The following is a 288358-nucleotide window of genomic DNA, read 5'->3' on the forward strand; positions in this document are numbered from 1 at the left end:
TAAAAATACAAACGATAACATTAGCAGGGTGTGGTAGCTCACGCTTCTAGTCCTAACTAGTTGGGAGGCTGAGGCAGGAACATTGCTTGAGCCCAGGAATTCGAGGCTGCAGTGGGCTATTATCATGCCACTGCACTCCAGCCTGGGTCACACAGCAAGACAGTTTCTAAATAAAAATATTTTCTAAATAAATAAAATATTTTTAAGTAAGTATTTTTATGTAAAATTTCTAAATTGACAGAAGGGAAAACTAAAAACCAATGATAACAAGAAAGTGACTGAGACAGGTCTCAGTTAGTAGAGGTTTATTTAGCCAGGGGAGAGAAGAAAAACACAAGTCACAAGGTCATCTGTGACCTGCGCATTTTTCAAAGGGGCTTTTGGGAACTTTGTTATTTAAAAGGGAAAGAGCAAGCAGGAGGGGAAAAAAAAAGGGAGGGAGTGTAGGTAGTGAGGAAAGTGGTTGCATTGTTGTGAGGTTCTGATTAGCCTCAGTAAATTTATGTTTCACATGTGAAAAAAGGGAGTAGAGGAAAAAATCTAGTATGCATTCATCTCAGGGTAATTTCTGGTCTTGACTTTACCCTGTACCTGGGAAAATAAGCTGATAACTGACATTGTCAGGGTGAGATTCAACGGAACTCACTAGTTTATGGAGGGTGGGATATGTATCCTGAAAGATTTAAGGGCTATGCCACAGGGTTGTGAAATTACAACTTTCTGTTGGGGAACAAAAGGGAGGCAGCATTGTGTTACTCAGTTCCCAAGTTTAATTTTCCCTTTAGCATAGTGAGTTTGGGTTCTCAAGATTCTATTTTCTTTTACACAAACTAGACCTTTTAACTGAGAAATAAATAAAGATTTATAGGTACTAAGATTCTTGAGAAAAATTATTTTTAAAATGTGAACAAAAATAGCCTCTTGTGATACTACATTTTGGGATTACCACAGGTGAAATACAATGAAGATTTTTACAGCTCTGGAATAATCTTATAAGAAAATAACAAAGAATGTGGCGATTAAACTGAAAGCCAAAGTAAATTGAGTCAAAATCTTATTTCCAGATGTGACAGTGTCTTTTCTTGTTGAGCAAAAAACCTTAGGTCCCATGTTGGCATTATTAGTCATTTAAGAACACACAAACAAATCATGTAAAAGTGATGTTAGTCAGTGAAAATTTGCTAATAGTGAAGCAGGATATTTCCCTGACCCCTACATGGGATGACAGGGGTGCCTTGTTTACTCATCCCACAGCTCTCAACTCCTTGTGAGAGAGAGCATGCAAGTGGACAAGTATGGGAACGGGGGTGAAGGAGTGCTGGAACCAGCTGGCCACTTTGGTGAGGTGGGGTCAAACTCCACTGACTTGGACCTGCTGCTTTCTACCCCTCATGGGAGGGAGAATGCAGGTGAGTGGGTGCAGGACTGACCAGATGCATTAGCACTGGCAGGAGTGAACGCCATGCAAGCCCTGTGGCAGTGTCCAGGCAGGGGTGCCTGGGACTCCCGAAGCCCCAGAGGGTGTGTTACAGTGCTCTTTTAGCTCTGTCATCTGAGGATGGCTTAAGTGTTACCAGCTCAGTGGACCCTTTGCCTTTTGCGTGGGCAGCTGCCCTCCACTAGTGAGGGCAAAGGGCCAGTGTGATAGCTTTTTGTATCTGCACTCTTGGTAGCCAAGCTCTTAGCAAACATCCAGGAAAAATGAGGTCACATGAGTGAACTGAAGGATGGTAAATGCAGGAGATTTTATTGCCAATGAAAGTGACTCTCAGCAGCAAGGAGAGCTGAAAAGGTGATGGGGCAGGTAGGTAACCTTCCCCTGAAGTATAGTCATCTCTGGTTGGATTCTACTCTGAAGCTATGCCCTCGAGCTGTCCTTCAGAGCTGTCAAGCCACCTCTCTCTGATGTCCAGCCCTAGTCCCGTCTACTGGCTGAGTCTGGGGTTTTTATAGGCACAGTATGGGGTAGGGCAGGGCCATGGGTGCTTTATGAGAAGGCAACATTCGAGCAGGTAAGCAGGGATGTTAGTTCTCACTTTGGGCTGCAGTTTCAGGCTTTTTGGCTTGAGGGTGGAGTTTCACCAGGGACCTGCCCTCTTCTGCCTAAAATTTCTCTGCCCCCTGTTCCTATCAATAAGGCAGGACTCTGAGGCGATGGTCTGTACTGTGAGGTTCTAGGCTATTTTGGAATCTAGATTTCTAAAGGCTCTTGGCTTCGCTGACTCATACCTTTCCTTTCTCTGAAAACTGATTTGTTAGCTCACTCTTAACCTATTGTGATGTTTCTCAGCGGTGAAGAATTGAGATTAAACAAAGTAGATAGTTAAAAAGCAAAAAGCAAAGTCAGTAGCAAAGTAGAAAAAAAACCCCAAAGGCATCTTAAGAGAAAAAGAAATTGGTGTGAGCAGAGATAACGTTGTAATTTGAAAGCTATCTGTAATTAAGCACCAATGATCAATTCACCATGTTTATGTGTCCCTTTCTATCTGTTCCAAATGCTTTAGAAATTTTCTTATTAAAAGTAAGTGGAAATAGAAAATGTAGAAATAAGTCCTTACATGTACTGATTTTTTTGCACAAGGGTACATAGACAATTCCATATCAAAAGAGTAGTCTTTTAACTAAAGAGTGCTGGGACTACTGAATATTCATATATATAAAAAAGTTACCTAGTCCCTTACCCTACACTGTACACAGATATTAATTCAAAAAGGACTATAAACCTAAATGTAAGGGCTAAAATTGTAAAACTTCCTGGAAGAAAACATAAAAGAAAGTATTGTAACCATACATTGGGCAAAGACATTTTAGTTATAACACCCCAAACAAATTACTTAAAAGAAAACAATTGCTCAATTAGACTTTATCTAAATTAAAACTTTTGCTCCTCCAAAAATGTAATTAAAAATTAAAAGGCAAAACATACACTTGGATATCATATTTATAAATCATATATTTGATTGAGGACTTATATTCAGAATATAAACAAACTTTTATAATTCAATAACAAGAAAATAATTTAAAAAGATAAAAATATTTTCATAGGCATTTTACTAAAAAGATATAGAAAAGGCCACCAAGGAGCTGAGAAGATGTTTAATATTATTAGTCACTTAAAAATGCAAATTAAAATGACAAGATACCACTTCACACATCCACTAGAATGGTTATCATCCAAAATACTGAAAACATCAAATGTTGGTGAGAATATGGAAAAATTTGAACCCTCACACATTTGCTCTGTTGGGAATGGAAAACACTCTAATCGCTTTGGAAAATACTTCTGACAATTTCTTAAAAATTAAGCATGTACTTAATCATACAATGCAGCCTGCCTACCCAAGAGAATTGAAAATATAGGACCACACAAAGACATGTATGTGGATGTTCCTAGCAACATAATTGATAATAGCACTAATCTGGAACCAATCCTGATGTCTATTAACTAGTGAATAAATACACAAAATATTATGTATCCATAAAATGCCATATTATTTAGCAATGAAGAGAAATGAACTACTGACTCATGCAACAACATGGATGAACCTCAAGAACACTATGCTGAGTGAAAGAAGCCAGATCTAAAAGGAAACTTATTGTGTGTATTTGTTTACATAAAATTTTTAGGAAAGGTAAATTTATAAAGACAGCAGATCAACAGTTACCTGAGGACGGCAGGGGGAGCAGGATTGACTACCAGTGGGCATGAGAGAACCCTTGGGGATGCTACAAATGTTCTAAAATTATATTGTGGTAGTGGTTGCACATTTGTATACATTTCATAAAAATCACCAACTGTTATACTTACAATTGGTGAATGTTATGGTGCATAAATTATACCTTAATAAAAATATTAAATTTGCTTAAAGTATGTGGAAGGCAAGTCTCTAATAACAGATTTTTTAATAGTCTTAAGAATAAGCAAACATTGATGCCTGTTAGGAACATAATGTTTATAGAGAAGGGTGAGTGATTTGCTTCTGCCTGTAAAAATGATTTCAGTCTAATGTTGTCACTGTTTCCTAACAGACAGCAAGTGAACCTCAGGGAACTATTTTCACACAATTTAATTCAAGGAACATTGTCCATACTTTGGTTTTTTTGTAAATTTCCACAGTAAATCAAGCAATTTATATGGTCAATGAGGGTTTTTTTTCTTCTTAGTGTCCTGTACCAATAATTATTTTTATCTTTCAAAAACTGTTATTGAAGTGCTATATGCAAATAACATAAATTGCTGAACAATCTTGAATGAAGACTAGAAAGGATCAGTCTAAATCCCAGTTTTATAAAAAAGTATAAAGATCAAGCTCAGAAATAAATAATGCTTTTCCTTATCAGATTCCACATTATCTATTTGACTCATTCTAGTAGAGGATATATCAAAGCAGATGTCAGGAAGGGAAGAAGAGAGAGAAGGATAGTTTGCATAATAGTCAACAATAAGGAATGCAACTTATTTTGTTTTAGGATGTTTCATTATTGACTTATTGCCCTGTTGCTTTATTAAGCTATCTTAATTCAGTAAAACAAACTAGATCCATTTTCAAATATCAGGTTCTCAATATGTCAGATCTTTTATCAAATGATCCTTTCACTTTCTTTATTTGATTTTAATTAATCAAAGTTTCTTGAAATTCAGTTCAACTTAGTGTTCATGGAAACTCAAAGACAGCGTAGCATAGGTTACTCTATGTTTAATTGTATCATACTCTGGTTGAGAAAAAGTGTACTAGTTTCAAGAAAGCTTTTGTCAGCAAAGAATCCATAGAAAATGAAATAATTGTCTTATGAAAATGTTTCAGTTTGGGGATATAACCTGGTGGAACTGCCAGGGATGGGAATATTGAGTTGAGGGAGCATGAGTTCCAAAGTCTGTGACTGAAGCTCACAGTAGGGAATGCTCACCTCTGAACACTGTATTTTAAGGGAGCAGGGATGACTGCAAAATAGGGGCCTTGCAACAGATTCAGTCTTCTGGAAGAAACTGGGTATTGTTTCATTGGGAATGTCTGTAAATTGGGGATGGTGTCTAGCGAATACAATTTCATGGAGTCTTAATGTTACTTATGGTGTTTCCATAATCATATTTCAAAATGTGCAAAATTCCGTTTGCAAAATGACTCTGTATTGCTTGAGAGAAACCTATTGAGGCTAAATGATGAGTACATTTATGTAAATCATTTTGCTTTTGATTACCTTTTCAATGAAATTTAAGACTTACATTGGGACATAACTTGTTGAAGTTGCCTATTGGGAACAGGCCCCAAATATGTCCATAAACTGGCCCCAAAACTGGCCATAAACAAAATCTCTGCAGCATTGTGACATGTTTGTTGGCCATGATGCCCACGCTGAAGGTTGTGTGTTTACCGGAATGAGGGCAAGGAACACCTGGCCCACCCAGGGCAGAAAAATGTTTAAGGCATTCTTAAATCACAAGCAATAGCATGAGCGATCTGTGCCTTAAAGACATGTTCCTGCTCCAGATAACTAGCCAGACCCATCCCTTTATTTCAGCCCATCCCTTTGTTTCCTGTAAAGAATATTTTTAATTCATAATCTATAGAAACAATGCTTATCACTGGCTTGCTGTCAACAAATATGTGGATAAATCTCTGAGGCTCTCAGCTCTGAAAGCTGTGAGACCCCTGATTTCCCACTCCACACCTTATATTTCTGTGTGTGTGTCTTTAACTCCTCTAGCGCTGCTGGGTTAGGGTCTCCACGACCAAGGTGATCTTGGCAAGCAGTGCCCAATTTAGAAGCTTGAACCCAGGTCGAAGGGCTGCCAGAGCAACTGTTGGAGAACATGGAACTAAGCTGGAGGACACCCGAGTACTCTTAAGCAGTCCCCATGGGGAGTAAGAAGGGGAGCTCAGAAGCATCAGAGTAACAATGTGACAAGTGTGGGCTGTGGTTCCTTCCACCTTGGAACCTTTTCACACTAATGATGAGGAGGAAGGAAAGTATAACGAAGTAACAGAAGAGGTGAGAGAGCAGTTTTGTTTGCCAGCGAAAGCTAAAGCAGCATAGGAGGAAGAGGTTCATCTCTACCCTTCTGCACCCACTCCTTTTTTTGAAGAAAAAGAGTGACCTGACCCTCCAGATCTTTCTTTTCCAGAGGACACTGGGTGAAAAGTAGTTGCCCCAGTGACTGTTCGAGCAGCGCCTCGAACGACTGCTCTCAGTTCTATTCAGGCAGGAATTCAGCAAGCTAGATGAGAGGGTGATTTTGAAGCACGGCAGTTCCCTGTTAGAATACACCCCCCAGATCAAAAGGGAAATAGTATAGCTACATTTGAGCCTTTTCCTTTCAAATTACTTAAAGAGTTTAAGGAGGCTATTAATCAATATGTACCAGGTTCTCCTTTTGTAATGGGACTGTTAAAGAATGCTGCTGTTTCCAGTCGGATGATTCCTACTGACTGGGATGCTCTTACTCAAGCTTGTCTAACTCCTGCTCAGTTCTTACAATTTAAAACTTCGTGGGCAGATGCAGCTTCCATTCAGGCTGCTCACAATCCCCAGGCCCAACCTCAAATTAATATAACTGCAGACCAACTTTTGGGGGTCGGCGGCTGGACTGGTTTAGATGCACAGGTGATCATGCAGGATGCTATCATAGGGCAGCTTAGAGGAGTGTGCATTAGAGTATGGGAAAAAAATCACTTTGGGAGGAGAGCAATACCCTTCCTTTAGTGCTGTAAAGCAGGAAACAAAAGAACTGTACGCAGATTGTATAGCTTGGTTATAAGAGTCTCTTAATAAGGTGACTGCAGATTCGGCTGCTCAGGATATAGTGTTGCGGTTATTAGCTTTCTACAATGCTAATCCCTAATGCCAGGCTGTTTTGTGACCTATCAGAGGGAAGCACATTTAGTTGATTATACCAAGGCTTGTGATGGTATTGGAGGTAATCTGCATATAAAGCCACTTCGTTGGCACAGGATATTGCAGGACTGAAAGTGGGTAAAGGAAATGCTCCGTTTCCTGGAGCTTGTTTTAGCTATGGGAAGCATGGTCATACTAAAAAAGAATGTAGAAAAAAATCAGTGAGTCAGGCTGCCAGATAGGGGAAAAAAGAAAACTGCTAAGCCTGAAATATGTCTGAAATGTAAAAAAAGAAAAACGTTGGGTTAATCAGTGTCACTCTAAGTTTGATAAAGATGGGAACACGAATTCAGGAAATGCCATGAGGGGCCCATCCTGGGCCCCGTTCTAAACCAGGGCATTTCCAGCTCAGGCCATTCTCTCAACTCTGTACAATGTCTGTCCCCCGCCACAGCTGGTAGTGCCACAGTAGATTTAGGCTGCACAAAAGCTGTGAGCCTTCTGTCTGGGGAACCCCCGCTAAAAGTTCCAATAGGAGCCTGTGGATCCTTGCCAGCGAGGACGATAGGATTACTTCTAGACAGGTCTAGTTTAAATTTAGAAGGGGTGCAAGTACAAACAGGAGTCATTGATTCAGATTACAATGGGGAAATTCAAATTGTTATATCTACTTCTTCTCCCTAGAAAGCAGAACCAGGAGGGTGTATAGCACAGCTCCTGATTGTGCCATATGTGGAAATGGGGAAAAGTGAAATTAAGTGAATAGGAGGATTTGGAAGCACAAAGAAACAAGGCAAAGTAGCTTATCGAGTGAATCAAATTGAGAGGTGACAACATGCTGGCAGCGCTTGAGGGGCCCTTTGGCCCACCGCCCCACGGTGGGGGACCCTCTCTGGGCTGGCCAGGCCGTTGCTGCCTCCCTCTGCTTGAGGGGAGGTGTGGAGGGAGAGGCGCGGGCAGGAGCTGGGGCTGTGCCTAGTGCTTGAGGGTGAGCACAAGTTCCAGCGGGCATGGGTGCCGGCACAACAGGCCCCACACATGGAGCAGCCGGCCAACACAGGTGGCCCCGGGCGTTGGGGGGCTTGGCACCCAGGCCAGCGGTTGTGGAGGTTGCGCCAGGTCCTCAGCACTGCCGGCCCGCATGCACCACACTGGGATTCTTGCTGGGCCTCAGCTGCCTCCCTCAGGGCAGGGTTTGGGACCTGCAGCCCGCCATGTCCAGGTCGCCTGCTCCGCGGTGGGCTCCTGGGCTGCCGGAACCTCCCCAACGGGTGCCACTCCCTGCTCCCTGGCGTCTGGTCCCATGGACCGCTGTGGGGCTGGGGGGTGCAGGTGCAGCTTGGGACTCGGGGGCAGCTCCACCCACAGTCCTGGTGCCTGATCCACTGCGAAAGCCAGCTGGGCTCCTGAGTCTATGGGGACTTGGAGAACTTTTATGTCTAGGGGATTATAAATGCACCAATCAGCACTGTGTGTCTAGCTCAGGGATTATAAATGCACCAATCAGCACCCAGTCAAAATGGTCCAATCAGCTCTCTGTAAAACGGACCAATTAGTTCTCTGTAAAATGGACCAATCAGCTCTCTGTAAAATGGACCAATCAGCAGAATGTGGGTGGGGCCAGATAAGGGAATAAAAGTAGGCTGCCTGAGCCAGCCAATGGCAACCCACTCAGGTCTGCTTCCATGTTGTAGAAGGTTTGTTCTTTTGCTCTTTGCAATAAATCTAGCTGTTGCTCACTCTTTCGGTCTACACCGCCTTTACGAGCCATAACACACACCATGAAGGTCTGCAGCTTCACTCCTGAAGCCAGCAAGACCACGAACTCACCAGGAAGAACAAACAACTCTAGACGCGCCATCTTTAAGACCTGTAACGCTTACCGCAAAGGTCTGCAGCTTCACTCCTGTCAGCGAGACTATGAACCCACCAGAAGGAAGAAGCTCCAGACACATCTGAATGTCTGAAGGAACAAACTCCAGACACACCATCTGTAAGAACTGTAACACTCACTGCATGTGTCCGCGACTTCATTCTTGAAGTCAGCGAGACCAAGAACCCACCAATTCCGCACACAAAATTACTGATAAATGTCCTACGGGTAACATAACTATTCAGGAAAAGAAAGTTAAAGGTTTGGTAGATACAGGAGCGGACATTTCAATCATTTCTCTACAGCACTGGCTGTCCATGTGGCCAATTTAGTCCACTCAATTTAACATAGTTGGAGTTGGTACAGCCCCTGAAGTATATCAAAGTAGTTATATTTTGCATAGTGAAGGGCCTGATGGGCAAGCTGAGACTATTCAACCAATTATAACTTCTGCACCTATAAATTTATGAGGAAGAGATTTATTACAACAACGGGGAGCACAAGTTCTAATTCCAGAGCAGTTATGTAGCCCTCAAAGTCAACATATGATGCATGAAATAGAGTATGTCCCTAGTATGGGACCAGGAAAAAATTTGCAAGGTTTGGAGGAACTGCTTCAAGTGGAAAGACAACGTTCTCACCAAGGTTTAGTGTATTATTTTTGATGGTAACCATTGTTAAGCCTCCAGAACCTATACCTTTAAAATGCTTAAAAGATAAGCCAATTGGATAGAACAATGGTCCCTGAATAAACAGAAACTGGAGGCTTTAGAGGAATTCGTTACTGAACAATTAGAAAATGGACACAGAGCTCCAACATTTTTTCCTTTGGAATTCTCCAGTTTTCATAATTAAGAAAAACTCATGTAAATGGAGAATGTTGACTGATTTAAGAGCCATTAATTCAGTTATACAACCTATGGGAGCATTACAACCAGGATTGCCTTCTCCTGCTATGGTTCTAAAAAATTGCCCTTTAATAGTAGTAGATTTAAAACGGTTTTTTTTTTTTTTTTTTTAACTACCCCCTTAGCTGAGCAAGACTGTGAACAGTTTGCATTTATAATTCCTGCAGTAAACAACCTGCATCCTGCTAAGCACTTTCAGTGGTAAGTGTTGCCACAAGGCATGTTACACAGTCCAAGAATTTGCCAGACATATTTAGGGCAAGCAATTGAACCTACTCAAAAAAAATTTTCAGTGTTACATTATTCATTATATGCACGATATAGTTTGTGCTGACCCCACTGGAGAAATACTACTTCAATGTTGTGATCACTTGCAAAATTCAATTTCTCGTGCTGTTTTAGTTATAGCTTCTGACAAAATTCAGACTACTACTCCTTACTCTTACTTGGGGACCTTAGTAAATGACATTACCATTGTGCCACAGAAAGTAGCCATACTTAGGGATCAATTGAAAACATTAAGTGACTTTCAAAAATGACTAGGGGATATTAATTAGATACAGCCTGCTCTAGGCATTTCTACCTATGCCATGAGTAATCTACTTTCTATCCTTAGAGGAGATCCTAGTCTCACTAGCCCTTGACAATTAACAAAAGAAGCTGAGGCAAAGCTGCAGCTAATCGGAAAGCAAGTCCATAAAGCTCAAATAAATAGAATAGATCCAGAGAAGACTCTAGATTTGCTAATTTTTCCAAGTCAGCATTCACCTCCTGGTGTTACTGTTCAAGAGCAAGATCTTGTAGAGTGGCTTTTTATTCCACATACTAATTCATGGACTCTAACTCCTTATTTGGATCCAATCGCTACTATGATAGGTAATGGGAGAACTCAGATTGTTAAACATAGCTTCCATGGATATGATCCTGGAAAAATTATTGCGCCTCTCACAAAGGCACAAATATAGCAACCTTTTATAAATAGTCTTACTTAGCAAACCCATTTAGCTGACTTTGTGGGTATTCTCGATAATTGTTTTCCTAAAAAGAAACTGTTTCAATTTTTGAAATTAACTAATTGGATCCTCCCTAGAATAATAAATTTAAAACAATTGAAGGTGCTGATAATGTTTTTACAGATAGGTCTAGTAATGGTAAAGTTTCTTATTCTGACTGAAAAAGTAAAGTTTTCCAGATGCCCTGTACTTCAGCTCAAAAAGCAGAGCTTGTAGCTGTAATTGAGGTATTGACTGCTTTTAATATGCCTATTAATGTGATTTCTGATTCTTCATATGTGGTTCATTCCACACAATTAATTGAAAATGCTCAGTTCATCACTCACATTAGGGCTCATACACCTCTTCCAGGACCTTTGACTGCAGGGAATCGAATGGCTGATCACCTAGTTGCTAATGAAATATCTAATGTTACACACTTTCACAATTTAATCCATGTTAATGCCTCTGGTCTCAAATGCAGATACAGCATTACCTGGAAAGAAGCTAAAGCTATTATCCAGCAATGCCCAACTTGCCAAATGGTACATTCCTCATCTTTTACTGGAGGAGTTAATCTTCGAGGATTGGAACCTAATTCCCTTTGGCAAATAGATGTCACACATGTTCCCTCATTTGGGAGACTAATTATGTACATGTATGTGTGGACATCTTTTCTCACTTTGTCTGGGCTACATGCCAATCAGGAGAGTCTTCTGCCTGTGCTAAATATCACCTTTTGCAGTGTTTTGTCATGATGGGCATTCCAGTTTCCATCAAAATGGACAATGTTCCAGGCTATACTAGCCAAGCTCTAGCTACATTTTTCTCTATATAGAATATTAAACACATTACTCATATCCCATATAATTCTCAAGAACAACTATAGTGGAAAGGATGAATCTCTCCCTGAAACAGCAGTTGCAAAAACAAAGAAAGGGGAGAAAGAGGGACTATGGGACACCCCATATGCAACTGAATCTAGCATTATTAACTTTACATTTTTTGAGCCTGCCTAAAGGCCAGATGTTATCAGCAGCTGAACAGCAGCTACAGAAACCAGCCACAAAGACAGAAGCAGAGAAACTGGTTTGGTGGAGAGATCTGATAACAAAAAGTTGAGAAATAGGTAAAATAATAACTTGGGGTAGAGGTTATGCTTGTGTTTCTCCAGGACAATCAACAGTTGATTTGGATACTATCAAGACACCTGAAACCTTATCATGAGCCAGATGCTGAGGAAGAGATTCTGGGAGGAGTCTGAGGACCCCCCCGTTGCAGCCATGTCAAGACTGATGCTGAGGAGGACCCCAACTGTCACAAGCAACACTCGTCGAACACAGCCATCCACCCGGGGATAGATCAAGAAGCTGTCACAGATGGCAGAAGAAAACCTGAGGAAAACAGGACAACCAGCCACAATGAGTAATGTGATGGTAGCTATGGTAGCGGTGATCATCATTGTCATGAGTATTCTTTCAACAAGGGCTGACACAGAGAACAATTATACTTATTGGGCATATTTATCAATCTTGGCTGGCAATAATGCCTGGACGTAATCACTCTATGACACAGTTACACATACTTTCTGATCTCAGTATTTACCATAACGAATCTACTCGTATAATTGAGGCATACCACCCTCAAAAATCTATTTGTAAACAAAATTGAACCTGGCTAGAAAAAATGAGCATACATTTTTGGGAAGCTTGCATTGCAGAACAGGCAGAGGTGCTGCACAACGATTCCTATGGAATCATTATTAATTGATCCCCTGAGGGGATGTTTAGCTGGAATTGCACCTCTCAGTCTGTGTGCCACGGCCACACTATGTTCAGCTGGTCTGAACAAAATGGTCATATGGTAGAAATTGTAAGAAGTACGGCAAGAGTTCCTATTATATGGAACCATGGTGGTATAGTGGCACCTCAACCTCAAATGATATGGCCGACTCTGGGAGCTAAATATATGGAGGTTATTAATAGCTCTTAATAAGACCAAAATTTAGGAAAGAATAAAAAAGCATCTAGAAGGACACTCTACAAACTTGTCTTTGGACATTGCAAAATTAAAAGAACAAATATTTAAAGTATCCCAAGCAGACTTGACTTGAATACCAGGAACTGGAGTGCTTGAAGGAACTGCAGACAGATTAGCAGCTAGTAACCCATTAAAACGGACAAAAACACTTGGAGGCTCTGTGATTTCAATGATGATTGTGCTTTTAATCTGTGTTGTTTGTCTTTGTATAGTCTGCAGATGCGGATCCTGACTCCTGTGAGAAGTAGCTCACCATGACAAAGCTGCCTTTGCTTCTATCACTTCGCAAAACAAAGAAGAGGGACATGTTGGGAACAGGCCCCAAATCTGGCCATAAACTGGCTCCAAAACTGGCCATAAACAAAATCTCTGCAGCACTGTGACATGTTCATAATGGCCATGAGGCCCATGCTGAAGGTTGTGGGTTTATCGGAATGAGGGTAAGGAACACCTGGCCCACCCAAGGCGGAAAACCACTTAAGGCATTCTTAAACCTCAAACAATAGCATGAGTGATCTGTGCCATAAGGACATGTTCCTGCTGCAGGTAACTAGCCAGACCCATCCCTTTTTTTCAGCCCATCCCTTTGTTTCCCGTAAGAAATACTTTTAGTTAATCTATAATCTATAGAAACAATGTTTGTCACTGGCTTGCTGTCAATAAATATGTGGATAAATCTCTGTTTGAGGCTCTCAACTCTGAAGACGGTGAGACCCCTGATTTCCCACTCCACACTCTATATTTCTGTGTGTGTCTTTAATTGCTCTAGTGCTGCCGGGTTAGGGTCTCCACGACCAAGCTGGTCTCAGCAGTTGCCATCAAATTATGTTTTTATCATGTAGTTAGAAATCTACATGCCTTACACAGACTTTTGAGTAATTAGATCCATTAACGGTTAATAACAACTTGAACATATCAGTTCCATCTTTCTTACGGGCCTTTGTCGATTTCTCAGATGACCTTCCTGTGACCTTAATTTCTCATGTAGGTAAAAAGCGGAGATCAGGAACCTAATGTTTTCGAAGTTTTCCAGGACTCACATACGCCTCCCCTCTTCACTTTTTAGCAAGTCAAATAAATAGACTTTTACCCTCTTAACATACAAGGAATTATATTAAGCACACAAGTTGAGAAAAACTTTGCCTGGCATTCATAATCTTAATTAATTAATCTGTTTTGGATTTTTTCTATTGCATTATTCTATTTGATTTTATAAATCAGGCTGCAAGAAGAACATACTACAGTATTTACTTACTTGAACAATAAGAAACTCAAAATTGCAAGTAGGGAAGTCCATGTTGCCCAGAAACAAGTTTTAATACAGTTAAAGAAAAATATTTTAATTCCTGCCAACACTGCTCCCAGTCATCCAATCATTGGATTCAAATGTGTCTTCTAGTCTTAGAAATGAATCTATCAGTGGTTAGGTTTCAAAATGTCAAAAGAAGGTAAGAGAAGACTTGAGGAAACATGAATACAACTTCAGGAAATTTATTTCTAGGGAAATATTGTTTCTTATATTTTCAAATTACATAGTGTGTGTTGTATTTTCAAATCATGTAGCGTGTAGAGGATTCTGTGACTTACTAGGTGAAGATGCAGTCATTAGGATCAAAGCATACATTTTTATTGGAATTAATTAAATTCCTAAAGGGGGCTTATGAATAATAAACATTTTCATACATGAAACACTGAAAGGATTCAGAAAAGTTCAAAACTTAATTTTACTTCACAGTATTTGGGAAGTCATTTGGTGAAAGACAAATTGTGAGGTAACATAGGATATTATACAGGTTTTTGGCTCCATCTAAGCTTTTTCTTAGGTCTTTAAAATGTTAACTAACAGAGTAGACTATGGCTATGTTGGGTATTTTCCTACAATGTTTTATTACTTTCTCTAAGCTTACAGCAAAATATTTTGGCAAGTTTAATCAACATTAGACTCTAGCTGTCTTAAGTCTAGGGGAAGTTAGTAATTGCTTTGCAAATACTGAAGATATAAATGACATTTTTAAAATCTAGGATTTATTCTTCTGGTTTGTTATATGTTTTGCCCAGAGGTAAACTTTTTAAGAATTACAAGAGTTGAATTTTTCCAGGAATGTATTCATGCACATAAATTGAATGAGATAGGATGATAGGACATTGTTTGTAAAGTATTTTAGAAGAGAATGAAATGAAAGTATATTGTATCTATTTTCTTCAGGGTACAATACTTCATCTAGTGAAGAGTTTTTAAATATGTTTTGTGCTCTGTCATTCTCATTCTCCTAGAAGATAATACTGGAGTTGGCTGTATCCTGATGATTCTTTAAATTCATAAATTCACAAAGGATATTATGTCTTCATGGATGTGACCTAGCAGATGTTATTAATGAAAAGTAATTAGAATAAAAGAAAAGGAGAAATAGGTGCTAGAATTGAAAGGAGGATGCTCTATCTAGGTGTTGTGTTAGAAAGGATTAGACTAAGCTGTTGTAAGAAAAACAAAACAAATTTTAGTGGATTAACACAACAAAAAGTTTGGTTCTCATGCACATTACCCATCCAACGTAGGTCAGTGAGGGATTCCACTCATCTTGGTTACTCAGTGACCCAGGATGACAAAGGCTTCATCCTGATATAGCTGTACTGCAAGAGTGGGGAGGAGGGTGTGGCAAATCTCAACCGGGCTCTTAACTTGTGCTTAGATTTCATTGGCCAAAGCAATTCTCTTGGCCATGCCTAACCTCAAAGAACGTGGGGAAGTATGGATTACCCTGTGCCCAAAGTGAGAGAACCAGAAATAAATGGTAAAAGAGCCAGAAAAGAGTGAAGATAAACAACACCAATGACTTAAACAGCATTATAAATTACAGTCAAGGAGTGATTTGTTGGAGAGCTAATTGATCACCTTTTAAAGAGACAGTTTTACTTTCCATGATTTACTTCACTTTCTTCAATGAGGCCATTTATTAGAAAAGAAACACTGTTATGAATTGCAGTGTCCTCTGTGGTATATATCATTTGTAGCTAGTCTTGTCATCAGGAGTTACTATTATTTCTAATTGAAAAGAAGAAAGTGGTTCTCAAAGTGATTGGCATTGCCCTAACAAATATTTTTATAAAATTTTCTGAAATTGGTTTGAGGTATGTATTTCAGTAGAGAGGAGAAGGCCGTTAGACATTTTGTCTTGCACAAATCACTCTTATGGAATATAAATTATTCTCATTGTGTTAGGAGTGGTCATTGTAGCCAGGTCTAGATGATTAAAACTAAACTAAATTACAACTAACGTAACAACTATATAGTCACTTTCATTATCTGCAGGGGATTGGTTCCAGGACTCCCTTAGATCCTGAAATCCACAGATGCTCAAAATTGTTACATAAAATGAAAATTATATATATCACAGTGGCTGTACCATTTTACATTCTCACTGGCAGTGTGTGAGAGTTCCAGTTTCTCCACATCTTCATCAACACCCACAGGCATCCATCAGTATCCACAGGGGGTTGGTTCCAGGAGCCCTGCAGATACCAACATTCATGGATGCTCAGGTTCCATATATAAAATGATGTAGTATTTGCATATAACCTACACACATCCTCCTTTATACTTTAAATCATCTCTAGGTTTCTTATAGTACTTAACACAATGTAAATGCTATGTAAATAGTTACTGTATTGTAATGTTTAGGGAATAATGACGAGGAAAAAAAAGTTCTGTGCAAGTTTAGTGCAGACATAGCCACCCACTTTTTACCCAATATTTTTCTACCAAGATTGGTTAAATTCACAGAGGTGAAGCCCACAGATAAAGAGGGCCAACAGCACTCTATTGGTTGAGTCTGCTTATTAAGTATCACATCATATTATCCCCATCATATAGCCATTGAACATTGCCTATAGGAAATATTGCCCCACAGCCACACACTTACACACTTTGGGCAACACAATTAGTATTGCCCAAAACTAGGGTTACAACAGGACCAGATAGTAACAGAATGGATATTTAATATTAACTAAAGTTACCACATTTTTCACCCCAATAGCTAAAATTCTTTGTATGACAGATGATTTTGTGCCACTACTATGCAAAAGAGGTGGTCTGCAATACATAATGTGGATGCTAAAAACACAATAGGTCCTCAGTGGAGATTTGAGAATGAATGAAAGAAGAGTCAATTTTCTGAAACATTTTCTTTTCTAGGGCAATGCAGTGCTCAAAAGTATTATCCTTGAAAGTACATAACCAATACATGTTATATAACATTAACCTGTTAACATTACTAGCAAAGTAAAATGTAAAGAGCACATTCTCTTACTAATATGTAATCACTGGAAGAACATTTGAGGTCATTCCTTCCATACCCTCTCATAACAGTGTGGTATCCTTAAGGTAGAAGAACACGCCAATTTACTACTCTTACTTGTATGTAGCAAAATAGTTCTAAAAATCCAAAGAAATTGAAGAGAAAAAATGCATTCAAGTTTTTTAAAAAACCATAGATCTGAACAAGAATGAATAAAACATCATCTAGTGATGTGGGATGGCAGGGTAAGTCAATGGTTTTATAGGAGGTTTGTTATTTTTAATCACAAGGCCTCATATATTGAAATGGAAACTGAACAGGAAACATATTTTCATTTGATTTGGGTCAAATGGGTCCTGAGGCAGAGATTTAAAACTCCCCAATAGATGTTGAGTTTTACAGTGGTTATTTGCAAACAACCATTTAATTAATGGGTGTTTGACTTGAAAAATAGAGAAAAACAAACATAATAAAAAGTATAAATCACTCATAGCCCTTTAAAATTTATGTGGACTCTGAAGTAAAAGTCTCTTTGTCCGCTTTGTTTTTCTCTGTGCTTATGCAAACATACACACGCAAATGTATATATCTTTTAAAAAAGGGAAGAGGCATGCAAAACACATTGATGTGCAAGTTTTTTTAATGTAATATATTATGTACAGCTTTTAAGTCCACACATCTAAAGTTATATCACTGAGGTAACTACTTAGTATATTACTGTATTGGTGTTCTCCAATTTACCTAGTAAATGTCCCCTATTGACAGATTTCTTTTGTTTCTAATTTTATATCATTATAAATAAAGCTGGAGCTTTATTTATAAAGCTGTAATCTTTTAAATGTTGTGAATACTTTAAAACTGTCTTAATCATAAGAATCAAAACATCTCGAGTGTAATAAAAAGTAGTAATTTAAAAATGTATGGGATCAACAGGAAGAAAACAGAGAGACAAGAGATACACAACAAGAAGACACTTTGTTGGTCGATAATCAGCAGAGAACTTGGTACATATTGCTTCTCTATGGAGCTGTCAAAGCATTCTACATGAGCTATTATAGAGGAATAGGGTGAGACATTTAAGCCTCATGCCATGGACCCTCTAAGATCCTAAACATGACTTCTCATTCAGGTCTCAGGTCTCAGTGTACACTTTCAAGTATACTTGGCTTGGGAATGTTTATAACAGTGAGAGATGTTCATTAGGTAGGCTATACCTAACGCCAGATAGTTAAGGCTACAAGTTCCCAAGACAAGATTTCTGTTTGGTTTTGAAAGCAATGAAGAAAAAGTTCTCGTATCTCCTCTGCTACTCAGGTAAACATAAGCTTTAAATGTTAATTTCCAAAATATAAAAATAAATACACTTTATTATTAATGGACCAAGGTTTATCTTGAAGATTCCATTAACACGGTATAATGGTTTTTTTCATATTTTTTTCTGTTTTATTGCTATCATTCCAACCTAGAATATTTTGCATATTTTCTATCACGTTTTTCTCCAATAATTTGTGAAGCAAAACAAAAGACCAAAATTCCAAATAGAACCTTACTGCAGAATAGAAATAACTCTTTATAAATTTAGATGAATTTCAGAAAAAAGTCTGGAAAAGACAAATTTATTTTTTAAAAACTGCATGTGGAGTTAGGTGTTGCCAAAATTTATTTTAAATGAATTCTGGAACATTTTAAATCTACGTAAACTTCACCTAACCTTATTCATGGTGACTGTGATAAGTATGAGCCCTCTAACTTTTCAGTTGATTTTTTTAGTTTTGCATGTTTCTTCTACCATTGATTTTATTGTTTATGTTGGATTTCAGATGGTTGTGATTTTTCTTAAACTACTTAGTAAATTTATGTTATGGAATTGAGGCATTTGTTTATTATTAGCCTGCTTTCAAGTTCATAGTTGAATTATCTGTATATTATCATCAGATAGAGACCATAGGATATAGCAAGGATTTATCAGCTTCTTATCCATTGGCTTCATAGACAAGGAAACACAGAAGAGCTGCACTTGAGAATATCAAATATTAGATTATGGAAATATCTGCATTATATTGATCTTTTAATTTTTATAATTTTGGTTTCAATTTTATGGCTAGAGAATACGGTATGCAAACTCATAGCCAACTTAATAGATTTTCAATAAGTCTACATTCTAGTTATATTTTTATTTCTTCCTGAGATAATCCAGGTCCATAGGGGTCCATTCAGTGTAGGTCTTCCTAGTTCAGGGGCATAAATGAATGAATGCAAACAATCACAATAAGTCATGTTGGCTGATGTTTATAATCCTTCTATTTAATAGTGTATTAGTGTAGACATATTAATAAAAATTCAAATTCATAAGCTTCCACAAATTATGTGATTTAGTTATTACACATTATAGACTTACACTTCGAATTCTGTGTTTCAAAGACTTGATTCTCTCAGAAGAAATTACATAGCAATATTGTACAAAATAATTTATACACTGGGGAAAGATCATCCTTTTCAATAAATGGTGCTGGGAAAACTGAATTGCCACATGCAAGGAATAAAAACTGGACCCCTATCTCTCACCATACACAAAAATCAACTCAAGATCGATTACTTAAATGTAACACCTGAAATTACAACAATACTAGAAGAACACCTAGGGGAAACTCTTCCAGACATTGTTCTAAGCAAGGAATTTATGACTAAGACCTCAAAAGCACAAGTGAAATAAAAAAAAATAGACAAATGGGAATTAATTAAGCCAAAAAGCTTCTGTACATGAAAAGAAATAATCAACAGAGTGAACAGGCAACCTACAGAATGGGATAAAATACTTACAAACTTTGAATCTGACAAAGGACTGATATTCAGATACAAGGAACTCAAAAAACTCAACAACAAACACTCTCATTAAAAAGTGGGCAAAGAACATGGATAGATGAATAAACATTTTTTCAAAAGAAGAAATACAAATGGCCAATAAGCATATAAAAATGCTTATTATCACTAATCATCAGAGAGATGCAAGTTAAAATAACAATGAGATATCATCTTACACCAGTCAGAATGGCTATTATTAAAAGATGAAAAAATAACGGATATTGGTGAGGATGTGGAGAAAAAGAATGCTTTCACATTGTTGGTGGGGGTTTAAATTAGTACAGCCTCTATGGAAAACATTATGGAGATTACTCAAATAACTAAAAATAGAGCTACCACTTGATCCAACAATCCCACTACTGAGTGTATACATGAAAGAAAAGAAATCAGCATATAAAAAGGATACCTGCACCTGTATATTTATCACAACTCTATTCACAATGACAAAGATATAGAATCAATCTAATTGTCCTTTGACAGATGACTGGATAAAGAAAATGTGGTTTATATACAAAAAAGTGGAATATTATTCAACCATAAAAAGGGATGAAATCATATCTTGCAGCAACATGGATGTAACTGGAGGCTTTTAAGTGAAACAACTCAGAAAGAGACAGACAAATACTGCATGTTCTCACTCATAAGTGGGAGCTACATAATGTGTACATGTGGACATTGAGTATGAACTGATATATATTGGAGACTCAGAAGGGTGGAAGGGTGGAAGTGGGGTGGATGATGAGAAATTACTTAATGGATACAACATACATTATTTGAGTGATGGATACCACTAAAAGCCCAGACCTCACCTCTGCAAAATACATCCATGTAGCAAAAATTGCACGTGTAGCCTTTACATTTATATACGTTTAAAAAAAACAATAATTGCCACTAGTTGTCCTTAATCTGGTCTTATGGTCTCCTGTTTGCCAGTGTCACCAGCACTCTCAATTTTAATTTTTAACCTATTCTATCTCATTACGCTATTTTACCTGTCTGGCTCTTCTAAATCTTTTGAGTCGTTACTCATTTTTAAAATAATTCTAATTTGTTTTATGTAACACCATTCAATGATAAATGTTTACTAATGGACTCAATGCTATAGTATTTCCAGTTGGTTTCAAGTGAGTATTATAGTTAAAGTTGTCAGTTTATGCCATCTAATATTTGAATTCCCTCTTTGTGGAATGCCCCATCTTACTATCTGCATGGAAGGCAGGAGTGGAAAGTGCTAGATACTATTGCTCAGGGAGTCCCTGCAGCTGATGTACAAGCAAATGAACTAAATTTCCTCAGTCCTGCCTCAGAGACTCACTGACAACAGCAATAGTCATGGATGGACTGAATCCTGGGACAGAAGGAGTGATATTAAGGGTGGGGTCCAGCAACCAGTGTTAATGGTATTGGAGGTACAAGCCACAGCATTTAATGTTTAGTAGTGGTATTCTCACTGGGCCAGTTCCACAACCTAACTTTACACATTGTTCCTGGTGTGAGTAGTTCATATCAGTTCTCTAACCCTCCTGATGGGTCTGTAAGCTACTCAGTAGCTGTTAATAAACTTCTTTTCTGCTTAGTAATGTTAGAAACTTGGTTAATTGGTCTCAGTCTTTATAAAACATTTGGAGTGACTATTCTCTACTCCAGGGCTCAGCAAACATTTCCTGTAAAGGGCCAGATAGTAAATATGTTTGCTTTTTCGGGTAATATGACCTTTATTGCAACTACTCAACTCTGCCATTGCACTGCAGAAACAGTTTACAATAATAAACAAATGAGCACAGTATGTTCTAATAAAACTTTATGTATAAAAACAGGTAATGAACTAGATTTGGCTTGCAGGTTGTAGCTTGTGAATGTCTGCTTTACTACGTTTATAAGAGATCTTATAGTGGACTGGACTCATTGGTTGAATCTGTTGGTTGAAATTATGCCATCCAACTGTATCCATTCCTGCCTTCTCTTTGATCACCATTTGCTAACCCTAAAAATGTTGTAACCTTTCTAAGACTTAGTCCCATGTTAATATTATTAATTATGCTACTCTACTTCTAACTCTTAAAATAAGTGTTTAGCTTATGAGTTTATAAAAGACAGTCTCTCTTTTATAACAGAAATATAATTTCTAAAATTCTTTTAAAAATATGATTTATCTTTGAATGGGGAAATATAGATGCCAGTACATTCTTATATAAAAAGACTATTTTGAATTTTTAAAATAATGACATGATAATTAGATGACAATTTCAATTTTATGAGTATGCTGTCTCTATAAGTAAACTGGGAGCATGCTATACAAATGAGGATTATGAGAACCATTGATGATATGGTACTGTAAGTTTAAGGAACAAGATTGCTATGTAATTTTAAAATAATCAACTTTTTGAAACATAGGTTGGGATTTCTATTACAAGTCTGTAATGCTTAATTAAGTCATATGATTGTAGTATCTTAAGACTGATCTTAATATGATTTAATAATTAAATTGAATATTAATGTGTCTGCACTAACATGCTAATTGCTATGAATAAAAAGAAGCATCATTCCTACCTTCAGATAAATGAAAGTTTAGTGGAGAGATAGACATTTAAGTGAGCATATAAATATGAATTCCTTAGTATTATAATAAGGGTATATAACAAGAGCTATTGGACATTTGAACATCTAATACTGCCTAGAAGAAAGAGCTTTTACAGAGGATTCCTCTTAGATATGGAGTATGGAAATACTTTTCTAGAAAGGTAAGAGCAAGAAGAGATTTCAGGCATTGAAAACAGCACGTTGACAGAATTTATTTAATATAGCTCAAACTATGCCACCCAGGGAAGAAGCTGAATAGGTCTTCTCATGTTGTATGCCAAGGAAAGAAGATTTAATTTTTTCTGGAAAGCAACGAGGAGTAATTAAAGGATTTTGAGAAGCAGACTCACCTGCTATGTATCCTTCTATTGCAGACTGAAGTTCATCCCCCTAAAATTTACATTTTGATTTGACTTCATTTGGGGACAGAACCTTTATTTAAAGAAGCAATTAAGTTTAAATGAGGTCACAGGAGTGACCCTCTAATCGATTAGGACTTGTGTCCTTTTCAGAAGAGAGACACCAGGAAGGGGATGTGTGCAGAAAAAGGGCCTGTGGGAACGCAGCAAGAAGGCAGTTATCTGCAGGCCAAGGAGAAAGGCCTTAGCAAGAACTAGCCTTGCTGGCATCCTGATCTTAGAGGGTCCAGAACTGTGAGAAAATAACTTTCTATTGTTTAAGCCAAATAGTCTGTGGTACAAATTACTACACTCTCTTTAATATTTTTCACAGGACTTATCAGAATGTGACATATTCCTTATGTATTTTATTGTCTACCATCTTAAAATACACATTTCATCAGAGAAGGGGCTTTTTGTTGTTATTACTCATGGAGGCATCCACAATGACTAAAATATTGCCCAGCACATAGCTGGTGTTCTTTTAGTATTTCTTGAGTAAATGAAGAGAAGCCACATGGAATATGAATTACAGTCAAAACAGTTCAAGATGGGAAGCAGGATACTCACTAGTGGCAATCATAATTCTCAAATGTGAGATTATGATGCCTGATTAGACATTCTTTGAGACAGGAATACAGAAATAGATTTGGAGAAGATAGGGAATTCATTTCAGAGCATTTCAAGTTTGACATGCCAGTAAGATATCCACATGAAGCTGTCTAGTTAGCAGTTGGATATGTGGCTCTGGTGTTCTGATGGGATAACTTGGCTGGATGTAAATATTAGAGTCATGAGCAAATAAGTATTAGATAAAGCCATGGCCAAAATTGAGATTTCCCACAGCGAAGTTAACTGCAAAGGCTGAGAATGCATCCTTTTAAAATTCCATCTACAGGGAAGGCAGAAAAAGGACCTAAGATCAAGGAACCAGAGAGGTAGAGAACAATGAGGAAGAATAACCAGGATTTTAATGAGTGATCATTTCTTTTTCAGGAAAATGTATGTATAGTTAATATAAAGTAGAGGATATCTAATTAGTCAATCTTTCAATTGTAAGGAAACCTGAGAAAATTTCCGTAACAAGTTTTAGTCTGACTTGAAAGTAAAAAATAAGAAATTACTTTTTATTACATCTGGAGAGATTATGTGACCTCATTATGTTGGGTTAGCTATAAAGGAAGTGCATTTAGAAGGGTCAACTACAGTCCAAACGACCAAATCCTCACTTCAGAAAACTTGAATTCCTTTAAGCCAAATGGACAGTGGATAAATCACTTCATGTATCTATTTAAAATCAAAATTATTCTTTCAATGTGTTTATAAAATTCTATCATAGGACTAACTATGAAATTCTTAAGTACCAAACCTCATAAAAGCCACTTTCTTGGATTGATGTTCACGGCATATAATCTGGAGAAGGCCAGCTGTCTCAGATAGAAGGACAAAGCAAATGAAAATAGACTCAGTGAAGAAAGAGAATAAATGCTTTGAGTAAGTCAGTCAAGCTTGGAGACACGAAAATCAAAGGAGTTTCATGAAGAGTATCTCATGAGGTCTGTCTATGTCAGGAACTCTAGACAAGATCCTTCTTTGAAGACCCAACAAGAATTCACTCCACCTGAGATGGATATTTGGATACTGTCCTTTTGGAACTCCTATACAAGTTGTCTTGTGAAGGCACGAAATGTCTTCATTGTAAGATCCTTTCTTTCCAAAGTTGACCCATCTGTTTTCCTGCCAGCTTTGCGTTGCATTTTCCCATTTTATTAATACGCTATATTTTGCTGATGACATTTGGCCAGAATTTTGTTAAAATTCAATTACTTTTGTTTTCCTGGTCCTTTTCTGCCCCTGACGTCAAACCTGTCATTTCTACAGAATTTTACTATTTTTACATTCCATGAACCCATAATCTCGACTTCGTCCCTAATTCTTACCCCATATTAAATTATCTTAGTATTTTTAGTCTTTCTACCTCTTTCACATTTTGTTCACAATATCTGTTCATTGTTAGTCATCTAAAATTAGACTTCCATTGAGGTTATTTTGGTAAGTGTTTTTCAAAGCCACCACTACATAAAATGTGGTAGACAAGTAAAATTATTGTTGGCTCTTTGCCATGAGAAAAATATACAGAGTTTTCCACAAATACCAACTCAGACCTCATAATGTTTCTGTCAAATGAGGTGTGAAACAATCACAGATATACATCAACCAACAGAGTGAGTATGGGTGTTTTATTTTACCGGAAACATGATAATACCTATGATTTAAATCATGAAACTCTGAATGTTTGAGTCCATGGATTAATCAAGTATTTTTTTTATAAATTCCAGGCAGTTTCAAGGGTATTAGTGGACCTATGTTACTAATAAAATATTAGTAACACCGTAATATTTTTATAATTGGAATATAATGCTTATAATTTTAGTGTTTCTGAAGACAGGGCTATTGAAACTTGTCCCAATAAATACCCCAACAAAATAGGCTATTTTGAATTGGAAAATATTGTGTAATCTCTGAAGTGTATCATCAGGTTTTTTAGATTGCTGCAGTACTCCTGTTTTCTCTTCCAAATGTCTCCACACTTAACTATAAAGGATTCTTTGTTAGTATTTTTTATAGGAATTTGTATTGAAATGTTTGCCCTTTTTAAAATCAGAGATTCTTCAATAGAAAAATTTGAGTTTACTCTGTGTTATCACATCACACCTGGCCCTTTATCGCAGGTGTAATTCATTTGTAGACACTATATCAACTTCTGGTATTTATAAAATATGGGACTGCAAAGTAATACTTCTTAAATTGCTTATTTTTATCATCTGATGACACTAATTTTTAATGATACTCTGGGATGTCTACTCTGGATCAAGATGTTTTTCTTGGATTAATTTAAGAAAAAATTGAGCATGAGGCCGTGTTTGGTGGCTCACGCCTGTAATCCCAGCACTTTGGAAGGTAGAGGCAGGCAGATCATCTGAGGCCAGGAGTTCGAAAACAGCCTGGCCAACATGGTGAGACCCTGACTCTACTAAAAATGCAAAAATTAGCTGGGCGTGGTGCCGCATGCCTGTAGTCCCAGCTACTCAGGTGACTGAGGCAGGAGAATCACCTGAATCCAAGAGGCAGAGGTTGCAGCTAGCTGAGATTGTGCCACTGCACTCCAGCCTGGGCGACAGAGCAAGACTCCATCTGAAAAAAAAAAAGAAAGAACTGGGCATGAGGATTCTTAGAAGGGTCTTAGAGACTGGGCCAGTTATTGAAGGTTTTTTAACAGCCTCTACATAAAAGTCAGGTAGGTGGGACAAAGCACACAGTCTCTAAGAAGCCAATGTAGTTCTTTCAGTTCTGAAGGAAGCCCATATAGTGTTATGCCAAACCAGGGAGTGAAGACTTTGAGGCCCCGCTAGGAGTGCCCCGATGAGTCATGGTGATGGCTAGATAACCAAAAACTCAGACAGCGTGGTTTGCTCTATCTAGACTGCCCAGAAAACTATGATTCCTCGTCTCAAATCTCTCAACTGTCTTCCTCTTTTTTGCAGAATTCTACTTTCAGATGATTTTAAAAGCCATTTTAAATGTCATTTTCCTAAGGAACATGAATAAAAGGGATTTATCCATATTGTCAAAGTTTTAGTTAATTTATACTTGAAGTTTACTACCCACAGTTTCAGAAGATCTTATGTAGTGTTCTAATGAAATGGAATTAAATTAGAGAGCTCTATTTGAGATAAACAGGTGCAATGATACAAGTTTCCTTTGTAGCTTCTGATCCTACTTGATATATTTCACAATATCTGTCACATGTTGGCTTCTGTTTATATTTGTTGAATGAATAAAATGTTGATCACTTACCTAAATAAAGTAATGCACAGGTTATTCAAATGTGATAGTAGGCAAAACTGACTTTTTTTTAATTTTAAAATTTTAAGTTGATTTATTTTTTTCAGCTTTATTAAGGTATAATTGAAAATTTTTTAAGTCTATATATTTATGACATACGTGTTGCTTTGATACTTTTATACACTGTGAAATGATTAAATCAAACTAATTATAGTATCTATTACCTCACATACTAATCTTTCTGTGTAGAGAACATTTAAGATCTACTTGAAAATTGCTATGGGAACAGAACTTTATTTTCTAAATGCAATTAATTTTATGCTATATATAGGCAGCTGAAATTTTGAGCAATATATTTAAGACTTCATTGTTTCTGACATGTCACTGAGTCAGTGGCAAGAGTGACAATACCCATCCAGTCTTATGCGCTAATGAAAAGGAGAGAAATTTTAAAGTATTTTATTTTTTATCTAAGGATTGCTTCTTTCCAAAGGCAATATACCTTAAGATATTGAGGAACTCTTGAACCTAATATATCATACTGATTTTTTTTTCATTCAAAATGCCCAATAACAATAGTTTTAATTTTTACTGCTTATTATTTATTAAAGGATAGAGTTTATGTTATCAAAATTAAATCTGAACTCTGAGGACCAATCCCAGGCAAATGTGAATTAGCAGGCAGCATCCCACCTAATGGAAATGTCAGCTGAATGTGAATAATTTCAGGTTCCTATGAGTGCTACAAATGAGAAGCTATTTTAGGGACAACATTCAACTAAGGTGTTATACCTATACTTCTGTTATGCTCTGAAAGAAGAAATGCATGGAACATAAATATCCAATTACAGAATCTACAGGGCAAATCTACTGAGCCCTGAGACTGCTAAAGTTGAATTCCGGCTACCGGCCTTGGGTAAATCAAAATTTAGCAAAGAGACTTAAAGTCTTTCTGGATATGAAACAAATGACCCTAAAAGTTCACACATGAGCTAAGTTAAGTAAAGGTTTGTTTGTTTTGTGTTTAGAAGCAGGAATCTGAGAAGAGAGGAAATTTCAGGTCAAATGGTGGCAACACTTGGGAGTTTTGAAACTCCAGGATATTGACAAATACACAATGCTTCTCTGAGAGCTCTATTTGGAGCTCAGGAAGTGTAGGTGACCATTGATGTGGTAATGATAACAAATGCGCAAAACAATTTGCTTTATGTTTTGAACTTGAGATGTTTAGTTAGGAAGAAATGCAAGCTACATGTTGAACTCTAAATTTTACCCATTGGGTGTGATTGTTGAATGACATCTAAAGGTGTTTGAAGAATTATCATTATTTTTCTTGAGTGAAATACATTTTTGCAATGACTTTTAGTTTGGGGATAGACTAATACTATTTCCTAGTAGAAATGTTGGATACAAACATTAAATTTATTTGCAAATGAAGTTAAACACAATCTGCAGTGTTGTATACTTATGTGCAGTGAGGCAGACGAGGATATACTTTAACAGGTGGTAAAACAGAAGTGCATTTGGTCTGAGGTTTTGAGAATTCCTGAAACTTATAGCTCTGAGTTCTCCACCTCTCTGCCATACTGAGAGTTGAGGTTGAGTTGAGGTTGAGTATGGTGGACTGAGTGTCCTGACTGCCCACACTTGAACCACTTCAGTAATTTCTGCAGAACTCAAAAGCTTCTACTGCTAGCGTTTGGAAGAGAAAGACCAAAACTACTTTTAATCCTGAAAATGGAGTCCTTGGCTTTCTTCTTGTTCCTCTTATCAACTCATTTAAAGCTAAGAAAATAATTGTCTTAAATATATTATGTGATGGAAGGTAAAGACGACACCCCTAAAAAATCAGAAGAAAGGAATAAATGCTGTGTAAGAAAGAAATCACCAATAGTCACCCAACTTAGAGAAAACAGTCTTACTTCAGCTTCAAAAGCTGTAATGGTACCCTGGAACTTAATGCATAGGCAATAGGAAAATGAAGAAAACCAAGTAGAAAGTGATGTTTTATGCGTTTGTTATCTTTAGTATATAATTCACTTTATATGATGAATATATAATTCATTTTACTTTTAGTAAATAATGTATACTATATAATTCATGTACTTTTTAGTGTATGATTCATTTACTTTTATGTTTTTATAATTCAAATTTTGAAATGGCTGTCTTTAAGAGCCAGTTTGCAAAAATTCTGTAAGTTGAGCAATTAGCTCTCTCTTCAGTAATCTGGAGTAGACCATTTACACATATACCACCTTCAGCCCCGGTCCCCACCCAACCCCAAGTGCAGATAAGGAAGGACACAGAGCTGGAGAGATAGAGCTCCCAGATTTTTTTTTTTTTTTTTTTTTTTTTTTCCAGGCGAAGTCTCGCTCTGTCACCCAGGCTGGAGTGCACTGGCCAGATCTCAGCTCACTGCAAGCTCCGCCTCCCGGGTTCACACCATTCTCCTGCCTCAGCCTCCCGAGTAGCTGGGACTACAGGTGCCTGCCACCTCACACGGCTAGTTTTTTGTAATTTTTAGTAGAGACGGGGTTTCACCGTGTTAGCCAGGATGGTCTCGATCTCCTGACCTCGTGATCCGCCCGTCTCGGCCTCCCAAAATGCTGGGATTACAGGCTTGAGCCACGGCGCCCCGCCGAGCTCCCAGATTTTATGGAAAGAACCAATATGCTGTCTGGAGAAAAAGAAAATCTCCAAAGTGAGAAGTAAGGTGTTTAGCCACGTGAGCCTCAACTTTGAGATGGAACAAAACACCTTCTTTGCTTCTGATTATTATGACTTCTCTCAGAACCACAAGTGAGAGGCCATTCATGAACCACATTGAAGGAGTCATGTTTTATAAGGTTATGTGGATTGTGGAAACAATACCCATGGCTCTCTAAGTTGATTTGAATTCACTAGAACAAATTTTGAAATGGATAAAAAGGGCTTTTATTTGTGGTAGAAATTATGTTTTAAAATGACAAGTCCCTGACTGCTACCAGATCCCACTCTTCAGCCTGAAAATGAGCTCCTATAAATAACTGAAATCTGAGAGAATAGAATCAATTTCAGAGTGTTTGTGTATCTGCCATACTTATCTTTGTATGTTTCCTTAAAATCTTTCAGTGTCTAGACATATTTATTTCAGTAAATTAGAATATGAGTTGACTTCTATTTGTGAAACATATGAAATGATGTGAATTGGATGAAAAATGTGTTATCAATTAAAATTTCATTCATGAAATTCTATACAACATGTTCATAACATAAATAGCTGCTTGTTTTAATTTTCTCAAGTTAACCTAAATTAAAATGAATCCCAGTAAAACTGAGGCTGTAAAATATTTTATCATGTATTTTATGCTGATAGTAAATGCAGCAAAATATGTGTAGAATAGCACACCAGGTTCGGACTCTAAATATTTCTTAAGCAGCATCTGTTACACAGACATTTATAAAGATTCTGCATCAATATTGTATACAATCTAACTTAGGAGGAAGTTCTCTGATGTTGTCATTGTTGATTATTGTAATCCCAATTATCCTTCTCTGGCCTTGTTTATTTCTAGTTAATAGTGTTCCCTCTCATTTTTTTGTTTAGTTTACTTGCTGAATTTTTCATAACATCCCGTACATTTAGAGTTAAAAAAAAAATAGCAAAAATGTCAGATTTCTTTTTTAGTATTACATATGACTTGTTTTCTTTTTTTGCAATAAACTTAAAATGTGTTGACTTTTAGAAATAATTGTGGTTAATAATGGGTGATTCTTTGGCACAAATTGATAGAAGTGTAAAGACTCTTTGTCTGTACAGGAAGTGCTAGCTTTATGAGGCAGGTTATGTTTGCCTTTGAGCTAATATCCCACTTCAAGCTGAGAGTTCCCAGAAGTCATTCACATATAAAGGGGGAGACTACTTCTAAGATGAATACATCTTGAAGCTCCAAAAGAATCAGCTTTAATGGTGGCATGATAGGCTATGGGGCTGCTATTTTGATAATGGGGCCCTAGTGATAGCCACTTAATTGAACAACATTGATAGTTCCCTATGACAAATGAGTCCTCACTTGTCTGAGACCCAATTCTCTGACCACTGAGTTGAACTGGCTAGAATCCAGTGAGGAGTGAGGTAGGGGAAAGGTATAAGAGCACATTAACAGAGGTTAGCCTGTTTGTCCTTCTGCATAATCATGCTAAATTGCACTTTCCAGGCCATAAAATGAGTTATTTCCTAGTTATTTTTTTAGTTATCAATATACTTTTTAAATGATCTATGTTGCAGTGACTATGGCTACAGCTGATTGCTATTAGGTTCCCATGGCTAGCATCGAAATACAGCTCTGGTTTCAAGACCAGCCTGGCCAACATAGTGAGACCCTGTCTCTACTAAAGTGGAAAAAAAAAAAAAAAGCCCTAGCCACTCAGGAGGCTGAGACAGGAGTACTGCTTGAGCCCTGGAGTTCAAGGCTTCAGTAAGCTACCATGGTCTGATGGCACTGCATTCCAGCCTGGGTGATAGAGCAAGAGCTTGCCTCCTAAAAAAAAAATACAACTCTGGGAGGCTAACTGAAGAAAGCGATGGCTGATTTGTTGAATGCGTATGTGGTTCCCTTTTTCTAGACAATGACAGCAATACTCATGCACAAGAATGTAGTTTGTGATGACTGCTCTTACAATAAAGTATTTTGTGTGTATATATAAAGTATTTCACATAGCACATAAACATTTATTTGTTCTAGGCAACTATCTGAGGCTGTCAAGTTCAAAGAATTGTGCAGATGTATCCCAAAATAGCATCTTCCCACAAAAGACCAAATGGTGATGACGAAGGATCCTCTTAGTGTGCAACAGTTAACTATTCCTTATTCTCCCATGTAGCCAGGGAGGGTTTTTACAGACATTGATGCATAAATGAAAGACAGTTATCATGCCATGTGGTGCAAAATTAATTGCTCTTCTGAAATAAATGAAGTTGAGATGTGTGATCCAATCCTAGAGCAGAGGTTCTCAAAGTGTCATCCCTTAACCAGGGGCATCATAATTACCTAATAACTTGTTAGAAATACAAATTCCCTGGGCCCCACTCCAGACCTACTAAATCAAAGGCTCTGGGGCCAAGGCCCTGCCACCTGTATTTTATTAATAACAAGACTTACATAGTAAGATTTGAGAGCCACTGCTCTAGAGCACTCCTTGCTATCAGGAAAAGGATAGAAGTTAGTTAATTGGCAGCCAAAGTATGTTAGGTATGAAAATGATCAGAGAGCATTGACCTAAGACAGGCTTAGATATTTAGCTTTTCAGGCCACCTTATCTTGGATAGCTCGGACCTGGTGTTCTTTCTCTTTCCCCATGGTTGTCTCCTACTTGAGAATTCACTCTGGCTTAAGCCTCATCCTGGCCTTGAGGAGTCCAAACCTTGATTTGATCCCCAATTCCTGCCATCTTATCCATCTCTGATTCTGATTTACAGACATTCTGGCCTTATACCAGTTCTGCCCAAATCCCAGAGAGCAAAACTTTAGACTCAATCTCTCTGTAGTTTCTTCCTGCTCTATTGCCACAAATTCGCCACTGTTTCTGAATACACTCTTTGCAAAGTTAAAGAGGCAACACCTGGCCGTAGGACGGAAGAAGAGAGAAACCTTTCTCACTCGCCTCTCTACCCAGTGAGATGCTAATAAATGTTTAACAACTGATTATTTTAAAAAGCCCTGATTTGTAGTCGTTGATTTCTGTAGTGTAAATACTCCCAACATAGCTGATTCAAGTCACCAATCGATGACACTGGTAGCTGCGATGGCACCGAACACAGCTAGAGTCGGGAAGAGTTGTGAACAATTGGCTTTGCAAGCCTGTGGGAGCCGGCTCCAGGACAGCACAGCCTCCGTCTCCACCCTCTACTCAAATCCCTGGAAAAAGAAGGTGCCAGCAAATAAATATTTACTAAATGAATAAAAATGGGGAGATCAGTGCAAACCTTTAACCACCACTGGAAAAGCAACTCAAGGTGTATGGTGTATGTGTCATTGGTGAGGAAACGTGGAATCTACATATGCAGGTAGCACATTTTGCTTCACATTCTTTTCTAGGTTTGAAGAATAAACAGTTGACATCAGATTGCATAAACATTCGTCACATAATAGAAAACAGCTATGCTCTTGTAAATAGGTATTCTAACTCATCCCAAAATGATTCAGTGCACGTCATTGAATAGTTGTGTATCATTTTAAAGTAGACATGGTCTATATTTTAACTTGTATAAGTGTTTGAACTTGTGATTGAAGTGAGATAATTAAGTTGCTGAGGCTGGCATGTGTAGACGTAACTTTTTCCCGCTTTTTGGCTCTTCCTAAGGACATGCAATGGGATACGGAACTCACTATTTAATAGAGGCCTAGTCCATTTCATTTAAAATTATCAAATGCTTATGAGCAAAGAAGTCATATTTAAATTTTTAAAAATATTTATCAGTAAAGACTGCCCCCTGAACCGCAAAGGAAATTGTATTTATTGGCCAAATGTTTTCAGAATAAATGCTTATTCTTTAACACAATTTTAAAACATGATTTGAGAAGAAAGTTATACTTTTTTTTTCCCCCCTCTAAGAGTAGGAGCTGATTTTTTATGACTTCAACACATGTATTTTGACTAGGAAACTTTTTGTTAACTTCTCTGCAATTAGATAATAGAAATCGCCGCTGTTCCTCATTCCCCTGCTCGGTGCTTCCACTTTTTAAACGCTCCCCGTAGGTGTTCATGTTCACTGGTATTTTCTTTCAACAATTCCTGTAAGTTACCCTTTCTTTGTGGACAAGTAAGAGTTTGCAAAACTTTACACCCTTATTCTTCAATTAAATACCGACATGGAATGGTGGTGTCGAGCATGCTAATCAGCAGGACCTCCCTGTGGGAATCTGTGCTAGAAGACTGGTTCACATTGAAGGCAGACAGTGCTGTTGACACTGGCTGTCAAAAAGGTTTCACGTCTTTGAAAGGAAATCTTAATCTTCTTTATTCATGTGTGAACAGGTCCAGGCCCCCATCCCGGGACTCATATGCATTGGCTGTTTAAACTACAGGTTGCTAGGCTTTGGGCTAGAGTCTGTTTGCCTGTGTCTAGTTCCCCCAAATGGATGAGGACTGAAAATTAAAATCCGTCTGACACAGACCACGGCTTTTCTGTCTCTGTTTGAAGAGACATGGCAACCTAGGGCGAAATGAAAAGGAATTTTATTGAGCGCAAAACCACTCGATGTTTAAATGTTGGAGGCAGGAACTGAATGGTGATTTGGGGTAACTCGTAGATTGTTTATAGACAGTGGGATGGCTGTCAATCAAGGCACAAAGGCAAAATTTGTGTCAGAAAAAAAAAAGTGCTTTTCTAGTAGCTGAACTCTTGTTTCCTGTTAACAGTCTCAACCCCAGAAATAAAAAGCTTTTTTTTTCTTGAAGTTTCCAAGCACACAAATTTCAGAATAACAGAGATGCCTTACTGATCTGGGTGGCACAGTTTAAGTCTAAGTTATGCCCAAAAGACCTCCTATGGAGTTTCTCTGTTGCATTTGAAATTTCTTTGTCTTGGTTATAACTCGTTTCTGCATTTTTCACAAATAGAAACAGAAGAAGCAAAGATGTAATCACCGATTGGAAATCATCAAAGATTTTTGGGACAATATATACTGTGCCACTTTAATAACCTAATTCAAAAAGATCTTAGGCATACATTTATTTTTAGAACCCATTTCTTCCTAAAAATTAGGCATTTTCTTGAGTGCTCTTTTATAGCATTAAATAAACATTTTCCTTGTTAACACTGGTAGTGTTAACAAAATATACATCTTTTGAAAAATTAGCAATGCAAATTAGAATTTTCAAAATAAATTTTTACTTTATGCTCCTAGAGAAATTTTAAGGCATGCAAGTAATATATATTACATTAACCTGGTGGGTAGTTAAATGTGTTTCTTCACTTAATGTAAAAAAAATCTAGATTTGAGATTTTATTCAATAGTAATAGATTTCAATGGAATCTTGAATTCTCTCCATATTTCTTAGACTTCTGTGTATTGATAGCAAGCTTTTCCTACATATATAAAGATAATAAGGCTGGCTTGCCAGTACAGAAAGGCACGTCTGTTGGTGCTGTTTTAAGGTGATGGTAGATTTGCTCTGTTGGGTAGATGCTTCAAACCAACTCCGTTTTCGATTGACGCCATGCATTTGCCAAAGGACTGTTCATGGGTTTCATCCTTGGCAAGAGGAGCACAACAAGAGGAAAGAACATTAGCAAAAATTTTCTCTTGTTATTTTTGGTTTTAAGGAGTACTCATTAATCATACTTGTTATTTCCTACCAACTCTGACCAGTTTGAGAAATAGTCAAAGGATGAGGTTGGAATAAAAAGTTAGGCAAAGCCAGATTGGAGAACAGTTTATTTCCCAGAAAGCTGAATCAAGTTTATGACTACTTCCCTTGACAGAAGTTTCTTCTCTAGTACTTCCCTGAGTAGATCAAAGTGTTGGTGAAAGTTCTTGCTGAGTAAGTTTGCCAGATGGGTAAAATAGGAGGTCTCTGATAACTGGAGAAATTTCATAGAAAGAGGCCTGTCATGAGGCAGGAGTGAGGGGGCAGAGGAGATATATCAAATATCCTAGAGGTACTTTAGTTGGCTTGAGCAGCCATCAGAATCACTGGAAAATTGAATGGATATTTAATCCATCCCATCCTTTTTATCCAATTTGGTCATTTTCACCCATAATAAGAATGATAGGGGAAGAATTGGAATCATATGGCTGGGAGTCTTCTCCTAGCCCCCACATGGAGAGGACTAACATCCAGATTCCCTGACTCCTGTCTGTTTTATTCCCACAGGCAAAGTCTTTCTCCTTAATCAAACTTCAGTCAGCTCCTCTGAGCCTTCTTCTCAACTAGGCCTGGACCGTGGGCTTCAGTGTCAATCCTATTGGGCCTGTTGGGCCTACATCACTCAGTTTTAGCAAGAATCCTGCTAAGTCAGTTTAGAGTATCTCCTACCCTTGATATCTGCTATCCCCTCAATATCAAATTCTTCATTTCTCACCATCCCCCAATGATATCTGATCACTCTGATCTTCCTTTAGCAAAAATTCTGTTAACTAAGTTTAGCAAGAATTCCCTTTGCCCTTGATGTCACCTCTTAATAATTTTATTATCCACTGAACATCCTCCCCTCACAACCTGTTCTTTGGTTTTAAATCTCCAGTGGTCCTTGTTATCTTTGTAATATTGAGCTGAGTTTTTACTGAGGTCTATTTTCCTCTATTGCAGTTGTTCCTGAATAAAATCTATTTTTACCATTTTAACTACTGACCAGCTCTAGTTTTCTGTAACACCAGTACCTCAAGCATCTCTATCAGCTATCCAGTGGGAAGAGATAAGAACATTCCTCATCTATCTATGAAGTAGATAATTACTGGCTTCACTCCTCTGAGGAGGTCTGTAAGAATCTGGAAGTGAAGAAGTGAAGATAGGTTTCTATGCAAAGTCTCAATGTTGATTAAAAAAAAAAAACTGCAAGATTGGGACTACAGATATTGTTAGAACCAGAACTGTAAAGAATTGCAAAACCTTGCAATTTTCCATAGCCCCTTCAAACCTCAAGAGTAAAGGAAATTTAATGGCCCAGGGATATATATTTCCTCAGGAACTTGGAACAGCAGAGTTACCATGTCTTCATGTTGGCATTTTGGATTATTAGTTTTGGCTAATTTAAGGTTATTAAATCCCCTTGAGCTTCAAGGAGGGCAAAAAAAAAAATCATGAATGTAAACGATGTTAATACAGTAATAATAATGTGGACTCCCTGGGGATCAGGAGGAAATATTTCAAATTCCAGAAACAAAAAGGTTCTTGAAACAGATTCTTCTTTATGGTGTGTGTGGTAGGGGGAGTGCTGTAACAAAACTGTCTGCTGCCATTCAATTTTCTTGTTCCAATGCTATTACTACATCCTTCAGGAGTTTTCTCTGCTACCACTCATTCATTGCTCTCTAAAAACCATAATTTACTATGTTATTACAAAAGACTGGGAGAGGTTTGCATCCTTGGACAGGAAAACCACTCTTGTCTCATTACATTTGCTGTCTCTGGACCCACACATATCATCTTTCCCCATTCTTAAGAAAATGGAAAGTGTTTGAGTGAGGTAAAGACCCTGATTTCCTGGGTTTCTCTAGATTTTTTTTTTTCTGGTTATAAATCAATCTTAAAAAATTAATCCAGCATTTGATATTATCTATGACATTACTATTGATTCCATCCCATTTTATAAAGGTTACTTTTTCTCCAGCCTAGACATCCTAAAGACCTTCTGAGTAGCTACAATGGGGACAGAAATGAAAATCAAAATAAACTATCCTAAACTACAAATGTTAGAAAAGAAAAATTATATTAGTTTTTTCATGCTTCAAATCAAAGGCAAGTTATTTTTCTTAAAAACAAAACTGAATATGAACTTATGTATATTTCAAATTTATAGACTGTAATAGATAATTTTTGAACCAAAATGACAATATCACTGAATATACATCTATGGAAAATGACCCTGACCCCTCCCCACACATTTCCCCACATCCCCATCCCCAGCCAGAATCCTCTAAACAACAGGAAAGAGGACCAGAGCACAAGCATCTTGTCTTTGGTCAACCATCACATTTATTCCCTTAGTTGGTTAAATTTTTAGAGTTTTTTGACCCTCGGTATCTGTTTCTTATCACGGCTTCCATCGGTACTTTCCCCAGTGCCTAAGGCTTCTTTTGGTTTCCACTGTCTCTACTCTCATTCAGGAATTTCCTTAAAGTTTTGTTAAATGATACACTGGGCTAAACATCAGGACCTAAATGGTTGGGTTTTCCTTGCTTTGTGAGACAATAGCATCATTTCTCAGATTCTACAGCTATCTAGTTGATCCTTACAGAAGTCCTGTTGAATACTGAAATGAGAACAAACATTCTTCCTCTATGTGTAATGGAAAAAGGCATGAATAAATAAGTCTGGTCTAAGACCTCACAACCTAATGATCCAACTCTTTCCTAGATGAAACTTCAGACAGGGCCTTGACCTTTCTGGCTCCTTTCAGTCACAAGAACAGACTCATTTAAATGATTAAGTAGTCTCATCTTAATATTATCATTTCGGTTTTTGTCCAATGGAATACTCCTTCATTCCCCCAGCTTGGGGTCACTTTAGGGTTAAAAGCTTTGCCCACTCTACTCCCTGAAGCTGGTATTGGTTTGGAGTTTGTGTGGATAGGTGGGTGAGGGGTTAGTTGAAATTTGGGGTGTTGACTCTTACTTCATGTGCCAGTTCATAGGTGCACTGGAGATCCAAGTGAGAAACTCGGACTGCAGTTCCCTTAGTCTGGCAGCACTTCTTCAGACTGGCCATCCCAAGTCCTTTAGTATCTGGACTTCCAGATGTTCACACCTATCCGACCCAAGGGTTCAGAACCTCCAGAGGTGCTGCATGGGCTTGGATGTATTTTATAAGCTCCCAAGTGATTCTAATTGAGACAGAACAGGAACCCCTCTTAGGGGCCTGTGGGACCCCCAAGCATGGAAATAAAGAAAAATCTTGGGTTCCTCTAAGTGAAATTCCAGGCACCTAGCTGGACCTGAGAAGTAAATGAGCAACTTAATAAGCTAAAAGGTAACAATAGCTTAAAACAATAGCCAAGGAAGTTAAGGTCACAAGATGTTTGGTTCTCCTGTAGAAACTAAAGGTAACATCTTAACACATGTCCCTGAATTGTCTTTGAAAACCTGGATTCCCCACTGAAGAGATCCACTGGTACACAGATCTCAGATGAGGGGGAAACTGAGGACAGAACTCTGACCACCGTTCTTTGTTCTAAATTTCTTTCTAAGGGGCCTGGACGAGGTCATGCCCACCAGTCAGAGCTAACATTTTTTTCTGTTAACCCCCAATTTTTAGACAAAGCTTCACTTCCTTATCCAATTGCACATCAGAAAATGTTTGAGTCTACTTCTGGCCTGCAGGCTCCCACTTCAAGAGGTCAAACCAACATACAGCCTCCATGTGTTGATGTATGACTTTGCCTGTAACCTCTACCTCCACTCCCTTAAAAAACCCTTACCTGTAAGCCATTGAGATCAGCTCTTAAGAATAAACTGCCTAATTCTTGCTTGGTGCCCTGCGATAAATGCCTCGCCTTCTGTCATGGCAGTCCTGATATCAGGATTTAGTTTTGCTGTGCCAGGCAGGCTGACCCCAGTTCACTTTGGTAACACAGTCTGCAGTCATACCTGAGATCTATGGGTTTAAACCCAACTCAGGAAACATTTTTTATTCCCATCCTTTACACTCTACCCTTGTACTTCAAAAAGCAAAATCACTCTATGTTCTATGATATGGTCATCTCTAAACTATCTACTATATATGTATATATTTTCTGAGACACGATCTTGCTCTGTCTCCTGGGCTGGAATGCAGTGGTGCAATTGTAGCTCAATACAGCTTTGAAATCCTGGGCTCAAGGGAGCGTCCTCCCTCAGTCTCCTGAGTAGCTGGGACTGTGGGTGCATGCCACCATGCCCAGGTAATTTCTTCTTTTTTTCTCGTTTTCTGGTTTTTTTTTTTTTTTCAGTAGAAACCAGGTCTCGCTGTGTTTCCCAAGCTTACCAACAAAAATTTTTATTACTAAAGAGAGCACCAGACATCTCATTCTAAAATATCTGCATTCAGAATAATAATGATCTCTCCACCTTCCCATAAAAAGGTGCATGTTTGAAGTCTGTATTTGAATATTTAAAGTGCTGGTTTGGGTAGCTTTTTCTAAAACAGATGAACAGTCACATTTAGAGAAAGTAAATTGCTTGCAACTTTGAACCCCCCGCCTTACTCTGACTTTCATTGCTTCAATTTGCTTTAACTTAGTAATATTTTTTTGAAGTTATGAGACCTGGCATCAGTGAAGGTACTCCAAAACCAATAAATTTATCTCTGGGTGCAGCAAAAATAGCATAGTCTTCTATCCATTAAGGAGAAGTGAAGCTGCATTATTTTGGCTCCTATAAAGCAAAGGAAGACAAAGAGAAATCATCAGTTTAATTGTAAGACACCGGGACACCATATTTGACCAAGAAGCAATATCTACATGTTTTACCCAATAAAAATGAACACCAGAGGAACTGTGACTCCTTTAAATCAAATGTCCTTACAGATGATCTTCTTAACTGGTAAAAGTAATTAAGATTAATTGTCTAGGAATACCAAGGGAACTTCACATGCTATAATAGCCTTTCTGCAAATGTCAAAAGAGTGTAAGCCTTGTTTTGTTTAATAGAGTGTCCTCTAAAAGGTATTTTGAATGTGGGAGTAAGTGCTCTGTTAAAGGCAGCATCTATGCTGTTTTTTTCCCAAATGTGGGTTTACAAAGAGCATTTAAAATACCTCAAATAAAGGCAAAGGATTAAATATTCTCATATACAGACAGACATGGTTCTTTCCATATGGTACTAGGTTACATATGATTTCAAAAAGCGTATAAATCACTGGCAAGTTTGAAAATTGATTGATCATAACTTCGTAGACAGATGAACTGAACTGTTCAAACACTCTTTTTGGTAAAAACCTCAAATGAGAATTCATGATTTGTCAAACTGGGATAGTCCTAGAAAAGAAAATACAATCAGAGATCCACTGAGTTCAAAAACAAAATGGAAACTGTGGTTCCTGGCAGAAACAACTCAAGCCGGATATATTTTATAGAGCAAATCAAGATCTGGCTTCTGGTTAAGATGACATCAACATAAAAAGAATGAATCTAGGTCATGGGATGTCTGAGCAGGCCTTGTCAAAGGAATGCAGGTCACAGAACACCCGGCCATTTATTGCATTAAGGCAGCTCATAATATGACATCTCTTTCCCAAGCTTTCCTTCCTCTCTGTCTTCTTATTATAACCCCTCTTTTGCCGACAGACATTTGCTTTTTTGCAAGAATAAAATTTGACGTTTTCAGAGATGGTTGGGTTTAAGGCTAAAGTCATGCCAAACCCAACCCAGAATGCACTTCCTCATCACAAAGTGATGCTTTTTTTCTGTGTGAGCCAGACTACTCATTGATCCACAAAGAAACCAGCCAAGTATTTCATAACATTTTTGAAAAATGCTGTACATTACCAGGTGCTTTTATGACAACAAGAGACCTAAACAATGAACTAATCTTTCTGAATCCATGAGCCTGTAGAGCCAGCTCAATCTGCAGTGGCAACCTGTAGATTTCGGACAAAGGCTAATTGTTCTTCTTTTGTGATCATTGTGCATCTTGTTATTTGATATGGAGATATTATTTGACAGTTGTCTTTTATTTCTCTAACTGTGTACAATGGAACAGCTTATTTCTGAAAATGAAGAGAGCTGAATGGTCTCAGATGGTCCACCTTAATTTCAAGAATGAGGAAGGATTGGATGAATTCCTCCGTAAAGGCTCAAGGTGACCATGCTTTCCAGGCCCTGCTTTTCAGGTTGTTGTATGGTTGAGCATAATTCTTTTTGTTTTTCCTGATCTGTTCAATGCTGAGAGCATAATTCTTTGTGGTTTTTCACAAGTATGGTATCCAGCCCTTCCAGCCACACACAAGGCATTGATGAGTAAGGAATCCTCTCCTGGCTAAGTAATCAAAAAGGGGAAAAAACTAACATAAGGCAAAATGGAAAGTTGTTTTCAGTTCGGAAAATGTGGATATGAAATGGAGAGTAATTCCACATACTGGCATTTACCTTGTGCCCGTGCCAGGCACAGGCTTTTAAGTGTTTTATATGCATTATTTATTTTAGTTCATAAAACACTGATGAGGTAGGCACTTTCTTTCCATATTTTATAGATGAGAAAAATGAAGTATAGGGGATTATGCTCTCTAGCATGATATTCGAGGTCATGCTAGTGAGGAATGGAGCCAACAATTTTTTTTTTTTAGAGACAAGGTCTCGCTTTGTCACCCAGGCCGGAGTGTAGTGGCATGTCCATAGCTCACTGCAGCCTTGGACTCTTAGGCTCAAGCGATCTTCCCAGCTCAGCCTTTTGAGTAGCTAGGACTATAGGTGCATGCCGTCACGGCTGGCTAACATTTTACTTTTTGTAGAGATGGGGTCTCTCTGTGTTGCCCAGGCTGGTCTCAAACTCACCGCCTCAAGTAATCCTGCCACAGTCTCCCAAAGCACAGGAATACAGGAATGATCCACTGAACCTGGCCAATTATTACTTGAATCCAAAATTGAAGAGTTTAAAAATGATGCCCAATTTGATTATTATAGAATATCTAATACAGAGAGTTCTATAATTGGTAACTTTGGTTTATTAGTAAAATTTTCAAAATATTACATCTGTCACATAGGTTGGTCATGAGGACAAAATAAGATAAAGCAAAATTTAAACTTCTGTCTTAATAAATAGTAGCTATCAGCATTTTAGAAGCAATAACACAATTGTCTCTGAAAGGGAAAGAGTGACAGTATCATTGTTGAGACTATTGTTACTGAAAGCTTAGATTTTTCATTCGTTCCTTTAAACACACATGACTCTGGCTGGGCACAGTGGCTCACGCCTGTAATCCCGGCACTTTGGGAGGCCAAGGCGGATGGAGCACAAGGTCAAGAGATCAAGACCATCCTGGCCAACATGGTGAAACCCCGTCTCTACTAAAAATACAAAAATTAGCTGGGCATGGTGGCGGGCGCCTGTAGTCCCAGCTACTCAGGAAGCTGAGGCAGGAGAACCACTTGAAACTGGGAGGTGGAGGTTGCGGTGAGCCGAGATTGGACAACTGCACTCCAGCCTGGTGACAGAGTGAGACTTTGTCTCAAAAAAAAAGAAAGAAACAAACAAACAACAGACAAATGACTCCATGGAGAGTATTACCTTTGCAAAGATGAATGAAACACCCTCTGTCAGCAGAGGGACAGAGAAGAAAAAACTAACAAAAGTTTCCATTTAATTACAAATTACAAAGTGCTAGGAAAGACAAGAATTGAACCATGCAAGCATCCTAGTGCTTTTGTGAAAGACAGCGTAGGGCACCTTCCACAGGCCCAGCGAATGTAACCCAGTACTGTTTATCTTCATGGACCCTACTTGTGTACTTGCTCTGTAGAAGTGATTGGATCTGTTTGCCTTCACAACAAAAGACCAATCATATTATATTTTACTTGTTGCTTAGAATGGCTAGGGGCCTCGTCATTTGATCTTTCTGTGCAAACTAGAGTAAACTTATGAACCTGAGTTAATCTTCTCCTTTTGACAGTCATACACTTCAGCTTCTTTTTCTCCCTCTAATTGCCATTGACAGCTTAGAGATCTTAATCTCTATCAGAAGTTGGAAATTGGTATTTTGAAGCAAGGGTGTGTTCCTGCTGTCCATTAAAATGTAAAGGTTTTGAAGCCATTTATTCTCCTGATGATTTGCACAGGGTTGTTTTTAGGTTTTCTGATGAGTCCTGCATGAACTGGAAAATTAACTATGTGTAGTAATATATACACTGATACACTAGGCTTTTATATTATTCTTATCATGAAACAAAGAAATGAAATGCAATAATAGATGATTCACAGATTATAATAAATACAATGAATGCATATTAGTCCCTGCATCAGACTTCCTATTGAAAGAAAAAGGAACGGTGCATCTATGGTTTGAATATAGTCGCTTCAAAATTCAGGTGTTGCCAATATAATAGTATTAGGAGGTGAAGCCTTTCAGAGATGTTTAAGCCAAGAAGTCTGCTCCCTCATTTGGGGATTAAGGCCCTTTTAAAAGAGGCTTCACACAACATTTGGCTAGATTGCCCTTCTGCCTTCTTCCATGTGAGGAGGTAGCAAGAAGGCCCTCACTAAACCAAATTCTGGTGCCTTGATTTTGAACTTTCCAAATTCCAGAATGGTGAGAAATAAATTTCTGTTCTTTATAAATTACCCAGTCTCAGGTATTTTTGTTGGAGTAGCATAAAACAGACTAAGACAGATGTCTTCTGAAAAATTATTTCTGTTATTTTTTTCTAAACACCCATCCTTGAGTATGAACAAGAAGTTGATCTGATGCTATATTAATAAGTTTTAAAATAGCCAATATCAGTATTCACTAGAAGATCCAATTTTATCTTGTAGCAGAATGCCTTACACCCTAAATATAGGCTCAGTACCAAATCAAGGACCAACGGTTGTTCAGAAATTCTATGATGGGCTGAAAGGGGCCGCTTAGGAACTACAATTGGATGGCAGGGGATCTTGAGACTTTTCTTGAAGCTGTGTTCATAATCACACCATTTTTATTTAACTATATGTTTGTTGGGATAGATAGGGTGGCACAGACTAAGATTACTGAATTTACTGTCCAGCCTAAATTACTTCATAATAACGTAACTCTCAGGGGTTCAATGTGTGGCAGAAGTTACAAATGAGAGGTTGCAGAGAATGTTATCACACCACTCTGACACTGATATTCTCAGGTAATGTGTGCTTTCATGTGGAATGGCACCAGGGTTATATGAAAAAGAATGCTGTAAACTGTAATAAGTTTGTGCAGACAGAATAAGGAAATTGGGACAGAGTTGAAGTCTTGCCAGAAGCATAGAATCTGATTTTCCTTGGCTTTGCTAGACCCTGCCAAGTGTAATGTATCAAGAATGTTCAGTAATATATTTTTATTTCTTTTTTGAGATAAGTTATTGTGAGTTCTTCTTTTCTTTTCTTTTCTTTTCTTTTCTTTTCTTTTCTTTTCTTTTCTTTTCTTCTTCTTCTTCTTCTTCTTCTTCTTCTTCTTCTTCTTCTTCTTCTTCTTCTTCTTCTTCTTCTTCTCCTCGTCCTCCCCCTCCTCCCCCTCCTCCCCCTCCTCCCCCTCCTCCCCCTCCTCCCCCTCCTCCCCCTCCTCCTCCTCCTCCTCCTTCTCCTTCTCCTCCCCCTCCTCCTCCTCCTCCTCCTTCTCCTCCTTCTTCTTCTTCTTCTTCTTCTTCTTCTTCTTCTCCTTCTTCTTCTTCTTCTTCTTCTTCTTCTTCTTCTTCTTCTTCTTCTTCTTCTTCTTGAGATGGAGTCTCACTCTGTCACCCAGGCTGCAGTGTAATGGCATGATCGTGACTCACTGAAACCTCTGCCTCCCAGGTTCAAGTGATTCTCCTAGCCTTCTGAGTAGCTGGGATTACAAGCAGCCACCACCATGCCCGGCTAAGTTTTGTATTTTTAGTAGAGACGCATTTCACCCATGTTGGTCAAGCTGGTCTCAAACTCCTGACCTCATCATCCACCTGCCTCAGCTTCCCAAAGTGCTGAGTTTACAGGCATGAGCCACTGTGCCCGGCCAAAATAAGTTATTGTGACTTTTTCTATATATTTATTAGATAGAAAAGCAAAACGTATTGTGCCCATGATGATACATCTGTGTTTGTGGTGAAAATGATGCTGCTGACAATAAGACTGCACAGATACCCTGCACAAACTTTCATGGTTGTCACAGGCTCTGGGTAAATCTGGGATCTCGCAGTATCTCTATGGTCAGTTGTTTTAGTGTTTCACTGGGCTGTCACCTTTGACACTGATGCTCTTGGGCAAGTTATTTAATCATGACGAATTTAGTTTACTTATCAATTAAATAGAGAGTTAATACTATCCTGTGGTATGATGGAGCCAGTTTGCACTGACCAATGAGAATAAGTATTAAATTTGTGGGGAATTTTATGAGCTACTGGATATCACTAAGGCCGTGCTCAACGTGTCATGTTGGGAACAGTTACACCACAGAAACTAGCAAATGCTCAACTAGGGATCCTCCTGAGCCCACCAAAGTGTCCATTGTTAAAGTTTACCTGCACAGCCATTGTAATATCAGTCCACTGAACTGTTGGGCAAATTGAAGGCTATAATGTATGAAAGCAGTTCCTGATCATAAAATGACAACTGGAGTGTCCTCCAACAATGAAAGTTATTTTATTGCCAAGCGCGGTGGCTCACGCCTGTAATCCCAGCACTTTGGGAGGCTGAGGCAGGTGGATCACAAGGTAAGGAGTTCAAGATCAACCTGGTCAGCATGGTGAATCGAGATCAGCCTGGTCACCATAGTGAACCCTGTCTCTACTAAAACTGCAAAAAAAATTAGCCAGGCAAGGTCGTGCACACCTGTAATCGCAGCTACTCAGGAGGCTGAGGCAAGCGAATTGCTTGAACCTGGGAGGTGGAAGTTGCAGTGAACTGAGATCATGCCACTGCACTCCGGCCTGGGTGACAAGAGTGTGACTCTATCTTAAAAAAAAAAAAAGAGAGAGAGAGAAAGTTATTTTATTGGTATTAACATTGTTATTAAATATAAGACTGGGTGTGGTGGCTGATGACTATAATCCCCGCACTTTGGGAGGCTGAGGCGGACAGACCACTTGAGGCCAGGAGTTTGAGACCATCCTGGCCAACATGGTGAAATCTGGTCTCTACTAAAAATATAAAAATTAGCCAGGTGTGATGGTGTGTGCCTGTAGTCCCAGCTACTCAGGAGGCTGAGGCGGGAGAATGACTCGAACCCAGGAGGCAGAGGTTGCAGTGAGCTGAGATCGCACCACTGTGCTCCAGCCTGGGTGACAGAGTGCAAGACTCCATCTCAAAAATAAATACATAAAGTAAAAAATAAAAAAATTATATATATACATACACACACACACACACACACACACACACACATATATATATAATCTGTATTACAGACTGTTTTTGTTTTTCTACTTTCTTTTGTTTTCCTAATAACCCATCCCTCCTGGATGAGTTTCCTGGGGCTGCCATAACAAAGTACCACAAACTGAGTGGCCCCAAATACCCAAAATGTATTGTTTCATATTGTGGAGACGAGAAGTACAAAATGAAGGTATTGGCAGAGCTAGGCTCCTTAGGTTTCTTCCTTGCCTCTTCCTAGCTTCTAGTGGTTTGCTGGGAATTTTCAACATTCCCATACTTGCAGCTGTATAACCCCCACCTGTGCCTTTGTCATCACATGGCATTCTCCTTCCATGTCTCTGTCTTCACATGGCCATCTTCTCATAGGGATGCCAGTCACACTGGATAAAGGACATGCCCTACACCCATCAGACCTCATCTGAACTATATCTATAATAAACCTGTTTCCAAATAAGGTCACATTCTGAGGTATTGGAGACTGGAACTTCAACATATCTCTCCTGAGGGGAGACAATTCAAAACCTATAACACGCACCTAGTATCTTTTGAAATTGTCCTTCAGTCTGCCTTTGTAGCATTGCTCAGCTCATCTCTGCTTACAGTCAGTCTGTTTCAATTTCCTTTGAGTGTTTATCTATAACCTGATAAGATTAACTTGTTATAAGACATTTTCTAATGCTGAAAAAATAACATTGTTTTCAGGTCAGTACTGGGTTGGTTGACACTGAAGAAAAGAACAACACACTTATAGAGCTAAATGTTAGGCATTGTCCTATAAGTACAAACCATAGAGATGCGTAAAAGATGGATTTACCTTCAAGGAGCTGAGATGGAAATGGATGTGAAAACGAACAGGTCTACCTGATATGCTACATGAGGGTTCAAGAAGTGGCCTTAGGAGAGTATTAGGATACAGAGCCTATGAATCTCTGTGGCAGGCAGAAAGGCCAGAAAATCTTCAGGCATATGATTTGATCTAGGTGGGAAGAGGAAAAAGCAAAGGTTAGACATTCGTGTTCCTAACTTTCAGAAAATCAGCTGATATTTTAAAAGCCATTTTCTACTGTTTGATTATAAAACCTTTGGAGGTCATGCTGCCCAAGTAGTTATGATGCAGGACTTTTTGCTCCTTAGTTCAGCTAAAATCCATATTCTTGTCCCATGTCCAAGAAAAATTAGACATGCAGACAGAGTGAAAGATGAGGAATGTGGGATATATTAATAGAAAGATCTCAGCAAAGAGAAAAAGGGGTCCTGCCAACGGGCTTCCACTTCATAGATTGAATACCAGGCCACCACACACATGAGCTGAGGAGGCCAGACTCCTCCCCCTCTGCATAAGCTGCAAATCCCCAGTGGCCCCACCTCGGTCTCCCAGTGTGCAGGTGGGCCCCCAGTCTGTTGAGGGCATGTCCAGACAAGGACCTGGGCAGATTCCCTCATCTGCACAAAAGCATCTGATATAAACACTTGTGGGGCAGGTCAGAGACTCTCTGGGGATCCTCCCTTATCTGCCTCCTGCATCTATGATTTACATATAGGTGGCAGTTTCTATCTTTGAGAATCACCTAAAATCTTAGATGATCAGGCTTCTTCAGTGCAGGCTGGTCATTTGAGTCATGGGCTCATGGATTTGTGCTCTAAGTATGCTTTAGGATTTTCTTTATATTTATCAAATGTATAACCTGCAATTATTGATTCCTTTATATCACCTGGAGATCTTTAATCATTTTATTAATATATTAAGCTAAATTGCCAAGAATGTCCTAAGCACTGTTAACAACAAGCTGGTAGGAAACCTGTATTCACGTCTATGAGTAGGAAAGAACAAATTGAATAAGCACATACTTAATAGATAATCATGAAAGAGACAGTAATAACATAATGAAAGACGAGGCTTTGGAGTCAGATAGATCAGAAACTGAATTCTGGCTCTGTCTTTTACGAGCTGTGTGACCTTTTAATAATGTTATCTCTTATGGTTGATGTGAAAATCAAATTAAGTGACATGTAGAGACAGATTGGGCACTGAAATCAGTGTAAGACTCAGATGTTATTTGCTAAGTTCAAGTTCTATAGCAACAAAATTAGGATAAAGGACCACACGTTATGAGGAAATAGGTAATGAGTTGATATAATCCATTTATACATGACAGCCCAGTCTAGTTCACAGGATTTCTGTTACACCTAGCCAATGCTGCTGTTAGAGCAAGAAAGCAGCCATAGAAAATATGTAAATAGAACTTGTCTGTGTTCTACAAAAACTTTTTGTGCACTGAGATTTGAATATAATTTTATGTATCATGAAATATTATTTGTCTTTTTTTCAATTATTTAAAAATGAGAAAATTTTCTTACCCATCATTTGCCAAGCAATGACCTATATCATCATGGAACTACCCCAGGATCTACAGATGCCATGTTTGTATGATCAGGCATGATCACGGTTGCTTACTCTGGGGTCTGTGTATCATATTCCTGGAGTATTCCCCATGTTCTTGATCCTGTGATAATACCTAATACCCACATTATGTCATTTAGCTTTCCCAAGAACGCTAGGAAGTAGACATTCCTTCCTCTCAACTAACGAATAAACTAAGGTTGTAATGACGAAGTAAGTATTTCTTCTATGCTTATTATATTCCAGGAAATTCTCTCTAGGGTGGAAGAGTTGGCCGTATAAACAAGATTGCATTCCTCAAAGAGCTTCCATTCTGGGGAGGAGAGATATATAATAAACAAAAGAAAAATCAAACCCATAGGACTTTTACAAGTTGTGACAAATGCTAAGAAGAAAATAGGAAAGTAGATATAAGAGAGAAAAAGAAACCATCCAGATAAATAATTTGAATAGAGTGTTCAAGGAAGGCCTGGAGCAGAGATTCAGAGACTAAAATGAACCAGCTAAGGTTAGAGTCAGGGCTTGCCTGTTGTGAGCTTACAAACAAAACAGGTTGGGCGTGGTGACTCACACCTGTAATCCCAGCACTTTGGGAGGCAGAGGTGGGTGGATCACCTGAGGTCAGGAGTTTGAGACCAACCTGGCCAACATGGCGAAACCCCATCTCTACTAAAAAAATACAAAAATTAGCTGCGCATGGTGGCAGGCACCTGTAATCCCAGCTACTTGGTAGGCTGAGGCAGGATGATTGCTTGAACCCGGCGGAGGTTGCAGTGAGCCGAGATTGCGCCTTTGCACTCCAACCTGGGAGAGAGAGCAAGACTCTGTGTCAAACAAAACAAAACAGAACAAAACAAAACCAGGTCAATATGCCTAGAATGGGATACAGAAAGTGAATGGGGGGACATAAAGGGGGAGAGCTATACAGGACAATTTATGTGGAACCAATGAGTCAAACCAATTGATTTACTTTGTATTATAAATGCAACGGGAAGCCATTGAAGCGATTTTAGAAAGGGAGTGGCCACTGAGTGGTGAATCATTTGCACATGGTCAAATTCTGGAACCAGGAGTCCAGTGAGAAGGCTATTGTAGTAGTTCAGGAGGGAAAAATGACAGTTGGGACAAAGTGGTAATGGTGAAAAGTATAAGGAGCAGAAGGATTTAAGACAGAACTTGGACAAAGAACTGATAGAATTTGCTGACAGTGAATTTTGGGAAATGAGGAAAGGAAGGAATCAAGAATGAGCTGCTGGCTTCTGGTTTACAGGGGTTGTATATAGTATGATATACTGATGTGTTGAGAGGGTGTAAATTTGGGATGGAAAATTATGACTTTTATTTTGATAGTGGCATAAAACTGAGAATTATATATTCATGTGGATATTCCAAGACAGCAGTTGATTATATGATTCTAGAATTAACAGTGAGGTTAAAATTAGAGATATAAATTTGGAATTCTTCAGCTGATGAATGATAGGCAAAGCCTTGGAATTTAGATTTTCCCTAAGTGATATCATGTTGTAAAAGCCTCTTGACATTTCAAACTAAGTGTTTGAGTTGGGCGACAAGAACTGAGGATTAGCCAATGTGGTAAAAGCACCTGGTGTCCCAGAGTCCACATACAGAAAGAGGTTCAAAGAGAAACAACATGTGAGTGAGTGAGTGAGTTCTGAAGAGAAATACACCCATTCTATGTAGTTGTGAGTGGAATAAGTAGGGCTTAAAATCATGCCCTCTCCTCTACATCTCAAAAACCTTTCCACAATGTCGTGTTTCTGGAGTCCCTCACAGATTTCCCAGCTCACTTTGTGTTCGGTTTCTTTAATTCAAATTCTGATGCTTCTCTTAATGTCCACAGAAGTGTCTCAATGGATATTGACGATGTTGTATTTTAACTAAAGATTCTAAGCTAATCATGGGGATGTTAGCTTTAGGTCATTTTTTTGCATTTTCATTTGGAGCTGATTTATTCATGCTAAAATATTAATGGATTATCTAAAATCTTTTACACTCAACTATTCCTCTTTTTAAAAAATATTTCAAGATACAACAAAAATATTTTATGTGCCCTTTTCAACTTAATAGTTTTATTCTACTTGGATGCTTAAAACAAGAAATGTGGAATTATTTATTTTTTGTTCCTTTGCTACAAAGGAATAAAATCAAAAGTAATTATAATTACTCTAAGAGCATGAGAAGAACAAAAAACTATGACATTGTATTGAAGAATAAAATGTACATTTTACAGTACTTGCCCGTAATTAAGAATTGTGTATCATGATTTTTTATGAATTTAATTGGCACTATAAAATATTACTTGTTATTATGTGAGTTAAATACCACAATATAAAGGTTATACACTCATGAAATAGATTCACAGTTGGAAAGTAAGAGTAATTGTATATAAGATGACTGGGAGAGAAGAAAATTATGAGACAGTGTAATAATGACTTCGTAGGCTCCTGTAAATTTAGAAGGATAACAATGTACCACCATGCTGCAGACTTCAGTGACATTAAAGGATTCCAGTGATCTAATATGTGAGCAACATAGATTTAAATGATCAGTAAATTACTATTTAGTTTAAAATTAACTAGAATATATATTGCAATATTAACAGTTAGGAATTTAGAAACTTCACAATAAATGCATGATACAACTCAATTGGGTTAAAAATATAGTTTTTTTTAAAAGGATATGTAAAAATTATTCATACATGCATACGTGCACATTTATACAAGTATATGCACTTCACACTCCAAAGTCCTCTAATACAAGTTTATTTTTTGTTTAAATCACTGAAACTGACCAATTAGGGAAAAAAATATGAACTCTTCACTACCACAGTGTGTGCATGTGTATGTGTGTGTGTGTATATGTTGTGTATCTTTTCATGTCATTTATGAAAATGTTTATTTCATTATACATTTAATTTGTCCTTCAAAAAAGCTTTCCAGTTAATTATTTATACCTTTATTATTTGTACCTCAGTTGTTTGTGCCTCTATTTTTTATTTCTGTATTTGATCTTTTATATAAGGCTTACCTTTTAAATATTTATCAAGCTGTTAAAGCTTTATGTCTTCCAAAAACATTTTTTTCCAAAGTATGATTTTTCTTTCAGCCTTTCAAAATAATCTGAGAGACTAGTAGGGTTTTATAGCACTAAATTCCAGTAGTAAATAGAATTCACATCAGTTAATTTCTGAACTTTAAATACATTTGCAAAAAAAGGTAAACTTAAGCCTGTCAAAATTTATTTAAGGTTAGTCAACATTTATTGACTCTTAGCTGTGCATGTAGATGTCTCATCCTTGGCATCAAGTTTACACAATCCTGACGTATCTCCGAGACCCGTGAAACAGCCGAAGGACATATATTCTAAGCATTAAATTGATAATGTAAGCTAATACTGTAGCTGAGAAACTGAGCCCGTATGTGTTGAGGAGCATACAGCAGAAAAATGATGAGACCGCTAATGAAGTCACCTTTGAAATGTTTGATGAAGGTAATGAAGGCACCTTTGAAATTTTTTGGATCATATTTCTCTATCCATGAAATTAATAAACAGTGGGAATTTTCTCTTTATAAAGCACATTTAACATCAGGATAATATGTCCTTGCTGTTAAGGGCAGATTTACTATAAAATTTGTTACATCTTAATTTATATAAAATAGAGATTTATTATTAATCTGTTTATCTTTTCCCCTAAATGTTGGTGGAAAGTTTAAAAAGTTTCATCAAAAAGTTTGTTTTTAAGGTGAATTTTGAATATGTTTTAAGTACTTTTTATTTTGAAATTGTTTTGTTTTTTTTTTTTTTTTTTTGAGACAGTTTTGCTCTGTCAAGGAGGCAGCGTGCAGTGGTGCAATCTTGGTTCACTGCAACCTCCATCTCCCATGCTCAAGCGATCCTCCCACCTCAGCCTCCTGAGTAACTGGGACTACGAGCATGCACCACCACACCTGGCTCATTTTTGTATTTTTTTTGGACACAGAGGTCTCACCATGTTGCACAGGATGGTCTTGAACTCCTGGACGCAAGTGAATCTCCCACCTCGGCCTCCCAAAGTGTTGGGATTACATGTGTGAGCCACCATGCCCACCAAGCAGTTTTTATTTTTTAAAAAATTAAGAGATATTGTTAGGGGTTTAACATGTAGTATTTGTGGATGAATTCTTGATAGATGTAAAGTAATACCTAAGGAATATACTGCAGTAAGGAGTCCTAGAAAAGAGCTGAGCAGATGTTGATATTTTAAGGTAGTACAGAATCACAGGGTTCAGGAGAATCTTAGAGATTATAAAGTGTGACTTTTTTTACTTGAAAAGTAAAACAACAACAACAAAAGACAAAACAAAACAAAAAACACCCCGAGGCACTCAGAAGTAAGTTGTGTTTCAGAACAGTGGTAAAACTGAGACCTCCTGACTTCCAGTTGGAAGTTATGTTTTAGTTACCTTTTTTTCACCCCATTATGTGATCAACAATAAATCTCTGGTGAACGTTTTTAACCAAAATAACGAATGCTTATATAGCTTTTCGTTCCCCTAAAGGTTGTAACTGAAAGAAGAATGGCAGAGTATGCTATCCCAAAATACGTCACTTGGCATAAGGATTATTTTGAGTGAAAAGCATTTGAAGAACAGCAAGTGCAAGAAAAAGACAGGAGAAACACTCGTGGGAAAGAATTCCTCCTCATTCCAGGAGAAAAGAAACATTCTTAACATCAGAGATGGGGAGTGGAGGCCAAGAGAAATCCACACAGACTTTGGTAAAAAACAAACCACCACCACAGAAAACCACAACAACCTCTTATTTTCCTGCAGACTCCGATAGATGTAATTATTATTATTTTATACAATTGCCTCTCTCTGCTCAACCTAGTATATTAACACTGTATTTTGCCACTTCTTTGGGTCTTTATTTTCCTATGGGAGCTCCCATGTACATGTAAAAATCTGCATTCTTTTCTCCTGTTAATCAGTCTTACGTCAATTGAATTCTCAGGCCCAGCTGGAGACTCTTCAGGGGTAGAGGTAAAATTTTTCTTTTCATTTCATATTATTTTATCAAGTATACAAAGTACACTTCTATTCTAAAATGTACATTGATGTTCCCTTAAATTCTCTATATATGAGACAAAATTTTGTGACTCTTAATCATTTAACTTGCTGTTCTATTTTATGAAGAGCCTCATCAGCTGGGATAAATAGGGCATAATCACAAAGTTTGAAGTCATTTTCTCAAAATATTTCACTACGTTTGTAAAAAACACTTTTCAGAGTTCTGATATAATTTGCTGTCATAATTTTGTACTTTTGGTTTCCTTATGCTTGCCAGAGAGATTTAGAAGCGTACATCCAAAGTAATTCTGCAATGCCAACAAATTACCATATTTCACTGAAAACCCTGCACTCTTCACTTTTTAACGTCTATGGACACGACACTTCTGGAGCTGAAGGTGCATTCTCCTTTAAAAAAATGACAAAATATCAAGAAGTAAATTCACTCTTGTATGTCCACAAGGAAGAATTGATAATGATTTCTTATCTTATTTCCACTGAGGTATTTTTAGATTGATACACTTTCTTCATGTTTAAAAGAAAAGACCAAAAATAATTAAAGGGATTCTATTCAGAAAAATGATTTACATCTAACGTTTTCTTGGAGGAGAGGGCTCCAAAACCACAATAGTATCTCTGTTTCTCCAGCCACATTCTGAAACTTCTGGTGCCGAGCTTGCCATCATTTTGTTATCTAAAGACTTAAGTTCTCTTGACAAGGGCACTTTGAGGTATCTCAGAGCTGCTCTGCAGTATCATGGCCTTTATTTTAAGTATTTCTTAGATAACATTTTGCAACATTTGTGTAGGGGAGACTAGTTTTACATTTCGGTTGGAAAAAAAGGAGACATTTTTAAAAGACAAGAAATTATCATAGGAAATAAGACTGCATTTGTAAACATTTTAGAATTTTCAAGAAGCAGTTGCTAATATAAATGCGGTCTATAATATGCAAGTACTAGTCCATAGAGTTGGTAGGACATATCCTAGGCATTCACTTAATTAGACACTAGGGAAGTAGTAAGATGCAGTGCTTAGAACTTAGGCTCTGGGCTAGACAGTCAATAGCAATACAATCTCAAGTTGTATCTCCAACTCTTTAAGCTTCTATTTATTCAGTTGTAGAATGGGAATATTACTCATTACTTAAAGTATTGTGAGGTTTAGAATATATTTTTTTAAATTGGTTAGCACAATGCCTGAAACTACTCAATAAAAGTTTGTGTTTTATTATTATTAATTTGTAGATACAAATTATATATATCCAGATTCAAGAATGGTTATTACAGATTAAGCAGGAAAAAATTATTTAAAAAAGAATTTTAAAAAATACGAGTTTTAAGGTGATTTTATCATTTAGCATGAAGTAATCTAGTTTACTGCTATAAATTCCAGACTTGCATAGTGTCCAGAAAACTCAGGACAAGTTACGTATTTTTGGAATATTGCATTCTAGGCAAAGAGAACTTAAAGAAAGTTTGAAATACAAGAGAGTTTTAAATATATTGTGTAAGGATTATTACGTAACACTAATCAGCAAATATGCCTCTGATAATTTCTCAAGTGTGGAGGCCATGATACATTCTTCCAGATTATAAGGAGAATTTAGTTCATGCTGCCTCATCCCAGTGTTAACTGGCCAGACACTCATGCATGTCAATAAACTTCCTAAGTGACTGCTGGAAGGAAGCATCTCTAAAATTGCATTTTCTGGTTAGTTTTCTGATGCACAAAGCAGGGAAGGTCATATTCTATCTGGGACACATCTACTGCCTGAGTTTTCTCCAGCATTTAATGTGGTAGTTTGGAGACATAATACCCACCACTACCTGGGTCTCAGGTTAAGAGAACTCAGCTGTGGTTAGAGGGAGAAAAGAGACAGATACAGCACAGGAGGTAAATGTCAGCAAGAGAAAGATTTGCTGTGCTTCATTCTGATGAGGGACCTGGAGGGTCAGCATATTTTCATCCCACCCACATGAGATCAAAAGCCACACTTGCCTCCCTCATCCTGTTGCTTTCCTAAGGTCTACTCTCCCATGAGTTGCCTCAGGCAAAAGCTGGTTGGACTTATTAACTGACAGCCTGAGCAGGAGACCTAAAGAAGGAGGAAGCAAAGAGGACTCCTAGAGAAGGTTAAGCAATAGAAAGATAGGCAGAACTTTTGGGGAAGGAAAAGAAAATGGCAGATGGCGGGTGTCAGGTTCACAACTAAGCCAATTGCCATGTTGAGGTCTTAAGGGAGTGGGTGGATGAGCAGAAAGAACGCTCGGGGGGCCATAGGCAGGTGAAAGATGATTTTATTCAGCAGTAGCTCTCACCAACAGCTTTCTCACACTGCCCCGTCTCAGCTGCTTAATCCTCTGGCTCCCACAAACAGCTGCATGGCCAACTCTCCCTTGTTTTCAGGGTCAGCAGCTTAACTCTTTCCCTCTCTGGGCATGAGTAGGCTGAGCTATGTCCTGGCTCTTACCTTATCTGCAAAGATGGACAGCTCTGATTCTCTCTCTTTCTCTGGGTGCAAGCCTGTCTGCACAGTGTCAACAGGGCGATTATACCTTTTACAGTCAATAGTGGCTTAGGGACAAGGGATGGCCTTCCCATGTTATGGTTACATAGCTGTGTTTACATCAGACATGGAATTGTGCACCTGTGATCCAAACTCGCTGAGTCACTCTGGCCTGGATGTCCACCTCAGCCTATTCCTTGACCAAAGCACAGCCATGTTCCTTACAGCAGGAGAGCAGAGGGGAAGGACTTTTTGGTATCAGCCTGAGATAGATATAATATGGGCTGAGAGGTAAGTTGAGGGAAAACATGTAATTTTTTTTTTTTTTTTACCTTATTGGGATCACTTGCATATACTTAGTTTTTTGGGTTTGTGTGTGTGTGTGTTTAATGGACGTAAGTTGTACTTTCTTGTTGAATGATTAAGAACATAATTAAGTCAATTAGCTTAATTCAAACATTTCACATTTTATACATATGCTGTAACATCACTTTATGCCCCATAAATATATGTAATTATAATTTGTCAATATTTAAAAATACTCAATAAGCAATTTTAAAAAAACATAACTAATGATTTTACCTCCATGACTGACCCAGAAAACTGACAGCTGAAGGGAGGAGGCCTAGTTTGACAGCAGGGTGCTGTAGATCAATGTTCGGAGGGTTGACTTTTTTACTCCCCATCTTTGGTTTCAAGCTATTTTACTGTTTTTCTATAGTGATGTTATGTAGTGCATAGAGAGGACTGCTTTATGAATGTCTCATCTTTTTTCCCTGTTTTTCATATGCAACATACTAATTGTATTGTCACATTTTCAAAGATCATTGGTATACCTTTTCTTTCTTTCCATTTCAGAAACAGAGTCACCTCAGAAGCATTGCGTAGGCTGGGTGATGGAGTTTTCAAGAGTGTAGACACACCCAGGTTTAAATCACAGGTCTGTCTCTTACTAGGTGATTTGACCTCAGGCAGGTTAAATAAATTTTCTCTGGATCATTTTTTTCTCATTTGTAAAATTAGGGTAATTACAGAAGTAAAAATATTAGGAGAACTTAGCACAGAGTTTGGTGCATATGTGTGAATTAAATAGCAGACAATAAATTCTTACTGATAGTTATGTTAGTACTTTTTATTTCCTTATATCTGAAAACATCTGGTAAATAAAGATTATCTCATTGTAATAACAGCCCAAACCATGTTATTTGCTGCACTGAGATTAAAGTAGCTTAAGTTGAAAAAATTTATGACCTCATATACTTTGAAACCTTCTCTTAAATCTTCATTATGTATTTATAAACAATAGATGTTTCCACACAGACACTATAATGATGATTTTGCGGAAAAAAGAAGTAAGCTTAAAAAGCACACAAATTCATATCAAAACATGGGAACACAGCAACCATGACCTCTAAGTGTAAAGCCTACTTCGGCACAGTTGAGATGCTTTTGATCCATTCTGTGAAGTCCACTTCCGAATTCTTTCTTATCTTGTTGAATGTTGCTGTATTTTCTGGAATCATCTCCTCTTCCTCTCTTTCCCTCACCCTTTCACAATGAGTCATCAAGATCTTTTAATTCTATCCTCCAATTACGTTGGAAACCTATGCTCCTTTCTCTATACCCACTGCCATTATTTCATTTCTTGTCTGGGTTTCTGCAATAGCCTCTTAACCAGTTTTTCTCCCTACTTGCCATGCTCTAATCCATCCTTTGCACCTCAATAAATCTGATGGTTCTACTCCTGTCATGCCCACCCCTCCACCCCCACTTTTTTTAGACAGAGTCTCGCTTTGTTATCCAAGCTGGAGTGCAGTGGCACAATCTCGGCTCACTGCAACCTCTGCTTCCTGAGTTTAAGCGATTCTCCCTGCCTCAGCCTCCTGAGTAGCTGGGATTACAGGTGCCCACCACCACACTTGGCTAATTTTTGTATCCTTAGTAGAGATGGGGTTTCGCCATGTTGACCAGGTTACCCCCTCTTAAAGCCTGCAGTGGTTCTCTATGCCTTATGAGATTTATTATAAGATTCCTAGGATGACCTGCCAGGGACTGCTAGTTGACCTCTAATATCCATTTTCCCTTTTTCTTTCATAATAGGACCACTTGCTTGCTGCCATCTTTAGAAGACATAGCTGATCACACTGAAGGTTGAATTCCCAGCTTGCCTTTAGCTCATTGTGAATATATTCCTCAGTTCTGGTCAATAGCATGTAAGCAAGAGTGCCATGTAGCACTTCTGCTAAGTGTCCTTAAAGACAATGCTATAGATTAAATGTCTGCATCCCCCTAAAGTTCTTATGTTAAAATCCTAAGCCCCAATATGAGGGTATTCTGAGGTTGGGCTGTTGGTAAGTGATTTGGTAGGCAGAGCCCTCATGAATGGGATTAAGGACCTGTAAAAGAGACCTCAGAGAGCTTCTTTACCCTTTTCTACCCCGTGAAGACACACACAGCAAGAAGATCGCTGTCTATAAACAAGGAAGCAGGCCTCACCAGATACTGGCATCTATGGATACCTTGATTTTGGACTTCCCAGCCTCCAGAACTAAGAGAAATAAATTTTCATTATTTACAAGCTACCCAGTCTATGATATTTTATATAGCAGCCAGAACAGACTGACAGAGAGGTAGCATGTCTTTCTTCATCCGTTTCTCTTTCCTAATAACTGAATTGTAGATATGAGGGTTAGGGCTAGAATAGCTCTTTGAACTTGTGAGGTGAGATACAAAAAATGGTGGAGTAGCAAGCCAAAGAGAACCTGAATTTATTAGCATCACCAAGCTTCCAAACTTGTCAGAGACCGGCTTCCTCAAACAATAACATGGGTGGGAAAAATAAACTGCTGTCTTCTATGAGCCAATATTATTTTGAATTTCTGATACCTTTAGTCAAGCTAAATCCTAATATGTATGCAATCCATTATCTTCCAAAGTCTTGTCCTTCTGTTAAATTTCATATTACATTTCTTTTCCATTGGACTTTTCTCTACAACACTCCTGAACTACATGTTGGCCCAAGACCATAGAATGATGTCAAATCTTATTGCTCTGGTTCAGGTTGATCCCTTTGCCTAACATCACATACCCCACAGCTCTAGTAGCCTTCATTTGAATGTTAGAATTATTACTTATTTTTCAATACTCTGCTCAAACATCATCTCCCATAAGAAGCAATAACTGACAATTCACTTCATGCCTCCAAAAGGTGATTTCGCCTCCCTCTCACAACCTCTGGAGCTGTACAGATTTAAAATTTCACCACTCAAGTACACTGACTGTTACTTATTTGTAAGTGTTCTTTTCCCATTAATCTTTGAGGGTAGTGATTCTGTCCTGTATATTTGCCACATCTAGCTGTCTGCGGAAATTTGTAAGTGATCAATCAAAATACAGTTTTGATTTCATAGGACATAATCATATTTCTGGAGTTTTTCCAATAAAAGTAATATATATACTATTTCTCAATTCAGAGGAAGAAAATGACATTCACTCATTGCATTTCAGACTGATCAAAAACTTAAAGTTAAGTTGCGTGTTATTCAAAAGATTGAGTGATTTTATTTGAGAGACTACATTCTATTCTGAAATACTTCACAGTAAAAGTTGTTGCCTCAGATAAATGTTAGAACATTAAAGTGACATTTAGTTTAAATGTAATACAATTTACGAAAAATCGTAAAAGCATACTTTTGGATATCTCTATTATCTTTTAAAAATATGACTTCCTTTCTAATACCAGTTTTACCTTCCAAAAAAGATACACCCTATTTTTTTCTCCCTAAATGTTTTCTGAGCATTTTCCTATGTCTTTAAGTTGTCCTCAAAGCAACTATTTTTTTTTAATTTTTTAGACAGATCTCACTTTGTCACCCAGGCCAGAGTGCAGTGACGCCAACATATGGATCACTGCAGCCTCTATCTACCAGGCTCAGGTGATTCTCTCACCTCAGCCTCCCAAATAGCTGGGATTACAGGTGCATGTCATCATACCCAGATAATTTTTTATAGAGACAGGGTCTTTCCATATTGCCCAGGCTGGTTTTGAACTTCTGGGTTCAAGTGATCCACCTGCCTAAGCCTCCCAAAGTGCTGAGATTACTGCATAATATTCAACTTTAGTTACTATATTAAACTAATCTACTTTCTGTTCTTACGTATTTGCCTTTGTTGGATGCTTTATATAAATGGAATCATACAATATGTGGTCTTTTGTGACTGGCTTCTTTCACTAAGCATAATGTTTTTAAGATTGTTGTAGCATGTATCAGTATCTCATTCCTTTTTATGGCCTAATGATATTTTGTATGGCTATGTCTCACTGTGCTTGTCAATTTATCAGTTGATGGATATTTGGATTATTTCTACTTACTTTTTGGCTATTAATAATAATAATGGTATAAACATTAATGTACAGGTTTTTGTGTAGACATATGCTTTCATTTCTCTTAAGACTATACATAGCTTAGCTCCCACATATCAGTGAGAACATACGATGTTTGGTTTCCCATTCCTCAGTTATTTCACTTAGAATAATAGTCTCCAATCTCATCCAGGTCGTTGCAAATGCTGTTAATTCATTCCTTTTTATGACTAGGTAGTATTCCATCCTATATCTATATACCAGTTTCTTTATTCACTCGTTGATTGATGGGCATTTGGGTTGGTTCCACAATTTTGCAATTGCAAATTGCACAGCACAGTTTTGATAAGTTTAAAACTTATCACTAGAGCAAAAACATCTAGTTCATCCCTTTCTGGATTAGGATCAGGATATTAAATTCTTGGGTTCCTGATTCACTGGACTGGTCATCTTTGAGCTAAACTCTCATGCTCCACTCTCTACTTGGGCCTTCCCAGGGAACAGAGCTGTCTGCAGTCCCTGATGCAGTTACTTTTGGGAGTTGCTCATTTCTAGAAAAATCATACTCAGGAAATGTTAAAAGAATAAAAATTTGGCAGGCTTCATATAGTATGCTGTCTGCATAAAGTTGTACAGGCTATACAGAATCTTGAGATACAAATCTTTAGAGTTTTTCCCTGTCTTTTCATTTCCCAAATGTTATTATTCATTAATTTCTAAACATAAGACACTTCCGAGGTGCACTGATGAACAATGGGACATATGGTATTGGGTTTATCAAAGCCATTTTACAGCAAAGAGACATGCAGTCAGATGGTGAAGTAATACAACAAAAATATAAATAGTTTTTTTAATTACAAAAATTGAATATAAGTTACATTTATTGAAGGGGGCTAGATTTTACTTTAATGGCTGAAAAAAATAACTGTAAAGATGGAAACACATTTCATGTTTGATTCTTCATTAATGTTGCCATTCAAATACAGAAGTTGTGTAATAAAAAAAATCAATTAGTTAAAATAAGTAATTTTTGTTCAGAGGAACTGAAGCTAATGTGGTTAAAAATGCATTTTTTTTTCCCAATAAAACACTTTTTGTTCCTTTTGGTGCTGCAGAGTTGCAGAATAAACACATAAACACTTGTTTCTTTCCTCCTCTTGCCCACCACAAAATGAAAGCACATGGTTATTGCTACCGTACATTCAGTCTTGCTTCTTATGCTAGAAGAAAAATTAAATGTAGGGGTCCAGTTATCATTCAAAAGAGTAAGTCTAAAAATTGGAAATATGACACTTATTTTTGAAATATCAGTGAAAATGTGCCTAGCTGAAATAGTGTCCAAAATGAATTCATTCAGACAGTATCTGTGAAAGCTTCTATTCCTCTCAGAAATTCCCTATCAAGCTTTGCAAAAGGATGTTGTATTTCACTGTCTCCTAAAAATGTGTACAAACAGGGCAGGACCATGCCTTCATGAGGCAGACGTTTCCCCCACTAAACACAAAGCTGAGTTTGGGACGCTATAAACAATTTTGTGGACTTTTACAATAAGATCAGATTGGAGCATGGATTACATTATTTTATATGCTTGCCTTTCATAGTCTTAATGGATTTTCAAAAATGTGCAGTGATGCTTTGTGTAGTACAAGGCTGGAGAAACAACACAACACTTCAGCACAGCCTGTGATCTGTCCAGCTACACAAGCAAACGATGACTCCTATGTCCAGTGCTGGAATTATTTGTCCGACAGATAGAACATGCAGGATAAAAACTTTGAAATATAATTTTGCAACAGTGAACTCTCGACAGCTAAAGATGCAGGCTAATTGCTTCTATTCTACACCACGGGCAGTTTCATGTCTTTCATAGAAGTCTTATGCTTCCCTCTGTCATTCTGTTTCCTGCTCAGTAAATTACAAATTACGCTTTTAGTTTTCTATGTAGAGATTTATACTAAAAAACTTGAGAAGTGATGATAGAGAAGAAAAGAGTAGAGAAAAAAAGAGGTCCCTGTCCTTTCTCAAATACATGCAAACATGTTTTTAGAAATCTACTTTATAGTTTTAACCTAAGCTTTATTTCAAATCAGTCACACAGAGCAGTAATAATCATGTTTCCTCTTAGATCTGATGACCATTCTATGAATTATTTTCCTACATAAATTCACTTAACAGTAATTAAAATATTTTAAATGCAACTAAATGAGACAATCCAATTTCTCAAACGTACACATATTGTACTGTGTAAATTTGTAACACATATTTGATAATATTACATATGGCATTAGTGGGGAAATATTAACTCTTTGAATATACTACTGTCTGTTTCCTCTGAGCACTTTGAAGAAAACTCTGGTGCCCTTAGAAGATGTATTCGTGGAAAATTTCTAGTCTGTTACATTTGCACCATTACATAGAGAAGAGAAAACAAAAACAATTGATGTGACTTCAGAGAGATTATTCTCAGTACTTTAACTTTCTTATTTCTAAAATGAGGGGCTTCGACAGACGAACATTTGGATTCTTGTGGCTTTAATATCTCTTGGTTCAGTGAGTGAAACTGGCTTGAGATTCTTGTCATTATTCATCAGAAGAGCACTTAGGAGCTACATGCTTTAATAAGTAAAGTAACCAGGGATTTTTGTCTTTGATTCATGATAGCTAGTAATGGAGAAAATGTCTCAGAAATTATACTTGATGTTAGAAAACTACAACATTTTCAATATTTGCATTTGTTCTATATTCTAGAGATCGAGCATAAAATATTAGATCACAGTGAATATCAATTTTTTTAGGGAAGTAAAGTTCATGTTTTAATTATATTATTACACACTTTTCTTGGGAGGTATTATTTTCTGCATTTTTAAATTATTAATAGTTTATCTTTTTATTTTTCTCAACAGAATCATTTGAATATCAAAGCATAGGACTCTAATTGTCACAGACATTTGAACAATTTTATTTTTCTTTGAAATTTTTAAACTATTATCTTATTTGTGGATGTTTCATATTATTCAAATTAAACTAGTCATACCAGAAATTCTTCTAAATAAACACCTTTTAAAATCTCTCTTAACTTGGTTCTGCTTGCAGGCCTGCTTTCTCTTTTGTGTGTGGTGAAAATGTATAAAGGATCTCTACTCCATACTCTGTGCTTTGCCTTATGAAAATTTTAAATCTTAAAATCCTTGAAATTCAGAAATTAAGAGTTTTTAATTTTTTTAATATTCTGACTCTAACACTAATAAGTAGAAAAAAGTCCCAAGCTTACATCTACTATTCAAAGTAACGAGTGAAATACAGTTCCCAATATTATTATCCATGAAATCTGTTATAATCGAAGGCCACTCTTAAGATTTTACCTTAGGTAGTAACTGACAGCCTCTTATAGGTCTTGCAAAATCCAGCTTTTCTTTCTCAAGGAAAAATTCTATTACAAATTTCTTTATACCTGAAACTAAATTATAAACATTTTTAAATACTTGAGGGTTTATATCTCATAATTTTTCCGACTCTTATCTTGTTTGTTTCTATACTTAATTTTGCTTATGTATATTGAGAGACTATACCAGTGTAGGCTTTTTTGTTTGTTCAGTTTTTATTCTTCCATCTATTCAGCAAGTATTTATTGGCCATTTACAATAAACAATGTGTGAAAGACAGAATTAAATAACAAATTGATCCTGCTTAAAATCTAGTACAGTAACTAACTCACATATCAGCTGAGTAAAAGGAAAAGAAATGATTGTCTTTTTCTTTTCTTTTCTTTTCTTTTCTTTTTCTTTTCTTTTTTTTTTTTTTTTTGAGACAGAGTCTTGCTCTGTCAGCCAGGCTGGAGTGCAGTGGCATGATCTTGGCTCACTGTAACCTCTGCCTCCCAGGATCAAGCAATTCTCCTGCCTCAGCCACCCGAGTAGCTGGGATTACAGGGGTACGCCACCACGCCTTGCTAATTTTTGTATTTTTAGTAGAGACGAGGTGTCACCATGTTGGCCAGGCTGGTCTTGAACTCCTGACCTCAGGTAATCCACCCGCTTTGGCCTCCCCAAGTGCTGGGATTACAGGCGTGAGCCACCATGCCTGGCCGATTTTATTTTTCTTTTACCCGTCATCTGTGGGCCTTTAAATAGGCAAATTATAAATGAGAAAGATATTGTTGTTGGCTAAAATTAGAACTAAAATTTAAACTATTTTCATGATAAATTCTATATTATGTCTTGAGACAGACTCTCATTCTGTCGCCCAGGCTGGAGTGCAGAGGCGTGATCTCGGCTCACTACAACCTCCACCTCCCAAGTTCAAGTGATTCTCCTGCCTCAGCCTCTGAGTAGCTGGGATTACAGGCACATGCCACCATGCCCAGCTATTTTTTGTATTTTTAGGAGAGACGAGGTTTCACCATGTTCACCAGGTTGGTCTCAAACTCCTGACCTCAGGTGATCCTCCCGCCTCGGTCTCCCAAAGTTCTGGGATTACAGGTGTGGGCCACCGCGCCCAGCCAGTTCTTCTTTTAGGTGTTTACAGTCCTGTTGAGGAGTCAAGTCAATAAACAGCTGTTTGCTACACAATTTGACAAGTGTAATAATAGTGAAAAATCCAGAGTAATCAAAGAACAAACAGGAGGATCACTGTAGTGGCTTGGAAGTGTGGAGCAGAGGAAAGGCTGATAAGAGTGGTTCTGAGGTTCAACAGGGCTCTCCAGTGGACAGACAATAGGCTGAGGGTAGGAAGAACAAGTGACAGGAACAGTCATGGTAGGTTTACATCCCTATTTGGATTGAGTTGACTCTAAAACTCACAAAAAACATAAAATCACTCATTTTTGTTGTTTCTAGAAATAGCGTAACAGACGTATACTTTTTTCTTTTTCTTCTTACTTTATTTTATTTCATTTTATTTTATTTTTTGGGGAAAAGGGTCTCAGTCTGTCACCTAGGCTAGAGTGCAGTGGTGCAATCTCGGCTTACTGCAGTCTCTACCTCCCCAGACTCGGGTGATCCTCTCACCTCAGCCTCCTGAGTAGCTGGGACTACAGGCTCTCAACATCATGCACAGCTAATTTTTGTATTTTTTGTATTTTTTTTTTTTTTTTTTGTAGAAATGGGGTTTCACCAGGTTGCCCAGGCTGGTCTCAAACTCATCAGCTCAAGTGATCCTCTCACCTAAGGCTCCCAAAGTGCTAGGATTGCAGGCATGTGCCGCTCCGCCCAGCTGGCATCCTAGCCTCAGCCCTTGTAGTAGTATTCTTTTATTTGTATATTGTATAAAGTTTTATATGTATTTTTTCTTTATATTAAGGTAACAGTTTTGTTTTTCCCTCCCCTAATTTGTTAGGACTTTGTTACCTCTAAAGCAAGGGTGTCCAATCTTTTGGCTTCCCTGGGCCATGTTGGAAGAATTGTCTTGGGCCACACTTGAAATACACTACCACTAATGATAGCTGATGAGCTTTAAAAATTGCAAAAGAGTCTCACAATGTTTTAAGAAAGTTTGCAAACTTGTGTTGGGCCTCATTCAAAGTTTTTCTGTGAGCTGTGTGCTGGACAAATTTGCTCTAAAGGAATATCATTTCTTAACAGAGGAGTTCTACTATTAAACTAAACAAATGCATACTTCCGGGACAACTGTAGAAAACTGAGGATTGTCATAGCTCTAGATTAAGAAGAAAGGAACATATGGTGATAAAAATACTTTATCTGATACATGCCTAATCAAATAAAGTTGCAAAATAAAGAGGCCGGCAAATAGTAGGAGTGTTTATAAAGCACCCATCCTCATTTATTAAGTAAAAATAAATGACCATAAAATTATAAGAGTGAGCCTTCTTCTTTCAACTGAAATAGCTGGTATAGAATTTGTCCACAAACTATAAATAGCAAAAGAACCTGAACATACATATTTTACAATTGTTTTCAGGAATTGGAGAATAGACAGATTAGAATTATGATCCCTGAAAGAATGGTGGCCAAGGAGGTAGGTCATAAAATTGTCAAGTTTTCGTTTTGGAGGCAATTTTTAGACTATGATTCAGGGAGAGAACCCCAAATAGAGCAGGATGGTATACATTGATGAAAGGAGAATGAAATTTGGGGAGGCTGAGGCTGCTAGAATTTTCAGGGCAGAGTACTGGGAGGTGTGACCTACACAGAGAAAGAATTTCGGAATCTTTAATTCATTGGTTAAATACTAATTTAGGCATGCTTAGGGTCAAATTTCATAAGGCCAGAAAAAGAACAACTGCCAGAGAGCTTTAAGCTGAAAAAAAAAAAAAAAGAAAAAAAAAAAATCCCAGAGGTCAACAGTGCTGGGAGGTGTTTGAATTCTAACCAGGCAGTAAAAAGTATCATTGAACATTTAGGGCATTCAGTAGAGATCACAGAAAGTCTCGTCTTAGTAGTAAGGCTAAACTAGGATTACAGAAAGACTACTCTAGACCCATCTTAACAATATTTCAAAACAATCATGAAAAATATGCAAAGGTAGAAGTAATGTATCTGCTTGCCAAAATAAACTTCAACACTAAAGGAAGAAAACAAAATGCAAGTGCTCAACAATGTAACACACCCTGTGTCTAGCATCCACTCACAAATTGCTAACTATGCAAAAACGCATCAATTTATGACCCACACCCAGGAGAAAATGTATCAATAAGAAAATTGTTTATCAATAACATGAAATTAGAAAAAAGAGCCTTAAAGTAGCTATTTAAAAATCAAAAATAGGGCAAAGGATTTAAAAGAAAATATGAACATCTTGAGAACAGAAACAGAAGACAGAAAAGTAAACAAATGAAACTACTAGGGCTAAAATATACAATAAAATGAAAAAAATCACTGTCAGACTTAAAGCAGATTAGTAGCTGTGGAAGAAAAGAACTATGAACTTGAAAACAAACCAGTAAGTGGCTCACACCTGTAATCTCAGCACTTTGGGAGGCCAAGGTGGGCAAATCACTTGAGGCCAGGAGTTCTAGACCAGCTTGGACAACATGGTGAAACCCCATCTCTACTAGAAATACAAAAATTAGCCAGGCGTGGTGATGCATGCCTGTGGTCCCAGCTACTTGGGAGGTTGAGGTGGGAGGATCACCTGAGCCTCAGGAGACTGAGGCTGCAATGAGCCAAGATCACACTACCGCACTCCTGCCTGGGCAACAGAGAGAGGGCCTGTCTCAAAAAAAAATAAAAATAAAAAAAAAAAGAAAGAGAAAAAAAGAAAACAAAATAAAAACTATTCAAACTCTATTCAAACTGAAGGTTAGGTAAAAGAAAACCTAAAGAAACAAAAATGAACAGAGTGTCTGTGATCTATGAAAAGATAACAAGCATTGTAATAGATGTATAACTGGAGTCTCAGAAAGATAAAAAAGAGATAGGGATGGGAAAAAAAGCATTTTGGAAAAGAATATACTCCATATCATTCATGAAAATTAACTCAAAATTAAGTATAGACTTGTATGTATGTGCAAATCTGTACAACTTTTGGAAGCAAACACAGGAAAAACTGTTTTTGTCTATTGCACAACCAAATATTTTGACAGAAGAAGCACAAGCCATGAAAAAAAAATGTATACATCAAATTAGACTTTGGAAACAACTAAAAATATATGCCCTTTAAAGAAACTGTTAAAGAAAAGTCAAACCACTTAAGTAAAAGAAATACTTTTGATATATATAAATCTGTTAAAAGGCCTTTGTTCAGGAAAGACAGACACTTCACAAAAGAAAATATAAAATGGCCAATAATGACATAAAAGATGTTCAACATCTGTAGCCATCAAGGAAATTTAAATTAAAACTACAATGATATCTTACTACGCACCAGGGGTGTCTAATTTTTTGGCTTTCTTGGGCCACATTGGAAGAAGAAGAATTGTCTTGGGCCACACATAACATACACTAACACTAATGATAGCTGATGAGCTAAAAAAAATTGCAAAGAAATCTCATAATATTTTAAGAAAGTTTATTAATTTGTGTTGGGCCGCATTCAAATGCACCCTAGGTGGTGGGTTGGACAAGCTTGCTATAAACTGTCAGAATGGCTAAAATTAAGAAGTCTAATGATTCCAAAAGTTGGTTAAGATATGGAGGAACTGGAATGCCCTCATATTGGCAGTGGGAACAAAATGCTACAACCATTTTGGAAAACAATGTGCTGTTTTTGTTATATTTTGTTTTACAGTTAAACACACACTTACCATGTGATCCAACAATTTCCCTCCTAGGTATTTACCCAAGATAAACTGAAACACACACTCAGACAATAATTTGTATATGAATGTTCATAGCAGCTTTATTCATAATTGCCAAAAACTGGGAACAATCAAAATGTCCATCAATAGGTGAATTAATAAAGAAATGATGGTTTATTCATATAATGGGATCCTGTTCAGTTAAAAGGAACAAACCACTGATACAGGTAACAATGTGGATGAATCTCAAAATCCTACTAAAAGGAAAAAAGACAAAGACACAGAAGAGTGTCTGTCTGATCTCCTTTAAGGTCAATGGTTGCCTGGGACAAGACTGCAAAGAAGCAGGAGAAAACATTTTGGCATGATGGAGATATTTTATTTCATGATTGAGGGGGCGGTTACATGAGTCCATACATATGTAAAAACTCATTGAACTGCACACTTAGAATGGGTGTATTTGTTGTACAGTTATGTGTTGTTTAATGAAAGGTGTGGATTCTGAGAAATGCATCAGTATGCAATTTAGTGACTGTGCCGACATAGAGTGTACTTACACAAGCCTAGATGGTCAGCCTACTACACACACACCTCGGCTAGATGGCATAGCTTATTGCTCTTAGGCTACAAACCTGCAAAGCATGTTACTGTACTGAATACTGCAGGCAATAGTAACATAGTAGTGTTTGCGAACCAAAACACCGAAGAAATAGCTAAACAGCAGGAAAGGTATAGTAAAACTGCAGTATAATCTTATGGGACTACCTTCGAATATGCGGTCCATCTTTGACTGAAAAGTCACTACGAGGCACGTGACCGTACATAAAATAAGCCTCAGTAAAGTTGTTTTAAAATAAGATTAAAAAGTTCATAAGAGAGGAAACCTATAACTGAGATCAGGAACTTTCATAGTAGAATATAAATTCTCATTAAATGAGCAGACACTGTTTTGAAGAATTGATGCTCAACAATCCACAAGCAAGCATGGTATTTAACTCACGGTTATATGTATGATTTGTCGGTCTGATGATGTTAAATCTTACCTCACTCTTCAATGCAAACCTTATCTTTATTTCCCTGTCTTAGATTGCCCAGTACACTAGGGAAAGACAGCATCAATATTAGGCATACAGATGGTTTGTTAACGGCTGTGTGAAACTAAGAAACATTATAATGTTCTTCATTATGCAGATTATTATAAAGAGATAATTTGCATATTGATGTAAGTATATTTTGTTCCTAGGGATGTTAGACTCATAATTATTCCTACATTTTTTAATACTCAGCTTGTAAGGCTTTATTTCAAAACATTTAGCGTTTATATCCCACTCAAATATAAAATTAGAATTCTAGCCAAGTTCTGGGAAACAGCATAAAAAGGGTAATAGAATATATTTTAAGTGATTCAGGTGGAGTGTATTGATTATAGAAGATATTATACATAAATAAAAGCTTTTAAAGGTTAATGCTTTCTGTGTCTGTTTGGTAATTCCAAACACCCTCTCTACTCCCACTATTAACCTAGCACATTTAAACGTGGCATTTAAAAATGGCTTACCATAGTGCCTTTAGTAGATAAAAGGAACCCTGAATAATGAAATTGAGACAGCTAAGTGTAAAGGGGTCCCCAGAAAAACTCCAACTGACCTGTGCATTGGGAGGAGTGCGCACTGGGTTGGGGCCTCAAGAAGTTTGTGCCGTTTGCATGGGAGGAGAGAAGCCTGGCCTCTCCTGTTCCAGGGTTGAACCTGGAATTCAATCTGCTAGGTGGGATGTCTAGCCTAGCAGCACTCTCGCTCTGCTGAGAGTCCTGTTTCCCGTTTTTTTCCTTTTTGCCCAAGAAATTCCATTTTTCTCACCCTTCGAAGTGTCTGTGAGCCTGATCTCTCATCGCCATGTGACAAGAACCTGGTTTTCAGCTGAACTAAGGAGAAAGTCCTACAACAAAATGTTGATAATAAATAAGGGATGGATACCTAAATTCCTCCTTTTAGTTGTATGGTTACCACTCTTATCACTAACCAGGACTATCCAATTATATAAAAAATATTCAATAATGATGATGGTAATAAACAATTGCACAGATTATTAGGAGATTAAATATGGTGGACAAAGCAGTTTTTATTGATACTAGTATTTGTACACATTTATGGAGTACATGTATATTTTGTTATATGCATACACTGTATAATGATCAAGTTTGGGTACTTGGGGTGTGTTGGGCACATTTCAAGTCCTCTCTTCTAGCAACTTTGAAATATATAACTTTGAATATACAATATGCTAACTATGACCATGCTGCTCTGCCATTGAACATTAGAACGTATTCCTTCTCACTAACTGTACGTTTGTACCCATTAACCAACGCCTCCCACCCACAGGCACGCCCTTCCCAGCCTCCAGTATCTATTATTATTCTACTCTCTATCTCCATGAGATTAACTTTTTTAGTTCCTATGTATGAGTAAGAACATGCCACATTTGTCTTTCTGTATCTGCCTTCACTTAGCACTTTCATTTAACATAATGGCCTCCAGTTCCATTCGTGTTGCTGTAAATGACACTCTCAGTTTAAAAAAATGTTAAAATTAGAGGAAACATGAGTTAATTGAAAAATCAAGGCCGGGAAAGGTGGCTCAAGCCTGTAATCTCAGCACTTTGGGAGGCCGAGGTGGGCGGATCACGAGGTCAGGAGATCAAGACCATCCTGGCTAACACTGTGAAACCCTGTCTTTACTAAAAATACAAAAAATTAGCTGGGCGTGGTGGCAGGCGCCTGTAGTCCCAGCTACTCGGGAGGCTGAGGCAGGAGAATGGCATGAAGTCACGAGGTGGAGCTTGCAGTGAGCCGAGATCGTGCCACTGCACTCCAGCCTGGGTGACAGAGCAAGACTCCATCTCAAGAAAGAAAAAAAAAGAAAAAAGAAAAATCAACCGATATGTATTTCCAGAAACGAGAAGAAAACCACTATTATACAGATAAATATTCAGAATGTATTTAGTTTGTAAACCTACCTCCTGTCTACTTTAATAATTATGACAGTGTAGGATAAAGGCCCTTATCTCCATTTTGTAGTATCTATTAATTTCTCCAAGGAAGCACTAAACAAAGTGCACTTAATTAAAACCACGTATGGGCTGGGCGCGGTGGTTCATACCTGTAATCCCAGTACTTTGGGAGGCCAAGGCAGGCGAATCACCTGAGGTCAGAAGTTCAAGACCAGCATGACCAACATGGAAAAACCCTGTCTCTACTAAAAATACAAAAATTGGCTGGGCGTGGAGGCACACACCTGTAGTTCCAGCTACTCAGGAGGCTGAGGCAGGAGAATCACTTGAATCTGGGAAGTTTGGGCAACAGAGACTCCGTCTTAACAAAATAAAACAAAACAAAACACATATGTACATAATTTTGATACTTCATTAACCTGGGCTTTCATAACTAAGTAATGAATCAGATATGATAATTCAGATGTTTTAGGTTCAATAAGCCCCATATTAGAATTGAATTTCAATGGAAATATTTATAAGACGCTTTTGGTTATAGAATGGAATATGTGACTATGTGACTGGGTTACCACTGGGCTCTTCTTTTCTTTAAGCAAGAACATTCATCCACACTCTCATAGTAAACACTAGTTGTTGGCATTAAAATTGCTTATACCATACTGGAGCAAATATACAACCTTAGAACACATGAAAACCATCCAAAGATGTTTATATTAAGAAACCATGGCTTATAAAGAAGAGTATAACTGTAATATTAAAAAGCATTCTTCAGAAGTAAAAAGCCTTCCCAGAAGCAATGCACGAAGTGTATGAAGGAGAAGCTCTTTATGCTTCTGAGTCACTCAAACACTATTTTATTCATCAAAAAAAAGAGTTTCACTGGGAAACAAGCTATTTTTTCTTATTTTTTTTTTTTTTTTGACATGGATTCTCATTCTGTTGCCCAGGCTGGAGTGCAGTGACATGATCTTGGCTCACTGCAACTTCCGCCTCCCAGGTTCAAGCGATTCTCCTGCCTTGGTCTCCCAATCTCAAGTAGCTGGGATTATAGGTGTGTGCCACCACACCCGGCTAATTTTTTGTATTTTTAGAAAAGATGGGGTTTAACCATGTTGCCCAGGCTGGTCTCAAATTCCTGACCTCAGGTGGTTCACCTGCCTCGGCCTCCCAAAGACTGGGATTAGAGGCGTTGGTTTTTTATTTTTTATTTTTATTTTTGGAGACAGAGTCTCATTCTATCGCCCACGTTGGAGTGCAGTGGCACGATCTCAGCTCACTGCAACCTCCGCCTCCCAGGTTCAAACAATTCTCTGCCTTAGCCTCCTGAGTACCTAGGATTACAGGCGCCCACCACCATACCTGGCTAATTTTTTTGTATTTTTAGTGGAGATGATTTTCACCATCTTGGCCAGGCTGGTCTTGAACTCCTGACCTCGCGATCCACCTGTACAAGCGTTGTTTTACATATTGTCTCATTACCCAGGTATTAAACCCAGTACCCAATAGTTACGTTTTCTGCTCCCCTCTCTCCTCTCACCCTCCATCCTCAAGCAGGCCCCAGCATCTCTTGTTCCTCCTCTGTGTGTCCGTGTATTCTTATCATTTAGCTCCCACTTATAAGTGAGAACATGTGGTATTTGGTTTTCTGTTCCTGCATTAGTTTGCTAAGGATAATAGCCTCCAGTTCCATCCATGTTCCTACAAAAGACATGATCATGGTTTTTTTTTTATGACTGCATAGTATTCTACAGTGTATATGTACCACATTTTCTTCATCTGACCTGTCATTGATAGGCATTTAGGTTGATTCCATGTCTTTGCTATTGTGAATAGTGCTCCAATGAACATTTGCATCATATGTCTTTATCGTAGAAAAGATTTATATTCCTCTGGGTATATACCAAGTGATGGAATTGCTGGGTCAAATAATAGTTCTGCTTTTAGCTGTCTGAGGAATTGCCATAGTGCTTTCCATATGGTTAAGCTAAATTACACTCCCACCAACAGTGTATAAGTGTTTTTTTCCTCTGCAACCTCACCAGCGTCTGTTATTTTTTGGCTTTTTAATAATCATTCTGACTGGTATGAGATGGTATCTCATTGTAGTTTTTATTTACATTTCTCTAAGATCAGTGATATTGAACTCTTTTTTCATATTCTAGTTAGCTGCATGTGTGTCTTCTTTTGAGAAGTGTCCCTGTTCTTTGCCTACTTTTTAATGGGGTTGTTTTTCTCTTCTAAATTTATTTAAGTTCCTCAAAGATACTTTGTCAGGTGCATAGTTTGCAAAAATTTTCTCCTATTCTAAATGTTGTCTGTTTACTCTATTGATAGTTTCATTTGCTGTGCAGAAGCTCATAGGTTTAATTAGGTCTCACATGTCAATTTTGGTTTTTGTTGTGATTGCTTTTGGCATCTTTGTCATGAAAATTCATTTGCTCCCATGTCCAGGACGGTATTGCCTAGGTTGTCTTCCAAGGTTTTTATAATTTTGGGTTTCACATTTAAATCTTTAATCCATCTTGAGTTGATTTTTGTGTATGGTTTAAGAAAGGAGTCTAGCTTCAATCTTCTGCATATGGCTAGCTAGTTATCTCGGCATTGTTTGTTGAATTGGGAGTTATTTACCCATTGCTCATTTTTGTCAGCTTTGTTGAAGATCAGGTGGTCGTAGATGTGTGGCCTTATTTATTGGCTTTCTATTTTTTTCCATTGATCTCCAACTGACAAACAACTTCAGCAAAGTTGTGGGATACAAAATCAATGAACAAAAATCACTAGCATTCCTATACACCAACAACAGCCAAACCAAGAGCCAGATCTACAAAGGCAATCCCATTCGCAATTGTCACAAAAAGAATAAAAAACCTAAGAAAACAGCTAACCAGGGGAGAGGTGAAAGATCTCTACAATGAGAATTACAAAACACTGCTCAAAGAAATCAGAGAATGGACAAACAAATGAAAAAAGATTCCATGTTCATGGATAGGAAGAATCAATATCAATAAAATGGCCATACTGCTCAAAGCAATTTATAGATTCAATGCTATCTCTATCAAACTACCAATGACATTTTTCACAGAACTAGAAAAAACTATGTTAAAATTAATATGAAACAAATTTTAAAAAAGCCCAAATAGCCAAGGAAATCCTAAGCAAAAAGAACAAAACTGGAGGCATCACTTTTCCTGATTTCAAACTGTAGTACAAGGCTACCGTAACCAAAAGAGCATGGTGCTGGTACAAACACAGGCACAGAAATGGACCATTTTTAAGAGACTTTGACAATATCTACAAACAGTAAACTTCAGCTAATAATCATAATTTGTACTTTTGTCATTAAGGAATGCACTGAATCAATTGTATTAGTTTTGCGAAAGAAGGAGCTCAGAGCTAAGCTGCTTAGAATTGGTATCAGGGACTCTGTAATACCATCAGTGATGCAGACAGACTCCTTCCAGCTTTCTGTTCAGAGGTCTATGGTGCAGCACTCATATGCATGGCTGTTGCCTTATGGTCACAAGTTGGATTGTCTAAAACCAGCATATTAAGTAGGAAGAAGTAGAAGAACAAAAGTTGTTTACCAATGCAACTGAGTCTCTTTTAAAGAGTTTTTCTTGAAGTCTCTCCCAGGACCTTCCACTTTTGTTTCTTTTGTTTCATTGGCCAGAATGATCACGTGGCTGCTTCTACCTGCAAAGGAGGTTGGGAAATGCAATTTGTAGCTGGCTACATGCAGCCTCAGTGAAAATCAGGTTATATTACAAAAATTGAATGGGAAATAGACATTGAGTAGGTAAGCAGAAATGTCTGCCATGGTGATCAGCAATTTGCGTGAACAATAGAAATGCTGCATCTGTAGAGCATGATGGGATTATTTTAACTTTCTCTAAGAAACAAAAGTCTTTTATACTAATCTGAATTATTTGCTGTGAGGGCCAATGCTGTGCTTCACTGTTTAGCTTTATTAATCAAATGAGTGTGTTTGGAAACAGTTTGTAATACTAGATTTTAAATAAAAATGCTTTCTTTTGGCAACAAGTACACCTGGACAAATCCTGTTTGTAATATAGATTAGCACTTTTGCCAAATTATCTCACAGCATGTTATGTACTTAGTGGGTATTTTTTCAAAAATTAGATTTGTATATCATATTCCAAACAGTTTGTGTTCATTTAAAAAAAAAAAAAAAAAAAAAAGAAGTGTAAGTGGCTCTGGTGCCCTGCTATGATGAGGTATTTCCAAAAGTCCTACAACTAAAATATGGCACTTATAACTAATCCATTTAAAATGAATTGTACATACGTGAGCATTTGCATTAAACATAATTAGCTAACCACAGCCTCTGCTTATGTCTGTATGGTATGTGTAATCTGTTTATAGAACAGGGCAGATGACATAATGTAGATTTTGGCAAATAATCACATTCTCCTTCCACAAATAACATTTGAAATGATAAAAACAACATACAGATGAATAGCTCCCAATAGGTAAAATCATTATAACCCCCATTTGCCAACACAGTTTTAATCCCATTTCTTGGCCATATATTTTGAGACGGAGATGTACAATTCCAGTTTATGGCTCAATATTTCACTTTGACAGAAAGCCACTCTCAGGCATCAAGGATTTGAGACCAGGAAATACTGCAGTTGGAAAGGATGAGGGGTGCGTGAAAAAGCTGAAGTCTGGGCTGAGCCACATGCTTCAGGTTAGCCTTGCTAAAAATGCCAACACCAGGATCCAACGCACAGTCTCAACCTCATTGTGCCCACCTCCAAATCCTTTGAAACAGATTCCAATGATAGATGCTCTCTCCTTTCCCCCCAAAAAAGAACGTCATCTTCCTCCCTTCTCTGCTTCCTGCCACATGACAGTGTGGAAGCTCCTATCACATCCCCAAAGTGGAAGGACATATCTCCTCCCTAGTTTTATTTGAATTGATGGATTGCCATGATCACTAATTGGTGTTGCCATTTATCACTAATTTTCATCAATATATCCTCCTAGGATCCCAATTACTGCTAATTGAATTCCCAGTTACTTTCTTATGAGTAAAGTTTCCCATTCCTTGAAGAGAGTCTTTAAATGAACACACGTGTCTTCCTGATTATGAAATATTTCCTATTCATTGTAAGTAATTGTGAATGTTTAGAAAGGTAAAGGGAAAGATTTTAAATTATCTAAAATTTAGAGATAACAGTTGTTAGCATTTTTAATGTATTTCTTTTTTCTATGTATAGACATTTAAAAATTCGTGACAATTGACAATTGAGATACAGATAATAATATAACTTGTTTTCCAATATCACTAAATATTCTTTGTAACATTCTAGGTATCTTTAGGGTCCTTGTCATGCCAGAATTGTGCTAATTGGATTGCTATTGTTTTCATTGTTGATATTATAATTAATAGCAATCTTTATACAAAAATAGTATCTGTGTTTTTGACGATTTCCTTAAGCTTGATATATCATTTGTCATGTTTTCAATGCCTAGTAAAAGATGAGCAAACTCTGTATGTTGTTTAAAAAGGTATTTACTAATTCACTTAACAAAAACTCTCACTATTACAGGGTAGTATATAAAAAATTGATTTAAATTCTCACTTCAGGCAATTTCTCTTTCCAAAAAGAATGTACAATGACATACACTCTCAACTTTGGCCAGCGGATCAGATTCTAGTTCTCTTCAATCGTTTCTTGCAACCACTCCAGAGAATGGTTGTAATGCAAGGAAGTCCACTTCTTGCAGGAGTCCGCAGATTTCCATGCTCTAGCACTTCTATTTCCTGTCAAAAAGACGTTGAGATCCTGCTGTTAACGAGATTTGGGTAGAAGGGGAACATGAGGTCAACAGTTTGCTTGTACAACCTATTTGATTGGATGAAATTGCCCTTTTATTTAAAAAGGAGAGTGTGTCAAACTACCTTATAGAATTGTTGAGGTTTTAGCTAGATAATTGTCTGGTACACAGTGAAAATTCAAATCACATTAAATGTTTTAACCTTAAAGATCCTGAAAGATGGCCTGAGAGACATAGATGATAATTCCTTTATATTCAAGAGGCCATGGGATGCTCGGGAAACAAATTAATTAGAATTGGGAATACAATATAATTAACTAACTGCAAAATGTACTTTCATGAGAGGATTAAATAATCAGAGACTATAGTGAGGATACTAACAACATATTCTCCAACAAATTCTTTTCCAGAACATACACTCCAGCATATTCTCCACTGTTGTCCAGGGTGGTTAAGCCACTTGCCCAGGTGTCATATTTAGTTTGTGGTGAAAACAGGATAAGAATTCACTTTTCCCCATGCTGTATGTGGTGTTCTTCTCCTACATCATGTTGCCATTGCAATGTCACCGTGTGCTAACATTTTGTGCTTTTATTTTCATGGGGATTCAGCAGATTTGGCGTGGTGGCCCAGAAATATGTAGTTTTAACAACCTCTTAAATGATTCCTTCCTGTGGACCCCCCCTTTAAGAAACACTATTTTGAATGATGTGGCTAATTTATTTCTGGCAGTTTTTATTTCCATGTGCTGGCAAAATAGACATAAATGGAGCAAAATCTTTTTAAAAGCATGTTGATGTCTTCAGTTTACAAATTGGTCTATTCCTAATTCCAGAGCTACAGAGAGAATTAATGTTTCTTCTTTGGTTCGGATCAGGTCTGTTTCTTATCTTGCATGAAATTGTTTGTGAGAATTAAGTTATTATCAATATGGAGGAAAGGTGAAAAACACAAATTGACATGTATGCCCAACTGGAAAATATATTTAAAGACTTTCCTTTGTATGTATCACCTGTATCGATTTCTACTTAACACAACACCAGTGGAGATGCTACTTCCCAGAATACAGTTCACCACCAGACTCCTCCGTGGTTCCTCCTACCTGGAACATTTTCTGGGGTTGGAGTCTCTGAATTGATGCTGAGAGAGAAAAGCTTAAGGAAGTAATCACCAGCACTCTGGCGACCTCCAAAATCAACTCTGGTGCAAAAGCAAAATTACTGCCTGATTTTCTACAAAGTCTGAGGCCTTGAGGTGGAGGAAAGATGAGGGAAAGAAGAGAAGTTTTCAGGATCAAGACAGTTTTCTGGACCCATGGCTGTGCTGGGCCTTTGAACAATGTCAAAAAACAAGTTAAGAGGCTTCCTGTGCACTAAAAATACAGAATTAATTAAATGTTTTCTTTGTCTCTAAGGACTGACAGGCAACCAAATGAACAATGACAGTCCAGAGTAATGAGGACTGTCATGGATAATGCATTGTACTAAAGGAGACACAGAAGAGAAGTAAATAACCCCATTGCTTAGACAGTATATGCTTTGGGGGAGATAAAAAAAAAAAAAAAAAAAAAAAAAAGCAAAACACGGGTCACTAGGAGGTGACTGGCATGAGAACATGGCATTCAATGCAAGATGTAAGCCACATCCATAGGCATGGATATGATCCAAAGGAAAAAGACACTATGATACCCGAGCATAAAATCCTTTGTAGACAGCTAAAGAAGAATGACCTTGGGCAATTCATGCAGAAGGGAAATGGGAAAGTAAATTTTAATGGAAGCACATAAAAATGTGAACATACAGTTTTGAGGAAAATGATTTGAAATTGTGTCCTGGTTCTCTCACTACTGAGCTGTGTATGTCAAGCTATATTCCATCTCTGGATCTCATTCCTCAGGCATAAGGCAAGATGGGTAGACAGGATGGATTCTGAAGTCCACTCCAGCTCTAATATTCTCTGGTTCTGTCTTAGTCATGGGAAGCAGAAACAATACACAGCTTCAGTTAGTCACCATCAAAGAAAGTGGAACAGCTCTCACCTCTATAGTGAGGGAAGAAAGGAAGCAGCCACCGAACAATGGCAGGTCCCCAAGGGAAGCATAGTTGGTGGGTAATATTACAGATGTTGGAAATTTAAAAATAATATTTGTCATGTATATTGAGATGTGAAGTTTCAGGCTAATATAATAGCAAAAATGAATAAAGTTAATTTTTCCTGACTTAAAAAACAGTAATAATAAGGAAAAATTCTTTTCCAGAAAGGAAAAGAATGCATTTACAAGTAAAATGAAGCTAAAAAGAATAAAACGAATGGGGCTGATGGTTCTTAGCAGTCATATATTTGCAAGTCAGCTGTTTATAATAAGCTTAGACTTTAAATTGATTAATTATTTTATTGAGCTGGCTTTTCTTTTGAAAACAGTTACATCAAATAGTGTGAAAATGGATCCAGATGTAGTTGCTTCTTTGAGATTATTGGGACTATATGAGCAAATGGAAGATAGGTCATTTGATTATAAAAATAATTAAGGATTCATTTTATGTTTGGAAATATCTGAAACAGTTTTAGCATTAAAGGCACAATACGTAAATTTAAAAAGACAATTAACTTATTTGTAATATTGAATTGGTATTATCACTAACATTGGTATTATCATTATTATTGAAGATTCATGTATTCATGTGGTAATTCAGTTTGCAGAGTTAATTACTTATTTCTTCCCTCTAAAATGTAGTAAAAAATGTGTGGCACTATCATCAGTAGCTAAACTTCATAAGGATGTTACAATAGGCCTTTGTTTACAGAGGCAAAAAGATTATGAGACTTTACAGTAACTGAAGAGAGCATTTATTTAATTACAGATATTTTCACTATAATTTTAGAGGAAATACACAATTACATAAACACTGAATATAATATCTTTTTAATTTGCATACTGTGGGCTTAAACGTGTACTCTAAAGTAAACCAGAGCCATAATTATACAGACTTTTGAAGTTAATGCCTAATCTTTTCACCAAATATAATAATCTATTATTTTGTTTGTAAATATGTTAGTATATCAACACTTTTAGCCACTAATATATGTTGAATTCTTGAGAATAACTATTTATACTTTCCTATCCTTTTGAAATATCTACATAATTTCACCTGGTTAATATTTTGGAAGAACATAATTGGCAACTTTAAAAAAAATCCTTATTATTAAATTGTATTTGAAGTTCTATGTAGAATACACTGCTTAGTTTGGAATTTATAAAGCTGTATTTCAAGAATCTGTCCTTCTACTTTGAACTATAATTGATATACTTACGCTATTTAACAATTCTATGCACACTGAAGTGGCTTGTTCAGTACATATTGCTAACATATTTTGTACAGTATTTTCTATAATCCATACTTTATAACTACTGAATAAAATAATTGATTTACTTATTTGAATTTTCTGTAATATACAGTGGATCGTCAAGCATATGAGGATTTTAAAATCTTAAAAGAGTTTCTGGGGATTCCTGTGCATTTCATTTTTTAAAGACTTGATTCTCTTAATAAGTCTTCATCGTCTACTATGATTAAGGCATGAGAATTCACACCCGAACGTGTATGAACTCTGCCTTCAGAGAACTTACAAAGTAAGGGGAAATAGGACACATGCACCATCAAATAAGATGGAAAGACAATAGAAAGTCATATGTTTTATAACAGGGGAATAAACAAATTCAGAAAACATGAAACTGTAAAAATGATGAGAGCCAGATAAGAAATAAAGGGGCTTGAGTCTCTTCTACTTCCTCCTTAATCCTCACTCTCAGCAAAGAGTTACCTTGCTTCCTGCTTCACTGGGAAAACAAAAGTGATCAAAACAGAACTTCTGTTAAATACCACCACTGCTTCTACTCACCTCCTTGTTCCTGTACCATCAACCTCGCATCATCACCAGTTACTGTGAATGACCTCTCCATATTCAAGGTCAGTCCCTTCATTTGCTCTCAAAGTTCCATTCCCTGCAGGGACATTTCTCCAGCAACCATCCCCTCTGTGTCCTGTATCATTAAGTTTTCTCTCCCTTTGAATTATACAGAGCAGCATAGAAACATTGTTATTTCTCCCATATATTTTATTTAAAAATTGCCTTTTAACCTCATTTTCATCTCCAGCTGACAATATTCCTTGTCTTCACTTTATAAAATCCCTTGTAAGGATTTTCTCAACTCGCTATTTCCAAGAGAATTTTGAACATGTTCTGGGTGAGGATCCCCCACTCATCTACCAAAAATTCTTTTGTCAAAATCGCTATGGATATCTTCTTTGACAGATCCCTTCTTAGTTTTCATCTTCATTATCTGTCACTTATTTTCAGCATTGGGCACCATCGATGGCTTCCACTTGAAACCCTTTTACCACTTGGCTTTCAGGATGGCACACACACATGGTTTTCCTCTAACTTCCCATCCTTTCCTTCTTAGTATCTGTTACTGTTTCTCCTCATTATCTGACCTCTTCATTGAATCCCAGGACTCAGTCATTAGATCACTTTATACTGCTGTCCATTCTCACTCCCGTGATGCTCTCACCCAGTCTCCTTGCTTTAGAGATCATCTTTACGTTGATGGCTCCAGCCTGCAACCCCATCCCATTATCCTATAACCTAGCTGATAAAGTTGCAGAATTAACAAATAAAAATACAAGATACATAGTGAAATGGGAATTTTGGACCACCAATGAATAATTTTTAGTATAAGTATGTGCCATTATTTATCTAGGATATACTTATATTAAACAATTTTTAAATATGAAATTTTAACTTCACTGATAATCCTGTATTTTATCTGATCAGACTACTACCTGACATCTCCAATTTGATGTCAAAAGAATGTCTCAAATGTAAAATATCCTAAACTGTGCTCCACACATTCCAACAAACACCATTTTATCTTGTAGTCTTCCTTGTCTCCGTTAAAGGCAACTCCTTTCTCCCAACTTCTCAGACCCAAATCAGTTATCTTGACTTTTGTCTTACACTCACATACACAGTGAATCCATCATCACATCTCATTATGTCTAACCTCAGATACCACATGTTCAGAATTTGGCCTTTTCTCATGGCCCCTCTGCAGCTACCTTGGCTCCAGCTGCCACAATCTCATCTCCTAATTGTCTCTCTGCTTCAGCCTCTGGCTCCTTTCATTGTGTGTTTTCAAAACAACAACTAAAATACATAAATGGATGGGTAAGGATAGGTGCCAATATAAAGGATGCAACTGCTTCAAAAGGTAGCGCCAACCTTAGATACAAAACTTTAGAAATGAAAACATGTGGATTTGAATCTTGTCCAGGTTGTTTTCAACAACTTTTTTAACAAGCAAAACTTTGCCACCCATTAAAGGTTTCTCTTTCAAGGTTGATGCTAGGAAGATAAGCCATCGTTACACAGCCCTTGTTTGCATCCCAGAAGTCAAGTCACGCTGCAGGAAACGTTCCCAAAAATCCTGGCTGCATAACCAAAGCTGAACTCTTTCAAAGTTTGAGAAATTTAAAAAGGTCAACAATTAAAGTAGCTATTAAATAGCTACTTTTCTACTGTTTTCCTATGTAATAACAATAGATAACACTTATTTAGAATATATGGTGTGCCGGACTCTGCTCTAAGAATTGTATGTAGATTTTGTACTACTGTATCACTATTTGCCAGTGAGGAATAGAAAGATAAAGTGACTTGTCCAGGTAACACAGCTAGGGCCAGGGATCCAGATCTGCAGTATAACCTTGGAGGCCACACTCCTAACCATCACACCATACACATGTAGCTCCAGCAGGTAAGGGGCTCCTTCACCTCACTTGTTTAGAGTCTTCTGTTTGTTTGTTTTTTTCTTTTAGTTATTTGCAGTTCTTATTTTCCTTGACATTCCCATGGCAATAGTTTTCTCTGTCATCAGAAAAAAGAAAAAAAGATGTAAATAAAGTTGAAAATATAAATTGGCTATTGAAATTCATACACCCAAGCGCACACACATACACATTCCCAGAATATGAAAAGGCTATAATGTTGACATCTACAGCCCAACCTGCAGAGATATGTTTGGAAGATTACAACTTAGTAATTATGCTGAGACTCCTTGAAATCATGTTGGTTAAACAATGTAAGTGTATTCTGAAGCCCAACGGTTATCACTGATGAGTTAAATATCATGGCTTAGTATTATAACGGAGTCTCTCCTCTGATGCTTAAGAGGATTATGCAGCTGTTCTGTGGCTCTTTCCGAATCCCACAACCCCAAGAAGGCTGACAAAGCCCCCTGTTGGAAGCCATCCACAGAAGAACATTGCATTCCTCACCGCCTTTATTAGTCACACAGGAGAGACTTTTCCAACATGAACAGGCAAAGTGAAAACTCTCATCAGCAAAGATGAGTCAGAAATTCTGGAGTTTAATTCTGACTGTGCTCATCATCTGGCCATAGGAAAGTTAATCATCACTTAAGACCCCAAGATTTCTCAGCAAGATTAGCTTACAGCATTATTCATAGATCTGTTACACAGTGACAACACAGTACTGTGGAAGTGGCCATGTGGCTATGTGGCCTCACTTTCAGATAGGCTTAGTGAAATCAAATTAGAGCTCAGGATTAAGAAACTCACTCAAAACTGCACAACTACATGGAAACTGAACAACCTGCTCCTAAATAACTACTGGGTAAATAACAAAATTAAGGTAGAAATAAAGAAGTTCTTCAAAATCAATGAGAACAAAGACACAACGTACCAGAATCTCTGAGACACATTTAAAGCAGTGTTTAAAGGGAAATTTATATCACTAAATGCCCACAGGAGAAAGTGGGAAAGATCTAAAATTGAAACCCTAACATCACAATGAAAAGAACTAGAGAAGCAAGAACAAACAAATACAAAAGCTAGCAGAAGACAAGAAATAACTAAGATCAGAGCAGAACTGAAGGAGATAGAGACAAGAAAAACCCTTCAAAAAAGAGCTGGATTTTTGAAAAGATCAACAAAATAGATAGACTGCAAGCCTGAATAATACAGAAGACAAGAGAGAAGAATCAAACAGACACACAAAAAAATGATAAAGGGGTTATCACCACTGATGCCACAGAAATACAAATTATCATCAGAGAATACCATAAGCACCTCTACACAAGTAAACTAGAAAATCTAGAAGAAATGGATACATTCCTGGAGACATACACCCTTTCAAGTCTAAACCAGGAAGAACTCGAATTACTGAATAAACCAATAACAAGTTCTGAAATTGAGGCAGTAATTAATACCAACCAAAAAACAAAGCCCAGGACCAGATGGATTCACAGCCGAATTCTACCAGAGGTACAAAGAGGAGCTGGTACCATTCCTTCTGAAACTATTCCAAACAATAGAAAAAGAGGGAATCCTCCCTAACTCATTTTATGAGGCCAGCATAACCCTGTTACCAAAACCTGGCAGAGACACAACAAAAAAAGAAAATTTCAGGCCAATATCCCTAATGAACATCGATGTGAAAATCCTCAATAAAATACTAACAAACCGAATCCAGCAGCACATCAAAAAGCATACCCACCACGATCAAGTCGGCTTCATCCTAGGATGCAAGGCTGGTTCAACATATGCAAATCAATAAATGTAATCGAACACATAAACAGAACCAATGACAAAAACCACGTGATTATCTCAATAGATGCAGAAAAGGCCTTTGATACAATTCCACACTCCTTCATGCTAAAAACTCTCAATAAACTAGGTATTGATGGAATGTGTCTCAAAATAATAAGAGCTATTTATGACAAACCCACAGCCAATATAATACTGAATGGGCAAAAGCTGGAAGCATTCCCTTTGAAAACCAGCACAAAACAAAGATGCCCTCTCTCACCACTCCTATTCAACATAGTATTGGAAGTTCTGGCCAGGGCAATCAGGCAAGAGAAAGAAAGGGTATTCAAATAGGGAGAGAAGAAGTCAAATTGTCTCTGTTTGCAGATGACATCATTGAATATTTAGAAAACCCCATTGTCTCAGCCCAAAATCTTCGTAAGTTGATAAGCAACCTCAGCAAAGTCTCAGGATACAAAATCAATGTGCAAAAATCACAAGCATTCCTGTACACCAACGATAGAACTAGATTTGAAAAATCCAGTTCTTTTAGATGTAATTTCATCCCAGAGGGCTAAGAGAGAAAACATTTTATATTTCATATAAAAACATCAAATTAATTCACTTAAAAAACAGAAATAGTCAAATTAATATTTTGGGGGCTTAATAATAGCAAAACAACTAATTAGTAGACTGGTTTTTATTCACTTTTCAATTCATTTAGTAATATATATTATTCTGGAAAATAAAGGGATGATGATTATCACATTGGATAGACTAAAATGGTTGTCTTTGATTTTTTAACTAAACTAAAAACATACCCTAATTTTTTTTACCTTAAAGCAAAATCAGTAGTTGATAAATAAAATCATTAAACAATTGTGAAGTTGTCCCGAACATTTGTTTCCAACACAAGAAGCTTTGTCAACATCCAAGAGAAGACTAAAAATCAAAACAAATACTGAACAAATAAGCAAAATTAGAAAAATATCATTGCCACATACAACATGACCTATGGCTACTGGACTAGACATCTGCTTATCACTCAACATTGTTGGTATTTAGTGAGAAATGTTTGCTGCCCTGACAAAACTCTCTAAAGAATTCGTAAGGCAACGTCTTTGCAAAGAGTCTATGCAGTATTTATTGAATGTCACCTACAGCAAAATGAACCCCACTTTCGACCAAAGCAAATTATCTATTCAATTCAGTATTTACATTGATAGCTATTGCTATAAGAGTTTATACTCAACTGTAAAAAAAAAAAATGTTTCTATGTAATGAGATGAAAAATGCATCTTAGCATGAGAATTTATTTTAAGTGTGATTGTATTAAAATACATCTACAAATTCTTTGATGCTTCTTTCTTTAAGCAGTGGAAGTCAATTTCCTTCCTTTTGAGATTGGGCTATGTAGAGACTTGCTTTTAGTAAGTAGAATACAGCAGAAGTAATGGTATGAAGCATCCAAGAATAAGACCTAGAGGGCACTGTGGCTTCCTCCTTATTTTTTCTGTATTACACACCAGGGAGGAATCAGTTGCCATGCTGTGAGAACACTCACCCAACCCTATGTAGATATTTCTGTTGGAAGAACTGAAATCTCATTCCAAAGCCAACGAAGAAGTGAGGGCTTCTGAAAACACCTACATGAGGGCACCATCTTGAAAGTGGATAGTTCAGCCCCCACCAAGTTGTTGGATGAGCATAACCTTAAATACCATCTGCGGGCAGCCTCATGACCTATCGGAACCAGACTACCCTGCTACACTACACCTGAATTCCTGTCCACAGAAATTGTCACTTAATAAGTGCTTATTGTTTTAAGCTGCTAGTTTGGGGGATACTAGATAGCTAATATAAGTAGCACTGTCTTTTAAAAAATCCTGAAAAGCTACTTACAATGGACGATGAAATCCTGAAGGCATGAATGTTAGTCAGGGCCCAGGAACCCAATAGTGACTGCTTGCTAATTTATTCTGCATGAAAAAAGGAAAGGAATTTGTTTTTGCTTTCAAGACAACCATGAGAGAGGAGAAAGGAAGAAATAAAAAGGTGATAGCCAGTAAAATAACTACAAACTATTCAATCTGTGTAGAAGGAATGGGAAATCTCAGGAGTTAGAAGGTTGAAAGCAATATTTAAAGAACAAGAATGTATGCTGTGATTGTAAGTTTTGGGGTGTGTGTGTGTGTGTGTGTGTGTGGGGGGGGGAACATCAAGAAAAATCAAGATTGGGAGTAAAGATGAGCAAAGATAAACATGAAAATATATGTCTCTCATTTTTCTATTGAAATTTCAAGGAACTATTTGGGCTTCCACAGCATATCCTGTTTAAATCTGAAAGCTCACAGTGGCCCAGGTTATATAAAAATCCAAAACAATATTAATAGCTCTGCCTTAGCCTGAGACATACCAACTGAAAACATAAAAAATGTGGCATGTCATAATATTTTAAAATTTGATATTCTACTTATTGATGTCTTTCTACAATGCCACAAGAGTAAATTCTAGATTGACAAGTCATTTGACTGGACTAAGTCTGATATATTTCTACTATTTAGCTCCCCTTTCATTTACTCTCTCTCTAACCTTTGTTATCTTCAAATAACTTCTTCCCAAACTGTCTATTCTGTGGTGCATTGAAGTAGAACAGTGTGGTATCATTCTAGAAATGCCATGGACTTTGAAGGGAGACAAACCTGGGTTCAAATATTAATTTAAAATTGTACTGGAAAGCTGCTATGACTATAAAGAAATACCTGAGATCGGGTAATTTAGAAAGAAAAGAAGCTTAATTGGCTCATGGTTCCACAGATTGTACAGAAAGCATGGTTGAAGAGGCCTCAGGAAACTTTCAAACATGACAGAATGTGAACACACGTCTTACATGGCCAGAGAAGGAGGAAGAGAGTGAAAGGGAAGCTAGGCACACTTTTAAACAACCAGATCTCATGAGAATTCACTCATTATCACTAGAACAGCAAGGGGGAAGTCCACCCCATGATAATTGCCTCCTATTAGGCCCCTCCTCCAACACTAGGGATTACAATTCGACATGAGATTTGGGTGGGGACACAGATCCAAATCATATCAGTGTTTTTAATGTCTTTCAGCCTCAGTTTTCTTTCATGTAGTATGAGGTTAATAATATTTATCTCCTATCATTTCTATAAGATTAAGTGAATAATATGCCTAAAACCTTAGCTCAGGGCTTAGTCACATTGGCAACATATATTGGTGAAAATAGTTATACTTGTTATTATAATTTAAATCTTCCTCTTGACCATCTGCCCCTCCTAAAATGTGAGCTGAAAAAAGTGTAAGGTATTAACTTTTTACATTACACTTGAGGAGAGATAAGTAGGATTGCCTGCTGAATTACCCTAAGAATCTCAGGTTTTCTGGAAATAAACCCTGCAGAATTTGGGACTTTGTCTCCCTAAGTGAAGGCAGAGTGGTTTCCATTCTACTCCCTTAGTGGGAGAGGCTGCCCCTGAAATCAACCAGTGAACTCAACTTTCCATAGGAAATGCAGAATAACGCTTCCCTCCCCCTTCAGCCTGAAGGCCTCTTCCCATGAGACTGCCTGGTGCTATCAGACAGTTCCCTATACTGAGGCTGCTGGTGCCATAGTCCTGACTGTTGACTAATATACACACACAAGACTGTTTCTGGGCTTGCACTTAAAGGACAATGTCAAATGATTTGATCAAAAGTCTCACCATAGAGGATATTCAGATAAAAACATGTTCAACATCATTAGTTACTTCTAAAAATGCAAATGAAAACCATGAGATGTGACTAACCACTAGATACCTATTAGAATGTCTAAAATTAAAATGACTAACCATAACAAGTAATGGCAAGAATATGGAGCAACTGGAACTCTCATACAAGGCAAAATGGTACAGCCACTTTAAGAAAAAGAAGCAGTATGACAAGGAACCAAGGTCAGTCCTCTGGAGCGCAGTGCCACGGTATGTAGAGCAGGGTCTTGAATGCCTTTCTGTGAAGGGATGAGAGAATTGTGGGTTATATGCTTCCTTGTGCTGATGCTGGGCTTTTACATTTTATATTTTCCCAGTACAATTTGTCTTTTCTATCCAGGTTTCATGATGCTGTCATATTTGTCCTCGCCCATCATGCTATGCATTGAACAAAATAGACACAAAGTCCTTGCCCACATTGCATTGAGGAAAAAAAAATAAGATAAATATGTAAAGTATTATATATGCAAAATATGAGCATGTAAAAGAGATATGAATGTGTGAAAAATGTGAGATGAAGATCAATGTTGTGAAAAAAAATTAAGCAGACAAGAGGGAGTGCCAGGAAGATGTACATATTTTATGAGTCAATAATTTACTTATAGGTGTGTATACCCTGGATAAAACTCTCAGCATGTGCTCAAAACGACATACACAGCATACTTGTTCAGTAATATTTGAAGTAGCAAAAATAAAAATAAAATGGAAAGATTTAAATGTCCATCAGAGAGGTCACCTGGCCATTATCCATCTATAGAAAGATTACCATAGTCAATTACAGGTGATGGATGGATAATGGATAAGACTAGCACCAGGGAGACTTAATACAAGATCATTGAGGTAGCTTAGACAAAAACATGACAGCTAACATTTCTGGGTGCTTACCGTGCGCTGGATGATGTTCTAAAAAGTTAACATAACTCATTTAATCCCCTCAACAACTCTATTAGTAGATATTATTGTCGCCTTTACAGATGAAACAACAGAGAAAGAAAGAGGGTAAGGGATGTCCCCAAGATCACACCTCAGTAGCAAGGACAGGCACCAAACCAGAAACTCAAGAGTTCAGAATCACTGTTTTAACTATGATTAGCTATGTTCTAAGAACATCCATGTATTCTAAGTAACTATAAGAATGGAGAAAGCATGAAGAATTTCTGGGAAAAATTCTACTTCCTTCTACCTGGTTACCATCATCTTTGTTCTATGATTCCTGTGGAGAATGATTTACATAAAAGAAATTTCAATAATTATGTCTCAGAAATCAGGATTTTACTCCCACACATTCAGTTGACAGAACAAAGTCCCATCTTCATCAATAACTGCCTAGAGCAATTTGTCTCATCTTCTAATTAGAATCAGAACAATTTGATGAAAGGGAACAGGAGTTTTATATATTTTATACAAATCTAATTGTCTTTCATTTGTTCTATGAGAGAAGTTTCATCAAGTGCTAAATTACAAAGCCTAAAGTTATACAGTGATATTTTTTCTTTTGTGTTTTCTCATGCATGTTTTTTCACGTTACTGTTATTTGCTTTTGATTTAATGTCAAATTATACTACTGTTTTAGTTAATCCATTATCATTTCAGTTGTGCATCACAAATTTAACATTTTAATGAGATGGCAATGACTTAAAATCAAGCACTAAATGTTACAACTGGATTTTTTAATTGCAATCATCCTTTCCTCCTCAATCATAAAATTAAGTGTGTGCTAGCTAGCAAGGTTATCAGTTCCAAGACTTAAAAAATTTCCACCCTTACACCAAAAATGACAAATTATTTTGTAAATGTCTACAGAAAGACCATTGAGACTTATGAACATGATGAACCTTTTTTAGTTTCTTTTTTAAAATGCTGTTTATCTACTTTTAATATATTTATTTTTATATAGAGATTATTTTATTGCTTAGGTGTAAGAGGAAAATTAAAGAGACTTTTAGACAGGTTGTTGGATTTATTAGGCTAAGCAAATCCACTTTGGAATAATAAAAACCTTATTAGATCATTAAAGACTGAAATATGGTAGATTTGTTTTTACACTCTTACCTCGTGTGCTTTTGTGCTACACTGAAATTTTTAGAACTTCACAAACTTTTTTTAACCTGGTAATAACTAAGCTATTAGGCTATAAAATGTTTTTATTCTTTCCAGAGTGTCTCAAGCATGTCCATAACCTTAAAATCCTGTGACTTTGCTCTTTTTTGTAAGCAGGAAATAATCATAATCAAATGTATTCACCATCAAACCTAGTCATTGGGAACATTGAGAAACTTACTCTTTCTATATAAAATCAATGTCAAATTCCTCAGAAACTGTGGGAAACTATTATGATTCATTTCTTTTGCTTCAGTGTAATCACTTGGAAGGAAGGACAGACCTTGGTGACAGAAAGACCTGGGTTCAAGGCTTACCTCTGCCCCTTATTCTGTGAACTTGGAAAAGTTTTGTTTTTCTCCTTAAAACTTTTTAAACTCTTCTTTCTAAACTTTTTTTAGGCTCAATTTTCTGGTCTGCATTTGTAAATGTGGTATAAAAGTTGTATCACCTCAGAGAATCATACTGAGGATTAAATATTTAGTGTGCTGCCTATATACTGAAAGCTCCATCAGTGGCAGACATTATCATTATTTCCACTTTATTATTTCATCTCATTCTTCATGATATCCTGGGGTTCAGTCTTTCATGCATGTGTGATGAGATGAAGAGAAATATTGTTTTGCTCCATGTAAACACTTTACTTAAATGTACCAGGAAACCAGAGGCTAAGCAAAAAATGTGTAAGCTCTTGATTACCAGGCACTCCCATTCTGAGGTTGCATTTCCAACATATCAATATAACATATCATTCTATATGAGGTCATTGCACACAGTGGATTTCAGTATAATTCACTTCATAAATTAAGCCTGCTTGCAGAAATAAAGAATATTTTAAGGGTATATGAGTAAAATTTGTGTGACAATCAGATAACCTAAATGAAGTGGGAAAATTTCTAGAAGAACAAAATTACCAAAACTGACTCAAGAAGAAATAGAAAATCTAAAGGTAACAAGTAATAAGATCAAATCAGTAATTAAAAAAAACAAAAAACCATCCTACCAAAAAAACAATCCAGAGACAAATTGTTTCAGTGGTGAATTATACCAAACATTTAAAGAATTAACACCAACCTGTCTCAAGCCCTTCTGAAAAAAAGAGAATGGAATCATTCTTAACTTATTCTACGAGGCCAGATTCAGTAATATAATCAGTCATATATTCAGTAATACAATAATTCTATTCAGTATTACCCTCATACCAAAGTCAGACAAAGAACAAGAAAAAAACCCCAGAACTACAGGCCAATATCTCTTATAAATATAGATGAAAAATTCTTAAGGAAATAATAGTAAATCAAATTCAACAGCATGTTAAAAGGATTATGCAACATGACCAAGCGAGATTTATTCTGTAAATTCAAGATGGGGTTCAAAAATATCAAAATTAGTCAATGTAATATACCATATTATAATACATCAATAGAATAAGGGGGAAAAGTACATGCTTATCTCCATTGATGCAGAATTGCATTTGATAAAATTCAACAATAAAATCACTCAGCAAACCTGAGAATGGAAAGGAACTTTGTCAACATGATAAAAGACATTAATAAACATCCCACAGCTAATATTATGCTTGTTATAGACTAAATTGTGTCCCTCCAAAATTCATAGATGGAAGCCCTAAACCCCAGTTTTCTAGAATGTTACCCTATTGGAAATAGGGCCTTTAATGAGGCAATTAAGGTAAAATAAGGCTGTAAGAGTGGGGCCCTGATCTCACAGAACTGGTGTCTGTGTAGGAAGAGGAAGAGACAGCAGAGATGCAGACCCACAGGGAAAATGCCATGTGAGGACAGTCAGAAGGTGCCATCTCTGAGCCAAGAACAGAACCTCAAGAGATACCTAACCTGCTGATACCTTGATCTTGGATTTTCAACCTCCAGAATTGTGAGAAAATAAGTTTTGGTTATGTAAGCCACCTGGTCTGTGGTATTTTATTATGACAGCCCTAATGAACTAATACAATACTCAGTTATGAAAGGCAGCACACTTTCTTTCTAATATTATGAAAAAGAGAAGTAGGCCTACTTTCAGCACTGCTATTCAACATTGTACTTAAAGTTCTAGCCAAAGATATTAGGCAAGAAAATAATTTGAAAAGAAGAAGTAAAACTATTTGAAGATAACATGATCATATATATAACAAATCCAAAAAATTCACCAAAAAGCTGCTAGAGCTAAGAAGACAATTCATCAAAGTCGCAGTCAAGATCAACACAAAATTCAGTTGTATTTCTACACACCAGCAATGAACAATTTGAAAAAAAAAATTAAGAAAATAATTTCATTTATAATACCATCTGTATTAGTTTGTTTTCACACTACTATAAGGAATGACTTGAAACCAGGTAATTTATAAAGAAAGGAGGTTTAATTGACTCACAGTTCCACCAGTTATACAGGAGGCATGGCTAAAGAGGCCTCAGAAAACTGACAATCATGGCAGAAGGGCGAAGGAGAAGCAAGGATGTCTTCACATGGCAGTAGGAGAGAGAAGGCGGAAGCTCTACACGCTTTTAAACAACCAGATCACGTGAGATCTAATTCACTATCCCAAGAACAGCAAAGGGGAAGTCCACCCCCATGATTCAATCACCTCCCACCAGGCTCCTCCTCCAACACTGGGGGATTAAAATTCAGCACAAGATTTGAGTGGGGACACAAAGCCAAACTATATCACTATTCAAAAGAATAAAATACCTAGGAATAAATTTAACCAGGGAGGGAAAATGTTTGTTATAAACTACAAGACATTGCAGAAAGAAATTGAAGAGGACCAAAATAATGGAAAGATATTCCACATTATGAATTGTAAGATTTAATATTGTTAAGATGGCAATACTGCCCAAAGCTATTTACACATTTAATGCAATCCCTATGAAAATTCCAAGAACCTTATTTGCAGAATTGGAAAGACTGATTCTTAAATTCATACAGAATTGCAAGGGACTCCAAACAGCCAATATATATACAAATGGAAGAAGGGGAATGAAGTCGGAAGACTCATGCTTCCCAATTTCAAAACTTACTACCAAGCTTCAGTAATCACATCTTTGTGGTACTAGACCAAACAAAAACTTATACACAAATGTTTCACAGCAGCACTATTCACAATAGCTAAAACATGGAAACCATCCAAATATCCACCTGTGGAAAAATGGATAAGCAAATTATTATATACACATACAATGAAATATGAGTAATAGTCACAAAAAGAACAAAGTACTGATATATACTATATATGCATGAATCTTGAAAACATCATGTTAAATGAAAGAAGCCAGACTCAAAAGGTCACATATTATATGATTCTATTTATATCAAATATTCAGAATTGGCAGATTCATAGAGATAGGAAACAGATTGGTGATTGCCAGGGAGAGGGGTATGTTGAATCCAGAGAGTCTGCTTAAAGGGTGTGGAATTTTCTTTGGTGGTAATAAAAATGTTTTGGGATTAGATGGAAGTAGTGACTGTAGAACATTGTGAATGCACTATGTGTCACCAAACTGTACCCTTTAAAATGTTTAATTTTATATTATATAAATTTTGCCTCAATTTTTTTTAAATTAGAACAATTTTACCCTTGCCCCTGGAATAGCACATTATGTGATGGCAGTTTCTATAAGCAAAAAACCTGTAAGAATCAGTACCCTCTCTATATTCAAAGGCAAACTCTAGTCACTACAGCCAGGTACAGGATTACTTCTAGACTTGTCCTTGAGGTTTCTGGGCTCTTGAATGAGACAGAATAGCCCTAAACTATCTTGAGATAACTCTCCCAGACTCCCAGTTTTGTTCCCTTGCACAAGTTTTCCTAATCCTGAGCCACCAATAGTCTCTACCACAAAAATGTACAGTGATCTATCTAACTACATCATTCTGGCTTCTCAATCTCAGGCTCCTGTCTCAAAACAGAAATCCAGATGAAAATCTGCCTTTCTAGGTCACCTTCACAAACATCCATTACACGTCCCCTGCTGCCCAGGATTCCTCCACTGTCTCGCCAGGACAAGATTAGGTATCCTTTTATTCCTAAAGCCAAACTTATTCAACTAGATTATGTGGTTTTCCAGCTCTTCTCCTGAACGTTAATTCTTTTTGGGACTAAATACATTTATTAGTATTATTTAAAGTCTGCTTGGCTTAAGTTAATTTCTGATACTTTTCTATGTGTTTCTATGTCTTGGAATTTCATTAATCTATGCGGAGAATATTTAACCCCATCCTTGCTGTTCTTTCTTTCATGGCAGTTTTTAATAAGCTTAAAACTGCTAAGACACATTCAGTCAGTTCAAACCATAGCATTATGTCTGTCTAAATATTTGGTTTGTAAAAAGGATAGGAGAAAGCAAGGGAATCAGTTTTGAATTTCATTAAGGAAATCACTCAGCTATAACACTGGAAGTTGTTCTGAAGATGTCATTTTTTTGGTCCAGGAATATTGGACCAATTATTTTGCAAAATGAGTGAGCAGAAAGGTCTAAGCATCCTTCAGTCACCAATTAGTAAACATCGCCACCCTTTCAGAGGTCTTTCATTTGAAGACATTTGGTAGGAATGAAAAATAGGCAGCGTTTAACCATTTAATAGATCCTTTTTACCTTTCCATTTTTAATTTTAAGGACTTTGCTTACTATAAAGGCCCATTAAATGTTCAACTTTAGGATTCATAAACTTCCAAAAATCACTTACTTTTATAGTGATTACTAGCATTTGTGAGATTGCACAGCAATTTTATATGCATTGTCACATTTTTTGTCATATAATTTTAAATATATACACAATGGATATTCAATATATGATAATTTTGAATTCGAGCAGACTTTTTTGTTATCTACTGCATGAAAAGCATTGCTCATGACATGTTGGAAAATTAAAACCCAAATAAATGAATGAGATGGAAATGATTTTTTTTTTTTTTTTTTTTTTTTTTTTTTTGAGATGGAGTTTTGCTCTTTTGCCTAGGCTGGAGTGAAGTGGTGTGATCTCGGCTCACTGCAACCTCTGCCCTCTGGGTTCAAGAGATTCTCCGACCTCAGCCTCCCGAGTAGCTGGAGTTACAGGCACCTGCCACAACACCTGGCTAATTTTTATGTTTTTAGTAGAGACAGGGTTTTGCCATGTTGGCCAGGCTGGTCTCAAACCACTGAGCTCAGGTGATCAACCTGCCTCGGCCTCCTAAAGTACTAGGATTACAGGTGTGAACCACCATGTATGGCCGAGATTGAAATGATTCTGAGCGATAAGCTTTACGAAAATGGCTACATTATGTATTCGCAGTGTTTTTCAAATGTTCCCTACCATAAAACTCACCTGGGAACATCTCAAAGAGTTCATCTCCAGTTGCGGAAACCAAGACAGACTACATGGAAGAAGTGATATTTTATTTAAGTCTTTCAGGAATTCTGTCAAAAGCAAAGACAAAATATCCTCAGTACATATATAGTATATTTCAGAACAGAACTTATTTTAGCATAATACCTATAATATGTGGAAGAAAAAAACAGGTCATGGCCGGGCGCCGTGGCTTGTGCCTGTAATCCTAGCACTTTGGGAGGCTGAGGTGGGCAGATGGCCTGAGGTCAGGAGTTTGAGACCAGCCTGGGCAACATAGTGAGACCCTGTCTCTACTGAAAATACACAAAAATTACCCAGGTGTGGTGACACATGCCTGTAATCCCAGCTGCTCAGGAGACTGAGGCGTAAGAATCACTAGAACCCAGGAGGCAGAGGTTGCTGTGAGCCGAAATTGCACCATTGCACTCCAGTCAGTCTGGGTGACACAGTGAGACTTTCTCCGAAAAATAAAATAAAAATAAAAATAATTTTTAAAACTAGGCCATATGGAGGTTGTCTTTGGAGACTCACGCTAGAGAATTTAGAGTTAATTCAACGTGTAATGGGGAAAAATGATAAGCCTTTATTTTTTTCAGAAGCTGAATCAATTAAGTTTAGTTTTCCTTTGTACTGATTCCCAGTTGAGCTAAAAGTGATTATTAATTTTTATCACCTTTAAAGCCAAAACAATGAATTTTTTTAAAGAAAAAAAGAACAGTTTATGTCCTTTTGTTATGCATGTGAACAAGCCATTTGTATAAGTGCAAGGTTTGTGTATAGATATAAAATAGATAATTATGATGCATTATATATGTATACTTATATAAATTTACAGATATCTATAAGTCTTCCCTGGCCAACTTAGGCTAAATTTATCACATTCGTCTTTGTATACCACTTTATTTATTAGGTATCTATTTTATTGCACTTTAGTGTTCTAGTGCAGTTATTTCTTTAGCATCCAGCTGAAAAGTCTTATTAAAATATTTTAATTAAGTCAAATATTTAGGATTTCATGTTTATTTTTCCCATATGGTTGGTTCTAAAACCTAGTAGTGCAGAAAGAAATCCTAACATGCAAATTATTTTAGTGATCCAAATACATCTGTTGATTGCCCGTTCTAGAGTACATACTAAGTTTAGCAAGGCACAGATCCTACCAATCAGGAACTTGCCTTTCAGTAGAGGGAGACATAAATACTAGTAAAAGAAACCGATGACTTGCTTCAGTGCTATTACAGAGGAAGGAATAGTAAAGAGATAAAGAAGATGTGTTCAGTTTTACATGATGTGGGAGTTTGGAACTGAAAATAAATGGGTAGAGTGAACAGATCAGAAACAAGAACAGCTTCATGAAGCAAAGTGATACTTGAGCTGACTCAACCTTAACTGAAACTTCAACTTTTGTTTTCCTCTGTCATGGAGAGTCTGTGGCCCCAAGTCTCCTGCCAGTAAACAATATCTGAAACATCGAAAGTAATGGTAGGTTGGTGTCAACACAGATCATACTGAGGAAGATAAATTCTATGTTAAAAACTCTTAGAACTGCTTCTTCCTTCCATGTTTCATTCTTTCATTAATTTATTTATCTGAAATTATTTTTGAACCTATAGTATGCAAATCACCAAGGGCATAAAACAACAGGACAGACCCTACCTGTGTCCTCACAGAGCTTTCTGTTGAGTCAGGGAGGAAGACAAGAAAAGAGAAAATCTTACTCAGGTGTTTATGAGATTTATCTGTGTCAAAATATATAACACTAACTTTATTCATTTTATATGGTGTATTTCTTTAAAAAAAGAGACAAATAGGCCGGGCGTGGTGGCTCACGCCTGTAATCCCAGCACTTTGGGAGGCCGAGGCGGGCGGATCACGAGGTCAGGAGATCGAGACCATCCTGGCTAACACGGTGAAACCCCGTCTGTACTAAAAAATACAAAAAATTAGCCGGGCGCGGTGGTGGGGGCCTGTAGTCCCAGCTACTCGGGAGGCTGAGGCAGGAGAATGGCGCGAACCCGGGAGGCGGAGCTTGCAGTGAGCCGAGATCGCGCCACTGCACTCCAGCCTGGGCGACAGAGTGAAGACTCCGCTTCAAAAAAAAAAAAAAAATTAAAAAAATTAAAAAAGAGACAAATAAATAAGAGGTGAAAACAGCTAATGGGTGTTATTTTGTGTAGGTTTCAGTATATTTGGAATATTTCATGATTTCAATAAAAAGGCAACTATAATATTACAGCCTGATAAATACAACAACAAGGAAAGTGGAAGACATCATAAAATAACCAAATACCCAGAAGTTTTACTTGAGACTTGAAAGATCAGGAAAAAGTTGAGTAGATGAAAGCTGATGTTGAAATGGGAGCGGTGGTGGGGACGATTTCTTAAGCAGAGAGACTGGAAAGAATTCAGTATGCTAAAGTGGCCAGTAGCCACAGATAATGCTGGAGAGATAAGATGGGCTCAGACCCCAGACCCCATGGCTTCAGGTAATATCTTCTAAGAAGGCTGGACCTTGACCTCAGAGCAATGTTCATCGAAGGCATAGAAGCTGGAGATTATTAATAGGATGATAAAAGTCATCTGGCAACTTGGGCTTTTCAACTTCCCGGAGAAGAAAAATCAGCTATAGAGAACCGTCGGAGCCAAGTCTTTTCCTAGCCTTTCACTTTACTCTCCAGGTAGATGCCAGGTAGAGGAGTGTAGAAATTAACTTTGTACTGGCAGAGGTTCTCTTGAAGAAGCTGCTACCAGTAACCTGTGCTCTGTCTCCAAACAGTTCTGCCACCGACTCTGATGCAGGGTCTGAGGAGGGCTCCGCTCAGCTAAGTGACACAATCAGATATGCTGTTTAGAAAGGCCATTATGGCTGCAGTGTAGAGAAGGAGATGGAATGGGACAAAACTGAAAGAAGGAAGTCAGAAGGTTCAGAAAAGCTTACCTGAATGGGGTAACAAAGTGTCAATAAGCTTCGAGAAAAGCTAGGACATTAAATAGTATTTGGAAGATAAAAGTACTAGGAGTGAAACCCAGTTTTCTGTCCCAGGAAAATGTTGAGAGAGATATATATATTTTTATATATATATAAATAATATAAATATATAAATTTTATATTATAAATATAAAATATATAATATAATATATAATATATTATATAATAATTATATATTATATATAATTATATGCATATAAATTATATGCAGCCTCTCTCGAAATCCCTATAATATATATTATATATTTATTATATTATATATTATATATAAAATTATATGTAATTATATATTAAAATATATATTATATAATATATATTTTATTTTATATAATAAAAAATAATATATAATATAATATAAATAATATAAATTTATAAATAATATAAATATATAAATATATATACACACCAAATATATATATATTTCGACGAAATACTAATGCTGACAAGGCAAATAGGAAGAGCAAGGTCTCGGGGGAAATAACGTGCTGTGACGCAGACACAAAGGACATTAAGACATCAATGGAACTTCCAAATTGGGGAGTTAGTCAGTGACTGGAGTGGCAGCCATGGGAGTGGGTAAAGGCAAAAAAGAACCTGCTGGAGGCATGCAAGTGGCTGAGAGGCACACTTGCTGCCCCCTCATGATTCACCTCTGCATTCATGTTACGGGTACACTATTGAGGGCTGTTGGCGTCCCACAACTGACCAGGGTGGTGTACTGGAACCAGGCCCTTTCTGCCTAAGCAGGACACTCAGAGAGGCAGTCTTTGCCCTGCAGCCCTCCACTGGCCCAGCCAACACCCTCTCAGGGCTTAGACATCTGCTTCTCAGAGCACTTAAACTGACAGGGGGTATCCAGTATATTTGATTCTGAAGCTGGAAAGACCCAGCTGGCCATACACATTTGGGAATCATTGACAGATGGCAGCTGAGATCTGAGAGTGGTTGACCTCACTTCACAAGATTGAGTGGAATTAAGAGAGACAAACTTCTGCGACAGGAGCTTGAGGAGCACCAAACAGTAAGTGGAGGAAGAAGAACTCCATGTGGAAATTGATGTGTGGGTGGAGAGGTCGAAAGAAAACTTGGAGACTCAGCCTTAAGTAAGCCAATGGGAAAGTGTATTTTAAGAGCTGTCTGTTGAATTCAGCAGGAAGGAGATCACATATGTATTTGGCAAGAGCAGATTTATTGGCATAGTGACCGGGGAAGCTAAATTTCAAGGAGTTGAGGGAGTAAACTGGAAGATAAAATGGAGACAATAAGTGAGGAAAACGATTTCCATTTGGCTGTGAATGGAAGAAGAAAGAGATCCAGGGAAGTAGTTGAAGGATGATTTTAGTTGAGGAAGAGGGAGAGAGAGTGGTATGTGCGTGTAAGATGAGAAATCTGAACATGTCATATCACCATATCCATTTGCCTAAGTTATTAGAATATCCTATTTAATAGTGTTTTGCTCTGATTCTTTCCCCTCATTTAACTTTATTTCAGACAATTCTTCCTGAAGCACAGGCAGCCTCTCTCTCTTGAAATCCCTCAGATGCTTCCCTTTATTAATAGAACCAACTCTAAGCTTCTTAGCATGGCATTTGAGACCCTCCTTCTTTGCTTTCAAATGAGCTTACTTTTTTTCATTAATCATGAAACCTCTGTTTGCATCAAATCAGCTGCCTCCCAAGCTTTTCACAGGCCTCGAATGTTTCCTGCCCCAGCTGTGCAATCTACCTGAAATCCCATTTTCTGACTGCCGCCTCTTTCAGGAGTTGCATCTCAAGTAAATCTGAAATGACACCTCTCCTCAATGACCCCATCTGGAAGCGTCCCTCTCTCCACTCTGTTCCCCCTCACACACTGAGTCTCTATTACAAGTCCAAATGATCATTCTTTATTCTGCATTTGTTCTGTAGATGTCTTCCCTCTCTTATTAGATTCTAAGCTCTGGGGGAAAAGAACAATCTCTTAACCTTTTAAGGATCCACCACACTCTGTATCGTGTCTCATCTATAGCAAGTGTTTAATAAGTGTTCATTGAATGGAATTGAATTAAAACTAAAAGTCAATAAATATTTAGTGAATTTGCTTATGATCTAAAAGGCATTAGGATAGACTCGTATGAATAAACATACTTGAAATGGCCCTAAGATGTACTGTGGACAAAAGAAAAAAAGAAAAAATACCAATCATAGGCATTATAAAGCAAGTGATTTCCTTCTATTATGAATTTATTTCCAACAGGTCCAAGCCCTAAATATTTAAGCATCCAAAGACTGACTTAATAATATTACAGAAACAGACAAAGCAATCACTGGGAAAATTACATAAAAGCATCATAATTTTACGTAGCGCAATAACTAGTGAATTTAATTTTTCATTTTTTTAATCTATAACTTAATATGTTTTAGGTCTATTTAACAGATGTTTAAGGATTGTTTTAAAGGTCTAATCTGGGAAAAGATATATTTGAAGAATCCCTTAAATCTGCTATTTTTTGGAGCAAGTCTATACATATATTAAAATAAGGAATTCATTGCAAGACTCAGTTTTTTTCTTTTGTCATGACATTATGCTTTTGAAAATCCATGTTTTCCTATTTGCTCCATTCATAAGGATGATTTATAGCTCATTCACAGGAATGTTGGAATATTAAAGGGCTTAAAATGAAAGGCATGCAATGTTGAAAAGCCCTTTTAGTCATTGCCTGTGCTGCCTCTGTCAACACTGTTAAGCATGTCTAGAATGTTTGTGTGTGTGGCCTAGACTCTCTGACTCTGTTGTGATGTTTCTGTAGAAAACAAAGCATCACCAAAATGCCATAATCCACAACAAGAACTAAAGAATGCAAGGCATGTTCCAGGTATTACCCTTCGAAGAGTTAATTCTCAAATGGATCATCACATTTGCACTTAGCACAAAACATGTGGGTACAAAATGCTTGGAAGAAATGCTATAGCTTTTTCTGGTTGCTTCATGGATGTTGCTCCTGTGCTAATGAGGTCTGAAAGCAATGGTCTTATATTTTAGATTATCAAAACTATAAACCCTTTTGGGGTCACACTAAGCTGATGTTTAATCTGTTGGGGATAGGTCCAGGAAACCATCAGATTGTTTCACGAAAAATTAGAAAACAATTTAAATATTGAAATAGTTAAAATTAAGGACTCTACAAAAGGAACTCTTAGAGTAAGTAAAAATAAAATACACTTCTTCACACTAATGCAAATCCATTCTGTAGAAATGCTATAAAGACTAAGAGTTGATGCTTATTTAAAAAGAAGTGATAGCATTTTCAACAAAGGATAGTCCAAACCATGGAAATAAATGAGAGTATATATTTTTGTAGGGTGAGGAAGTAGCTCATAGATATTCTAATCCTATGACTTGTCTCTGACACTCAGAATAGCAGCTTCTTGGTCAGCCACATTGCATTTATATGGGTATAAAAATGTGTTGTCTTCATATTCCAAGTTTCCAAACAGTGGACTGAATCACACATTGAAATGTTTCCCTTCTCACCAAACATACTGAAGAAATCTTAATAGGTTCCCAATGAAGAAGTCAAAGAGAAGGCTTTTGTGGTAAGAGAACAAGGTAGTTATTTTAAAGAATTACAAAATAGGGCACAAAAAGTTCTCAGTGATTTTTGGATGCGAAATTCTGTTCCACCCATTCTGTCACATAAAAATATCTTCACCACAGTATTATAATACACTAAGGAGGGGAAAATCATGCATATCCCTTTAGAATACATTCATGTGCTCTCAGGATATAATTTTCCACTTTTCTTGAAGTCAAATAAGGGAAAACAGACTACTACTAACTTCTTTATTTTTTAACCTTGGCCAAATAATGAGCGTGACAAGAACTGGGATTATCAACATAATCTTTCTTTGTTACTCTGAATTGGATCTTACATGTTAAAATGAAACTTTTCCTGATAATGTCTTTCTTTTTCCCTTTAAAGCCCAGGATGTTTTTTCCCCCTGATTTTTACATGTCTTATTTCTACATAAGCAAATGTCTATTAAATTTGTTTTTGGGATCCATATTCTGAAATGGTATTCACAGGACCATGTTATCCAGACAATATTTTTAATTTCACAGGTCATCTTTGCATTTACCTTTAAAATAAAACGAAAATGATGACCATTGTTGAGATATAATAGGACGAGAAGTTTGGCACTTTATAAACTGAAGACAGAAGGCAGAAAACAGCCTAGATTACAAGATTTTCTTTAAATGAATGCATAAGGGAAATCAAAAGTACTTTATAAACCAAAGACAAAGTTTACTTTTTGGTTCTCATATTTTGTTTTAGTAATGGGATAAAGATGGAATGTCATTACCAACAGTGCAAAATATTTGTTCTTGTTCCATTGGAATTAAAAAAAGAGAGAAATATTTCTCCAAGTTACAAAGCTCTCTTCTAAAGTCTAGAATTCCTCATGGGCAGACTTTATTTTTGTATGATAAAAACATGGAGGAGAAAGTGGGGATGTCAAGAATGAATTATTAATATTAAACACTTTTTTAAAAAATCGGTGGGAATTTTAGAAGAATATGGTAAAAGAAATGTCCTAGAAATTCACCTTCATGAGAAATTGAACATACGTGTTGAAATTTTTCTGAAAGGTCAGTTTTTAAATGATATAAAGGAGTAATAACTGGAAAATTTTGTTTATGTAATATGGACTGTTTCTTATTTTGAGAACAACCGTGTTGTTTCTGTCTCTGGAGTTCTACTGTGAAATGTTGCTTACCCTTCTCAGCATTAGCAACTTAAAAGCTCTTTTTGTAGTTAATTCCAAGAATTTCCAATCAGATTCCAGAAAGACTTACTGCTCTTTCACAAAATGAAATTGTATGGATCAGTAGGAATCCACAAAATTGAAAGCATTTTAAAAGTTATCCAATGTTAACTAATAATCAGTCATCACCTAACTCTGAAAATAAAACTTTTTTTTTCTTTAAGAGAAACAAGAAATGAAGATGCAGGGATAATAAACAGTTATGATTTATCGACCCACTACACAGTTGCATTCCCAGGTTTGAACTGTGGTCCTTCCTTTCCCAATCCTTTCTTTCTTCCCCCTTTCTTTTTTTTCTCTTTCCTTTAAAAATTGTGTTACCAATGGACTGATTTTTTTCTTAAAAGCATTCCAGTATGGAAGATGCAAAACAATAATTAGTTTGGAATGAGGTCCAGGTACAGGCCCAGAGTCCAGGCTTCCATCTTCCCTTCTGCATCCCTACAAACAACTGCCAGTTGAAAAATCTCTCAAGTTCCCAGCCCTCAGAGCCATACACTTTAGTGGAAGTAAAACTCATATGAAGCAATTAAATTTAACCAACATACAAAGCGCTACATTAGATTATGCAGGCTGTGCCATTTGTAAAATACTGTGTTGCTGCCTCTCACCTGTGTTTGTATTTTGTCTCATTCTCTGTGATAAATTCGTTTAATGTGTTGCCTTCTATTGAGACAAGAAACATATTTTTAAAAAGTTAAGGGGTCAAGTTGATAGTAGCTTTTGAAATATTAGAGAACTAAGGTAAGATAGAAATAAGACCTTCCTGGTGATCAAAGAGACAAACCATTAATTTCACGGGGCAGGTAAATTATCAACTGAACATTCTAGCCAAAGAGAAATCTCTGCAGCCTGCAGTGCCTAGGGATAAACTGGGGTGAAAGATATTTTATATTTTGAAAATTATTTGGTGCACATTAATTTATCTTTTGCTTTATTTCTAAGAATGTTCAATTCAAGAGGACTTGTTCAACAAAAGAAAATGCATTTCACTTACATGATTACTTAAATCATTCTTAGATTTCTGGGCACCAATAGAAGACATCTATCAATTCATTAGGACTTTTTAATCTACTATGAGCGTAAATGTTTATATGTTTTTAGAGAGCCAAAGAATAAAAATTATTTCTGTTTTGCATTATTTCACTTTATAAGACTTTACTCTTTTTAATATATACGTATTTGCCATCACTGACTTTGACCACATGACTAGAAAAACAGAAACAGAAGTAGAAATTTCATGAAGCTAATAGAAACAGTTCTTCATATACCTTTATTTTGAGTTTGATTATATTCCAGTAATGTGATAAATAATCCATGTATTCAGTAATTTGTTCTCAGGTTGAACATGAAATTATTTAGGGGAGCTGCATAGCACCCCTAGGTACTATGCGTAGGCATCGGTACTATAGATACAGATAGTTATTTTTCCCCAATCATTAATTGCAATAAAAAATAATGAAGGCACTTCTTCCCCTTCTACTGCCAAGAGAGCAAACATAAACTTAAAAAATTTTAGTACTAACTTGAAACTAATTGGCAGCATTTTGGAGTTTGGTATTCTAGTATAGTTTAAAAAATATCCCAGCACGGCACAGTGACTCATGCCTGTAATCCTAGCACTTTGGGATGCCGAGGTGGGTGGATTACAAGGTCAGGAGTTCGAGACCAGCTTGGCCAATATGGTGAAAACCTGTCTACTAAAAATGCAAAACTTAGCTTGGCGTGGTGGGGGGCACCTGCAGTCCCAGCTACTCAGGAGGCTGATGCAGAGAATTGCTTGAACTCGGGAGGCAGAGGTTACAGTGAGCCAAGATTGCACCACTGCATTACAGCCTGGGCGACAGAGAAAGACTCTGTCTCAAAAAATACAAAATAAAGTAAAAATTAATTAATTAATTAATTAATTAAAATCCCAGATTTCTGGATTGACCAGTCCTGTGAGAACACTTAACTCAGCGATGTTAACTAGCTATCTCACTGCAGCATTGAAAACATTCTACCTACAAGGAGGAACCTTATATCAACACAAAGTTTTCTTCTGTTCTAAACAGATTACCATAGTACAGAAACAAATGAAATATCTTTGAATCCTATAAAATGGCTATTCAAATGGCCAACCCCCCTCCAAAAAAGAAAAACTGCTAAGGTAATCTTATCCAAAGTAATCAAACCAAAACACTTACAATATCCCAGAGATGCCGTATTCTTTTCTATCTTAGTACTTTGTAATTCTTTTCATTCTCTCATACTCTTTTATACTTTACTATATTTACAATTCTTTTCCCTCTACTCTTCTACTTCTTTGTCAGGATGTCTACTACTCAATTTTAAAGATAGTGACAATGCAAAAACATTCCTAAGGAGACTTCTCTTGCTCCAACCCCATCATCTGCATTTCAATTTAAATCTGCATTTCATTTCATAAAACTTTGATTTACTTCCATGGAAACCCTTACCAATTTGCTCTGCAATTCTATGTGTATTTTTCTGTATTCCTAACATGATATGAGGTTCTAGAAGGCAGAACCATACTTTCTTCTGTGTCTAATCAGTATTTAATACAGTGGCTGCAGTATTACACAGTATCTACAAATGGAATTCCAAACAAAAGTCATTAAATGAGACAGTGAGTATCACATACTTTTTAAGGATAATGAAAATATAATAAGCATGATTTTTTGTTGAATAACATTATTCAAGCATACAGAGTAAACCTATTAGAAACATACAGGAGATTTCCAGAAATATAAATGTAGGGGAGGCTTTGAAATGTCACTCTTAGTCTTTGAAAGATTGATGACAATGAAGATGTATCAATAATATCTGACATTAATTGCCCAACACAGTGCTAAGTTCTTTCCACTATTATCCTATTTAAGCCTTAAAACAACCTGGGAGGAGATGTGATTATTAACCTCATTTTTCAGATGAGAGATCTGAGATTTAGGGAGGTTAAATAAGGTGCCCAAACAGCTAATAAATGATGGAGCTGGAATTCAAGCACCTGCAAAATAACTCCATAACTAGCACATAATTCAAGCCTTCTAAATCCATGGGAATGGGTCATTTTTGTAAACTGGTTTTGTTCTTCTGACTTCTTGTGTCAGATTGAGAAATTGTATGTTTTAGAAATATATTTTACCTACATTTTCAAAATCACTATCATGAAATTACTCGTAATCTCCATTTAGATCCTTTAAAGGTCTATAGCATTTCTGGTCATATTTTCTTTGCCCTTCTGATATTTGTTAATTGTGCTTTCTCTTTTGTTCAATTGTTTCACCATGGATTTGTCACTTTTGTTTGTCTTTTGAAGGAAACCACTGTGGCTTTGTTCATTCTCTTCGTTCTTTACTTCATGAATGTCTTTTCTACCCTTTATTATTTTCTTCCGTCTATATTCTTTGAGTATATTTTACCATTCTTTATTAGCTTCTTAAGGTGGATGCATACCTTACTGAGTTTGACTCTTTCATGTTTTCTAATATGTACATTTAAGGCTAGCCTTTTTTTCTCCCTGACTGCTTTAGTTGTTCCTATAAATTTCAATCTGTCTTTGTTAAATATGATTTTGTTAAAAATATTTTACCTTTTCATTGTGATTTCTTAATGGGTGATATGTTCTTAAAAAGTATTTCTGGCCAGATGTGATGGCTCAGGCCTGTAATCCCAGCCATGGTGCATGGATTGCATTAGCCAAGGAGTTTGAGACCAGCCTGGGCAACATGGTGACACCCCACCTTTACAAAAAGAGACAAAGAATTAGCTGGGTGTGGTGGCACATGCCTGTAGCCCCAGCTACCTGGGAGGCTGAGTTGGGAGGATTGCTTGAGTCAAGGAGGATCACTCGAGCCCAGGAGGATGAGGCTGTAGTGAGCCAAGATTATACCACTGTACTCCAGCCTGGGTAATAGAGTGAAAGCCTGTCTCCAAAAAGTGTTGACAAGTTTAAAAATATTTTTTCTAATTATGTAGTTCATAATTCCTGGCTTAATTGCATTATAATTTGAGGATATGCTCTATTGTTTTCATTCCTTTAACATTTGTTGTAGCTTATTTTTGAGACAAAGTATGTAATTTTTTAGCAATATCTTGATTTGCTTAGAAAGTTAATTAGTATAACAACCTATGTACATCAGATCTAGGTTGCTGATCACATTGTTCAAATCTTTCTTGCTGATGCTAAGCCTTTTTTTAAAAAGGGTACTGAGAGATACATTAATTCCCCAGTTTGATGATAGGTTTGCCTATTCCCCCAAGTAGTTCTGTCATTTTTTTCCATGATATACTTGGAAACTATGTTACCAAAGCCATAAAATATAAAATAATTTTTACTTGTGTATATAAACCTTATGAAGTGATTTTTTCTTTAGTAATGATTTCACCTTAATGCTTTCTCAGTCTAATACTAATATTGCTGCACTAATACCCTTCCAATTTGTATTTATGTGGTACATTCTTCCAACATTTTTTAGCCTCTGCATATGACTCTGAATAAGATGCGTCTCCTATTAACAGGATATGGTTAGACTTTAAAAAAATATTTAATCTTTACATTCTTTTATATTTATTAACTATACCATTTATATGTACTTTATAATAATCTTCGGTTAAATCTAACTGTTGCATTAAATTTTACATATTTTTTACCACTGAGGCAGTCATCTATTAAAGTTTCCCAGGAATCAAAATTAATGCAGTTTTCAGAAGTAAAAAGTGTTTTACTTGTTTAGACTTATATGATGATGAGTAAATATGGTTTCTTCCCTGCTCTTGGGCTAATGATAAAGTGGTTAACACAGAAATGATTAAATTCAATGTAATAATGCAACAGAGCAATGTAACCATTTCACAGTTGCTTAGAGTAAAGGGATAGTCTTTCTGTTTTCGATTTCACTGACTTCTGTTTTCTTATTATTTGTTTTATTTTATTATTTTTTTTTTCTTTTTGAGACAGAGTCTCACTCTTTCACCCAGGCTGGAGTGCAGTGTTTTTCCTATAACCAACCCTATAAGCGATCTCGGCTCACTGCAACCTCCGCCTTCCTGGTTTCAAGCCATTGTCCTGCCTCAGCCTCCCAAGTAGCTGGGATTACAGGTGCCCACCACCAGGCCTGGCTAATTTTTGCATTTGTTGTAGAGATGGGGTTTCACCCTGTTGGCCCAGCTAGTCTTGAACCCATGACCTCAAGTGATCTGCTTGCCTTGACCCCCCAAAGTGCTAGGATGACAGGTGTGAACCAGCACACCCAGCCTGCTTTATTGTTATTATTTCATTCATTCTGCTTATTTTGGGTTTGTTATGCTCTTTATTTGCAAAGTTTTTGAGGTGGCAGCTTTGCTTATTGATTTTGACTTTTTTCTAGTATATATATTTAGTGCTATAAATCTGCGTGTTAGCACTGCCCTGTCTGCACCCTATACGTTTTGAAATGTCTGTTCATTTCTTTCAGTACAATGCATTTTCTAATTTTTCTTGATACTTTATTTTTGATCATGCTCTTTTTTAGAATCTTTTTCTTGGTGTGCATTTTTTGGTATTTAAGGGTTGCCCGTTTCATCAGCATAAAGTCTGAGATATATCAGGCACAAAGAAAACCCAGGCCAGGTGTGGTGGCTCATGCCTGTAATTCCAACATTTTGGGAGCTCTTGAAGCCAGGAGTTCAAGACCAACCTTGGCAACAAAGTGAGACCCTCTCTCTACAAAAAAATCAAAAAAGAGGCCAGGAGTGGTGCATGAACCTGATCTCAGCTACTTGGGCTGCTGAGGAATGATGATCAACCTCAGCCTGGGGGCTCAAGGCTACAGTGAATGGCATTCATGCCACTGCCCTCCAACCTGGAAGACAGAACAAGACAGTGCCACTGTCTCCAAAAAAAAAAAAAAAAAAAAAAAAAAAAATCCAGGAAACTGATCAGCATGTCATTTCTTGGGTCCTAGGGCTGTTAGCTGGACTGCCTTCCTCTCTCTGCCTTTCAGTTTTCTTATCTTTGGTTTATGTACAATGTGCATAGTTTTTTATTTTTTATTTTATTTTTATTTATTTATTTATTTTTTGAGACAGAGTCTCACTCTCTCACCCAGGCTGGAGTGCAGTGGTGAGATCTCGGCTCACTGCAAGCTCTGACTCCCGGGTTCACGCCATTCTCCTGCCTCAGCCTCCCGAGTAGCTGGGACTACAGGTGCCTGCCACCACGCCTGGCTAATTTTTGTATTTTCAGTAGAGACGGGGTTTCACTGTGTTAGCTAGGATTGTTTCGATCTCCTCACCTTGTGATCCGCCCACTTCGACCTCCCAAAGTGCTGGGATTACAGGCATGAGCCACCGCGCCCTGCCAATGTGCATAGTTTTTAGTTGTATTTTGTCAGAAAAATGAGAAAAATGCAGCTACCCTATCTTTTCAGAAGCACAAGTCCCTAATGTTAGGTATTAATATTTTAATTTTAAAAATTCTTCTTCATTCGTATTTATATCTACTAACTTAATTTCTCTCTCTCTCCCTCTCCCTTCTTCTTTCCTTATGTCTTTCCTTTCTTAATTTCTTTTCTCTCTCTTTTTTTCTTTTGGTATAATATCCTGCGCTATATGTTCTAGTTTTTCTTTTCTCTCTTAAACATAGCAGTCATCATTGTTTTATATTCTATATTTGACATATTCATCATTAGAACTTTTGTGTGTTTATAATTATAATTTCTCAATTAAAGTTTATTGCTCCCTTTTATTGTTATTTATCATTCAATATAAGCAAATCAGTTTTGAGGGGGAACTTACCTAGGCCTGAGATAAAGATGCCATCCTTTCAGAGAATTTGCATTTGTTTTTGCTAAGTATCTTGGGAACATTACCAAACTAGATTGATTTTAAAGGACATTCACAGCTTGAGGCTTATTGAGTCATTCTGTAATGTGACTTTAATACACAAATCCATTCAAGAACTGACTTGAGGTGGCCCCATCTCTTCTCCCTCACTTTCCCCTGCTTTGTGCCAAGACGATTTGCCTTGCAGTCCTCTAGGAGAGGGAGTCGGGGGATTGACTTCTGAGTTACTTTATACTAAAGCTGTCATGCTTTGGATTCTAATTTTGTAAGCAAGATGGTAGGTTGTATCCCATGTCCTAGGAGTGCATGAAAACAGCAGCTTTGTTTTTCATAGGCAGCAATGCTCTGGGGACAAAAGCAACGTAGCTACTCACATTAGTTCTCTGGGTCCAGGATTTCTTTAGATTTTGGACTGATAATTCTTACAATTTTGCAAAGGCTTTCATGATTTTAAAAAGAGATGAAATACATGTTTTGCTAGTTTTTAGGAAGAAGTCTGAATAACTTACTCTAAAGTTTTCTCAGAAATGGAAATCCTAAATAAAAGATTAGCACATTTATTCCTGCACTATTTAAAATAGTAATAAACTCATCTAGATAAAATATACATCAGGATTGCAAGACTCATTTGATATTTAAAAATCTAATGATATGCTTAAGCCATTAGTGGCTCAATATAGAAAATATTGAATTACCTGCATAAATAACAAAATAACATTCAATAAACCTCAGTGATAATTTCTGTTAAAATAAAATATAATAAATTCTTTTAAATAAACTAGGAATAGAAGAATGATTTCCTAATAACAGGATATACATATTTCTAAAATCTATAGTTAAAAATCACAACCTATTTTTTTTTTTTTAATGTAGTCTCACCTTCTTGCCCAGGCTAGAATGCAGAGGTGCAGTCTTGGCTCACTGCAACCTCCTCCTCTCATGTTCAAGCTATTCTTGGGTCTCAGCTTCCTGAGTAGCTGGGACTAAAGGCACACGCCACCACACTGGGCTAATTTTTGTATTTTAGTAGAGACAAGTTTTCACCATGTTGGCCAGAATGGCCTCGAACTCCTGACCTCAAGTGATCCACCTGCCTCAGCCTCCTGAAATGCTGGGATTACAGGCATGAGCCACCACACTCTGCCAAAAATCATAACTTAGTGGGTATAACACTAAAGGCAACTCTCTTAATTTCGAAAGCCAAATAAAAATTCCACTAGTGCTATTATTTTAGTTTTTTCTAGCAGTTTTAAGCAAAGCAACAGTACTAGAACATTAGTTATTAAAATGAGGAAGCAAACTTTTATTAATTACGTGATAAGTTTTTTGAAAAGACAAAAAGAAACCTTACAACTTTGGATATGATAAAATAAAAAATGCCTACTTATAATAAGTACACAAACATCAGTTTTACCACATACCACCAAAACCCAGCTAGAAAACATGCTAGAAAAAACATACCAATCAGAATTACACACACACACACACACACACACACACACATGCACCCACACACTCTTAGGAATACATATAACAAGAACTATATGAGACCTCTGTAATAGACACAGTAAAATTTGTCTGGGCGTGGTGGCTCACACCTGTAATCCCAGCACTTTGGGAGGCTGAGGCAAGGGGATCACAAGGTAAAGAGATTGAGACCATCCTGGTCAACATGGTGAAACCCTGGCTTTACTAAAAATACAAAAATTAGCTGTTGTGGTGGTACGTGCCTGTAGCCCCTACTACTCGGAAGGCTGAGGCAGGAGAATGGCTTGACCCCGGGAGGCAGAAGTCGCAGTGAGCCAAGATTGCAGCCACTGCACTCCAGCCTGTCTGGACAGAGTGAGACTCCGTCTCCAAAAACAGTACAATTTTACTAAAGAATGTGAAGAAGGTATGAGTAATATGGAAGACATACCATGTTTCTAAACAGGAAGACTTAAAATCGTGAAGGTAACATTACTCTTCTAAAGACATACCTATTTAGTTCAATCCCAAATAAAATCCCATGGTAGTTACTGTAAGATCATGACCATACAATTAAATTTTCATCCGAAAAAAATTTAATTGTAAAAATAGAACATCTTGTTTGTAAAAATAGAACATCTTGTTTGGAAAAACAAGATGTGTGAGTATGGCAGTGGCCACTGGAAAAGACTCCGTTCCCTCCCTTGGTGTCATAATATTCTATGATATTTCAAGGAACAGAAGAATATGGTTGTGATGCTGACATCACTACAGGTCAATGGACACAAAGTCACCAAAGTATGAAAAATATAATATGCATGAAATTAGCACTTTGCATCAGTAACAAGATGAATCATTTAACTAACCATGCTGGAATAATTGATGAACTTTTAGCAAAAAAATACAATCTGTTTTTACCTTATATCATACAGCAAAATAAATTATACATGCAGAAAGATTTAAGTCTAACTTAAATTTAAATGTTCGAGATAAAATCACAATAGCACTAGAAAACAATGAATATTGATACTATCTTGGAACTTGAGAAAACTTTCTAAGCATAAATGCAAAGGTAAAGACCTTGAAGAAAAACATTAATAGATTTGATTACTTTAAAAGTTTGAAGAAATTATCATAACAAAGTTGAAATAGCATGAGTAAGCTAGAATAAAATGGATTGCAGTACAGTAATGGATAATATATTAGTTACTCTATTAGTCTCTTAGAGCTAGACACATAACACTGCAGTCTATATGTCTTAAACAATAGAGTAAAAGAATAGAAACGTATTTTCTCACAGTTCTGGAGGCTGGATGTCCAAGATCATAGTGCCAATAGGGCTGGGTTCTTCTGAGGCCTGTCTTTCGGGCTTGCAGATGGCCACTTTCTTGCTGTGTCCTCACATGGCCTTTTCTTTATTCACTCACATCTCTAGTGTCTCTTCCTCTTCTTAAAAGGACATGAGTACTATTGGATTAGGGACTCACCATTATGACCTCACTTAACCCTAACAAACTCTTTACAGGCTTTATCCCAAATACAGTCACATTAGGGGTTAAGGCTTCCATATAGGAATCTGGGGGGAACATATGCAATCCATAACAGTTGTATCTGTATAAATGAAAAGATTCTTCCCATCAATAAAGAAAATATGAACACCACAATTAATAAGTGGACAAAGGGAAAAATCAAAAAATTCACTGAGAGATGTATAGATGCTCAGTTAAATGAGGAAAATGATTCTGCTCATCTGCAGCCAAACCATGGCCTACTCAACTGGCAGAGATATAACATGTTTTTGCTTATCAGACAGGTAAAAATCAAAATTAACATATTAATAATTAGTAAAATTAGAGAAAAATTATTTCTTGCATTTCATGACTGACCTTAACTCTGTTTTATTAACTTGGAGGTAAAACTCTATTTACATTTTGGAAAAAAAGAAGTCTAAATGTTTTGTCTGAGGCATTTGAACCAGAGGGACTCCATCTTGAATTGGGGCTGGGTAAAATGAGACTGAGACCTACTGGGCTGCATTCCCAAGAGGTTAGGCATTCTAAGTCACAGGGTAAGATAGGAGGTTGGCACAAGGTCACAAACAGCATGTGGTAAAGAAGCCAGCTAAATCCCACCAAAACCAACATGGCAATGAAAGTGACCTCTGGTCATCCTCACTGCTCATGATATGCTAAGTATAGTGCATTAGCATGCTAAAACACACTCCCACCAGTGCTATAACAGTTTACAAATGCCATGACAACATCAGGAAGTTAACCTATATGATTTAGAAAGGGGAGGAACTTTCAGTGCTGGGAATTGCCCACCCCTTTTCCAGAAAACTCATGAATAATCCATCCCTTGTTTAGCATAAAATTAAGAAGTAACAGTAAGTATAAGCAGCTGAGCAGCCCATGTTCTTGCTCTGCCTATGGAGTAACCATTCTTTATTCCTTTACTTTCTTAATAAACTTGCTTTCACTTTATGGATTCATCTCAAATTCTTTCTTGTGCAAGATCCAAGAACCCTCTCATGGGGCCTGGATCAGGACCACTTTCGGGTAATAGTTTGACAGAAATTTTTACTTTGCAGCTAATCATTAAGTGTTAAATAGATTAGTACATTATATAGGTAATAAGCAAATTTTGAATTTAAAATATCAAGGTTTGTATTAGAGCTTAGAAAAATCTATAAATTGAATATTAAAATTCTGACTAAAAAGAAAGCCAAGAAAATTGCTTTTTAAAAGAATCTGCTTAGAAGGTTATGATTGCCTCTTGCACTAATAGGGACAATATATTTAGTTAAAGAGTAGGACACAGAAATTTAGAAGTGCCATCATAACATGGTATCCTGGAATTTTATTAGGCATATCTGTAGTGGAAAAAACAAAATATTACAACAAACAAGCTTATAATTTTGACAGTGGTAAAATGATGGAACATTTAAAATAGCATATTTTAAGATGTGGAAACACTTAAAGTGTACACTTGACAGACCTTTTCTCAGAAAGCTACCTAAGGATGTGCAACAGTCAATGGAAAAGTGAATCAACATAGAGGAACAAAGAAGACAGACAACATATAACAAATAGTGGTGATCACATAAACCTGTAAAATAAATAGCAAGTTTAAAACCCATAATGAAAGAGCCTATTACACTTCTAATTTAAAGACCATAGTGAAGCATGAAATACTATGCTGAGTCAAAAGCTGTTTAGTTGAGTGTCAGTGGAACTGCAAAAGACATGTGGCTCTATGGGAGACCGAAACATCCATGAGAAGGAAGATTCCCTGGAGATGAGGTTGTTCAATGAGATTAGAGACCTACATTCTCTTGGGAAGTTGCTGATCTAACCCCAGATAATGTTTGATCTACTCTGATATTTAATTGCTAGAAAACCATGTAATCGTTTCCAATTGTAAATATTTACATAGAAAACATCATGAAGTGATCATTCTAGTTCTTACCATATTTTGAGATTAGTTTATTCAAAATCCGCACTGTGAATGATACATTCATAGTTTTGTCATAAGAACCATAGCAATTGCAAACTTAAGATAAATTTACTTTAAAAGATAGGCTATTGAGGTTAAAAACTTGATTTATAATTTTGTCATCATTGTGTCTTAAAAAATCGTAAACCAGGTAATTTAGATTCATGTTTAAGAAATGCTCACCCAAAGTGAAATGGTATATAGCAACTGGCAGAATTTTTTTAAAAAAACTAATTGGAAATATTGAGATTAGAATAGAATAAGTTAGGCTATCAACTGACTGCACCCAAGAAAACTTCCTGGGATTCTCAAAGACTAACATCCACATTTTAAAGATTTTATCTGGAATAATATTTCTTTTGATATCAACATTTGTTACATGGTTAATTTATTCAGAAGTACACTTGTGATATTTCATATGAGCCTATTACATATTCAAATACTTAAACTCTCAACATGGATTAATGTCCATGAAAGTAATTGTCCTTAATCAATTCCTTAATGGAGATAATACCACTTGTCAGTATAAATAATGTTTTAAGCTCAAGAAGTAGGCTCCTTAGTTTATGATAATCATTTTTGCAGGAGACAATTACCCAGAATTTCACAAACATGTTCAAAATTGACATACTTTTATTCTCCAGCAGGAACCTGCATTCGTTAATAGTTTTAGGGAAACAGAATCCTGAAGCAGACAGAATATTTAATTTGAGGTAATAAGTGATAAATTTCACAATAGAACTACAACCAGAACCCAATCGATGAATTTGATCATGACTGGCTCTTTGCTATTGAGGACATGAGCAGCCACATTTATAAAATAGCTGATTAACAGAGAGCTACCAGTTAAGGACAGAGGAGAGCCACTAACATACATTCATCAGGATGTCATTTACAGTCTTTATACAGGTAAGTTAGTGGTTGGCTTTAGATCGTCTGTTTTAATTCAAACTGTCATTATGTAAATCAGTCTGTGAAGCCGGGTCTCTGCCAAAAAATATATCATGTGAAATCTGCACATCCTTAGAGAAATTTAAGTGAATGTGCCTAACTTACAAAAGTGTCTAAGTGGGTAAACTAAAGTTTACTAGTTTATAGGAAAACAAAATATTTATAGTTGACACTAGACTTATTATATAAATTAGTTATTTTTCTCAAAGTGCTTTAAGTATATATATTTATATTATACCCACTATTGGGTTTGTCTTACAGACTTTACTAGTGTCTGCATAAGTGGCCTGAATAGAGATGATGATCAAGCCCTCAGCCCAAAGAACATTCCTTTCACCCTCACCATTAGGTATTCATTACTTTGAATTGAATTTGTAGTCCCTATTGAAATGCAAACATGTCTGAAGGGGTTTACATATATATGATGCAAATCTCAGTCAGTAACATTTCATTATTCATCCTTTATTAGAGTGCATCAAGTTCACTGAAAATAGGTTTTGGTGTGTCTGAAAGGGGAAGAAAAGGTCTGGAATCTGAGACAGTCTAAGATGAGTCTTGGTTGGAGAGGCTTATATAGCAGGAAAACTTCAAAAGATCAAAAAAGGGAAGAGAAAAAGAACGTCAAGGCAGAACAAAATAGGATGATATTGAATTCCAGTAACAAACCATGTCTAATTCATATTCTTAGCTTTTCTCACGGTGAGCTCTACCTGCCAGAATCAAGTATTCAGTAAGTCCTGGGCAAATTTTGATATAGATTGTGCCAAACCTACAAATAAATTATCCGAAACTGATTTATATACTGGTTATTTAATGAGTCTATAAAACATATTCACAGGGAAACAATGCTTTATCACAGAGATAGGATTCTGATCTACCCCTGAAATTTTGTGTAAATGATAGACATATAATATTGATTGACTAGTTGTCTATTCCCACATAACAAGCCACCACAAAATTTAAAGAGTTAGAACAATCTTTTTATTATTTCTCACTCACGATTCTATGAGCAAATGGTTTTTCAGCTTCATGTGACGCTGTCTTGGGTTGCAGTGATCTGGAAGCTGGATGGCCGAGAATGTCCAAAATGGCACACTCACATGGTTGGCAGTTGAAGCCTGCTCTTGGCTGGGAGCTCAGCTGGCTAACAACCAAAGCGTTTACACATGGCTTCTCATTAGAATTGGCTTCTTAGAGCATGGCTGTTGGTTCCAAGAGAGAGCATCCCAAAAGCAGGAGTGCCAAGAGGCAGAAAAAAGAAGCTGTTTAGCTGTTAAGAGTTACACTCAGAACTGGCAAGGCATCACTTCAGCCATATTCTGTCAGTCAAAGCAGTCACAGAGCCCACCAAGATTTAAGGGAATGGAGAAATAAACTCTATCTCTGGATAGTAGAATAGCGAAGTCACATTTCATAAGAAGATGTGAGATTGGAGGCATGTGTCTGACTATCTTTGGAAAATACAATCTGTAACTGTTACCATCTACTACTACAATGTAAATGAGTTTACCATTATGTAAGGATAGTTGGGATGCACTGTACTAAGATTGAGAAATTTTAGGCTTCACAGTCAGGTCTACTTAACCTCTGAATTTTAGTAACCTCCTCTAAAACATGGAATATTATAAAAGTAATGAGTTAAACCTCTTATTCAGTGCCTATACAATATGCCAGATTATTTTTAAATGTTTTATGCATATTTAATCCTAATAAGACCTCTATGAAGTAAATTATATCATCATTCCTATTTTAGAGACAGGAAACTGAAATAAAAAGGAGTAAAAACTCTCCCAAGGTTACATAACCAACAAATGACACAGCTCAGATTTTTTTTCTGTGTTCTCATAAGGATTAGATCAGGTAATATATCTAAATGTAAAATGAATGGCCATATCATCATTATGATATTTAACTATCTAATTCATAATGTTTTAAAATTAAATGCAGTTTAATTGTAGATATTTCAAACATGCAGAAGAGTTTAGAGAATAATATAGGAAAGATACATAAAGAACTAATACATATTATTCCGTAATTATCTGACAAATATCAGGCAGGCTCTCAGGCTCTGTCATTGTTATTATTATAACCAGTATCCTGTTTATATAAAAAGTATAGTCCTTAATACACTATGCAGCCTGAAGTAATCACGGTGGAATTACAGATGAAAATTCCCTCACAATGTTAGTACCCTTCCCTAACTCATTCCCTGCCGATTCATAGCCCAGGAGCATGTAGAGTGCAGTGAACTGTCCAATTTTAACCTTAACTGAGAGCTGTACTTTTCCCATAATTATACAGATGTCTACCTTGTAAATGTTCGGTGTTAGGGCTAATTTGAGGACTAAGGTAAAGAAAACAATTCTTTGGTAGCCCCAAGAAACAAGGAACTACAGAGAAATCCAGACGTAAGTAGGATATGTGGGGCAGAGAAGGAAATTAAGCTGAAGAAATAAAATATCCTCAATTCAAGCACACCAGGTGTTTTTAAATGTGCTGCCTTGCCAGGTGAAAGTAAGCAGACTTTTGTACAATAATAAGGCTTGTTCTAGTATCTCTTATATTTAGAAGAAGCCAGAACATGCATTCCACTTTAACAGGAATAGTCCTTAAACAACAGAAATCCTTTAAAAATTTTAATAGTTTTTGACTCAAAAGTTGCCCAATTCGGACAGTAAATTATATGGTCATCCTACCTAGCTTCAGTCAATAAAATTACTATTCCTCTGATCACCCAACAGAAACTTGAGTTTCATCTTATGTTTTCTTAGCTTTTTTTCTTACTGACTTAATTGTTTAGTTATTTACTTATTCAGCAAGCATCTACTCACCATCTAGGATGTGCCATTTATTGTGTGTGAGAGTAAGGATTCAAAGACAAATAGAAGGTAGTTTGTGTTCCCAAGGAGTTTATAGACTTGCAGAAGAGACAGTCATATAAATATTACTAAAAAATGTATCACTAGTGAAATGATAAAATACACATATTGTGGGACAAGAGGTGGGAATACAACAAGGATATTTTGGAGGAAGTGGATCTAAAGTCTTAATGGAACACTGAGATAGGTGAGTAGAGGAGGTGGCAGGGATATCAGTGGAGGTGATATGCATTTTCTATTGTTTCCTAACAAACTACCACACACCTAGTGGCTTTAAACAACACATCAATTGTCTCTCAGTGTCTGTAAGTCAGAAGCCTGGGCATAGCACCGTTAATTCTCTTCTCAGGGACTGAAATCAAGGTGTTGGCAGGGTCCCAGTTCTATGTGAGGTTTGGGGGTCTTCCTCCAAGCGTGCTGGTTGTTAGCAGAGTTCATGTCTTTGCAGTTAGAAAACTGAGGTCTCCATTTTCCTTCTAGCTGTTGGCCAGAAATCGCTCTCAGCAACTAGAGGCTACCCTCAGTTTTTTGCCAAATGGAGGTTCACAGCACAGATGGTTGCTTTCTTCCAGGCTAGACAAGTGAGTCTTTGTGATAATTATTCTTTGTGATTTCTCCTACAAACATGTCATGCTGCTTATCACCTCTGTGGTAGCCGAATTTCTAACTCCCCTGCTCCCCACCTGACTCCTGGCCTCTGATGTACACAAACCTTCTTCTAGGTGTTCAATCAAACACTGATCTAGCTCCTGCTATGAAGGCATTTTGTGGATGTAATTAAGTTTCCCACATTTTTTGGCCTTAAAATAGAGAGCTTATCTAGGGAGTCTGACCAAATCCACACCCAAAGAGCTCAGCGTCATGGGGCCTAGCATTTCAGACTTCATCCTATAGTTCAGTGTTCGCCAAAGGGTGGCCTACAGCCCTCTTGTTTATGAATCATGTGTTGTGCTTACTAAAAACACGGATTAAAGGTTTTAATGTAGTTATGTACATAATAAAGATCTCAAGTTTCACAGAAATAAGTTGATTATAGTCCTCAGTCCATGGCATGCAATCATCATTCATCACTTACAAGGTCTTTCTTCTGTTTTACATTAGTTTTTCCTCCTCATCCCCATTTTCATTTCTACTCCCAATTCTTACATACACAGCCATTCTAGTATACTTAACATTGTCCTGCTAATCCACCTTCTATGTGTTAATGAAATATATGCACATCTTTGAATAATATACGCTATTTTGTTTGTATGTATTTTATTAGTTTTTCCATATATGACATTGTGCTATAACACTAATGTGGTTTTGCTTGTTTGTTTCTTACTTTCTTTTTAATCCACTGGTCACTTTTACTTAGTGACTGCCGTAAAGTGTTTTTTCCTACACAGAATCACATTTTGGTCATTGACTCCTCTGGGGATCGAAATCTGAATTGTTTCCAACTTCTTGTAATCACCTCTTTTGTTCCCTTATGTGTGAGAGTTTCTCAGGGCTACATGTCCCAGGAATGGAACTGCTGTGATGTAGAGTATATACATACTTAATTTCACTAAGTGTTTAATTTCATTAATTTCATCATGTTTGTCTCCAGAAATCTTGCATTAGTGTTTTTTTTTTTTTTTTTTTTTTTTTTTTTTTTTAAATTAACATTTAAGTTCAGGGGTACATGTGCAGGTTTGTTATACAGGTAAACTTGCGACTCAGAGGTGTGGTGTACAGATTATTTTGTCACCTAGGTATTCAGCATAATATCAAATAGTTTCTTTTTTTCTTTTCTTCTTTTTCTTCTGAAACTCTCTCTCCTCCAACCTCTATCCTCAAGTAAGCCCCAGTGTCTTTTATTCCACTCTATCTGTCCATGTATTTTCATTATTTAACTCCCACTTATAAGTGAGAACATGTAGTATTTGATTTTCTGTTCCTGCACTAGTTTGCTAAGGATAATGGCTTCCAGTTCCATCCATGTTCCTGCAAAGGACATGATTTCATTCTTTTTTATGGCTGCATAGTATTCCATGGTGTATATGTACCACATTTTCTTTATCCAGTCTACCATTGACGGCCATCTGAGTCTTTGCTATTGTAAATAGTGCTGCCATACACATACATGTGCACGTGTCTTTATGGTAGAACAAACTATATTGCTTGGATATATATCCAGTAGTGGGACTGCTGGATCACATAGTAGTTCTGTTTTTATTTATTTGAGGAATCACCACACTGCTTTCCACAATGTTTGAACTAATTTATAACATACTCCCACCAGAAGTGTATAAGCATTCCATTTTCTCTGCAACTTTGCCAACATCTGTAATTTTTTGACTTTTTATAATAGCCATTCTGACTAGTGTGAGATGATATCTCATTGTGATTTTGATTTGCATTTCTCCAGTGATTAATGATAACGAGAATTTTTTCATATCCTTGTTGGCCGCATATATGTCTTCTTTTGAAAAGTGCCTGTTCGTGTCTTTGTCCACATTTAAATGTGGTTTTTTGTTTTTTGCTTACACATGTGTTTAAGTCCCTCATACATTCTGGATATTAGACTTTTGTCAGATGTATAGTTTACAAATATTTTCTCCCATTTTGTAGGTTGCCTATGTACTCGGTGGATAGTATCTTTTTCTGTGCAGAAGCTCTTTAGTTTAATTAGGTCCCATCTGTCAACTCCTGCTTTTGTTGCAATTGCTTTTGGCATTTTCATCAAAAAATATTTTCCAGTTCCTATGTTCAAAATGGTATTTTCTAGATTACCATTCAGTGTTTTTATGGTTTCAGGTTTTACATTTAGGTCTTAATCCACCTTGAGTTAATTTTTGTATATGGTATAGGGAAGGGGTCCAATTTCAGTCTTTTGCACATAGCTGGCCAGTTATCCCAGCACCATTTATTGAATAGGGATTCTTTTTCCCATTGCTTGTTCTTGTCACCTTTGTTAAAGATCAGATGGTTGTAGGTTATTTCTGTGCTCTCTGTTGTGTTCCGTTGGTCTATGTTTCTATTTTTGTCCCGGTACCATGCCGTTTTGGTTACAGCAGTCTTGTAGTACAGTTTGAAGTTAGGTGATGTGACTCCCTCAGCTTTGTTCTTTTTGCTTAGGATTGCCTTGACTCTTCAAATGGGCTAACTGCCCCATTTAAAAGGCACAGAGTGACATGCTGGATAATGAAGTGAGACCCAATAATATGCTGTCTTCAAAAGACCCATCTTATATGCAGGGACACCCATGGGCTCAAAATAAAGGGATAGAGAAAAATCTACCACGCAAATGGAAAACATAAAAAATCAGGGGTTGCACTCCTAATTTCAGATAAAACAGACTTTAAACCAACAAAGATCAAGAAAGACAAAGAAGGGCGTTATATAATGGTAAAGAGTTCAACAAGAAGACCTAAATATCCTAAATCTATATGCACCCAACAAAGGTGCGCCCAGATTCATGAAGCAAGTTCTTAGAGACCTACAATGAGACTCAGATTCACATACAATAATTGTGGGAGACTTCAACACCCCTGGCAGTATTAGACAAATCATCAAGGCAGAAAATTAATAAATGCATTCAGGGTCTGAAGTCAACAGTTGACCAAATGGACCTAACAGACATCTACAGAACTCTCTACCTAAAGAGAACACAATGTACATTTTTTTGATCACCACTTGGACCATACTCTAAAATTGGCCATGCAATTGGACATAAGACAACCCTCAGCAAACTCAAAAAATAAAAATAAAGAACCTGAAATCAAACCAACCACAATCTCAGACCACAGCACAATAAAAATAGAAATCAAGACCAAGAATTGCTCAAAACTATATAATCACGTGGAAATTAAACAAACTGCTCCTGAATGACTCGGGTAAATAATAAAATTAAAGCAGAAATTAACAAGCTCTTTGAAACTTGTGAGAACAAAGCCACAACATACCAGAATCTCTGGGACACAGCTAAGGGAAAATACAGCACTAAACATCCAAATTGAAAAGCTAAAAAGATCTCAAATTAACAACGTAACATTACAACTGGAAGAACTAGAGAAGCAAGAGCAATCTAACCCCAAAGCTAGCAGAAAACAAGAAATAATAGAAATCAGAGCTGAACTGAAGAAGATGGGCGCACACACACACACACACAAAAACACACATAAAAGATCGACAAATCCAGAAGGTGGTTCTTTTGAAAAATGAATAAGATAGATAGACAACTAGCTAGACTAATAAAGAAGAAAAGAGAAAAGATTCAAACAAACAATTGAAATGACAAAGGGGACATTACCACTGAGTTCACAGAAATACAAATAACCATCAGAAACTACTATGAACACCTCTATGCACACAAACTGAAAAATCTAGAAGAAATGAATACATTCCTGGGCACACAAATCCTCCCAAGCATGAACCAGAAAGAAATTGAATCTCTGAACAGACCAATAACAAGCTCTGAAATTGAATCAATAATAGCCTACCAACCAAAAAAAAGCCCAGGACCAGATGGATTCACAGTTGAATACTACCAAATGTACAAAGAAGAGCTGTGCCATTCCTACTGAAACTATTCCAAAAAATCAAGCAGGAGAAACATCTCCCTAACTCATTCTGTGAGGCCAGCATCATCCTGATACCAAAACCTGGCAGAGATAACAACAAACGAAAAAAACCTTCAGGCCAATATCCTTGATGAACACCAGTGTAAAAATCCTCAACAAAATACTAGCAAACAGAACGCAGCAACACATCAAAAATTAATTCACTAAGATCAAATAGGCTTTATCCTTGGGATGCAAGGTTGGTTCAACATACAGAAATCAATAAATGTGATTCATCTCGTAAACAGAACTAAAGACAAAAACCACATGATCATCTCAATAGATGCAGAAAAGATTTTCAATAAAATTCAACATCCTTTCATGTTAAAAACCCACAATAGGCCGGGCGCAGTGGCTTACACCTGTAATCCCAGCACTTTGGGAGGCCGAGGCAGGCAGACTGCCTGAGCTCAGGAGTTTGAAATCAGCCTGAGCAACATGGTGAAACCCCGTCTCTACTAAAAATACATAAAATTAGCTGGGCGTGGTGATGGGCACCTGTATTCCCAGATACTCAGGAAGCTGAGGGAGGAGAATCACTTGAACCCAGGAGGCAGAGGCTGCAGTAAGCTGAGATCGTGCCATTGCACTCCAGCCTGGGCGACAGAGGGAGACTCCATCTAAAAAAAGAAAAAAAGAAACACACACACAATAAACTGGGCATTGAAGGAGCATTCTTAAGAGCCATCTATAATGAACTGACAGCCAAAAGCATACTGAGTGGGCAAAAACTGGAAACACACCCGTTGAAAACTGAAACAAGACAAAGATGTCTACTCTCACTACTCTTATTCAACACAGTATTGGAAGTCTGTTCAGAGCAATCAGGTAAGAAAAAGAAAGAAAAGGCACCCAAATACAAAGAGAGGAAGTCAAACTATCCCTGTTTACAGATGACATAATTCTATATCTAGGAAACCCTGGGTCTCTGCCCAAAAGCTCCTTGAGCTAATAAGCAACTTCAGCAAAGTTTCAGGATACAAAATCAATGTACAAAAATCAGTAGCATTCCTATACACTAACAGAACCCAACCCGAGAGCCAAAACAGGAACGCAAATCCATTCATAACTGCCACAAAGAGAATAAAATACCTAGGAATACAGCTAACCAGGAAGGCAAAAAATCTCTACAATGAGAATTACAAAACACTCCTCAAAGAAATCAGAGATGACACAAACAAATGGAAGAACATTCCATGATCTTGGATAGGAACAATCAATATTGTTAAAATGGCATACTGTCCAGCAATTTGCAGATTCAAAGCTGTTCCTATGAAACTACCAACTATTCTGAAGTTCATATGGAATTGTAGTTTTTAACCTACCATCAGAAGTGTTTGAAGACTTTTATTTCCCTATATGTTTTCCTATAGTGGGTGTTTTAAAAACTTTCTAGCATCCTTCTGCCTCTGATGCATTTAAATAGGTATCTTGTTAGTTGAAGTTCATTTCTGACTTCTAGTGAGGTTGACTAGTTCATGCTTTTTGCACCATAGTCCTTTGGATACTTCGCCCTTTTCTTGCTGATTTATAGGAAGTTGTTGCATATTCTAGTTTTTGAATCATCACCAGTTTTAGAGATGGCAAATATCTTTTTCTGACACTTATTCATTAATTTTGCCTTTGGTATCCTTAGCTGAATAGAATCCACAGTTGCGATATTATCAAATTCCTAAATGTTTACATCATGTTTATGTATGGTCACAAAGGTTTTGCACATTTTATTTCCTGCTCTTAGCTTTACAGATGCATCTCTCACATTGAAATCTACAATTTATATGAAGTTAGATCTGGACTGCGATAGGGAACTAACTTTAGATTTTCTCCTTATGGTGAGCTAATAATCCCACATCCTTTACTGAATCGTTTCTTATTCCCAGTACTTGTATAAGGTCCTCTGTATTAAGTTATCATATATTTTTTAAAAGGTCTAATTCTGAGTTCTCTATTCCGTTCAATGGGCCTATTTGACAGTCCTGACCCTGCTGGGCCAGGACTATAGTATTTTAATTACTATGGCTTTGTATCATGTTAGTATCTAAAAAGGAAAGCCCCCACTTCTTTGCCTTTTTTTCCCCAAATTGCCTCGGAAATTTATTTATATACAATTTAAAATTAGTTTGCAAATTTCAAAAAAAAAACCCTGCTGGGATTTAATTGTGTTGTACATGTGCAGTAATTTCAGGAAAACTGTCTTTGTTAATCCTTTATTAGAGATTTCAAATATTTTTAATAGAAGTCTTATGAAATTTTTATACTTATCTCTAGACATTTTTTGTTGTTAAGTTTTAATTTCTTGCTCTTGTGACTTGCATCTTGTTTTCTACTATGCCTTCTACTGCTTGTTTCTGATGTCAATAAATGCCATTGCTTTTTCTTTGGGTAATCTAGTAACATTGTTGATGTCCCATATTTTTATTCTAACAATTCATGGGTTCAGCAGGGCAATTTGGGACAATTCCAGAAAATAAACATGTAAGGAAAGTCGTTACACAATGACCCAACGCAAATAAGATATGCCTTTGATAGGAACAGTTCTGGTCAAACTTGCTACACAAATATCATTTTTTCAATATAATCATTTTAGATACCATGATAAAATAAATAAAATGCATTGCTATAACACAAGATTCTATAACTTTTTAACAATTACTTTTTACAAATTGGGTAATATCATATATATTGCTCCTTTTTCAATTATGAACATTTTCACTTTATTGACTTTTTAATAAAAATATGATTTATACATATTTAAACATTTTCTTTTTACTTTTGCACTTTATAGCATATAATATACAGGTAGAACAGTGAACAAGTAATTGTTCCACAGTTTGATAAATGTTCATTAAGCAAAAACATTGATATTACCAGCAGCCAGACCAAGAAACACAAAAAGAAGCATAATTTTGAATGTGAAGTTGTTTCCAATTTCCCAATGCATAAAACTTTATTTACAATTCTGATTTTATTTGCCTTGGAAAGAGTCCTAGAAATTGAGTTACTAGTTAAATAACATAAGAATTTAAAAAATACTTCACATATATATTGGCAAATACCTTTTGGGAAAGATTGAATCATTTCATAGATTCAATAAAAGAGCCCATGGGAGAGCATTTGCACCATTCATTGTAGAGTACTAGTGCTCTGTTAATATTTTCTAATTTGCTAGGCAAAAAAATACCTCATTATAGTTTCAATTTTTATTACTAAAGAAGATTGTGCTTTTTGACATCTGTTACCCTGTAAATTATCTCTCCTCTGGTCATTTTTTTTTCCCCCTACTGGAGTGTTAGTGATTTTAAAAATTAATTTTAAAAATAGTTTATATATTAAAGAGATTAGCCTTGAGTAATACTTGTTACAGGTTGTTATCCACTTCCATTGCTTTATAATTTCTAGACATTTTAATTTTTTCAAATATATTGACACAAATTATACGCGATTAAATAATTCTAGAAAGTTTATTCTATTTTTATATATATATATCATCTATCTGTATCTATCACTTTATCTCAGTCTCTCATGACAAACGTCTCCTTTATGAGAAACATTTTTATTAGCTCTTTCTTTTAGCATTTATATTCATATCTCTAAATAGTATATTTATGCTATTTCTTGATTTTTTAAATATCTTTATTAGAAAAATCTTTATCAAATCTCAATTTAAAATACATCAAAAGGTATCTATGTTTCTGGCTCCCTATGTCGAAGATTGAGCTCTTTTTTGCTGCCCCACCACCCTCCACTCCCATCCTCATACTACTCAGCCACCCATATGAATACAATAATAATATTGCTCAGGTAAATATTCAGTGCCTATATTATCAAGACCAATGGTATTCATAGCTGAACCGTATACAAAGTCTACAGTTACTTTTATCCTTCATTACAACTTTTTGTATCTCCTGGAGAAACGAATCTCTTGCTTTTTGTTGCTTACCTTTCTATATTCTTATGTCTTTCCCTGAATTTTGTAAATTGCTTCCTAATATCTTTAAAAATAATAGATATTCTATTAATTTAATCTGCCAAAAGATCTCTCTCCCAGAGCCTCTGAGCAGCTGTAGTCTGTGCATCTGCTCCCTAGGTCTGCTGTAAAGATATTGTCCTCATGGACCTTTCTTTTACCATCTTCTGGGGGAGTTCCCCACCTCCAGTATATATCTGAACCATGATTTTCTGGAATCTGTGCTTTATCTTTTCTTTGTTTAATCCCTTGCTTTGATTCTAAACTACCTTAAAGTGATGCATATCTGAGATGATCCTTATTATTCCCTCACACTTAATCAATAGTCTGGCTATATGAAGGTATTTCAGGACTGAATGGTGAGATATCTCTTGCACACTCATTTCCTGGATTCAGCTCACAGAATTCGGGCTACCAGGAAATACCTTCCAGGTAGGAGATCAGAAAATTATTTTCTGTGGAATCTTGACCAGCCCAAGAGTAAAACTAAAGATGATACTAACATCCTGAGGTCCCTAATGAGATGAAATAGGCTGCCCAGACCATTATTCTGCAGGTGACAAATTCCACTTATGATTTTCCTCAGAACTTTGAAGGCATTGTTTTATTTTCTTCTGGCTACAATGGTTACTGTTGATAGCTTCTCTCCATTACACTTATTTTATACTTTGAATATAATCTGAATTTTCCCCCTTTTTTGGAAGCCTGTAGGATTTTCTTTTAGTCCACAGTGCTTGAAATTCAATAATGTTGTACTTTGGTGTGTTTTCATATTTATCCATTTGTAATAAACATTCAATGTGCTTTTTCAATATGGAAACTCTTGTCCTAGAAAAAAATACTGAAATATTTCGTTTAGTTTTCACCCCTTCTTTTTCCTTGTTCTGTCTTTTTTCTCTCTTTAATATCTATTTTTTTTTTTTCTGGTATCAAGCATCCCAGAATAATACTCTGATTTTCTTATATTTTCCCTCTTATGTTTCATCTCCTTATCTTTCTTGTCTACATTCTGGAAGATTTTCTCATCTTTATTGTTCTTTTTTTTTTTTTTTTGCTATTATACTCACAATTTTTTTCTTGGTGTGGTCCTGTTTTCCAAGTAGAATTTTAAAATACAGTCCCATTGACGTTTCTTGGAGACCATACTTCTTTTATTCCTCTGAGAACTATATAATTGTTCAAGTTTACATGTCCTTGTATCCTCTCTGTTGTCTGTGAGTAGCTTTTTTCTTTTTCTGTTTCATGTCGGAGTTTTCCCTGGATATCTAGTTTTCTTTGGTTACCTGTTAAAATGTTAGAGGGAGATGCAAAAGCACTGATGGAAGTTTTTCTGTGAATATGGCGGTCGGTTGTAGTCTTCTCGGTAGGGTAACGGACTGAGCTAATTTTGTTGCTGCTGATGGTGTTGCTCTATTGAGGAGCCCACGATGTAAGTACTTTTAGCTTTTCTCTTCAGTTGTTCAATGTTCCACTGAAAAGAATCTTCTACCGTCCCGCCTGCTAAAATTCTGTGAGTTGATTCCAAGCAAGAGGTGAAGGAGAAGTTTCTTAGCATTCAAGGTGTATACTTTCCTTAATCTGCCTCTTTTCGGCACGATAATTGTGCCTACAATTGTGCCTGGTGTCCTCCAATCTAGAAAACACTTTTTTTTTTTTTTTTTTTTTCCTCTCCAGAGAATATACTCCCAGCTTTCTGCCAGATAGAAAAGGAATAGTTTCTCAGCTCTTTCCATAGTGGCAGTGGTTGGGGGTAAAGACAACTGCTTGTTAAGCACAGTTTCAACCCATCCCTTTCTTTTTAGCTTTAACCTCACTCCTACTTTCAGGAGTAACTGGTACCATCAATTACTGAACTTTGGGGGTCTGCAGTACAAATCAAGTTGTCTCTTGGCTTTCTCTACTGCTGAGAGAATTCTGTTTTCTCAGTTTACTAAAGCAGTTATTCATAATGCTTTTGCATCCAAAATTTGCATCCAAATTTTGTTACTGTCATCTTCATTTCTCTTCTCTTTGTCCTTGTGGGTTTGCTGCTTCTTTACATTTAACAATCTGTCATTTAGTGGATCTTGGCAAGAACCAGAGGCAAACATTTCCATTCAATCTCTCATTCTTACAATTTAATGTTAGCTTTTGATATAGAAAAATTGCACTTTGATAAAGTTGCATTTACTAATATTTTCCTAGAAAATTATTTTCTTTGTTTTTAATACTTCTTATGTCTGTGCTCTGAAATCAATTACATATTCACTCCCACTTTCTTCTACATTTTATGATTTCATTTATAGTCAATTTTTTAAATCCACCTGGACTTTTTGTATGTATATATTCTTTAAATATTTACTCAATGTTCCTGCATTGTTTGTTGAATGGTTCATTATTCTCCTATTATTTCATAATGCTCTGTTTATTATCATTCAATTTTTATAAATTCTGGAATCTGTGTTAGGAATGCTTTTTCCAGTTTACAGATACATGGATACATTTTCTAGCTTATGAATACATTGATTTATGATCATGACTGTGTCATAATACCACATCATACAGTGATTTGAGGGTTCTCATTAATAAGGAACAAAAACAAAACCTCCTGATTATTTTTCCTTGGAGATGAGTAAGACAATCAGGTGCCAAGTATGCGTAGATTCTGTGTTTAGAACACAAAAGAAACCTTTTAGTTTATAATCTAGCTAATCTGGAACTAGCTAAATTTGAAAGTACAATTTTTAAATTGAAATTCAGTGAATACATTTGCAGATATTTTACTGAGCGGAAGAACAATGAATTCAAGATAATCAAAAGTAACCTTGGTGTTTAATTATCTTAAAATTGTATTAAATCTGCAATTGTTACATTTTATTTAGTTAACTCAAGTTCATTGGTTTTAATTCAATTCATGGTTTTTGTTTAATTTCTTCCTATACTAACCCAGAGACAAACGTGTTTCTGTTCTGTGGCAGAGACACTTGGAATGCTGGCATTTACTCTAAAAGCCGTGTGTGTGTGTGTGTGTGTGTGTGTGTGTGTGTCTGTGTGTGTTAGGGGGCTGGGTGTTAGGTAAGAACAGGTAGGGTGGTATGATGGACTCAATTGTGTCCCCCTCCCCAAATTCACATGTTGAAGCCCTAATCCACAATGTAACTGTCTTTGGAGATAAGACTCTTAAAGAGGTAGTTAAGGTGAAAATAGTTTGTACGTGTGAGGCTCTTATCCAACATAACTGGTATCTTCCTAAGAAGAGCAAGAGACATCGGGGATGCCCACACACAGAGGAAAGGCCGTGTGAGCACATGGTTAGAAGGTGGACAGCTACATGCTAAGGAGACATGCCTCATGAGGAACCAAACCTCTTGACATCACGAACTTAAACCTCCAGCCTCCAGAACCGTAAGAAAAGAAATCTGTGTTGTTTAAGCCACCCAGTCGGTGAGATTTTGTTATGGCAGCTGTAGGTAATACAGATAAATAGATTTAGAGGATCTGCTTGTTTGTCCCTTCCCATTCACTGGGCACAATTAGGAAAATTGACATCATTATATTTTTCTTCTTAAAAAAAAATCCTTACTACAATTTACTAAACTGACATCATGACCCACTAATGGATCATAACACAGAGTGTTTGGTTTGGTTTGGTTTAGTTGGGTTTGAGACACGGTCTTGCTCTGTAGCCCAGGCTAGAGTGAAATGGTGCAATCATAGCTCACTGCAACCTTAACCTCCTGGGCTTGAACAATCCTCCCCGTCAGCCTCCCCAGTACCTGGGACTATGAGTGTGCACCTAATTTTTAGATTTTTTGTGGAGGCAGGGTCTTGTTATGTTGCCTAGGCTGGCCTCAAACTCCTGGCCTCAAGCATCCTCCCACTTCAGACTCCCTAAGTGCTGGGATTATAGGCATGAGCCACCATCCCTGGCACAACACACAGTTTTTAAAATTCAGATTTATTCTACCATATCAACACGAGGGGTCCACGGGGCAGGCAGAAGTAATGAAAAGCCACTCATGTGGGCCCATGGAGCACACTTCTAGAGACTACAGGGTCCTTAGCTAGGTCACCAGCCCAGACAGAAGAGGCTGCTTGGGCAGAACTTCCTACTGCTCAGGACACCAGCCACTACAGCACTCGGCCAACACTTGTGTCTGGTCATACTACTAAATGAAATAAGTCACTCAGTTGTTACCTATCTCAGCTGTAAAAGAGAAAACAGCCCTCAGCTTAATATCAGATGTTGTTTGAATACAGTGACTTATGTGTAACAGTTCCCTGAAAAATAAAATTAAAAATATGCACCAAATTATAATATTTAATTGCTTATAATGTATCTTCCTTTACTATTTTCTCTTGTCAAAATCTCTACAAGGAAGAGATCATAAATAAGATCATAATGGTTGTAAAATAAAACAAACGAATGAGTGGGTAAATTTGGGAAATTCTTACCAATTGAGCATTGCCCTCTTTGATATTAAGTCTTTTAACAAACAGAGATCAGTTGGCTGCATCATGTGATTTTTGAAAAACAGAACCTCATTTGGTTATGGCCTATGAAGTCAGTTGAATCCAATTGGTTTCATTTTTTTGAGTTGGATGCCTTGCTGTTTTGATTTTTTATTATAAAATAATATGCACAGTATAAAGATTTAAAGACCATATTAAATTATTCTTTAGAAAGTTTTGGAAATCTTTACAATGTCACCTCTCAGGATAAAGACTACGAAAATTAGTTTTTGTCCTGAGAGGGAGAGAAAAAGAAAGATGAAGGAAAGAAAGAGATGGGAGAGGCTTTCAATTCTGTGCCTTGGCCCCTAAACTACAACTCTTCAGATCTATAGTAAGACTCCTGAACAGTTGTCCTAGCAGCAATGCATGGATGTTTGTGGACACTAGTGGATGGGTTGTGTTTCTCACAGGCACTGGGATAGGAGATGGAGAGCATAGGGGTTGATGGGCTAAGAGGCTGTGTCTCTCATTTATGCTATGAGTATTGTCCCGTTTTTTCACTGGACTCACATCATATCTATATATCTATATCTATCAATCTATCTATTTTTTTGAGACGAATTCTTACTCTGTTGCCCAGGCTGGAGTGCAGTGGCATGATCTCGGCTCACTGCAACCTCCGCTTCCCAGGTTCAGGTGATTCTCCTGCCTTAGCGTCCCGAGTAGCTGGGATTACAGGCACCTGCCACCACGCCTGGCTAATCTTTGTATTTTTAGTAGAGACAAGGTTTCACCATGTTGGCCAGACTGGTCTCGAACTCCTGACCTCAGGTGATCCACCCACCTCGGCCTCCCAAACTGCTGGGATTACAGGTGTCAGCCACTGAGCCCAGCCCATCTTATGTATTTTTAAAATCTAAATCAGTTGATTTGCATTTTTCCCTGATGTGACTTCACTTGCCCCTTGTGTCTCTTTCTCTGGAGGCCAGGGTGACCATCAGTCTTTCCATTGTGGCCAGATCTAGGCAAGTCATCTCCCCTTGGGCATATGCTTTCTCAATTGTGAAATGAAGAGTTTGGACAAGAGAATCTCTAAGAGTACCCTTTCTAGAAACCTCTGATTTCTGTGTGTAGTATCTCTAAACATAGGTTTAATTCCTTGAAGGTAGGGTTTTACTTAATTTTTTCATTGTCCCCATAGTGTTTAATACTTCAGTTCGGTTCCATAGACATTTACCAATCTTAAGTGTCTGCTGTGAGCTCAACACAAAGTATCAGCTGAATAATGTGTGCTGAAAAATGAAAGAATCTGATTCTTCTGATCAAGTAATAACTTTAACTTTTAGAGTCTACATGATGTAGTTGATTTAGCTAGGTTTCTGCTTGTGTGTGCATTCATTTTGTTTGCATAACAAAAATGTTACAAGTTTAAATCCTCCCAGGGATAGAATGAATTGTATCATAAATAACTTATTAATTGTTATTTTATTAGAATATAGTTGATTTGGTTATTGTAGCAAATAATCTTAGCCAAAAAGCTTTATACAAAGCTATTTCTACACATATTTAATCTATTTTTCAGCAAAATCAGTATCATTGCTTAAAATAACATAATGTCATACATAATGACCAATGCAAACTCAGTACACCTGTGCTTGGGGCCTATATAACGGGCAAACTTAACTAACACTTAAGCATGTGTTAAACTTTGACTATATTTTTTCAGAATTAATGAAAATGCAAACTTCACATGGAGCCAAATCTCTGGGTGTGACTTTGCCAAGAAAAATAGGTCTTTGAAGGGTAAAAGCAGGTGGGAAACAAATGTCTTTCTGAAAGTCATTCAATCATAACCTACTCATTGAAAGTAGTAGTGAAATTCGCTTGCTCCAACTCAGCAATCACGTTTTTATACTAAGCATACGACCTATTCTAACAAGTGAAATTTTATCTCTGATATCCCCATAATATTCCACCTTACTTTATTGACCTGCATTTCAGTCATCTAGCAAATGTTTATATGATAAATGCTTTGTTGTAAGTGTTAAGTCAGCGGTAGCTTCAAAGAAGGGTTGATTTTTCACTTGGGTGTTGAAGGTTATATAGAAGTTTGCTGATCAAGGCATCATAAGAAGGTCATTCTAGCCAGAGAATAGGGTCTATATTGACGGGCTCTCCCCATAGAGTCAGATTTTTTGTGATCTGGCTTTACTTTCTTGTCTATCTTGAGCTGCCTCTTCCTTTTCTCAATTTGTATCATATAATGTGATCATACTCGTCTATTAGTTCTTTATCTCCATGATTTGCACATACAACTTACTTTGCTGTTTGCTTGAAAACCACATTCAACTTTTAAAAATGAATTCAAGCAGCACTGCTTCGTTGATTCTTTTCTTGTTTCTTTCTCTCAACTCCAGTATAAGACCTTTCTCTTCTTGGTGTCTTTAAATACTGTATGGCATCTACATATGTACATGTGAGTCCTCCCTTCCAGACCCTCTTACACAGGGCTTCTCTCTTCAATTGTCATTGATCCGTGAAGCATAAAACAGTGACTGGCACAGCAGAAAATCAATAAATATGTATCTAATGAATAGAATTATTTATTTATGGAAAAACTATGGAAAGTGCTGCAAAGATCCTAATCCTTCCCTATATTTGAAAAATTTTTAAATAATTAAATATTAAATAACTTCTTTCAAGCTGGACTAGGAGAAAGAGATTTTAGTGGCCAATAATATGGTTCCAGGGCCTCTTCTTTGCATAATCAACTGAAATAAATGTTCAAGTCTATCCTTTCAGATTCAAAAAAGAATGGAACTCTGATTTTAAGTGACACTGGGGAGCCCACTGTCTATTCTTTGTCCCAAACTAAAACTAAAGGCAGTATCTATTAAAGTGAGTGAAGATGATGTGATTTTGTCTTTTACTGCCTTGGGAATGTTTGAAAGACTTTGGACAGTAAGACAGTTATATAATGCCAGATACCTCCATCGTATCATATCGTCTCACATCATATTATATTTGGTAGTCCGGAATATTTCGACTTAACCTCCAAGTCTGTATCTAAAGTTATATAATTCCTGTTTGAAAGATTCTTAAAGAATTACTCCTTTTTCTAAGAAGATTTTATTAAATTAAGAATTACATTTTCTGTAAAATCAAACTCAAGTAATATCCAGAAAAGTACAAAGAAGAAAGTGACAATTTTTCAAAATACCTCCTGATACATATCAGAAATAATCTATCAATGTGTCAGGGGACATCCTCTCTGATCTCTCTATTCATTCTCTCATTTTCTTTATCTGTGTATATATATACACATGCATATAAAAGTACACACACATGGTTTAACAATATAGTAGAAAATAAGATAATATTTAAAATGGTAATTATAAAGGCATATCTTTTGGGTTACTATGTTAAACACCATCTTCTTCCTGTCTACATTGTTTACCACTGCCAATGTAATCAGTGTGGGTTTCTAGTTTTATCCCTGTCTTTAGCAGGAATGCAGCTAATGTTTCCACATAGTATAAATGCTAGCTTGGGGACGGAGGTATAAATACTATAATATTAAAAATGGAGTATCCTAGAATGCTTTCTCATTTGATATGTCATTTTTCCTCATACAACTATTAATATGATGAATCAAAGTGATAGATTTATTAATATGGAACCATACTTGCAATTTTATTTATTTATTTATTTTTTACTTATTTATTTACTTTTTTAACACAGAGTGTTATTATGTCACTCAGGCTGGAGTGCAGTGGCAAGGTCATAGCTCACTGCAGCCTTGAACTCCTGGGCTCAAATGATCCCACTGCCTGAGTCTCCCAAGTAGCTGCAACTACAGGCATGTACCATCATGCCTGGGTAATTGTTTTGTTTAGGCCTTTTTTTTTTTTTTTTTTTTTTTTTGTAGAGACAGGGTTTCCCTAATTTGCCCAGACTGGTCTCAAACTCCTGGCCTCAAGAGATCTTCCCGCCTCCATCTCCCAAAGTGCTGGGATTATAAGATTGAATCACCACACCCCACCCGGCCCATACTTGCAGTCTTGAAATAAACACAACTTGTCATGATGTGCTCCTTTCCAGTGTGCTATTGGATTCCATTTGCTACTTTTCTTACCTTAGAATTTTTGCATTGCTATTCAGAAGTAAGGCTATTATGTAGTAATTCATTGTGTGTACTTCTAAACCAATTTTAGTGCCAATAAATAAAAAATTAGTGGTTTAAATGGAAAATTGCCTGATTTATTGAAATAAATCAGAATGGCCAAGAATAATAATATTCAATACTTGCAGAGATGACTGAATGAAATTGAGAGTACTTCTCTGAGGTTTCTTCAAAAATAAGATATTCATCTGTCAAAAATAACATATATAGTCTGCTTCACAAAGATTGAACTCTCATTGAGAATTCTTTTCATGAGTTTCTTTATTTTATGTAAACTTCAACCTTTTGCATATGACGTGTTTTATTTCCATCATCTCTTAAGTTGTGTCCTTGATTACTTAACGTAAGAAAATAAAGCTAAATCCAGTAAAGGTATAAGCGCATTCAGAGGCCACAGAATTAGTAACACAACCAAACAATTAAACACCTTATGATTCCGTTTGTTACTCATAAAGCTCAACATAAAAGTTGAGTTCTCATTTTACTTCGTTCTAATATTAACACTACCATTGTATTGAATTCCATTGTGTGTTGCAAAGCTGAACCTCAAGATGTAGGATTATATGGCCATAAATTAGAATTATTTGACATGTGTCAATAAAATAACATTGCCAAGTCCTAAAACACTTTGGCTGCATGTCAAGTCTGAGGTCGGGATTTGTAAGAATGACATAGTCCTTTTTCTTGCCTGCTTATTGCTGTGGCCCTGAGGCCCATAGCAACCAGATGTCTGGCACTCCACATTTAAAGGTCTCACAGTTTCAGCAGAAAAAACCCCAATTTTTCCTTCTTTAGCTCAAAGTTATATTGTTTCTAGTAAATTATTTACTCCTTTTTATTAATTTGATTTTTTTTTCTTTTTCCATCATCTACAATCACCAAGTGAAAAAATTTAAAATTGTAGCTTATTGTTCATTTGAATTACTCTTCTTGAAGGGTCAAAATAATAAATATACTTAATTTTCCTTCAGTTGCTTAGACTGTGTTGTGTAAATCTTGGATACTGTTTGACACTTAATTTCCCCATGTAGCATAAGCAGTGTGAGGGTAGGCTCCTTATCTTATTCATCTCAGAATCTCCAGTGTCCTATACATACAAGAAGTATGCAGTAATTATGCTAAAATAATAAATAAATGAAAGACTCTAGAACTAACATCATTTGAAACCAAGGTTTTCTTAAAAGTACCTAGATATTGTGATTAAAAACAAACAAACAAAATTGGCCTATTCTAGTGTGTTGAAAGATTGTTGGCTGACTCCCTGTGAGGGAGTTTACAGTTGGACCTACTGTCATAGCTTTAAAAAAGCTGAAATTCCTAGGTTTTCAGCTGTACTTTTAGTGGTGTGTATGGAGAAATGAGGATCTAATCTACTGTCACAGGGAGCATAGCAACTTTATGATTCAGTTCTCTTTATTATATTTTAGAATTAAATTTTACTGTGGTTCTTGTGACCAACTTTCTGGGTTTTATCTGATCAACTCAAAGACAACAAGTGCTCTGCCACATCTATAGTAATGTCATTTCAAGAGAAAACAATGCCCTTCATGAAATACGGGAGAGGTTGAAAACACTATCTAATGGGCAGTTGAGTCCCAGCACAGTCCTGTAAAAATACAGTCAAAACACAGGCGCCATAAAGGGACAAGGGCTTCTTAGAGATGTGGCTGATTCCAAGCCCAGCACAACAGATACCCGGGATGAACCTGGGGCATTTTGAAGGCCAGAAGTCAAGAAATCTATTAAAGATTACTTGTGGGTCTATCAAAAAGATTCAGGAATCAAGTTAAAGAGGCATTTTATGGATGCTCAGATTGTCCCATCTTTGGGGCAAAAAAAATATTGTCCCATCTTCGGGAGAATCTGAGCATCCATAAGATGTTAAGTCTGTTGAAACAACTAATATGATTAAATGTATGAGCTCATCGCAGAAATACCCCCTCACTGCCTTCACTGGTCACCTTTTAAGAAATTAGGTTATCTCAGTATGTGAAAACTAGTAAAAAAGATAAATAAATATTATCTTGACTTTCATATACTAACTGTACCTCAAAGTCATACAATAGTTGACGAAAAGTAGTTGCTCATTGTGGAATCATTCCCAGTTAATGGGTAAAGAAGAAATGACAAAATTAGACTTTCATTATTTTCCATCACGTATAAATGAATAAATCTAAGAAATAATAACCGAATGGCAGCTAACACCACAAAAAGTGAGATAAACAGACATCCATGCCTACTGGTGGAAGTCTACATCACCTAGAAAGTCATCTTGCCAAAAAATTAATTCCGAGTCTGATCAAGGAATTGGATGGCCTACCAGTATAGAGGAAATACAGGACACAAAGACTGTGATAAATAACATTCTGGGGCCACGGTAAGCAGCACCCAGACAGTGCTTTTCAAAGTAGGGTCCCTGGAGCAGAAGGTTTGGAAACCACTATTCCATCATGAAATCACAGTTCATGATGAGCTTGTGTCAGAAGGTAAGTTCAACTACATCACTAAGCATACGCTTTAGTTCAGCTGTGTGTAAATGTTATTCTGGGGCAGCCTCCTTCTCTCACACAGACTAGCATATTCACGGCTAGCACAGTGACATCTATATGAGAGGAAATGAAACCTACAGTCAAAAGAGATCTTAGCACTATTAACTAATTATGTTATATTAACTAATTTTTATGAGGATTTCAACCAATGAACTGTGATAAAAATGCATAAGAAAATCAGGGAAATTTGAACACTAGACATTTAATGATACTAATGGATTGTTAGATTTGTAGGTGGAATAAGGGGGTTGTGGCTCTATTTAATACTACAGCTCAATAATAGTAAGTATTTAGAGGTACATTTTGAAATACTATGAGTAAAATGATATAATGCCTAGGACTTGCTTCAAAATAACAGGAAGGGGTGGAGGAAGAGTGGTTAAAGGCTATAAAAGTAGCAAGATGAGACCTGCGTTGTTCTTACTCAAATTGAGTGATAAATAACACATGCACCTTTGTTATTTTACTTTCTATACTTTTGTGTATATTCAAATCTTTCAAAATAAAAATGTAAAGATAAAAATACAAGAAGAAAAAACACAATAAATGAATGTCGCCTCTGTAAAAAAAGAAAAAAAATGAGGAAGGCATTCATCAAAAGTGGAAATTAGAATTAGAACTGAAATACCACTGGATACTTTTAAAACAGGCAGAAATAGTTTGTAGGCACATAACATATATGTTGCATGCATCTGTACTTCGTTTGCTTTGCCAGAAAATAAGTTTCTCCAACAATGAAATTTAACTGTTGTGTAAGGACATATACAAAATGTTCCTGTAACCTACTGTTACTGGTTGAATTGTGTCTCCCACAAAACATACGCTACAGCTCTAATCTGGTACCTGTGAATATGACCTAATTTGAAAATAGTCTTCACAAATGTATTCAAGTTAAGATGAGGTCAGCCAGGCGCAGTGGCTCACACCTGTAATCCCAGCACTTTGGAAGGTTAAGGCGGGCAAATCACCTGAGGTCAGGAGTTTGAGACCAGCCTGGCCAACATGGAAAAACCCTGTCTCTATTAAAAATACAAAATTAGCCGGGAGTGGTGGTGGATGCCTGTAATTCTAGCTACTCGGGAGGCTGAGGCAGGAGAATCGCTTGAACCCGGGAGGCAGAGGTTGCAGTGAGCCGAGATTGTGCCGTTGCACTCCAGCCTGGGTGAAAAAAAAAAAAAAGGTAATTAGGGTGGACTGTAATTTAATCTGGCTGGAGTCCTTATAAGAAGAGGGGAATTTGTATACAGAAACACACGGGGAGCATCCCTGGAGACTGGAGTGCTGCCAAGGAGCACCAAGTATGCTTGCAGTCACCATGAAGTAGGAAAGAGTCATGGAACAGACTCTCAGAGCCTCTGAAGGAACCAACCCTACTGTCACCTGGATTTCAGACTTCTCACCCCCGACACTGTGAGACACTACATTTCTGTTGTTTTTTGTTTCTTGTTTTTCAGACGGAGTTGTTTCGCTCTTGTTGCCCAGGCTGCTGGAGTGCAATGGCGCGATCTTGGCCCACCGCAACCTCCGCCTCCTGGGCTCAAGCGATTCTCCTGCCTCAGCCTCCCGAGTAGCTGGGATTACAGGCAGACGCCACCATGCATGGCTAATTTTGTATTTTTAGTAGAGACAGGATTTCTCCACATTTGGTCAGGCTGCTCTCGAACTCCCGACCTCAGGTAATCGACCTGCCTCGGCTTCCCAAAGTGCTGGGATTACAGGTGTGAGCCACGGAACCAGGCCATTTCTGTTGTGTTAAGCCATCCAGTTTGTGGTTCTTTGTTATAGCAGCCCCAGGAAGCTAACACACTCACTGAGCTTAGTACAATGAGTGCCTCTGTGTCTGCATGCTGGGGGGAGCCAAGCAGAAAGAGGGTGAGCCATTGTGTTTTTACATAGTGCTTTTGAGCAAAAACAGTGTCTTCATTTAAGAGTTGCCTGACTGAGTTGTTGATTTTTTCCCATTTTCAGACTTGCAACTTATGTTTCCTTTTAATCATAAAGCTGAAGAATAGACAACTATACTACCTATCAGGAAGCAGGAAGAAAAAAATCATCCAACATTTTCGAGCATGCAAATGAGCATTTTTTTTTTTTTTTTCTGCAGAATAAACTAAGGCTATCCAAAAACACAAAAACAACTGATCATTTGTATGAAAACCTATTTGATGAATTTTTAGAAAGGTGGTCAGCTAATTATGTGGTATCATCTGGACCAATGTTTTCTAGTTCTATCTTCTTCTAGGCACGTCTAGATGGTCAACTTTTGAGAGAGTTTATAATAAAATTTGATTTGTGTGTGCATACAAATTCATTCAGTGAACAGGAGGCTTTTTTAAAAAAAAGTTATATTCTTTATTACAAATGTGAAAAGAAAAAAGAAAAAGAGGAAAAAGTGAAAAAGGGGACCCCAAAACAGGACAAATTAAAAGACAACGATTTAAAATGGGTAACCCTTTTCTTCTGCTTGGCCACATATACGATTAATACTATTTTTCTTTTTGGTGAATAGATTTGACATCTTACATCTTTTGTGCTTCTCTGGAGTGAGTTAATCCTATGATCCAGCTAGGACCTACGTAAAACAGATACTGTTTCTTTAAAAAATGATAGAATGAGAAGAGGAGAATGAGATATCATTGGTCCTAAGGAAATTAGACTCAAGTTTTCCAAGAAGAAGATTCCAGGAAATTAAACTCAACTCAAAATAAGTTTATCTTCTGTTCACAGTCACAAGTTTTGTTGGCAGTTCTTAACTCTTGGCACCATTCACAGTTTTGTCAATGGTGAGACAACTCATGGTTAACCTCTCAGCGCCTTCTCCAAGTGCAACGTATGGTAGTGTCCTGTTGCCTTCTAGCAGCTGCTGCCATGCTCCCAGGAAGTCTTCCAAGTTCCTCAGAGTTACACTGGGGAAATAAACCTAGGATTAGAAAACCACTGTGACCCTCCAGATGCCTCTGAGCTCTTTAATGCCGGAGGCCTGATATTTAATATAATAGTATCCTGAAATATTCTAGGGATATAGGGAGTGAGAATGGGGAGTAAGAGGTGTGTATATTTAAGAAAGCATGTGAAAAAGCATCTTAATTTAGAAAATGGAGTGTCTTGAAGAAATGTAAATTATTTCAGCTCTAATTTCCAAAATAAGATCAGATATGATATAATTTGACTCAAAAATATGATAGATGTGTATAATTTCAGTTTCATATTTCCAAGTTAGGGTCAGAAAATAGATTTGTTTTGCTTTTTTTTTCATAGTGATCAATATAATATTTTAATGCCATTTTTGAAAAAATAAAAATTTACACACCCTCAAAACACGATTAATAAAATATCAAAATTTGAGATAAAGACAGGCTATCGGTTAAGCTATGTTAGAGCCAGAGAATAGATTTGATGGCATGGAAAGGAAAAAAAAAAAGAATTGAGTGACCAAGAAAGACAAAGTGGAATAGAGAGAAAGAAAGAAGGAGGGGATATATTAAAAGAGAGAAATGGAGAACAAAGGAGAGAAGTATCAGCTCAGTATGTTTTGAGGTGAAGATTTGTTGACTTATTTGGGTTGCATTGAGTTATCTGATCTTGCCTATGTTAATTAGTTGATTAGTCGTTGCCCACAACTTTTACTTCTTAAACTTAAACCTATGGCTCTCAGCCCTAAGTACACATTGCAACCACATGCAAGTATAAAAACTACCAATGTTTGAATCTCACCCCAGAGATTCTCTTTTATTTGATCTGGGTACAGTCTGCAATTGTGGTTTTTAAAAGCTTCCCAGATGAATCTAATGTGTAGCCAAGGCTGAAGTCCCTGCTGTGAGGCTCCCATGATTAACAAAACCAGGACAGTTTCCTGCACTATAAGGAAGGGACATCACCTCTGGAACTATGATACCCACAAGTATATTAGACCTGTGGTTCTCAAAACAAGATGTGCATTGGTATCACCTATGGACCTTCTCAAAAATACCAATTTCGGATCCCCATATCAGTGATTCTGATTCAGTAGGTTTTAAGGTTTTGCCTGAGTATTTGTGTTTTGAAAACTCTTCATAGATGACTCTGATGTAAAACAAAGGTATAAAATGATCGAGTTAGATGTTTAATCTTCAATTCACTCATGAATTGGGAGTCAGGAAACTATCAGAAAAAAAAAAAAAAGACTCAGAAAAGCATCCAAAAATATATATATTAGCTTGCTAAGGCAGCCATAACAAAATAAGGATACCACAGCATACATGACCAAGATGTATTGTCAAACAGTTTTGGAGGAGAGAAGTTCAAGAGCAAGGTGTTAGCATGATTGGATTTTTTGAGGATGATGAGGGACCATCTGTTCCATTCCTATCCCTAGTTTCCAGTGGTTTTCTAGCAATCTTTCGCATTCCTTGGTTTGTAGATCTCTGCCTTCATATTCTCATGGTGGTCTCCCTATGTGCATGTGTGTGTCCAAATTCCCCTTTTTATAAGAAAAACCTAACTGGGTTAGAACTTCAGCATACATTTTGGGAGGACGCAATTCAATAAAGCGTCAGATGTCTTCTTTTTTTTCAAAAAATATATTGATATTGGTAGTACCTGCACTGTAAATTTCCAAGAAATTAGAATTCAATATAATGTAAGTAATGCATTGACCTGAATTGTCCTGAATCTAATATAATTCTTATTTGGAGTCTTAAATACTTTGACAGCAGAAATTGGATTGTATAGTTCATCTATTGACCATTCCGATCAGATAAAATGACATTTATGACACTTTGCAATTGCTTCTCTGTTTGCAAAACATCAATGAGGATTTCATAACACTGGCTTTGAGATACTTTAAAATGAAGATGGATGATGATAGAACAGTGTTATGCTAAAAAAAAAAAAAAATCAATTTTTTGCCAATAAAAAGTTTCTACTCCCCTTGAGTTCTTTTCCAGACTTGTGATAAATTTTGTAGAAAAATCCCTAACTCTGAGAGTAACAAGTATTCTTTGTGATTTCTTCATTTATCAAGCTCATTTTGGCTCATATTTTCTTTATGGACCCAATTATTTTTAACAGCTAAGAGTAGGTCTCAGGTCATACACCGTCATCTGAGATAGTGAGACTTGGCCTTAATAGTCTGCAAACCACCTAGCTAATTAAAATAAAATATGGAACATTCTTTTTTCTACCTTACAATTTCTGATTACAAATGTATTTTTTTTTCTTTTCAAAAGTTGAGAGCCCATCAACTTGTCTAGCTAGCATAAAGTGTGAAAAAAGTCATTCAAAACAATTGCAGGGTATCAACATTTCACGACTTTTCTGGTGTAAAACAGGAAAATAACATCACCTATTCAGCACAGAAGAGAATCTAATTCTAGCGTGTTCAAATGTAAACAAATCAATTAAATTTGAAACAAATGAGGAAGTACTGAAAGTGCTTATTTCTTTGGGGTCTGGGAGACAGGGAAAGAAGGTAAGGGAGAAATCATAGATGAAACTGAGCTATTTTCATGATGGTTTCACTAAAAGCTGTCATCATTTGCTCACATGAACAAAAATATTATAACAAGAGGTCTTAGAAATTGAAGAAATAAAGAGGCTTGAGCTAAAACACTAAACAGTGGGATTTGAATTTGTTCTGTTTTTACACAATTTCTCTTTGGGGACCTTGCTTTAATGTGCAATTCTTTCTTAAATTCTAAGCATTCTAGCTCCCTGAAGTGATTCCATATTTTGTAAGATAGAGAACAAGGGCTATGTGTGTATGAGAGGATGTGTGTATGTATGTCCAGAATTTTTGGATTGTGCGAACATTGCCTTTCCTCTCTCTGATATACAAAAGCAGCATAGTTTATATTCAATTTTTTTCCATCTAGAGAGAAATAAACCCAAAATTGAGGGGACGTTTTGGCTGAGAGCCTCAGTTGGGATGTGGAAAGCAAACAGAATAAGGTTAGTTGAAGGTTAAGCTGTGTTGTATTGATGTAGTAATGTTGTCTTTAGAACAAATTAGCTCACTGGGACTTGGTGACACAGTGCAGTATTAAACCCTTCGTTACAAAAAGAACATGTGCAGATTTTTTTTCTAGCTTGAAAAATGCCAGTGAAAAATTGCACAAAGATCAAGCTTTAAAAATGTTTACTTTGCAGAAAATCATTTAAAAATGGAATCTCAATTTCGTTGGCAGCTCAGTTTTTCAAAAGGGCTATTTATTCTAGACTCCTGCAGCATATGGTTTATTGCAGTTTATATGGTGTATTGGAACTGCATGAACTTGGGCACCTTAGGGAATGTTTGTTTTTATTTTTTTTAAAGGTGGTTGGACTGAAATCCAGTATGAATCATATAAGAGAGATTTAGAAGCACGTGAAGATAAATGTTTCCCATGTGACACAGAGCAGCACATCTGGAAGGTGATCCTATATAAATAAATAACCTGAAAAGACCATAGTTTTCAAAGATATCAATAAAGAATAGCATTGTGGGTTTCTTTCTTAATTTGGGAGGGAAATGCAGTTCTTTATTAAAAAAGATAGTATCTTTTCTCTTGCAAATTTCTGCAAGCTCCTTGGTTGTTTGAAATGGGCACTGCTATTTTGCTAGGTGCTTTAGGTTTAAAAAATGATTAAGACGTACTTCTTGCCCTAAATATTTCTTAGGTTAATCCTTGATAAGTTTGTTTTTTAAGCATATGATTTTCATACATGTCAACTGATGACTTCAACATAATTGTATCTATTAAGATAGTACTGATAGAAAGATTTCTTCTGAATCTCTACCCAGTTTGTAAAGCATTTATCATTTTAATCTTTTTGTATAGTTTAAAAAATTTTACATTCCCTTTTCCTCCCTTTTACCAAGAACATTTCTGTGTCACTTGGTAATCTTTAAAATATAGTTTTAACTTTTACTAAAAATAGCATTAAATGAATACAATAGTTCAGCTAAGGTTTGAAAAAAACAAAACAACTCTCGGTTCCCTTCTTAATTTTTACAGAATATGCATACATATCATTGTCCTTTTAGTTCAGACAGACACCCAGTGTTGTTGTTATTGTTGTTGTCATTGCTGTTTTATTTTAAACATCAACTAAATTTGGGGCTTTCAGTCCAGTGAAAAATCACATCTGTATTTTTAAAAGGATGAAATTTGATGATTCCCAATGCACAATTTTCCCAATCTGGCAAAGAATTTTTGAAGCATGTAGCACCTTCAGAATATGTGCGAACAGGGAACTGACATTGTTTCCCTGGAACAAAATGATATTGGATACATTTTCTATATTGCCAGATAATCGAGCTACAGTTATATTTGCAATCTTCGAATACTAATAGTCTCTCTCTCAGCACCTCCTTGACCCCTTATTTCACAATACCTAATACATAGCAGTACGTGTTAGATAATACTTTTTGAATAGATGAATGAATAGATAATGGATGAATAAATGATTAACAGATATGCTTGGGTTTTGCAATTGTCAATTCTTCAATATTTATTACTGACATACTTTATGAAAATGAAAACTTACTCTTTTTAAAGTGTTTAACATAATACATTTATTGATCCAGGGCTGACAAAAGATAAATATTTATTACAAATGTGTAAAGATAATGAATTACAAGAGTTTCCATGAAAGCTTCATTTTTTTTTTTTTTTTTCATAGCATATTGGCTAGCAATTTCATTTTCTCATTTATCTGGAACTCTATCAAAGTTATTTAAGAAGCTTCCAGAATTCAACGCAGTGATCTATCTCCTCCCCATGGGCTCTTTTCTATTTCCTTACTTTTTCATTAAATAATTGCAGGAAAGGAAAAGGAAAAAAACCTCTTTAACCATCCTCCAAGAATATCAATATAATTAATTAATACAAAATATTTCTTTTAAATAAGCAAAATCTACCTGAGAGCCTATTATAGGTTCTTTGCCAATGGTCCTATGTTTGAGAATATTGTAGTATGAAAGCTTTCATGGTAGATTATTGTTTTCTATTACTTTGTTTTGAAATGTTAAAGTTAGTAGATTTGGGTCGACTATTCTAGACACTTGATAAACGAGCTTGTTAAAGGGAAGTTTCTTCTCTTATAAGCAGTGTAATTCCTTAAATCATAGTGCCTCATAGTTCTAAGAAATTTCTTGTGGCAAATAACTCAAATTTTACAACCATATTAGTTAGCAGAATCTAGGATGACCCCTATAGAGTATATTTTGCTGATTTCAAAATGGACTTTCTACTAAAAAAATCTCTCCCAGGAGTTGGAATATAATCTAATCACTTAACATACAGAATTTAACTTTATACATTTCTATTTTATTTATTTGCATTTGTTGGCATGATACTTTGTAATTTTACCAAAAGTTTTTTAATGAAATGATTTATTTTTACTATAATTGTATATGAAAAGCTGATTTTTTATAACTTTTAGGTACAAAGACTGAATTTAGTTGAATACTTTCCACAAAGTATTTGTTTAGTTAATTGGGGCAATTTATACTTTTCTAGTAAGCTATAGCTATTCTTGATTTGTCTGTGAAGGTCTTTGATTTAATGACTATTGCACCTATTATTACTTATCTTATATATTCCAGTTTCTTCATCAGTAAGGAGACAATATAATTATCTTTTTTTTTTTTTTTTTTTGATAGAGTCTTCCTCTGTCACCCAGGCTCAAGTGCCTTGGCACGATCTCAGCTCACTGCAACCTCTATCTCCTGGGTTCAAACAATTTTAGTGCCTCAGCCTCCAGAGTAGCTGGGAATATGGGCGTTTGCCACCACACCTGGCTAATTTTGGTATTTTTTCAGTAGAGATGGAGTTTTGTCATGTTGGCTGGGCTGGTCTCGAACTCCTGACTTCAAGTGATCCGCCTGCCTCAGCCTCCCAAAGTGCTGGGATTACAGGCGTGAGTCACTGAGTCCAGCCCAATTAAAATTTCAGAGTGTGAGTGCAACAAACACAATTCATTCATGCTTGGCGCAGTGTCTGGGTACATTGTTTACATAAAGTAAATAATGCTATTTAATATTTAAAACAAAAGTTGCACAATATGCTTCAACTTGAGAGGCATTTTCATTAAGACACGTAAAGGTAAAAGGGAGTTTTAAAAATATAGTATTTAGGCCAGACATGGTGGCTCACGCCTGTAATGCCAGTACTTTTGGAAGTCAAAGCAGGAAGATCACCTGAGGTCAGGAGTTCAAGACCAGCCTGGCCAACACAGTGAAACCCCATCTCTACCAAAAATAGAAAAAAATTATCCAGGCGTGGTGGTGGTTGCCTGTAATCCCAGCTACTTGGGAGGCTGAGGCGGGAGAATTGCTTGAACCCGGAAGGCGGAGGTTGCAATGAGCCGAGATCCTACCACTGCACTCCAGCCTGGGCAACAAGAGTGAAACTCCATCTCAAAATAAATAAATAAATAAATATAAAACTATAGTACTGATAGTATATGAGCCTCTAGGCTGGTGCATTAAATATTACCTTTATTTAATCTTAACCTCAACTCTTTGAGGTAGTTGTATTAGCCAGGATAGGCTAGAAGAAGTATCTAGCTCATCCTGGTGTCTCAGTGATTCAACATAATGCATGTTTCCTTCTCATTAACCTCACAGTCCGATGCAGATCAACAGGGAGATCATTTCACTTAGGGGACCAGGCTCTTGCTGTACAGTGACTTTGTCATCTTCTAGAGCTTCACAGTCCTCAAATCCTACACCATACACAGTGGTGTATTATTTTCTATTTTGTGCTTTTCTAATATTGCAAGCAAGAAAAAGCTAGACTTCACTGAAATTAATGCCTTTAAAACAAATCATTTCTGCTCAAATTTCTCTTTTGCTACCTAGAAAAGATTTAAATGATAAGATTTCCGAAGCTTAATGGTAGTTATTAAATCCAAAAATGTTTTTTCTTAAAATGAGTGGACCTACTAGAGTATTGGACAGAAAGTACAGAAGAAAAATTGATTGGACTAGAGATGTACATTTGGGATTGTAAATTTGCAGATTATTTATAAAACCAAGAAATCAGGTTCTCTCAGCCTACAAGAAGGTTTCAAAGAAGAAGAGTGATCAGAACTCCAGAGAATATAAAAATTTATGGTGCAGATAAATAGCTTCTTAATGAACACTACCTTAAGCGAACGTCAATGTTTTATGAATATTTAGATTCCCCAGTTCTCTGCTCCATAGAGCCTAATGCCTTTAATTTTCTATTGCAAAATGTTTACTTAGATCCTAATTCTTTGCCTTTTTTTGTTGTTGTTGTTGTTTTATGAGACAGGGTCTTGCTGTGTTGCCCAGGCTGGTCTTGAACTCCTGGGCTCAAGCAGTTGTCCTGCTTTGGCCTCCCAGAGTGCTGGGATTACAAGTGTGAGCCACCACTCTTGGCCTGTTTGACATTTTTTAATTATCAAAGTAAAGTTGTGTGATTATCAAAGTTTCACTCTTACCTTTCATTTATATCATTTGTTAGAAAACAACAAGTAATTTTGTTATCCCATTAGTAATAATGTTATTTTTGAACTATTGATAGTTTATTAATTTTTAATTGTAGGTCCAACTCTGCATTTGAGAGTGCATCCCCACACAGAATGTGTTTCACTCATTCAAATAACAAAGCAGAAGATTATAAAACTAATAGATGAGAGAGTTTAATTATTAAATTTAACATAAAAACTCTAAAATCACTGAGATGAAGCAGAGAACACCATACAAGATAGCAAGTTTTGTATAAACAGTCTCTTTTGTATAGACATTTGGTTTTTGGTTACAGTTGGTCATATACATTTCAAATTATATGTTCAAATATATGTATTTATTGGACATTTATTTTTAATTTTTATTTATTTATTTTTTTTGAGATAGAGTCTCACTCTGTCTCCCCTAGACTGGGTTGCCATGGCACGATCTTGGCTCACTGCAGCCCCCACCTCCCAGATTCAAGTGATTCTCCTGTCTCAGTCTCTGAGTAGCTGGGACTAAGGGCATGCGCCACCACATCCAGCTAATTTTGTATTTTTAGTAGAGACAGGGTTTCACCATGTTGGCCAGGCTGGTCTCAAACTCCTGGCCTCCGGTAATCCACCCACCTCGGTCTCCCAAAGTGCTGAGATTACAGGTGTGGGCCACCATGACTGGCCTGGACATTTAATATCTCTATTTTTATATAATTTTTGCAAAACATAAAGGACATTCACAAAGGACTAGGCAGAATATTTGGGATGGAAGAAGAGCAGATAAATAGCCTGTGAGCAGATGCTACTGTTGCTGCTATTTTACAGAGGGTGAAATGAAAGATAAGAAAAGATTCACAGTCTTCTCTTGTTCATACAGCTTTTACTCGTTGTGCTGGGAATTCTTTTCAAGTCTTGTGACTCAAGGTGACCCTTCTTTAGCCTATCTCTAACGACCATCATCTTTCAAGCGACTCTGTCTTTTCATACATAGACATGGTCCATTTGGGAGTAAAATTTATTCTTGGACAAAAAATAGAAGTTAAAGAACAGTTATGACTGTTTATAGGCCATAGTTTGTATGTGTTTCAGATGTGATTTTGTCTTCATAGGAAATTAGAAAATGTCCGAGTAATGTTGAAAATAATCAAAGCATAAGGTTTACTTAGCATCCAATAAACAAAAGGTTTAAACTGCAAATAGGGGTTGCATGGATTCTAATAAACAATTTTTTTAGAAATAATATGTCACAGGTTTTAATGATCTTTCAGATTAAATTTAGACCTTCTTATAATCTTATTTTAACTAATGATTTATGAGATCACTTCCTGTTACAGCAGTCATTTCCATAAATGGCAATATTTATGTTTCCAGTATTAAAATCACAACTCTCTTAGTCTAAAGGTACTCAAATTTAACACCAGTTTGCCAGATGAACCCCTGAAATAGCACCTGGCCACCTACCTTCATTTGTAGACCAATAAAATATAGAGCCTTAAAAATGCCATCACCTTGTGTGACTGCACTGAACTGTGAAACCTGGAAGAATATAGAAACCAGAATAGGCTGCTAAAGTGAAGTCATCTTGCTAAAGGGACAATTTGTAATAGAGCATTGTACTGAAAGGTCTGCAAGCCTATAGTCTAAAGTCAGTGGGTGTATTTGGGCCCAAAGTGGATCCTGTGTGTGACAAAAACAACATTATTCTCAACAGTTCAGGGAACCTGATGGATGTTGCTTCTCCCAACTCTGGAAAATTAAAATTGAGGCCCTATGGAAAGGTCTATTCATGCAGCATGTTATGTTTTTTTTAAGGAATATTATGTATATAGAAAGAATAACCAACACGTGCTTGCTGAGCATGAAGAGCTATCTCTGATTTTATTTTCCAAATTAAAACAAAAAAAAGTAGTTTAACAGTTTATGTTTCCCTGATCATTGAAAAAACGTTATCTCAGTTTAAACTCCAAACCGTATTTGACAATATGTTGCTTTTGGTGCAAAGATTACAATTAGATTAAATAGTATTACCCAGAAAATCTGGGTGGAATTGTTTATCTAGAACTGGATGCTATGTTGACAGATATAATAGTACATCAAGCATTTTCAGGAGGTATAAAGGTTTCTTCTTTTTGAATGTGTACTTTATGTTCTTATATGTAATCTATATGATCAAAGTACAGTGGATTTTCACATTTAATTTTTTAATTGTCATGCAGAAAGATGCATGTGCAAAAAAAAATCTCATTCTCAAACATTTGTCTATTCTAGATTTCCAGATGCCTAAAAATCAGACATGTGTTACATTAATTTTTAGATTAAATAATTCTTCCTTTTTGGTAACAAAGAATTCATTTTCCTGAATGGGAAGTATTTGCTCCGATAGTCTTCAGCTGCCATCTTAGATAAACTAAGAATAGAAAAATGAGAACTGCGGTCCCAGCTCTTCCAAATTGGGTTATTCCTCTGTATCGGCCTCTCAGGCTGCAGGAGGAAGGGCCTGAACTGCGTAGTAGTAGTTAATACTTACTGAGTACTTGCTAGGTGTCAGGCAGCACAGCTCCACAAACGTACTCCTTAGAGTCTCATTTTGTTTTATTTTTTCCACAAAATGGATATCCCATTCCAAAAATCTCATTTTATTGATGAGGAAACTTGAGATGCAAAAAGATTAAATAACTTGTCTAAAACTCTCACAGATAATGAGAAGTGAAGCCTGAACTGGAACCAAGGCAACTAGTCCCACAGCCCGTGCAAACCCACAACTTATTCTGCCTGCCCCAGATGCTTTCTAGTTATGAAAAAAATATGATTTTACATTTTGTGTTTACTATAGTTTATTGTTTAAATCTTTGTGCTTAAATTAAGATTATGTCTTCCCACATCCTCCTATAGTAAAGTATCTAATTAAAAATGAGCTTGTAAAGTAAGATCACATTAAACCATTAAGCGCTTGTGGCGTTAAGTTAAATGCAGTTTCCTTTTCTTTTCTTTAGCTCTTCTGGAAACAAGAACTGACCTGCTTCCTAAACTTACAACTAAGCAAAGAGAAAGGATCTAATGGTTTTAAGAAAAAAAATACATAGTTTCTGGAAAAAATTTATAGGAATAAAATGGTCTATTTCAGCATCTAAGCAGCAGGCTAATCAGTGAATTAATTCCTTTCTTGCAAATTGCCTAGTCCAGCATGAGGAGCTACAGAAGTCAAACATTCTGATCATTTTCAAAGCTATATCTCATAGTGAAAATTCTAGCCAAATATATGAGTGTTTGCTTGTGTAATTAATTTTGTAGAATAAATTCATGCGAGGCAGATTAATAGTAATTTAGATGGCTCTAAGAGGTTTAAGTACCCCAAATCACATACTCAATTAAAAGTATAAGTTCAGTTGAAATTGAGATACTGGCTGGACCTGGTTTTACTCTTAAAAAAAAAAAAAAGAAATGATTATCCTGAACTCTGGTCCTCAAAGGCAACATCATCAGCTATTATCTGCTGTAAAGAAAAGTTTCAAATTTCACCAAACTAACATATATGTCATATTTTTCTGCCACTTGCCACTTCTTAAGGGAGAACTCAGCCCATTTCATAGGATGTTTAATGTGTGCTCACAAATAGATTCCATCAGTTCTCCTATAGCACCCAGGTATGTCTTCCCATTCTGCTTTACATCCTCTGATTATAGTACTTTGCAAACATGCTTATGACTTCCACTTGTCACTGCTGCCTCTGCCAGGAAACTCCCTATGCTATACAGGGTACAAAGCATACTGCCTTCAGTGCCAGTGTGAGGAGCAATGCCTACCTACCATTGTTTTATGATAGCATGTTGACTCAGGTATTCTCATTTGAGGGTACAAATCCCTTTTTCTTCATTTTCAGATGCAAGACATGAAATGTTAAACCAGTATCCTTGAATAGCATAGTCCCTATTCCTTTCCAAAATAGCCTCTCTTCCGATTTTCAGTCTACATTTCCTTGACTGTCTTTTTTTTTTTCAGTCTATTGACTTTTTCCCAAGAATTCTCCTCAGTTCTTTAGCTAAATAGATGACTTCTGGGTACATTAGCACACCAGAAATACACAGGCAAAGACAAATGTTAGCGGTTGACACTTAATGCTTCACATATATTTGCAAAAGTGAAATTAAATCAGCAGAGAAGGCTCTGGTTTAGTTTGTTAAAACTGCCCTTGGCTCATGCCTGTAATTCCAGTACTTTGGGAGGCCAAGGAGTGTGGGCCACGAGGTCAAGAGTTCGAGACCACCCTGGCCAACACCATAAAATCCCGTCTCTACTAAAAATACAAAAATTAGCTGGGTGTGGTGGCACATGCGCCTGTCGTCCCAGCTACTCAGGAGGCTAAGGCAGGAGAATCACTTGAACCCAGAAGGCAGAGGTTACAGTGATCCAAGATCACGCCACTGCACTCCAGCCTGGGGACAGAGCGGGACTCTGTCGAAAAACAAAACAAAACAAAACTGCCCTTAATTCTGCAACATTTCTGATTATACCAAGTAGCATGGAATTTAAGAATGAGAGATCTGGAGTTGGCATCTGGCAGACTTTGGATTTGCATGCGAGTCCTCCCAGGTACAAGTTATACAACTCTACATTAGAGAGTTCACCTCTTGGGGCCCTAGTTTGCTTTTCTGCAAAATGGTATTTAAAATAGTGCCTAGTTCATGCACAGAGATGCTATAAAAATATTGAAAAAAAAATCACAATCTATCTGGCATATAGTAATTACTCAACAAATGATATGGATTTAAAACATTATTGCATATTCCAAATTTTAATTTTTCAGAAAAGACATCAAAAGACAACTTGATAATTATTAATCACTCAGTATGTGGCAAGGTTACATGACTGATATATTCACCTAAATGGTCATTTTTAAAATTAATTCTTCATAACAAAACTATGAAGTAAGCATTATTATTCCAATATATCCCTTTGGACATGCAACTTCCACATGGCAAATACCAGTTAGCTTCAATATCAGAATTGTTTTATTCCAAAGACAATTAGTCTTCAGTGAAATAATTGAAAGTTTATTGTTACTGTATTTAATATCAAATTTAGTTCAAAGACAAGTAAAATGAAATAAGATTTCAGAATTCATATCTTGATGAATTGGAAAGGACTCTTCTTAACTCCCTTCTGTTTCAGAACTCATATTCCTTCTACTATTTTATCTTCTGTATTCTCCACCATGGGTACAATATACATCTCCAGAACAATGGTCAATGCCATTTTTAATGCCATTCTTAAAGGAAAAAAATAAATAGTTGTCTTTCCTTTTTTATCCCCAGGAGGTCAGCTGCCCCATGGAGGAAGCAAGATTTGTGTGCATTAGAAATAAATAAACTGTTGGAGATAGGATCTTCTTTGTTGACAAAACAAGTCTTGAAGATAAGACATCAAGGGTTCTAGTTAAATGGAGCAGTGACCTTATCAGAAATCCCAAAGCAGAAAAGTCTGTCAGCAAAATAGCATCAGATCATGGAAACCAAGTACATGGAGCTAATTTTTGACTCTAAAGAAAGCCAAGATTATTTAATAATAATAATAATAATAATGGCACAGTTTGTGAACTATATGAAGAAAATAAAATATTGAGTTATAACTTTATCTCCATTATACAACCAAATATATTCTACATGGATTAAGGAATTAAATGTAAAAGTTAAATCAAACCAATAAGTCAAAAAAGAAAAAAATAGAAAAGATATCCATAAAATTTGTTAATTTACAAAATGGTCATAAAATATATTAGCTCAAAACAATGGGAGAATTCATAAAGGATAACTATTATAGAGATTTTCCCATAGAGAGTTCTAAAATTTATGTGACTCAAAAAATACCATAAATAATAGTCAAATAAAAATTTTCAGAAAATATTTGCTCACATAGGGCAAAAGAGCTAATAACCTTAATGTATAAAAGTTCCTTCAAACTAAGTACCGTCTCAGAAGAAAAAAAAATATCAAAGCGGTAATCAAATAATAAAAATTGTAATATCAGGTCTCAATGACTTCTGCATCAGGGAAGATAAAGAAGAACTTTCCCTCTTCCAACAGCTAAGTTCAACTAAAATTCTGGACACCTCCCCAACCTAAAATAAAAGACAAAAAAATGGAAGACTTCGAAGTATGGAGAAAAGGTAGACAAGCCAGGGACCTTGGTCTCAAAGAACAACATGGCGGTGGATTTCCTGGGTTTTCTTTCCCATCATATATCTCAGACTTGGAAATGAAAAATCAGAAACAACATAGGATGGAGAAAAAGCTTCATTGAAAGACTGCCATCTCCAGCAAAGGAACAGAAAAAGGGCAGACTATCAAGGCAGAAAACTTTCAGACTGTAACTACTCTACTCCAACCACATCCAGAAAACAAAACTAAACAAACAAAAAAAAAAACTTGTGGCCACACTTGACCAATAGGAGAAAAGCAATTAAAATGAGAGCAGATTTCTCATCAGAAACTACAGAGGAGAGATGGAAGCAGCACGATATTTTTCAGGTGTCTAAAGAAAAGAACCCTCAACCTAGGCTGACAATCTTGTACCCAGAATGAAATCCTAGTTTCACAATCACATTAGTCCATTCTCACATTGCTATAAAGACCTACTTGGGACTCGGTAATTTATGAAGAAAAGAGCTTTAATTGACTCGTAGTTCTGCAGGCTGTACAGGAGGTGTGGCTCGGGAGGCTTCAGTAAACTTAGGATCATGGCGGAAGGCGACAGGGAAGCAGACACATCTTCACATGGCAGAACAGGAGAGAAAGAGAGTGAAGGGGAAGGTGCCACACACTCTTAAACAACCAGATCTTGTTAGAACTCTATCACAAGACAGCACTAGGGGGATGGTGCGAAACCATTAGAAACCACCCCCATGATTCAATCACCTCCCATCAGGGGCCTCCTCCAACGCTGGGTATTACAATTCAACATGCGATTTGGGTGGGGAAACAGAACCAAACCATATCAACAATCCTATACTCAGAATATTCAATCCTATATCCACAATGAAAGGGAAATCATAATATTCTAAAGCTGAAGAAAAATTAAGATAATTTGTTATCCTACCCAAAAAGTATAGCTAAAGAAAATTCTCTAAACAGAAGGAAAACAAAAGAAAGACACCAGGAAAGGAAGAAAATAGAAAAAAATAAATAAAATGGGATTTCCTTCTCCTTTGGGGTTTTCTAAATTATGTTTGATTGTTAAATCAAAACTATAACACTGACTTTATTCTAAATTTATGAGGAGATAATATTTAGGACTATTATATAAACACGGGACAGTAAAAGGACATAAAAAAAAGAGGTAAGGACTGTATATTTCACTTAAACTGAAAAAAATAATGACATCAGCACCTTGTAATAAGTTTAAGTATAAACAATTGTATATTCAGGCATACCCATTTGACCTCACTTCACTTTATGGTGCTTTGCAGATACAGTGTTTTTTACAAATTGGAGGTTTGTGGCAACTCTGCATTAAGCACATCTACGGGTGCTGTTTTCTTAACAGTGTGTGCCCACTTAGTGTCTTTGTATCAGCATTTTGTAGCAATAAAGTGTTTTTTAACTGAGGTATGTACATATTTTTACATATAGACATATGCTATTGCACACTTCATAGACTACAGTGTGGTATAAATATAACTTTTACATGTGCTAGGAAACCAGAAATTTGTGTAACTCACTTTATTGCCATATTTGCTTTATTGTGGTGGTCTGGAACTCAACCTGCAATATCTCTGAGATATGTCTGTACAATGTAATACCTATAGTGAAACAAGTTATATGAAAGATACATTCAAAACATCATAGGTAAATCAAAATGAAGTTATAGTGACCAGCTTGGGCAGCATGGTGAAACCCTGTCTCTACTAAAAATACAAAAATTAGCTGCGCATGGTGGCACATGCCTGTAATCCCAGCTACTCAGGAGACTGAGGCAGAAATGCTTGTATCCGGGAGACAGAGGTTGCAATGAGCTGCGATTGCACCACTGCACTCTAACTTGGGCAACAGAGCAAGAGACTATTCCCCTCCCAAATACACACACACACACACACACACACACACACATATATATATATAAAATGTTCAGTTAGCCCACAGCAAGATAGGAAAAAAGAAGATATTGAAAGGAAAAGCAGGGAGAAGAAATAAAGCCTAAAATAAAATGGCAGACTTAAATACTAGCACATCAATAACTAATTAAATGCAGATATTCTAAAAGCACTAATTAAAAGAGAGTGGCAAATGGATTTTAAAAACATGACAATTATAGAATATTAACAACTCTCTTCAAATATAATGATACAGGCAGGCTGAAATTAAAAGAATAGTATTAAAATATAAAATTCAGTGATGAATCAGACAAAAATAGAAATGACTAAATTAATTCCAGTAAAGTAGATTTTGTAGCAAAGAAATTACCAGAGAGAGAGAGAGGAATAGGGTACAATGACAAAAGTGTCAGTCCACTACAAAGACAGCAATGGTAGATGGAGCATGTACCAAGTAATGTAATTGAAAATATGTGACGCAAAAACTGAGATAAAGAAAAGGAGACACAGACACATCCACTGAAGGGGTGGCCTGCCCCTCCACACCTGTGGGTGTTTCTCATTAGGTGGAACGAGAGACTTAAAAAAAGAAATGAGACACACAGACAAAATATAGAGAAAGAAAATGGGCCCAGGGGACCGGCGCTCAGCTTACAGAGGACCCACACCGGCCCGGTCTCTGAGTTCCCTTAGTATTTATTGATAATTATCTTTACCATCTTAAAGATAAGGGAGTGGCAGGACAATAGGATCATTGTAGGGAGGAAATCGGCAGTAAGACATGTGAACAAAAACCTCTGTGACATGAATAAGTTTAAAGGAAAATGCTGTGCCTTGAGATGCATATGCAAACATCTCCATAAACCTTTTAGCAGCATGTTTTCAGTCTATCACATGGGGAGAAACCTTGGACAATACCTAGCTTTCCTAGGCAGAGGTCCCTGCGGCCTTTGGCCGTGTAAGTGTCCCTGGGTAGTTGAAATTAAGAGAATGGCGATGACTTTTAACCAGCAAGCTGCCTTCAGGCACTTGTTTAACAAAGACACATCCTGCACAGCCCAAAATCCATTAAACCCTGAGTCACCACAGCACATGTCTCTTGCAAGGACAAGGTTGGGGGTAGGGTCACAGATTAACAGCATCTCAAAATACAGGACAAAATGGAGTCTCTTATGTCTGCTTCTTTCTATATAGACACAGTAACAGGCTGATCTCTCTTTCTTTTCTCCACATCCACAATGATGGATAAAGACTTCATACTTCTCTCAACAACTGATAGAAAAACTAGACATAAAATCAACATGGAGATGAGAACCCAACAATACCATCAACCAACAGAATCAAATTAACATTTATAAAACATTCCACCCAACATCATCAGAATAAACATTATTTTCAAATGACAATGGAACATGTAACAAAATTAGCCATATTCTGGGCCATAAGACAGACCTCAACAAATAGAAAAGATTTGATATCATACATAGAATGTTTTCCAAACATAATGGTATCAAACTCGAAATCACTAACAGAAATAAAGCAAAAATATCTCTTCACACTTGGCAACCAGGCAACCTATTACTAAATAATCCATGAGTCAAAAAGCAATTATCAAGAGAAAGAAAAAAATACATTAAATTGAATGAAAGTTAAAACATGTCAAAATGTGTAGAACACAGTGAAAGCAGTGCTGAGAGGAAAAATTATAGCACTAAGTGCATACATTAGAAAGGAGTTTGAAAAGGCTCAAAACAATAATGTGAGCTTTCTCCTCAAAAACCTAGTAAGTGAATAAAAAATAAACCCAAAACATAAGTCATTAGGGAATTGCAAATTAAAACAACAATGAAATACCTTTATGCAAGCATTAGAATGAATGAAAATCCAAAAACTGACAATACTAAATGCTGTTAAGGATGTGGAACAATAGGAACTCTCATTCATTGCTAGCAATAATGCAAAAATTGTACAGCTAGTTAAGGAGATCATTTGGTGGTTTCATATGAAACTAAACATAGTCTTACCACACAATCCAGCAACTGCCTACTTAGGTATTTATCCTGATGAGTTGAAAATTTATGTTCACACAAAAACTTGCATATGAATGTTTACATCAGTTTTATTCTTAATCACCAGAACCTGAAAGCTAACCAAAATATTTTTTAGTAGATGAATAAACTCTGGTATATCCATACAACGGAATATAATATAACTGTAGATAATATTAATGAACTATATAATAAAAATTATGTAAGAACTAATGAATTATAAAGCCATGAAAAGACATGAAGGAATATTATGTACATATTGCTAAGTTTAAAAAGCCAGTATGAAATGAAAAGGCTCCATATTATATAATTCCAACTGCATGACAATCTTTTAAAAAGCAAAACTATGGAGACCTTAAAAAGATCTGTGGTTTCCAGAAGTTGAGGTGGGGTGGCAGGGAGGACAGGAGGGATAAATAGATGGAACATACGAGATTTATAGGATGATGAAACTGTGCTGTGTGGTGGATATAAGGCATGCATTAGTCAAAACCTATGGAAGTGTCCCACACAAAAAGGAAACCCTAATGTAAACTACTGACTTCACTTAACAATAATGTAATAATATTGGCTCATTATGTTATGCCCAGACCGTTTATTCCCCGAAGAAGACCACCAGAGTCCAGAGTCAAAGCTAAGCAGCAAGGATCTTTATTACAGGTTCGAACCTGGAACTCTCCCTCGCTCGCGAAACGAGCCGGGCAGGAGAGCTCCCCCACTGAGCTCCGAGCAGTGTTATATAGTCTAAGAAAAGTGGGCATAGAATTATTATACAAATCAGATATATGATTGGCTAGTGTTTGAACAAGGCGATTTGGCTAACTATGATTGGTTCCCGCCATTCCTGATATTTCAGTTCAACCTTTGAGGCGGGAGAGCAGGTTTATGGCAGCAAGAGTTTATCTTAAACACATCTTGTGACCTTGCCTCAGAACTTACAAAATTTCTGGTACGTGCAGAAAAACAGGTACTCACAGAACTTACGAAATCTCTGGTATGTGCAAAACGAAATCTCTGGTATGTGCAAAACAAAATCTCTGGTATGTGCAAAACAAAATCTCTGGTATGTGCAGAAAAACAGGTACTCACAGAACTTACGAAATCTCTGGTATGTGCAAAGATTAGAGAGCAGAACAAAGGGTGTAGCGGGGGGCAGGGGGGCGGGTACACATCTATCTTTGTGTCCTTTCAATTAATTGTAACCAATGCATCATACTATACTATGCAAATTGTTAATAGAGGAAATAATGTGGGAGTGGGGGAGTATTATCTGCACAATATTTTTGCTCTAAAATTTTGAGGTAGATTTGTACCTAATTTGTTAAGAGGTTTTATCATAAAGGGATGCCACATTTTGTCAAATGCTTTTTCTGGCTTATTGAGATGGTCATATGATTTTTATTCTTTATTGTATTAATATGTTACATTTATGATTTGCATATATTAAACCATTCTTGCATCTTTGGGATAGATCTTGCTTGACCATGGTGAATAATCTTTTTAATGTGCTATTGACTTTTGTTTGTTAGTATTTTGTTGAGTATTTTTGCATCTATGTTCATTAGCAATATTAGCCTGTTTCTTTCTTTTTTATTGAAAGCTTTCCCTTTAAGATTTGGAACAAGACAAGGATGCCCATTTTCACAACTCCTTGACATAGTAGTGAAAGTCCTTTGTAGAGCAATTAGGCAAAAGAAAGAAATAAAAGACATCCAAATAGGAAAGGAGGAAGTCAAATTGTCCCTGTTTGCAGATGACATAATCTCACACATAGAAAACTCTAAAGACTCCACCAAACAACGGTTAGAACTAATAAACAAATACAGTAAAGATGCAGGATATAAGATTAATATAAAAAAGCAGTGTTTTTATACACCAATAGTGAACTATCTGAGAAAGAAATGAAGAAAGTAAATCCATTTACAGATGCTACAAATAAATAAATACCTACGAATAAATCTAACCAGGGAGGTAAAATACCTCCACAATGAAAACTATAAAACAGATTAAATCCGTTGAAGGGAATAAAAATTAATGGAAAGATATTTCATGCTCATTTGGAAGGATTAATATTATTAAATGTTCATACTACTTAAGACAATCTACAGATTCAATACAGTCCTTATCAAAAATTCCCATGTCATTCTTCACAGAAATAAAAAAGAATGATCCTAAAATTTGCATGAAATAACAAAAGACCCCAAATAGCCAAATCAATCTTGAGCAAAAAGAACAAAGCTGTAGATATCACACTACCCAATTTCAAAATCAAATCTGTAGTAACCAAAATAGCATGGTATTGGCATAAAAATACATACACAGATCAATGATACAAAATAGAAAGCTCAGAAACAAATCCATGTATTTACAATGAATTGATTTTCAATAAAGTTGTCAAGAACACACAATGGGACAATAAATGGTGCTGGGAAAACTGGATATCCACATGCAAAAGAATGAAACTTAACCCTATCTCTCATCATATACAAAAATCTACTCGAAATAAAGACTTAAATATAAGACTCAAACTATACAATTAATAGAAAAAAAGGAGGGGAATACTACAGGGTATCAGTCTGGACATGGATTTTTTAAACAAGACCTGAAACAAGAAAAACAAAAATAAACAAACAAGACAACATCAAACTAAAAAAGTTCTGCACGGCAAAGGAAAAAATCAACAGCATGAAGAAGCAACCATAGAATGAGAGAAAGTATTTCCGTGTTATATACCTTACAAAGGGTTCATACCCAGAATTTATACTCAATGGCAAAAACAAGTAATTCAATTTAAAAGTAGACAAAAGACTTGTTTAGACATTTCTTCAAAGAAGACATACAAATGGCCAACAAATTTATGAAAAAATGCTCAACATCAGTAACCATCAAGAAAATGCAAATCAAAACCACAATATGATATCACCTCACCCCAGTTAAAATGGCTATTATGAAAAAACAAAAAATAACAATGCTGTTGAGGATGTGGAAAAATGGGAACGTTTATAGATTGCTAGTGGGAATGTAAATTAATACAGCCCTTATGGAAAACAGTAGGACATTCCTCAAAAAATTAAAAACAGATCTACCATATCACCCAGCAATCCCATTACTGGATATATATCCAAAAGAAATATAATCAGTAGGTCAAAAAGAGATCTCATGTTTATTGCAGGACCATTCACAATATCCAAGATGCAGAATCAAGCTAAACACCTACCAGTTAATAAATGGATAAGGAAAATGTGGTATATATACACAATGGAACATTATTCAGCCATACAAAAGAATAAAATTGGGTCATTTTGCAACATGGATAAGCTTGAAGTACATTATGTTAAGTAAATTAAGTCAGGCACAGAAAGACAAATACCCCGTGATCCCACTCGTATGTAATACCTAAAAAAATTGATCTCAAAAAAGTTCAGAGTAGAATAGTTGTTACTAGGGAGTTGGGAGAACACAGGGAAAGGGGAGATGGGGAGAGGTTGGTCATTGGGTACAATGTTACAGCTGGATAAGAAGAATAAGTTCCATTACTTTATAGCACAACAGGGTGACTATAGTTAACAATAACACATTGTATATTTCAACTAGTGAGAAGAGAGGTTTTTGAATGTTCTTATAATGAAATGGGCCAGGTGCACTATGAGAGACTTGAGGGTTGCTTAAGGCAGAGTTCAAGATCAGTCTGGGCAACATAGCAAGCCACCATCTTGGGTCTGTTGGTATGCACCTGTAGTCCCAGCCACTCAGGAAGCTGAGGTGGGAGGATCCCTTAAGCCAGGAAGGTTGAGGCTGCAGTGAGCTATGATCGTGCTGCTGCACCCTCGCCTGGGCAACAGAGCTAGACCCTATCTCACAAACAAACAAAGATACAATATATGTTTAAAGTGATGGATATGCTAATTATCACCATCTGATCATCACACTGTATATATATATGGCAACATTACATTGTACTACATGTAAATATGTGCAATTATTTTTTGTCAGAAAAGAATAAAGATGTGTTGTCAAAACATGTGAAAATAAATAAAAATATAATCTACTAAGTAAAAAGACTGAAATTAATTAAAATTCACATACATTCATAATTAAAAGCTCAAACAATGAAATAGAGGATAATTTTCTCATCTTAACACAAAGCAACAACTGAAAAGCTACAACTAACATTATACTCAGTGGGGAGAACTGATACTTTCTCCCAAAGATCACCTACAGAAAGAGGATGTTAACTCTCACCACTCTTAGTCAAAGTGCTGGAAGTTCTGGTAAGTACAATAAGGCAAGATAAAGAAAGTTAAAAGACTACAGATCAGGATGTAATGTATAAAATAATCCCATTTGCAAATGGCACAATATCTTCTACACAGAAAATTCCAATGAATCTACGAAAATCTTGTACAAACTGCCAACTAATAACTAATCAGCAAGGTCACAGGACAACAAATATGCAAAAATTAATTTTAATTCTACATATTTGCAATAAACACATGGACCCCAAAACTTAAAATACAATTGTAATCCCTCAAAAATAAATAAGAATGTAGGTACAAATCTAACAAAGCATTTACAGAAATTATATATTAAAATTATATAATGCTAATGTATTAATTTCCTTTTGCTGGTTTAAACAATATAGTGGCTTAAACAATACAAGCTTATTAGAGCTCTAGAGGACATATGTCTTCAATATGTTTCATGAGACCAAAATCAATGCATTGGCAGGCACGGATTCCTCCTGGAAGCTCTTTGGAAGACTGCATTTCTTTGCCTCTTCCAGCTTCTAGGGGCTGCTTCCATTCCTTGGCACCTGGTCCCCAGCTAGCAGTTTCATCACTCTGATCTCTGCTTCCATAGTGACATCTAATTCTCTATATCCTCTGCCTCCCTCTTTCACTTAAAGAACGTTTATAAGTACATTGGACCTACAAGAATAATCTAGGATAATCTCACCATTTCAACATCCTGACTTAATCAGATCTGCAACGTCCTTTTTGCAACGTAGTTAATTATTGTTCACAGGTTGCAGGGATCAGGACATGAACATCTCAGAGTGGCCATTATTCTGTCTACCAGAGCTAATGAAAAGTAAGAGCAGTTTTACGTAAATAAAGAGCTATACCATGTGTTCATGGTTTGACAGGCTGGGCATGGTAAAAATGTCAGTCTCTTCCAAATTTGATACATAGGTTTAACACAATTTCCATCAAAATCCCAGGAAGAATTTTTACATATACAGACAAGATTCTTCTAAAATTTATATGGAAAGACAAAGAAACAAGTATAGTTAAAACAATGTTGGAAAATAAGAATTTATCTACCTAATTTCAAGGTTTATTATATAACTACACTAATCAAGACAACATGGTTTTGGAAGAAGAACACACACATAGATAAATTTAACAGAATAGAGAAATCAAAGCTAAATCCATCCAAATTTGCCCACCTGTGAAACTTTCAGAAAGGAGAAAATCTTTAGAACCAAGTGACAAAAAGAGTTCTTACACTGCCATAAAAATATGATCCTTAAAAATTAATAAATTGGACCTCAAGATCATTAAAAACTTTTGCTCTGTGAAAATGGCTACGAGATTATGAGGGTAAAAATATAAGTATAGGCGGGGAGAAAATATTTGCAAACCACAAAGAGAGTAAATTTTTGTTATTTTAAGCCACTAAATTTGTGGCAGTTTGTTATGGCAGCAATAATATACTGATACAGTCTCCTTGAGAAACAGTGCCATATCAGGGGCTTAATTTTGTTCTCTCCTGACTCCTTGGACATTCAGAGGCAGCAGTAGCCAGATTGGCCTTCGAGAATGCTAGCTAGAGGGAAACTAGTTCTTACAGGGAAAGAGTAATTCACTTCCTCAGTCTGTGATTATTCAGAGGTCTCTGCAGAGCCATCATCTTCAGGGGCATCCATTCAGATGCCCCTCTTACATTTTAGGACTCCAGGTTTTTCCATTGAGGATCCTGATGATGGCAGAACAGACCTGTCTTGGCTGAGTATTTCTTAAAAAATCTCTCTGTAGATTTATGAATCTATCAGATCAACAATATGGTGCTATAAATAATGGTCCATTTATCAGCTACTAAAGAGGACCTGTGGCTCTAAATACTTAGCCTTTAATGATTGTTAATTTTTTCCATATCTGAGTATTCCCCTGCAGAGCATCAACACTACTTAGCAATAGTCAGTCAACTCTGCTGTGTTTGTAGTTGTTGCTCCCTCCTCCCTCTCTCTTTCACATTCCTGGTTCCTTACACCTGCCACAGTATTCTCTTCCATAGAAGCATTTTTCCTGGTCACCATTGATGCGATATTTAGCACTTTGTGCCAGGGACTCTGCGCGCCACACCCACTACTTAGGGTGGTATCTTTACTCAGCAGGCTGTGATGGGCCAGTCCCAAATCCCCATTTTACTACTTGTTTTCTCAGACCTCTCCTGGTACCACTTGTGCTACTCGAGGTCTGCTGAGAAGTGCAAGATATTTATTAGGCGAGGGAGAAGGAGAAAAATGGAAGAGTCTTCAGACCATGAAGTAGATCTGATAACCGAGGAAGAAGGAAGGGAAAGAAAGATTAAAGAGGAGGAGCTTGGACTGAAGCACCAATCTAAGCAAGGGTTGGCCTGGCTAGTGAGGGATCCCCAGACAAATGCCTGCAGGCGTCCTCCATCTCATTGGAGTGAATCTGACTTAGTAGCCATCCAGTCATTAGCAGCCAGCAGGCTCCCAGACGAAACATAGCCTTGGTGCAAATGCAGTGGTTGATCCAGAGGGACTGCAGCTGGGGGCATCTGTCATTTATGGTCCCAGCAGGAGATGTGAGAGGTGCGTTTTCAGTGTCCCCATAGGCAACTGTCCTGGGAAGTTTTTCTCCAAGTGCTAATTCAGAGATCTAGATTCCTTCTACCAAATCCCCACCTCTTCAGAGTCTCCCCTTCAGAGACATGGCTCATTCAACTGATCCATCAGGTGTTCTGTGTTAGGACATCAAACAGCAAAGGGAAAAGTAGATTTTATGGGAGACTTTTTAGGGACCAGGACTGAAAGTGGTAAACAAATTCTACACACATTTTATGACCCAAACTTGCTAAATATCCCCTTCTAAGCACTTTTGCTGAAGACATAATGGTGTCTCTGCCACATGGGAGAACCTAAATGTTACTCATATGTATGATAGCTCGGCTATGTTGTTGCTGTTCATGCTGTGTTGTCTAGCCTATATTTGTTCTTATACGTGGAACTGGGTGAATCCTGTATTTGAGTCTCAAGACTAATACTACAGAACAGAGAATTTTAGTCTTCTTTATCTCAATCCTAATCCATCCTCTCTATCTTTCATGAGGGCCATCTTCCAACATTAAGACAGCAAGTGTGTTCTTTCCCTAGGAGCAATTCTGTTTCCAGTCATTAAACTAGCATTTTTGATTTCTCTCCAGCATATGTACATATTTTTAATGGAAATATTCTGGAGAAGTATACCAAAATATGTTAACATAAGACTTTTGTGGGTGTCAAGAGTCTCTTAACTCTTTTTATTTTCATATTTATATTTTATACAATATTATACATCTTTCTATAATAAATTTTAATTATATATTTATAAGGAAAAATAATTATAATAATTGAAGCCTAAATGATGCTGTCTCTTCTGAAAATCTGAAATTAAAAATTTCAGGCATTTATAAATGCTTGAATTTTCAAATATATGTTACATATACCATCCTTGAGGAGTCTACCTGAGATAATCATTTTTCTAAAATTTATAATCTCTTCTCTACTTTAAATCAAATCAGTAAAAAACTACAAAATTCAGTTCTCCAGCAACTTTTTTTTTTATTTCAGCGATTAATTCATTTATTTGTTTAACCAGTACTTATTGATCTCTTGACTATGTATTTGAAACCCTTTTAGACCCTGGTCATAAACACAGTAATGACTATTGTACTCATGGTCACATACAGTAGTCATGGGCCACCATGGAATGGTGTAGATACACAATAGTTATCAGATAGTGATAAGAGCTATAAAAATAAGGGATGCAGCCAGGCGCAGTGGCTCATGCCTGAAATCCCAGCACTTTGGGAGGCCAAGGTGGGTGGATCACAAAGTCAGGAGTTTGAGACCAGCCTGGCCAACATGGTTAGACCCTGTCTCTACTAAAGATACAAAAAGTTAGCTGGGCGTGGTGGTGTGCGCCTGTAATGGCAGCTGCTTGGGAGGCTGAGGCAGGAGAATCGCTTGAACCTGGGAGGTGGAGGTTGCAGTGAGCCAAGATCGTGCCACTGCACTGTAATCTGGGCAACAGGGCAAGACTCCATCTCAAAAATAAATAAATAAATAAATGAATAATGTATCAATATTTTAATACTATGTTTATTACTGTCCTTTTTTAAATAATAATTTCAATTTTTATTTTAGATTCAGGGGATACGTGTGCAAGTTTGTTCCATGGGTATATCGTGTGATACTGAGGCTTGGGGCACAAAAGATCCCATCACCCAAGTAGTGAGCATAATACCTAACAGGTAGTTTTTCAGTTGTTGCCCTTCTCCGTCATTCCTCTCTCTATTAGTCCCCAGTGTCTATTTTCCCCATCTTTATATCCATGTATACCCAATACTTAGCTCCCACTTATATGTGAGATGTGGTATCTGGTTTTCTGCTCCTGCAAACTTGCTCAGGATAATGCCTCCAGCTACATCCATGTTGCTGCAAAGGGCATGATTTCATTCTTGTTATGGTTGCATAGTATTCCATGGTGTATATGACCACATTTTCTTTAAAATGGTGGTATTTCTTCAACTTCTGGTTAAATTACTTAACATTCAAGAGGACACAAATTTGTAGCAATTTAGGTATGGAAGCAAAGCTATGCTTGGCCAGATTCTAAAAGCAGTCAATTTATTTTACCATCAATTACAATAAAGAAATAACTTTGTGATCTGAAATAATAAAAATCACCCAGTTACATAAAAATCAGTAAGAAATATTGAAGCATCTGAGTATCTGCTTATAGTGCTCTGAAAATCAGGAAGTACACCAAATATAAAAACCATTCAATTCAAGCTTCTCTTTGCCTCCCTGCACATACACTTCAAGAAACTTTTCAAGATGGCAACAAACGTACTGTCTCCATCCACTTTTCCAGATTAGCACCTTTCTGTCTTTCATCCATTTTAAAACTAAAATGGAGAACTAAGACTTGAGGTATACTGAAACAGGTAGTAGATCATGGTATTCTGGAAGACAAGGCTCCCAGTGAGATGTGTTAAAAACAAGAAAGCATTGTCTGCTGAGGAATAGTTTATAACGAACCACATAGTTTTACCGAGTATCTAATATTGCACCCCTAGATTCTCTGGCAAAGGAAAGGTGAATTCTTGCAGCGCTCCCAAGTATAATGAAGGAAGCTAGTGGCCATTCATATCTATGTGTCTTCAAACATTATATCTGGCTAGTTATGTTTACTTTTTTGTGTGCTAGTATCAGTCAGAGTTCAACTGGAGAATCAGGACTAGGAGATAACGATAGGTAGAGAGAGACAGATAGATAGTTGATAGGTAGGTGGATACATAACAGACAAATTGCAAGGATTTACATGATTGTGGGAAATGATCAAACAATCTGTGAGAAAGTTTTCTGCACAACTATTGCTGGAGCTTGATGTCCACAGGGCAGGTAGAACAGAAGGGAAGATGAACACAAAGTGGAGCAGACCAAGCACAACCTGGACCCACATCAGTATGGACTGAGGCCCATGTTAGTTCTTTCTGCCACTGACCAGGGTGATGTGAGATAATGCAGAAGCCAAAACCCTTTGTCATGGGGCTAACTAAGCACACACACCTGCCCAGACATTGCCTCACACCAATGAAGTGAGTTAGCAAGCAAGGATCATTGGTGAGCTCTTACCTTTTCCTAGTTACTCATTTATTATATTAAATTTTCCCTGTTGAAGTTACCAGCGTGGTCTCTGTCTCCTAACTGGACCCTGACTGATTTATGTAGCTTCTTTATTTCAAGGTTAGATACAAATAAAAAATTCTTTCTGCAGATAAATGGATAAATAAGTGTGTGTATGAATTTCTACAACATAAGCCAAAGTTCTGCAACATAAAAGAACAGAAATTCACTGAATGATAGAGAAGGGGGGGTGCTCATTTGTATTATTGATGTAATCTAGTAAACAGAAAAATAAATTTAAAAATACGAGAACAGAGAAACACATTATTCATACGAAAAAAGATCATGGCATAAAAATGAACAAAAAAGAAGGTAGGTCCCAAAATAAGTAGGTATAGATAAAAAGGCTGTAGGTTTAAAAGAAAATGTAGCAAACTGAATATGAGTAGAAACAAGCGGAAAAATAAGAGGAATTTGGGCAATTTTTTTTTTAAAAAAATGCCAAGGTTTATAAATGAAAGGAGTAGAATTAAAATGTGTTATACACAGGCTAAACTGATTCTGAAAAAAACTTGTTCATTGATATAATTGAGAAGTTCTTGCTAAATGCAGGTAAAAGAACAATAACGTGTTTAATAATAAAGATCACAGAAGATCAAAGATTAAATATAAAGAAACTGCTATTTTTAATGAAAACAAAATAATCAGAGAGATGTTAAAATTTTTTTGAGCTAAAAACTATAAAGTCTATACTGTCCTAGCAAAGAACAATTATGAGAGAGTAAAAAATAGACTTGTCCTGGAACTAGGTGCCAAATGAATACAAAATGTTGTAAGAGATTTGAAGAGAAACATTTTACAACCCAAGAATCCTGAATTCAGAGGAGTTATTACTCATGTGGAAAAATCTTAGCAACACAAGTGCTTAGAAATATAAAACACATTTACCCTTTCTTATTAAAAAGACACTCAAAGATATACTCTAGCTAACTGAAAGATTAATTATAATTAAAACTCAGAAATAGGGGAAGGATAATATGAAATGACTGATTATTACAATTGAGAACAAAAAACATAGTTTTTGGAGTATTTAAAAGTTTCAATATAAATTTGAAAATAAACTGCCCACAAGAACTTAATTTAGGAAAATGTTATTCTTATCACTTTCTTCCTCCTCATCAGTGTTAAATGAGCATATTTAGGAAAATGGAAATATGAGGGGATAAAGAAAGTAAAGCGAGCTAAGTTCAATGACTTCTCATACGTAGAGCAGATTTAAAACACAGGTATTTTCACTTTGGTAATTAGACAAATATAAGTACAAGTGTGTTTTTGAAAATGTAGTGGTAAAAATCTAAAAGTTAAAAATAAGATGTCTTATATTCAAATCATCACCAACGGTTAAAGCAAACTAAACACAGTCATCATAGCAAGAGAGAAAACAAAATAAATTAGCGAAGAACACGGTAAAATATCAGAAATAAAAAAGCAAGTACATCTGCTACGACATTAAGTGTCATCTGATGTTATGACATTAAATTGTTAAAATGCCTCCATAAAAGGGAAAGTTAGATTTGCTTTTTAAAATTCTAGTGTATGAATCTTAGAAAAGATATAAAGTAAAATAACAAAAATAGTTAAAAGAAAAATATAGAGTACTACATAACTTACAAGTTTTTAAAAATTGGTAATATCTCACAATAAAATAATTTGAGAAGAATGAAATCAATAAATAGACATCATTCTTAATGCTTTTGAAAAAATTAGACAGTGGAGTAAAATTAAGAAAAAAGCAAAATTAAAAATAAGTAAATTTAAAATGTTTAATACTTCTAAGTAAAAATGCTTAAAGTTAAAAGGATGCTAATAATTTTAAAGATACAAATCATGTGAAAAGCGTCAAAAATATAATTTGTTTAAATAGAATAAAAAGCAAAGGGAAAATCTGAATTATTGGAAATACAATTTTTAAAAATTTAAAATAACATGTATTGTAAAGATCAAAGATATTTAATCGGTATTTCTTTTTAAATCTCACATTAGAAATATATGCTATTTTTAAAAATTCATAGTATAAAAACGTTTTAAAATGTCCCTTAAGAGAAAATCATAAGCCCTTCTCATGTGTAAATTTGAATTGAAAAAAAGTTTGGTAATGTGTTTTAAAATTTATATAAAAGAGTAAATCATGTAAAATAACCAGTTTTTCTTAACAAATACAGTGTCAATGTGATATTAGAAGACCATTATTATACTAAATCATTTCAATAGAAATTTCAATAAGAGCTAAGTTTAAATATTGATCTGCCAAATTTAATTGCTGTATACTTTAGCAATTACTTTAGCCACTGTGATTTTCTTATTGACATTTGTAAAATGGGAATGCTATTTTATATCTTTCTTTTGACGGTAAAATTAGGATGTATTATAGCACACAAAATATGTATTAAATACTCAGTACAGGGTAAGAGCTCAACAACGAGTTGCTGTTGTTATATATTAGACAAAAATCATCTCAATGTGTTATAAGAATTAGCCAACAAAATGAAAAAATGCCCTCCAACCAACTTAAGAAACTCAAGATTTTTATCAAAAGGATATTTTATTAATATAAAAATATGTAATTTACACTAACCGTTATCATCAGCAAATTTAGGGCACTAGACTCCAGTCTTTGAAATTCAGATAAAAATTTAGATAGATACAGAACGATTGCTACTAACTTTATTTTAAAGATAGACACACTTTTCAGAGTTGCATTTACTGGTTTTTATGAACTAAATCTATATATATTTATATTTAATTTTATTCATTTTTCTCACTGTTTGGGATAGATGTATATTACAATTACTAAGACTGCAGGCAGTACCAGAAAATCACTGAGGTCAGAGAATAGGGTTGTCTTGTGTTTATTTCTACATAAAAAAAAATAGAATACATATTTATTTAGATATTCAAGTAATATCTAATATGCAAATAATAATGATAATGTAAATGTTAAATAAATTGAATGTTTATATACATAATGCATAAATACTATTAAAATTAAAACTATGTATGAGTATTGAGAGTAAGAAAATGGAAATATCTCTTGACTTACGCACTCTATATAGAAAGAAGAATTTCAGCACAAAATACAAGCAGTTGAAAACAATCACATGAATATCTTAACTTGAAAAATATAATAACTGAATTTAGAATTCACTGAAATTGATTAGCAGTTGTTTAGACATAGCTAAAAAGAGTATGAATAAACTGAAAAAAAATGATTAAATAAATAATCCAGACTAGCTTGTAATGGAAAATTTTAAAAGGATAGTAGACAAAAGTGCATAAGAAACAAAGAGGGTATTATAAAAGGCCTAAAAATATGTGCAGTTGTAGTCCTAGAAGGAGGACAAGAATGGAATAGAAGAAATATTTAGTGATGAGGAAATCAAATTCCAGATTCAAAAAGCACTACATATTCCAATAAGGATTTTTCTAACATAGTTGGGTGGGGGGGGGGGGGGGGGTTGGGGAAGCACTCCAAAACATAATGAAATAAACAAAACTGAAAACAAAAGACAAAGAAAAATCCTAAAAGCTGCCAGAGAAATACAGTGTAATCTCTTCAAAGGAGGAAATAGTGTAGTCCCTTCAAAGGAGGAGCAAAGACAGCTGATAATAGAAAAAAATAGAAATCAAAAGGTAACAGTATAATCAAAATCCTAAAAGAAAATAACTTCTGAGAATTTTACGGCCAATGAAACTGTATTTCATAAATGAAGTTAAAACAAAAATATTTTTAGACAAATCAAAACAGAAAATTCATTACCATAAACTTACTCTAAAGGAAATATTGAAGCATGTTCTTTAGTCAAAAGAAGTGATTCCATCTGGATTTATCAGGAATGCAGGAGTCATTAGAGTTATATTATAAACCACTTTATTGGTGGTATTATGAATTTCTTCTTACATTTAAGAGTTTTTGCTTTATATACTTTGATGCCATATTATTCAGAGCATAAAGACACATGGTTGTTTTATGCTTTTGCTAAATTTCATCTTCAAACACTGAGTTAGATGCTCAATCCAATTAAATGCTTTTTCACTTAGAATTGTATTTGATCAGTTATTGCCATAACCACTCCTAATATTTATATAATTTATTTTTGTTCAGTCTTTTAGGGGTGGTTTGTGATGTCTCTCCAGTTAAAAAAAAAAAGTTTCTGACTTTTTAAATTACATCTTAAAAATTATGCCTTTTAATGTATTTAACCCATTCAATTTATTGTGCTTTCTGATACGTTTGACTTGTCTGTCATCGGACTGCATGTTTTCTAGTTAGTATATACATTTTTCATTTTTCTATTGGTAGTTGATTGGTCAATTTATTTGATTACTTTTATAATCTTATGGGTTGGAAACTATATATACTTCTTTTAAGATTCTACCCAAACTTTTTTACAAATACATTTATTTTTTCATATCAAGGATTAAACTATATCTACATTCTTCTCTATCGAAACAAGACATTCAGCATCCTATTTCCTACCTTCCCTAACATACTTCATTGAAATCATGTTGACATTTAGCACCAAGTTGGTTTCATTTGTTTGTATTTTCATAATGTTTCTACCTTTTGGAGAATCTTTTTTTTTTTTTTTTTTTTTTTTTTTTTTTACACTGTATTAAAATTCAGAGTTACAATGGCAGGAAGTATTTTTCTATCTCTAATTTTTTTTTACTCTCCCCTTTTTTTTATATTACATATCCTTCTGTCTTTTGTTCAGAGACAGTGAATATGTATTTTTTTAAATGCCAGTACATTTGAAATAGCATTTTATATTTTACGCATATGTATTGCTTTCCTTTAGAACTTCGGGACATATTTTCTTTCTCTCTCTGTATTGTGAGTTTCCTATAAGAAGTCTGATGAGACTAGCAAGGGGCTGGCTGTTTGGTTATTCCCTTAATTCTCATAGCTCAGAAATTTCTGGAGGTCTGCCTAGCATTCTATGTGAAGGTGTGAGTTTTCATAATATCAATGCAATGTTTTATATCTTGCCTTAATTATTTCTTTCCTCTAATCTCTTTCTAACCTTGTTCTGAAGTCCCTACTAGGTGGATAATAGATATGGCTTTCCCGTTACCAGTATGTAGTAATCTTGCTTTTTTCTGATACTTTGCCTCTGATGTTTTGCTCTACCTTCTGGGATACATCCTTTTCCATCAATTTCTAACTCAGTCTTCAACCATAGCCTATTATTTTTCAGCCTTCTTATTACATTTTTAATTCTGATCATCATATTTTAATTTCTAATACATATTCTATAGTCACTGATTATTCTTTTTAATAGCAGTCAGGTCATATTTTGTGAATGTAAAATCCTTCAGTTTTTCCTTGAAGTGTAAATCAGTTGTTTTCATTCTTTATTTTCTATTTTTGTTTTTTTCTCTTACTATTATCTCTATTTCTTCTTGGGTCATTGCTCCAATTTCAACTTTATTCTTGTTCATATTTTGGCCAGAAGCATTTCTGGCTGTTTCACTTCTCTGCTTTCCAGAGTAGTCTCTCTTTTCTTGGACCTTCTGACAATTACCCCATACTTAATTTTTCTGCTAGAGACCTCTGTGAAATTGTTGTCTCCAAGGTCAGCATTTTTCTGGAGCTCTGACTGAAAGCACTGATCTCACCTCTGTAATGGGTCCCTCCTCTCTCTCTCTGTCTCTCTCCTCTCAAAGTTTGTTCATTGCCTTCTATCTCCCAGGAATATCTCAATGTTTCTGACCCATTGATGATATAATTTTCCCACTCTGCCACTATTATGAATAAATTTCTTAATAACTAATTTCTATCTTGACTTTTAAATGGGATTTTGGTAGTGAGTCATGAGAAGTAAAAACACAAGAATTTCGTTAGCCAAACTGAACCAAATATTTTGATTGCTTCTTTATCTAGAAAAGTCTTATTTACATATCACCTTCAGAATAATATATGTAAAACCGAAGTACAGTTGCTGCATTTTCTGAAAGAGAAAGCATTTTTTCTTCTGGTTAGTCTTGAGGGCATAAGAAAGAAATCTAGGAATATAGGATGTACATATTTAAGTTTATCTTCAGGGTAGAGACGATTTTTACAAGAAAACTTGGAAGCTTAGATAACTGGATATCTTTGAGTTTGGGGGAGTCGAAAGTTATTTTTATTTGCTTATTTTTCCTTTGTGTGGCCAGAACTCAGTTGAATATAAATTGATGTAGTTTTTTTTTGTTAAAAATATTGACAATCAATATACTTTACTTTAGAAAATAATCTAGAACATGAATAGAAAAATATTCCTACTAGAAATAAATCAAACTATGTAGTTGTTAAGGTTTTCTCTTTGATTTTACTCTATTTCCCACTATTTTTGGTGCAATAAGCTCCACTGTAAAAGGTTCAGCTTTCTGAAATACAAAGTGAAATTAATAGTGATATACATCGCTGGTGGAGACCCTGAGTATCAGCACCACAAATTTCATTGTCATTCACGGGGTAATCTTATGCACTGAGGATCATCAATACAGGTACAATGATTTGGAAGCCTGGGCAAATTATTTAGCGTGCGAGATTTTGTGCAGTCAATCAATGAGTGACAAGAAACCTAGACCTAATAGAAAGTACCAGCAAGGAATCACTATTACCGATATTCATCTCGTGACTACATCATGCACGCCCTTGTTAAATCACTTAATAGGCATTACCTCTGTGAGAAGAATTAAGTGACAGAATGATGCTGCCACAAGCCCAGGCTGGTCTAGCAGGCAACGTTGTTCACATTTTCAATTTGCAGCCTTAGTTGAAGGAAGCACTGGGACAGAGTTTCAAGCACCAGCACAACGAAACCAGTTACCAACTATACCTCAGTTTTTTCTCATTGGAGTCTGCAGTATTTCAGTTCTTTGCTGTTTGCTCCTTGTTATAATTTTCACCTAAAAGATATAAAATCATTATTTTTCTTAAGGAAATATGATGCTGTATTGCTTGTTAAAAACCCTATAAGATTATTAGTTATACACTAGTGTTTTAAAATCAGAATTCAGTAGTCTCCATGCCCCTGCTGTCATAGCTAACTGTATGTGCCACTTCCACCTGAGTGTTAGCCATTTGTTCTGAGATATCCCACAACATTCTCTACAAACTTCCATTTATCTTATGCCCTTCTAGTTGTTTAATTTCTTGTCTTTTCCCCTAGTATTTTGTAAAAGGAAATTTCTCCCAATAGAAAATAAGAACCGTAGCTTTGCAAAGTATCTGTACCTAGTACATGTGTGCTAAATACCTAAATGGTTATTCGCAGAGATTTTTTGGTCCCAACAAAGTGAGAACATGCTTTAAGGATTTATATTTGGGAAGTGCAACTAGAAATTTGCATTAAACCAGCAACTATCAAAAATCTAGAAAATTCGTCTTCACTATTTCAGTGTTTCAAAATATTTCAGTGTTTCACTGTATTTCACTGTTTCTGTATTTAAAGAGAACAAATAAAATATCTGCCACTGCATTATTTGCTTTTAGCATCTCTTTGAGCTTTGCCAAGAAGCATAAGGTTTATTATATTCACCACTGGCCTTTTTATGCTGGCAAACATACAAACTACATTAGAAGAACAAATTTAGGTTGAGTGAAAAAATAGCCATAGCCATAAAAGGCTCTAATAATTATTCAGTGTCAATGTTGGAAGTGATTCAAAAGAGAGAAAGAGAGATTTATTGATTCATGGCCTTCATCTTTCTTTTTCCCAAGAGTCCACAAAACTTCATCATCTTCGTCCAAATATTGTTCTCAGGATTTATATCCCTGTGTTTAATGCTTTTTTTCTTTGTGGTGTCTGAAAAGGTTTTGTAGGTTATGTTCTTTTACTTTGGAAACTCTTTTTTCTGCAAGTTTCTTGTGCTCTTCACTTCCATTTGCTCAAAAGAACTCTCCAAGGAAATAACAGTGAAAAACAAACACAAAACAGCACTTGTGTGCTACAAAAACCAAAAAGTGCATCAAATTTCATACCGATCTAACGCTAAAGAGCTCATCTTGGTCTATTGTGTCTCCAGTTGAATGAATGAATATTTGGATTCAAAACAGATAAATACATATGATCTGCTTTCAGTTTTCCTGCCCTACAAATGACTTTTAAAACTGTTGACAATGATGCTTTATTCACTGCAACAATCAAGAGAGTTTGGCTCTGAACAGGGAAAACTTTGTAAAAATTAGTGCTTTACAATAATGAGATGGACTGCCTCCATGATTCATAAATTCTATATCTCCAGGGGAGTTCAACAGCCTCTTACTGGGAAAATTGTAGAGTTAAAAGAAGATGATCATTAAGTGGCCTCTAAATCATTTGCAGTATACATTAACCATGTGTTCAGTGGGAGATGGAGAAAATAAGGACGTGAAAGTTACATTTAACAGTCTCACTTCGTGAATTCAGGGAATTTACCTCTAGCCCAGGAAAGACAAGTAGAAGAATAAGTTCAATGCTAATATCACTGGTACTGACCAATGTTCTAAGGATCTGAGAGGCAGGCAATATTAATAAGAAGTAAAGCAATCGGGTTAGGCTTTAAATAGAAGCTATAACATTTACAGGTGCAATGAAAAATAGTATGGATTAGTTGGGCAGAATAGATGAAACCATATTCCAGGTAGACCAACACCAAGGACCAGGAAAAGAGAAAGAAGTGAGCATTGTGTTCAAAAAACCTGTTGGGGTGCATGGGAAGACAGATTCCATGACTTATATTTACTCTTATTATATCATTCTGTTATTCTGGCTTTATATTTGTTTTTGTTTTTGTTTTGAGACAGGGTCACATTATCTTACCCAGGCTGGTCTCAAACTCCTGGGCTCAATTAAGTGATCCTCGTGACTTGGGCACCCAAAACAGGTGTGAACAGTTACTCCTGACCTCATATGATTCTAATATTAGCAAACATAAAATTGACACCATTTTGAAACATTCAAATTTGGCGGCTTTCCCAAAGCATTATATTTAGAGCGAACATCCTTCTGTATTCTCCTCTTTAAGTCCCACCTCCCAGGTCTCATTTTGTAAAGGATGGAACTATTGCTGTTCATGAAAGTTAATTAATGTCTAAGCAGAAGTTGCTAAGAAGATTCCTATGTTGGTTTGCCTGTCATTTTTATTGCATAGTTATGTACAAAAAAGTTGACAACATGATTGAGCACAGACCAGGCAAAAACAAAAATATCTGTTGAATGGGTGAATAAATGATATGATTTTACAGTGTTTACATAAGGAAATGTTTGCTCTTAAAGCTTCAAATCCCCCTAAATAAATATGATCAAAACACAATAGCAATTATCTACTATCATTCCTTGTTATTTGAAGGATTAATTAGCTACAAAATGCTACATTGATATTTCAAATACAGGAAAAATACTGCACATCCTATTATGGTTTGCAGTGCTCTTTTCCAGCTTAAAAAATAGTATTTTTAACTGGTTTTTGAAATCATATTTTGCAGGCCACAAATTGGTATTAGTTTACATATAAGCCAGACATCCAATGCTGACTTCAGAGGTTAACTATTGAAGGGTGAGTCAATAGAAGCCTGCATGTAAGAACATTACAATAAACAGCAAGTCACAGAGATCATATTCTCATTAGGAAAACTTCCATCTCTTTAAAATTTCTGTGAAAGATTATTTGGAGTAACCTGTGAAATCATAACGGGGAAAAACAAACCAGGATTTGGCTGACATTTACAGCAAAATAGAATTCTTCATCACAACTGGAGGGTGTATAATGAGTGGGTGTTTTAGAGTAGACAATGGAGGGAGTTCTTCAAGTCTGTTTTACATGAGTTAATGTTGGCAAGTAATGTCCTTATTGCTGCCACTGTTTTGTTAAGAAGGAAGAATGTGGTGTAAATCCCCTTAAAATTAAAAATAAGGCACCAACCCTCCCACTGCCCAACATGAGTTCATTCCACTAAAATGACTTCTTTTAGAATAGTTAAAAAAGGTCTGAGACCCACACCTTTCTCCACCCAATTACTGGAAGTCTTTCATTTTTTTTCCTCTGCGGGCTTCATGGTGACAGCCGTAGAGTGGAATGTGGATGCCTTTGCTATAACCTAAGTAATGAATCATACCAACTTTGTGAATAATGCCCACACTTAATATGAGGCAGAGGCAAACAAGTCAAGAAAACCAGTGTAAAGGTAATTTTGGCTACATCAGACAAGATTATTTACCGTCAATATTTGAAATCAAATGCATCCCAGAATCCGTGATGAAAAGTGTATGCTGTCCTAAGAACTGCAGTTAGACTTGGAATCCAAAACAAGTCCTTGTATTTCTAAATCAAAGCAGTTGTTACGTCATGTACTTCATTTTAGCAAGTGTCATGTTAGTTCCAATTAGGAGATCATAAGCTGATACTGAAAACATGAGAGACAGTGATCAATGGTTTTTGGAGTGAAAAACAAAATCTTTATACCACAAGCTGCTATTTGAAAGCCACCCCTGAAGAAGCAGCCAAAGGACACAGTAAAGAAAAGCAACTTGCCTTTCAAAACAAATGCAATAAATCTCATCCAGTGCATTTTAAAGAGCTAAAAAATCTTAATAATGATCTCTGCAGTAATTCAAATTTTACCAATTTTAGGCAAAAATATTTTGATGCTAAAGTGAATAGTGTACTACTTTTACAAAACATATATAACAAAAGCAGCGATATGTGCATCCTGGCTTTCATTTGAAATGTAGTCTCAAGGGGCAACTCTGGTTTTAAATACTTAGCCCACTCTACTTTCAGTAATGATTATAAAAATACAAAGTAAATGTCTGGAGAGGAACAGTAATTTATTTCTGGTTTCTAGTTTTCATCTTTTTCAGACTTGGATGGGTTGATCGATTCTTGAGCTCTTATAATTCTAGGAACTATAAAGAACACGAAAAAGTGGTCAAGAAGCCAAAGGAGAGAATGTAAGCTATTCCCTCTGTGCCATATTCTCTGTTTCACTCTGTCCTTGTGGGCATTTTTATCAACCTGAAGAGGGTATTTGCATGTTAGTTTGTCTTAGGGAGCCTTAGACCATCTCATTTAATGAGTTCAGAAGTCCTCTAAAACAGCAGTCCCGACCTTTTAGGCACCAGGGACTGTTTTTGTGGAAGACGATTTTTTCATGGATGCTGGGTTGGGGGTGGTTTCAGAATGAAACTGTTCCACCTCCAATGACCAGGAATTAGATTTGCATAAAGAGTGTGCAACCAAGATCTCTCACATGCACAGTTCACAACAGGGTTTGCCCTCTTGTGAGAACCTAATACCACTGCTGATCTGACCAGTGGCTGAGCTCAGGCGGTAATGCTTCGCTGTCACTCACCTCCTGCTGTGTGTCCTGGTTCCTAATAGGCTACCTAATCAGTACCAGTCTGTGGCCTGGGATTTGGGGACCCCTGCTCTAGAACAACCATCACTAATAATGATTATCATTTATTGGGCCCTTAATCTGTTCCAAGAAACATCTAAGCAGTATATATGCATTGTTGCATTTATTTTCATAAGAACTCTAAGAAGTAGATCTTATTATTATCCTCAGTTGATGATAAGAAAATAGTATTAGAATTCTTGGCCAGGCACGGTGGCTCACGCCTGTAATCCCAGCACTTTGGGAGGCCAAGGCATGCGGATCACGAGGTCAGGAGATTGAGACCATCCTGGCTAACACGGTGAAACCCCGTCGCTACTGAAAATACAAAAAAAATTTAGCCAGGCGTGGTGGAAAGCACCTGTAGTCCCAGCTACTCGGAGTCTGAGGCAGGAGACTGGCATGAACCCGGGAGGCGGAGCTTGCAATGAGCCAAGACTCAAACCCAGGTCCATCTGATTTGAGAGTCCACAGCTTTAACTACTACAAGATATTGTCTATATGCTGCTACAGTATTTGATTGCTAAAGGTAAACACAAAAATGACACATGAGAAAAGTTTACTTTAAAACCAAGGCTGTATTTGAGAAGATAAAGATAGTCAAACTTGACTAGGGTGAAAGTGGTATGTAGTAATATCTAGAAGAAAGAGCAAAAGGAAAAAAAAAGTGTTGGTATCTAAGACAGAAAATGATTAATTTAACATGTAGGACTGTAAAAACTGGTCATAATGTGCACTGGAAGTCACCACAAGGGACCTAATGAGGAATCTAACAAAGTAACTCGCTGATCCACTAGCCCCAGGCTCCAGAGGATAATGAGCTAATACCTTTGGAGGCTGATACCCCAGTACCCCCGGGGATAAACCACTTCTAAATGTGAAGTGGGATGCAGGTAGCCTCCACCAAAAGGATATTAGATTAGAAAAAAGAGACTAAAAGCAAAGATAATCAGTACATATAGGACTAGATGAATTCAAGTGTGAATGGAATTGAAAACCAGACCAAGTTGCTGGAGAGAGAGCAGCTTAAAGTGGAAATCACTGTGAAATAGTCAAATCCCGGGACTCTGAGAAATGATAGAAAAATGAGTTACAGATTGTCATTTAGCCACTTGTATTAAAGCTGAAGAGTAGCTCTAGGGATTAGAACAGAGTCATTTCTATGCTGTTTAAACTAATTTATTCTTTATAAGAACCAGAATAAGTAAGAAAGTGGGTTGGAAAGAATTGGTTCAAGAAACTCTTCTTGAGCACATTTCTGAGCACTGTGGGCTATGATAAAATGAATGAGTCATAGTCTATCTTCAAGAGGTTCCCACTCCAGTAAGAAAGGTATGGCCAGATACACAAATCACTCTTCAGGACATAATGGAGAAAGGCACAGAGAGGTAGAAAGTGTAATAGGTGCTCAGATTTCCTTGCCAAGGGGACAGGAAGGTGACATTAAAGGACTGATATTTTAGGTGTGCTTGAAAGAGAGTGACTGATTCAGGGGATGGAGATAACAAGATAACTTCCAGGAAGAAGAAATCAATAAAGGCTGGAACACTAGAAAGTGCAGGTATCTTGAGGGAATTGGAGATTGTGTGTGCGTGTTGGGGGTGGCAGCGGAGGGGTGGGGGAGGTTAGACATGGTCTCATTCTATCACCCAGGCTGCAGTGCGGTAGCATGATCTAACTCACTGCAGCTTCAACCAGCCTGTAGCTGGGACTACAGGCACGCACCACCACACCTGGCTAATTTTTGTATTTTTTTGTAGAGACAGGATTTTGCCACGTTACCCAGGCTGGTCTGCAACTCCTGGCCTCAAATGATCCGCCTGCCTTGGCCTCCCAAAGTGCTGGGATTACAGGCGTAAGCCACTGGGCCCAGTCAGGAATGGAGATTCTAAGAACATAAAATACATGTGGGAAAAAGCAATTAGGATTGAAAGAGCAAAATATGAATTATCTGAAAGGGTCTTAAATGCTAACTTAAGGAATTTGGACTTCCTCTGGCAAATAATAGTCTAATCTTTCCATAGAAGAAACAAGTTTTACAGAGAACAGCAGAATACAAATCATACTTGCAGCTAATTAAAGTAACCAAGACTTGTGCTTTTCAAATAAAAAACACAATGTTGGGTATTTTGATCTGCATGAGTGTAAGAAATCTAAACAGATCTCAGTGTATGAAAAGTAGGGAATACTGAGCAGTAAGGTTAAGATTTTAAGAAATTTAAGTTGAAAAATACATCAATGAAACCTGAAGTGCATTACATAATATATAAAATTCAATGTCATGTAAAGTGTAGGTTTAGAGAATGATGAAAAATATTTGGTATTAAATGGAACCCACCTCCCAAAAAGGTGAAGGAAATTGTTTTTCATCTAGTTACAGGAAACTATGATATATTATTGAGTAGCAAGAATGTCAAAGCAAACACAAGTAAAGTTGTAGCCCAAATTGGATCTTCACTGTGTATGTGAAGAAAAGACCAGCAGCTCTATTTTAGAAGTGTCTATGAGTGTATGGGGGTGTTCATATGTGTATGTAAATATACACACCCACAAAGCACATTTCTCCATATGCCGGGATTGCTTTATTATGTAACAATCATCTTTCTGCAGACAAACAGCATGCAGGAAATGGAAACCAGATGTTTAAATTAAGTTCAGCCAAGGAAAGACTTCCATAAGCAATTATTTTGACCATTTATGCATAAGACAATATTGTCACCTACAAGATAAGACTTGAAGTTCATTGGTTTAAAAAATTGTATACTCATACAAGTCAAGAAACTAACTTGAGAGTTTTCTTCATCATTGCCCTAAGGAAACTATCATCAGTATTGTCATTTAAAATTTTATGCAGTAACAACTGTAAATAAACATTTTTTATGTATATTCCAGATGTAATGTGAGCTTTGCAATAACCACTTCATAGTTTAAAACCAGGGACCTATAATTAAATTTAAACCTTAACTAACATTCTTCAAATTGAAGTTCAAATCTTGCAAATGCTTAATTCAGAAATAGCTCAATTTCCTTCTTCAGATTTGTTAGGAATGCAAAAGATGAGCGTACGTATAAATTCTCATCAGTAGTACCTTATTTTTCTGTAGCAATATTATACTGTCTTCATGTATCCTTAAGAACTGTAACTTAAGCTAATGCAACTCTGTCTTTATGCAAGTAACTTGATATGTGAAAGGTATACTAGTTTCTTGTACAACTCATTGTCTCCATATGTTAGGGGACACTATTCTGTCCTAGTCCATATAGAGAGAAAGTAGACAGACCAAAGCCTAGGCATGGTAAACCACTAGAAAGTGTCAAGATCAACTAGCAAGAAAAGCTGTGGTTGAGCAGTCAAGGGACCTATCTTATGAGAAAAAAAAAAAAAAAAAAAAATGGTGAGTTCTTGGTCTTGCTGACTTCAAGAATGAAGCTGTGGACCCTGGCGGTGAGTGTTACAGTTCTTAAAGATGGTGTGTCCAGAGTTTGTTCCTTCAGATGTTCAGATAAGTCTGGAGTTTCTTCCTTCTGGTGGGTTCGTGGTTTCGCTGGTCTCAGGAGTGAAGCTGCAGACCTTCCCGGTCAGTGTTACAGCTCATAAAAGCAGCGTGGACCCAAAGAGTGAGCAGCAGCAAGATTTATTGCACAGAGCAAAAGAACAAAACTTCCACAGTGTGGAAGGAGACCCGCCAGTTGCCACCGCTGGCTCCCGCAGCCTGCTTTTATTCCCTTATCTGACCTCACCCACATCCTGCTGATTGGTCCGTTTTGACAGAGTGCTGATTGGTGCATCTACAATCCCTGAGCTAGACAGAGTGCTGACTGGTGCATTTACAATCCTTTAGTTAGACATAAAAGTTATCCAAGCCCCCACCCCAATCAGGATCCCGGCTGGCTTTGCCTAGTGGATCCCCCCCACCCCCACTGGAGCTGTCTGCCAGTCCTGTGCCAGGCGCCCGCACTCCTCAGCCCTTGGGCGGTGGATGGGACCAGGCACCACCGAGCAGAAGGCGGCGTTTGGGGAGGCTCAGGCCTCACAGGAGCCTATGGCTGAGGGGGGTCTCGGGCATGGCGGGCTGCAGGTCCAGAGCCCTGCCCCGCGGGGAGGCAGCTGAGGCCCAGAGAGAATTCGAGGGTGGTGCGGGTGGACCGGCACTGCTGTGGGACCTGGCCCACCTTCCAAGCAACTGCTGGCCAGGGTGCTAAGCCCTTTACTGCCCGGGGCCTGCAGCACCGGCTGGCCGCTCTTAGTGCAGGGCCCACCGAGCCCCCACCAACCTGGAACTCCTGTCAGCAGCCTCGGTTCCCGCCTGCCCCTCTCCCTCCACACCTCCCCGCAAGCAGAGGGAGCCAGCTCCAGCCTCGGTCAGCCCAGAGAGGGGCTCCCACAGTGCAGCAGGGGGCTGAAGGGCTCCTCAAGTGCTGCCAGAGTGGGCGCCGAGGCCGAGCAGGCACCGAGAGCAAGGGAGGGCTTCCAGCACACTGTCACCTCTCAATACAGTGAAAGACAATGTGACTTGGATCTAGGCTTAGGGTGAGTACCTGTTCTGGTTTGCTCAAGACAGTCTCAGTTTTAACCTGAAGTACCCATGCTCCCGAAAAAAACCCTCCCTGGATTTCAGCAACAGGTGTGGAAGTTTGGGAGAAACACATAATACCTATATACAAAGGTACAAATGATAGGGGCTGCAGCATAACAGTTTATAGTATCAATAGGACAAAAACATACGCAGAAAAGAATCTGGGCATAAGCATAGTGAAAAAGGAATGTGAAAGCACACATGGAGACTGAATTTTGAAAGCTTAAAATGAGATTGGCAAATACTTCTAAATTAACGGTTTTTGTCTCCCCCAAAGATACAATACTAAGTCAAAAATGGCTTGGGCATAACACCCCAATGAACAGAGATTGTCATAGCATTCCCTTGATTGCTCTATGAAACTGAGTAATGTTATGTTTACTGATTCAGAGATTGCAATTAAAATATTAGCAAAGTTGGGTGCAATGGCTCATGCCTGTAATCCCAGTGCTTTGGGATGTCAAGGCAGGAGGATCGTTTGTGTCCAGAAGTTCAAAACCAGCCTAGTCGACATAGCAAGACCCCCATCTCTACAAAAATTTAAAAATTAGCTAAGCGTGGTGGCACATACCTACAGTCTTAGCTACTGGGGGAGTTGCAGCAGGAGGATGACTTGAGCCCAGGGTTTCGAGGCTGCAGTGAGCTATACTCACACCACTGCACTCCAACCTGGATGACAGAGCAAAACCTTGTTGCAAAATAAACACATAAATAAAACAAAAATCTTATGAGCAAACCGAAGGGAATATTTTAACAATGGATGTGATGGCCCCTTAGAGCACAGCTCAGATTGTGTCATATATCTTACCAACAATCAGGTTTTCTTCAGTACACCAAGTGATATGTTAGATCACAGCAACAAGCAACAAAAAAAAATGTTTCTTTTAGTTATTTCACTTTGATTTGAACAGTGGAGTTTCAAATCATCTTGATTTCTGTAAAGATTTTAGTAAAGTAGCAGAAAAGCTAAAACAACAGATAGATCATCCAAATACAAACTAAACTTTGCTCATCTATCTGCATATTTGACAGATACTGCAAACATAAATTTTGGCAGTTTCCATGTAGTTTATAAAGTTTTCTTGTCAAAGAAAATTAATCTAATTTAATTTTTATCAAAATTTAATCTAAGTGTTGTATGCAAGATACACAGAATGTTGCAGGTAAGATCTGCAGTGTTAATATAACACTTTAAAAGGGTTGTGATTTGCTTACCTGTGATATTAAAGTTTGCATAATGAAAGTTTTCAGTCGTTTCTTTAAACTGCATAGAAACAATTAATACAATTTTGACTCAATAGAAACGGAAGGAGATAGCTTTGCTGTTCATGGCCCTACAGGAAGGCTTGTGGCTAGACATAGAAAAGATGTTAAAATGTGGATATGTTGTAAAATTATATTTTCAAAATATGAGCAAGAATAATGTCCTTCTCTAATTTAGAAACACATTGAGAGCAAGAATGCAGAAAAAGAGTGTAGTGAAACGTAAATGTATATGCTGTATCTCCAAAACTGTGTGTTGATATCTGAAGACAGCATAAGGAGCTTAAAACAGACTTGACCTGTGTTATTCAGTATTGCCTGTAGGCTGCTAAAGTCATGCAGCAAAGCATTGCTTGTTTTGTGGAAGAACAGGCTGCTTCAGAAGACACACAAAAAATATCTGTCACTAGCAAAGGGCAGCCAAAATAAATAGAACTCTCTTAATTTCTTTACTAAAACTCCAACTTCAATTTTACAAGTTCAAATTACCAATATACTTTTAAATCATTTTCCCTGAGAAAGAAAAGTCTAAATTAGGATGACATTCGGTGTGGCTCCTGGTGTTTAAAAATAACAAACGGTTTAGGAAAAGAGAGCCTCTGTGATGAATTTGTGGATGCAAAGGACCAACAAAAACTGATCCCAAAACACGATGGAGATACAAAGTAGAAGGACATTTTTGGAGATCTGGAAACTAATTTTAGGCAAGTCTAAATACCTGCTGATGCTATTAGGTCAGCTGCTAAGTATTTCATGCTCAAATACTTTTTTTGAGAGGCTATTTAACTTGATGTCATCACTTTGGAAGCACATCAGGAATCAGTGTAATCAGGGCTTGATAAGAACAGAACTGCAAGTCAAAGGGCGTTTTATTTTTGACTGGATTCAATTTTACCATTACAGGAAAGATAATAAAAATGTCCTGGGCTACAAGCAGTTCAGAGAGGAAATATTAAGAGAGAAAACTGAAATAGAAATATCCTATTGTATCATGAGTATAAAAAGCTCTTAAATATTATTATACTTTTCTCGTGCATATTATTTATTGGTAAATCCTACTACTAATTACTACTCATTGCCACTGTTAACTACTATAATTGTTGATTTGTTTAAATCATAGCATTAATGTAATAGGAAAGAAAATAATAAGACATGTAATTTCAAATAAATACCCATTTTAATAACACACATGGGCATAATTCCCAATTATATTATATTATATTGTTATGTTCTTTTTGTTTGGTATGGCCAGGTCTCAGACCAGCTCTCCAACAAGTTAGTCACCCTGTACCTAAGTCTGAATTCTGGTTCTGCCAAGCACTGTAGCCTTGGATACATCACTTAACATTCTTCAGCCCAATATGCCTCAATCTTTCAAAATAATTATAAACAGTAATAAGCTTTGAGACATTGTCATGATGGAAATGATCAGTGCATGTCAGCTCTTTCACTATGCTTGCCCCACCTGAAACTGTCAATCCATGGTCAGGTCTTCGAAGGGATTTTATTTTCCTTTATAAGGTCTTATCTTTTGTTAGTTCTGTGGCCTCAGGATCCTGTTACTTGGACCTATTCAAGCCCTTCTTTCTCAAGGCCTTATAAGGCCCTGGGTGCAGAATGTAAAGCTGAGTCATTTCTGATCCCTTCTCTGTCAATTCTTGAGTCCATTTGCACAGTTAAATTGCCTAATTCAAGTGATTCTTTATTTTTTTAAAAAAGCATTTCAGAGTACTTTTCGTTCATATCAGTTGCTTTCAGGAAAATCCCTATAATTTACTTCTGATTCCACCACTTTGGTTAGAGGAGGTTTGCTCACTGCTGTAAACCAAAGCCAGGTACAAGGCTACCTACACATCACAAGAGAGAGAGCACTGAGGCCTGGGAATTGCTGAATGGCTTCTCTTCAGGAAAAGCAGTGATTTGAAGGAAGGCTATTTGAAATATGGCCTTTTGTTTCTTGCCCTAAGTCAGCTAGCAAGAAATATTTCTAAGAGGAGAAACAGGAAAATACCAAATAGAGAGCTTGTCAGTTTTTTTCCTAAAGGGATAATTTTCTAGTGGCATTGTGCCAGGAAGCTGGTTGTTCCCATAGTCCTTTCCCACCCCCCTAAACATAGTTACAGACTATGAGTAGGGTCAGTACAAACTGTGATCAGACACAGAAGCCAAACTGGAGAGAATGTGATGTTCGGTTTGTGGTCAGTGTGACCATGAGGCCAGACTGATTGGTGGTGCCAGGAGGTTCAGTGTGGTGTAATCAGAGGCAGACAAGGATGTGACCAATGTAATCATCTGCTTTATGACTCTCAGGCCAACGTGGGGTCTGTAGAGGATGAGGTGGCCTGAACCCTCTCTGCAGGGGAAAAAAAGCAACCAAACTTTGGACATCAGAGTGCACTGCACAATAACAGAATCCACAGAAAAAATAACTGGAACAAAAAAATATATAATGCAAAAAAAATGGCTAGAAAGAAAAGAGTACCTTATAAATTACCAACCCATGCATTCCTCCAAATTTAGACATGAACACGTAAATGGAAAATCCTGGGATGCAGGGATATAGGGAAATCCTTAGAATGTAAGTCACTATTCAGTAAGAAAAGGCACTTTCCTCCAGAAGCCTTGGCACAAGGTTTTATGGGAACAATGGCTGCAAGTCTCACTGGCCAGGAAATGAACATATGTTAAATTATGTATTTTTGATGACTTAAACCCTCAGGCCTTAGAATGCGAAGTTTTGAGATGGGAAATAAAGATGTAGAGTCTCAGTCTATGAGAGACCAGATGATTACGCTTGGCTCCTGACGCAAGCTGCTGCCTTGCGTATTCTGTTGGTGGTGGGGAGGGTGGGGGACAACGATGGGGAGGTATGTATGGGATTGAAAAGAGTTAAACATCAGGAGTTGGGGGTTAAGTAATCCAAGCATGGAACACCTTTGTTTGAATTTAGTCATGCGAAAGAAGAACTATGTTTGAATAAAATCTTGTAATGGAGTTTCAAACTCTAGAGGACTAATATTGTCAGATAGTGTAGGGTCAGAGATATGGTTTGGCTCTGTGTCCCCAACCAAATCTAATCTTGTAGCTCCCATAATTCCTACATGTTGTGGGAGGGACCTGGTGGGAGATGATTGAATCATGGGGTTGGATGTTTCCTGTGCTGTTCTCATGATAGTGAATGGGTCTCATGACATCTTATGGTTTTAAACATGGGGGTTTCCCTGCACAAACTCTCTCTTTGCCTGCTGTTATCTATGTAAGATGTGACTTGCTATTCCTTGCCTTCCACCATGATTGTGAGGCCTCCCTAGCCATGTGGGACTGTAAGCCCAATAAACCTTTTTCCTGCATAAATCACCCAGTCTTGGGTATGTCTTTATCAGCAGCATGAAAATGGACTAATACAGTGAGTTTCACTTTGTGGCAGCAGCAAGAGGCAGGTACAGTAATAGACTAATAAATAACCACAACACTAGCCTGAACTGAGTGTGGAAGGCAGTTGAATACTTCATTTTCCAATTTGGGACTGTATAAGACTTTAGGCTTCATGAAAACTCCAGGGAGACAGGGAGAGACTGGAATTCTTGCCATCAAGGTTAGGTATTAAATCAATGAATTAAACTGAAAATTAGTAGAGGCAAGACTATACTTTCACCCCATGTTATAGAGTATACATTCAGCCTGCAACAAGTAAGAATTATTTATAGAGGAATGTACATTTCTTACAAACCAGGTTTTAGATATTCCTAAAACCTCCTAGTACTATTCCACTAGAATATAACTTCCATGAGGGTGAAGAATTCAGTGGCATGTTCTCAAAACTTGGGAATACAGCAGGCTGTTAATGAGTATTTATTGTATAAGTGAATAAAAGGTATATTGATTATAATATTTTGAGCTTCTTAAATACTAATTAGATAGATGGATCATTACAAGTTATGGAGAAAAATACAAACACATGATTTGTTTTCATAGCAGAAATAATAAAATATTTTAGATTAATCTAAGTGTAAGTTAGAAAATTAAACATAACTTAATTGAATTTACATAAACATTCCTTGGGTGCTTATATTATGTGAGATACTGTGCTAAATATTTAATTGAATGAGCAAGTTCCTGTTCTTAAGCCATCTAGTGAAGAAATACAATTGAAGGAAACATTACTGTTCACTCTAACAGAGAGATATCTGGGAGTGTTCTGGAAGACGGCAGGGACTGATGTAAAGCAAACGTAAATGAAGGAGCCTAGGACAGGATCCATGGAAATATGACTTAGCTGACTTTTAAACCATGTGACAAAAACATAGCAAAGAACAGAAAAATATTTAAACAAAGACAAAATAAATTCAAACCATGAATAGACCGAGCATCTAGTGTTTTAGTTTGATGTGGCTAGAGAAAAGTGTGCAAGAAGGGCATCAGTCAGAAGAGAACCCTTGGAGATTCCATGTCTATATAATCTATATATATGATTACATATAAGTTGCATATCATATAGATGTTGTTCATCATATATATTATACATCATTATGTCATTTATATATATATATATATGTTGTACACCATTATGTCATATATATATCAGGTGTTCCTCAGTTTCTGCGGGGGATCTGTTTTAGAACCACCACCACCATCCCACCTTGGCTATCAAAATTCTCAGATGCTCAAGTCCCTTATATAAAAGGGTGTGGTGTTTGCAAATAACCTACACACATCCTTCTGTATACTTCATTATCTCTACATTACCTATAATAGCTAATACAATGTAAATTCTATGTAAATAGTTGTTATACTGTATTGTTTAGGGAATAATGACAAGGAAAAAGAGGTATACATGTGTTTAGTACAGACACAACCATCCATTTTTTTCCTCAGTTTTTTCAATTCATGGTTGTTTGAACTCACGGATGTAGAGGACTGGTGTGTGTGAGCACAATTTATTGTAGAGATTTGACCTTATGCATGTGTGGAAAATAATGAAGTCATGTCTGCAGTGCTGCTGTCTTTACTGGCAGAGCGTTTTTTATCTTTTCTGTCACTGGAGCCCCACTGTTCCATCCCGCGTGCTGGCCTTAGTCTGCAGCTGGATTCCGCCTCATTCAGTCACCCCATCTTTTTCCTCTCTCTTAGTTGCTCATGGATTTGCCCCAGTTTTATTCTCTCCAATCCCTGCTCCTGTTCCTCCACTTTTCCAGCCCATAATGCCACTTCTTTGAGTCTGCTGCTATTGGGAGGGGTTCTCATCATTCTCAGTTCTTTATGAACAGCCACAGTTGTTCCTAAGAAACTTGGAATATATTTTGCCCAGAACAAAATTTGAAGGAAGACATCTGAGTCACTCAAACACATTTATTCCCACTAGTAATCATTCGCGTATTCAGATAGGTATATGTGTTTCAGGTTTGTGATATAGTAGGAAGAAGAATACCCTGCTTTGTTAAGGTGCTTGTCTCTATACCCAGCAGCAAATCCCTTCCAGTCTCCCGCCAGCCCCGCTGAGTCTTAGTTCCAATACTAATGGGCTATTATTTACCCCCAAACTCCCTTATATCTATTCAGTCAGTCCTTCAGGGAGCCCTTGGTTCCCAAAGCAAGCAGATGCGCAGCTTAATCCAGGTCCCAGAATGACTCACCATCTACCAAACTATTAGACCTTCAATACACATGTGTTTCCATTTCCATTGCCCCCCTAAGCCTTTATTCCACTAACCAGAGTCCCACTATGAAAGTAAAAAGCATACTATATTTTATATACGAACACTAAATTTCAAAACGTGTGGACTTTTAGAGTTCCCTTCTTGAACTTTGGTAAAACAGCTTTATTTACCTCCTTCTTCCATTTACTTTTGAAATGCCAGCCATTCAAGATTAACTTTAAGCAAATTAATTTCCCTGTTATTACTTTTGTTGCTGTTTTTCCTTCTTTTTATATTTCTATATTGTGTTCTTTTAATTAATATTGTCTTCCAGTATTTTTGTGGCAAATGTAATCTAGCTAGGAAACATAGGTAGCGGAAATCTGGAAAAATGTGTCTCATATTCTCGCAAGCTTTTGTACCAACTTTCTCATAATGCCATTCATTCTTGTAATCTTTTTGAAGATATATAAACCAATAGGTGAAAAAACTAAAACGCTAATGCAGATTTGTATTTTGTTACTAACAGATGGGAATGGTGGTATTTTGAGAATGGAGCCAAAATCTGAGGACAGATTAAAACAAACATAAGTTTCATAACAAAAAAAGAGTGATGTCATGAAATTTTGGAATTGAAGGAAATTTCAATTTAGTGCAGCCATTCACTGTATGAAGAATTCTCTCTTCAGCATATGGGAGACTTAATGACAAATCAATATTTTACATGAAAAAACTGTATTGAAGATAGCCTGAATTAATTGATTTATTAACCCCAGTTATTTTGCCCATGAAGTCCATTTTATATATTTTCTGAATAATTTTTCTGGACCTTACGATGAGATGTCAGTATGACAAAATATGTGCACACACATATATATACCCACACCCTCTCTTCAGTAGACTTACCTGTAGTCAATAAAATGTGCTTTTTAAAACCAAAAAGTAATCTGTTTAAAGATAAAATTCTTAACTTTCTCTGACTAAGGTTAAGTATAGCCTAAACTGATTTTTCATAAAGGTAAATAGAAGCCCTGATTGTATAAATAGTTTAGATGATAGGAATAAAAGATTCAAAATTTTAAAAACTAGAGCCTTTTAGTCTGTTTGAACATAGTATTTCAACTGTATAAGATCCAGGATTTTACTACTAAGAAAAGGTATCCAATGTCTAAAATGAATATTTTTCAATAAACTCACAGCCATTTTAACAATTTTTTCTTCAACTTTTTAATATGCCAATCTTCTGAAGTATGTAGTCAGAAACTTCAAGCCATTTTGATGTAGCTCTAGGAGGTATTGTATATTCAAGATTAAAATACAGCCAAAACTCTTTAATATATGGTCAAAGTATTTCAGAATCTTATATCTCTTCTGAACTTTTATTTCAAACTTAAAACTGTGAAAATAGCCCTCTTTTTCTCCGCATAACCTGAAAGTCAACTGCTAACAGACATGTACAGTAAAAGAATTTTGAAAAATAATTTCAGGTTTTGTATTTGAATTTACATCATTTCTATTTCACTTTCCTAAGTGTAGTTCTCATATTTCTACCAGACATCAGTTTCAGCTAATTGTTTTATAAGAGCCGTGAGAAACTTGAGAAATTAATGTCAACGACTTATCATTCTCGATAATTAATAGGATCTTAGGTATGCCAGTTTCTCAGAAATATCTTAAATTACGGGCTTAATTTACCTATTTCCTATTTTTTTGACAGCCAGAGTCAAAAATGTTGGATGGTTTTCTTCAACTGCATTTTAAATTGTATAAGCAGAAAAAAGGAAAATGAGGGAGGCTGAGTCCCATCAGCAGTTTCCATTCTGACCTGCTCTTTTCCATTTGCTTGGTGAATGCATACAGAGCGTTCAAACCAGCTGGCCTTCAAGATTGTGTAATTTAGTTTATAAATGCCGGCTTATTTTTTGGACATTTTAACTTCTGGTCCTGGCACGACATATCATGCCAATTGTTTACAAAAGGAAGTTTGGATTCTAGTACATTGCCAAACAACATTTTTGGACAATTTAGTTTATTTTTTTTTCTTTGGAGCAAATATTTATTATAGTCAGTAGGCAAGTGATGTTTGATTATTTATTGGATTGTAATATGACCTAGATCTAAACTTTTCTTAATTTTACTCACCTGCATGGAGCAAAGTAAATAAAACATTATGTTCTTTAAAATGTTCTTATTTGACACAATAATTTCACTTCTAATAATTTATCTTAAGAAAAAGAAGAATATGAATAAGGACTTTTTAGGCTAGGTTTAGAATAACATTATTAAATACAAAGAATATTCTTAGTAATCTAAACATCTAGCAAGAGAGAAATAGCTAAATAATTTGTAGTAATTTCTAAAGATGAAATAGAATGCATCTATTAAAAATATTGTTTTGAAACATATTTGGTGTTATTAAAATTACATAATTTTAACTGCAGTAATTGAGCTATGAAAGTATTCTATGCACATAGTCCCTGAAAGTTACCTGGAATTTGATCAATAGTGTTTTGAATAATTCAAACATTTTTATCTCAAATAACCTCTCCCCTGCACACAGACAGACATAATGAAATATTACAACACAATCAACAGAAACAGTATGAGCTCTATGAGATGGAACAGTGATTGGTAAATGTGAGAAGTTGCAAATGTTGGGGTTGAACATTTTGGGGGTGGGTGGAATCATGTTTTTGTTTTTCTCTGTAAGAACTGTTTCATTTTTCAATTGGGTTGTTATGGTTTCCCTTAAAACTTGAAAAACTTTATGAGGAGAATATGCCTTTTGGCATATTTATTGTAGATCATTCCTCAATTTAGAATAAATTTACTGACATAATCAACATGTAATTTTTCCATGCCTGAAGTTTAACTTTGATGCAGTCAATTTTATCAATAATTTTCTGGATGGTTTTGGTTTAGAGTGATTCTTAGAGCACGTTCTCCATTTAGTAGTAACAGCTCACATTACCGACCTTGACTATAGGCCAGGAGGAACTGTGCAAAGGGCTTTACCTGTGTGTGGGAGTGCACAGGTGACCTTGTACCTGCCCACCCAGGCCACATGCACTGAGGCTTGCACCACAGCTTATGTGAGGCTCTGCAGGAATCCCTGTATCCTGAACACAAGAGGATAAGAGGCTTGTGAGGAGCTATTCTCTGGCCCTCTCCCCATCACTGCCCTTTCTTCCCTGGGAGGCTGCCATGAAATGCTTTCTCATCACCTCTGGTGGCCTGAAGGTAGGCACCTTTCTTTTTCACCTTCTCAGGGTATAGCTGCACACCACACAACTGCTCAGCTGTAGCCAAGAATTGGCTCCTCCATGAGGAAATATGCCACACCTTTGTGTGGCACTCATCAGCTCTTTTTGTTTTGGTGTCATCCTTTTAGGTATGTAGGATGAGGACCAGGGAGCTGGCACCTTTGGCTACTCTTCTTTTTGCTGTATATGTAAGTAGTAAACACTCTAAATCTGAAAGTGCCTTGTTGTATCTTTACTAGCCGAATCAATCAGCTCATATTAACTCATTTAATCCTAAAAATTAAATAGTGCTTTTTATACAGGTGAGTAAATTGAGATACAAATGCTGCATAGGTCATCCTGCTAAGTGGTAGAACTCCAATTTAAACCAAGATAGTCTTACCATGGAGCCTGCACTCAACCCCTGCTCTAAGCTGCCTTTTATGGTTATGCAAATATTATAAAAAAGAAAGGAAATCCACGAGGCTATAGTTGAAGACACAGATAATAACAAGCATCAACAAGGAGGTGGAGAAGCTGGAATCTTCATACACTGTTGGGAGGAAGCTAAAATGGTGCAGCCACTTTATAAAACAGCTAGGCGATGCCTTAAAAAAACTTGGCAATTCCACTCCTATGTATGTACCCAAAGGAAATGAAAATGCATGTTCACATGAAAATTTGTATGTGAGTATTTGTAGCAGCATTATTCATAACAGCCTAAAAAATGGACAACCTAAATGTCCATCAGCTGATAAATGGATAAATAAAATATGGTATATCCATGTAACAAAATATTATTCAGCCATAAAAAGAATGAAGTACTGACACGTGCTGCAACAAGGATGGACGTTGAAAACACTATCCTTAAGTGAAAAAAGCCAGTGAAGAAAGACCCCATATTGTGTAATGCCATTAATATAAAATGTTCAAAACAGGCAAATTTACAGAAACAGAAAATAGGTAAGAGTTTGTCTAGGGCTTGGGAGAAGAGTTGTTAGGGGAAATGGAGTTTGACTGCTACAGGGTGTGGGAGTTTTTCTTAGAAAGATGAAAATATAAGTGTGAAGTTGATTGTGGTGATGGTTGTATACTCTGTGAATCTCCTAAAAATAAATTGTACATTTTCAATGAATGAATTATATCTCATAAAGTTGTTACAAAAAAAGAAGTCTACATTATATTTAATACCTTAACATTTTTACTTTTTACATTTAAATATTATATCCATTTGGAATTTATTTTGATGTGAAAGGTGACATAAGGAGTTTGCCTTTGTCTAGCCAGTTTTTCTTACATCATTTATTGAATAATGCAGTTTTATCTTACAGATTTGAAATTCCACTTTTATTATTTTGTAAACTACCAGACCTGTTTATTGACTCCATGTTGTAGCTTGAAGTGTTTGTCTGTTCTTGTGTCAGCACCATATGTTTCAATAACTACCATTTTCTGATATATTTAAACTTCTCTCTTTCCTGTTTTTTTCAGATTTATTGACTTTTAAAATATTTTCTTTTTAATATTTTCAAATTTTAAAAAACAATATTTAGTTTGCATCAAAAATACAGTTAGCATTTATATTAGGTTCACACTGAATTGAGAGAATTAATAAACTGTATAAAATTTGCATTTATGCTCATTTTATTTATCCCAGTCTTCATTTACATCCCTTAGTAGAATCTTTTAGTACTAAGTAAACTATCTTTGTTATTTCTGAGGTTTTGATGTATGACGTCTTTTCTTCCATTAGTCTGATTCCATTTTTGTACAAAACAATGCTCCCTAATTTGGGTATTTTAATTTTATAAACAGCCACTCTACTGAGTTATCTTATTTCTTTCTGTTTCTAGTTGTTTGTTTTTAATTGTAGTCAAACCATCGGCAAAAAATGGTATTTTGATTATTCCTTTCCAATATTTGTGCTCTTATTTCTTTTCATTTATTTCCATTGGCCAGCAGTTTTATTTTTTTAATGTGGTATCTTTGTCTTATCCCTCCCATTAATAGAAGTCTTTGTAGTATCATTGTATTCTCACTTCAGTATGAGATCTACAAGTTTTTAGTTACATCAAGGAAACATTTTTTTTTTTTCCTATTTTTCTCTATCACTATTGTGGGTGTAGAGAGTGGCAAAGGTACTTTTAACATATTGTTGAATTGTATCTGTATTTCTTTATTTGTGTTGATACTTACAGTGATATTTGCCTATAATTTTCCACTTTTGTGGAATCTTTTTTAATGTCTTTGTATTTCATATTGTCCAACCCTTAGAAAATGATTTGAACTTACTTATTCCTTTATTCTTTCAGCAGAAATGATTTTAGCATTTGGCATAAAGTATGCTAAACTTTATTGTAAGTGCTAAGGATATGGATGGGGTTAACAAAACAGTCATGCCGTCTCTTGTGGTTGAAATAGACAATCAACAATTAAATGTGTGCAGATATATTTACATATATATAGTCATATGTCTCTTAACGACAGGGATATGTTCAGAGAAATGCATCATTAAGTGATTTTGTCGTTATGCAAACATCATAGAGTGTACTTACACGCAAACCTAGATGGTCTGGGCTACTACTGTACACACCGAGGCTAGATGGCATGGCCTACTGCTCCTAGGCCACAAACCTGCACAGCATGACACTGTACTGAATACCGTAGGCAATTGTAACACAATGGTAAGTACTTGTGTATCTAAATTTACTGAAACATAGAAAAGAAGCAGTAAAAATACAGTATAAAATATTAAAAGGTACACCTGTATAGGACACTTACCATGAATGGAGCTTGCAGGACTGGAAGTTGCTCTGGGTGAGTGAGTGGTAAGCAACTGTGAAGACCTAGGACATGACTGTGCACTGTTGTAGTCTTCACAAACACTTAGGCTACGCTACATTTGTAAAGTATTTTTCTTTCTTTCATAGGAAATTAACCTTAGCTTATTGCAACTTTTTAACTTTATAAACTTATTAATTTTTTTCAGCTTTTGACTCTTGTAATAACTTAAAACACAAACACGTTCTACAGCTACACAAAAATATCTAGTTTCTTTATATCCTTATTCCATAAGCAGTTTATTTTTTAATTATTATTATTATTTTTTTACTTTTTAAACATTGTTCTTAAAAACTAAGATGCAAACACACCCATTAGCCTAGGCGTACCCAGGGCCAAGATCTTCAATGTCACTGTCTTCCACTTCCACATCCTGTTCCAGTGGAAGGTCTCCAGGAGCAAGAACACCGATGGAGCTGCCATCTCCCAGGCTAACAATGCCTTCTTCTGGAACACCTTCTGAAGGACCTACCTGAGGCCGTTTTTCAGTTAATTTTTTTTTAAAGAAAGTTTTTTGAGATTTTGTGATTTTGCCCACAAAGCTCCCTCTGTGATTTCCCCACACTATCAGGCCTCCTTGAGACCCTTTTACCTGGCCTTCTGCTAAAAAGTGGAGGTTCTGACTTCTCCATGCTTTTGGAGTCTGCCAAACTGGGTCTACCTTGGGAGTGAGAGGCTAGAGAACGGGGAGTGAGAAAAATAACGAGGATTGTTTTCTTCACTCTTTGGAACATAGGGTCCTCTGGTCAGAGGAAAGGGGTTTTTCTCAGAGTTTTAGGTGACTGTATGGTGGCAATGGTGTAAGAGTGCCTCTGATCATGATTGGGATTTGCCTGGAGCCAGACAAGAGAGTTTATATTAAAAAATTTTTAAAGCTTCACTACACACCCCCTGCCATCTCTGTCCCACAGAGGTCCTTCTTTCTGATGTGTGGCCAAAACAAGGAGGGTGGGGTTCTCTTGAATTTTGTCTGCTCATTACTACTGTGCAGTCAGAGATTTGAGCTGCCCTAGAGTCTCAGCCAGAAGACCACAGTGAAAATAAATAACTGAAACAGGAAATTCACCACTGTATAAGTCATTCTTCTGGTGTTTATTTTGGTCCCCAATTTGTCTATTATTATTTATTTTCAGGGCCCTCAGATAGTTGCTCTGTGTATTCTACCTTGGGTTTTTATTTGTAATTAGTGGCATAGGTAGAAGCAGTGTGCTTAGTCCATTTTGGCCAGAACTAGAGCTGTACTGAGATGGAGCCCATACTCATCCCCAGCCAATAACTTTTTATTGAAGAAGGTTTATTATTATTATTATACTTTAAGTTCTGGGGTACATATGCACAATGTGTAGGTTTGTTACGTAGGTATACATGTGCCATGTTGGTTTGCTATACGCATCAACTTGTCATTTACATTAGGCATTTCTCTTAATGCTATCCCTCCCCCAGGCCCCCATGCATGACATGCTCCAGTGTGTGATATTCCCTTCCCTATGTCCATGTGTTCTCATTCTTCAGCTCCCACTTATGAGTGAAAACATGCGGTGTTTGGTTTTCTGTTCCTGTGTTACTTTGCTGAGAATGATGGTTTCCAGTTTCATCCATGTCCCTGCAAAGGACATGAACTCATCCTTTTTTATGGCTGCATAGTATTCCATGGTATATATGTGCCACATTTTCTTTATCCAGTCTATCATTGATGGGCATTCGGGTTGGTTCCAAGACTTTGTTATTGTGAACAGTGCTGCAACAAACATATGTGTGCATGTGTCTTTATAGTAGAATGATTTATAATCCTTTGGGTATATACCCAGTAATGGGATTGCTGGGTCAAATGATATATCTAGTTCTAGACCCTTGAGGAATTGCCACACTATCTTTCACAATGGTTGAAATAATTTACACTCCCACCAACAGTGTAAAAGCGTTCCTATTTCTCCACATCCTCTCCAGCATCTGCTGTTTCCTGACTTTTTAATGATCAACATTCTAACTGGTGTGCGATGGTATCTCATTGTGGTTTTGATTTGCATTTCTAAAGAGGTAATTTTATAACAAGAGGGCAGAATCATAGTATCTTTTCAGGTCTGCTTCTGTTATACCTCCTAGAGGGTGTTGCATGCTGGGCTATATCTTCTAGCAAGCGAGTAGTCGTAGAGTGCCACACACAAAAATGCCATTTGGTAACTGCATTTTAATAAGAACCCCTAATGGTCCTCTGTCAAAAGAGACATATCACTAGTTTGAGCCTCCTTCCATTTTTGTGTGGCTGTGCATAAACTGCTTTCTAGTGTTCTGTTTTCTCTATAGGTAACAAAGAAATGGTCATGTGGAAGAAGATGAGTAATTTCAAATGAAAAAGAAAAAATACCGTTAACCCAATTTTTTACACTATTTTTATTCAATATGCTAATATGTTACCTGTAGATAAGTTGGAAATTTTTAATGGTAACCAAACTTTCATAGGCAAAACTAAAATATGTAGCACCGTAGAAAATAGTAAGAAATTACTTCCATTATAAGTAATCCATGAAACCTTTGTAAACAGAATATCATTTTTGTATATGTCTATTTGGAATGGATGTGTGCATATACTCATTAATGCGAGGGTTGCAGCTTGTGAACCTGAAGGCAGAAAAAAATCTCAGATAAACAATAGAAATGAGCCATAACTTTGGTGTAGAAAGTAGAGAATAAGAAATGAATTAGAGAGGAGACAGAGAGTGAGGAAGAGAAATCATTTTTCTTTAGGAGCTGAAAAAATATGAAGGCCTTGGGAAAATTAGGTAAGAATAGCAGTGTATGAGAATCAGAGATGGGAAATGAAAAATCAGCCTTAGCAACAACTTTCTTGAGATCAAGAGGAACTCAATCAAAACTTGCCATTATACCTGTGGTGGAATAAGAGTGGCGTCAGGGGACAAATCTTTCCTAGAGATCTTTGGAGAGAAGGACCAATGGTAGGGAAAACAGACTCATGAAAGTATACTGGCAATCTGAACCAAAGAAGTACTTCAGCGTTCCTCTAAGCTCTGACTATGTAGAGTACAATAGTATTTTCTGCATGAGGCAAGTGGTCTAAGATGATGTTTCAATTCCAGACATATTACATATGGTATAGGGGTAGTGGGATGGAAAGGATGGAGGAGGGGGCTGGGCTATAATCTCCAGCAAGTGAGTACTCAAAGGGTGGTGGCTGCAGAGGGACAGGAAAAACAGGGGCCCTGGATTCCTTGTACCTGCCCATCTTCCTTCAAAATGTTTATGAATAATGGAACAGTAGTGGGAGATTATAAACACGTTCTACTTTCGTCTTGCTTTTAAGTGTTACTTCTTGTTTTAAACTTAAAACTGTAGCATTAACTGGGAGAGGATGATCAGAGAACTGTGTAATTTTGGTTATATCTATAACACTATGTTTTTCAAATTATACACATTTTACAGGAAGACAAATGACTGCAAATAGGCTATAGGTAGTCTTCCACATATAACACTTTATTGACCGTTACAGAAATGCTTTCCACTTTGATAATGCAATATTAAACAATGTAATTATTGGTAATTGTGTAATTATTAGTAATAATGGCTGTTAGTATTTATAATTTGAGGTCTTATTACAAGATTTTCTAAAAATGGAGGCTCTAAGATATGAATCTGTCGCCATAAGCTAAAGCAAAAAGAGTATGATGGGATGGCCATATATTGAGTAATTCACGGTGAATTACTACAACGCAAAATAGTGCGACTAGGAAGATGCATTTTTTTTTTCTATCAAAAATAAGCTTTTTTCCGCATTGCAACATGGAATATCTCATTGTCAAAAAAACAAAGGCCACTGGGTTTGTCTCAGCTGAGTTAACAAAGCCCCACAGCTGCTTTTTTTAAAAGATCATTTGTGGTAAACCATTTAAGAGAAGGGAGGGAGAGGGAGAGAGAAAAAGAGAGAGAGATTTTTACAAAACATTCTGATTCATGTTCTCCCCAATCCTTCCTCCACCTCAGACAATCTTATTCCATTATCAGAAGGTAAAGAAATCAAAGTTTCGCAACTAGAATTTTAATAAAGATGGTGGACTTTTAAGTCCATCAGTAGGGCAAAGATAGAGCCAGAAGGGAGGGAACAGAAGTGAAGCACCTGAGCAGTTCTTCTCCTGGACTTCCTCCACATCGCTCCTCCCCCAAGTCAGAAACTCGGCTTGGCAGCACTGATAACTGTTAAAGTGGCCACTGTGACTCAACCTGGAGGGGGGTGAGGTGGGGCCAAAAGAGCCTGCTCATGCGTCAGTGGGAATTGACACAGTGACCCTTGCCTCATTCCTATGATCTTGGCTACCACAGATATTCCTGAATTTCTTGGCTATTCAAGATAGTTGACCACACAACATCCAAAGATTAATAAAACAAAAAAAAACATAAATACCCTAAGAGTTTCAAAATATTGATGAGAAGATCCATAGAAATGTTAGACAATTACCTTGTCACTAACATTGGCACCATCGCTATATAGCTTTTAATATAAACCAAAAGCAAATAATATTCCAGAATATTCCAAATGGCTCTGACAGCTTGGTCCCCCAACCCCATCCCCCAAGAGGAACCATTGAAGCAGGTTTTCTGTTACTGCTCCCTTTCACTCCTTGACTAAACTGTGAAATACGAGTTTAGTGACTTCTGGTCCATGCTGTTTATTTCATGCTTTCACATTGAAAATGAGAATTTCCTGACCCCCTCCTCTTTCATTCTTATGTGAGGGTGAATAAAATAAAGACTTTGGCAATCTTGGATCTCAGTCTACCTCCGGAAGACCTAGAGTACTAGATTTTATAAAATATGCAGGAGCTTTACCTCTGCTTTTTGCAAACAGCTTTGCAATGATTTTCTGTTTGTCAATCTATCCTATTGAAAAATGTGGCTGACATCATCTTTTGCCTCACGTTTATGCTAGACAGTACTTTCTTTGAAGGACCTAGAAAATCAAACAGTCAGAACATGGGGATTTCAAATAAACCTGATTGTTTCCCCCACATGCTGGTAGCTCCTTCTGGCCTGTATAGCATGCTACTGCACCTCCAGTAGAAGGTGGTCAAAATCTTGAAGACAGGTGCAACAAATCACACAGCCTCTCTCTTTTTACTATGTAGGCAACTCTGTTTGGCAAATGGTAATGGCAGAGGAGTCCAAGTGGGAGAAAAATGAAAGTAAAAGCTGAAGTACGTCAAAAAGAATTGTTTGTGTCCTTTTCTCCTCACTTTCTTTAACAATCAAAATTTGGGCTCATGTAACTTCTTTTTATCTCAATAGCAATTGTATAATGTCTCAAAACAGAGTTTAAAACTCCTTTTTACATGAAGCAACAGAAATTAACAGATATCCTACTCTCAGAGGAATAAAAAATATTAATACTATTCCAAATATTTCGTATGTTTATATAAGGACCTTATCCATAAAGTAATATGATAGCAAAATTTACGGAAAAATTACTTAAAAATGTGTGACTGAATTTATTAGAAAATGAGGCTTGTAAAAAATAGAATATTACTTATTTTCCAAGTTAGTTTGATTTCTTTCTAGATACCTGTTTTTATGGGGAAAGTTGGAATGTGTTGCTTGCTTATATTTAAAATTGTGGAAGCTAAATAGGCTTTTCTAAATTACTTACCAGTGTGAATTATCCATTTTTTATCATCCAAAACATTTGTGTTTTGCACAGTTTTTGTCTTGCATGATATAACTACCTAAGCTTTACATAGACTTTAAATTGGAAAGGTGACAACAATGACTTATAAGATTGATTGAGCCATTATTTTACTCACAATTTATGTAACATTATGTTGCCAGAATTTCAGGAAACTGCAGACGAATCAGGCATACATTCTTTCTTCAACAAACTAAGAGACTAGTAAAGGAGAAGACATTTAGGTAAATAACTTTGGGACAAAATTGAAAGAATAAATGACTAGAAAAACGATACATGCACTGTTACATTTGTGGAGGACTCATCAGCAAATGGCTTTTTAAAAATGATTTTCACATGTGATTTATTGAGAAAAGGCCACTTTAAAATAGAATTATATAATTGGAAAAGGAGAGTGAGTCATGTTCATTCTGTAGGAGGTAATTTGAAAGACTAAATCTTTTAAACTATATAGAACCTCAATAACATATGTGCCCATCTAAAGTTTTATATGAAACTCATATCTATATTTTATAAACAACTCTAAAACTTACAAATAAAATTCCTCAAAGGAGAATTTCAACAAGATATATCTTTTAGATATCCATAAGAAAAAAATCATATTAATTTAAATAGATATATATATTATAGGAGAGAAGGTTTTTTTATTGCAAAACACTTAGGATAAAGAAAGACTTCATATGGGAGCAATACTTTCAGTGAGTGGTAAAAATGTCTACAATCTAAGCATAAAAAGATAGAGAAACGTAGTCCCAAAGAACGTAAACAGCAAAGACATGGCGCAAGGAACTATGGGCATGTGTGGAAATGCTGTATACGTGTGTTTATACATGAAGGGGAATATGACATATTCAGTATGAAGGTTGAGGTCACATTGTAGAAGGGGTTGACTACTATGTGATGCAGCTATTCCTGGGATGGCAGTGGTAAACCATTAAAGTGTTTGAACAGATGAGTACATGATATTGAAGTTGTTCCTTAGGGAACAGTAAACTAACTGCAGTATTTTAAATACAGGGGAGTGTAGGGACTTATGAAAATGTTACTATACTAGTCCAGGTGGAGACTGATGATTAAATATTGAGTGGCTAAATAAAAGTCATAGCAGTAGGAAGAGAAAGAAATGGATGATAACATGACTGTATCCTAGTGACAAAAGTACATGAGATCATGGGGAAAAACTTTACCTCCTCCACTTATTTTCCCTAGAAATATAAAAACTATCCTTGTTTTGGAAGACTTTTGAACAAATACTGAGCCATCTTGAATGATGGACCAAGTGAATCTTGAAAACAGCTCTCGTTATCATTCCACATTGATTCGAGTTTCTTCTTGTTCTTGCAGAAAAAGTTCAAAGTCATGTACTCAGAGTACTTTCAACAGTATTGTGCAAGTGTGGAGTTGACTAAATGCACGTATTTCCATCTGATGTCAAACATGCTGCCAAACCTTAATTTTACAATGAAACTACAGTTTGCCAAACAGAAAATCACAGCGCCACAGTTCCTCTGAATTCCAGGGTGCCAGTTGACCTGTGGACACATGCTTGTCCTAGTGCTGGAATTAAGGAGTGCTCCTCTAGGGCCATTTGGTTCACAGAATGAATAAGCCTGTGTATGTGACCTGATATTTTTATGTCAGTGATTTACTTCACTGTCTCTTCAAATTAAGTTTCAGAGAACCTACTTTTCTTTATGTCAGTTGTTCTTGCTGAAGTCTAAATAAAGGAAATTTAACCTAATCAAACTATAGACTGAAAATAAACAAGAAAGGGGAAAAGCAAGCAGCCTATGTTATTGGAATTCCAAGGGCTCTTTTAGTTTGGCCAACACTACTTCTATTAGGGAGCCTCCAGTGGGATCATTGGTAAATGTATAAACAAAAGCCAAGTACTATCAAGTAATTGTCTGGCAATATCAGAATATTTCCATTTTATTTAAGAAGAAAGCACCCATTGGTGTCAGTGAGCATAACAGAACAGTGAGGAAATTCACATTGGCATGGAATGGCTTTTCCCCATTAAGCCATAAAGAGCAGGCTGAGTTACGTTCATGGCTTGCCAAACACGTTTCAGCTGAAGTCAAGAAAGTGGAAAATGCTTGAGTATTTCATTGTTTAATGAAGAACACCAGATATATAGAGAGACATGCAAAAGGCAGGAATTTATTGACTGACAAACATGCTCAAATGGAAATAGGGAACCAGAGGACTGGCCAGAGAATAGATTTTCCTGTAATAGCTTGCAACTGAAAGTTCCTGGAAAAGACCACCCTCCCAGAGAATGGAGAGCTACTCATGTGTGCATGGCAGAGGTAATCTGAATAGCCTAAATTTTCAAACCAGACAATTTAGGAAATTATATGACTGGAATTGTAAAGCCTGCAATTCTACTCCATATATCACAAAGCAGTGTATTTCTTATCCTGTAATCTTTTATGTATGAAGTTCCACAAAAAATGTTTAGTGAAAATTGTTCTTTTTTTTAACTTTTGAGATCTTATTAATTTGAGGTAACTGGGAGGTTTGTGAATTATCAGACTGTCTGCATCATAGGCTCTTTCTAAACCAGTTATCATATAGAAAGAAAGAGACAGAGAGAGAATCCCTCAATTGAGGGAAGAAAAAAAGAGAACTAATTTACCAGTATTTTTCAAATGTAATTAATTTACGGCTCAGAGTAGTCCATTGTGGTTGACATTTTTTCACCCCATTTTGTACATGGGAAAGAGAGACTTGAGAGGTTTAAATAAGTCATCCAAGGTCACACAGATAGGAGAAGCTCAAAAGTGAACTATTTTTCACTTAGCGATCTCTGACTCTTCTGGACCCCTAGCGTTCCCCACCACAAGCTCAGCATGCCAACAACTGATAAGAAAAGCTCCTTCAAAGTAGCCTAATGATTGGATGCGATTTATTTCTCACTGTTATTCCAAAGATTATATGCAAGTGGACAGCATGTTTCACAATTTATGATATTATTCTGTGTTTGAAGATATCTTTTCCAGTCCTGCCACAGCTTAGCTTTGTGACCTTAGTCAAGTTACTTAATCTCTCTGAGATTCACTTTCTTCATGTGTGAAATGGAGGCAATAAAACCGACCTCATGGATGATTATATTCAGTGAGCTAATCTACGTAAACACTAAGCATGGTGTCTGTCATATAGTGACGATCTGTCAAGGCAAGTGATTATAACCAGCTAGGTTATACGACCTTAACAAACAGCCACCAAAATATCAAAGTTAATTTATCATTTATTTTGATATCAATCATTGGTCAGTTAAGCTCTAAATTCAGCTTACTCAAGGTCCCAAGATGAAGGAAACTTCATTTCAGTATGACACAGGCTTCCTTGGTCAGTAAGAGAAATAAAAATAATGACTCGCACACTGGTTCTTAAAACTTTCACCTGAAAGGAAACATGATACTTCTGCTCACATTTCACTAGTCAAAGAAGGTTGTATGACTCTGTCAAATTCACAGGGGGTCAGTGTGCCCAGAGCCAATCACAATAATGATTTAAAATAGTTTCTACCATTAGCTTGCAAAAAGGAATGCAAACCTAAATCCTCTATAGTAAGCATTATTTAGTCAAGTCATTATTAATGACATCTTATCATCTTAGCAAATGTAAAATCTCTTACTATCCAAATTTATTCATTTCCAAGTTCAATTACCAAAGGATTGGAACTGAAACATCAGTACTGGAAATCAAAAGAGACACTCCCCTAAACTGAAAATCATCTTTCTCCTACATATACTCTTCATGCAGATATCCCAGGTATAAGAATTTTTCTATTATTTCCCCGCCTCTCTCTCTACCTCTTCCATTTCTCTCTCTTCCATCTTCCTCTCTCCCCTTCCATATATTATGCATAGATATGTGTGTGCGTATATATACATTTTTTTTTAATTGTTCAAAAGTTGGAGATATAATGCCCCATTTCCTCTAAGTATTTTAGTATACATTTTCACACACACAAAAGCATGCTCTTATATAATCAAAGTATAATCATAAACACGAGGAAATCAACACCAATAAAATAATACCATCCAATTCATAGGCCCCATTCAGATTGTGTGGATTGCATCAATAATATTATTTATAAGCTCTTTCCCTTCTGGTTCAGGATCCAGTCATTTAGTTGTCGCATCCCTTTAACCTCCTAAATTGTAACAGTTCCTCTGGGTTTTATTTTTCCCTGAATTTCATGATCTGAACATTTTTTGAGGCATATAGACGAGTTACTTAGTAGAATATTCCTCATTTGGGGTTTGCTTGATTCAGGTTATGCATTTTTTGGCAGGAGCACCCCAGAAGATCCCGTATTCTTCTCATTACATTATTTCAATAGATGCATGTGATGTTGGTTTTACCACTTGGTTAGCCTAGTGTCTGCCAGATTTCTACAATTTAAGAATAATTAATGATGTTTTTGCATTTCAAATATTTTAATAAGTATTTAATGAAAAGATACTTTATAACTATTTAATTATTCTACTCCCTATCAAACATTCACAAGAGGGTTTGAGTATATTTTGATAATTTTTGTCTGAATCAGTTGTTACCATGAGGTAGCCAAAGCCAGTCATTTTTAAAATCAATAATTTCTGATTAGTTGGCATACTACCCTCAGATAGAGATTTTTCCTTCACTTATTCATTCATTCACTCAGATCAGCATGTACTTACAGATTCTTATTTTCCAATTGGTTATAATCCTTTACTATCATACTTTTTTCGATGCTACTTTTTTTCCAGATTTGGCTAATAAAAGCATCCCTAAGCTGGTTTCTTGATATTTCCCCATCATTCTTTAAGCAATTCCTATTTTTTTTTCACACAAAAAAGTGTTCAAGGTTCTTGTACATTGTTTTTTTGCTCTAATTCTGAGATCAGTTGTTTCTCCAGGACTCCCTGGTTCCTTTTGTGGGGACATAATATTTAGAAAATAACATCTGGCTTCTCAGTATGCTCATTGCTACTGTAGTGTCATTGCTTTCTAGTCTTTCTCAGAGAATACAGTATAGAACCAGGAAACACCTCTCACACACATACACATACACACACACATATACCCACATACACACTTATAAATTTACCCACCTGTGCATCTATTTCTAGATCCAATTTTATATATATATATATATATATATATAAAATAAAAATTGTGAATTCACACCAATACCACCAATCTCAGTTCAACTTCAAAGAGTCTATCCTATCTCCTTCACCTCACTTATTCTTATATATTGTACACCAGGGTCCATTGTTCCTGTCCCAGGTCCCTGAGGTGCCTAAAGACTCTGTTTTTATCATAAAACAATTTGCAAATTATAGTAAGAATTGAAATATTTCTTTCATGGTATGGTCTCGCTTTATTCACAACAAAAACAAAGAACATATTTATGAAAGAACCACTGAACTGGAAATGGCAAAAGACTTTTCAGGTATAAATAATGATTTGTGTGCCTACAAATTTACAAAATAGCACAGGAAATAGTTTCTTAGTAAAATTTTTGTCCTTTTGTTCCCGAATTACACATAATAAGGTCTACATTTAATATGGAGAATACATGAAGTTTTCTTATTAGCATTGAATTGAGTTCACTAATTTTTGTGTGTGTGTATATGTAAAAAAACATCTGCAGTGGGACTTTTGATTCCAGCCAAGATGGAGTAGACCTCACTCCTCCCATGTTCTCTCTTGAAAAATTATAAAAACTCCAGATATAGTACAACAAACAAGCATAGAAAGACACTGAAAAGTGGAAAGACGATGGACTGCCTAGGGACCTCAGGACTTGAGGAGCAGCACAGTGGTGAGTCACCTCAGTTTTTGTAATTGCCTCCTATATATCCTAGACAGAACACTGCAGAAGCCTTCAACTGCAAACTGCCAGCAGACACTCAAAACAACACACAAGATTTCTATTCCTCCTCACCAAGATGTAAGGAAAAGGTGACCTATCAACAGAAAACATTTTTGGCCCAGCTACATCCAAACGTTAACAGAAAATCCTCCTTCAGTCCCCATGGTTCCAGTGGGAATGAGCAAGGAAGTAATCTTCCACCTTACCCCTCCACCCTGTGAAAACAAGCAGTGATGCACTCTTTCCTCTATTGGGTGATATGAGTCTTTCTATGCAGGGACCTGAACCTCTACCCCCACTCAACATGAAGACTGGAAAATGTGTTGCAAGTCAGGACTAGTTAACATTCCTGGAGTCAGCAGATGCAGGAGAGAGCTGAACACCTATGCGTATCCAGTAGCAACAAGACTGAATGAGGAGGTACAATGCCTTGCTACTCCACTTTTCCCCACTATGGTGTCAGAAGGGCACGGTGGGAAGCTGAGCCTCCATCTCTATCAGGTATCAATGAGGCAGAAGAAGGTTGTGGGACACAGGATCAGTTAGCACTCCACTTCCCACTGGTGTGATCAGAAACTAGTGGTGAGCTAAATTTCTAACCCACTTCTGCAGCAACAAAGGGGTAAAGCTAAGTATATCTGACTCTCACACTCACACTACACATCAACAGGGCAATTGCCTTGAATAAAAGACTGAATAGAATCTGTAGTTACATAATCTAATACCCAAAATGTTCAGCATGCAGTAAGAAACTCACAGGAAAATTCCAACTTGAGTGAGAAAAGACAATGAACAGACACCAGCACCCAAGTGAATCAGATGTTGGAATTAAGTGACAAGAATTTTAAAGCAGTAATTACAAAAATATTTTATGTAACAATGACAAATTCCCTGACACAAATTTAAGAAACAAAAAGTCTCAGTGGAGAAGCAGCAATTATACAAAAAGAACCAAATGGAAATTATAGAACTAAAAAATATAATAATAATACAACCTGATGGATGGGCTTAATAATAGAATGGAGATGACAGATTGAATCAGTGAAATTGAAAACAGATCCATAGAATTTTTCCACTCTTAACAACAGAGAGAAAATAGACTGCGAAAAAATTAACAGAATATCAAGAACCTGTGAAACAGTACCAAAAGATCTAGTATGCATATTATCAAAGGCCCAGAAGGAGATTTTAAAAAAAAGAACATTATTGAAAAAGTATTCCATGAAATGATGACTGAAAAGTTCTCAAATTTGGTAAAAAACATAAATTTACACTTCAGAAAATTTAGCTAACTTCAAATAGCATAAAATTAGACAAATTTATGCCAAGATATGTCAAAATTAAATTTGTAAAATGTAAAAACAAAGAAAAACCTTGAAAGTACCCAGAGAGAAACAACACGTTACCTATTAAAGAACAAAAGACAACAGATTTCTCATCTAAAACCATGAAGGCCAAAAGGAAGTGGCACAACATCTTTCAAGTACAAAAAGAGAAACATTGTCAGCTAAGACTTCTCCATCAGGAGAAAATACCCTTCCAGAATGAGGAAAAATCAAAACATTCTAAGAAGAAAAACCAAGATAATATATTTCTAATATGTCTACCCTAAAACAGCTAATGTAAGTTCTTTAAACAGTCAATAATGGCTATTGTGGACCATTGCTTCTTTTTGCCCTGTAGAAAGATTCATTGGAAGAATAATATATGTACATTTTGTTTTGAACAATAGTGTTATTTGGAAATCCTGACTAAGATTTTTTTTGGTGGGGGAATAATGCTGGATATTTAAAAGGATGATACAACATGCTGGAAAGTATGAGTTGTAGGTCTAGTCCTGGTTTCCCACTGCTGGTCTGTGACAGAAATGTGATCCTACTGTGGAGCCTCAGCATAAATACTCAACAGAAGGAGATCCAAAGACAAATGACAGAGCCTCTCTGTATTTGACTCTATCCTTGAGTTGATATGGCACCAGGTAGAAATCTGCTCTAATTTCCCCCAACAAGAGAAGGAATATTACTTAGAAATATATCTTGGAGTACTCTTCTAGAAAGAATGTCAGTGATCTGAGATCTTCTGAAGCTCAGTCCAGGACTGTTCACCAACAAGAAAAGGAGAGTTTGATCGATCAATTTTGTTCAAAAAGTTCAGGGCTGAGGATGGAGGAATAGTAGTTTGGGGTGTGGAGGTGTGATTTAAGGGGGAAAATAACTTTTCCATTATTCCTCTGTCTGAATATTCAAAGTCTGGAACACATCAAAAGCAGTTAAAAATAAAAGGGATTGTTATACTTATCTGTCATCCCAATGCAGTTTCCATATTATTTAAAATAGCAAGTTATCTTTGGGTGACATTAGCCTTAGTGATGTGAATTGCAGTTTTCTTAATGATGTCAGGGCTTAACTATTTAGTAAGTAGGAGGAAAACTATCTGACAGAATGCACCTTAATAGGAAGAAAATCAGTTGAACTGAATAAATTAATGTTTACATTCCCTCAGTCTCTATTTTTCATCTAATATTACCCCATGCTATTAGAGCCTCAGCCAAAAATTGGGTTTTATTCATTCTGGCCCTGTGATTTCCTTTCAGTAAGAAATGTTCAGGGTAAGACACATAAGTGCAAATAAATTTAGCTAGCATTTGCTTGGCTGATTCTCAAAGAGGATCAAGAAAGGAAATGGAGAACACCAATGATAAACTATTCAACAGGGCATTTTGAAATTGGCAATGTTGCAAGAATAGTATTTTATGGTCGTTCAGATACATAATATGTTTTATAGAATGCTCAGAAAAAATAAAATGATCAAACCACAGCCTTTTAGTTATAGATGGAATGGCAAGTGATTTATTTGATACATAGTAAATATTTGAAAAAGATTTCAATTTGTTTCAAGAAGAGTACAGATAAGATTTGTTGAGGAAAAGATCTTCATAAGGCACATTAAAATATTTGGAGTTAGATTAGATTTCATTTTTGATGTAAGAAAAAATAATATCTTTTTCATATTTAAAGGAGTTATTTAGTATCAGTAGATCAGCTGCTGCTCTAGTGTCTCACAATTGTCAATTGTATGGGGATTGCAAGTGCTTTATTAAATGACTTGTTAATATTATCCTCCCTCAAAAAGGATTTGTGGTGAGAAACGACTGCCACTACAAGTGAACTAGAAGACACCAGTCCTGAAATTCTGCTTCTCACTAGTACTACGAGGCTTGCATTAGAATAAGCACATTAAGAAAAAGTAACAAATTTCATTTTCATATTTCTCATCCATGTGGAAAAAAATAAAATACAAGCCTGAAATATCAAATGTGTTTAGTGGAGGGATGTTTTAGAATCACCAGTGTTTTTATTTGTTTTGAGTTTTAATTTGATATGGCTTTTCCACTTTGTTTTGTTCTGTTTAAATTCCTTAGGTCTTCTGCCAATCACAGTACTAGAGTCCTCAATAAGTTAACTGACATGATTTCCATGATTGCCCAAATAGGGAAATAGTGAGATGCTTAAATAATTTGATTAGTGTAGTTTATTTTCCATATCAAGTAACTTAGGTCAAGTTAAGGAAATTTCACAAGCATGAACTACTAGAATTTTAGAGGAAGTGAATGCAGTGAACCACCAAATCTCAAAGGTCTGTTTTAACCTCAGAAGTAATTCTATCTTGATAGTTAATCAGTGACATAGTTAAGAATTCAAAAGAAAATAGCCTATTTTGCCAGGAGTGTCTGTAGATGTTGAAATTCAAATAAACAGAAAAAGCAAATGACCCAAAGACAGTAGTCTTCAAGAGCTTCGTTGGAATTCACAAAAATATTTCCTTTAAACAGTGCTGTACTTAGACTAGCTATTTCACCTTGGAATTTGAGTTCATGAAGAAATGATGAGTTTAACTGTTCTCCTGATTTATCTGAGTCCTTTGGAGTTTATGAACTAGAAAGAAACAATGTGACATGGTACTGGACCCAAAGGTTTACTCTTTTCTCTGTTTGATGTGATTCAGGCTGTTTTCAGAAAGAGTGATCTCAGATATAGAAAGCCTATCTTCATGTGAGATATTGTGAGCTACTCGCTTCATGACTACAAGTCTTTTAACACATTCTGTTTTCTTTTTATAACATTAAAGTGAGCTAAATTATTACCATCCTAGTTATACAAATTGGTCAAACATGGCCAGCAGTGCTTTCTTGTCATTTTTCACTCTTGCAAATGAAAAACTCGTTGTTAATAGATCAATATCATGACCGAATCAATGGCTTTGAGGTCTTAGAAGAAAATTACAGACCATGGAGTGGGTTGCTCTTGGGGTTTTAATAATGTACTCTATGGAATTACTAATTGTGTGGGGAATATTTGTTGAATGAAGTCATGAATGAACAAATGTTGTCCACAGAAGTAAATCCAACTATAGATGCCAGAGTTGCAATGAAAGCTACTCACCTGAAGGTCAATGTCTTTTTTATACAAAATGCCAATTTGAAGTGAATTTGTGTTTCCAATATGAGAGAACTTTATATAAGTTATGGCATTATCTCCTTAAGATCCTATTAACATAGATATTAGAGATAGTAGAATTAGTTTATTTCTTACCTATGCTTACTTTTTAAATACTGCAAACAGGAAAAAGTAAATGAGGTATTACAAGGGATCAACAATTCTAATGCCTGGGTTTTGATAACACAGATTGTATGTTCAAGTGGATTCTTAAAGGTCATACAAGAGCTACATAGGATTTCTTATTTCTCTTAAAACAACCTTTTTTCATAGAAAATTGTTAGCTTTAAATACTATCCATATACCAGTCAACACTTGTGTGCAAAGAATCCAAAATGAATGTAATTATGCTCTGATTTTATCATTCCTACTAATGGAATACTAAGGAAATCTGCTAAGTAGGAAGATTTAGTAAAAGATTTCACAGTATGATAGCTACAGTAAAGCTGACTTTTTAAATGTGAAGAAACTATTCCAGTAGATGACTAAAAATAAGTAGAAAAGTCTTAGTACACTCTATTCTGCCAGCTCTGCAAAATAAAATACTATTCTGACTTGGAGTCTAAAAAAAAAAACTGGGTTATTCTTAAAGAACATAAACTTTGGAAAAGTTGAAATTCAGAAAATTTAGTTCAAAATACTTAAATACATACTATATTTAACTTTATGTATATCTAGTTTCAAAGTTTGGTCCTATTCCTTATTGTCGGTGACAGCAATCAGTTTGGCAAAGCCTTGAGAACATTTTTGCTGATAACTTACTTTATTTCTCTCTATATATTACAAGATTTCATTATGTCACAAACCAGGTTAAGTTCAGAATACATGGTGTAGAAATCAATTATTTGATTCCCTTTAGTGAGCAATATTTTGGGCAGCCCATATTCCCTATCATATAGCCTTAGTATCTGAGATTGTGGTAGTCAACATCCCAGAAACATCACCATTCCCTGTAAACAGGAACCCTTGACTGCAAAGAATCCCTGCTTCCTACCTCTTGTGACTCAACTTTGTACTTTTCCATGTGCTTCTGTTCCATAAGCTATTTCTTTACCAATCTCCATTTGAAACCGTCTGTACCACCATGGTTGTCCTCTACTGGTATGTTGAACTGACTAGCCATCTTGGTTAAGAACTGAACAAATTATTTTTAACTAGGTTAGAATTTTTTCTTCCAAATTTAATTTTAAGTTTAGGGGGTACATGTATGGGTTTGTTACATGAGTAAATTGTGTGTCACAGTGGTTTGGTGTATAGATTATTTTGTAGCCCAGATAATGAGCATAGTACCCAATTGGCAATTTCTCAGTCCTTAGTCTCCTCCCACCCTCCACCCTTAAGTAGGCCCTGGTGTCTATTGTTCCCTTCTTTGTGTTCATGTGTAATCAATGTTTAACTTTCCCTTATAAGTGAGCACACATGGTATTTGGCTTTCTGTTCCTGGGTTAATTCACGTAGGATAATGGCCTCCAGCTCCATTCATGTTACTTCAAAGGACATGATTTCATTCATTTTTATAGCTGCATAGTATTCCATGGTGTATATGTACCACATTTTCTTTATGCAGTCCACCATTGATTGGCATCTAGGCTGATTCCATGTCTTTGATATTGTGAATAGTTTGAATAGGGCTACAATTAACATCCATGTGCATGCATTTTTATGGTAGAACGATTTATATTCCTTTGGGTATATACCCAGTAATGAAATTGCTGGGTCGAATGGTAGTTCTGTTTTAAGTTTTATGAGAAATATCCAAACTGCTTTTCATAGTGATTGAACTAATTTACATTCCAAGGAGCAGCATAAAAGCATTTCCTTTTCTCTGCAACCTAACTAGCATCTGCTATTTTTTGACTTTTTAATATTAGCCATTCTGACTGGTATAAGATAGTATCTCATTGTGGTTTTTGCATTTCTCTAATGATTAGTGAAGTTGAGTTTGTTTTTTTTTTTTTTTTGCGAGACAGAGTCTCTCTCTGTCACCAGGCTGGAGTGCAGTGGCGCAAACTGGGCTCACTGCAACCTCCGCCTCTAGGTGTTCAAGTGATTCTCCTGCCTTAGCCTCCCGAGTAGCTGGGACTACAGGAACACACCACCATGTCCAGCCAGTTTTTGTATTTTTAGTAAAGATGGGGTTTCACCATGTTGGCCAGGATGGTCTCAATCTCTTGATCTCGTGATCCACACGCCTTGGCCTCCCAAAGTTCTGGGATTACAGGTGTGAGCCACCTTGCCCAGTTGCATTTTTTCATATGCTTGTTGGATGTGTGTATGTCTCCTTTTGAGAAGTGTCTGTTCATATCCTTTGCCCATTTTCTAATGAGTTGTTTGTTTGTTGCATGTTAATTTAAGTTCTTCATAGATTCTGGAAAGTGAACATTTGTTATATGTATAGTTTGAAAATATTTTCTCCCATCTGTAAGCTGTATGTTTATTCTGTTAATAGTTTCTTTTGCTGTGCAGAAACTCTTCAGTTTAATTAGGTCCCATTGTCAATTTTTGTTTTTGTTGCAATTGTTTTTGGAGTCTTTGTGATGAAATCTTTGCCAGTTCCAATGCCCCAAATGGTATTTCCTAGGTTATCTTCCAGGATTTCTATAATTTTAGGTTTTACATTTAAATCTTTAACCAACCTTGAGTTGATTTTTGTATATGGTGAAAGGAAGGAGTCCGGAATATGGCTAGCTACTTATCCCAGCACCATTTATTAAATAGGGAGTACTTTCCTCATTGCTTGTTATTGTTGACTTTGTTGTAGATCAGATGATTAAAAGTGTATAGCATTATTTCTGAGTTCTCGAACCTGTTTAATTGGTCTATGCGTCTGTTTTTGTACCAATACCATTCTATTTTGGTTTCTGTAGCCTTGTAGTATAGTTTGAAGTTGGGTAGTGTGATGTCTCCAGTATTTTTCTTTTTGCTTAGACTTGCTTTGGCTATTTGAGCTCTTTTTTGCTTCCATATAAATTTCAGACTAGTTTTTCTAATTTTGTGAAAAATGTCATTGGTAGTTTGATAGGAATAGCATTGAACCTATAAATTGCTTTGGGCAGTGTGGCCATTTTGACAATACTGATTCTTCCTATCTATGAGCATGGAATGGTTTCTTCATTTGTTTGTGTCATCTCTGATTACTTTGAGCAGTGTTTTATAATTCTCGTTGTAGAGCTCTTTCACCTCCCTGGTTAGCTGTATTCCTAGGTATTTTGTTCTTTTTGTGGCTATTTACTAATAGGATTGTGTTCTTTATTTGATTCTCAGCTTGGACATTATTGGTGTAGAGATATGCTACTGATTTTTGTATACTGATTTTGCATCCCAAAATTTTGATTAAGTTGCTTATCAGATCTAAGAGCCTTTGGGCAGAGGCTATGGGGATTTTGAGGCATAGAATCGTATCATCTACAGAGAGAGATAGTTTGACTTCCTTCCTATTTGGATGCCTTTTATTTCTTTCTGTTGCTTGGTTTCTCTGGCTAGGACTTCCAGTATTATATTGAATAGGAGTGGTGAGCGTGGGCATCCTTGTCTTGTTCTGATTTTCAAGGGGGATTCTTCTAGCTTTTGCCTGTTAAGTGTGATGTTGACTGTGGATTTGTCATGGATAGCTCTTATTATTTTGAGGTATGCTCCTTCGGCTCCTAGTTTGCTGATGGTTTGTAACATGAAGGGTTGTTGAATTTTATTGAAAGCATATTCTGTGTCTATTGAGATGATCATATGGTTTTTGGTTTTAGTTTTGTTTATGTGATGAATCATATTTATGAATTTGCATATATTGAACCATAGGTTGGAATTATTGAGAGGTTCTTTACAAGTAAATAAAGGAAAAATATGACTCCTCTCCTCGTATTTACCATCATCTGTATCTCTCTAGTATGTGCTGCTTCTTTTTGTATCAGCAAATTTTGCCCCTTATTTCAAAAGTGTGCATGTAACCAAGGGTGAAACAACTGTCTCTGACTGATTCAGAAGTAGACACAGAACTCAAGCTAGACTGCACAAATGCTTCCTAGAATTTTGTATCTAGAGCTTGTGAGAAAGAATATCTTTCATCTCTGGGGAGAGAAATATTAGAGTATAAAGCCATATGGACATGATCTCCTTCTGGTGGGTACAAAAAGGAAAAAAAAAATCTGGAGAAATAGAGTAGGAAACCAAATAGAAAACGCAGAGAGAGAGAGAGAACTCTGATTTGGTTTAAGGCCCAAGTGTAGCTCTTCTATCATCCTTTTGTGAGACAATATATTTCTCCTTTTAACTTAACCTTGTTTCAGACAGTTTCTGTTACTTGCAACTGAAAGTATTAACCAATAACTACATACTCCCCAAATATAAAACCTTTGAAACAGAAAAGATTACAAAGCAAATGTCTTTATGTGAGAATAACGAAAGTATGCCTATGTGCTCACTTGAAAATTGTATTTACCAGGTTTATAAGTTTTGTTTTGTTTTAATCTCTCTAATTCACTTAGACTTGGATATTTAACGAGACCACTCAGTGTTTAATTAATGATGACTTAGGTTGCTACTTTTTGTAAGCATATGGAGAGATTCTCAGTACGTTGCAGATCTTTTTATTCATTTATTTTTTCAACAAATGTTGAAACTTATTCAGTAAGCATTGACTGACAGACTTGCTGCGTCATGATCAATGTCCTATGCAATGTAGTTGCAGATAAGAACAGCCCATTCTCGGAGAATTACAATCCACCTGGGGAGGATTACAGGAACTCCGAGGAGAATACAGCTAGTATTCTGGAAGGGGTGGAGAAGTCTGGGAAGACTTTATATAGGCAATAACCTTTGAGATGTGTCTTAAAGAATGAGTGGAAAGTTTCCTGCAGTGCCTTTCCCCGCTTGTCAGTTTCTTACCTTTCTTATAACTACCTTTGAAAGTAAAGATACTCAGAACATTAAATGATAACCCTAGTGCTAATAATTGGAGTTAATAAAATTTTGACTTAAAACACAAGAACAGGTGAGAAATGCTGTAATGCTGTAAAACAGATTTTATAATACAAAAATTGGCATCAGATAAAACAATATGAAAAGCAAGATGAACAGAAAAAAGGTCTGTTTTGTATTTCTGGGTAGAATTTAAACTTTTTTTGTTCCAGAACCACTTTTTAAACATTATTAATAGTTCTGAAAGTTTTGCATAGGTCCAGGAACATTGCCAGGATTTCAGGGGATGAAACTATGAATCTCTTTACTATAGATTTTTTAAATCATTTGTGTTTTGAAATTAACTTTCCACAGACTGTTTGAATTACTGATTAGTAATTAATATTATTACATCAAGGAAAGGCAAGTTTTCAGATGATGATACTGTTTTTAAGTGCTAGCTTTTCCCAAGGAAATAATCATTCTCATACCATCAAAACTGAACTAGTAATAAAAAAAAAAAAAATCTCTAATCATTGGGAGTTTTAGAATTTGTATTTTGATTGTTTCTCAGCCTCTCTCCACATGGGGAGGGTTTCCAGCTAAAAACCCAGAAGACCTGCTAGACCAATTCTAAAAGAGCTGCAACACTTTGTTTCTTTTAAATTCAGAAAAATACATACACATTCAAGTGAATATTATTATCTTCAATTTCTTTTATTGGATTCCACTTTCTATAGCACAGAATTTAAATAATTTCATTTGAGCATGTGTAATATTTCTTAGGACTGCATCTTTATGAAATGAAGTCTAGATTTGAAAGTGACTTGGGGGATGAGGGTGAGCATGGGCATAGTGACTCACGCCCATAATCTCAGCAATTTAGTGGCCAAAGTGGCCGGATTGCTTTAGCCCAGGAATTGAAGACCAGCTTGGACAACCTGGCGAAAACTCATTTCTAATAAAAATGCAAAAATTAACCTTGTATGGTGGTGCCCACCTGTGGTCCCAGCTACTCAGTGGGCTCAGGTGAAAGGATTGCTTGAGCCCATGAGGTCAAGGCAGCCTCACAGAGATTGAGCTCGCAGGGATCATGTGAGCCATGATCACATCACTTTACTCCAGCCTGAGCAGCAGAGTGAGACCCGTCTTAAAAAAATAAATACATAAAAATAAAACGACTTGGGTCTCTGCTAATTATTAACATTGTTCATATATTCATGTTTTCTTCATTGTCAACGATGGGATAATTCCTGTGACTTGTTGCATGAGTTTCTGGAGAAACTCTGTATGAATAACTTGTGTTATGACATCATTTGGATTAAGAGCAGGAAGAAAGTGGTAGAATGGAACTGGATACTATTCAGACACACCAAAGAGGTGGAGGAGTGACAAAAAAGCAAAATAAATAACAGAATAATAGCAGCACACATTTGTACTTTTATACAAATGCACAGGGAAAATGTAAGCCCTAGAAGTCATTGCATTTCTGTGGACAAAGGTAGCAAAAGAAGTCCTGAAATTATGACCAGCTACTCTTAAAATAGAAACACTCACTTTCCAATATCACCCCCAACTTATTTTGTGACACGAATCTGTATTTTAGTAAAGCATTCTGCATGGTACTGATTTTGTCTGAATTCATTGTGACCATCTTTTCACATATTATAAATCACACAAACACACCAAAAAAATTTTCATTAGTGTAGTAGATTCCGTTCATACTCATTTCCCACCTAGTCTCATATTATCTCTGTTTTCCACACTGTCTACTTATTTTCTGAAACACCCAGTTCACTCTTAAAGGGTCGTGTAAGTTCAGTAGTTCTTCCAGCAAGTGGTTAGGCCAGCATAACCTTGCCCTGTTTCTTCCATCATATAATTACATGGCATATTTGGCGGATTGCTAAACTAAATAATGTGACATATATATGCTTTTCTTATCGTCAACTGTCTGTAGACAAATTACTGAAATTTTGATGTATTGGGTAATCATCCATCAAGATTAAACTGAAACACTCTCAATATAGTATTATAGCCAACTGTGGCTTCTGGAAAATCAAACAGTCTTTGCCTTTGCTTGACAACTAGTAAGCCCATCATTTTTTTTTAAGATGAATAAGACCCAATAACTTCTTATTTTTCAGGGTAAAAATAGCTTCAAATACTTTAACATAGATTATACCTGTTATAGTTTCTAATACAAATGAAAATAATGATTTGGTGTATATTTGGACCTCTACTTTCTACCTCTGTTTATTGTCAAGGTTTGAGTGGTAAAGTGTAGCCACATGAAATTAAGGATTAATTAAAATACTTTTATAGCTTAGTAAATAAGTATCTGATAGCTTATTGTCAATTAACTTTTACATATATTCTTGTGTGGATTTAAAAAATAACTATGTCTCAAGAATATTTATTCTTCAAAAAACATAAAAGTATAAGGTAAATGATTCATTAAGAAGAAAAAGGGACAACAGAAGATACATTTTTGAAGGTTCTGTTTGCTTTGGAGATTCTGAAGATATCTGAGAATTTTTAACTTGGGATTTCTTTAGTTTCTACAAGGATGCCTTAAATTATCACAAGATTATTACTTCCACATGTATGGCTAGTATTTCTGAAATAATATTTTAAGGGTCTTGAAAGAGTCTCATTTTGGAAAACAATAGTGATTCTGAGTTAATGAAAGTCTTCAATGGTTGCAAGGTAGGGAATTTTTATTCGTCCCTCCAACTCTATTATTGATCTGATGTGCAACTTTCAGGAAATTGGTTTATCCTTTCGTCTTCTTACTGGTAAAAATGACTGCCTTAGAAGTCTTGTAAAAACAAACGTTGGCTTGATAGTGCTAAATAAAAGCAGAATTGTGTTGGCAGTTCATACCATCATGTTTTTATATGGAGTTCCTTATAATTACTGCTGGTCACATGAGAATACTTCACATATTGTTTCTGGCAATATTCACTGGTAAAGCCATCCTCCCATTTCTCCAAAGCCTTATGTAGATATGTTGGCATATCAGTTCTTCAGAAAGGAGATAAATCTTGCCACCATGCCAACCAAAACTAATGTTATCTGTGATAAGCATGGTGATTTCCATACTTCTTTCTTTAAAGGTCACTTTAGTTTATCTTAGTATCTGATATGTTATGTACACTGGAAATAAAATAATCATTAGACCACCACCTCTTTTCTCCCAAAAACAATAATGTCATTGCTCTTGGCTGCCACAAAGTGGCAGTGTGCCCACTAACTTCTCCCCTAGAAAATCCAGTGTTGGCCTTTTGCACAAACCAGGACAGAACTACACCTCAAGATTGGGGTTGCCAGACAAAATACAAGAAACCCAGTGAAATTTAAATTTCAGATAAACACCACCATACTTTTACAAAAAAACTTATTTGTTGTTTATCTGAAATTCACATTTAATAGAGTGGTCCATATTTTCATTTGCTAAGTCTACTAATGCTACTCAAGATAGATTTGACTCTTGGAATCATGTAAACTTTTAAGTTGAAATGGCTTATTTACTTATCTATATTTATTGAATTATAGAACTCTTTAGTTAGGGGTATCCATATTTCCCCCTTCTAGCAGACTTCTATTTACCATATAGTACTGGATTCCCATGTTTAGTCTTTCATAAAAATGAATGTGTTTGAAGGCATATTTGTAGTACATTTTGAATGCCATTTCCATCATTGATATTAAACTAACAAGTACTTATCGGTCATCTACTATGTGCAAGGCCTTGGGCCAAAGGGGTCACAAAAGGTTCTACAGAAGGGGCTAGATAGAATTGACCTGACTGTTTACAATAAAACAAGCAAACAAAAAATAGTTAGGCAGAATGGAGAATATTCAAGAACATTCTGGAACATTCTAGATGGGTGGTCAGGTATTTTCTATGCAAAAATAAATGTTTTATGAAAACCTGAAAGGCTTAGTTCAAAGAACTAGTTAGAATATTGAACTGTTAATATCCACTCATTCATTCTAGTGTCCAGAACAATCTTGGCACACATTATAGGCACTCATTAATGAATTATTGAATTATTTTAAAAAATAAGAATGACACTGGGATAGAGTAATTAAAAAATTTTTAATTTACTTGAAATTTTCTCTTCCACTTTTAATGTAATCTCTGCAAGCTTTATCAAATTTCAACAAAACTCAATCCAGACTTCTATTATACTGATATAATGCCATTTTTTGGTGTAATATTATGTATATTAGTTGTTTACTCCAACATACCGAGTTTAAAATGGAAAGTTTCTTTTTATGTTGTCTAATATATTCAAATGTCAGTTAAAATGTAAAAGTTTTACAGTTATACAAAGTGTTTCATTAAATGTTGCCCTCCAAATGTTTCATTCTACCAGAAATGTTGCAATAACATTATGATTTGTGAACTTTCCCTTCCATTTCTCAGAAAGCTGAGATTTCTGAACTTGTACATAACTATACTCACCTATGCTTCTCATTCACAAGCACATTATGTGTAAGGGGCTGTATTTGTTTATATAATTTTGCAATTTAAATAATCTATTTCTTATTATAAAGAGAAGATAGTAAATCTACAATTGCTACATTTGAAATAGCAAATCTGGAATTAAATCTACCTTGAACTGCAGATATTATCTAATAAAACTTAACATTAAACAGACACTTTGCATGTTATTCATTTATGTTAGAGTTGGGAGCTATGTGCAGTAGGTAATCATTTTATTATTTTTTGAAAAATTATGCTATATTTTACTGTTTCAACAACCTTCTATATTTAAGATTTTTCTTAATTTGATAAAAGCTGGAGCTGAAGGCAGTCATCCTTAGCAAAGACATACCTGCAGCTAACTAGCATATGAAAAAAGCACAGTATCACTGATAGAGAAATGCAAATCAAAACCACAGTGATACACCATCACACACCAGTCAGAATCCCTATTATTAAAAAGTCAAAAAATAACAGATGCTGGGGAAGTTGTAGAGAAAAAGAAAACATGTATATACATTGTTGATAGGAGTGTAAATTAGTTCAACCATCATGGAAAACAGTATGGCAATTCCTCAAATATCTAAAAGCAGAACTAACATTCGAGTCAGCAATTTCATCACTGGGTATATACCCTGAGGAATATAAATTATTCTGCCATAAAAGCACATGGATGCGAATGTTCATTGCAGCACTGTTCACAATAGCAAAGACATGGAATCAACCTAAATGCCCATCAGCAACAGATTGGATAAAGAAAATTTGGTATGTATACACCATGGAATACTATGCAGCCATAAAAAGGAACAAGATCATGTCCTTTGCAGGGACATGAATGGCGTTGGAAGCCACTGTCTTCAGCAAGCTAACACTGGAACAGAAAACCAGATACCACATTTTCTCACTTATAAGTGGGAGCTAAATGATAAGAACACATGGACACATAGAGGAAAGCAACATACACTGGGGCCTACTGGAGGTTGGAAGGTGGGAGGAGGGAGAGGATCAGGAAAAATAACTAATGAGTACTAGACTTAATACCTGTCTATGAAGTAATCTGTATAACAATTCCCCCATGACACACATTTACCTATGTATTATAACAAACCTGCACATCCTGCACATGTACCCATGAACTTAAAAGTTAAGAAAAGAGAAAAATATTATACAGAATTTATTCTTTAATCATCAGAATGTCATTATTCATTTTTTAATATATGTGCCAGGTACTCCACTGGATGCTATATAAATTTTTCTATATGCCACTTCTAAAAGATTTTGAAGCAGCTTATATATATAAAGTCAAAAGAAGTTATAGCTATTAATAGAGTTACAATTATATTATCACCCGAAGGTCTCCAAAAGTTGCTAAATGGGAATAGCTAATTTGGATTAAAGCTCTCTGGTGAAAAAAGCCAAACAGGATACATGAGTGGTTACAGAAAGGGCAGAGAGGTGAACTTATATTTTCTGGCAATAAATCTGATTTATAAATTATTCCAAGTTGCTGACTGGTGGCAACTTTATATGTTTTGATTATATGCAGTATAGAAGGTAGGATTAACATTTTCTTATGGAAATTGAGCATCCATACTAGTAACTGAGTAAATGGTAAATCCACTTTGGCATGAAGGTGGGCAAGGGAAGACAACATGGGGACAATGATGCCTGCATCTAATTTATGAACTCTGTAATAGAAGAACAGGATATTTCAAAAGCATGGAAATTGGAGAGAGCTTGGAAAGCAAAGAATATTTAAATCCAAATGAGGCCAGCTGAGGAATGAAAGGAAGGACTATGGTATGGTGGTGAAGAGCAGGTCAGAGGAAAAAACTTTGAATTTTCTTGATATATAAAAATTCCTATAAATCAATGACAATAAAACCAAGACCTAATTAAAAACAGACAAAGAGGCCGGGCGCGGTGGCTCAAGCCTGTAATCCCAGCACTTAGGGAGGCCGAGACGGGTGGATCACGAGGTCAGGAGATCAAGACCATCCTGGCTAACACGGTGAAACCCCGTCTCTACTAAAAATACAAAAAACTAGCCGGGCGAGGTGGCGGGCGCCTGTAGTCCCAGCTACTCCGGAGGCTGAGGCAGGAGAATGGCGTAAACCCGGAAGGCGGAGTTTGCAGTGAGCTGAGATCCGGCCACTGCACTCCAGCCCGGGCTACAGAGCAAGACTCCGTCTCAAAAAAAAAAAAAAAACAGACAAAGAATATGTACAGATAGTACAGATAGTATATTAAAACAAAAATAGAAATAACTCTTAAACATCTGAAAAGGTGATCATCCTCACTCATATTAAGAGAAGTGTAAATTAAAACTACAAGATACATTTTTCATCATCAAATTGCTGCTAGGAGTAAAACAGCTACTAAGACAATCAATGCCGCCGCACTTGTGGAGCTTACATTCTAGTTGAGGGACAACCAATTAACAAATATACATAAATTATCATGATTAATAAGAGGAAGTGACGTGCAGGAAGATAGGGTAAGGGAAAGTGACAGTGGTGCGGGGGATTGCTATTGGTTGTTGGAGGCACTTCCAGTGGAGTGGGGTGGGAGGGTGGGGACAAGGGGGAGGAGGAAGTGAGACAAAGGGAACAATGTGGAGAGAAGATTTGCTCGAAGTGTTTTGATAAAAAGAAGCTGAAGAAATAGGACAGTACCTAGAGGAGAATAAGGGGTAAAAAGTGAGTTTTGTTTATTAAGCGAAAGAGAATGGTGCAGAATGTGGATACTATGCTACAATTTGTGTGTTGTGATTTTTTAATAGATAGATAATAGAGATAGATAAAAGACTAGAGAGAGAGAGAGAGAGATAATACATGGCTTCTATGTGCAAAAAATATTTCTGGAAAAATTCACAAAGTATTGATACCATAATTGCTTCTAGGGAAGGAAATGGCTGGAAGAAAAAGGATGAAAGACGATTTCTTTTTGTGCTTTTCAAATATGTATCATATACAGGAATCATCCATGCAGAAGTAAACAAATCCTTCATTATTCAAAATACTATGTAAATTATACTCAACTGTGAGCAGGACTTAATTTTTCTCTATTCAAGTTGGCATATCCTTGTAAGTGTAAAAAGTTGAAAATCCTGTGTGTTTTCTCGGTTATTTTAACTACATTAAGAAAACTATAATCAGAAAAATATTTTATTAATCTTAGAGTTGCATGTGAACACTATTAACTAATACATACCTTATCATAATCTGCTAGCATGAGTTAAGATATATCTTCTCAATTGTTTGGGTTGAATTGCATTCCCCCCAAAATTATGTTCAAGTCCTAACTTGATATGTTAGGTATGTTCAGTATGTGTGAATATTACTTTGTTTGGCAATAGGGTCATCACAGATGTAATTAAATTAGAATTAGGACATACTGAATTAGGGTGGACTCAAATCTGATGACTGATGTCCTTATAAGAAGAGGAAAAACTGGGCACAGATTCACAGAGAGAATCCTTATACAACAATGGAAGCAAAGATTGGAGTCGTGCATCTACCATCAAGAACCGCCAGCAACCCATGGAAGACAGAAAAGGCAAGACTTTTCCCAGGAGGCTTCAAAAGGAGCATGTCCCTGCCAAGACCTTGACTTTGGCGCCGCTAGACTCCAGATCTGCGAGAGAACAAATTTCTGCCACTTTAAACCTCCCAGTTTGCCCTATTTGCTGCAGCAGCCTTACCAAACTAATACAACAATAGTGATATTTAATGAATGACATAGGAAAATGTTTCTTGGAAAAGTAATTGAGACTTCAGGAATATGGCATTATATGTTTTTATAGGAAACAGATTAGGGCATTAGAGAATGTTTCCTTAAGGAAACAAGATAAATTAGACCAAATCAGACCAAACTTTGACTAGGATAGATAAACAAAGAGATACTTGATATAGGCCTGGTCTCTACATAAAAGTGAAGTGGATATAAATATGAGTAATTAATTTATCACATGACAAAGATGCTAAAAAGAGAGAAAAGAAAAAAAAAAAAAAAACCTGTTCCATAGACACATGCCTTTTTGATTAAGACTGATGATTCTTAGAGTTTGTCTACCAAACACTCTGGCTTAAAGAAAGTACTAATGGATTTTTTCATGTAGAAGTGTATTCATTTTGGAAAAGGTGTTGTAAGCATAATGCTGAATATATGAGAATTTTTGAAAAACCTATGCAACTGCAATTGCTCAGTTTTTTTATGTAGGGCAGTGTGTAATTGCTGTCTCTTGCTTATTTTTAGATAAAAGATCTGCAGCTATGGAATTCTTCTCCATGACATTTTCACAGAACATACTATTTGTGATTTATATCATGTCCTTACTCAAGGTAATTTTATTTCTTAAGAATACCATAAAATCTATTTAAGTCACATCCTGTCTCCCAGTGAAATGAAAGACATCTCAGAAGGGATTTCATTGTATCCTTTTGGGTGTATGTGTTTTGTATTTTTGCATTTTCCCAGGAAGAAATGGAGACAGTGACTCAGTTAATGCATTATGCTTATCCTCTCATTGCTCCATTCTTGGTCTTGGTGATCATTTGAAATACATGGAGATTATTTGCTCAACTCTCTCAGGCTGGTGCTTGTTAAATAACAGCTCTTGTCTTCCCTATGTCGTTTTCATAGTACAGTTATGAATAAACAGGACTCCTGGTCTCACCAGGCAAAGTAACCTTTTGGAAAGTAATTTCTCCCTCTTCCCTCTTTATTTCTGCTACCACAGAGAGAAAGAGAGAGAGAGAGAGAAAGAGGGAGAGAATATTTTGGCACTAATAAAATAATGAAAGTTCATGCAGTCTTAACATATGGATGTGGATGCTCAAATATTTATTTAAAGATGAAGAACTGCCAACTCATCAGAAACACTGGACTGGGACCAATGAGTTATATGACTCCTTGATTGAATTGTTAAGCATACTTGACTAAGATACTCAAAACATCTTGGTATTAACACTTTTAATTTAATTTTTTACTTTTTAGGTTTTTGTAGATTCACATACAGTTGTAAAAAATAATACAAAGATATCATCTGTATTCTTTACCAGTTTTTCCCAATGGTAATATTGCACAATGGTGTAGTATAATATCACAACTAGTATATTGGCATTGATACAATCAACCATCTTACTCACATTTCTCCAGTTTCACTAGTACTCATTTGTGTGTATGTGTCTAAGCAGTTGTATACAATTTTATCACATGTGTAGGTTCATGTGTCTACCATTACAGTCAAGATGCTGAACCACTGCATCACCGCAAGAATTCTTCATGTGGCTTTTTAATAAACAAACCCACCTCTCTCCCATTCCACATCCAGCCACTCCCTGACACCTGTATCCTAATCTCTTACAACCACAAATCCGTTCTCCATTTGGAAAATTTTGTCATTTCAAAATATTATACTGATGGAACTATAGAGTATGTAAACTTTAGAGATTAACTGTTTCATCCTAGATATTCATGCAAGTTGTTGCACGTATCAATGGTCTGTTCCTTTTCTTTGGTGAGTAGTGTTCTGTGGTATGGGTGTACCATAGTTTCTTTAACCATTCATCTGTTGAAGAACATCTGAGCTGCTTCCAGTTTGGGGGGATTATGGATGAAAAAAGTTGCTATGAACAATTACATGTGAACATGTAAAATGCATAGGAGTACAATTGCTGGATTATAGATGATTACATGTTGGATTTTTTAAGAAACTTCCAATTATAACTTTACATAAAACTATTTGTTTTCCCTCCTCTCTCTTTCACTCCTTATGGTACATTACTTGAACATTTCTTCTGATTCTATCTTGGCTTTTTAATATTGTTTTTTGCATATTTTTTATAGTTGTTGCGCTGTGTGTTACTGTATATATGTATGACAAATAATTCCTCTACTGATATCAACATTTTAACACTTTGTTTTACCTTTGCCATTTTAAATACCTTTGTCTCGAGTATGAGATGATGTTAAACTTTTTGTTTCATTCATAAAATATGATTTATAAAACTCATGAGGAAAAGGATAGACTATTACGTGTGGCTATACTTCTCTTTATTCCTCCTTCTTTCCTAGTGCTCTAAGGTTCTTTCTCTTATCATTTCCTTTTCGTTTTAAGAATTTCCTTTCATCAACCTTTAACAGTAGACCTGCTGGCAACACATTCTTTAAGTTTTCCTTCATCTGAAAAAGTATTTATTTTGTCTTAATTTTTGAAGTACACTTTTGTTGAATGTAGAATTGACAGTTGAAAGTTATTTTCTTTTAGCCGTTTTGTTCTCTGTGCTTTCAGATGAAAGTTCACCGTCACTTGAATTGATGTTCCCTATAGGAAATGCATTGTTTCTTTGTGGCTGCTTTCAATATATTTTTTGTCTTCAGTTATTTTTAGAAGTTTATTTATGATATGTCTTGGCACAGGTTTCTTTGAGTTTATACTATTTGAGATCACTCAGCTTCTTGAATCTGCAAGATTATGTCTTTTGCCCAATTTGGGAAGTTTTCAGCCATTATTTCCTTGAATACTCTTTCAGGTTCACTTTCTCCCATCCTGTGGGCTTCCAATACAACACATGGTGGATCTTCTGATTTTGTCCCACAGGTGTTGGAGGTGCTATTTTTGTTCTATGTTTGTTTGTTTATTGTACTGTCTGCATTCTCCCTGTTGTTTGGATTGGGATAAATTATGTTGCTATGTCTTTAAATTCACTGATTCTCTCCTTTGTCATATCCACTCTAATATTAAGTCCATTCGGCAAATATATTTTTCCATTACTATATTTTTTCGTTCTTTAATTTCTATTTGGTTCTTTTTATAATTTCTATTTCATGACTGGATTTATTTTTATTTGTTTCAAAATAATTTATAATTGATTATTGCAGCATGTTTATGTGGACTGCTTTAAAATCCTTTTCGAATAATTCCAAGATCTGACTCATCTCAGTATTAGCCTTACCTTTTGGTGTTGATTGCCTTTTCTCCTTCAGGTTGATTTTCTTGTATGAGACATGATTTCTTTTATATTTTGTATGTTATGTTAGCCTCTAGATCTTATTTATACCTTGTATTTTAGCAGGCAGTCACCCTGTTTATGTTGATTACAAGGTACCGGCTTCCTTTTGTAGACTGACTTCAAGAGCAGTTCAATTTTCAGACCCTTTGCTTTGTTATTCTCATCTGCTTTATCTGATGTTACTATCACTCCTGGTGCTGCTTAACAGGGTAGAAGTAGCTTCACCAGTCTGGAACATTGGATGTTTCTAAGTAGGAAAGGGGAATCCCATACCCATGAGGGCAAGTCAGTTCTCACTTTATTTTTCTAGCCTTTCCAACAACATTTAATGCAGTTGATGATGCCATCCTTTAGAAACCCTTTCATAACTTGGCTTCTGAGATAACACTTTATTTTGTTTTTTCTCACTGCTCGCTTCTTTTAGTCTTGTCTGATAACTTTCCTTCTTCTCTTCAACTTTTAAATATTAAATAGCATTAGGAATCAGGGATCAAAAAATTTTCCTTCGCTTGATAGGTGATCACCCAAAGGTTAATATTTTTTTTTCCAGTGGTTTGTGGGGGAAAGGTGGTGCTTTGTTACATGGATAGGTTGTTTAGTGGAGATTTCTAGATTTTGGTGTACCCATCACCCAAGCAGTGTACAGTCTACCCAATGTGTAGTCTTTTATCCCTCACCTCCTCACCCCCTCCCCCCAGTCCCCAAAGTCCGTTATGTCATTCTTATGCCTTTGCATCCTCATAGCTTGGCTTCCACTTATAAGTGAGAACACATGACTATTGGTTTTCCATTCCTGAGTTACTTCACTTAGAATGATGGTCTCCAACTCCATCCAGGTTGCTACAAATGCAACCATATTTTCTTTATCCACTTGTTGGTTGATGAGCATTTAGGCTGGTTCCATATTTTTGCAATTGCGAATTGTGCTGGTGTAAACATGCGTGTACAAGTGACTTTTCCATATAATGATTTCTTTTCCTCTGGGTGATTACCCAGTAGTGGGGTTGCTGGATCAAATAGTAGTTCTACTTTTACTTCTTTAAGGAGTCTCCATACTGCTTTTCATAGTGGTTGTACTAGTTTACTTTCCCACCAGCAGTGTAAAAGTGTTCCCTTTTCACTACATGCATGCCATCATCTATTATTTTTTTTTCATTTCTTGATTATAGCCATTCTCACAGGAGTAAGGTGGCATCACATTGTGGTTTTGATTTGCATTTCCCTACTAATTAGTGATGTTGAGCATTTTTTCATCTTTGTGGCCATTTGTATATCTTCTTTTGAGAATTGTCTATTCATGTCCTTAGCTCAATTTTTGATGGGATTATTTGGTTTTGGGTTTTTGTTGTTGTTGTTTTGCTGATTTGTTTGAGTTCTTGTAGATTCTGGATATAGTCTTTGGTCAGATGCATAGTTTGCAAATATTTTCTCCCACTCTGTGATTTGTCTGTTTACTTAGCTGATTATTTCTTTTGCTGTGCAGAAGATTTTTAGTTTAATTAAGTTCCATCTATTTATCTTTGTTTCTGTTGCATTTGCTTCTGGGTTCTTGGTCATGAAATCTTTGCCTAAGCCAATGTCTAGAAGATTTTTTTTCCAATATTATCTTCTAGAATTTTTATGATTTCAGGTCTTAGATTCATCTTGAGTTGATTTTTGTACAAGATGAGAGATGGGAACCAGTTTCATTCTTCTACCTGTGGCTTGCCAATTATCCCAGCACCATTTGTTTAATAGGGTGTCATTTCCCCACTTTAGGTTTTGTTTTGATTTGTCGAAGATCAGTTGGCTGTAAGTATTTGGCTTTATTTCTGGGTTCTCTATTCTGTTCCATTGGTCTACTTGCCTATTTTTGTACGAGTACCATGCTGTTTTGGTAACTGTAGACTTACAGTACCCTTTGAAGTCAGGTAATGTGATGCCTCCAGATTTGTTATTTTTGCTTAGTCTCGCATTGACTATGCAGGCTCTTTTTGTGGTTCTCTATGAATTTTAGGATTTTTTATTTTTTAGTTATGTGAAAAAGGATGATGGTATTTTCATAGGAATTACATTGAATTTATAGATTGCTTTTGGCAGTATGGTCATTTTCACAATATTGATTCTACCCATCCTTGAGCATGGGATGTGTTTTCATTCGTTTGTGTCATCTATGATTTTTTTTTGTTTTGTTTTGAAATGGGGTCTCCCTCTGTCACCCTGGCTGGAGTGCAGTGGCTCAATCTCTGCTCACTGCAACCTCCATCTCTCGGGTTCAAGCAATTCTCCTGTCTCAGTCTCCTGAGTACCTGGGATTACATGCAGACACCACCATGCCGGCTAATTTTTTTTTTGTTTTTAGTGGAGGTGGGGTTTCAGCATGTTGGTCAGGCTGGTCTTGAACTCCTGACCTCCTGATCCCCCCACCTTGACCTCCCAAAGTGCTGGGATTACAGACGTGAGTCACCGCACCCAACCATCTATGATTTCTTTCAGCACTGTTTTCCTTGTAGAGGTCTTTCATGTCCTTAGTTAGATATAGTCCTAAGTATTTTATTTTTTATTTTATTTTATTTGCAGTTATGGTAAAAGGGATTGAGTTCTTGATTTGATTATCAGCTTGCTTGCCATTGGTGTATAGCAGTGCTACTGATTTGTGTACATTGATTTTGTATCCTGAAACTTTACTAAATTCATTTATCAGAGCTAGGAGCTTTTTGGATGAGCATTTAGGGTTTTCTAAGTATACGATTATATCATTGGCGAACAGGAACAACTTGACTTCCTCTTTACAGATTTGGATGTCCTTTATTTCTTTCTCTTGTCTAATTGCTCTGGCTAGGACTTCCAGTACTATGTTGAGTAGAAGTGGTGAAAGTGGGCATCCTTGTCTTGTTCCAGTTCTCAGGCAAAATGCTTTTAACTTTTTCCTGTTCAGTATAATGTTGGCTATGGGTTCAACATAGATGGCTTTTTAACGTTAAGGTATGTCCCTTCTATGCTGATTTTGCTGAGGGTTTTAGTTTTAAAGTGATGCTGGATTTTGTCAAATGCTTTTCCTGTACCTGGTGAGATGATCGTGTAATGTTTTATTTCAATGCTATTTACATAGTGTATCACATTTATTGACTTGTTTATGTTAAACCATCCCTGTATCCCTGGTGTGAAACCCACTTGATCATTGTGGATTATCTTTTTGATATGCTGTTGGGTCTGGTTAGCTGGTAATTTGTTGAGGTTTTTTGCATCTATTTTCATTCGGGATATTGGGCTATGGGTTTTTGTTGTTGTTGTTGTTATGTCTTTTCCTGGTTTTAGTATTAGGGTGATACTGCCTTCATAAAATAATTTAGGGAAGATTCGTTCTTTGACTTTTGGAGCATTTTCTGTAAGATTAGTAACAATTCTTCTTTGAATGTCTGATAGAATTCAACTGTTAATCCATCTTTTTTGTTGGCAATTTTTTAAAATTACTGTTTCAATCTTTTTACTTCTTACCGATCTATTCAGAGTTTCTATTTCTTCCTGGTTTAACCTAGCAGTGTTGTATTTTTCCAGGAATTTATCAATCTCCTCTAGATTTTCTTGTTTGTGTGCATAAAGGTAGTCACAGTGGCCTTGAATAATCTTTTGTATTTCTGTGGTATGGTTGTAGTATCTCCTGTTTCATTTCTAATTGACCTTATTTGGATCTTCTCTCTTCTTTTCTTGGCCAAGCTTACTAATGGTGTATTGATTTTGTTTATATTTTCAAAGAACCAGCTTTTTATTTTATGTATCTCTTGTATTTAATTATTTCAATTTCATTTAGTTCTGCTCTGATCTTTGTCATTTCTTCTGCTAGTTTTGGGTTTGCTTTGTTCTTGTAGCTCGTTGAAGTGTGAGCTTAGATTGTCTATTTGTGCTCTTTCAGATATTTGATGTAGGCATTTAATGCTATGAACTTTCTCTTAGCACTGTGTTTTGCTGTATCCCAGAGGTTCTGATAGGTTGTGTCACTATTATCGTTCAGTTCAAAGAATTTTTAAATTTCCATCTTGATTTTATTGTTGACTCAAAGATCATTCAGGAGCAGCTTATTTAATCTCCATATATCTCTATAGTTTTGAGGGTTGCTTTTGGATTTAATTTTCAATTTTATTACACAGTAGTCTGGGAGAATATATGATAAAATTTTGATTTTCTTAAATTTATTGAGACTTGTTTTGTGTCTTATTATATGGTCAGTCTTGGAGAATGTTTCATGTGCTGATGAAAAGAATGTATATTCTGTAGTTATTGTGTAGGCTATTTTGTAATATCTGCTAAGTCTAATTGTTCTAGGGGGGAGTTTAAGTCCATTGTTTTTTTGTTGACTTTCTACCTTGATGACCTGTCTAGTGCTGTCAGTGAAATATTTAAGTCCCCAATTATTATTGTGTTGCTATCTGTCTCATTTCTTAAGTTTGGTAGTAATTGTTTTATAAATTTGGGAACTCCAGTGTTAGGTGCATACATATTTAGGATTGATGTTTTCCTGTTGGACTAATCCTTTTATGATTTTATAATATCCCTCTTTGTCTTCTTCAACTGTTGTTGCTTTAAAGTCTGTTTTGTCTGATAGAATATCTACTCCTGCTTGCTTTTGGTTTTGATTTGCATGGAATATATTTTTTTCATCTTTTTACCTTAAGTTTATGTTAGGTGAGTCTCTTGAAGATGACAGATACTTGGTTGGTGGATTTTTATTCATTCTGCCATTCTGCATCTTTTAAGAGAAGCATATAGACCATTTACATTCAATGTTAGTATTGAAATGTGAGGTACTGTTTTATTCATCATGTTGGATGCTGCCTGAATATGGTTTTATCTTCGTTATGTTATTGTTATATAGACCCTGTGAAATTTGTGCTTTAAGGATGTTCTGTTTTGGTGTATTTCAAGCTTTGTTTCAAGATTTAGAACTCCTTTTAGCAACTTTTTTTTTTTTTTTTTTTTTTTTTTGTGATGCTGGCTTGGTGGTGGTGAATTCTCTCAGCATTTGTTTGTCTGAAAAGGATTTTATCTATTCTTCCTTTAAGAAGCTTAGTTTCACTGGATACAGAATTCTTGGCTGATAATTATTTTGTTTAAGGAAGCTGTATTAGTCCATTTTCACACTGCTCATAAAGACCTACTCATGGCTGGGAAGAAAAAAGGTTTAATTGGACTTACAGTTCCACATGGGTGAGGATGCCTCAGAATCATGGTAAGAGGCAAAAGGCACTTCTTACATGGTGCTGGCAAGAGAAAATGAGGAAGAAGCAAAAGCAGAAATCCCTGATATACCCATCAGAACTCGTGAGACTTATTCACTATCATGAGAACAGCACAGAAAAGACTGGCTCCCATGATTCAATTACCTACCCCTGGGTCCCTCCCATGACATGTGTGAATTCTGGGAAATACAATTCAAGTTGAGATTTTGGTGGGGACACAGTCAGTCTCTATCATTCTGCTCCTGGCCCCTCCAAATCTCATGTCCTCACATTTCAAAACCAGTCACGCCTTCCCAGCAGTCCCCCGAAGTCTTAACTCATTTCAGCATTAACCCAGAAGTCCACCATCCAAAGTCTCATCTGAGAAAAGGCAAGTCCCTTCTGCCTATGAGCCTGTAAAACCAAAAGCAAGCTAGTTACTTCCTAGATACAGTGGAGGTACAGGTATTGGGTAAATACAGCCATTCCAAACGGGAGAAATTGACCAAAACAAAGAGATTACAGGGCTCATGCAAGTCCAAAATCCAGCAGGACAGTCAAACTTTAAAGTTCCAAAATGATGTCCTTTGACTCCAGGTCTCACATCCAGTCTACACTGATGCAAGAGATGGATTTCCATATCTTGGTCAGCTCCATCTCTGTGGCTTTAAAGGGTACACACTCCCTTCTGGCTGCTTTCATGGGCTGGTGTTGAGAGTTTTCTAGGTGCACAGTGCAAGCTGTTGGTGGATCTGCCATTCTGCAGTCCGGAGGATGGTCACCCTCTTCTCACAGCTCCACTAGGCAGCACCCCACAAGGAACTGTGTGTGGGGGCTCTGCCCCCACATTTCTCTTCTGCACTGCCTTAGCAGAGGTTCTCCATGAGGGCCCTGCTCCTGCAGCAATCTTTTGCCTGGCCATCCAGGTGTTTCCATACATCTTCTGAAATCTAGGTGGAGGTTCCCAAACCTCAATTCTTGACTTCTGTGCACCGGCAGGCTCAACACCACGTGCAAGCTGCCAAGGCCTGGGGCTTGCACCATCTAAAGCCACAGCCTAAGCTGTATGTTGGCCCCTTTAAGCCACAGCTGGAGTGACTGGGACACAGTGGACCAAGTCCCTAGGCTATACACAGCATGGGGACCCTGGGCCCAGCCCACAAAACCACTTTTTCCTCCTGGGCCTCTCGGCCTGTGATAGGAGGGACTGCCATGAAGGTCTCTGACGTGGCCTGGAGACATTTTGCCTGTGGTCTTGGGGATTAACATTAGGCTCCTGCTACTTATGCAAGTTTCTGCAGCCGGCTTGAATTTCTCCCCAGAAAATGGGTTTTTCTTTTTTGTCCCATAGTTGTCCCACTTATGTTCCATTTCCCTTTTAAAACTGAATGTTTTTAACAGTACCCAAGTCACCTTTTGAATGCTTTGCTGCTTAGAAATTTCTTCCACAAGATAACCTAAATGGGTCAGGTGGAGTGGCTCAAGCCTGTAATCCTAGCACTTTGGGAGGCCAAGGTGGGTGGATCACGAGGTCAGGAGATTGAGACCATCCTGGCTAACACGGTGAAACCCCATCTCTAGTAACAATACAAAAAATTAGCTGGGCGTGGTGGTGGACACCTGTAGTCCCAGCTACTCAGGAGACTGAGGCAGGAGAATGGCATGAACCCAGGGAGCGGAGGTTGCAGTGAGCCAAGATCACACCACTGCACCATTCCAGCCTGGGTGACAGAATGAGACTCTGTCTCAAAAAAGAAAAAAAAAAAGTACCCTAAGTTATCTCTCTCAAGTTCTAAGTTTCACGAATCTCTAGGTCAGGTAAAAAATGCTGCCAGTCTCTGTTAAAACCTAACAAGGTCACCTTTGCTCCAGTTTCCAACAAGTTCCTCATCTCCATCTGAGACCACCTCAGCCTGGACCTTATTATCCATATCGCTATCAGCATTTTGGGCAAAGCTATTCAACAAGTCTCTAGGGAGTTCCAAACTTTCCAACATTTTCCTGTCTTCTTCTGAACCCTCCAAACTGTTCCAACCTCTGCCTGTTACCCAGTTCCAAAGTCTCTTCCACATTTTCGGGTATCTTTTCAGCAATGTCCCACTCTACTGGTACCAATTTACTGAATTAGTTCATTTTCACTCTGCTGATAAAGACATGTCCAAAACTGGAAAGAAAAAGAGGTTTAATTGGGCTTACAGTTCCACACGGCTAGGGAAGGTCTCACAATCATGGCAGAGGGCAAAAGGCATTTCTTACATGGCGGTGGCAAGAGAGAATGAGGAACAAGCAAAAGCGGAAACCCCTGATAAAACCATCAGATCTCATGAGACTTATTCACTATCACAAGAATAGCATGGGAAAGACAGGCTCCCATGATTCAGTTACCTCTCCCTGGGTCCCTCCCACAACATGTGGGAATTCTGGGAGATACAATTCAAATTGAGATTTGATGTGGACACAGTCAAACAATATCAGAGGTTGAATATAGAACCCCAATCACTTCTAGCTTGTAGGGTTTCTGCCTAGAAATCTGTTAATCTGATAGGTTTTCGTTTATAGGTTAACTGATGCTTTTGCTTCACAGCTCTTTCTTTTCTTTGTCTTTACTTTAGATAACCTGTTGACTATGTGCTTAGTGATGATCTTTTTGCAGTGAATTTTCTGGGTATTCTTTGAGCTTCTTGTATTCAGAGTTTTAGATCTCTAGCAAGGCCAGGGAAGTTTTCCTCGATTATTCCCTCAAATATGTTTTCCAAACTTTTAGATTTCTCTACTTCCTGAGAAACACCAATTATTCTTATGCTTGCTTTTTAAATCTAATCCCAAATTTATTGGAGGTTTTTTTCATTTTTTACAAAATTATTTTTTCTTTGTTTTTGTTAGATTGGGTTAATTCAAAAGCCTTGTCTTCAAGCTGTGAAGTTGTGTTCTGTTTGTTTGTTTTCTCCTTGTTTAGTCTGTTGAAATTTTCCAGTGTATTTGGTATTTCTCTAAATGTCTTTCATTTCCAGAACTTGTAATTTTTTTTCTTTATGATATCTATTTCTGTGGAGACTTTTTCTTTTTTTTTTTTTTTTCATTTTATTTTATTTATTTATTTATTTATTTTAAATTAATTAATTTATTATTATTATACTTTAAGTTGTAGGGTACATGTGCACAACATGCAGGTTTGTTACATATGTATACTTGTGCCATGTTGGTGTGCTGCACCCATCAACTCGTCATTTACATCAGGTATAACTCCCAATGCTATCCCTCCCCCCTCCCCCCTCCCCATGATAGGCCCCGGTGTGTGATGTTCCCCTTCCCGAGTCCAAGTGATCTCATTGTTCAGTTCCCACCTATGAGTGAGAACATGTGGTGTTTGGTTTTCTGTTCTTGTGATAGTTTGCTAAGAATGATGGTTTCCAGCTGCATCCATGTCCCTACAAAGGACACAAACTCATCCTTTTTTATGGCTGAATAGTATTCCATGGTGTATATGTGCCACATTTTCTTAATCCAATCTGTCACTGATGGACATTTGGGTTGATTCCAAGTCTTTGCTATTGTGAATAGTGCTGCAATAAACATACGTGTGCATGTGTCTTTATAGCAGCATAATTTATAATCCTTTGGGTATATACCCAGTAATGGGGTGGCTGGGTCATATGGTACATCTAGTTCTAGATCCTTGAGGAATCGCCATACTGTTTTCCATAATGGTTGAACTAGTTTACAATCCCACCAACATAGTAAAAGTGTTCCTATTTCTCCACATCCTCTCCAGCACCTGTTGTTTCCTGACTTTTGAATGATCGCCATTCTAACTGGTGTGAGATGGTATCTCATTGTGGTTTTGATTTGCATTTCTCTGATGGCCAGTGATGATGAGCATTTTTTCATGTGTCTGTTGGCTGTATGAATGTCTTCTTTTGAGAAATGTCTGTTCATATCCTTTGCCCACTTTTGGATGGGGTTGTTCGTTTTTTTCTTGTAAATTTGTTTGAGTTCTTTGTAGGTTCTGGATATTAGCCCTTTGTCAGATGAGTAGATTGCAAAAATTTTCTCCCATTCTGTAGGTTGCCTGTTCACTCTGATGGTAGTTTCTTTTGCTGTGCAGAAGCTCTTTAGTTTAATGAGATCCCATTTGTCAATTTTGGCTTTTGCTGCTGTTGCTTTTGGTGTTTTAGACATGAAGTCTTTGCCCATGCCTATGTCCTGAATGGTACTACCTAGGTTTTCCTCTAGGATTTTTATGGTATTAGGTCTAACATTTAAGTCTCTAATCCATCTTGAATTAATTTTCGTATAAGGAGTAAGGAAAGGATCCAGTTTCAGCTTTCTACTTATGGCTAGCCAGTTTTCCCAGCACCATTTATTAAATAGGGAATCCTTTCCCCATTTCTTGTTTCTCTCAGGTTTGTCAAAGATCAGATGGCTGTAGATGTGTGGTATTATTTCTGAGGACTCTGTTCTGTTCCATTGGTCTATATCTCTGTTTTGGTACCAGTACCATGCTGTTTTGGTTACTGTAGCCTTGCAGTATAGTTTGAAGTCAGGTAGCATGATGCCTCCAGCTTTGTTCTTTTGACTTAGGATTGTCTTGGAGATGCGGGCTCTTTTTTGGTTCCATATGAGCTTTAAAGCAGTTTTTTCCAATTCTGTGAAGAAGCTCATTGGTAGCTTGATGGGGATGGCATTGAATCTATAAATTACCTTGGGCAGTATGGCCATTTTCACGATATTGATTCTTCCTATCCATGAGCATGGTATGTTCTTCCATTTGTTTGTGTCCTCTTTGATTTCACTGAGCAGTGGTTTGTAGTTCTCCTTGAAGAGGTCCTTTACATCCCTTGTAAGTTGGATTCCTAGGTATTTTATTCTCTTTGAAGCAATTGTGAATGGAAGTTCATTCCTGATTTGGCTCTCTGTTTGTCTGTTACTGGTGTATAAGAATGCTTGTGATTTTTGCACATTAATTTTGTATCCTGAGACTTTGCTGAAGTTGCTTATCAGCTTAAGGAGATTTTGGGCTGAGACAATGGGGTTTTCTAAATAAACAATCATGTCATCTGCAAACAGGGACAATTTGACTTCTTCTTTTCCTGACTGAATCCCCTTGATTTCTTTCTCTTGCCTGATTGCCCTAGCCAGAACTTCCAACACTATGTTGAATAGGAGTGGTGAGAGAGGGCATCCCTGTCTTGTGCCGGTTTTCAAAGGGAATTTTTCCAGTTTTTGCCCATTCAGTATGATATTGGCTGTGGGTTTGTCATAAATAGCTCTTATTATTTTGAGGTACATTCCATCAATACCGAATTTATTGAGCGTTTTTAGCATGAAGGGCTGTTGAATTTTGTCAAAAGCCTTTTCTGCATCTATTGAGATAATGATGTGGTTCTTGTCTTTGGTTCTGTTTATATGCTGGATTATGTTTATTGATTTGCAAATGTTGAACCAGCCTTGCATCCCAGGGATGAAGCCCACTTGATCGTGGTGGATAAGCTTTTTGATGTGTTGCTGAATCCGGTTTGCCAGTATTTTATTGAGGATTTTTGCATCGATGTTCATCAGGGATATTGGTCTAAAATTCTCTTTTTTTGTTGTGTCTCTGCCAGGCTTTGGTATCAGGATGATGTTGGCCTCATAAAATGAGTTAGGGAGGATTCCCTCTTTTTCTATTGATTGGAATAGTTTCAGTAGGAATGGTACCAGCTCCTCCTTGTACCTCTGGTAGAATTCAGCTGTGAATCCATCTGGTCCTGGACTTTTTTTGGTTGGTAGGCTATTAATTATTGCCTCAATTTCAGAGCCTGCTATTGGTCTATTCAGGGATTCAACTTCTTCCTGGTTTAGTCTTGGAAGAGTGTAAGTGTCCAGGAAATTATCCATTTCTTCTAGATTTTCCAGTTTATTTGCGTAGAGGTGTTTATAGTATTCTCTGATGGTAGTTTGTATTTCTGTGGGGTCGGTGGTGATATCCCCTTTATCATTTTTAATTGCATCGATTTGATTCTTCTCTCTTTTCTTCTTTATTAGTCTTGCTAGTGGTCTGTCAATTTTGTTGATCTTTTCAAAAAACCAACTCCTGGATTCATTGATTTTTTGGAGGGTTTTTTGTGTCTCTATCTCCTTCAGTTCTGCTCTGATCTTCGTTATTTCTTGCCTTCTGCTAGCTTTCGAATGTGTTTGCTCTTGCTTCTCTAGTTCTGTTAATTGCGATGTTAGAGTGTCAAGTTTAGATCTTTCCTGATTTCTCTTGTGGGCATTTAGTGCTATAAATTTCCCTCTACACACTGCTTTAAATGTGTCCCAGAGATTCTGGTATGTTGTATCTTTGTTCTCATTGGTTTCAAAGAACATCTTTATTTCTGCCTTCATTTCGTTATGTACCCAGTAGTCATTCAGGAGCAGGTTGTTCAGTTTCCATGTAGTTGAGCGGTTTTGATTGAGTTTCTTAGTCCTGAGTTCTAGTTTGATTGCACTGTGGTCTGAGAGACAGTTTGTTATAATTTCTGTTCTTGTACATTTGCTGAGGAGTGCTTTACTTCCAATTACGTGGTCAATTTTGGAGTAAGTACGATGTGGTGCAGAGAAGAATGTATATTCTGTTGATTTGGGGTAGAGAGTTCTATAGATGTCTATTAGGTCTGCTTGCTGCAGAGATGAGTTCAATTCCTGGATATCCTTGTTAACTTTCTGTCTCGTTGATCTGTCTAATGTTGACAGTGGAGTGTTGAAGTCTCCCATTATTATTGTATGGGAGTCTAAGTCTCTTTGTAAGTTTCTAAGGACTTGCTTTATGAATCTGGGTGCTCCTGTATTGGGTGCATGTATATTTAGGATAGTTAGCTCTTCCTGTTGAATTGATCCCTTTACCATTATGTAATGGCCTTCTTTGTCTCTTTTGATCTTTGATGGTTTAAAGTCTGTTTTATCAGAGACTAGTATTGCAACCCCCGCTTTTTTGTGTTCTCCATTTGCTTGGTAAATCTTCCTCCATCCCTTTATTTTGAGCCTATGTATGTCTCTCCTTGTGAGATGGGTCTCCTGAATACAGCAGACTGATGGGTCTTGACTCTTTATCCAGTTTGCCAGTCTGTGTCTTTTAATTGGAGCATTTAGTCCATTTACATTTAAGGTTAAGATTGTTATGTGTGAACTTGATCCTGCCATTATGATATTAACTGGTTATTTTGCTCGTTAGTTGATGCAGTTTCTTCCTAGCCTTGATGGTCTTTACATTTTGGCATGTTTTTGCAATGGCTGGTACCGGTTGTTCCTTTCCATGTTTAGTGCTTCCTTCAGGGTCTCTTGTAAGGCAGGCCTAGTGGTGACAAAATCTCTAAGCATTTGCTTATCTGTAAAGGATTTTATTTCTCCTTCACTTATGAAACTTAGTTTGGCTGGATATAAAATTCTGGGTTTAAAATTCTTTTCTTTAAGAATGTTGAATATTGGCCCCCACTCTCTTCTGGCTTGAAGAGTTTCTGCCGAGAGATCTGCTGTTAGTCTGATGGGCTTCCCTTTGTGGGTAACCCGACCTTTCTCTCTGGCTGCCCTTAAGATTTTTTCCTTCATTTCAACTTTGGTGAATCTGGCAATTATGTGTCTTGGAGTTGCTCTTCTTGAGGAGTATCTTTGTGGCGTTCTCTGTATTTCCTGGATTTGAATGTTGGCCTGCCCTACTAGGTTGGGGAAGTTCTCCTGGATGATATCCTGAAGAGTGTTTTCCAACTTGGTTCCATTTTCCCCCTCACTTTCAGGCACCCCAATCAGACGTAGATTTGGTCTTTTTACATAATCCCATACTTCTTGCAGGCTTTGTTCATTTCTTTTTCTTCTTTTTTCTTTTGGTTTCTCTTCTCGCTTCATTTCATTCATTTGATCCTCAATCACTGACATTCTTTCTTCCAGTTGATCGAGCCGGTTACTGAAGCTTGTGCATTTGTCACGTATTTCTCGTGTCATGGTTTTCGTCTCTTTCATTTCGTTTATGAGCTTCTCTGCATTAATTACTCTAGCCATCAATTCTTCCACTTTTTTTTCAAGATTTTTAGTTTCTTTGCGCTGGGTACGTAATTCCTCCTTTAGCTCTGAGAAATTTGATGGACTGAAGCCTTCTTCTCTCATCTCGTCAAAGTCATTCTCCGTCCAGCTTTGATCCATTGCTGGCGATGAGCTGCGCTCCTTTGCCGGGGGAGATGCGCTCTTATTTTTTGAATTTCCAGCTTTTCTGCCCTGCTTTTTCCCCATCTTTGTGGTTTTATCTGCCTCTGGTCTTTGATGATGGTGATGTACTGATGGGGTTTTCGTGTAGGTGTCCTTCCTGTTTAATAGTTTTCCTTCTAACAGTCAGGACCCTCAGCTGTAGGTCTGTTGGAGATTGCTTGAGGTCCACTCCAGACCCTGTTTGCCTGGGTATCAGCAGCAGAGGCTGCAGAAGATAGAATATTTCTGAACAGCGAGTGTACCTGTCTGATTCTTGCTTTGGAAGCTTCCTCTCAGGGGTGTACTCCACCCTGTGAGGTGTGGGGTGTCAGACTGCCCCTAGTGGGGGATGTCTCCCAGTTAGGCTACTCAGGGGTCAGGGACCCACTTAAGCAGGGAGTCTGTCCCTTCTCAGATCTCAACCTCTGTGTTGGGAGATCCACTGCTCTTCAAAGCTGTCAGACAGAGTCATTTGCATCTGCAGAGCTTTCTGCTGCGTTTGTTATTGTTTACTGTGCCCTGTCCCCAGAGGTGGAGTCTACAGAGACAGGCAGGTTTCCTTGAGCTGCTGTGAGCTACACCCAGTTCAAGCTTCCCAGCAGCTTTGTTTACCTACTTAAGCCTCAGCAATGGCGGGCGCCCCTCCCCCAGCCTCGCTGCTGCCTTGCCGGTAGATCACAGACTGCTGTGCTAGCAATGAGGGAGGCTCCGTGGGTGTGGGACCCTCCCGGCCAGGTGTGGGATATGATCTCCTGGTGTGCCTGTTTGCTTAAAGCGCAGTATTGGGGTGGGAGTTACCCGATTTTCCAGGTGTTGTGTGTCTCAGTTCCCCTGGCTAGGAAAAGGGATTCCCTTCCCCCTTGCGCTTCCCAGGTGAGGCAATGCCTCGCCCTGCTTCAGCTCTCGCTGGTCGGGCTGCAGCAGCTGACCAGCACCGATAGTCTGGCACTCCCCAGTGAGATGAACCCAGTACCTCAGTTGAAAATGCAGAAATCACCGGTCTTCTGTGTCGCTCACGCTGGGAGTTGGAGACTGGAGCTGTTCCTATTTGGCCATCTTGCTCCGCCCCCCTGTGGAGACTTTTTCATTCATATACTGTATTTTTTTAAGTTGATGTTCACCTTTCTTTACACAAGGTAACTTATTAACAATTATCAACCTTTGGAATTCTTTATCTGGCAATTCAGAGATTTCTTTTTGGTTTTTATCTGTTACTGGAGAGCTGGTGTGATCTTTTGGGGGTGTTATAGAACCTTGCTTTGTCATATTACCAGAATTACTTTTCTGGTTCCTTCTTATTTGGGTAGACTATTTCGGTGGAGAGATCTAGGATTCAAGGGCTGCTGTTCAGATTCTTTTGTCCCTCAGGGTGATCCCTTGATGTGGTGCTCTCTCCCTTCCCCTAAGGATGGGGCTTCCTGAGAGCAGGACCTCAGAGATTGTTATTGCCTTTCTGGGTCTAGCGGACTGGTGCTGGAAAGTGTCTGCAAAGAGTCCTGTGATGTGATATATCTTCATGTCTGCCAGCTGTGGACAACAGCACCTTCTCCAGTGGAGGTGGCAGGGAAGTGTAGTGGACTCTGTGGGAGTCCTTGGCTGTAGTTTTGTTTAGTGTGCTGCTTTTCTTGAATGCTGGTTATGCTAACAGTGAAGTTGTCATGTGGACATACTCAGGACCTCTGGTTAGCCAGAATGTTGCAGGCAGCAAAAACTGCTGTTGTTTTCTCCTTCTTTGGAGCAGAGTTGTTCTGTTATGAGTTGCTGTAATGACTTCAATTGGTTGACCTCCAGCCAGGAGGTGGCGCTTTCAAGAGAGCACCAACTGTGGTGGTAGAAGGGGAATATAAGCTTGCCCTAGGTTGGCCAGGAGAAGTATTCAAGTTTCTCAGGTGATGGGTGAGGTCATAGAGCTTCCAAGAGATTATCCCTTTTGTCTTCAGCTACCAGGGTGGGTAGAGAAAAACCATCATGTGGGGACAGGGTTAGGTGGGTTCGAGTTCAGACTCTCCTCACTGGGACTTGCAGAGGCCACTGTGGGAGACAGCAGGGTGGTTCTCAGGCCAATGGAGCTATGGTCCAAGGGGGATTATGGCTGCCTGTGCTGTGTCATACAGATGGCAAGGGAAGTGGGGAAAAACCAGCAGTGACAGGCCTCACCCAGCTCCCATGCAGCCAGCAAGGCCAGTTTCATGCCTGCCATGCCCCACCAACAGCACTGAATTTATATCCAGGCAGTTGGCATGGCAGGCAGGGCTGAGATCTTGCCCTAGGCTACAAGCTTCCCTGCTGAGAAAGCAAACCAGGGCTTTCAGGCAACTTCTACATTTGTATCTGCACTTCCCTTTTGCCCCTCACCTCCCCAGATTCAGCTCAGAAAAATTTATGGGATCTTTTTCTCCTGTAGATATTTCTATGACTCACTCTATCTCTATCTTCAGGCACCAACGCAAATGTCATCTATCATGAAGTCTTTCCTGATTGTTATACAGAACATAATCACATGCTCACACACAGCATTCCCTATCCTCCTATCCTGCTATAATTTTATCCATAGCATATAACATCAGATGTGTTCTGTATATATTTGTGTATTTATTGCCTAAACCTCCTAGAAACACAGAAGCACTAAGAAACCAGTGACTTAACTTGTTTCATTCATTTTCCACCCCTTCGGTGCCTAGAAGACTAGCTGGGAGACAGAGGTATGTAAAAAGTATCTGTTAAATGAATAGTTAATGAATGTGTAAAGAAATAAATGACCAAATGGGTACATGAATGATGTATTTGAAATAAAAAAAAAATCATAGACTATACAACAGGTTGTACCCTGTCACCAAAGAATGAATGACAAAACTTGATCATTCCTGCTGAGAATTTGTTCTCTCACTCCTACTCTGGGTCCTTTACTTTGTTTTAGTCATTACGGTTCTTCTATATAGGTACTGTTGGAAATACGTAGTCCTTTTCAGAACCCTTGTTACTTATCATAAAGTGCCTTGAAAGATCAATTTGCTGAAAGTCAAGTTTTTAAAAATTTATTGAAAACAATGCATTTCCTCCACCTATTTTCTTACCTTTCGATACTCATAGTTCATTTCTATCTGCCTGTTCATTTTCTTAATAGAGAATGCATTTATTCATTTATTTGAGAAATATTATTGATAATCTATTATGTGCCAGGCAACGGTCAGTGAATTTATTTCTCTTTAAGTTTAATGCTTTGTACCTTTTTCTCTGGCAACCGTGTTCTCTGTATGGGATCGATGTTTCCCTGAAATGTTAGTACTTTCTACATACTCTATTGATGGAAGGCACTTTCAGCAGGGGAAAAAATCATTTTCAGCCCAGAGTATAAGATGAAAATAGATGCCCCACTTTTTAGAAACATTAACAGCCTGACATTTCCTGTGTACACGCCATTAAGTAAACTCCTAAAAACAGCAAGTGATGTACATTACTGTTTCTTCATGTTCAAGAAGACATCAGTTATCATATCATTAGTTCTGTTTAATAACAAATAGAAAATTATTAAATAAGCCAAATATTAGGAATAATTGGTTTAGAAATAATGAGAATTAAGAACTGGAGAAAATACTATTTATGTGGAAGTAAATGTGGAAAAAATACAAAAACAAAAACCAGGAACTGTCTCATAATGGCTCTTGGTCGTCTTTCAGATGCCTTTTAGATCATCTGAGTTCTGTTTTCCTAGAGAGATAGGCTTTAGGTTACCAAGCTACCACTGGTTTCCTGATGCTGTAAAACTTAACTGTGCCTACTAAGCAACTTCTGGAGATAAAAAGAAATTTTCCCTTAGGGGATTAAACAGGGATTATATTAAGTTATAACAGATATTCAACTCCACCAATTGGTTGAGTGGTTGTTAACTAACACATTACAATTAATTTAACTTTATATGATCAAGATGTTGAATTGCAAGCTTCTCTGTTAGCCTCCTGCAGCAATAAAAGCTTTTCCTTCTGTTGTCCATATGCTTGAGTTCAGGCTTAAGTGTGTGGATACATTATTGGATGCCGGAGTGGTTCTTTATATTCTGAGCTCACGAGATGAGCTATGGATGTTTATTCTGCCCTATCTAATTCTGGGCAAATTTTGCTTCCTACTCCAAGTATAAATGGATTGCATAGTTTATTGCATTGTTTATAAACAAGAACGTGAGAATACACCCTACATTTCAATTTGTGATACTTCCCTCATTATAACATTATGTACTGTAGATTTGTTAGACAGAAATAATATTTAGCTGTTTAATTATCTAGAATATGTGTTGGTATAGAATGTATAACTATCTTGCTCCTGTTGTGCCCCTCACTCATACTGTATTACCACTATCCTCATATCTTAAACTCTTAGGAATAATATTCCAAGTTCTACTTCAATAAATTTTATTGTTATACTTAGAAATAAAGTTGTCTACTTTACTTTTCTGGATTATATTTCTCCAGTTTTGGTCTTCGGGTTCTACTAACTTTATAACACCAATGGAGGATATTTCTTTATTCTTCTAAATCCTGGAAATGTTTACATAGTACAGAAATCTTTGCCTTTAAAAAATAAGCTCATCAATAGTGTGACAAGAGACTTGTCTGAATGAAATTATTTTGTACACATTTTCTCTATTTCTTCTGTGTTTATCATTTAATTTAGGCTTGTAAGCATTCTTGAGTTAACTTTTTTCCTCATTTTTAAATTTTTACATAAGTTATTGGGGTACAGGTGGTATTTGGTTACATGAGTAAGTTCTTTCGTGGTGATTTTGAGATTTTGGTGTACCTATCACCCGAGTAGTATACACTGTACCATATTTGTAGTCTTCTATCCTTTGCCCTCCTCCCACTCTTCCCCTCAAGTCCCCAAAGTCCATTGCATCATTCTTATGCCTTTGCGTCTTCATAGGTCAGCTCCCACATATCAGTGAGAACATACGATGTTTGGTTTTCCATTCCTGAGTTACTTAACTTAGAATAATAGTCTCCAATCTCATCCAGGTCACTGCAAATGTTGTTAATGTATTCCTTTTTATGACTGAGTAGAATCCCATTGACTGTCTCTTTTCTTCATTTATTATGCTTAGTTTCACTGGATTCAAAATTCTTGGCTAATAATTGTTTTGTTTGAGGAGACTGAAGATAAGCCCCAATCCCTTCTAGTTTGTAGGGTTTCTGCTAAGAAATCTGCTGTTAATCTGATAGGTTTTTCTTTATAGGTTACCTGGTGCTTCTGTCTTACAGCTCTTAAGATTCTTTCCTTCGTCTTAACTTTGGATAACCTGATGACAGTGTGCCTGGGTGAAGATATTTTTGCGATGAATTTCCCGAGTATTCTTTGTGCTTCTTGTATTTAGAATGTCTAGGTCTCTAGCAAGACCAGGGAAGTTCTCCTTGATTATTCCCCCAAAATGTTTTTTCCAAGCTTTTAAAAGTATCTTCTTCCTTGGAAACACTGATTATTCTTAAGTTTGGTCATTTACCATAATCTCAGGCTTCTTGGAGGCTTTGTTCATATTTTCTTATTCTTCTTTCTTTGTCTTTGTTGGATTGGGTTAATTCAAAGACCTTGTCTTTGAGATCTGAATTTCTTTCTTCTACTTGTTCAATTCTACTGCTGAGACTTTTCAGAATATTTCGCATTTCTAAAAGTGCATCCAAAGTTTCCTGAATTTTTGATTGTTTTTTTCGTTGAGCTATCTATTTCCTTGAATGTTTCTCCCTTCACTTCTCGTATCATATTTTGGATTTCCTTGCATTGGGCTTCACCTTTTTTGGGTCCCTCCCTGATTAGTTTAATAACTGACCTCCTGAATTCTTTTTCAGGTAAATCAGGGATTTCTTCTTGGTTTGGATCCATTGCTAGTGAATTAGTGTGATTTTTGCAGGATGCTGACAGGCCTTGTTTTGTCATATTACCAGGGTTGGTTTTCTGGTTCCTTCTCATTTAGGTAGGCTCTGTCAAAGGGAATGTCTAGGGCTGAAGGCTGTTTTTCAGATTCTTTTGTTCTACAGAGTATTCCCTTGATATAGTACTCTCCCCCTTTTCCTATGGATGTGGTTTCCTGTGAGCTGAACTGTAGTGATCGTTTTCTCTCCTCTGGATCTAGCCACCTAGTTAGTCTACCCAGCTCTGGGATGGTAATGGGGGTTGTCTGCAAAATGTTTTGTGATGTGAGCCATCTATTAGGTCTCTGTTGTGGACAGAGACCATGCCTGTTCCGGTGGAGGTGGCGGGGGGCAGGGAGGTGCAATGAACTTTGTGAATGGACTTTGTGAGAGTTCTTAGCTTTGGTGGTTTAAAGCTCTATTTTTGTGCTGACTGACCTCCTGCCAGGAGGTGGCACTTTCCAGAGAGCATCAGCTGTAGTAATATGGGGAGGAACTTAGTGGGTGGGGCCCTAGAACTCCCAAGATTGTATGTCCTTTGTCTTCCGCTAGCAGGGTGAGTAGGAAAGGACCATCAGGTAGGGATGGGGCTTGGCATGTCTGAGCTCAGACTCTCGTTGGGCAGGTCTTGCTGGGGCTGCTGTGGGGGATGGGGGTGAGATTCACTGGTCACTGGAGTTGTGTACCTAGGAGGATTATGGCTGCCTCTGCTGAGGCATGCAGGTTGTCAGGGAAGTTGGGGAAAGTTGGCAGTCACAGGACTTACCCAGCTCCCACACAAACCAAAGGGTCGGTCTCACTCCCACCGTGTCCCCCTGCAACAGCCCCCAGGCCATTTCCAGGTGGAGAGTAAGGGCTTGAAAACCTGCCCCAGGCTACCCACCTCCCAAGTGCAAAAGAAAGGGCTTGGTTCTTCCCCCCACCTCCCCACCTGTGGAGTCTGCACACCAGATTTACACCCTCCCCTGAGTTCTGGCCAGGAGGCTTCTCACCCCTCCAAATTGTTAAAGTTCAGCTAGAGATTTATTTCTCCCTGTGTAGTTTTACCCCCTGCTCCTCTCCCATTGGATCACTGTGGTGCTGCTTGGGGACCCCGCCAGCTTCTAGGGCCTTTCTGCTGCTTCCTTTAACCCTGTATTTCGTTCAACTTTCCAAACTGACCTAGCTCCAGGTAAAGTCGGAAACTTCTCCGGCTTACAGACCTTCAGCTTCTCCAGTGGAAGTGTGTGTTCAGGAAAGAAGGATCTCCCTTTCCCAATTCTGCAGTTGGAGCACTCACAGTTTTGGGGTGGTATCCCAGGTCCTGCAGGAGCAGACCGCTTCCTTCAGAGGGCCTGTGGGTACTCTTTGGATTACTCTTTAGTTAAGTTTATTAATTTATATTTTTCTTAAAATATTCTATTTCCTCAAGACTTTCAAATATATCTCCCTAGAATTATATGCACCATAATTGTATATTTTATCTCTTTTATTAATCTCATTAAAATCTGCTCCTCAATTTTTATTGAGTACTTTTTCCTTTTTCAAAACATTGCCAGAAGGGGGATTTATCTGATTATTTTTTAATAAACAAGTTCCTGAATATATCTGTATTACTTTTCTATCATTGCTGTAACAAATTGCCACAAACTTGGTGGCTTAAGGAAGCACAAATGGATCATTTTCTGTGTGTAAGAAATGTGACAGGAGTCTCACTATACTAAAATCAAGGCGTCATGGGTCTTCATTCTTCTCTGTGGACTCTAGGTGATGTTCCATTTCCTTGCTTTTTCCAGGTTCTAGAGGTCACCCCCATTCCTTGGCTTATAGCCCCCTCCTCCACCTTTGAAGTCAGCAACAGGTGAGTCAGTACTTTTCACATCACGTCACTCTGACCTTCTGCAGTCACATCTGCCCCTGACTGTCCCCTCTTCCATCTCCCTCTTTCACTTTTAAGGACCTTTGTGATTTCACTGGGCTCATCCAGATTAAACAGAATAATGTCTCTATTTTAAAGTCAGCTAATTAATAACTTTAATTCTCCCTATGACCTTAATTCTTCTTTGCAGTGTAACCTAACATGTTCACAGGTTTGAGGGTTAGAATACAAACATCTTGTGTGGGGGCATTATTCTGCCTACCAAAATATCAATTAAACTTTTGATGTTTTATAATCATTTTCCTGCCTTTCTTTTTATTGTTTCTTCCTGCTTCCTTACTGTAATTTTATTTCCATTTTAAAAGTTTTAGTTCTGTGTTTAGCTTATTTATTTTTACTTTCTAACAAAAGATTTCAAATCATAGAATTTTTATTTCAGTACAGCTTTAGTTGTATCCCTGAGCATGTAATAATCATATCTAGAGAGTTTCTAAATATTAGAAATGATTGGCTTAAATTCACATGTGCCTGCATTCTCCTTAAATAAACTTTTATTATTTACTTCTATTTTTATTGGAAATTGGTTCAATTTTTCTTTAGAGGTTTTCTTTGTCACATATAGTGGGAGCCTATTTTTAAGAACATTCCACCCAAATTTGGAATGAATAACTAGTTTCTACTTGTATTTTGTAGACAAAATATTTCTGATTAATAACAATAATGATAATATCATTGTAAGTGTTTACTTGGTACTACACTATGCAATTATAAAAATTGTCTCATTTATTCTTCATAGTATCTATGAGTAGGTATTATTATCCTCAATTTACAGAGGGAGAAACAAAGTCACATCACTGGTAAATGAGGACAGCAACACTGTATTTGTTATATTGGTTATTCAATGTTAAGGAAATACATAATTGTAATGCTTTACACATTTACTTTTTTCTACTTTTATTTTAGGTTCAGGGAGTACATTTGCAGATTTGTCACATGGGTAATTGTGTGTCACTGTCCCTTCTTTTTTTAAGTCTGCTTTAATTCTTTAAATCTGAGGACCAAGTGAGGTAGTATAATTTCTCACAACTCTGTTTCTATTGATTCCTTCGGTATTAGTTTCTGTTGAATGTAGTTTGATGTTAGTTTGGTCACCACATGCTATCTCATGAGCATTTATCTTCACTTGTAAAGTGTATTGTTTTTTAATTGAAAATGACTCTCTTTTCATATACTACCACTTCAACTTTGCCTGTGGTTAATATTGCACTCATACTTCCCTCACCCTCCTTTGTTTCTTTATTTCTTTTGCCTAATGTATCTGCCCATTCATTTTTAACATTTTGCATCACTTTCAGTTAGATGTGTAGGGTGAGCATAATGTTTTTAGCTAGATTTTGTTTATTAACTCAATCTCAGTGTTTGTTCTTAAATAGAGTTTTAAAGTAATTTGTGTTTTTCCATAACTGATTACTTCAGCCTCACTTTTATCAGCTGATTTTTTTACTTGTTTTCTATTTTCTACTATGAGGAATATTGTAGAACATGTTGTCTTAGCTTTGGTCTTCTCTAATGTTTAAAAAAGTATTTGGCCTCTTTTTAATACCAATAGTGTTACCATTATCTTTCAAAGGCATCTTTAAGGTATAGTTCTTCAGTTATCAACTTTAAACCAAATACAGTAGCATTAGACTGTTCGTTATGTGAGTGGAGGATTTTATATACTTTTACCTAACACCATATATCTCCATTCCACTTGCTTGACAGTCGTATTTTAAAAATCTAGGTTTCAACTCAGATTATTATTAATAAATTTCCTTTTTTGCATTTATATAAACTACTATGTAAAAAATACTGTACAATTTGCATCTACATTTATACCATATCAACTACAATTATTTGGACTTTTCTCTTTTTTATATTAGTTTTAATGTGTACCAGAGTCGATCCTTGGTCAGTTCTCACCCAGTTTTGCAGATGGTACTCTATTTCTTCCCTCATTAATAACAATGTGGATAAATGTGAAAACACAGAAAGACCTCATTCAGGGCTTTCCTTGTTACCCATTCCCCATCTTAGCAAAAGAAGGAATTAACCTTCTGAGAAAACTAAAAGGAAGTAAAAAGAAAAAAAAAAGAAAAAAGAAGAAGTATCCCCAGAATCCTAGGCTCAAAATTTCAACTGGATTTCAGTCACTAGAGCTTCATTCTTGGATTCATTCCCAAAGGCACTTGCAGAACTCTGAGCACTCCATGGACCATGCCTTGGCTCTGTGGTTCCACTCTCCTGTTCTACTTCAAGGCCAGCACATACAGTAAGGAACTCCTCTTCCCATCTCCATCCTCATCTGGTTAGCTCTTACTCCTTCATCTCTAAGTCTCAAATATCTCAAATATAATTTCCTCAGGAATACTTTCCTCACCTTCTGAATCAATCAGGTTCACCTACAGTTTGTAATTTGATATTTATTTATCTAGTTATTTGTTCTGTATCTGTTCCACTGCATTATAAGTTCCATACATACATGAAAGATCTCCATTTTTTTGACGGCCGGATTCCTAGTCCCTGGTAGTACCTAGCACATGGTAAAGACTCAATAAATTAATTCCTTTTTCCAAGACAAGTTTTTGAACACCTACTACATGTCATACACAAGATTAGATGCTGGACATGCAGAAGGGGTCCCATGGAGGTTACATTCCAGTGGAGGGGGGCAGGAAATGAGTATAAAAATCAATGTAAGTTAGTGACGCAGGCTTTAAAGAAAATAACATTGGGTAATGTTAGTGTCTAGAGAGCTGGGAGGCTACTGTCATTACAGTGTTCAGGAAAAGTGTAATTGAGGATGTGACATGAAGATTAGACCAAACCAAAGAGAAGAATATAGCCACATGAAGATCAGGGAAAGAACCACGCAGGCAACAGGAAAGTAAAAGAAAATGTCCTAACACCCAACTAAGCGTTGCTTTCCAAAGAGCAGAAAGGACAGTAAAGGTGGTCTACACACATGGAGGATAAGAGGTGCAAAAGATAAGAATCAGAGTACAAAATGAGAATGAGCCTGGTGAGTCCAAGGAGAGAAAGAAGGGGAGTGGGGCTGGACAGGGGCATAGTGATAAAGAAGTAGTGTGGTCCAGGATTAGCATCTCCTCCAGCATTGATTATTCTTCTAATAAGTTCTAGACCTTCTGTTGAGCTTTTCATCTACATTATCTCATTTAATTCTCAACCAGAGGGATTATCATTCAACTTAATAGATAAGGAACTGGAAATTTTAAGAGTTTAGCAATTCGCTAAAGATTCAACCAATCATATGTGGCAAAGATAAAGTTTGACCTTACCTCTGCTGGACCCCAAAGGCTGTGTGTTTAACTACTATCCCTTACAGAGTGGCACTCAGACAGACAGACTTGTTCACAATATTTAGAGTAAAACACATTGTAAGAGAAGTACCATAAGATTTGAATTTGTCTTTGCCTCCTTAGACAAATGCTTTTATTTTATCTTCACTTATTAGTTATTCATCATCTCTAACAATGCATCATACAAAAATGTATATCTATAGTCCTTTCAGCTTCATTCAGACAAGACCAACTTATATGCAGCTGGTGAGTGAATGCCTCTAGCTGAAAGCTGCACGTAGCACAACTCCTTAAGTCTAAGCTCAGTCTTAGTAACTCCATCTGCCACTGCTGTATAAATCACTGTGTGCTACGTATGTCCATATCATTCATCCAAACATGCACTGGTTAATGAGAATGCTAGTCCATGACCTTGCTTATCTTCTTAGCTTTTAGCAAGAGTGTAACTTAGTTTATAGGTTTTAGCAGAATCTTCTCAATCAATCAACATATTCAATCAGAATACATGCAAAGGGATGACCAATGACCCAAATATCACCTTGTACTTTTTCCGCTTCTTTTGTTTGGTTTTGTTTTTGTCTCCTTGATGCTTCCTATTCTATACCATCAACACTGACTATTTTCTCTGAGACTGGTTTGCCTTGCAGTGACTAAAGGAAGTGAGTAATTATATTGAAGAGTGACAAGAGAGAATGTATCTCCACTCCCTCGGGCTTAAATTATAAAGCAATGTTATTTTCTTGTTCATGAAAAATATTCTAAGAAAATAAAGTTTACCACTTTTTGTTTAAGTGAAAATAATCTTAGAGTTTAGTGCAATTGTTTATTATATTCTCAGCACTACCTTTTCTTAATTGTCCCCATGCATGTGTGTTCTAAATACTGTTATTAAAAAAGAAAGACTAGATTTCTCAGCAAGGCCCATCATTTATTTTAAAATGAAACAGATTACTAATTTTGCTGCAAGCAAAGCAAATCAGTTAATTTGTCATGAAAAACTCCATCTCCTAGCCAAAAACATAAATCAGTCCAGTTTTTACTCTGTCTATGAAATATCACACAAACTAGTTTTGGCTTTGATGTAATCCCATGTATCAATCTCTAAGTTTTGTTCAGGGGGTATTGTCAATATTCATGAGTTTTTACCCATGATATTGCTTCTCCTGAATCCCACCCAATCTGGAAATGGCCCAAGAATGATGGAGTGGTAGGACAGTGTGGACATGGAGCAAAACCGTTCTCGTTAGGGATCTGAAGACACCCGCTTCTAAGTCATTCATACTCCCAATTGCTTGTGTTACCACTTATTTTCCATGCCTGTCTTCCAGTTGCCATGTGTTCCCATTTAAAGTGGCATGTTTGCACTTTAGCTCCCAGTTGCCTGCTTACCCTTCATTTTTAATAGCTTATATATTTCTCTCAGTATATCATTTTTTGGAAGAATTTAAAAGAAACTATAGGCTTGCTGTAATCGGTATTATTAGTTTCAGCAGACTGATTAGGTATGGAGACTCTATGACTCACATTTTTGATGTGGTGCATGTTTTTGATGGTACTTCATTGAAACACATCTTTCTGGCCATGATGACAGCATCCAGGGAGATAGAGCTCTGCTCCTGGCAACATATTCTGATCAACAATTCTACCGTGACATGAAAATATAAAAACAGAGCATGTGTGTGTGTTTCCCAGTTATTTTGGCAACAGTAAAAAATTCTACTTAAAAATAAAGTGGTTCTTATCTATAAGGTTATATTTTTATCTATAAGAACTTGAATGAAAAACTTACACCAATATTATTTTTTTTTTCATCAATAAAATGAAAGAGGTACGTACTGGTCAAATCAGTATTTTGATGGTTTGAGTGATAGCGGGGACTCTGGAATCCAACTTCCTCAGTCTCTCACCTCAACCCTAGAACCCAGTGAAATAGAGACAAATATTGACTTTGCAGTCTCTCTGAGTAGTTCCATTTGAGAATACCAGATAGAACTAAAAGTGTCTCTTCTGCCCCTCTCTGCAACCATCGCGAGTCTGGTGGATGACATCAACAACTTGCTCACCCATATCACTTTGATGCATTCATGGAGATCACATCAAAATGGGAATTTCCATTTCTTTACCTGGACTCAACTTGGAGTTAATACTCAGAAGCAGTGGTTTCAAAGCAGAAAATTAAGGACAGAAAATAAAACCATTTGACACTCCAACACAGGAAAGTCACGGCTGCCCCTTTTTCTCTGGGCTCTCTTCTCCAACTCTTCCCCGACTGCTCCCAGAAAGTGCCACTTGCAATTACTGGTGGGATCTAATAAGCCATGTTAACACATTGGCAAGTGTTAAAAACTACTAACAAGTAATAGGAGTCTTCCTTACATAAATACTTAGAATTGAAGAGGAATTGGAAATTTTTGAAAAGACAGAGGGCAGAAGTCTGCAGCAGTTTGTGTCAGAAATAGCTGTCACAGTCTCTTTACCAAGATCCTTAGAACCTCTCCCATCAATAGAAGTCCATAAATGTTGTGTGGGTTAGTGAGAAAAAAAAAAAAAAAAAAAACATTGCCTTGGGTTGGTCTTTTGAAATGTGCACAGATAGTAAGTCATCAGGAATGTCCTTTTCAGTTGTGAGACGCAGAAATACATGTGTAAGCAAGTAAAAACAGACGCTGGCCCAGCCCTCAGGGAATTTTAGATTTCCCTTAGTACATTTATAAGATGGGTTCAATGTAATTTTCCCATAAGATGAATATATGGGAAGTGATCTTTCCAAGAACACACAGTGAGATAGTAGACAAGAAGTCTAAGAACTAGACCAGATGTCACAAACCGTGAAGTCTGTTCTCAACCCTTTCACTAACTCACTGATGTGGTTTAGATTAATTTACTCAATTTCTAATCCTTTTATTAAAAACAACACTTCCTGTTTATTTTTAGAATCATCCATTCAAAAGTTTTAGTTGTTTTTCATTTCCATTTTAAGTTATACCAAAATAAGAGTTAGAACTTCATATCAAACTATCATGACATCCACTTAACACAGAGGGAAGAAAATAATCAAATTGAGGTTATTATTGTATCAGATCAAATGCCAGCACAGAGCACAGGCAGTGAACACACACTCTCCTGCCTCATTTTTAGGGGCGCAGACTGGGACATAATGACATTAGTCTTTGCTTCACCCATCAAGGGACAACTATCAATGGTATGTATCTACATGAGTCAGGGCCAAGTTCAGACTTATGCTTAACAGATAAGTTTGCTAGTGTCCTTGAGTCTACAGCAGTCTAAGTCTGGATACAGATCTCTAAAAACCATGATCTGTGAAGAAACTAGAATGCTTTGGGTTTAGATACTTACAGTGAAAGTAGCTTTTGATATATTCACTCTCAGCGACTTTCAGTGTATTGATAAGTCAAGGAAAGCATTGTCAACTTTAGATTAATTCCTATTCTAGGAGATGCTGGGTTGACAAAGGGAAGGAATCTTAGTACCCCTGAGAACTCTTCATTATGATTTCCCCAGTCATTGACCTTCGCATTAGGAGGTCTTTTAATAATGTTGATGCTCAGCTTGACTAGGCCATGCCAAAAGTATGATGGGGACTGGATATTCCAGGCTGAACCAGTCAGAGCTGTCCTGAGAGCAGAGTAACTTAGCCGCAAGATTAAGCCAGTTAAATTTAAAAGCAATGAGCTCTAAGATATGGTAGTAAGACACAAAGGCTAGAAATACAGAAAAACTACTGTTTTTTTTTTTTTTTTTTTTGAGACAGAGTCTCACTCTGTTGCCCAGACTGGAGTGCAGTGGCACGATCTTGGCTCACTGCAAGCTCCACCTCCTGGGTTCACTCCTTTCTTCTGCCTCAGCCTCCTGAGTAGCTGGGACTACAGGCGCCCGCCACCACACCCGGTTAATTTTTTGTATTTCTATTAGAGACTGGGTTTCACCATGTTAACCGGGATTGTCTCCATCTCCTGACCTTATGATCCACCTGCCTCAGCCTCCCAAAGTGCTGGGATTACAGGAATGAGTCACCGCTAAGGTCAAAGTCAGGTGTGAGTAAAAGAGTAAATAGAGATGAAGAAAGGCAGGCACTAAAAAAACTATAGAAGTTCTTTTCTGTGACAATTTGCAACCTCATGCAGGGCCCAGAGCATGGCCCAGAACAGGGCTATAAGGAATCAAGTGCCTTGATCGTGTATCTCTACTTTTTGCTAACATTAATAGACTCCACGTCTATCAAATTACTCTTCCTCTGTTTCTCATGACCAGTATGTTTGCACATGCAAAAGAACATGAACAATCATTACCCCCACATGTTTTCAATATTTTTTTTATCAGAGTCAGATTCAAAGATGCATCAGGACCCATTGTGGCCTTTCTTGGAAGTTCTCTAATTTAGAACAAGAAATTTAAGACCTAAAAGTAGTGAAAGGGTGAAAAGTGCAGTGGTTTGAAGAGTATTCAAAAGTTGCTCATAAAGAAGAAAAAGAAACAAGCATACCCACATGCATGAAGGCAAGACATTTGTAATCACAAAGTATTCAAATACGGGAAGCATCTATATGATAAAACAAATAGCAATCTCATACACTTTTAAAATTTTAGTCACAACAAAGTATGATTTTTAGAATCAACATATTGAAGAACTTGTAACTTCATGACTAATATTTTAGAAGCTATTTAAAATTATTTTCATTTCTATTGTTTCTGCTTTTGAGGGATATTCCTTATATTAAAAACAAACAAACACACAAAAAACTCCAATCTACAACAACCTACCTGAACTGCTTAAAAGAAATGGCCAAGATGTGTTAGTTGGAAATTAATCTCATCAGATAATTATAATGATTTGTAATGTCCTTCATTTTTACATCATTCTCAGACTGCTAGAATTTCACGTTACTTACTAGCGAATTTTTTGTCACATTTTGTATTCATTATTTGGAATATTTTTCTCTCTGGATTGGCACAATTTGGTAGCTTAATATAATAAACATCTGTTTGCTGGGTTGAAAGTAAATAATACTGAACACCTAATTAACAGATGGATAGTTTGCTTTATGTACTGAAAGATTTTTTTGTAATGACAGTTCTAGAAAAGAAAGAAGCAATGTAAGATCTGAATTGCATTTATCATAATAAATATAGTAAGGAATACTTAACATTGTGTAACGTAAGATATTCAGATTAAATCTGACTTTTCATATATATTTGAAAAATAAACTTGTGTAGATTGCATTTATGAGATATTTATTTTGAATATATGTGGTTTTCCACCAAATCTTCATCAATTCTTCCTTTTCCTAGAGAGAGTGTCAAGGAAAGATTTCAGATGGCCATCTGGTTAGTGTCAGACAATACTCATTCCAATAAGTACATTACGGAATTCAAAGCCAGGGAGTGTTTTCCCCAAGTGATTTTTTAACTCCGTTTTTTGATCCTCCATTGTCATTTGACTTTTTAGCAACATTTTCTGGGCTTTTTTTTCCTGTATACTTAATGAGACTCAGGTACTTCCTCTTTGTTAATTTAGGCTTAACATGTGTCCCATTTGCAATAATTTCTTTTACAATGTAGGATAAAGAATTACACGCTGCTTCCAGAATATGCACTAGAACATTTGAAGGTAAACATTCCTATATTTATTATGACAAAGCTTTTGAATTTTATAACCATAAATTCAGACAACCTCCCACAGTTTCTTCTTAATGTTTGACTGTGAATGGAATTCTAGCCTAAAGCAAGGTTTTAAAATATATCTAAAAATTGCAACCAAATTAGTGTAATCATGTTGAAATGTTCTTGTAATTCACTCATTATTAATCAAATTTTCATAAATTTTATTCCATAACACATTATGTGTCAGTCTGGCTTCCTTGAAAACACACTCAGATACAGGGATTTGTATGCAAAGGTTTCTAAAGCAATATATCTTTTCTTAAGGGAGGAAGGCAGGCCTGGGAACTGGGAAATGCTGACTCACAACATGGGTTGCAAAGGAAGCCAATACAGAGAGTTCTGGACTTAAGAAGGTCCTTCAGAGTTGCCTTGTGTCATTGGCTAGAGGCAAGCCTCTGGTGCGGATGAAAGGATGGGAACTTGGGCATAGCAATGTCTTGCAAATAAGGGAATTTTCCAGTAAGGGACATAGCTGTCCTAGTAAGGGACATAGTCTTCAGCAGTTGACATTCCCAGAAGCTGGAAGATGGGTACATGGACCCTGGCAAGGAGATCATGGTGAGGCACCACAAGAAGCACCATATTTTTTGGTTAGAACTCTATTCTATAGAATGAATCATTTAGGTAGGACTTGGAAAATAGGGTGAAAAGATATCACATATTACTCTTTTTTCATCAGGGTAATGTCTGCATTTGTCTACCTGTAAAGTACTCTTGTTTTCTCCCCAAGGGTGTTTATGCATCAAATACAGCTTTCCAATAAAGGTAAGGCTTGTTAGGAGCAGAGAAATGCTCAGTTTAACTCAGAAATTCTTCCACTTCAATCTGTCCTCCTCTTCCTCCTAGGCGCCTGGCTGCCCAGTTAGAGACAAAATTTCCCAGATGTCTTTGTGAATACATATGGTCCTGTGACTACGTTCTTACACTTGAAATGTGAGCAGAATTGATTGGGAAACTTTATTTAAAAAAAAAAAAAAAATGCCTGTCCTGGACTTGTTTATCCCTTTTCTTTCTACTGATTGGAATTACTAGAACAACTCTAGAAGTCTTACATTAAAAATAGCAAAGATGCCTCCACTCTGTGAAGTAAAACCCACCTGTCTGCCTTGGCCTTCACATACGCTAGAAAGAAATGTATTTTGTAAGCAAATCTACTTGTTAGTCTATTCGGTAAGGACATTTAATTTTTAAACTAATTAAAACAAAGAGATGATTTTTAAAAAATAAAAGATATAGGGATATCCATGTAACATAGAAGACCAAGAATGGAAAAGTCATTCATGATACACACAGCTCTAGAAACCAGATTATTGTGCTTTTTCTTAATGTAACATTTCCAACACTTCCTCCCTTAGTTTGGTGCTCATGGTAATGAAATGAATCCTTCTATGTTGCTGGTAACTGACTTCTCTCTGCAATGCTATCAGGTTCATGACTTCTGCTCAGGCATACTTTCTCCTATCTTGTGGTTTTGGCTAAATGCCTACACTGTGTGTGCTTTTCAACTTATAGGACCCTAAAGAAACTACTGACTCTCTCACATTTCAACTTTTTAAGAGGAAAATAAAAATCTGATTGCTTCTCATCCTATTTGCTATCCCTATTGAGCAGAGCACTTACTCTAGACTACCTGACAGGCTTCAGGCCAGCCTAGCATCAGGCTGCCCTTGGGGCAAGTACCATAAAGAGTTTTCCCAATTTTGGCTGCCCTCCTTCTGAACTTCCTTCCTATTTGTTTATACTTTTCATTACATGTGGTTTTGGTAGCAGCCACAGGAAACAAAAAATTTCTCCTTTCTGTTTCTTAATGAATGAGCATATGACTGAGGCTCTAAAAAACAGGTGTTTCCACCTGGTATTCCAATCAGAAGTGACAAAAATTTCTGGGGTCATTTAGAGATGATTCACAATGCTGGCAGTGTGGCCCAGAGACCAATAGCTGGAGCAGTGGTGTCTTAAATAGACTGTCCTAAGACATGCCGTAAGCAGTGTTCCCTGCTGCCCCTACACTCCTTTTTTGGGAGAATGGTTTTTCAAGCTTCCTGTAAATCCTATGAGCTTTCCAATTATCTGCTCCCTCCAAAATCTTTTAAGTTAACAATTTATCTGACTTGCACCCAAGATTCCAGTTGTGATAAGTATTGGTACCCACTCTTTATCTGATCAGCTGTGGCCAGCTTGGTTAGCCATATGATCAACTTTCCTTAGAAATAGCTGAATGAGTGAGGCAGGAAACCAGAGGATATTAGAGAACATTAATCCAAAACTACAAAAAGACAAAAAATAATAATAAAAAAAAAAACAGAGAAAAAGGTCTTTTTGCATGCACTAGTTTGCTCTCTATGAACAAAAAAGCAAAGATACAATGACTTTAAGGGATAATGAATTTATTCTGTTATCATGGTGTATTAGTCCATTTTCATACTGCTGTGAAGAAATACTCAAGACCGGGTAATTTACAAAGAAAAAGAGGTTTAGATGATTCACAGTTCCATATGGCTGGGGAGGCCTCACAATCATGGTGGAAGGGGATGGATGAGCAAAGGCACGTCTTACATGGTAGCAGGCAAGAGAACTTGTGCAGGGGAACTGCCCTTTATGAAACCATCAGATCTCTTGTGAGACTTATTCCTTATCACAAGAACAGAAGGGGAGAAACCTGCCCCTGTGATTCAATTACCTCCCACCAGTTCCCTAGCACAATATGTGGGGATTATGGGAGCTACAATTCAAGATGAGATTTGGGTGGGGACACAGCCAAACCGTATCACAAGGCTTTCTCTTAGTGGAGCCTAAAGTCCAGGCCAGGAAAGAAAACCTGACCTCTCCCCTCCCTTCTGCTTACACTCACCGGCTCTTCCACTATTCTCTGGTGCCTGCCTAGATGCAAGCACGGCTAAAGCTAAACTCCAGCCATTGCTTCAACCCTAAAACGGTGCTAAGAAATCCATTGTTTAAAAAAGCCACATTAATGTGCTTTAGTATTATTCTTCACAGTTTTTATGACCTACAATATATCAAGTCTTTTTAAATACTATCTCAATTAGAAGCACTAAATCCATTCTCTGGAAAATAAACATAGTTAGCTAAAATATTCTGCTTTTTAAAATAAGCATGATGGCAATTTAAAAACATTCTCATCTTCCTGAGAATCACTGCTATAAAACTCCAGAGCTCTAATGTAGGCAAGTGATGGATATAACTCTTTTTAAAAGCCCTAAATGAATGACATGGAGTCTGAGAAGAATTTTAATGATTGCCCTTCTGAGTCTTGATATTATACAAAGTAATTGACTTATATCATACTGATCCATCAAGATTTCCCTTTTTTCCCCCTTTATAAGTCCTTTTATCTTTCTTTTTTAAGATTTAGAATAGTACTTCACTGAGCAAAGAAAAATATATCCATATTCATGATAATGTAAGCACTATTGATTCACTTTTCAAGATCAACCTATAAACAAAATGCATACATTTGCTTATGGTTACAAAACTGAATATAACATTGCTCACAATTGTGCAATAAAAGTACAACTGGAAAAATTTGAGACCTGGAAATGGGAATGAAAGAAGAGATGAAGGTAAAGGCAATGCAATAATAAACTGTATTTATCAAGTGGAGGTCAAAGGATACTGAGGAAAGTTGATAAAATAAGAAGTAGAGATTTAACTTTATCGAAGTTACTAAGGTTACTGAAGAAGAAACAAAACAATAGTGGAGGAAGAGAGAGTAAAATATTGCAAGTAAACAAAATCCTCATGTGTTACTGATGAATAATACCTGGAGTAGATCAATCTAAATTTGTTTTTACTTTTTATCTCTATATGACTTGTTAATAGATATTGATATATAGTATTCTGCTAATTGTCTAAATGCTTCCATTAAGATAATACAGTCTATAATATCTTACTGTGCTTTGCTGTACCACACGTACCTTAAAATAAAAGAAACTGTCTTTTTACTATTTACAGTACTTTTTTTGCACCTTATTTTTTCATTTCCTTTTTGTTTCTTTTCTTTTTATGCTGTTTTACTGCCTGTTGTGCCTCCAGCAAGCACATTGATAAGAAATAAATTACACTTACCCTGGAGTCTAGGGTGGCTGAGAGCCAGCCAGGCCCTTGGGAGCTACTGAAGTCCTAGTGGGCCTTGCTTTGTCTTCTGTTTTTTGTTTTTTTTCTGCCAGGATGGTGCCTTCAAGGACAATTGAAAAGCAGATAATCCTTTCACAGCCATCTTTGTTTTCAAATGCATAGAGCAGTTCTGTGTTTTCTTTTTGTCCCTGGCCCTGTTTGTAACTATTCTGACTTGTCCTCATTCTCTCATTGCCATTTCTAAAAGCTGTCACTGCTGCGCCTTAAACTCTACCTCTTTTTTTATTATTATTTTCATTCTCTTATCTCTCCTGACTCTCCTCTTTCTTTTCATAGTTTTATTGTAAGAAGGTTGATGATATATATGTGTGTGAACATATATGTATATGTATTTATATATGCATGTATGCATACACACACACATAAACATACGCCCACATTCTCTTATATACAGCAAATGCAATGCACATCTCTAAATATCCCTGATTTTGTCATTTTCAGCTTTGTAACAGTATTGCTAGATAATAAAGGTAGAGTTCCTTATTCCCAGAGACATTGGACTGACGTTCTCAAAACTATTACCAATTTTGGAACCTCAGTGAATGTTAGGTTGCTGGTTCAAAAAAGTTGGAGAGTAAATTCATAAAGGGAGGGTCATTTTTTTCCCCTCTAAGAAAGAATTAAGTATGTTTACCATGTAATGTACACATTCATGAGTAAGCTACCAACAGGCCCTTTTTTTTTTGAGATGGAGTCTCACTCTGTCGCCCAGGCTGGAGTGCAGTGGTGCGATCTCGGCTCACTGCAAGCTCCACTTCCCGGGTTCACGCCATTCTCCTGCCTCAGCCTCCTGAATAGCTGGGACTACAGGTGCCCACCATCATGCCCAGTTACTTTTTTTTTTGTATTTTTAGTAGAGACGGGGTTTCACCGTGTTAGCCAGGATGGTCTCGATCTCCTGACCTCCAACAGACCTTTTTTATATTTGTTAAGATTGTTACATTTCAACAAGGTTAGAGATGTTATAACAATATACTAAAGAGAGATCAGATTAGAAATCTATGATAAAGTGAGATCAGGACAAAAAAATATAAGCTGATACATCTGGCAAAGAAAAGTTGTGGATATAGATATTTCATGAAAGGGAGAAACTTGGCAAAATATTTAAAATGGGCTTTAAATGTACTTGTTTGACGAAATGTGTTGAGTGGTTCTAATGTCAGCTGTCAATGAAGAATGCTAAAACCAGGATACAATGTATAGTGATGGACACCACATTGCAAAATATTGCTTTTTCTGATAATGTGTAATAGTTGACATTACACAGTAATATCACAGAGATGAACTAATGGTCATCTGAATGATTTCAATGATGATTTGAAGTTGTGTACTTCTGGAAGGCAGAATTTGTTTAACTCACTCTAGAATGCTTAGCCTTTTGAGTGCGTGACTTAGATACTTCATCAATGGTTTTTAAATAATGACTATGCCTAATATTAGAGATGCTGCCTTTATTATGATAGCAGAAATATCCACTAGAATGTTTCTTTAACTGGGCATAAAACTCAATCATTTCTCACTGTGGCTTTAAGGGTCTTCAAAGCCAGACAGTGTTACTTTAATGAACTTGAAGAAAAGCAACAAGTATGGGCAAGGAAATATCTGGAGAGAATCTTTTGAGAGAAAAAAGGAGCAAATGTGGCAATAATTTACTTCAAAGCAAATACTGAATGTTTCATCGGTATGAGAGGAGAACGAAACTTAAAGGGAATCTGACATGGGAGAAGAGAGTCCTTGGTCCCCCACGGCAGGGGATGTGGCGCTGTGAGACAGTGTCCAAGCAGACACCAAGGGCCCCATCAGACCATCACGTTTTCAAGCCCAGCGAGTGTGTTTAATGCTTCCACACCACTGCTTCCTTATTTACACACAAAAAGATGGCTTCTGTAGTTTCTTCAGCAGGAGTTTTGAAAGTTAATTAATTTTCATAGAGTAACTACATTCTAGGTCTCTAAACACTCCCTGAATAGCGCTCCCTTAATGACATCTCCTCACGGCCTCCAAAAAGAGCAAACATAAATATTCTTCTTTATTTTAAGCTATCATCTACATTCTTTACTTTTTTCCGGAAATGGTTCACCTTTGCTTCTTTCCTGAAGCTGTTCCTACCAAACTTTTTCGCAAAATGAGCCTTGAATGCCATCAAAATGTGAGAACTATGAATTGTGCCAAATTATCACGTTTGCCTATATATTGTCTTGGATGAGACTATCATTGTTTATATAAATTCATCCTGCTTCCCCAGCTAGATAATAAGTCTCTTGGATGGAATAGAAGCACACTACATTATATATATTCTTGAGCTGCCACAGTTCAAAAAATGCTCGGCATTCCACAGGGACTATGATAGACAATCTATGATCTCATGGATGTATCCGATCCATCTCCATTGACTGCTATATGTTTTTCAGTATATCCAACACCTAGAACTGGACCCAACACCTAAAACGCTTCCTGCCATATTATAATTTCAACATATTTGTTGAAAAAATGAATGATGTATACTTTCAAATGTTTGTATTATTTTAAGAAGAATGCATGTTTGTTTAACATGAAAAATCTCTTTTTTCTTTGCCTGCTCCCCTTACCCTTTCTAGGCAGATCTTAAGAATCTTTCTAATAGAGAATGCATTCTACATTTTACCTTTCCGAGCCAGGTTTTTGTTGTTGTTGTTGTTGCTGTTGTTTTCAGTTCTCAATTCAGATTTAATTTTGTGGTGGGATTTGGACATGATTCTTTTCGCTCTTGCCCTAAGTAGTTTAGCACTCTGGACTAAAGCATGTAGGATAATAGGCATGATTTCACTTTACATATTCTTTGTTTTTCTGCCGAAATGCTCTAATACCATTTCTTTGTAGGACACAGCTTACAAGCCTTTGCTATGACACACTTAGTTAGCATCCTACCTTTACACATAAAACTTTTAGAACCCCTCAGGAGAGCCTAGAAAAGGTGCAATACCAAATCAGAGTTGGCACAGCCTTGAAATAGTTTTCCCTATACTAGTTTCTAAAATTTTAACTAGCTTAGAAAATATCTGATTTCTCAGACTTTCCTCTGACATGAAGAAAATATCAGTGGGGAGAAATAAATTCGTACTACAAACACTCATAAGTTTATTGTCCTTTACCTTCTATTGTGACATTTAAGTGTCTTGTATAATTTAGAAAGATGTGGTTCGATTGGTGACTCCTTTTCATCCTGCTGGTAATTAGATGCTGGGATATCCATTTACCTCTCTGGATCTTAAGTAAATATTGTGGTTGCATACCAGAGACTGTTTTGAGTGCGTTTAGCCTAGTACCTATTGTGAGGATGTAAAGTTAAACCCACTTTGCAGCAATTAAGAAATTTTAGTGATTAATTTCTGCTGTTGGATTGGCAAGATTTGTTCAAATAAGGTGTAAATTGTCCAGAACAAATAGACTTCAGACAGACATGGTTTATGTGGCAGTCTGATAGTCCAGTGGGAAAAGTGATGAAATAAATTTGACATTGTAGCATTCACTAAATTCTTGATTCATACATCCAGCCAGTGCAGACAGAATGCAGCTGATGATTTTAAGGAGATAGAAAACTAGCTCATCCCACCTGCAACGGAGGCCCAGAAAAACAAGTGGGTTGCCCAAGGTCAGGCAGCAGAGATTGGAAGAGCCATTGGCCACCACACTCCTCATCTCTAAGACATCCTTCTTTCTCCTTCTCACCAGGCCACATCCTTCCAGGGAAAAGTGAAGATGCTCATTTCCATGCTACTGAAAGCCTGTCATTCCTCAGCACTCATCCCCATCATCACCTCCACCTCCTTGATCAACAGCACGTAATTTGTCCTCATCCCCTGCTATTTAACCGATATTATCTCATGAAAATCCACTACAGCTCAAGGCCAGGAGAATTCGGGCTATGGCTTTCAGCCTCTTGCCCAGCATAACTATTAGTGGCGTTCCCACACCAAGGGCTAATGTTGATTACATTACTACTAGAATGTTCCCAAATGGGATGAATCAGAAGTGGGATAACCTCAACATAAGAATTTGCCTCCTGTTCTCGGAAGAAACAATGTCATTGTCATTGTCCATATTTTTAATTCAATAAACACCCATTGAATATTTAATGTATGCCAGATCCTATTCTAGTGAAACCCAAATATTTTAGGGCCTCACCAGCCTGAAGCCACAACGGAGGGCATGCTACTATGGTAGCTCACACGGTGTATACAGGAATGACTTCCAGACAGACACCGGCCCTGATTCCTGGTTCTCCTGCCCCTTAGCTCTGCCATACAGGATCCAGTAGAACCAGCCATACCACAGCGCACTGCAGTCAGCTCAGGCGCCACTGCTTACTTGTGTTGCTGTCTCCCTTCTCTATCAATCAGATCACGACACTCTCCCATTTAGAAAGCATCCAGTGACTTCCACCACATTTAAAAGAGGATTCTCAACTCTTTGTTGTGGCCTCCAAGACCCTAGAAGCTGACCCCTACCCTCCAATCTGACATTGATCACAGCCCCTTGCCTGCTCAGCCTGGCAGCAAGTGTCTCCGTCCCATTGCTCACAGGCAGGGCACTATACCTACACTCCTCTGCCTAGTACGTTGTTCCCCCAGAAATTCCTTCCTCTGAGTGAATCCCTATGATCTCTGCCCAATTACACAGTCTAAAGAAGCTACCTGATGCTCTCTGCTGGTCTAGTGGCTAGGATTCACTTCCCTCACTGCTGCAACCCGGGTTCCATTCCCTGGGAGTCAGATGGGTATAAAGTTTCAGTTATGGACTTCAAGATCAGCTTGGTTAACACAGCAAGACCCCATCACTACAAAACAGAAATTATAAAGAAATTAGCTGGGTGGAGTGGTGCACATCTGTAGTCTCAATATGATTACTGTTCTTATAAAAAGAAGAGATAGACACACTGAGGAAAGAGTCCATGTGATAGCAGAGGATGGAAGTAATGACTCTACATGCCAAGGAACCATAAGGATTGCCAACAAACTACCAGAAGTTAGAGAACCAAGGAAAGATTCCCCTACAAGTTTCAGAAGGAGCATGGCCCTGTGACACTTTGATTTCAGACTTCTAGCTTCCAGAACTGAGAGACAATAAGTTTCTGCTGCTCATAGGCTTCGGTGAGAAAATAAAAGTAAACATAAAGAATACCTACATGACCACTCCCAGGCTGCTTTGATGGCTTCCTGCCCTTCCAAGGAATGCATTGTTCATGCTCCAGTCTGAGGTCAACCCCTTTCCCCAATCCGTGTACTGGGCCTCATCCTCTTGTCTATGCAAGGATTTTGCTTTTGCAGTTACATTCATCAACTCCAACATTATCAAAATATTCCTCCCAAGTGTATCATTCTATTGCAAACAGACAAAATTTCCCAAGTGTCAAAATGAGAAAGAAAGAGAGAGGAAGAAAGAAAGAAAGGAAGGGAGGGAGGGAGGGAGGGAGGGAGGAAGGAAGGAAGGAAGGAAGGAAGGAAGGAAGGAAGGAAGGAAGGAAGGAAGGAAGGAAGGAAGGAAGGAAGGAAGGAGGGAGGGAAAAGAAGAAAGGAAGGAATGGAGGTAAGTGGGGAAGGAGGGAGGGAAGGAGGGAGGAATAAAAATTTGAGTCAATGAAAGTTTTTACTTTTAAGAAGTGCATAATGTTCAACATTCAATTTCCCAGTGGCTTCTCTTTTTTAACTTGTATTTTAAGTTCGGGGTACAAGTGCAGGTTTTTTACATAGGTAAACGTGTGTCATGGGGGATTGTTGTAAAGAATATTTCACCACTGAGGTATTCAGCCTAGTACTCATTAGTTATTTTTCCTGATCCTCTCCCTCCTCCCACACTGCACACTCTGAACAGCCCTGGTGTGTGTTGTCCCCACTCTGTGTGTCCATGTGTTCTCATCATTTAGCTCCCACTTATAAGTGAGAACATGTGGTATTTGGTTTTCTGTCCCTGTGTTCGTTTTCTAAAGATGATGGACTTCAGCTCCATCCATGTCCCTCCAAGGAACATGATCTCATTCCTTTTTGTGGCTGTGTAGTATTCCATGGTGTATATGTACCACATTTTCTTCATCCAGTCTATTGTCCATGGACATCTAGGTTGATTCTGTGTCTCTGCTATTGTGAATATTGCTGCAATGAACATATGCATGCATGTACTTACTAAATACACTTATACTTGCTAGGAGAGGAATTTCCAAGTTGCTATTATTGTGTTATTAGGTCTATGTGACTACATCACACTGTTGCAAAACATCCACAGGAACTTCCTGTTTTCAAGACCAGTTTGCTGTATTGTAATTGAATCTAGTCCATCAGTTAATGTTTGGTCTTCTGTGAGATTTGAGAAGCAGCATCTTTTTATAGAAAGAGCTTTGACTTTAAAACCTGACTAAAGTCTCTGATCAACCATTTACAGCTAAAGCTCAGTTATTTCATTTGGACAGCAGAGACTATAATTCTAACTTGAAGAATTATTGAACATATTTGAAAGGCTATGTATATACAGATAGATAGAGATATACATAGTTTCAGCATGATACATGTTCAATAAAGAAAAGTTGTTACTTATTTTTGTCATTATTTTTCAGTGGCAAAAGTGGAGAGCAGTGCATTGCTATTCTACATGTAATGGTCCTGAGCTTATTTCTTCTGGAGCCATTGGAGCAGCTGGACCATTTAAGCCCTTGAAGCTTATGATGTCTTCATGGAGCACCTAAACTGTCATTTCAAAGAATCCATCACCATTTTATTGACGACAATAATACGAAATGTGATAGATTGCCTGGTTAAATCTCAAACCACTTCATCGGTTACTTCTGGGATTTTCCTTTTTTCCAGGAGAAAAGATTAGGGAGGTATAATCGACAAATGAAAGCTGTGTATATTTTAGGTGTACATATGACATTTTGCTATATTTATATGTGGTAAAATGTTGACCAAAATCAAGTTACTTAAGATCTACTCTTTTAGCAAATCTCAGCTACACATTATTAACTATAGTCAACATAATATACATTGGGTCTCCAGAATTTATTTTTTCCATAACTGAAAGTATGTATCATTTGGCCAGCATCTCTTCACTTTGGCACTTTATAAATCAGATTTTTCAATTATATTTTCCAGAAAGGCACTGATAAAGGAGGATGTCTAACACACCCTCATGGATATATTGAGATAATGCTTATGTCCACAAGAACACCTATGTAACTCCAAATCCAATGTGATTGGGACAATGCGTGATATTATAATGATAGTCTTAAAAAAAAAAAAAAAAAAAAAAAAAACCTTCCATGAACCTTAGTACCGTGTTAATCATCTTTGTCATATCACTGCTGATCATAACACATTAGATTCTGGCAGCATCCCCACAGGGACCTCTGCTGCTGTAAACCATGCAAGAACCTAGGAATACAACAATTATAACCTAAGAGGTGAAAAGATGAACAATAATATGTGAAAAACATCAAAATGGGAGAGACAGACTAAAATGTTTAGGCATCAGTGATCTGATGTGGCATCACATGAAAATGTGCTTCTAAATGCAAATGAATAGCCCATGAACTGAACTCATGAAAGTTATCTATGCCAAGAAAAAAAAAATCATCATTTACTAGTAAATGTATCACAATTGTCATTCCAATGAATATCCGTCACACACACACACACACACGCGCGCACATATTTAGAAGCTGTTGAACTCAAATAACTGGACTTGGCTGTTTTTCCCTATTTCATTGAGACACTATACAGTTCATCAGTGCAAGAAATGATTACCACCTTCATTATGCAACCTCTGTATTCATTGGCAAAAGAAAAAAATTAATAGCATTCATGTGATTGTCAAAGACGTATACTTTGTTGTTAAAGAAAGATAAAAGTTTAAAACAATTTTTATCTCTATGGTTATCTTCTACATTAATTGTCATGTAAAGCCAAAAATCTGAGATTTGAATACTTCACAAGACTAGCCATAAGCTTTCATTTGTTGGTTTGTATCTTTTCTTGCTTTCAGTTTTAACACAGTCAAAACTCTAAGGGATCAGATAAGAATGACTATTTAGCATATAATTTATTACCACCTTCTGTATGCATAAACTCCTTATTTTATTTAAAGATACCAGGTGCAATATTACCATGGATCTAAACTGGAAATCAGACTCCCAAATGAGATATGTTTTCCTTAATGCTTATGTAAAATCCCCATTATGCTAATAGTACTTCAGAGTGCATGTTAAGAAAGAATATAGCCCTAAGTGTCTATTTATGAAAGCTTCTCTTTGAATAGGAAAGGCTTTTAAAATGATATTCATTTTTAGTACTGAAAAGTACTAGATATTCTCATGATTGGTTAATTGTACCATGATTTTCACAAAATAGTTAAATCACTTTTACTTCTGGAAATCTGGATTAGATAAAACTCTCATTATTCTGGTGATGCTACACTATTGGCTACACATTGTTTATATGTTCATTCCTTAGGCATCTTGAAGAATTTTTGTTATATTTCAACATTTGAGACATTTGGGATCCACAGCAGTTTTTGAAGTGTTTTAACTACATGTCTTCCCCTTTTTTTGTCTCAATTTAAGTTTCTTTTTAAATTGAGAAATGTATTTATTTGATGAAATAAGCCAAAAGCATATTTTAATAATTTTCAATTACTCCATAAGGGTAACATCTGGCTGTTTACATCAAAAGGCAAAATATGGTATTCATAAGAGTTTATAAATAATATATATATTTTAGATCAGATGAATTCTCTATGAAATTTTTACTCTGCCACCTACAGTGAATATATAAACTTAAAAGATTAATTGAATATTCTCTAACCATGAATAAGCAAATTCCCATTACTTAATACTGCATTATAGATTTCCAAATTAATTAACACTTTGCATTTCTGTTCTGTGAAATTCTGTCTGTAGTATACTGAGTATATTTTTGTACTGAAAGGAGTTTCTTCATAACCAAAAATACTCTTCAGGACAAAGTAAGAATTTTGTACACTAAACCAGTCACCAAATGATTATATAGGGTCTAAAACAATCACTTTGCTTCCTTTCTTTCTTTCTTTCTTTCTTTTTTTTTTTTTTTTTGAGATTGAGTCTTGCTCTGTCGCCCAGGCTGGAGTGCAGTGGTGCGATCTCGGCTTACTGCAAGCTCCACCTCCCAGGTTCACGACATTCTCCTGCCTCAGCCTCCCGAGTAGCTGGGACTACAGGCGCCCGCCACCACGCCCGGCTAATTTTTTGTGGGTTTTTTTGTTTGTTTGTTTGTTTTGCTTTTTGTTTCTTAGAAAAGACGGGGTTTCACCGCGTTAGCCAGGATGGTCTCGATCTCCTGACCCGCCCGCCTCGGCCTCCCAAAGTGCTGGGATTACAGGCATGAGCCGTGCCCGGCTAACAATCACTTTGTTTTCTAAGTATTGGTACCTTATTTCTGGGAATGCTTTACCCCTCTGGGAGACACAGTCTAACCAGTTTGATTAAAGTCATTTGGAACAATGTCCTTCTTTATCCTCTTTCCTTTTACTGTATTCGTGTGAAAATCTATTATGGACACTCAACTGTGCAGGTATAGTAATTAAAACCAGGTGGAAAATTGGCGTATATTTGTATCTTTTCAGTAATTGCAATAGACTCAAATATTTCTAATTGAAACGACTGGATTCCTCCTCCAATTATTGTCTCCACATAATTACATGAAACTCTTAGCATGACACTCTGCCCAGGCCTGTCCTTCATCATTATCTTGTTCCCTCCTACTAATGGTACCCTTTTGCCAAATTTTGGCTGACCTCATTCAGGTGGAAAGGAGAACAATTTATTAAACCAATTTTTATATGTAAGAGCACAGGATTTCCTTCCCTTTCACCAACTCTCCCACTTCTCTCTCTCCCACGTATAGAATGTGATCCACAAATATTTGTTGAATGCACAGACTCCGTGCAAACTATTTTTTTCTTTTTGATCAAAATGAATAATTCGTTAGACCAGTAAGACACACACACACACACACACACACACACACACACACACACACACACACACAAATTTATTACCATTCATCAGAGGTCTGTTTTAGGGTCTCCTCTGACATTGCGAAACTTGCTTGGTTTCCCCATCTATAAGATGGGGATAATAATAACATCAACCTCACATGTTGTTGTAGGCATTAAATAAGTTACTACCTTATTATAAGTACCTGGCACACATTACACACTTTATATGTGATAACAATTATTATGATTATTATGGTCAATGGTTCTTTCGGGGATAACATGATCAATGAATAGATCTTATGTTACCAGAGATACAAACCCTGAAAAGGAATAGATTCTATTCTAAACTTGAACTACTTGTCCTTCTGGAAAGCATGCATTCTTCATTAGGTCTTTGACGGATACAAGCACAGGTATCCAAGAGTAATTATACTATCACAAGCAGAAGATGGGAAAATGGAAAACCACAGAGACCAAGAGTAACAAGGGCAGAGGCACAATTCAGCAACATGTTGCTGCTTGGGCTCTGACCTCCCAGCACCTATTTCTCAATCAGATTTTTGTTTTGTTTGTTTTGTGGGTTTTAAAATTGTGATAGGAACCATATAACAGAATTTACCATCTTGACCATTTTTAAGTGCACACTTTGATAGTGTTAACTATATTCCCATTGTTGTGCAACAAATCTCCAGAAATTTTTCATCTTGCACATCGGAACTCTCTACCTATTAAACAAAAACTTTCCATTTCACGCCTCTCTCCATCCCCTGGTAACCACCATGCTACTTTCCATTTCTATGAATTTGACTACTTTAGACACCTCGTATAAGTGAAATCATACAATACGTGTCTTTTCATGACTGGCTTAATTCACTATAATATCCTTAAAGTTCATCCATGCTGTAGCATGTGACAAGATTCCATTCCTTTCTAAGAATTAATAATATTTCATTGTATATATAGATGCCACATTTTCTTTATCCATTCACCTGCCAATAAACATTTAGCTTGTTTCCACCTTTGGCTATTGTGAATAACACTGTAATAAACATGGGAGTGCAAAAATATATTTGAGATCCTGCTTTTAATCCTTTCGGAGATATACCCAGAAGTGGGACTGTTGATTCATATGGTAGTTCTATTTTTACTTTTTTGAGAAACTGTCATGCTGATTTTCATAGCAATTGCACTATTTTACAATGCCATCAACGTTGTACAAGGGTTCCAATTTCTCCACATCCTCCCCAACACTTGTTATTTTTTGTTTTTTTGATAGTAGCCATTTTGATGGGTAGGGAGTGATATCTCACTGTAGTTTTGATTTGCATTTTTCTAATGACTAGTGATGTTGAGCTTACTTTCTTAAGTTTGTTAGCTATTTAAATATCTTTGGAGAAATGTTTATTTAAGTCCTTTGCCAATTTTTAATGGGATTATTTGTGAATTTTTTGTTGTCATTTTTCAGTTACAGGAAGTTTTTAAAAATAAGTTCTCAATATTAACCACTAATGAGAAATATAATTTGCAAATATTTCTCCCATTCTGTAGGTTGACATTTTACTATATTGACAGTGCTCTTTGGTGCACAGAAGTTTTTAAGTTTGATATGGTCCAAGTTGTCTATTTTTGTTTTGGTTGCCTATACTTCTGATGTAATGTCTAAGAAATCACTGCCAAATTCATATTTATGAGATTTCCCAAAGTTATTTCTTCTAGGAGTTTTTTAGTTTGGGTCTTATATTTAGGTCCTTAATTTATTTTGAGTTAATTTTTATATGTGGTGTAAAAATCTAACTTTTACATGAAGATATCCAGTTTTCCCAACACTATTTGTTGAAGAGACTGCCCTTTCCCCATTGAGTGAATTTGGAACCCTTGTCTGGCTTTTTATTGTATTCCAATGGACTATATATCTATCTTTATGCCAGTACTACAATGTTTTGATTACTATAGTTTTGTAATAGGTTTTGAAAACAAGAAGCATAACACTTCCAATTTTTTTTTCTTTTTCAATATTGTTTAGACTATTCTGGGTCTCTCAAAATTTCGTATTTTTTTAAGGGTTTTTCTATTTCTGAAAAAGAAATATTGCTGGGATTTTGATACAGATTGTGGTTGAATCTGTAGGTCACTTTGGACAATATGGACATCTTAACAATATTAAGTCTTCTAATTCATGAACATAGAATGTCTTGCCATATATTTGTGTCTACTTTTATTTCTTTTAGGAATATTTTGTAGTTGTCAGTGTACAAGTTTTTCACCTCCTTGGTTATGTTTATTCCTCAGTATTTTATTTTTTGGTGCTGTCATAAATGGAAATGTTTTCTTAATTTTCTTTATGGATTGTATATTGTTACCGTATGAAATGCAACTGATTTTTGTGTGTTGATTTTGTATCTTGCAACTTTGCTAAATTTGTTTAATAGTTCTGACAGTTTTTTATGCATGTGTGAAATCTAAGATTTTCTAAGATTATGTAATCTGTGAACAGAGATAATTTTAATTCTTATTTTCCAATTTGAATGTCTTTTATTTCCTTTTCTTCCTAACTACTCTGGCTAGGGCTTTCAGTTCTATATCTAATGTAAGTGCAGCATTATTGTCATGTCTTTAATCTTAAAGGAAAATCTTTCAGTCGTTTACCATTGAGTATATTAACTGTGGGTTTTCATATATGGACTTTATTATGTTGAGATAGTTTCCTTCTATTCCTAGTTCATGTTTTTAACATTATAAAGGTGCTGAATCTTGTCAAATACTTTTTCTGTATCAATTGAGATAATTAAGTAGTTTTTGTTATTCATTCTGTAAATGTGATGTATTACATTGATCAGTTTTTGTGTGTTGACTCTTCCTTGCATTTCAGGAATAAATCCCTCTTGGTCATGGTTTATAATCCTATTCACGTGCTATAGAATTTGGTTTACTGGTATTTTGGTGAGGATTTTTGCATCAATATTTATAAGAGATTTTGATCAGTAATTTTATTTTTTATAATGTCTGTCATTGGTATCAGGGTAAAGATGGTCTCATGGAACTATTTGGAAAGTGTTCTCTTCAATTTTAAAAAATATTTTAAAGATTAGTACTGACTCTTCATTAAATGTTGGGGAAAATTAATTGATGAAGCCATCTGGCTGTGGCTTTTCTTTCTTGGGAGGTTTGTTTCAGTGCCATCAGTAATGATGTCTCTCTTTCATTTCTGATTTCATATGTTTGACTCCTCTCTCTTTTATTCTTAGCTAATGTAACTAAGGGTGTCAATTTTGTTGATCATCTCAAAAATTAACATTCCATTTCATTGTTTATTTTTGTTTTACAGTCTCTATTTATCTTGATTGTAATCTTTGTTATTTCTTTATGCTAACTTCAGATTTAGTTCGCTGTTTTTCTAATTCCTAGAAGTGAGAAGATGAGTTATTGATTTTAAATATTTCTCTTTTTCAATAGCAACATTTACAGCTATAAATTTCCCTCTTCACCCTGCTTTTACTGCATTACCTAAGTGTTGCTATATCTTGTTTTTATTTTCCTTTGTCTGAAGGCATTTTGTAATTTCTCTTTGATTTCTTCTTTCACCCATTGATTATTTAAGATGACGTTGCTTAACTTTCATGTATTTGTAGATTTTCCAGTTTTTCTTCTGCCATTGATTTCTAGTTTCATTCTATCATAATCAAAAAAATACTTTGCATAATTTCTATATTTTTAAATTTGCCAAAATGTCCTTGTGGCCCAATGTGTAGTCTGTGCTGAAAGATGTTCCATGTACCTTGAGAAGAATGCATATTCTGCTATTGTTGGTGGAGTGTGCTCTTTATGTCTGGTAAGTTCAAATGGTCTGTAGTTTTATTTAAGTCCTCTACTTACTCTTTGGTCTTCTATCTGGTTGTTCTATTCTTTATTTAAAGTGGACATTGACCTTTGACATCTTCTACCGTTATTGTGCCACTGTCTGTGTCTTCCTTCAATTCTATTGATGTATGCTTCATATATTTGAAAGCTCTAATTTTTGTTGTACATATATTTATAATTGCTGTATCTTCTTGGTGAATTAATGTTTTTGTCATTATATAATGTCCTTATTTGTCTCCTGTAACAATTTTGACTTAAAGTCAATTTTGTTCATTGGTTAACCATTCATATGGATTATCTTTCTTCATCTCTTGACTTTCAGTTTATATATATCATTAGGTCTAAAGTAAGCCTCTTGTAGACAACACATAAATTCTGGCTTTTTTGTTTACTTTGTTGTTGTTGTTGTTGTTTTAAAAAGAGAAATCTTTAGCTAATCTATGCCTTTCCATTTGGGAGTTTAACCAATTTACATTTAATGTAATTACTGACAGGGAAAGTAAGTATCATTCTGTTAATTGTTTTCTATATGTATTTTGGCCTTTTTCCCTTTCCTTTCTTATTGCCTTCTTTTTGTGCTTTGTTCATTCCTTGTAGTGTCATGCATTGATTTCTTTCTCATTTCCTTTTGTGTATTGTTGTTCCCCCACACACATTTTATGCATATTGTATCTTTATATATTATACATTTATTAACAGATATTCATAGCTTTTATGCTTTTGTCTTTCAAATCCTATACAAGAATTAAAAGTGGATTTATGCACTAAAAATACAATAATACAAATTACTGTATCTGTCCATGTATTTACTTTTAGCATAAAACTTTCTGTTTTTAATATGGCTTTCTTTCTGTTGCTTTCTAGTATCCCTTTGTTTCAACACATGGAGTCCCTTTAGCATTTCTTGTAAAGCAGGTCTAGTGGGAATTACCTCCCTCAACTTTTATTTATCTGGAAAAGTCTTAATTTTGTCTTCATTTTTGAAGAAAAATTTTGCTGTTGATTGTATTCTTGTTTGACACTTCCCCCCACCCCCCTACCATTATGGTGAATGTATCATCTCACTGCCATCTGGCCTGCCAGTTTTCTGCTAAGAAATCCACTGATAATTTTATAGAGGTTCCCTCGTATGTGATGAGTCACATTCTCTTGCTGCTTTCAAGAGTCTCATTTTGTCTCTGACTTCCAACAATTTAAATATAACACATCTTGGTGTGGTTCTCTTTGGTTTTACCATAGTTGGATTACATTGAAGTTCTTGAATTTGTATGCCCATTTCTTTACTCAAATTTTGGAACTTTTTGGCCACTATTTTTTTCTATAGGCTCAATGCCTCTTTTTTAGTCTTTTTCTTGGACTTCCAAAATGCAAATATTTTTTATTTGATGATATTGCATAAATCCCTTAGGATCTCTTCACTTTTATGCATTCTTTTTTCTTTTTGCTCCCCTGACTTAACGATTTCATATGACCTGCCTTCATACTCATTGATTCTTTCTTCTGCTTAAGTCTGCCATTAGATTTTCTAGTAAATTTTTCAGTTTTGTTATAGTGTTATTCAGTAACAGAATTTCTGTTTGGTTCTTTTTTATAGTTTCTATCTCATTGTTGATAGTCCCATTTTATTTATGCTTCTTTTTAAATTTTGTTTACTTGTCTGTATTCTTTTAGCTTATTAAGCATCTTTAAAATAGTTACTTTAAGTTTGTTCAGGTAGTTCAAAGATCTGTTTCTTTAGGGTCCATTTCTGGAGCTGATTTTGTTTCTTTGGTTGTGCCACATTTTGTAGTTTATTTCGTTTGCTGTGTGGATTTTTATTGTTGTTCAGTTGGGCTCTTGATAAAACAATCACCTCTCCTCTTTACAGATTGCCTTCATGCAAGAGAATACTACCAGTTTGCTCAGCTAGATGTTCTGGAACCACTCAAACCTTGTCTGAGATGTTTTCTCGGTTTGTGCATGTGCTTTTAACTGCTATAATTTTCTAAGCAGAAGTCATAAATAATGTAATTACAGGTAAGGAACTGCAAGTGATCAATATTGCTGGAGCAAAAGAAAGAGAGAGAAGGCTGAAGAGCCTGGCACAAGATAGATCATGGAAGAACAGGTTAAGGATTTAGAATTTTACATATATTTCCTCTGAGTAAGATCCTTTCTCTTTTTTGTGCCTAGATTGCATTTCTAAGCTTCATTCCTCTGACAAACTCCTCTTCATTCCCCAACAGCTAACTTGAGTCTCCACTTTGGTGAAGTGTTTCATGACTTCTTTTGTTCAGCACCCACACCTTTCTAGGAGGCAGAATTAATCTCTTCCTCTTCTGGACTCTTCAGTATTACACTATGCATTGAAATTATCTGTTTAAGCTTCCAAAATATATACCTCATTAAAATCCATAATTGTAAGGCTACCGATTTGAAAGAAACTTGAAATCCTGTGCATTTAAAATGCATTTTCTATGTTAAAGGCAGCACTCTCAGAGCAAACTAAAGCAAGATAAAAATTTAAAGAAAGTAGCAGCCTTTGGCTTCCTCTATAAAAGTATCAATAACTAGTAACAGCATCATTTACTTTGAGTATTCTCTGACAGACTATCACAATTCTAGAGTTTGTATGAAATTTTTTCATATAAATATAGTTTCATTGCTTAATATAGTTTCCTTTAATTTGCTAATTTTTCATCTATTAAATTAATATTTGCTGAGTACCTACAATTTATAAAGTTTTATATTGCATTGCAGAGAAAAATAGCATATTTTTTAATAAGAGCCTAACAATTGAATTGGAGATTTAAGACATATCTGAATAACTGCGTATACAGTTAGTTCATGTAGCACTAACTGAAAGGAAGGAGCATACAACTACTTCTGGGATGATGCTCTAAATCGTCTCAGATGGGGTGGCATCAGAGCTGGCCCTGGAAGGAGGAGTAGGACTGATGAGTTTCTTACACTCAGATTCATGAATAAGCCAAAAGATAGCAAAAGGTGACTTGTTTAGAGAGCACATACATTGTGGGTCAGTAGTGGCTCCTGAAGGCCAATTTAGTGTTAGGCCTTCATTCTGATAGAAAATGGGGGACTTCATAGCTTTTGATAAGAGTAATGACATTAACAAATTTTGGTCTTTTCAGAGATTCCTTTTGGCAATGTTGTGAGGTTGGATTTAAAAGAGAAGGAGAAAGCAGCACAGAAGTGACCAGAATGAAAAAACATTAATTCAGTAATTGAGGCGTACAACAGTGAGGCTCAGATAGTGACGGTGAGACTGAAAAAGAATTCAATGACAAAAAACACTTCTAAAGTTCTCTATGCACATTTACTTTATTACTGATAAATTATTATTACTATCATTTTCTGTATGTGATACATTTTCTCCCTAAATGCTGTAATCATATGATCATACAGGTCCAGGTTATGTCAGAATCACTTACCTGGTGCCAGAAAATGACCCATTCCTCATTAGAATTCTGTGAGAACCATGAAGCCAAAGTGTTCCTTTCAAATGGGTCTGTTCTCATGCCTAAAGTTGTCCCGAGATACCAGTTAAAGAGTAGTTTCAGAAAAGAATGAGACATCAAAACACACTTGGTTATTTTTATTATATTTGTAGGCCACTGCATTTTAAGGGTAGCTTAGATTATTAATATATTATGAAGAGTTTTGCATCTGCAAAAAGAAAAACAGTCTCTGTCATGAGAATAGCTCTTTCTAGGAGCCTGTGCTTCCATCTGGAGCTCTTTGCATGAATTTTAGTCAAACTCCAATAATTTTATTAATGTATCCCCCACAGTATACAATAGATGATATTTTAATTGAAGTATAATATACCTACATAAAAATGTACATACCACAACCATTCTGCTAGCTGAAGTTTTACAAACCGAACACCTGCATAACAGGACTCAAGTCAAGAAATAGAGCATTCCAGTACTGTGAAGGCCTCCTCATGCTTTCATTCAGTTCCTACCTCCCCCTCCAGGGAAAACTCCCTTCCACATTTCTAATACCATAAATTTGTTTCGCCCATCTTTGCACTATTATGGAATCAAATAATATGTATTTTTTCCCTCTGGTTTTCTTCACTCAATGGTTTGTAAGATTCACCCATTTTGCTGCATGCAGTTGTAGGTCACTTATACCCATTGCTGTATAGTATCTCATTGTGTAAGTATGTCACAGTTTTATTTATGCATTTACATATCGCAGGAATCAGCAAACTATGATTCACTTATCAATTGCCTATTTTTTAAAAATAAGGCATTATGGGAACACAACCATGTCCACTTATGTACATATTGTCTATAGCTGCTTTCATGCTACAATGGCAGAGTTCAACAGTTGCGTCAGAGACTTGTGGTCCATAAACCTAAAATATTTACCATCTGCTCTTTATAGGAAAAGTGGTTTACACGGATGTTGAGGACTTATGATGCACTGGTGGATTGGGTGGTGAGGAGCACCTGATACTTTGACCCTGCATCATACAGGGCAAGCAGCCTTCACTGGAAAGGGATGAAGCTCTTCCTTCAGGGGTGAGACAAAGCTTAGTTAAGCGGAAGATAAAAAAAGGAGCATAAGAAGTGTTTGAGCACGTGAGAGATGATGTTAACCATGGATAAAATGTTCCAGGGGACATAGGAGGAAGGTTGTGGGGGCAAAATAACATGGGTATGAAAGAGCTTATAGCCGCATAATCAGAACCATGAACAAATTGTAGACAAATAGATGTGTGTGCTCATCAGTTTGCCTTAATGTTACAGTTAGAAGTGGTTTTGAAGTTGCTCTACTGCCATTTGCATAGCACTCTACAGTCTACAGAGTGAAACTATTTTATTTGAACCTCTAAACAAGAGTAAGCATAAAACCCAGGTAGAATTATTTTTGCAATACCATGAAAGCCACTTTCACTATGCACCTTGTGAAAATGAGCCAGTTTCCATGTAATGTTTATGATATCCACCTAAACAGAAGTCATTATCAGCTAAATCTTTTAATTCTCATGTACCTGTTTTATTCTGCAGCATGTAAGCCATTTGTGCATTCTGTTTTCTCAAGTACATCTTAGAGGAAATACATTAATTGATGTGTCTATTTAAACATAGTTTTATCACTAGTAATTCTAATTGCTGAGTTTAATTTGGCACCCTGAAGGAGTGCTAAGTCTCTAAAAACTCATTCTGTCTCTATGTTGCTTTGAACCATAAATTTAAAATAATTGAGGAAATAGAAATGACAACTGTTCAAAGTTCTTCATATATTGGGATTAGGATTTCCCTGAAAAAATGCAAAGAATCTAAAAATTATCTTCCCTATATAGTAGAATAAAGTTTGACAGTGACTCAAAAAGGAAGTAGACTGACTTCTTGATTTCATCAACAATAAGAAAGACTACAACAAGTTCATGTGTGTCTTTGTGTTTGCTTTTTACTTATTATCAGGTTAATCCTTCTCCTTTCCTCAATATATCCTAAGAATAATAATAGCATTTGGAAAGTTTTTTTCCTTCCTCAAAATGGAGAATGAAAATTTAAATCTCACAATGGCATTACAAAGTTTAACACTATTCTCTTCATTAAAAACCAATCAGTAAATATATTTTAGCATACATTCTTTTGTATGGTCCCAGGCTTTCTGTACTATGAAACAAACTGGGTGCAGAAACTTTTTTAAATTTTTATTTTGGTATTCTAACACCAGCTATAAAGTTAGGAAAAGCAACACAAGCATCTACTATTTGAGGCACAGTCACTTTTGCCACGTATTAGCTTTGTTGGGTTCCCCCCCTGCCGCCCCTCACTGAAAAAAATAACAAACTCTGCGTGCTATAGTAGGAGTGCTCACCGTGCTGGAGTGCTGGCCAGGGAAAGAGCTGGAGAATGGGGCTTTTGTTAGTTATCCTTTTTTTGTTTTGTTTTCTCACAGGCTGGTCTCGACTATTACTTCCTTCTTTGTGCCTTATCTGTAGGCAAAATAATCCTCTGGAAAAATGAAGGGTAGCTTGACCTCTCATTTATCTCTGTCCAGAGTCCACTGTCACCAGACTGATGAAAAGTAGGGAAAAGAGTCCGTCAGCAGAGCCCGTTAATTCAAAGATCACTGTCTGACTTATTTTGTTTTGGAAGTATAGACTTTCTTTCTGTTAAGTGAACAAATTATTTTCTTTCTGTCCACTTCAGCTATAGAATGATTAGGGCCCCTGAAGAGTAAATTGGACTCTGATGACTGTGGTAACGCAGAAGTTGGAAAGTCAACAGCGTTGTTAAAATAAGACTTTCCTTCCAAATGTCTTTATGTGTGCCAGAGCCAACGGTTCGTGACAGCACCAAGAAACGGGCCTGGATTGATAAGGCTGCACTTAGACTTATCCAAATTAAGGCAAAAAGCTAGCTGGCAGTGGACAAACCAGACAGCACAGATTCATGGAGACAAAGTTGCCCTTTGATTGGGGTGTTTACATCAAAATTTGCTAAAAGTTTGAATTTCTTCCTGAAGTTTCCTTTGCTTTTCTCCAAAGATATTTTGTGTTAATAAACTAAATCATTTTTCAATATTCTCGTTCCTCTTAGACTGCAACCACGAATAACTGTGAGCTCACACAGATATAATAGAGGTTAACTAAATGTGTAAAAGTGCCTCTATTTGTTATCTTAGAATATGTCAAAGGAACCTCCTCTTTGATGCCAAAATTCGTAACAGTGGAGACTGTGTGACATGGTTTGGCTGGGTCCCCACCCAAATCTCACCTTGAATTGCAATAATCCCCATGTGTCAAGGGCGGGGCTAGGTGGAGACAATTGAATCATGGGGGTGGTTGCCCCCATACTGTTCTTGTGGTAGTGAATAAGTCTCAGAAGACCTAATGATTTCATAAAGGGGAATTCCCCTGCACATGCCCTCTTACCTGCTGCCATGTTAGACATGCCTTTGCTTCTCCTTTGCCTTCCACCATGATTGTGAGGCCTCCCCAGCCACATGGAACTGTGAGTCCTTAAATCTCTTTCCTTTATCAATTACCCAGTCTCAGGTTTGTCTTTATAACGGCGTGAGAATAGACTAATACATTGTGCTTAAGTGGCTCAGAGAAGAATCTAGCAGCTGGTGATAATCTGACCTTGATAGTTTAGGGGTGTAGGGAAATGGGGTAAAAATAAAAAATATGGCTGGGCACAATGGCTCACACCTATAATCCCAGCACTTTGAGACACTGAGGAAGGAGGATTGCTTGAGGCCAACAGTTTGAGACCAGCCTGGCCAACCTAGTGAGGCCCCATCTTTTCAAAAACAAAAAAGAATGAAAAATATGAGCACTTTCCAAAGTGACCATAAAGAGTTCTGATTGAAATGAGAAATAAAAAGTACATGTAATGTGTTATTCTTGGATGGGTACTACAAAAACAATTTGATCCCAATTTCAGATATACATATGTATTTCCACACCAGGTATCAACAGGGGCTACTTATGAGTGGGAAGATCATGGTAGATTTTTATTTATTTGTCTTTTACAATAGCGTTGACAACATAACTGGTGCCAGTTACTTTGTAGATTATGGTTTGAGGGAGCAAGTTGCCACATATTTTCCCATCTGCAAAGCAGGGAAGGAAATGCTTCATTGAATTGTGATGACTGAATGAGGTAAACTCTGAGTTAACTAGACAGATAATTATTCACCAGTATTCTAGAGAGACTGGGGAAAGCGGATGGAAATAAAAAAGGAACAAACTGAGAGAGCAGCATAACAGGCCAGAAAAGAAAGTTATATGCTGGGGATATAGCTTGAAATGTGATCAGAGTGTGTACGGTTAGGGCAGGTCAGGTGAGGGCAGAGCTGGAGTCTGTTTTCCAGGTGACTGTGCGGTGTCTCCTGCAGCTGCACTCCCTGAGCACCACAGAGCTCTTTTCATTCTTTGTTACAGAGGCCAGGGAGCGCAATGACTTGCCCACAGTCACATCTTTCAGCACTCTCCATGGTCCCTGAAGTTCACCCATCAATTAGGCATCCACATCAAGCTCATCAAAGTCAGACAGCACGCCACCCCAGCCTTCTTGCTGCCCTCCCCTGTGTCTCTTGCTCGCTCATCTCTGGAGTTTTACCTTGGTCTTCAGCCTCAATCTACTTGTTCATGACTTTGGTCTGCCTCCCCCTCACCTGTCTTCTTGAGTGAGGATGCTCCAGTTCCAACTCATGGCATATCACCTAAGCCTTACCATCACTCACATCCCTCCACCAACTTGGAGCACAACTTGGGCAATACTGGATTAAACAATACTCTAGCATTTGGAATGCTTAAATTCTGATTTGTCTGTTACTTCAAAGATGAAGGCTTCTATCGCCATTGCATCCCTTGCTTTTGATAGAGTACCTAGATATAGACACAATCAATATTAGAAGTCCTACAGAAGTCATTTTGTAATTAATATTTTTGGTAGCATGTAAAAAGAAAAGCAAAAAGGGTTATAATAGATAACACATGCAAATATCTTTACTGTATAACTTACGTTTCCTGAATTATTGATAGCTAAAATGTTTCCCACCTAAGTACTTTCACAAGCATATTTGTAAATCATAACAGGAACTTTTATTATAACAATCCTAATACATATTTGTT

The 288358-nt window shown here is 36.6% G+C and overlaps 1 long non-coding RNA gene and 1 other non-coding gene across 2 annotated transcripts; both read right to left on the reverse strand.

The window, feature by feature from the left end:
• Positions 1-26732: 26732 nt before the first annotated feature.
• On the reverse strand, positions 26733-212753 carry LOC119624913 (uncharacterized). Its single transcript, XR_005241059.2, has 5 exons — positions 212561-212753; positions 176836-177063; positions 69899-70003; positions 39575-39683; positions 26733-28468 (listed from the first exon to the last, which is right to left on the reverse strand). It is a non-coding gene; the product is annotated as an uncharacterized lncRNA (long non-coding RNA).
• Positions 212754-220630: 7877 nt separating this feature from the next.
• On the reverse strand, positions 220631-220693 carry LOC119624953 (U7 small nuclear RNA). Its single transcript, XR_005241114.1, has one exon. It is a non-coding gene; the product is annotated as a U7 small nuclear RNA (small nuclear RNA).
• Positions 220694-288358: the final 67665 nt, after the last annotated feature.

This window comes from Chlorocebus sabaeus, chromosome 8, assembly GCF_047675955.1.
Source record: "Chlorocebus sabaeus isolate Y175 chromosome 8, mChlSab1.0.hap1, whole genome shotgun sequence".
Lineage (NCBI taxonomy): Eukaryota > Metazoa > Chordata > Mammalia > Primates > Cercopithecidae > Chlorocebus > Chlorocebus sabaeus.